Below are 288,358 nucleotides of genomic sequence, written 5' to 3'. Positions count from 1 at the left end.
AAGGGCAAAAACCTGCAGAAACCAGCAGAAACTTGTACAGGAAGTAAATAGGTAAAAAAAATGCACGACTCTGAAGTGCCTATTTTATGAGTCACATACTGCTCTGCTCTGTACCCATTAACATAATGTGTATTTGGCCTCCCCTTTCTTTGTCTGTGCTAATTGCTTACCTTTTCTGTGATATTGAATTAGCTTTTTGGAAATCAGCCTGCCAGTGAATGCGATCTGGTATTACCTCAGCCTGTAATGTAGATCTTCCTAGCCACCAGCAGAGCTTGAAAATGCTTGTATTTATAGACAAATTAAACAACAAAAGAAAACAAAAAAAAAAAGCAATGTCAAGGTTGGCTAAAAATATTAAACCATTTTTTTCTGTCAATGATGTTAAGCTGAACTGGCCAAAGCACTAGAGCCCTACGTTGAACAAGCACATTTACTGTTTTCTTCCATTTGCTTCTGTCCACTAGCCAATTATAATCTGTCACGTTTTCCACTGCATGACCTTGAAGAATGAGACTTTTTATCTCGCGAGAAGCATTAACAGATAAAACTGAGATTGCTCTTAGTTTTATCCGGTAAACCTTTCAACTGTGCCTCAAGATATAACCTGCATCTAAGAGGAACAGCTGGGGAGGGTTTTTACGTGTTACTGTTGTTAATGCTGTGTGTGATAGGATGATTCATTTGGCAGAATGTTTATGCAGTACTAACAGCACACTGTCTCTTAATAGAAAATGTGGAATTAATTTGAAGATGAGAATTGAATATTGTATTTTAAATGCCTATTTTTGTAAATAGGTGGAGTTTAGAAGAGTGTCACTACTTCTGATGTTTTGCTCTTCAAGTTACTTGGTTTTGCTCAAGACCACGTTCTTTGAATGTATCACCAACAGGAATTTTCCCCTGGCTGTATCCTAGTAACATTGAACACAAATGGAAGGGCAGTTGCCTCACAATATTGGTGACTAATGTCATACACACCGTGATAACTATTGCATGTGAAAATATTTAGAAGATGATTCGTGTAGAATTAAAAAATGCGGTGTGGAATTGACATTTCGATTTAGTTGCTATTTAATTGTTTTCTTTAAAGCCAAAACCATATTTGGTGTCTATTTGTAACAAAAATTAAATTTTTGCATATCTTATGGGAATTTTTAATATAAATTTGATTTCCCCAGCCCCAGTGAAATGAATTTTTCAATTTTGAGAGTTGGCAAAACTTTCAGCATTGTTTGCTATCACAGATTTTTTAGAAAATCTGCATTTTATTAATTTTCCTAGTATCTTATAAATCAGAACTGATCTCTAATCAGTATATTCTTGGTTATTTAATGCCATTTTGTGATGCTGGGCAAGGATGGAGACTATGTGACTTATTTAACCACTGAGACGTCCCTTAGGTTTCTTCACTCAGATTCTGCTCTGCGTGTGTCTGAGACAGATGACGTGACTGAGGATGTTTAGGTGAGGCGAGTGAACCCAGGAGCCTGATGGGACAAGGCTGCCACAGCTCCACGTCCCTGGGTCCAGCCGGTAGCAAGGCTGAAGGTGTATTCCCAGTACACGCATATTTAACATATATATGCATGTCTGTGTGTATATACATATATGTGTACACACACATGGCTAGCCACACACATCGGTATAGGTAGACACATTGACGTTCATGCAGACTGCACTAACGTTCTTCTTTTTCCCCTCTCTGGCTGCTCAGGAGGAAGGTTAGTGGGATTTATTTATTTACTTGTTTAAGGATCCCTGGTCTCCCAGGTTGCTAGTAGTTTGGCATAGGAACCCTTGCAGTCTGCAACCCCTCTCCAGCTGCTGTTACAGTCCCACACCCACACACGCACCCACCCACCCACATATGCACATGTGCACATAGGTGTGCGTGGTTGATTCCTAGACCGTGTTGTCTCTCTGGCAGTCAGCCAGGACTCCCCTTCTCCCTCCAATAGCCACTTCCCCTCTCATCTTATGCACACGTGTGTGCGCACATACACACGTGCATGCTCGCACAAAACAAGGACCGGGGCCGCCTTATTGTCCTGCCCAGGCCCAGCTGTCCCCCTGGCAGGAGGCTAGGACTCTCATATGCCCCTCAGTAGCCTCTGCCCCTGCTATCTCCCCGCTGGAAGCTTCAGTTTGCTATTGGAATTCTTAAGGTCAAATTCAATTCCCAATATTGGGCTATTGGGGTTTGATGGGGGCTAGTGATGGCATGTTCACTTGCATACCCTCACTTGTGCCGGTCGCTGGCACAGCAGACACATGGGCCTTCTGGCCTGTGGTCCCACTCTAGTTGTGCCACTTCAGCTGGCACTCAAATCCTCAGGCGCTTGCGTTGTTGGCACCACCACTAGGTAGATCTCTATGGTCTCACTCGAGTTACTGACACTTAGATCTCTGTGCATGCACACACAATTCACTTGCCCAGGAAAACAGTTAGAAAGGAATTTAGTAAGAAATAGGGCAGACCGTGATGATCAGGCAGAAGCCATGCATCTATTTTCTGTGTATTTGTTCCTCCTCAAATCCCTTAAATCTCTCCCTTTTCCTGCATTTGTTTCTTCCTCTAAGCATCCTCATTCCCTTGTAAATCTTGCACAATTCCAGAATACTCCTCCCCTGCATACCAAAATGTGCCCCATACCCTTCGGCATAAATATTCCTCAGTCTAAGCAGTGCTCTGGAGCTTTCCCCCTGTTTGCTCACCTTACTGGATTTCACTTCTGGCCCGTGGGGCTGATGATATCCTGCAACAACTCTGGAGGAGCCTGGACAGGGTGTCATTGCTCTGAGCAAGTAGTTTTGGTTTCCCCACCTGCTGGTGAGTCTCTGCACCCTCCTGTGCTTGTGGAGATGAGCCCGGGATGGACTGATCGCCCTCCTGTGATTAGTCTAGGAGTAGACGGAGTAAGGATGGGATGTTACTCTGGTTTTCCTATTACCATTGCTCGTTTGAACTTATGCAGATGAACTTCTTGTCATGTGACCCAAGAGGGGTAGCTTTGGTTTGTAAGAAATAGTACTGGCTGATATTGTAAACTGTTTATTTATTTATTTTCTTTTAGCATGTATATTTTCCAATAATTAATAGTGAAATTTTAAGTGGGAGGGTTGGCAAATGTGAGTGAGTATTGTATGGCAGTCTGTCTTGCTCTGCTGCTGAGGTGATACTGATGAAAGATTACGTTAGTCAGCCTAATGCTGCACCTTCATCACTGACATGTTTTATTTTCTAGTCACAGAAAGGGTAATTTCTAGCCACAGTAGACATGTAAGAGAATTCAGTGTTAGATCTGTGATCCAGAAAAAATGTCCTTCTCAAACTATGCATTCCACCCTCATTTTCTGCATTTTCAACTTCACATTTGTGGCTTGTGTTTAGCTTATTGTGTTCTCTGCACTGCTGGATTTGTGACTGAAAGGTTATAGCATTTTTTTAGTGCTTGTTGCTTTATTACTAAGCTATACGTACATACATACTATACATAAATATCTTAATGGACAGCTTTTCTTACTTATCCCAGTATACTACCTGCATGCTCAAAATTCACAAAATAAGTTGAAGAGATAAAAAGAATGGGAAAAGCAGTTTATCTTACGTGACTACTGTCTCCTCAAAAGTATCTGAGAATGAGCTTAAGGTCAAATTTGCTAGGCATAAGTTCTGTTTTGGTTTGGTTTTTGTTCTAAGTGGGCAGAAGCAGTGCGGTGCCTTTTTTAGAGATGCTGCATGCTTCAAGCTACGGATTCCTTTTAAGAATCAAGACCACCTGAATTTATATAGGATCAGTCCATTAGTTGTTCACTCCATTCTACCTTAACAGTGTATTAGCATGTTTTAACAGTACAGAACTGTTTTATCATTTCCACAACATTTCTATAAAAGGGGTAGAAAAATGCATAGCACATGACAGATTATTGCTGATTCCTTTCTAATACCTGTCTGCACTTGGCTGGCAATTGTTTGTGCACTAAATTTGGAAAAGGCAATGGTATATGTCATCAGTCTGTTTCTCTCTTCTGGAATAACAGGTTGTTTTACATGTGTTAGTAAGGGAATAGAATTAGATGAACACTGCAATTTTTAACAAGCTCAGAAATGGAGTGATAGGTGCAAGGTACTTAAGCAGCAGTCTTTTTTTTTTTTTTTTTTTTTTTTTTTTTGCCACAGCTGCCTAGACAGGGCGCATTCCGCACAGGAAAGAAAGGACATGAAAAATCGCCAAATCTGGGTATCTGGCAAGAATAACTGCAAGGTGGTGTGCTGTGGGGTCTTCCACGGTCAAGGAAGGATGGGACATCAGTGATACATCTAGAAATAGGGGTTCAGCATTAATTTTAAGTTGATTACTACTAGAATACATACAAATAAAAAGATAGTACATACACAACATTGTTGTGCCTGACACTTCTTTTGGTAGTTGTGTTTTATAAAGGTATAGTTTTGTGGGCATTTGTGCAATTTTTCTGTCAAGGACAGCTTTTATACACAATATATCAAGTCAGATAAATGCCAGGGTCACAGTTTCCTGCAACCAAATTTTTGGTTTCCTGCAACTAAATCTTAATCAACTATATCTAGCAGAGAGGTACCCATTTCCAAAATGCGGTGAGCTTGGAAGCAGGAGTTCAGTAACTCTAGATTACTTACTTGAAATAATTTGCATATAACTAGGGGTGCAGTTCTTTGCAGTTGATGTTTAGCGTTGATTTTGGCAAAACCTCCTGCACAATCCGACATGCCAATCTTGTGATCAAACAGAAAAGAAAATTACTTAAAAATCCTCCGAGACGTGAAGATTTCCTATTCCCTGACTTGGTATAGGCAACCAGATGACTCCGTGCGTCACGTTCTCATGATTTCGTTTCGTATTTCTTAATGCTCCAGCTTTCCTGTCAGATCGCTTGATATGCTACACTGTACCCTAAGGACATTGTAAATCTGTTCATTGAAGAAAACCTGCTCCAAATATTGTGCTACATGCTCTAGGTGTCCCTGCTTGAACAGGAGGGTTGGACTAGATGATCTCTAGAGGCCTCTTTCAACTTCAACCATTCTGTGATTCTGTGAAATATGATCGATACGTTTTCAATATATGTAAGTTTTAAAGAACTTGCACTAATACAGTTTCACTGTGCTTCATGTGCACAACTGAAGTGTTTTGCATCTTTTTGTGTGCTGATGAAAATGTTTATATTGGAAATTGAATTCTTCCAATCATTTCATTTGAATAGTATTTGAAAATTTAATCCCAAATACTTAAAAACAAGCAAAAGCTTAATGATGGGGTTTGGGCTGGTTGGCTTCCTTATTGGTTCATGCATCTGTCTGCTTGTTATTGCATCAGAATCATTTATTGTTGCTTTTGTTACCTCTGCCAATACTGCGCCAGACAAGATTTTAATAGCTTTTTACTTTTTTTTTTTTTTTTGGATACAGTTTCACAACAGTTTGCAAGCACTACAGGTTAGCGTTATGGTTGTTCTAGGATGATTGTAGGAAGAGGACCAAATTCAGACTTGATAGAAACAGACTTTATAATAGGGGGATCTTTGGGCTGGGATATGCTTTATACCAAGGTTCCTTTTTTACTTTTTTTTTTTTTTCCCTTCAAAATTTCATCAACTATTTAGGGCCTCTGTAGTTGTACTGGAATTTTTCCACGTGTGAAAAAAATACATGGGAGTTTTAAAATAATTTAAACGAACTTGCAGCGTTAATCCTCACAGGATAGAGAAAACAAATAGCTTGTTACTAGAGTGGAAATAATGTCAAATACTTTAGCGTTTGGATCCATGTCTGTTACCACCCATGCTTGTAATAAGGGAAAGATTTTAGGCCAGAGAAGACTGGTTGTGTATATTCCCCTCTTCCAGAACAGACAGTAATACTCTGGAAGTGAATGAATGCAATAGATCTTCCTTGTAGCCTTGGTCAAACTCCGATTTAAATGGTGATTAAGCAGCTGTCTTGTGCCTTGTGATTCAGTGAGTTAGATATTCAAAATGACGGTATCAGTCATTGAATGTGCTATGCTATACCTTACTGTATTTATGCATATATAAATGTGTATTTGACACTAGTTGGAAGAATCATATTTAAAGCTGATGAAACAAAGTTAATAGCACATTTCCTGTGGTGTTCTTGCTATGTTGTAAATAGTAATTTGAGTGTAAGTAGAACCAAAATTATTAGACTAAAAAACTTTCAGGACTGATTTGCTGAGCATTTAATTCATGTACTGCTAATTCCCATTTTTAGTGGGAACTCGACTTTGTGGGGGTTCAACTCAAAACAGGTGTATAGGCATCTTTGTATATTCTTTTTTTATATATTTTAAATCTACCCTAAATTACTTTTTCCTTCATAATCCTTATATGGAAGAGATCCAGGAACTGTTTGCTATTTTTCTACCTTTTACCTCTTTGTATTAATATTTGTTTTACTTTGTTTAATGCATTTTTGTGACTGTCTGTGGAATCAAATGTCCTTTTGTTTCACACCTCTCCCGTCTTTCTCAGCTATTCTCTAAATTGATAACGTGATTTGATTTTCTGTATACAAATGAATGTTTCTACTGCATTTTTTTCCGACATTTGAGCAAAAAGCTCTGCGGAAGAATAGTAGTGTGTCCCTGTCACATTTGTGCTTGCTGCTGTTTAATGTAGTTGCTCATCTTTACTCAGGCAACTCAGCTGAGAGGGTTTCTGGAGACAAGGGCAGTGGAAAGGCAGCGCAAAACCTTGCAGACTAATGGGTGTCTTCTGCAAGTCCAAAAGTGATAAACCAAAGAATAACTTGAGCTCAACAGAGTTCACCTTCTGGCTTTTCAAAAAGCTGCAACACACATTTCTCAAAAGATGCCCAGGAGTTTCGCAAATGAGCTTGAATCACGGCCTTGTTTAACTGTCAGGCAGTAGCAAGTTTCTGTGTGTGAGGAGAGGGCATCTCTGAGGCGGGAATGAACTAGAAAGTGGCATTTTCACTTCCTTCACTGCTGCTGCTACTTAGGGGTGGCCATCCTCAGAGGCTGCTCAGTCTTGTGAGAGCAAATGGGCCTTGTGACTCCTTGGGGTCTTCTGACAGAGTAGCAGGAAAGGGCTGAGGGATTTTTATTTTCTACCTATGGCTCAAAGACCTACTCATCTAAGTAAGAATGTTCTCTTCTGAATTTGTTAGTAACAGCTTACGTAGTATAGAAGAAGTAGATTGAGGGGAAGAGCCCTAAGGAGGCAAGGAGAAGCATTGCATAAGGATTCTGAGCTCCGCTTGGGAGGGAAAATTGCTTCTCACTGATTCTTTTAGCGTCTACGAAGAAAACTGGTAGTGTCCCAGTAGAAAGTTGGGGTTGGATTGGGAAATTCTGGGTTACTTTCAGTCCTCCTGAAATACAAGGAGTGATTAAGGAGGGCTTTATTGACCAGGAGGTGGTCCAGGAGAGTTCATAGCCTTGCAGGTAGGTGAAACTCTTGCTTCTGGATTTGCTTCCATATATTCACTTTTTTAAGGCTCTTAATATGGGGTTCTGATTTATAAAGATCAAGTCCTAAACTGAAAGCCTAGCCAAGGAATTTTCAGGAAAAACAAATATTCTTGTTGCCTTCTGCTTTTTGATTACTTTGGGTTTATTATGTCATCTTTTTTAAGTTGTTGTTGTTTTTTGTTGTTTTTTGTTGTTTTTTTTTTTTTTTTTTTTTTTTTTTGGAGGAGGCGGAGGAACATGTTCTTGTTTAATTTCTTTTTGGTTATTTTTCTGTTACAAAATTCTCTGTTCTAACATTTATCATCTAATTTTTACTGTTTTTCTTCCTTTGTCAGATACAGAAGAAACTACCAGACATGCAGGTAAGAATGGATTTATAAAAATAAAATCAATAGTGTTAGTCACACGCATTGAAGGTAGATGGAATACTAACCTATCCAGTACAACCTTGCTGGCGCAAATTGGAATTCTTTTCAGCTCTAGCATAAAAGACTTGAAGTTCAATGCAACCAATTTATTTCAGAAAAAGAAAACTTTTGTTGCAATGTCATTTTTGTCATTTGACAAAATGTTATTGTTCTAGAATAGCAGTACATCTGAAATGGTTGTGTTTAGAAGTGCGCCTGTGTGTATGTGCATACATATATAAATTAAAAAAACAACAACAACAAAAAACTTCCTTTTAGTCAGAACTGTTCCCGTGTTGCCTGAGGGAAAACAGATAACAAGTTTATGATTCTTTGTTTGTGCGTTTTTTTGTTGTTGTTGCTCTTTTATTTTGGAAACTGTATAGACGATTGTTCATGCTGTTAGTTTTTAATTCTGGGAGATTGTTTAGAATACATAAGTATCTTCAAATTAATATCCATATAATCCTTGTGGTTTATTGACATATTTAATGAGCCAAATAATATCAGTGATTTTCCTGAAAATCCATTTAAGGCCACTGAAATAACTCTTGATTCCGCTTTCACTGCAGAAATCATATTAAAGCTTATCCTTTCAAAGGAGGCTATCATTAGTTTTTATTAAGGCAAGCAAAATATTATCAGAATAAGGAAACGTGTGAGTGATTAGCATTTCAGAAGCTTCTTGTTTACTAAGTTTGACAAAAGGAAAATCTACTCTGACTTAGATCTCCTACAATAGGAAAGGTTTTACAACATAGTTAAGTTAAGTGGCATTATAGGGTGACTTTTGCGGCTTTGGAGAGAATTTGAAAATGCTTACTGTAACAAGGTCAAAGATTTAGTGTCAAGTTTCTGTGTAAGTAGTTGTCTGATTCCTATCAAGAGAAGAGATTAAAATCTGAAATGAAAATTTAAATGGCAATGACAAGATCTGAGAAGGTGAGCTGAGGTGAGAACACCCAACTATAATCATCGGGCCATAAATGTTAAACACCCGTTGCTACCATTAATAAGACACTCATGGTAGATATGTAGGGGTCAGGCTACTGGGACTATGATTTTTTTTTTCCTTAGTGATGTAGAATGCAAATATTTGCTGAAAATAAGTACTTGTTTTGCTTAATTCTATTTAAATTCGTAACAATTTTAGTGTTATTTTAGCAAAAATTAATATGTCTACCTTACCCCCCCCCAACCTGGAAGCGCTTTTCTGATGAGCAGATGTTGCCCTCTTCTGGTGAAGGCATCCAGCTAATTTCTGATGACATAAGGAAAGGCTGATGAGAATGGTTATATCTGTTAACTGAAACTTCATGCACTAATCTGTGCCTCCCTTTTCTCTCTCTCTCCCTAAATTCAGGAGCAATAGATACAACAACTGTTGCTGGTAAGAAAAAACAGGCTTTCTGCTTACTGCAAAGTCCGTTATTTCAGATGAGATCAATCTCTTTCTGTTCTTATATGAAGTAATGAGGAACAGTTGTAGTGCAAATGAATTCCAACATTTAGTGGGTTTTCTAAATGAAAATTAAGTTCTTCTTGCTACTGTTAATGGATTAGCATAGCTTATGGAATCACTCCCACTTTGTAGTAGTGATGATTGGGGAGGGAATAAGCGCAAGCTTATTTAAGATTTATCAAGAATCTTTTGTAACCTAAACAGTGAGGAGTTTGCAGAGATGGCAGAGGGAGATCACTGTAGGACAAGAACTCTTTTTTTTACCTCTTCCCACTGTGCCCACACCTGTGCCATTTGATGCAGCGTGGTGTGCTGTGGAGACAAAGAAATAAAAAGGGTGAGCCGAAGGTGATGAACATCATTTATGAAAGCATTTTTTGTAGGAAAAAATGTGAAAAGATAGAGGAAATATACATACAGAAAGAGCCATTTGCTTGCTTTCTTTGCGTTTGCTGACACACTGCTCTAGTAAAAGCTCATACAGACCTAGCAATGTGCTCATTTTTTTGAAGATACGATCTTTCTCTGAGAATGTATGACCATTAACAATTGCAGAGCATTCATTATTTGTATTTGTTTATACCAAAGTGATGCAGATGAAGCCAGCATTTAGTTTTCACTCTGATTCCTCATATGTTGACCATTTAATTGTCTTAGAAAAAAAATGGTTTTTATTGGTACAGATGATGACGCTGATGTTGGTATTGTAGAAATTTGGAAAGCCTGGTGTTATTCCGTTATGAAACTGTTCTTCTGTTTAGAAAAAGTCACTGGCAAAAACCCTCTGGCAAAAAGATTTTGGGAGCAAGTTTGCCAAGCTCAGTATGTCATCTTTGGTCAGGGGTATCATGAATGTATGCAGAAAAAGGCCTTGGAGATGAGCACAGTTAGTACTACTGCATGTGCCAGGCATCTATGTCTACCAAATTATGAAACCCATAAAAGGAACTTACCTGAAAGAGCTCAATTATCAGATGTTTGTATCCAGATACTTATTCAGATTCTTGAAAGAGTTTGCACAGTTTTTATTGAGCACCAAAGTGCTCACAAAAGAGAACTTAGAATACTACAGTTCTGTTCCTGTTGGAAGTGTTGCATGCTTGATCTTCCTTCTCAGAAAATCACAGAAACAATTACAATAATGCTGTTGCTACTTTTTTTCCTCCCTTTCTTTTTTTTTTTCCAGAATCCTCTATTGTTACTTTTATCACCTATCCTATCAGTCCTACAGGCAAGATTTTATTAACATTTCTCATAATTAGATTTAGTTTTAGACTGTTTAGAGTGTTATTTTATTATTTTTTTATATTTACTATTTTTAAAATTTTACTACTGTTTAACTACTAGTTGTTAATTTTTATATTTACTAATATATATATTTATACTTACTAATTTTCTCGTTCAGATATGTCTTCAGAAGAAACTACACAAAGTGCAGGTGAGAATTCACATATGATGAATGAGATTTGGAGGAAGATCTGTGTAGCATTTGTGAAAGTCTGTTTTAAACTGGGGTTCATTTAGACTGAATTCTTTTCTTACGTTATCTTAAAAACCTTACAGCCTGTATTTTAAGTCTGCATTGGTAGAGTTTTGAAGTGCATTAAACACTGAGCTGTTAACCTTTCTTTTTTTTAGCAAAAATATTGATTTTTTTTTTCCAAGCCCAGACTGTTTTGGGGGCATAAATAGAATGCTTTTTAAATTTTTTTTTCAGTATTTAAAATAGCTTACTGAACTAAAATGTACACACCACTGTTTAAAAACCCTTGCATAACATAGATGCTTCTGTTCTGTTAACCAAATAGGATCAGTACAGGCCTAGTCAGGAAAACTGCTACAGTTTTTTTCCTGATGTTTGCATTTGGAGTATATTTATTCCCTATAACTGTTGATGCCTCTATGTCTTTATCTGCTAGACATCCTGGTATCTTTCATAGTTGATGGAGACAGAAAAATACTTTTTTAGAATGGGATTCATCTTATCCTAAAGTACTCATCTAAATTAAGTCAAAGGAATCACATCTTAAAAGCACTTCCTTTTCCACTGGGTAATAGGGGCCCTAGAGCAATTGGCTGAGATAGGGTTGTAAAGATTTGATCAGGTGAACCCACCCAAGATGCTGCTTTTTCATTTCTTTTGCACAAAGTAACTTAATCACCTTATAAAACAAATGGTCATATGTTTCCACTTCTCCTGGAAAGGCAGAGTCTAAACTGTAAATAAGGAAATTTTGTTTTATGTTTATGACTTGTATTTCATAGTCTTTTTAAGTTAAAATATCAATACTTAATTAATCTGTTTATTTTTACAGAAACTCTTAGTATCACTGATTATTATTCCACTATAATACCAGGTAGGATATATATATATATATCATTACTGATGAGCTTTGACGCGTTTGAAAGATTAAGTGTGTTTGTCAGTTCAAGTGGTCTGCGCTCAAATATTTTTAATAGGATTTTTTTTCTTGGTACTATTGTTTGCCTTATTAGCAATCTGCCATACTTTGCATTGATCTCCTGTCTGGTAGGAAGTCTACTTCTGCAGTGTTTAACTACATATCTCATATAGAAGGGCTGGAGTATTTTGCGAGTCAGAGCAGTAGATTGTGAGGGGGCACCAAGATCTAAGAAACACAGTCCCAGGAAGCATATTTACTTTTTAAAAATTCACATTGCAGTAGACAGAATTGAAATCTATCATTGTTTGGACAGATCCAGTCTATAGGACTAGGCTGAGTTTAATACCTTACTATTCATATAAGAGCCTAGCAGACAGACTAGAGTGTATTTATGTAGAATTAGTGTAAGTGCTAGATGGCTTGGAATGTGTATACTGGCTAGTATAATTTGACTCTGTGAAATGTGATTTGCAAGAAGACTTTAGCTCTGTTACCTGGTGATCATCTTAGTGGTTGAAATCATTAACCACTTTCAGTGAGGCTTTGATCCTCTACACTACTTATTTATTGGCCTGCAATAATTTTGTATTTTGTTGGCCTGCAGAGGTCTTAGACAGGTTGAGGTGGCACACATACAAGTTATCTGTAAATAAAAGGTTCACCTTATTCTTTGCTTGAGTAGCACTCCTGTTTTGTGCATTGGGATTTTATAAATGTTGTTCTTTATCTAGCTAAACTTCAAATGTTCAGGTATTGAAGAATCTTTTATTTCTTTAAGGATTTCTTTTAAAATAATATCATTGATATAACTTCATTATTACTTCACTGACAACTACCAACATGAAAGGGAGGACAAGTTCATTTGAATGAAAATTGCTCACCAAAAAGCTTTTTTTTCCCCGTCATGTTTTGAATATTGCTAGCTGCTCAAAATCCTTGCCATTGATGAAACAGATGAGGTATATCAGGCCTTAGCACGCAAATGTTTATACCCTAGAAAAAACTAGAAAAAAAAATTGAAATTTCCCATCTCATTTGATACTAGCTTATGACCACAGCTGAGAGAACAGGACTTGTTTTTCTGTAATTTGAGCATAATCTAATTATGTGCTTGTTTTGCGCTATTTTTCCTGGTCCTCATTATTATTCAGGAATTAGCCTAAGTGCTGTAAGGAAATGTATGCTGCCACATTTGGTTTTATGAAAAAGTACAGGAGTTTTGTCTCATATGTAAATATCCTTCATGTCCTTTTCTTTGGTTTTATATAGCTGAGCTGTCTGTTTACGATATTCTAAAATTTTGATCAGTATTTTTCTTTGAGGTAAAGGTAGGGTTAAAAATATGGCAGTAAGAGAAGGTTTGTTGTAACTAAAGCATGGTATGCTAGATGAGAGAACCCGTATTCTGTCCCATGGTTTCAACTCCATCAGGCAGAATAGTTTTTGATTTTCTTATTATCATAATAGTCATAATAGGATCCTCAGAAACTATTTATCACATGAGGATTGAATATTGTGGTACTTTAAGAACCTGTTTGTGATACGCTCATTTCTGCGTTATCTTGATTATATATAAAGAGTTTGTTTATTTGATTATTTTAATGGTTTCAAATTATTTTTGATAATCTAGACAAAGATTCCTTTCTTCAGGTCTTTCTTGTGCCTGAACAGTTGCAATGGGAGTCCTAGAGTTGACTGTCTTCTGTTTTTTTGAATTAGTTGTTGCTATAGACTTTGAAAAAATGCATACCACATGATGCATACTTGTTGTAAAGGTTCATGAAAAGTACAGTCCTGTCCATAAATTAACAACTTACCTATGTTACAGTTGTATCTAAAACACATTTTATCTTAACTGTATGGGTTTTAAGTGCTACTTGCCATCCATCAAATTGTGGGATTATTTTTAAATGTAGGGACCTACTCCCATGTAGGTGTTCTGGGGAAACAGCAGTGTGCATAACACTTGCACATGCTGTGTGCAGCGTGTATAAGTGGGAATACTAGCTCTTCGATAATGTTGTGGTAAATGCCCTAGAGGAGTGAAGCCTAGATAGTGTGCAAATCATTTATAGTAAAGACAAGACCTTTAAACTCAAAATCCTGAAATGGCTGCAAATGTGTCTGTCTGTCAGGACTGACTTTAAATTGAGTATTTTTAGTCAGCGGATATTTTTTTTTTCCAGAAACTATGCCAGGAGAAACTATTTTATGCAATATATCGAATCCCTGCAATTTTTCAGGTTAGTGTTTTTATTTTTTCTTTCTTCATGTAAAAGTTATGCCCAACTATTTTCTCTGCTGAGTAATGTGGCAACTTGCATTTGCTATATAAAATCTAATTCTGTGGCAAGTTTTCCTGGTAATTGAGAGAGATTTTTACATAACTTCTTAAAAATAGATTAACATGTTTTGTATTAGTAATGTCAATTCTGTTCTTGATCAGTATTTCTTAACAGAGAATATACAGATCAGAATTACTAAACTGAGGAAAAAATAGAAGACAGTATGCTGTTAGTCTCTGGCATATTAAGTCTAATCCTGTGTCAGGAATAGAAGTTTGAAATAATTATTGTAAACCATGAATGTATTTTTATAGTATAATGTGACAGGACAGAAAAAGGGAAAGGGCAGTGATGTTCCCTATATGTGTAGTAATAAAAATGTAGATAAATTTTGTTGCTTTATGTTGCAAACTTTCAAAATACTTTGATAAAGGACTTCGCGAGAAGTTCTTTAGAAAATGAAGTATTTTCTGCCAGGGAGCTGTATACTTATAATCTATACCTTATAGATTATAGAGACAGAAAAAATATTTGCTTCCCAGCAAAAAGTTTCTTTAATGGATGACACAGTAAACCACGCCGGGTGTCTTGGATGAAATGATGTATGCATTCCTGCATGAATCCTTCTCTAAAAGCTAACACTGAATGTGTAGCTGCAGGAAGAAAACTGCCACAGAAATTCCTTTATGTCTACCAAGGAATTCTGTCCGCTCTAAAGGGCTGTTGAATGATACCTGAAAGTGCTTTAATCCTCAAGGGGATTAAATAATATTCAGAGTATCACTTTGCCTTTAACCAACATTTTATTCTCATTACAGAAGTTGAAGTTATATTAATGGCACACACAGTGCAGGTTTTCTATTTTGGGAAAAAAAAATCAGATGGAATTCAGAGGTAGCTAGCAAAACTGAAAAAGTGAAGCTATTAGAGTAGTTCTTTTGGGAAGAAGAATATGTGAAGAGGTGGGAAAATGGTTGCAAAATACTGAATGATCAGAAAAGTTAATTTCAGTGTTCTTATTTCCCTTGTAATACAACAGAGTAAAATCTTGAATTCTCAAATAATTCCACATATATGATTGAGCACAAGTTTTTTCTTTAACTTTGATTTTTGGTTTTAGTCTTTTATGTGGGCAAGGCAAAACTTCAGGCAAGCGAAGAAAGAAGTAACACGTCAGTAAATGTAGAAATAGTAAGTACTTGCTCTTTTAAAACTTAGCTGTAAGGAAGGCTTGAAATATCCTTTGTCTACACTTAAAATACTGATATCTTAACATGATTCTTATTTATTTTATTTTATTTTTTATTTTATTTCAAATAGAGTTTGCAATACAAGTGTAAATATTTACTGTGGATGGGTTTGCTCTCTCTGTTTTAAACACTGTTTTGTGGCTAAATTTAAAAGGTTCATATAAATGGTCTTCCTACACTAGTTGTATTTTCTATATAACCACTGGAAACAGGGAACACCCTGGAAATTCTGCAGAGAAGCGCCTATATCACCTAATTAGGAATCTAATTTTAGGCATATAAGATTATTCTTGGGAGAGAGATTTAGGCATTGTAGGAGTATTAGATTCATACCTACAGGTTGGTGACAAGTTAGATTGGATTGTATCTTGGGAATAATTCATGTTGAGGCTCTTATAAATAGGGCATCATTCTAAGCAGTGGTGGTCCTAATACTTTTTAGCTAGTAGGTGATCAGTTTTCAGATCTGTAGTAAGTGTATGTAGTATGAAAATGTTTATATAACACAAAAGAGTTTTCAAAGGACAATATCATGCAAGGCAAGGGTAGCATGGGTTTCACAGTAGCTAGATGATTCAGGATGGGGCTATTTAGTTGTTACAGGTAGGAAAACTGAAAACTGGACATTAGCTTGTAGAGGACCTCTTGCCTTTTTCCTACACATGCCTTTGGCATTCATTCTTGAGTTTTGCAGGCCAGGCCTGAGGATAGTACAAGGTCCTTTACACCTTAATGTCCTTTCTCCTTCTCTCTCTCTCTCTCTCTCTCTCCGGGGTTGGGCCCCACTGTCCCCAGCATAAGAGCTGTTTCCATATTTGTATTGTTTCTGTGATGGTAAAATTGCCTTAAATATATTCCCTGAGACTATTACATAGCTTGTTCCCATGCTGTATTATCATTACAGTTGGGAAGTTTGTTCAGTATCTGATTTAAGTTCTCTTTGTGGCAAACTAACCTACTTTCATCTTTTCCTAATATGAAAGTGTTAAAATTGCTATCCTTTGGATGATAATGGATCAGAAACTATTATTGTGTGTGCCCCATATGAACCAATTCCTTTAATAAGCTGTGACAGTAATGTCATGATAAATATTTTTTGAAAGATTTTTGCAAAAAACGTATGCTTCTTACCTTTAGAATTTCAGACTTGTAGACTGTGTGATAAGGCTCTTTTGATGTTAAGAATTACTGTTTGATTTATCAGTGGAATCTTTGTTTCTAACAGATTAATAACATAACCACCAGCAATCACATTGCAAAATTAATTCCAATTGTGAAACCTACCCAGCAAGAAATGAAGTGAGTAATTTTGAATGAGGATTGAAACCTTTGAGATATTTGAAAACAATTAAGCAAGGCCCTCTGTGAGGTTGCACACTTCTGTGAAGTTATTCTGTATCGTATACATTAAAATTTTCAGGAATTTCTTTAAGAGTTTCAGGATTTCTTTAAGATAAAATTCACATTGGTTAGAATAGTCTCATTTTTGGTTTATGTCTTAATGGATTTCGTTTTCAAAAAACCAGCATACAGGATTTGGTCAATCTTTTATGGAACTAATATTAAAACCTATAGCTATGGTTTTTTATACACATTCATAGAGTCCTATCTATATTTTTATTTTAGTGTAGCATCTCCTTTCATAGTCTAAGATGTTCCCTTTCCTCTTTCCAGACCCACCAAAATTTTTTCTCTGAGGGTTTTCCCCAGTTGTGGTTCAACTGATCTTTCTTTTCCTAGTATTTGTGATACTTATCTTCTACTTTATATTTCTGATACCTTCAGGGTGGTTTAACTGACTGTGTATTAACTGCTATTCTCAAAGGTAACCTGAAAATAAAAATATATATTTGGCCAATGCGTCCTGTTTGTGGAAGAAATCCATATTTCCTGTTCATTCTTTTTCTGTAGCTTTTACTATGAGATTAGTTTCCATTCCAAATGGAAATACCAAAATTTCCATGCCAAAAGACAATATTGAGATTTCTCTCTTGCTCTTATAAATAGGTCTTAAAGAACAAAATTGATTTTGTGATATTTATGTGGGATGACAGAGGTTTAGACTTACTTTGTGAAGTAACTAATAAAGTTGAAAAGATTTATTACTATTTGATCCTTCGAAAAGTGTTTTTACAATATTAAAACTGGCATGATTTTAAAAAAATCATTGCTAACTCTTTCTTGATCAATAAGAAAAATGCTTGCTTCTTGGTAATTGCTTATTCTTTTCTTTTTAATCATAAGTAGAAATCCTCTATAATGGTAACCTTTTATTTTAAAGAATTTCAGAGTTCAACAAAACTTTGCAAGAAATAAGTGAGGTAAGTGTATTATTTGTTGTTACCACTTAGAAAACTTCTTTTTTAACTTATGTCTGATAATATAACAAGTCACAAGTATCATTCCTGTTTTCTCCCGACAGAATAATTGTATTCTTCTTTCACTTGTCTTTACAGTCCTCCTTTATGGAATGCAGAACAGAAAACCAGAGGTTTGTGGTTAACTTTAAAAATGTTAATATAATAAAAAGCTCATATATTTTATTGTGACTATTTCAAGCATGAATGGTTCTGTAGCAGGAAAAAAAGAAATTAGGTAGTTAAGTTTGAGAAACAGTCTTGAGAAATATATGCAGGCTGTCAGAAATTCTTATCCCCTTAATCTCTTAAGATTTTTTTTTAATGAAATTGTATTGCTTTTCATTAATCTTCTGGTGCAACACAGGCTTCCCTGCCAGATTTCTTCATATTAACTGACTCATACGGCAATTTGGACAATAGCCTGAAAAGCTGCCGTGAGATATGGGACCATTGAACTTCCTGAGCTTTTAAATCCAAGACAGTCTTTATTAGTAAAATGTTTCAAATGTCTTGGATTGCTGAAAGGTTTTTCAGATTTGAAAACCAGCCATCCTCAGCAAGGCTGCCCCAAAGCAGGTGATCCTGGACACCCTGGCAGCTGTTGACTGAAATGTAGATAATACCTGACAGTTTAATTGCTGCTCACTGCTGGTCCTTTAAACTGATCAGCTTGGAAACACTACATTATAAATCAAAATCTGGAACTTCATTTACCCGGATATTTAAATTTTGGAGTTTATTTTCCCAGTGTAAGATGAAAAAAAAAGTCCCAAACCTTCAAATAGTAATGGGCAGAAGTTCAGTTTACACCTCCATATCATATGCTGGCAGGAGTTAGGGTGCTCTCCATTCTTGTTAGCTGGAAAGAAGTTTCACTTCATCTTGTTTTTGTTGCCTTTATACACTTGTGTTTGCCTTTGCTGAATGTGAAGAATTCTGACTGTACAGTTACTAATTTAGCTAGGGAGGATTTCTTAAAATCTATCCATAATTATAAAAAATGTAGCATTATGCCTACATGAGTAAACGGCTAATGTTAGTTAGCTAGGATCCCATTTAAGAAGCAACAGTGTTTGTGGAGAGAAAATAAGGTGCCACAAACTCACATATTCTTTAACGTATGCTCTTCTGCCATAGTGTTTATTTGCAATAAAAGTAACTCCAAAATTGAAAGTGCCCGATTTAGCATTTGACATTGCTTCCATGCATTGCAAATGCAAGGCAGGTGTGTTTCTTGAGTCTAATGCCTTTTCTTTTTCATTGTAGTGTACATTGCAATTTCATAATAAAGCTGGCTAAGAAAGAGAATATAAGCAGTTTAACAGACAAAAAAGATATAAGTCAAATTGGTAAGTTATGCTTTAAATACAATCTCATCACAGTTCCTGTTTAGACTGAATCTTATAGTTCTTCAGGTAATCTTCAAGAAGTTAAGAGACTCTTATTTTTATTTAAAAACTAATTTTTATAAGTTCATATACAAAGTGAAAATGCAGCAGTTTGGATTTGGAGAGGGAAGAGGAAGATTGGGAATGTGTATTAAAAAGCTTTGGTATAAAATTGCTGACTACTTTAATAAAGCAGATTTTAAAAGGACTATATTGTTTACTAACATATATGCATCACTGAAATGGTGACCTGAACTATCAAATACAAAACATGCAAAATTTTCAGGGTGATATTGATATAGTGGGGAGTAGTGGCTTGTATGTTTCTTTTCTATTACAAATCATCTAGAATTCCAGTTTGTACAAGAATAAATCTGTACTTGTCTGGCTCTGAGCAAAAATGCAGTGGCATTGCAGTATTTATTTTCACTGATCAAAATCTCTTTTGCAAGTGTCTTTTCAGACAAAGCTCAGAAGCAATTAAGCAAAATGCACTGTTGTTTTCAAACATGTACTTTCTGAATACTATTCATAGTATCATAGAATCCTTAAGGTTGGAAGGGACCTCTAAAGTCTAGTCCAACCCCCCTGCACACGCAGGGTCACCTAGAGCACGTGGCACAGGGTGGCATCCAAGTGGTTTGGAAGATCTCCAGAGAAGGAGAGTCCACAACCTCTCTGGGCAGCCTGTTCCAGGGCTGTGTCACCCTCATCATCAATAATTTTTTCATAAAGTTCCTGTGGAAGTTTTGATGCTTCAATTTGTGGCTGTTTCCTCTTGTCCCACTGAAGAGAGGCTGGCCCCATCCTCCTACTATTGTACTACTACTAATAGTACCTCCTACAAATAGTACTACTATTGTTAGTAGTACTAGCAATTTTTTATGCTTCAGGGCAAACTAGGTTAATGTTTCTTTGTCATCTCAGATGAGTGCTGCTGTTCATCACCAAAGTACTGTTCTTTGCCTGCTGAAGACTTACGGAAGTAGTGAGTATAAATACACAAGGCTTGTCTTCCCTCTTTCCCGAATTTTATAATGCAGTAGTAATGAATTTCCATTTTGGAACATAAGAGTCTCTCCACCAAAGCAACCTCACAGACATTTTCCTGTATAGTGTTCTCTCCCTCCCTCTCTTTCTGTCATCTAATATGATGGATTTTAAAATACTCATTACTAGTAGCAATATGTTCCTATATATTTCTATATTCTAACTTATTTTCTTTAAAATAAAGCTAACAAATTTAAATAATAAAAAATTTAATATGCTTTTCTGTGCTTTATTTTTTACAGTACTATACAAGTGCCATCTCATTCTATATGGGCTCCTTTCTCACTTAGTCCTTTTCCCCCCAGAAGAACTCCTTTTCTTTCCCCCACTATGCTTTCTACCCAACAGGACCCCCAAGTTAAACCGCTGATCACACCATTCACAGAAATTTATGCTTCTGGAACTCTTTCCACATCTCCCACCACAAGTCCTCTCTCTGAACCTTCTACCACATCTACCACTGCAACTTCTCTGCCTTCTACCAGGGTTACCAGTACACTTTCCTCTTTTGCTAAACCTGCCATGCCAACTTTTCTGTCTACACCTGCATCAAAATCTGGCACTAATGTTGCTCTCTCAGTTAAATCTGATGCTGCATATCCTGGACATGTTTTTTCTAGTTTCATTAAACCTACAACAGCTGCTTCCTCTGAGCTGCCCCCACCTCCTCTAACAATTCCCCCTCCTGAGAATATCACCAAATCTATTGCACAAATACCTCCTGCTACAGTTTCTACCAAACCTATCTCCATTAATAAAAGTGTTACTTCAGCACCTATTCTTCCCATTACTCCTTTCACAACATATATGGTCCCTACTGTTAGTCCTGTCAAACATTCTGCCTCAGCTTCTTCTCATCCTCATTCTGCGGATGCTGGCCATGGTAGCTTGCCTCATGGAAATACAGGTAAATAGGACAAGTGAAAGTTTGTGTTTGTTTTAATTTGAATAGCATATACTGAACTTATTGAACAGAGGGTCTTGCTGTATGTGAAGTAAGATTTCACCTTCCAATTACTGTGAAGACATAACTCTCACAAGATGTACAGTCTTTTTGAAGACACTTTCGTCTTTTGAAAAACATTCTGGTGGCTTTGGCTATTATGAATGATACCCTACTCTACCTGTTATTTTTCATATATAAGTAGTGTGTTAAATTCCCAACAGGTACATTTGGTAGAAAAATTAGTAATCGCAGATGCAGATAGGTAATACTTTTTACTAAATCAGTATTTAAAATATTACATCTAATACTACTAATATTTTATTAGTATTAGAACTTCCTTGAAATATGCAATTTCTGAGGAGTATTCTTAGCTGTATATTTCTTGTGAAAACTGAATGTTTTTCGTTGAGTGCTTGTCAAATAGCTGGTCTTCAGTTTCCATTTCCAGGCATTTATTGACTGAAATCCAAAGTAACAGATTATTTAACATCACTAAGGGTCTAATATGAACACTGTTACAATCAGTAGAAAGTGGAATGAATTTAGGTTATTTGAAACTTGGTTTATGTTTCTGTAAGATTTGAAGTATTTCTCTATGAAGTGTAGCTGACAGGAAGAAGAAGGTGTTTTGTTTAATGTAACATATAGAGAGACCTTACCATTGTATAAGGTTTGTTGATGAAGAGAACTGTTGTTGTCCTGTTGTCCTAATCTTTCCCTCATTCTTAAGGATTACTTCACTTGTTGAAAACATTTAAATAAATGCATGAATTTCTCTTGTCACAGGAAAGATACTATCAGCTACCACATATACAACTTCCATTTATACTGCCGTTAATATCACCACAGCTGAGCAAATCGTTTCCAAAATAGAAAAGGATTTAGCAGATGGAAAAGTAGAACCAAAAGATGTAGAAAGGATGGTTAGTGAAGTTAGCAAAATCTTGACTGCTTCTCAACCATTATCACCCCAAATTTCTAACAGGTTGGTAATAGATTAAATGTATGTTTTTATTAACTGTTTTAGTAAAGTGACAGTGCTGAGGGTAATTATAATAATCATAATCCAGAAAAAGATCTCTTATAGTTTATTGTAGCTATATGGAAAGGCAGGGAGTACTATTCTAGTGTTACTAGTTCTACTCTAACTCAATGGAAAACTGTAGTTTTTCATGTCAAAGCCACAGAAAATGAGCAGAGTCAATTAGACTTTATATTTGGGTTTGGCTTGCTGCTCCACAACCTGACTGAGAATTCTTGTGTATGCTCTTGATAATACTAAATTTTTCCTTAATTTTCAGAATAATAAAACTCGTGGATTATATTGGCCTAAAATTGAACTTTTCAGCTAAGTCTGCTGATTTTTCCTCCCCTTCCTTGGCTCTGGCAGTAGTGAAAACGAACAGCATGCGCTTCAATCAAATGTCTTTTGCTGTCCAGGACTCATCTGATCTCCAGGTAAAGCAACTGTAATTCTAAATACTTCCAAATTTACATATTTATATGTTATATATTTTATGTAGGCAAGTTGGATTTGGTTTGTGTTCATGTTGGGTTACTTGTGTAAGTAACAGACTTAGAAGTTGGCATTTGACTAGTAAGCCATTAGAGAGGCTACAGCCAGAACACCGGAATGGGATAGAGGGCTTGGCTTAGTAATTCTCCTTCAAAAACCTTGAATTATGAGCCATTTAATCATTCCTCCTGACAGTGCTAAAATGTGTCAAGGAGTGTTGGCATGTGTTAGGAGGTGATTAATTGCAGAAGGTGCCAGGAAAGGACTGTTAGGTTGCTCACATAATTATATGCTTTTATTTGTCACTCAGAGCTTGTTGTTCTGTCTATGAAAAAGGGGCTGAGAAAGAAAGGTTTGGATCTAGTTTGTAGCACTCAAATTCCTGCCTGGTTGAAGAAATTACAATTTGGACAATACCATCTTTGGAGGCTTTGGCTAGGAGAGGTGGAAACTTCTGGACAAATGCTAACACATACTATTCTCTCAGAAAAGAGTAATCTAGCACAAGCCAGAAGTGGCACTGGGATGGTTCAGTTATATTTAAAATGATGTGAAATGCTAACATTTGAGCTCTTTTTCTGTTCCAAGTAGTATGTGATGCATGGGTGTGAGGTGACTCTAGGAGGTGGTAGTGCTGGGAAAGAGGTATTTGCTAAGCAGTCATTTACTGGAAGTCTCATGGCAGGGAAAAGAAATACAGCAGAGAACTTTCAACAAGTTGGTATCTGGTCCAACTCAAAGCAATAAGAATGCCTTTTTTTTTTTTTTTGAATTAATTGGGTGTTTTATTTGGTAGCTACCTAAACAAAAGACATCAGGAAGTTGAATGATACTCTCACTTAGAAGTGGTTTAGCCAGAGAAGGGTTAAAATAAATTTTTAGGATACTGTGGAGAGCTCCCTGTATTATACCATTCTTTTAATATACAGATAATTCCTATCTTCTGTTCTGTTGTCATTCAGTTCTTATCTTTCATAAACTTGGAGATAATCTTATTTTTAAATAAGATGACTAATGTGCTACCCAGGCTTTACAAGAAAGTTAGAAATTCCGTACTAAGCAAAGCTCCGTGTGTTCTTTAAGTACAGTACAAAAGGCTGGTCGACAGTTCAGATTTGTTTTATTAAAAAAAAAGCAGCATTTTTTTGTACATTTATTTGTTCATATGTATACAAAATACTGCAGCAGCAGCTTACTCGGTTTTATTTTTGTCTTTCTTTGCCAGATGATCTTAAAATCAGAGCTGGTTGTCTTAGGTTCTGCTTAACATACTGTACCCAAGGCTTCCTGACAAATAATAGCTATTTACATTTTTTTCTCAATTCATTTGAAAAAGGCAATTAATTGCAATTAGTTGTTTGTGAGCAGTGGCATTGATGGAGCCTGTATACTTATGGATGTGTCTTTCGTTCCTACGCTGGCACAATAATCCTGCCTCTCACTTCAGGATTTTCAGTGCTCCCGTTTACTGCGGCCTCTCCCTGTATTTGCCACCCTCGTCCTTGATGTTTGCTGTACACGTTTGTCCTGTCAACTAGCACGGTCACCATTGGATGTCCCCAGAGCCACTGAGGGGCTGTTTAACTTCATGCCCCCTGTGTTCCTTTCCTTAGGAATACTCTCAGTTCTTCCCTATAACCTTTCTCACATAACCTGGCCATTTGCAGGGCCATTTTGGAGCCCTGCCCATGGGGTAACAGATTGAACAGCTGTGGCAGAAAGAACAGGTAAGTATTAAGGCATAGGTAGACTTTCTCTTTTCTCTTTGGCCACTAGAACTTAAAAATCTTTGGCAGTCTCTCTCTCTCTTATTTTCAAACATGGTTGAGATTAGCCACTTAGTTTAAAAACCTTTAGGGAATGTGTATGTTGATAGATGCCATGAATGTGAAAGCCTCATTTTCTTGCTTAGTCATCTACAAATGACATTTTTCACCTAGATATAAGAAGTTTTTTGCACACTTCTGTGCTATGAAAAGCTAATATCCCTCCATGATTATGTAGACCTACGCAGGTTGTTGCCCTTCACCTTTTTCAAATCAATATTATCCACAACCAAGATATTCTGTCCCAGTAAGCGAATGGGTAAAGATGGGCAGACTTGAAACAAACTGCATCATTTCAGGCCTTCAGATGCTTTTAATTCTTTGAACAAGGGAAGAATGAGAGCTCAACTGAATGTTCCTAGCAGTGACTGGGGTGGCACAAATATGTATTTCAAAGTTCCGAGCTGAAAATAAGTTTAATAGTTTAATTTTGGTTTAGTGACAGAAATAAATTATAATCTTTGTAATTATTTTACAGATCTCGTTAGGTACCGAAGCACTTAATGACTTAAACAATCTTGGAACCATTACGCTTCCTTCATCACTGCTGACAAATTTACCTCCTGAAGAGTTGGACTTGGCTTCTAGAGTTATATTCAACTTTTTTAAAAAGACCACTGTGTTCCAGGTATTCTTCTGGCAGTTTGTTTATAATGATTTTAAACTCCAGAGAAGAACAAAATAAAATACAATTGAATATTTTTCACAAAAATACATTTCAGAATTGCCCATTAAAAATGTGCTGTGTTTGTCAAGTTCTCATACCATATACTAACTGAACTTGTGTGTGTTTTATTTCACTACTGTTTCCTTTAATATTTTTAAATCTGGTTAAATATTTGTTGTTCCAGGATCCCTCCCTAAAGAATGCATCTTTAATCAGCAATGTTATATCATCAAGTGTTGCTAACCTCTCACTTCGCAACTTGAAGGCAAATGTTACTGTCACTTTGCAGAATATCAAACCCAATCAGGTACGATTTATGTTTTGGTGGACTTAAAAGTGTTATTTTGTTACCTCATTTGGAGATAAAAAGAAATATCATGCTAAGAATGCAGGTTGTTTTGTTAGTGCTGCTGTACTGATGTGGGCATTTCCTTTGCATCTGGACTTTAAAAATCACTTAGCTTTGCATGTTTATCATTGGTATTAGTTTCTGTCTTCAGATAATTTCAATTAATTTTGCTCTTTCACTTGACATCCCGTTTTTATCCTCCCTAACTGCCCTGTTTTTTTGTTTTGTTTTTTCTCCAAAGAATAATATCTCTTGGTTGAAAGTCGACAGTAATGGTTGATGGGGCGATACTTGAATCTTTAAATTTATAGGTGCAGCGTGGCCAGAGAGCAGTGTAAAGTGGTTTTTGTAGTTTGTTTGTTTTTGAGAGGAGTATTGTTCTTTAAACTGGAACAAAAGGTTGTGTCAGTATTAAATATTAGGACTCATACACAGTATCTCTTCCATAAATGAGCACCAGGGTCCTGTCCCTAATCTTAAAGAAGGAATTTAATGTACTAAAATACTACAAACTGAAATTTGTAGTGGTTCCACTTCTGTGTCTGAAAATTTTTCTAGACATGGCTCACTGTAGTTTTTATTTCTATTAATACTGAGTTTTGAACTCTAACTGTAGAATTATTAGTATTTATAGCAAAAGATTTTATTACAGGTACTATAGGGTTTTCATTGGTGGAAAAAAATATGTGCATACGTAAACTTTTAACATGATAAAGTAACAAAATGTTTGCCAATTTTTTTTTTCTTTCTTTTCATTGTAGTCAATTTCTTTTTATTTATAAAATAAGAAAAGATAAGAAGTCCAAATAATTGAAAGATGATAATAAATTAACATCATAATGTTTCTACCAGGAACAAAATAGATCCCATGCCTATGCCGAGCACATCTCCTGTGTGATGACTTCAAACTTGTTCTATATAGCTTTGCATGCATATTGAGATATTAATCCATTCTGTGCATCTAAATTCATTTTGCATTCATGTCGAACGACATTTATTTTTATCTCTATGCATATATTACTTGATTATAAATTCATAGTGGAGTAAAACATCTTTTTTTTTTCTTTACCTTTCAAACAGGATAATTCAACAGTTAGGTGCGTTTTTTGGGACTTCAATAGAAATGGTAAGTGCTTGATATATCACCCAAAATATAATCCTTTCTTAGCTATAATCAATTGTTTTAGAAAAAAAACAAATGCTGTCATCAATAACAAAACTGTTTTCTGTAACAGGTGGACATGGAGGCTGGTCATATGAGGGCTGCATAGTAAAAGAAAGCAGAGCAAATGAAACAGTCTGTTCATGCAACCACCTCACAAGCTTTGCTGTTTTGATGGTAATTATTTTTTAAAAATATGCAATGTTACCCTGATTAAAGAAAACATTTAAGCATGTGTTAATTTAAACAGATGAGAATTCAAAATAGTCGACCTGCTCCGTTCACTTCAGTGTTAGTATGTGCATGCATAAAAATCAGTCATTTGCTTAACCTGCTGGTTGAGGTGGGGCCATGAGTTCCATTAAAGTTGTGAGTGCCTTTTAAAGCACATAAAGGTGAGTGAGTGTTTTACTAAACTACAGCTTTTTATTTAGGTGGCCTTTATTCTATTGGAAGAAAAAATGGGAAAAATCAAATTTAAAACAATATTTTAATCAAATATCACTTCATAGATTTTTTTCTGACTTTTTAAATTCACCTTTTACATCACAGATCATCAAGAGCAGTAATTGAGAGAATCTTTTATTGCAGAGGGAAGGGTGCATTTTGGTGGGGATTTTTTTCCCTTTAACAAGCATTCTCTCTGAAATTAACTTCTGTTTCTTTTTTAGAACTTGTATGGAAATACTCCTTTAAATCCCACACAGGAATTGGTACTGACTTTTATATCCTATATAGGCTGTGGGCTCTCAGCAATTTTTCTTTCCATTACTCTTGTGACCTACATAGCCTTCGAGTAAGTACTTTTTGAACTAAGCTCCCATTATTCAGTGCTTGTGATTGCTGGTAGTGTTCACTGTAATGTTGTTTCCAGTAATTACTGATTGTGGCTCAATTAAGAATGCACGAATTTGTTCATTTTACTAGGAAGGTGTTGATTCCATCCTGCAGGACTATTTCAGTGAATGAATAATGTGGTTCTATCCAAGGGAATAAATGGTACTTCTAAGTGATTTACAACATACTATGCCAGAAAAAGTGTGGAAGGATGGGCTTCCGCAGCCAACACAGTGCAGTTTGTAATGGTAGCATATTTACATGTCATTGTGAAATGACATTTAATTATGGCCTACTAACTCTCTTGATTGTCAGAACATTTTCTTAACTTGATCGAGCCTTAGCTTTGACCGTTTGTAGTATGTTTGTAAATCCTCCTAGAAGTTGCTTTTGGCACCCGTTTACTCTCTCATTATCCTGTCATCAAAGAATTTCTTATTGCTGTCAAGGCTGTTGGCTGCCCAGTAGAATGCCTGATCTAGTTTAGCATTAAAGAACATTCATATTTTGGGTTTTTTTTGGCAGTACTTCAACAGAAAGAAGTCTTAACATAGCTGAAAAAAAAAGTGAATTAAAATGTACTATGCTGTTTGTATTTATGGAAATACCACATATCACAAACTTGTCATACAGACCTTTAATTTGTCTTATATAATTCACCTTCTCTCTATAAATGCAATATATGAAGAATTCTATATGAATGAATAAATGTATAAATAAGTATTTTATTTTCATTTGTGCAATAAGAACTACGAGAGAGAATATCAATCTGCAACCCAAAGTAACAACAGTTGATGTGATCTCACTACTTTTTCGTTTTAGGAAAATCCGAAGAGACTACCCCTCCAAAATCCTTATTCAGCTGTGTGCTGCATTGCTTCTGCTCAACCTAGTTTTCCTCCTCGATTCATGGATTGCTTTGTATGATACACGAGGCTTGTGCATCGCAGTTGCTGTATTTCTTCACTATTTTCTCTTGGTTTCCTTCACTTGGATGGGCCTAGAAGCTTTCCATATGTATCTTGCCCTCGTGAAGGTCTTTAATACCTATGTACGGAAATACATCCTTAAATTTTGCATTGTTGGTTGGGGTACGTATGTTGTTATCTTTATTTTTTACTTTGGGAAGCTAAATATTTTGGGGAATGTGATACTTACTAAAAGTGAAAATGAAACAGTCATTAAGTACCAATGACCTGTCAGGGACCACATATTCATTATCAGTAAGTCTGGTCCCGTGTATTCCACCTTCTGAGATATGGAACTTCTCCCTAGCTGTGGATTTCTCCAGATTGCAAGCTGAAAAATGGAGGCTGCTGCAGTGCAAATATAATAGACCCATTTCTGAATGTGTGCACTTTCATTGCCATCTTCCAGACAGATGTTTCTGTTTGGAAAATAATGTTATCATGTTTATATGTGTTCTGTTTCTGACATAGCAACAAATCCTACCCAATTGTTGAAGAGATTCTGGATCTGATTCTTTTCTGTGGCCCATTTAAATAGACATGAGTGAAGCCACTAAAATCAATAGAATTATGTTTCTTTAAACAGATTTCAGTGGGAAGAAATCAAAGTAATGTATTTGGTGTTTTAAAATCTTTGTTACCATATACTTATCTGGGTAGACTAGCTTAGCTTTTAAGTAGAAGAACTGGATTACATCATCATATGGTATTTGTTGCCTTCTTCAGAAAGGTTTAAAGCTAGCTGTGGAGCAAATCATTTGTTTTTGTGAGTTATTCTCCTTAAGGACAGCTTGAATGTCCCAATTTTTAGATCTATTTGGACAGCCAATAATCAAAAGAATTCAAACAAACAGAAAAATACAGTAGTTTCAAGTCATCTCAACACTCTGTGTCTTGATTTTCACTTACATGTTTGCCCACAATCTTTTAGGGGTACCAGCAGTAGTTGTGGCCATTGTGTTGGCAGTGTCACCAGATAATTATGGACTTATATCAACTGGAGCACTTTCAAACAACAGACCAGACGAATTGTAAGTAAAAGGATAGTTCGTCTGTCCGTCTGTCTTTTTTTTTTTTTTTTTTTTTCTTTTTGCTACCAAGTTGCTTTTCTTTGAAATAAAAGTGGCGGAGAGAAGAAAGCAGTGAGAGCGCTTTGAAATGGTGTGGCTGTGCAATATGCCATATGCTTATTGATAACTCTTGATGGGAATATTCCTACTCTTTGGCAAAAAAAAAAATCAATCCCTTTACCAAAGAGGTAAAAATCATTTGCATTTATAACAAAATACAGCTTTATTTCATATTCACTATACCTAATTTCTGTGACAAAAGCTGACAGATTTTGTTCTTGTGTTCTAGCTGCTGGATTAAAAGTAGAATAGCCTTCTATATTACTGCTGTGGGATACTTCTGTGTGATATTCCTGATCAATATCAGCATGTTCATCGTTGTGCTGATCCAGCTCTGTCGCATCAAAAAGAAAAAACACCTTGGTACTCAGAGAAAAACGAGTATTCAGGACCTTAGAAGTGTTGCTGGTCTCACATTTTTGTTGGGAATTACTTGGGGATTTGCCTTCTTTACAGTGAATGAGGTATTTACGTACCTCTTTACCATTTTCAACACTCTGCAAGGTAAGTTTATGCTCCATGTCTTAGCCTGTTGTGTACAATATAATGAATAAAGAGTTTTAAAAAGGAAGTTTATTCAACAACAAATATGTAATTTTGGTGCATTCTTTATTGTTAATTAAATTAGAAATGATACTGCTTTTCTTTAATCATATATAATAATACAAAATTGATATATGCTACATATATACTATGTATAATATAACAATATTGTAATGGTATATATGACAGGAGTGTACTTTTTATAATATATTTATATTTCTATTATAATTTTATAAATGTATGCATACCAGACACCACTGGAAGTGAGCCTTTCTCTAGTCAATGGATGAATTATAAATCCTCAGTTGCTGTAAGTGTTCACATTAATGTAGTGAAAACCATGTTATTTCTCAGCTTCCTGCTCCCAGGCATGAGGTCAGGCATTCAGCAACGGGCTGTTGCAAAAGGCAAAGCTGCAGCACTTCCAAGTGAGCTGAGAATGATATTTAGTACTGAAGTAACCAAGTAGTACCAAGCTTGGGCTTCACAGTTGCACATGTGCAGTGCACCAGATTGCCAAAGGCAGCTAAATGAGAGCAGTGTACCACATGCATAGACCTTGTCACCTGCAGATACTGACTTTCAGTGCCCTAAACTCACACACTAGCTGTTTATCCAAACACTTGTGCTCTGGGGTCTCTTCTGCACCTCACATGTTCTTGAATAGGAAAAGCCTGTAGGTACATAGCTTGGCAAAGGCAGGGATGCTGCTGCACATACCCAAAAGCAGAGTTTTGTGTGCTGTAAAAAGCTTTCCCATAGAACTGCAGGCACCTATGGTGACCATGGTATCTCCATGTTCCTGATTTGTCATACTCTGCTTAGGATCCGTACTGCTTAAATGGCACTTAAGTTGCTTGCATGGCTGGCTGGCTGGTTTGCCAGAGAGCAGAGCAATTAAATGGCAACTCAGTGCACGTCTCTTATTTGATACACTGATTTCTATGGATCTTACTGCTTGACTACTTGAAGGGTTGAATCCATATCTCCCCAGGCCTTCTAAAGGATGGTGTGGACCTAACACAACCCTGTGCATTCCTTGTGGCTGCAGGGTAGTGTTATGTGACCCTTAAGTTCTACCCTTACTCAAGTTTAATACTGGGTAAATGCTGATACTAAAAGCAATAAAGGCAAGTAGATAGTATCGACCCAATTAACCTTATGCCAATGTTCCAAAATAATATTTGAAAATGGAATAAAAGCATTTGAATAGAGGAACACTTAATTACCCTTAAACATTTTTCAGAAAGCCAAAGTTAAGAAACGTATTAAGTAACATAAATATGTAAATTATCTCTTACAGTGGGATTTTCAAAAGCACATATATCCTGAAATGGTTTTAAAAGCAGTGCAAACCTAACATGCATGTAAATCTGCCTTTGCTAACCTGAACATTTAAAATGTAACATGGTTACATTTATTTTTCTTTTATTTCTACGTATGATATGACCGAAAAAAAGGTGTCATTCGTATGACCGACAAAAAGGTGTCATTACTTTTGATTACAACCTAAAAACAACAAACAAAACAAAATTGTTTGCATATGATATACATTGAGATATTATTTATTAAGATGAAGCAAAAATCTATTTTGGAACAGTGTCTTCTATTTAACACTTTGCAGGGTTCTTCATTTTCATCTTCTATTGCGTAACAAAGGAAAATGTTCGTAAACAGTGGAGAAGATACCTTTGTTGTGGGAAATTCAGACTAGCTGAAAACTCTGGTAATTATGAAAACTTTATTTATTACCTTTTTTTCTTTACTTCGGAATGTTTGAGCTTGGTGTTAAGTCTGTAGCATTTTATGTGCATATGTTTAATATCCAATAAAACATATTGCCGTAGTTCCAGGACTGATTTTTTACCTTAGATATGATAAACCTCTAAAACAATCCTCTTTAAGGGTTGCAGTTTATTAAGTTCTTACCTGCTGTTGCATTAAGCTGTTAAGTGCAGAGGACCTCTTCCTGGGTCTGTAGGTCTGTCTTTGCAGAAGACCACTGACTGTGATTAGGAACATAAGTAAGATATGTTAGATCTCCTGAGTCACGTGCAGTTTGGTCAGTGACTTCAACAAAAGCAAGATGAAGAGTAGTTTCAACAAAAACACCCTGTAAGCGGGTTTGTGCTATTGTTTTATTCAGTACTTATTATAAAGCAATGTACTTTTCATACCCTTGAGTTCAGAGAGTTGGCTGCACTTTAGCTACTGCCAATCTTTGGTCTGCAGTCATAAACCATGACTGCTTGCTTGATGAAGAAAATGACAAAGAGAAAAAGGAGCGTATGTACAAATAATTTTGGCTCTCAAGAATCATGAAACTCTTAATATTCAGTCAGAATAATATTCTCTTATTCTGTAGTCCTGTGGGGAGAATTGGGAAAACCTTGCTGTTATTTTATTTCATTTGTATTATTAGCTATATTTTTATATTTTGCTTTTATGGGTTGCACTACTTTCTGTAACATGTATCTACCGTAGACTGGAGTAGAACTGCTACTAATGGTTTAAAGAAGCAGACTGTAAATCAAGGAGTATCCAGTTCTTCCAATTCCTTACAATCAAACAGTAACTCCACTAATTCTACAACACTGCTAATGAACAATGATTATTCAGTGCATGCAAATGGCAATGGTATGTATAACACAAAATAGTATTTCTCAAACTATTTTCCTTCTCTCTTAAAACAACGGCTTTATGCTTTGTTATGCTAATGTAAAGTGAATTACTGACCAAATATTATTCATAATAGGGGATCAAAATATTCAGGATATCATCACAAATAATACTACACATGCATTTTAGTGCTACGCAAAAGTTTTGAAATAACCATTTCTTCTACTCAGTATGAACTGCTGATTTATACATTGAATCATAGGTAGCATTCATGATTAGAGCAATTACTGATCAAAAGCTGCTGTTAACATCTTTCTTGTCACCTAAAAATATTACTATAAACTTTAAGCATGTTTTAAAATAGTTGATGTTTTAAACCTTATTAAAATAAACATTGGAGAAGAAAGAAAGGTAAGACTATCAGTGGAAATAGTTTAGAATTATGAAAGAAAATATGTAGAAGGTAATGTGAGGAAGAAATTCTGCTAACGTGGAAACACATGATGGAAAACACAGATGGAAGCTTCTTAATGAGGAGAAAATGAAGACTGTAAGTGAAGAGACCACTGCTGAGAGGGCTGCCTCGCTGCTGGCCGCAAAGTAAGCATTAAAGCTAAACTGCTCTATATCTCTTTATTTCTCTTGAGTAGCTTTATGAGTACTTTTTCCTAACAGAGATATATCTTTCTGTTGCAGGAAACAACTTTTGAAAAGTAGAAGGGGAAAGAGGGAGAGTTTTAACGATGTATTCTCCTCTGAACTGTCACCCTCTGCGTGGTTCCTGAGAACTGGAAAGGCGAGTGCATGTAGCACTCCGATCCCTGACCCATCTCTACTGAGAAAATTAGATAGGAATCTTCACTGAATATACTCACTAAAAAGTGCAATTTTTGCAGCAGACGTAATCTAAAGCAAAGCCTGATTACTGCTGCTCGTTTGAGCTCTCAGGAGGGACACTCACTTTTCCAAAGAGAAAAGTAATTGTGATGTAGAAAAGTCTAAGTTGAGCAGGACATTAGCCCACTGTGCCTTGTTTATTTCTCCCAGTTGATCAAGAATTGAGGCTAAGATGTCAAGCTACCTTGTTTAGTATAAAGTTGTAGAACAAGAACAAGGATGTGTTGTCCTCATTTCCTGGCACATTCTGTTAGAAGAAACAGATAGTCAACTGGAAAACACAATAACCACTGAGATATACCAAGTAAAAAGTATGGAATTCCTATGTGCTGCCTCTTTATGTCCTGTTCTCCAGTTGGATGTGTCAGATGCATGATGTGGAGAATTCTCATGGCTTCAAGAAACGTTCCTTTAATGGCATTTGGACGTACCCTGAATAGTTTTATAAATTAATTGAGCTTGTAAAATTAGTTCCTTTTTCTGTCATGCCCTTATAAAACCTCCTCTGTTTGCATACCACATGTGTACAATGGAATCATCATACTTTGTATCTAACAGATGATTTACAGAGAAAAAACAAAGCAATAATTCTTACTGTTACAAATCAAGGCAATATTTATAGAGAAAATTAATACCTTTTGAAAAGATACATTTTCAGGAACAAAAGCCTGCATATCTACTTCAGAGAATGAATTACTCTAATACTTATTGTTATATAGTTACAGCTATTAATTATTCAGAATAATGATAAAGAATTAATTATTCTAATAAAAGATATCTCTTCTCCCTCCATTTGCCATGCTTATACTGTTGTACCATCTTAGCTACAGAAGCATTTAGACTACTTTGATTAACAGAAAGAAAAGCTGCACAGATTTTTAACTGACCTTGTGTTTTGCACCAATTGAGTGGATGGTCCCATCGTGTCTTTCCAGAACAAGCTGCTGATTTTGGTAGTACTTTGGAACGGGATGCAAAACTGATTATTTAAATAGTTGGCCAGTCCTAATGTTGCCAAGTGCTCCTGTTCTGTCTAATACCAGGCTATAAAAATTCATTGTTTTTCCAAGTTATGAAGTCATTCCAGTGTGAGGGTCTGTGTGTGTGTTGAACCAACATCTTCCCAGACACGTGCATCTGACAGAACTTGCAGTGCTGCAATATACACCAAGGTCTTCATGATAACCCACCTCTTCTCCATTTATATTTTATTGCATAAGTGAATGCTATGAACCCTGTACCACATCTTTCATTCATATCAAAAGGGCTGCATGATACAAACCAGTATAATTTGTTCGACCGAAAGCTTCTTCGTTTTTAATGAGCTTCCATATCTTTAGGACTTTGAGGAAGAAGTCTATGCAGATGCTTGAGTAGACTTTGTCCTCCTGAGAAAGCTCTTTAAGACAATTCCTTACGCTTAATCTCCTGAACTCCCAATCACTGTATCTGTGAAGAGCTGGACAAATACCCCCAAAAGTACCTGCCTGGTTAGATAGGTCAGGCTGCTGTTCAGCAAGAACATAGGACCTTCTAATTTATTGTGTCTTATCCCCTGCTCTTAAAGCTAGGAATCCACAATAACACTGCAATATTGTAATTAAAAAAGTGTGCTGCCCAAAGAAAGTATCCTTGTAAAGGAGACCTATGTCATTAAATGTATGCAGCTGTAAACACTTAGGGCTTTGGCCTCACTGCTTCCACGGAAATGCCGTTCCAGACAGAATTGAATGACTTGCCATGGTAAGTTTGGGACAGCCTGTGGCTTTGCTTACCTAATGATTGTGTAACTTGATCCTTTCATAACATATTAATGCTCCTTGTTTTCTGTTCTTTGACAGGTTTTCATGTTTGGGAAGCTCCCATTAGGTATCACGTGGCTGAGCCTCCAGATTCCAGTCTTGAGGAACAGAACTAACCTTTCTCAATTTGCTCACAAAATAGCTGTACCTCTCCTCAGATCCTGCCCTATAAGGAACACAGCTTAACTATTTTGAACATCTCTTCTAAAATCAATCAAATGCAATCAGGCAGGGGCTGAAGCCCTTACAAATGTATAATTACAGTGTCAGCAAGGACGTGATTTGAATTAACAAAGCCCTTCTGCTTATCTTACCCTGTTTGTATTTGTACATGTTTTATTGCTTGATGGCCTTTTACCTTTAACTTTGTATTTAAAAGGTTTTGCATACTCTTGAGGGGTTGCTTACTTTTTTCAAGTCCAGTGGCAGCTCAATAGTTTAGTCTGGGGTTGTAACTTTTTTTTTTCTTTGGCAGACATCTCTTCAAACCCACTCTTTTAGACTTCTATTCCGAGATACTCATGTTTAGTCATATGCATTGTACTTTCAAAATGACAGTAAATTTTGTCAGCTAGACACACATTCACATTTCTTATTTAAAAAATGCTGGGTCTCACTCCAAAGTAAAGCTTGCAAATGAAGTTTTTATATAGCTCAGGCACTGTCATCTGCTTGAATCAGTAAGAAAATTGCAAAAAGGTGTCCAGTCTGCCTAAAGTGAGGTATTAATAACTAGAGGAACTGGTTGAGTGGACTGATCCCTAAACCTGTGTGCTTGAGGGTTCTGCCCCAAGCAAAAAGAGAGGAGAAGTCTAGCTCGGTCTCTGCAGAAGCCTTTCTGTAGGAGGGGTGAAGTGAAGAGGAGGGAGGTCACCCAAGACTCTGCTTCTGATAACTGCAAAAGAAATAGTTAAAGATGATCCTATAATGGAGCTTTGCCCCTCTTGGAGGGGTTGTTCAGAAGGCTGAAGTCATGAGAGAGGGTAAAAGGGGAGGGCAGACCCATAGCAGGATTCTGCTCTAGGATACCCCGGATATTTAATGGACTGAATCACATCTACTGCAGGGAGGATCAGCTTTCTGTCCTTGTGAAGATATCTTCTTCCACTACATACAACTTTCTTATGAGTATCTTGGGTCTTCCTGGAAGCATAACCTGCAAGGAGTTTCTACCATCTGTCTCTTCAGCAATTTTAGCATTAGGCAACACTGACTATGTTTATGGGAATTTTTTAAAATGCTGTTTCTAGTATAAACGACAGGCCTGTATCTGTGTCTGTGAACTCATTTCTCAGTAGTGTTTAACAAAATGAATCCCTTTCCCTCTCTACAATAATCTTAGTTCTGGTTGTTGTTTTGTTATCATGATGTTCCTTGCAAGTTACCGCCACTCAGTCCTAGATGGCAGGAATGTTAACATAGCTCTTGTGGTTTCCTAATGCACAGATAAAAGTTTAATTATATATATATATTCTCTTTTCTTTTGTTTTAAAATATGATAGTTTTAAAGTATTAACTCTGAAAATCAGTTGTGAATGCAGTATGTAACAGAACTGTTAAAAGACATGGGTATTAGATATTTATATTTGATATCAGTATCCTCGCAGATCTTTTAAAATGACCTACTTACAAAAGAAAAAAAAAAAAAACACTTAGAAGCATTTGCACAAATATTAACAATAACAAAGTGTTAACTTTCAAGAATGATAACTAGAATGTGATGCATGGAGATAATGAGATTCCAGGGAGTAATTTAAATATTTTGGGAGCTGGTGTTCCATTTCTTTAGCAGCCTGTGGTCAGCACAGGTATTACCTGTGTTCACTGTAGGGAAGATGCCCAGTCTGACAAGCACTAGATTTAGGGCATACTCTAATTATAATCCGGGAATAAATGCTGCAAGTTTAGTGCATTTCCAAGGAAGAAAATGTTCTCCAGCACATGTTCCAGATGCAAGACAAAACTGAAAACGTTTTTAACTTAATTTTCATGCAAAACTAGAAAGTAGTAGTATTTGGCAGCTTAAATAATAAGATTTATTCCAAGTCAGAGTCTCTCGAATTCAGCGAAATGTGGGCTTCACTGTTGAAAATAAAAGATGCAGTCTTACCATGTGTACAGTGTGCTGTTATCTCCCAAATCTCTTACTGCTTTCCTACAGAAAATCATGTACAGAGAAATCCCTTCTGAAATTGTTACTGGAATAAAAGTAGGGGGTGTGTACTGTATATAGACTGCAAAGGCGTGTAGGATTTGGTTCTGAACTTTGACAGGGGATGTATTTTTGTTTCTGCAGGCCATCTTTCCAGTGAGAAGAACGGTGTTTCTTTCATTGTACAGAATGGTGACGTGTGTCTCCATGACTTCTCAGGCAAACAAGTTGCACTTCAAGAAAAGGATGATACAGGCAGTCAAAAAAGCCGAATCTCACTTAGAAGGACTTCAAAGAGGGGAAGCCTAACTTTCATTGAGAAAATGTGATTTCCTTTTAAGCAGTACATTGTTCTACAATATGTTGTTCTACAGTGAAGTACAGATTTTACTTTTAACAGTTCTACATAATGTGAGAAAAACAGAAATTGATTTTATTTAATAGACGGTACTGGAACTTCAAGGCAGCCATGTAATGGATTGACAAGGACAATAGCAAAGAAAAAGAGAAGAAAAGGAAAGAAAAAAGAAAAAAAAAGTAAAGGAAGCTACTATTCAACAAGGTACTTCAGATCTTGAATTACAGCTGGCGCATTTCTATTCTGATTTGTCATTGAAGGGTTTTGGGGGTAGGTTTTTTTACACTTAAAGGAAAGTTTTGTTTAGACTTTTTTCAGTACAACTGAGTTATTTTATCTGGATATAGTACATTGTAGTATTGTATAAATATAGGAAATTACAGCCTATGCATACAATCTTTAAAAGTGTTAGCTATACTGTCTCCTTCAACGTTTTGTAGGTTATAGTTACAGACTCTGTAGTGCTGTAGATAAGCAAAAAGATACCTACCTTTAAACATCTTAATGGTACTTTTATATTTATTTCTTGTAATATAAATTTAAATATTCCTTTGTATAGAAAAGTAATTGGTATTTTGTTTTAACTTTTATTGTAGTTTGCAGGTGCCTTTAATTGAAATAATTAATATTGATACAGAAGCTAATTTGTTCAGTAAGTGAAATCACTGACAGTGGTTTAAATATGTTTGCTAGATACAGAACCGTAAGTATGAACATGATCAGTCTTGAACTTGAGTCGCCTCTTACTGAAATACGGAGGGATGGAAGCTGGGTATCATCAAAGCAGAGTTCCAGGAGTGAGGGAGGGAGACATAAGGTTATAAGATACACCTAAGTTATGACAGTACCTTGACTAAGTCAGTGGAAATTTTTGCCATTGATTTCAGCAAGGTCAGTATTTTATCTTGAGTTGTTGTTACACAGATTAAACGCACTGCTGTTTCTCATCTGTAGAGATTAGCTAGAGTAGTGTCATTTTTTAAAGAGAATAAATTACAGGAAATAAAGGCTAGCTGCTATATCTAGTAGCCAAGCAAATTTTTGGTTTTGTTGTATGGTTGCTTTTTTTTTAAGGGGCAGCTCATGAGCATTAATGAATACTTTTGCTTGTACTTTGGCCAACCAAATTCTGAGGCCCTAGCTCAGTAAAAGCAAAAATTCCTTCTCTTTGTGGAATTTGCCTTTTAATTTGCCTTAAAAAGGAGAGCTGGATTTTGGCTCTTCATGCATAACAGCTTAAAGCAGGTAGAGCCCATAGGACATTGTGAAGATTCTTCCTGAACAGAAACGAGCTTTGGGACCTGGGGAGCACTGGTCACGCATGGCCTGGACACACTTGGGCAGCTCTCGACACGGCTTTTCTCCCTGTGTTCTTGGGCTAAGACTGAATGCTCCCAGGGCTCATATGAATGGGAGCAAGAGCTAGAACAAGCCAGTGTCACGCTGCAGCGTGCCAAACCCTGCAGAGGGGTTCAAGTCTGAAGGATTACTTGAGGCAGACACATGCTGGATGGTAGCAAGTGCTTGGCTTTCCCAAAGGACTCAGCACTGGAAAGCCTCTGCTCACCAGAAAGCATCAGTTAAAGGGCCTGCAAGCTGGGGCTCTCTTGTAGTTCAGCAACTGAACCTCAGAAGCACTCAAAGCCCCTTGTGGTTTTGTGTGTAACGTGTGGTCCCTTTGGTCACCTACGTCTGAGACTCCTCTGAGAATGCTTTTAAAGTGAGAATTTCAAGTATTTGTTGTGTTTATCCACAAGGTTTTAGCTATGCGTTAAAAACGATGGTACTGGAATGGAAATAGTTGGAGTGCCTTTCTGTGAATGCTTTAACTTTTTGGCTAAATTGCCTTTGCACTGTTTCTTGTAAATTTATTTAATGTTCTTGTATTTATATTTTCAGTTGTAAAAATAAATTTATAGCAAGAATAACACGAGATATATAATGTTCTCATTTCAGTATATGTAGCGTTACAGTGGGCTGTTTTGCAGTCGATCCTTCAAATGGTAAGAACCAGAGAATGTCATCTCTTGGAGATGACGTGGACCTGGCCCTTGCATTTATTTTTTTCCACATCATACTGCATCTTTCATGGTTCTAGCAGCAGTGTTGAGAGCAGAAAGAAGTTTGACATAATTGTGTCCAGCCAGGGCTTGCTCTGAGGCCTGTGGAGGGTTTTCCACAAGACTGCCAGGAGCAAAAGCACATAGCCGAGTTTGGCTCCAGTATATTCCATCCTGGCCAATCTGCTTGCAGTCTTCCTTTGTTTTTATTTTTGCACCCCATCACATGCTTTTTTAAAAAATATTTTTTATTCAATTTATCCCCAGGGGGAAGGAGCCTTTTCTTACTTTACTGCTCATACCTTAAAGTAAAATTTGCACACACACACACCCCCCCCAGAGGATATTATTTTAGCTGCCTGAATGGTTACCATCATAAACCATGGTTTTATACTAGATTTTCATCTGAATTATCTCAACCTCCTTCCTAGGGAATGTATTTTTAAAAGTGTATGATTAAACAAGTTGGCACGATGTGACTGACATGACTTTCCGTCTATTTTGCTTCCAGTCCCTGGTAGTTCATTTAAAGCCTAGCAAACCTAAGTTACATTATAGTCTGAAGAATATATATCCTCTGGGGGCTGCAAATTCTTGTGCAGCACCCTTAGCAGTTTCCCCTAGGCAGCCCTGAACTCAGTGAGGGCTGCAAGCCCTTGCCAGAAGAGCGAGCAAAATTGAGCGCAGCCATCGGCCGGTGGTTGCAGCGGTACCTCAGGGATGTCTCTGCATCCCTGTAGACCAACAGCAGCCCGCCGGGTCCAGTGGCACCACCTTGCTCTACAGATCTGCTCCCTGAGCCTGTGCACCCTTCTCCGTTGACCGACTTTTGGGTAAAATGTAGTGCCCCGAAGCAGTGAGCACTGTGAGAGGGAGCGGGCCCATGCTCTGGGGTTGCTCAGCTGGCGCGTTCAGGTTCATGGGGGTTAAGGAACTTCAAGCACTGCCCTCTACCCCGTCCTGCCGCATGGGAACACTTTCCTGGAGCCACAACAGAAGGAAGAGGTCGCTCCTTAGGCCTGTTCTCTCTGCCCTGGCTGCCAGTTTCACAGTTAATGAGGTCATCATGCTAAACAAGCAAAAAACCCAAAGCAAAAAACCCTTCCTTAATAATGTAATTTCACATCGGGAGAGAGAGAAAGAAGTGTTTCCGGAAGACCTTGTGACCTCCGAGCTCTCTTCCCTGTCACCAGGAGGATTGAAAGGATCCACTGAAGATTGAGCAGCTCGGGGTTGCGCGCACGCCTTGTGCTCTTTGAGTAAATCTTTGCCAGGTTTCCAAGCCCTGGTGCTCCCTGCCCGGCTGCCCCTGGTGCTCCCTGGCACAGGCACCTGCACGTGCAGAGCTGCCTGCGGTCAGGAGGAGCCTTCCCGTCAGCCCCTACCCAGGGCCGGGAGCAGGGCTGCTTCTCGGCATCGCGGAAATCCTGTTTCTTTATCAAGCTAAGAGCTGAAAGCTGATAGGTGAAGGCACCTAATAAAATCTGGCATTTTTTTCAGACTTCCAACATCCCCAATTGTCTTTTTTTTTTCCTCCCCCCAGCCTAAAAATACGTCTTTCAGTAGATGCCGCAGCCTCGCGTTTCATCTTTCCCCAGTTTCCAGAGGATTTACAAAACCGCCCGCACTTCATCGCCCCCCGCCGCAGCGCTCGGGCCCCGCTGGGGGCGGCCGCCCCGCTCCCCGCCCCGGGGCCGTTGCCGCCTCCCGCCCGCCCGCGGGGCCGGCCCCGCCCCGCGCCCGCCGAGGAGGCGGGAAGGAGGCGGGAGAGGCCGGGGGAGGCGCCGCCGCCATCTCGGCTGCCGGCTGCGGCGGGGCCGGGCCGGGCGCGATGCGGAGCCGCAGCAACTCGGGCGTGCGGCTGGACGGCTACGCGCGCCTCGTGCAGCGAACCATCCTGCGGCACCAGGTGCGCGCGGCGGGGAGCGGGGACATGGGGAAGCTGAGGTCGCTGTGGGGAGTCCGCACTGAGCTGGGTGGCGCTGGGGGCTCTGAGTCACCGTGCGCAGATGGGGCCCTTGGGATCTGCGGGGAGCTGTGGGTTGCTGTGAGGAGCAGTGTGACTGTGGGGAGCTGGGCATCTCCTGGGGGGCTGTGGGGCGCCCTGAGGAAGCTGTGGGGAACTGCATGTTTGGGGAGGCGAGAAGCTTGTGTTGGGTCGCGAGGGTCTGAGGGAGCTGTGTGGGGAGCTGGCAGGGCTTGTAGTGGCCGTGCCACCTGCCCCACGAGGGACATCTTCAGTGGGGCGGCTGGCGAGAAACTTGGCGGTACCGAGACTGCTCATGGAGCACAGGGAAGCGGCAGGAAAGTGGCTTTGCTGTGGAGGGGCTTGTGGCCTGGTTATGCAGCCCCTGTATAGCCGTGAGCGCTGCCTGGTCGTGCAGAGCACGAGGAGGCTGCAGGAAGCATCCAGCTCCTGCGTCCAGCAGCAGGGTAAACTCGAGCATCGCAAGCTCTTCAGGGATGCCTGGTAATAGCGGGTTACATAAGGACGTGCAAAAAGGCATGTGGAAACAGAGTAAGCCTGAGCACGACAGTCATCGTGTTGTTTATAAAACACTCTTTTGTGGTCATGTTTTTTATATAGGTGCAGGCACGCATGCACACACACATACACACACTATGCATCCTTGTGTCACTGCTAAGCCCCAACAGCACAGAGGAAGGGAGTGATGCCTGTGAAATATGTGTCCATCAGTGTCACCTCTCAGAAGGATTGAACCTAAAATAGAGCTGGGCTCGTGGGGACCAGCAGGCACAATCTGTCTTGTACTTGTGCACTGCGCTGCACGTCTGACGGTCTCGTATCTGCCGTGCCAGTGTAACTGTACTGACTGCAGTGCTGGTTTTGATGCTTGGTGTCGGTCTGGCTGCTTTTCTGATAGTGCCGCTTGGACATGTAAACAGTAAAAAATCAAGATGTCAGGACCAGCAGGCCAGAAATGTGACCTACTGAATATTTTGGCAGTAGGCATGCATAAACATGTAGCTCAGTGCTTGCTGCTTTGTGTGCCTGTCTCACCTGGACAGGCTTGGAGGACAGTAATAGTTAACAGAGAAAGATGAGAGCAAGTTTGTGCTGTTTTTCTTTTTTTCTTTTTTTTTTTCCTTTTTTCTTTTTTTTTCCCTGCATGAATCAGTTGCCAAATATTGTTGAGAGTTACTAGAAACTGCAAAGAAATGAAAGAAAAGGTTAGGACTCGAATCTCCTTTGGTCAAAAGAATTTTGTCCGTGGCTGTGGTGGGCACAAACTCTGCGTGTTTGTGGACTGAAGTTTTTGTGTGAGTTATTGTAAACTCGTTAGAAACAAATGCAAGGACATGGAAGTGGTGGGAGGAGATGTATTTTGTGCTCTCCCTGTGCTGGGATGTGGGAGATGCCTTGAGTTGTGCCCCTGCCTCTGCCTGTTGTCTGCTGGATGACCTTGCACAAGTTACTTGGGCTTCCCCTGCTCCAGGATGCAGCCGCTGGAGGTAGCCTCCATTAGAGGAGAGATGGGGCCTCCGGCATCCAGAGATGAAATGGGCTTCATAAGAGCTGTATGCTAATGACATTAATATTAAACACTGACAAAAAGGGTAACTTAATAGCAACATGTGCTACCAGTGACCCATAATTTTGTAGTTGCTGGTTGCTGTACTTGTGTGCGTGTTTGTGACTCACCGCGGCCTTTTCCACTAAGCGCTCAATGCAGGGAAGAGATTTTTGGGGGGCAACAGTGGGGGGGGTGAAGGGAAGGAAATAAATAACTTTTAGGGTGGAAAGCAGGTCACAGGATAGCTGTCCCTCTCTCAGGATGAAGATAATGTATTTGATTTGTGAGCCCTAAGCTCTGGGGCAGTTTTCGGTAGGCATGTATGCTCCTACCCCTAACAGGCCATTGCGCATTATTGTATTTAACAATAATACTGACCATACGCAGTCAGCCTGGGTATCTTGGGCAGTCTGTCGCCAGAATCACTGTTCAAATGTCCTGTGCAAAGCCTTGGAGTTTTCAGTTGAAATCTCTTCCAGCTCAAAACTTTCTTATAAATATCTACAGAAGAATAGAGCATGTAGCAGAAATGAATGACCGTAAATGTATTTTTCTAAATTGTATCCCTTTTTATTATTGGAATCTTTGTGCCTTGTCGCACCAGCTTTGACCATTGCTGTTTGCTTACTCCACTGAAGTTTGGTCTTTCAGCCCGTGAAATTTGCTCTAAAGGCTACATTTGACTGAAAGCTCTGTTGGCTTTTTGCCTCTCTACTTCTCGTTTTCCCCCGTTAATGAAAAATACGTAGCTGAGAAAGATGCTTTTAAAATGAATGGTAATGACTTGAGGGGAATTAATAATGAAATAAAAAATTTAAGAGTTATGGAGTATTTGGGTTGCAGGAGACTGCTTAGCGTTCTGGTTTTCAGATAGCATTGATATAAAACACCACTGAAATTTGTCTTTTGGTACATTTTATAGCAGAGGCTATAAAAAGACTTTTATGCAAAATACATAAACCAAGTAGGATATATAAACAAAAATACTTTTTTACATTTCCTAGAAGGGAAGTAGTGCTGCTTTTTACTTTCTTGAGGTTATGCCACAGAGCAGTTACGTAGAGAAGAACAGATCCCAGGCTTAGTGAGTTTCTGATTTTAACTCAACACTCTGCTTTCCTTAGATGTGCAATTTACATTCAACTTTCTTCAGATTCCCCTCAGTACTTTAGCTAATCATCCTACATGGAAAAAGATATGCAGTAAACCTGATAGCCTGGTGGGTTAAAAGCAGCTTTGATTTTCAGGATTTTGAGAAGCAAAGGTTTGACTTTATTACCAAACCGTGCGCAGCCACACCAAGCAGTGGGTGTGAGATCATCTCTGGCTCTCTTTTTTGGATTTGTTACAAAGAACATGGTCGTGGAGAGCCCTGCTGCATGTTAATAATGTAGTAACCCGTGCGCTCCTGTTGGTTTTGCCGTGGCCAGAACCCCGTCACGGGGCTGCTGTCGGCCAGCACGCACCACAAGGATGCCTGGGTGCGGGACAACATCTACAGCATCCTGGCCGTGTGGGGCCTGGGCATGGCCTATCGGAAGAACGCGGACCGCGACGAGGACAAGGCCAAAGCCTATGAACTCGAGCAGGTACGGCAAAATTCTGCATAAACCTCTTCCTCTTTTACTTCCTCCCGTGAAGTAGCAGCTTTGCAGGGTGCGCTTGCGTTGCCGTCGTGCTCGGGAGGTGACGGGGCTTTCCATACGCGTGTCCCAGGGTGGAAAGCATCTGCTTCGTTCCTTGGAGGCTGGTGTCTGTGCGCAGTGTGGCGTCCAGTGCTCCCAGCAACTTTCCAAGAAGAGAGTAAGATTCTGATTTTAGGGCTGGAGAACTGAGTGACGGGGAAGCCAGCAACTGAATTAAAATAGGCAAATCCCCAAAACAACTTGAAGGAGTCAAAATTTCATTGAGTGTTTGCATGATTAGTGGAAATTGCTCTTCCAAGATATTTTGTGCTTGGATTTACAAGCTTTTGATTAAATCTTGGGGTCTCACTTGAGGTATCTTCTGGAAGAGAAAATCAGGTTTAGGTTGTTTGAATACTGAGCTAGCAGTTTATCTGCTGAACCGTTCTTCCCTGTAAAAAGAAATATGCCATTTAAAGTAACAGTCTTTGGAACATGAGCCAGAGTAGCCCCTTGAAAGTCATACGTGGTTACAGCAGCATGTGTTTGATCATACCCAGAGAAGACAAAACCTCCACACTGTTGTTAAACTCAAGTGGTAGAGAGTGGGAGGGGAGGTGCCAGACACAGATATGTATTAAATTCTGTGGACCCTGGTGATATCTTTATACAGTCAGGAAAGCGGGTATTGGAAGTCTAAGTGCGGGGGAAGAAGGGGAGGTGAATTAAATGGAGAGTGAGAGAACCCGTTTCCACCCTGCCAAAGGCTTCCTGCCTCACCTGCATGGAAGGGCTGGTGTTAGGTGGACAAGTTTGCTGAAAACTTAGGCAGTTTTTGGCACAACTCTGAAGTGTTTTTGCTTTGGCTTTGAAGGCATTGGGTAAGTCTAAGGCGGATGTGTATTCCTCAAACCACTGAAATTTGTGGCGGCAGAAGAACCCTGACGTGGTTTACGTGATCATGTTCTGAAGCCATAATAGTTTTTGGATAAAGAGATGGGTTTAATTTCTTAGCTTAAGACAAAAACCTATGCTTCTCTTTTCAGTGGTGGCCACTGATAGGACTAGAGGAAATGGCCGGAAACCGAAACACCAAAAATTCCATAGGAACTTAAGGAAAAATTTCTTAACAGTGAGGGTGACAGAGCACTGGACCAGGCTGCCCAGAGAGGTTGTGGAGTCTCCTTCTCTGGAGATCTTCCAAACCCGCTTGGACGCAGTCCTGTGCCACGTGCTCTAGGCGTCCCTGCGTGTGCAGGGGGTTGGACTAGATGACCTCTAGAGGTCCCTTCCAACCCTAAGCATTCTATGATTCTATGATATATGGTAAAGGTCCTTTACAGATGCCCTCTCCTTGCTGTTGTACTTTACAAAGAGGTGAAAAATTTCCCCAGGTTCCCTAGGTCTGTTATTCTAAAAAATCATTGGTATTAATGTTACTTCCTTAGCCAGATAAAAAGAGGGCTGTTCAGCTGTTTATAGATGGCCCTTGTCCTGCTTGACATGGGTGTGGGAATAAAAATCCCCCAGTATATTGTAATCCCATAGAAAATCAAAGAATTAGATCAAGATCTTGAATTCTTTCGGACTGTTAATTAATTCTGAGAGGTAAGAAGTACTGCATTTTTAAAGCAGCTGCACACTCCTCTCCATCCCCCACAAAAACACGACACGTCTCAAGGAAAAAATGTGTTTGTAAAGTTGGGGTTAGGGAGAAAAAAATCATTTTGGACAAGTATGCATTTATACCTTTGCAGGACATTAATGTGGGGGGAGAGGGGGTTAAATTTGCTGTTCTCAGTTGTCTGGAATAGTTGATATGGGGATGTGGGAATGTCACTCATCTGTATTGTTCCTGCAGAACGTGGTGAAGCTGATGCGGGGACTCCTACAGTGCATGATGAGACAGGTAATGACAGAAACCAGTAGCATTTATTGCTTTTAGCACAAGGTTAGATCCAGTTCTGTAGCTGCAATTGGTACATCAAGGGAGAGAATGAGAGTTTTCTGCAAAACATGTCGAATATGTCCAATATGTGTTGTGTTTACAGAGTGTTTCTTCTGAAGCAGATGTTTTTTTTGGAAGGTGGGAGGGAGAATTTATACAGTGACTTTTTGGCACCCCAAAAAGGGGAATATACAAAGTGATGTAGGGATTCTGTAAAAATTCTGTAGCTTCCTTCAGCAAAGCTGTGATCTCAGCTGTGCCTTTTAAAGATCATGCTTGGAGCAAATTACATTTTTTGCCTTTGAGAATTGATTTTCACCAAGATGCACAGCTAATCTTAGTTAAAGCTCATTCTTTCTTCATAAAATGTGCATTTAGTCTAAGTCAGAGAAGTCAAGATTTGTTTCTTCTTTAGTTCGGTCAGTCAAATCATACTGATGTGATGTAAGAAAAATTAGAACCTCAAGTTTCTTCTCTCCTAAGAGAAAAATCTCTGTTCTGAAATTGTTCGTGACTGAAGAGTTTCTTCCTAAGATTTTTCAGATTTAAAATCTGTGCTGTTTTTTAGGTAGATAAGGTAGAGAAGTTCAAACACACGCAGAGTACCAAGGACTGCCTGCACGCCAAGTATAACTCTGCTACCTGCGCCACAGTGGTCGGGGATGACCAGTGGGGGCATCTACAAGTAGATGCAACATCCCTTTACCTGCTCTTCTTGGCACAGATGACTGCATCGGGTAAGCAGAAGATATTTTGGCCTTGACTGCTCTTGCACTCTTCTTTCATTTAGAAAGGGAAAAAAAAAAGTTTTAACTAGCCTCAAAGATTTTTGGCATAGCTATTACTGTAGAAGAAAATAGTATTTATGTGGGAAAGAAGTGTGGCTTAGTTAGGATTTCAAGTTTATAGTAATTACTCTGGCAGTGCTTATTCCCATAATGTTTGTTGGCATACGAATACTTGGGGTATTCAGAGCGGTGTCAGAGAAGAGCTTTGTGTTTGAAGACAGTGCGGGCTGTGCTGATGTGCTGTCCTCTTTAGAGAGTGACTGCATCAAGTCAGGTGTTCTCCTCCTGTTTGTATCCTTTCTTTTTCCCTAGCAATGTTTTATTTTGATGCTCTTCACAACTGTGCACTTCCTGTGAGGATGTGGCTCTGCTTTTGTTCCCTGCTTGCTTTTCTGTCCTTGGAGCCCCTCGTGTTTGAGTGCATGGGTGTCAGAGTGCATGTCCGACTTCTTACTGCTCACATCTTAACTTCTGTGTACCCCCTGTGCCTGAATGTCACCCTCACAGGGTTGTTTTTTGAGGGGAGGGTTGGTCTTTGAAAAAACAACAACAACAACAACAAAGAATGGGTGAACTGTTGATGCTTTCTGCCTCTTCTTTTGAAATCAATTTTTCCATTGTCCATTCAGTGGACAGTAGTTGACAGCAAGTAAGCTAAAAGCTTGAAACTTGCCAAGAAGTAAATATTTCAGTTTTAGCATGGTTTAATTAATTTCTTTCCTGCTTTCAATCAGGGTTGCGTATCATCTTCACCCTTGATGAAGTTACCTTCATACAGAATCTTGTATTTTACATAGAAGCTGCCTACAAAGTTGCTGTAAGTAATTATTTATATGCAAATGGTCTGAATACCCATTTGATGTGGGCCAAGAATAATTTATTAGTGGAGAAGAAACACATGGATGACCTCTATGATGAGAGGTTGTCAGAATCTCTTGGTGCATTATACTGTAGGTAGCATCTTTGGAAACGGTGGGAGGGCTATGGAGGGGCTTTCTGCTACGTGGATGGAGATATGTTTATTGTATCATACTAGTAATGTGCAGCCCAGGTCTGAACTTTATTTTTCATTGTTGTTATGTGTCACTAAAATTTCATGCACCTTTCAAAAAAAAAAAAAAAAAAAAGAAGCAAATTGGTAATAAGTGTGCCTTTTGAACACGATGAATTCAAAAGGCTGCTGGGAGAGGTATTTGGGAAGAAAATACTGTGAAGAAAATGGTTTGTGATTGTAGGCCTGATTCTGTTGTAGCACATTTCTGTGTGCGTCTCTAAAAATTAGGAAGGCTTTTCCCAAGCCTGGTGCACGTGTGTGTGGTAGGGGGTGGTCTTGTTTGTTTTGGTCTGTTTAACCCAGCTTCGTACAGGGTTCTGTTTTTGTTGTTGGGCTGTGCCTGTGGAGGGGAGGCAGAAGGGGTCATTTTCTGTATGTAACACTGTAACACTGTTTTTTTTCTTGATGTTGTTGCAGGATTATGGAATGTGGGAGCGTGGTGATAAGACGAACCAGGGCATCCCTGAACTGAACGCAAGCTCCGTAGGCATGGCCAAAGTGAGAATGTCTCACTGACTGCTGCTTGGTGACTGTTGCATCGTGCTGAGTAGAGATAACATGTTTGACACTGGCCTTCCCTTATGGGAAAGTCTTCTTGGCCACTATGATAGTAAACTGATTGTAGCAGAATTTGTGTGTGAATGAGTATTTGGCATAAAATCTGTGCATTTAGCATAAAATCTTTGTGGTAACAGTCTGTTTTGAAGTACCTCAGTAGGGTTTAACTCTTTTTTAAGAGGTTCCTCTTCTGGCTCCTCTGTCCCATAGCAAAAGGTCATAAGGATATTAAAAGAAGGTTAAAAGGCAGTAAATGTAATGTGTAGACACTGTATAAAAAGTCATTGGCAATTAATTGAGGTCAAAAGCTTAGTTGCATTTCAGCAGGATTTATTAGTTACCAAGATCTTGTATGTGGCTGTAACAGAGAGAAACCTGCTGGCCTTGGCCGTAGTTCAGTCCAGCAGCAGTGGGGCAGGTTCTGTGAGGGAGGCTATCCTGTAGCTGTCTGGTATGAGGCTGAGAATGAAGTGTGCTGCTCAGTTTGTCCCCCATATCCTGCCTTGAAGACCAGCTGCAGAGATAAAAATGGATACTTTTTTTTTCTTAACCTACTTAAGGAGTTTTCCCTCTTAACACTTGTTTCCCATATTTGTTTGTTTTGCTGCCAATAAACTGATGTTTGTATTAGAAGAAGAAAAATACCCTTGCCTCTCTACAGAGAGATGAGGCAAGCTTTGCAATGCTCTACTTTCTCTGTCAGAGAGTTGCATTGCAAAAGTTGCAGAGTGAAAATGGACAGGGAGCAGTGATCAGTGCTACTGAACCTCTGTGAAACATCTGCTAGCCTGAATGTGGTAGTCCAACCCTTGCTGTCTTGCAGCCATATCCCCTGCAGGGCGATGCTCCCCATGTCAACAAAGCTGGGATTTTGAAGCTTCCTAGGTTAACATGGAGATCTCAGCTACAATTAATGGGTGCCCCGCTAGTGTCTTCTCTAGGCCAACCCCTATGGCCAAGTCGTGTGAGACGTCCTGATCCATCTGTTGGTATGGAGCTTGATGTTTCTCAGCTAGCTGGTTAGGAGTGGAGAGAGCAGACGTCTCTTTCCCTTGTGAAGCAGTAGGATCAGTAGAGACAGAAATGGTAAAGTGCTTTCTATTCCTGCTAACCAATCTGCTTGGCTCCCGGGTCATGTTGTACAAGACTTCCTTTCTGGACAGGCCTTTGGGTAGGAGCAGTGAGAGTGAACCGAGTGAAAGATTATTTTGGAATATGGGACAGGAGAAGCGTTTAGTAATAAACTTTTCAACACTGAGATTTCTCAGCAGAAGCTTTGCCTACCATTGCTTTGCACTATGTTTAAATTGTAAGAAGCCTCACCAGAACATCCTGTATCCCACTACAGCAAAAAGAGAATTAAAAAGAGAATTATGACTTACTCACTTTTTCTTAAGGCCATTTCCCATAAAAGATGTTTTTTAAAATTATCGAAATATCTATGGAGCAGACTTCTCTCTTTCCTTTGTCTTGGAAGGAAAATAGACAAGGTTCTAGGGTGTATGCTCAGTTTAAAAATATTTTGTTGTTGTTTTTTGAAGGCAGCTTTGGAAGCAATTGATGAACTAGATCTTTTTGGTGCTCATGGAGGGCACAAATCCGTGATTCATGTTCTTCCTGATGAAGTAGAACATTGTCAGGTAAAAAGGAGTCTTCTCTTTCCCTTGATAAAAGAAAATCCAGCGTCCCTCCCATTTTGTTTATAAATGAAATATTGAGTGGTTAAACAAAAAACTTACCATAAAGATGACTTAAGACTACACTATTCACCCTGTTTATAATAGTTCTCCTGAAAATGGGTGGCTTGAAACATTCTCCTATTAATTCACTCACAAATAATTACTGAATGAGTTCCGTGTGGCTTTGCAAATGACATGCTCTGCTGACACACTCACTTGAACAAGATGAACTGTTCCACATCTATGTTTTTTTTTCTTCTTCTTTCACTCAGTCCATTCTATATTCGATGCTGCCAAGGGCATCCACGTCAAAGGAGATTGATGCTGGCCTTCTCTCCATTATTTCATACCCAGCTTTTGCAGTGGAGGATATAAACCTTGTTAATATAACCAAGAGTGAAATCATATCCAAATTGCAGGTAAGAATGAGTAGACAGAACCTCCCTGTCCTGACTGAAAATCCTAATTGAAAAAGCGTTGACAGACTAGGTGGGTCAGGATAAGGAAAAGAGGGAGGAAAATCCTGAAGTGACACTGAAAACTCAACGTACGTTTGTATTTAGGTGTCAGTCTGCGAGGAAGAACCATATGGGAAGTTTCAATAATTTGTCTCTTTTTACAGGGCCGTTACGGCTGCTGTCGCTTCCTCCGGGATGGTTACAAGACACCCAAAGAGGTACTGCTTTGGTCTGTTTTCAGGAGAAGTGTGGAAGAATTTAGTATGTCTCAGTTAGGATAAGAGGTGAAATTCTGTCCTACTGTTAAGATCTTAGTGGATCTGGTAGTAATCCAAGTATCCACTCTGGGAATGACTCGGGTCTAACGGAGAGCAAGGACTGGAAAAGCAGTTACTAACTGCAGAACTTACCCCAGAGTTCTATTGGAAATGAACCCCCCTCCCAGACAAGCTGATGGTGCCTATGAACCTCCCCCACCCCAGACCAGCTGATGAGGCCTAAGGGGAAACGGTGCCTCTGGGCCATCCCTGGATGTCTTTGAACTGAGGCAGAGCTAAGATGGTTTGTGTGACACTTAGGTTCTGAAACTGGGGAGGGTCGATTTTTCTGGAGAATGAAAAAAGTAGTTTGAATGTCAATAAGAAGTCAAGCTGCTGCATGGAGTTTTTTTACTAGGTGGAGTTTTTTGTTTGTTTGTTTGTTGTAATTATTTGTGTAAAATTCCCCTGTGTATGGAATACAAATAACTTAGCACTGTGAGTAACTGGTGTGATTGAATTTCTAGGATCCAAGCAGGCTGCATTATGACCCAGCTGAGCTCAAGCTGTTTGAGAATATTGAATGCGAGTGGCCGGTGTTCTGGACATACTTTCTAATTGATGGAGTATTTAATGAGGACAAAATTCAGGTAGGGACAGAAGAAATGACTTCGAACGAAAATGTGAAGCCATTAGCCACTGTATTTTGTGGCTTTGACCTGATTTATTTTGAATTTCAGTTGCCTGTGTACAAACAGCCCTCTTTAGTAAAAGGCAGCTCCTTCACTAGATGCAGTTTTTGTGTAGATGAATTACTTGCCACAGATACTAGCAGGAGAGTGGAGAGGTGGAGCCTTTGCCTTGGGCTGTGGCACTGTTCCTGCCCTGTGCGGATGTGAATCTTTTGCAATTAGGTGAATCTTTTGCAATGTTGGTACTCTTTCTGGCAGTGAAAGCTACTGAGAATTCACTAGGGTTCACTGGAATTTGCCAGGGTTGCAGCCAGCAGGAAGGCCATAGTCTGCAGCCACCAGGACCTTTTTGGGAACTCCACAATGTGGGAGAAGCTGCCGTATTGTCCGTGCTGGGAGGCTCTCTTGGCAGGCATGGTCAGATTGACCTGAGCAGGCTTTGCTGGGCTGGTGCTCCCTCATCACCAACCTTGATGCCTCCTCTCACAGCGCTGCGGGGAGGGAGCAGCTCCCCTTTCCTCTAACCCGTGCGGTATGGCTGCTGGGATAAGACTTGTAATACCTTCCCTCCTTTTAGATGCTAAGGGAGATTTGGGACTGGACTGACCTTTATGAGGAACCATGCTATCTGCTGATAAAGTAACTGTTTTCCTAAGTTAATTCCTAAGCTAATCCCGAGTCTGATGTCATAAATTATTTCATACCTTTGCTGCCCCAAGCATTCCCTGGTGAGGGGGGAGCTAAATCAATCACAGCTCTCCAAAGATTAGAGTGGTTAACTAGGATTAAGCGTATTAGTAACAGGAGTTCTGCAGAACTTGGAAGAACTGAAAAATAACATAGGATTTTAAAACTCCCTAGTATGCAGGAGAACTGGAGATTGATAAATATAATCCCTTAAAAAATAAAATGAAGACTTAATTAAGCAGGCAGTTTCAAGCCAAAAATCCTTCTTTCTGTACAGACATTTTAAACTACATGAGAAAATTATTAACATTAGAAATACAAGCTGTTTTGGTGAGCACATACAGAGAATATTGACTACTTTTTATTTTTGTCAGTCTGGTATTCTTGTTTGTAATACCTTGTTCAACACAAGAACATTTTCAGTTCAGTAGACTTAGTTTTAATTGTTTTATTTATTTATTTTTTCAAAACCAGTTAGGAAGTATGGCATTCCTAAAGTGTCCCAAAAATTATGTGCTCATGACATAAGAACTGATAGTTTCTTTTTTCTAAATGCTACTTTTAAAAATGTCAGAGTTGCTTTCTTCCTTGTACAGAAGTCCACCAGATTTTACCACAGAAAAGCACTTGTGAACCAAGATAGTTGTGACCTTTATAGATCATATTTTCAAGGTTAAAAATAAAGATGCTCTATCTCAGTTTTGTGTTACAAGTTTGTTATAGATAAAAGACATGTGCTCAAGTTTCTGAGATTGAGAATACTGAGATGCTGAAACAGTATCTAAGAATTTGAATCCTGACCTTCCAGCAGCAAATCTTTTTTTAGAGATCAGATAGTAGTTGAAAGGGTCATCGGAAAGTACTAAAAATTAACTTTACTGTCTCCGTTTTGTTGGCTTCAGTGTGAGTTCTTATTCACGTCTTTTATTTATTTTTTCCTCTCAGGTACAAGAATATAGAGAGGCCCTGGAAGGAATCCTTATTAGAGAAAAGAATGGAATAGTTCTAATGCCAGAACTGTATGCAGTCCCTTCAGAAAAGGTATTTTGAAATCTTTAGCATCCACTTCAGAATGTGAAGTTCAGATATCAGGATGAGTGTCAGTTTTGTGGAGTTTTTTATTTATTTATTTTTATTTTTTCCCTGTAGCTATTTCATCTAAACCAACAATAAAGATTACTGCACCTCATCTTATAAAAGTAAATAGCTCGTGTTGACAAGTGGTAGACTTGAGGCTTCCAAGGGATCAGATTCTGAAATTTGAGTGATTAGGGAGTTACGAGAGCAGGCTTAAAACTTTAAATCCTCCCTTCTCCTGAGTATTTTTTTTTCATGTGTAACAAGGTGTATATATTTAAAAAAAAAAAAAAAAGAACAACTGATGCTGATGTGGGTAATGAGTCTCCGAGAAGACACAAAACACAGAGACTGTCTGGCCTCTTTGTTCTTTCAGTTGTTTGTAGTCTTTCTTTTCCAGTTCTTGAATGCGAGAAATGGGTTTCATATTAATCAGGGTTTTGGGCTGGGGAGTCTTTTGTTTGTTTTTCATCTTTTCTGTTACTGTTTTACCTGATTTTCTCATTGTGATAGTCAATCTCAAATGCTTAGCCTTCATTCAGCCAATCCAGTGCTCTTCCACCCTAGCTGCCTTTGGATTCCTTCCTGCCAACCTCTCTTCCTACTCTAGACCACACTCACTAACGGTGTGGAACCTCCTGGACTCGTCTGAGTTTATGCAGGGAGTGTTGACAGCTGCTGTTTTTATTCACAGATCTGAGGCTGAAATTCCGAATCGCCTTCCTACTTACTTGGTAGGAGCACGTAAGAGTGCAGAACCTGCCAACGACCTTTCATAGGCACCAGTATAGTGTGATGAGCATACCAGACAAGCAGATTGTGCCTGCTGTTTTTGCAAATTTCTAATGCCTGTGACAGAAGTGTGCGTTGTCTAGGAGGGTTTTAGCACTTTTGAGGCAGGCCTTATAAATTAAAGGTCTCTTCTTCCAGTGACCGTTTGAATGTGGAAAGGGTGGAATAGGCTTTATTTTTTTGAAAAGCACCTTTATTCCAGGAAGCTAGGTAGACATAAGTAGAATATATCATCTTGCAAGGGTTTTGAGAGCAGACGGAGTTACCTACCAGCGACCCAGAGGGAAGGAATCAAAGGCATAGCAAGAAAAAGGGAAGTGCTGTTACTCACTGTGTAACTATACATTCAGTCTAGAAGGGTGCAGTAGTGAATCAGAAGGGAGCATTGTTTATGTTTCAGATACCTTTCAGTCTCAAAAGTAAAAGCAAGAGATTGGGGCATTAGTAGTAATGGCAGGTTAGAAAGGGTAGATGATAAATCGTACCTTTTCGAATGTCTTAATATTATTGATTGTTCTTCGGATTTGTAGGGTAATTTTTCTTGTCTGTGCTTTTGTTGTCAGGTGGAAGAGGAATATGAAAATCCTCACTCTGTGGATCGTGTCCCAGTGGGAAAGTTGCCTCATCTTTGGGGCCAATCACTGTATGTTCTTAGCTGCCTATTAGCAGAGGTAACAGTGTTTCTTGTATAGTGAGTGAGCTTGTATTACACTCTGCTTTGGCTGTGTTCACTCTAAGTACACTCCTGTATACTTCAAGTACAATTTGGTTGTCAGATAGTGGACAGCAGTGTCTTCTGACAGAAACGTATGTGACTCACCAAGTGATTCAGAGCTTTCAGGACCTTTTTTGGATATAGGTACTAGTTTGTAGGGTTGTCAGGTGAATTAGGTCTGTAGTTAGACTAGAAGAATATGAAGTCTAAGCTAAAGGATTTGCTGCTCAAACTTACATTGCAGTTCCATAGCACTATATAGACTTTGCACTATTGCAGTTCCACTGGGCTGGCCTTATTCTGCAGCACAAAATCCCTACCAACATTTTCCAGTATGAGCCGTGTACTTGTTAAAGTATCTCAGTGGAGCTGTAAGGCCAAATTGCCTCAACTCTTTTTGAAACATATTTCAAGAACTGTTTTTACTCAGTATATGACTTCATAGAAGGGGTGGAAAAAACAAAGCTCTATGTTTTGCTACCCTGCTAAAAATGAGAAATAGGATTTCTTCTGGATGTCATGAAAAACTTTTTACTTAATTTTTGTTTATGTTACTTTTCTCTTTCACGTTTATTCTAGGGGTTTCTGGCTGCAGGTGAAATTGATCCCTTAAATAGAAGATTTTCCACTGGATTTAAGCCTGATGTTGTGGTTCAAGGTTAGTGATATTTTTTGTTTAAGCGTTCTGGGGGAGTTGCATTCTGTAATGGTGAAGTGCCTCTGCAAGGAAAGCACCTTATCAGCCAGCTGTTCAGTATCTTCTCTCCCTGAGTGTAGAAAATAAAGTGGGTATTTCCATAGCTCCTGGCAGTCCGTGCACTTACCTTTGCTTCCTTTCCCCTACTAGTGTCTCATAGCAGTGATATTCAGTTATTCTGAAGTATTTATAGTAGAAATAGAAATGCTTGCTTATTTTAAGCATTCTTTGTTATTTTAATGCAAAAAAAGTACTGAATTATTAGTCCCAAACCAGTAATCCAGCTAATATGGGCAAAACCTTATGCAGAGCAGGAGATGGAATTGGGGCCTTGGGTTGGAAATTCTTTACGTTCTGGGCTTTGTTCTTCCTCTGCCGTTTTCTGGCCTTTGTAATGTTTGTGGCTATAAATAATAGCACCTGGTTCCCATTGACTCAGCTGTGTTGTATGGAAACAACAAAGATTTTTCAAGACAGGCTTTCCCATGTTTTGCCATAGCAGACCCTATATGATTTGAGATTGAAAGAAAAAGATCCAACCTTGTGGTACTAAAAGAAATCAAAAAAAAAAAAAAAAAAAAAAGTGATAAAGCCTCAAGCAACCTTATCTGACCTCAGGGCAGTTCCTGGTTTGAGCAGGAGGTTGCAGTAGAGCCCTCCTGTGGTCCCTTCCAAATTGAGTTATCCAGTGATCCAAAGCCAGAGGAAATGACAAGATGTATTGAGAAATAGAGAGTCCAAAAGCTGCCAACATCCCATTTGATCTCATGGAGTCATGAAGAAACAGGTAAGGGCCTTTATGCATATTTGGTCAACCACGTTCTAGTTAAGAGGTTCAGCAGGGAAAGCTTAAAAAAAAAGAGAGAGATAAAATGTGCTTCCTAATAGTGGTTTTTGTCTTCTGTTATACAGTAACTGTTTTAGCAGAATCTAATGAAATTAAGAATCTCCTGCAAAACCATGGCATAGATGTTCAGAGTATCGCTGACATCCATCCTCTCAGAGTGCAGCCAGCTCGTATCCTAAGTAATCTCTACACCATGCTGGGTAGGTATTGAACATGGAAGTCTGCCTCTGCTGCTCTGCAAGCCTTATGTTGTTTTTTATTTTTTCCTCTCTTTTGTACTGTCTCGTTTTCTTTCCTTTCTTTCTTTCTTTGCTTCCAGAAATATTTCTATACATACGAATTCCTCGAATTAAAAAATATGCATTTGCGTAAAGAACCTTAACAAAACCATAATTTCTATCCTAAAAAATGAGTTCCAATGGCAGGAGAGAGGGAGCCTTTTTTGACAAGGTGGCCAAAACATGGTCGTGTTACGTTGTCATAGAGGTGAACAGAGAAAATGGCTGTCTTTGTCCTTCTGGAGCTATTTCCAAAGAGAAACTGTCTTTAAAAAGGAAAAATCAAGAGAGAAAAAAAAAAAAGAAGACCTGGAAAATAATATGGAAAACAATGTTCCTCCTTTCAGAAGTCAAAGTATTTAAGTTTTGAGTCTGGAAACTGAGCAATGTCGTGGCCATTCTACCTTTGGGAAGTCTTCTACCCCAGACTAGGGCATTCCTGCTGCTATCGGAGCATCCTTGGGCAGTTAAATTCTTGCTAATGCTCCTTCCAGCCCTGAGCTGATTTGAGCCATTAAAGCCCTTCAGCTCTCTTGTAAACCAAGAAGCTTTTAGATTGCAGGGGATTTGCTAACCCCAGTGCTTTAAACACATCCCCATTTCTCAGCAGTGACTTTGTGGTCCCCCTGAGCCTGCCAACTAGATTGCATAAATGCCTAAAAATTCTAATTGCTTCTGCTTAACTTGAAAATCTAGTAAGATTTCACCCACAGACTCTCCTGATACTTATTGCCAGGATTAATTGGGTCTTGGTTAAAAAAAATAAATAAATTGCATATACACCTAGCTGAACTTAATTTTACTAGTTTCTAGTGTGCCAGAAACTAGTAAAAACACATTCAGTTAGGAACTCCTGATCCAAAACTGTGGATGTTACTGCAAAGTAAAACTGAGGTGAGTAAATCAGCTATGGTGGATTCTTTTGCAGCATGGACAAGAGGAGCTGTATCAGCTTGCATTTATAACCCTTTCTCAGGGTTCCTGTGGCAATTTCATTTATGTTTATGGATAATGTTGAGGGAGAGTAAAAGACTGTGCTTCCCCAAACCAGGAAGCCCTTAGAAACTTTGGCATGTCTAAAGTAATGCGGTATTCATATGTACTCTTAGAAAGCATGCCCTTTAAATGGAGAAGGGAAGTTGCATATGTAGCATTTGGGCAGGAATTTATGTTTATAGCACAAAGAACTTTGAACAAATGAGACGCTTGTAGAGCTTTGCTGAAGCTTGCTTTTATTTTACAGTTGTGTATAATAACTCTTTCACAAGTGGACAAGTAAGATGACTTGAGATGTTGGTGTATTGTTTTTATCAATGAATTCCTTGGGAATTTTCACAGTGGAGTGTTTTTTTCCAGGCATATGCTTGTTTTGCCGATATGTCTTGTCAGCCAGATTGAAGACAGCTCGTGGCTGCGGGAGCGAAGGGTGCAGTGGAGAGCATTAGCTAATAAGCCATGCTGGGGGTAGGTGTAGCAGCAGTGAGCTTGGCGTCTTTCTAAAGTAGCTGCCAAGTTTTGTGGTAGACACAAAGTTGAATATGAGGCAGCATTTCAGTGGAGAAGTCCCAGCGTATCCTGGGCTGCATTAGGCAGAGTGTTGCTAGCAGGCTGGGGGAGATGATTCTTCCCTCTCCTCAGCCCTGCTGAGGCCGCACGTGGAGAGCTGCATCCAGGACTGGTCTCCCCGGTACAAAAGACCTGGACATCCTGGAGTAAGTCCATCATAGGGCCACTGACACCTTAAACATACCTCACGTGGACTCCTTCGTGTCTGATGTAAGAGGAGAAGGTGAGAAAGATGGAATTCTTTTGCCTAGAGAAAAGAAGACTTGGATGGACCTCATCAGAATGTTTAAATACCTGGATGTGTGGAGAGCAAAGAAAGAGGCAAAGGGCACAAATTTAAGTGCGGGAAATTGCACTTAAGCAAAAGAAAAGCACTTTTTTATGAGGGCATTGAGACACTGGCACAGGTTGCTGAAAGGGGTTGTGGAGCCTCTTGGGGTTGACCTAGATGGGGATGTCCATCCCCCAGAAGTGCCTTCCGACCTCAAGTGTTTTGTGATTCTGTGGGAAAAATGATGCCCTTCGTGACTGGGCTGCAGGCAGGGGACACAGAGCCGCTTGAGAGTGTGAGAAGTTTGCAAGGGATGTGACAAGACTACCACATTAGAACACTGTGTGTGTTATCTTCATATATTTCTACCTTATCCACTTCTGCTTTATTGGAAGATCTGATATCTCTTGGGTGTTTGAGTAGTGTGTGCATTGAATTGTTTCTCACAAATGGTGAATTTCTGCTTCTGGTTCCAAAACTCAGATGTCACGTGTCTAAAACTAGCTGTTCTGGACTTGATCTGGCACATTGTATACAATGCCTTTTCTCCTGACAGGAGCGTGTGCGTGTCCTGTGTGCAGGTTCCATATAGAATCTGAACTTCAGTTTTGTCAACTTTTGAGGTCTGGTACAAATTGAGACTTCCTCTATTCTCCATATGCTGTTTAAAGTGATGCTGGTTGTTTTCTGTGACAGGTTTCATTTGGTTTTTCCTATCTTGTTGTTGCCAATCTAGATGATTAATGAACCATCATCTGCACAAAGTGTCAGCTGGGCTTTCCAGAGCTGTTACCCTGTTTTGTTCTGGAAGTTGAGACTCCAGGATTTTGCAGTTGTTGCCCTTTATAATGTAAAAGGAAGTATGGTACCTTCTCTGCATGTCTGTCTGCCTGATTCAAAATATGATAGAGATTCATTAAATGTATTTTTTTTTCTCTTGTGAAGAAAAGTCCAGTGGTGGAATAAGCATAATAATAAGTCTCCTGTTGTTCCTAGTGGAAGCTTTGGGTGCTGAGCAATGGTTACAATTGAAGAACCTGCTCCCAGAGCCGTTGAAGACATTTTTTTTTTTCGGTCAGATCTTTACAAAAGCCAGAGCCCTAAGGCATAGTTATAGTACTAAGGTGTGCTACAAAACACACCAGTTTGTAGCATCCAGTATTCCATATCCTGCCATGCCAATGCCAATGAAGTAGCTCTTTGAAAAAAGTTGTTGTGGAAAACCATGCAGTAGGGACTCAGTTCTTTTAAATATCAGGAGAAGAACAGGAAACTTTAAGTGAGACTTATTTTATTTTTTTCTTCCTTTCTTCACAGGCCGGAATAAGAGCATGAAACTAAGTGGACGGCCACACCGACACATCGGAGTGTTAGGCACTTCCAAGCTGTATGTGATAAGAAATCAAATATTTGCTTTTACCCCTCAGGTGAGCATGTAAAACTAGCAGGAAAATCACAGTTTGCTTAATGGCTAATCATTAGTGAATGGCTTCGCAGTTGTATACTGTCATTCTACTTAGATGGAACAGGCTTGATAAAACAGATGTACTTTGTTTTTGTGGGGGGAATTCTGTGATCAACATGATAGGAATGCTGATAAGTCTCTGTTCTGCCATACAGAATCTGGCTTCTTTGGACTCAGCTTCAGAAGAACACAGTGAATCAATAGTACAAAGTTGTTACTGATCTCTGCACTAACCGATGTTTTAACTAATGGAATAAGTAGTTTGTCCAAAAATGGGTCACTGGATATGTGTGCCTATTGATTGCTTTGATGGAAAACTTAGCTTCACCTAAGCGTGCCAGGAACTATAAGCCTCCAGACACGAGGGTGTAATCTCTTCAATATATTGTTGCAGGGGTCAGCAGAAAAGAGTGGTTCTCTTTGTTTAATGCCTTCTTCAGTACAAGTAGGAGTTTGATCTTCCCCAAACGAATGGCTCATTTTATACACTTAGGGAAATGCTGCACGCTTCTAACCATAGCCTTATTCTGACATTTAGTCTTAGAAGGCTACGGGGTCATTGACTCCAAGTCTGTAATGAAAATATCCACCGGGTGTGGGGCAAAGGCTGCTCCCCTTTAGCTGCTCTCTGAATATGAGAGAACAGGTGATAACTACCTCCCGCAAACAAGTTTTTCAAGCAATTCTTCTTTACCAGATGTTGTTTCATTTATGTTGTCTCATAAATGTCAAAAGCTTTGCAAAACTGGATGTATGTGCCACTGGATGGCAAAAACACTCTCAGCAAAATGGTCCAATTTCTCCAATTTCCTTCTTTGGAAGCCTACCGAGCATCTGGGTTGTCTGGTCTATGTTATCCTGGCTCTTCCATTTTGTAAAGACTTGACAGTGTGTTTGCTTCTTTTGCAGATTTCTGGGACCTGTTCTCTCTGAGTTCTCAAAAATAGTTTCAGGAGGTTCATGAGGTTATTTTGGCTAGTTCCCTAAGTTCTCTGAAGTAATTCTGTAGACTTTGCCAGCTCGGTTTTAGGTGCTCTTAAACCTTTTCTTCCCTTACTCAGGCTGAGCTCCTGTTGCTTTCTTAAAAGTATCCACAGTTCTGCTTTTCTGTCAGTAAAGAGAGCATTGAATAATTCACCTAGTCCATATCCTCTCTTCCTTCTTGGGAACAGACCTGTAGTTCCTTTGGTTTTGTATTACTTCTCATGTATTTACAGAGTGTTTTCTCATTATGTGTCCCTTATGTGTCTTACTAATTGACATTTACCTTACCTCCCAGCCTCTCTCTTCCACTCCTCCCAAGTGATTATGCAGTTAACTTTTGCTGTGGCTTATTCAACATAGTTCAATTGATTGTCAAGCCTTTTAGGTTTCCAGCTCCTGATGGAGCTACCATAGTCTCGTACTGTTATTCTTAAAATTCCTTTGTAATGGACAGCTTTACCATGGTACATTTAATACAATTCTTTTTTCACAGTGACCGCCAGCTTTTATGTGTTCTGCTTGTCTGTCACATTATTCCCAAGAGACATGTAACTCTGGCTTCCCAGTCTGCCATGTGTGCTTAGACTTGTTTGTGTTTGTTGTGTGCTTGTTCTGCATCTAGAGCACTTCCAGATCATAGGCTACAGTAATTCACTCATTCTTGGGAAAATTGTACTTGACACGTGTGATGATCTCCTTTTTATTTGAATGACTTGTTTTTTCATAATTAGCTTACAAGTATAAGAACATGAATTTTTTATAAGTGTGGAACTTTTTGTGATAGTAGAAGCCCGGTTAGGTTAATTCATGCAGTCTGCACGCTGGTTAAGGATACCTCATGTGGCTTTTGTCGGTGCTTTCCTTCACCTTCATTTCCTCCGTTAACAGGTATGAGTAGATGTGAATGAATTATTTCTCTGGGCTCTAGTTTACAGACCAGCATCACTTCTATCTGGCTCTGGACAATCAGCTGATTGTGGAGATGCTCAAGACGGAGCTGGCTTACCTCACGTCCTGCTGGAGGATGACGGGGAGGCCAACCCTGACGTTTCCCATCACCCACACAATGCTCGGTAGGCTTCGTTTTTTCTCTTTCAAGCAAAGTAATTGCTGTGGAGGAGTAGGAAGGGGTAGTTCTGAGAGGAGACAGATGGCTTGGCTGTTTTCTGAGTGGAACTCATCTGAGTTTTCACATCAGAGTGACGATTAACTCTTCTTAAGTCTTTGCTGAACTTGGATGATGAGGTTATATTTTGGTTTGGTTTTACTCCCCTTGATATACTTGCATCTCCGTATCGTATCCAGACTGATTCTGTTCAAAAAGATTTGACAGAAAACATTTCAGAACTTGTCATTAGTGAAGTGTGGGTTTGCATTTGTTTGCTTTTTGAATGAACTAGTATTGATGCCACTTCTGGGGTTTGGTTTTGATTTAAGTCTCATTTACTTTGTAAAGAAGAGTCAGTAACCCACATAGCTGGTTCTCATAACCTAAAACCATGTCAAGCTTCAAAATTATTTGTTTATTCTCCTTTAGTTGATGATGGTGCTGACATTCACCCAGCAGTTCTTGGCTCCATAAGAAAGTTAGAGGATGGCTATTTCGGAGGCGCAAGGTAGTGTCAATTTCCCAGCAATTATTTGTATTTATTAATCATACCCATGCAAGCCTGTGTTTAAGCATGTGATAACAAATAGGCCTGGTAGTGGCATTCCACAGAGAGAAGAACTTTGACTATAACTATATGGAAATCGAGCTGCAGCTGGTCCTAAGGTGCAATGGGAGGGGTGGGTCTGCCAGAGAACTGCACTGTCTGTCATTGGCCTTGTCAGATAATGGGAAACTAGTGTCAAACTTTGGAAATATAAAACTGCAATCTTGGGCTTCTATTTTTTAAGAACTGATTATCTTTTTAAAATACAGAATTTCTTAAGCATGAAATTACATGTAGTACTGTAATAGGTTTCATGTAATATGTTTCATTCATCTTCAATTTGATAATGTCACGTTACTTCCCTATCGTCCTTCTGTTTCCCCTTCCTCAATTGGTGTCTTTCCTTGACAATCAGATGGCCTTTTTGTCATCCTAGCAGCACTGCAGTTCTGTGAAGAGTGGCTGCTGTCGTGAAAACTTCAGTTCCCTTTTGTCACGTACAAGCCCTGGCACACAGGCCTCTGCCCAGGGTGTCTCTTCAAACATACAAAGCTTTGTGCAGTGAGGCTTTGGGTTAGGCCTGTAAGTGTGCTGTAACACAGGTCAATAACCAGAGTAGTATCCAGATGGACCTGCAGTATTTCTTTTGTTTTATTCTGATTTTTGTTTCTGCCTAGTTACCAAATGTGAGTTGATCTGGTAGATTTTTGAAGGAGTTGTTGACAGCCCAGTGAGCTTTAGTCAGTATCAAAGTGGTCAGTGTTAACTCTCTCTGGCACATTTTCTTGTTTGCAGAGTGAAAATAGGCAAACTATCAGAATTTCTCACTACCTCTTTCCATACCCATCTGAGCTTCCTGGATCCAGACTGTGATGTAAAACTGTTTGGTGACCGTGACGAAGGCCGTTGCAGTCCTGACAGTGAATATGGATATGAAGGCTATCCATCAGATTTCTGTGAAGAAGGTAGTAGAACTTTCACTTCCAAATCTCTTTCTTTCGAGTATTATCAGTAGAGTATGGGTTTGCCCAGGTTGTGGAATCTGTTTAGTGCACATCTGATAGTCACTCAGGTTTCTCATGCATCAGTATGGTGACAGTATGTACGTGACTTATTTTGGAGAGGGAATTTGCTCCTTCCCTACACCTTCCCCATGGGTGCATTTCCCACATTCCTAGTAGGATGTTGCCCAGTAACTGCTGCAGTAAAGCTGACTGAGGAATTAGCAGACTGGGTGTGTGTGGAAGAGGATGGAGAGAGGAGGAAAACGTAAGGAGAGGCAGATGTGAGTATGTATGGAAGAGCTGATCTTTGAACTACCAGGTAGAGGAAAAGAAAACTTTTTAAAATAGATTTTCTTTTAAGCAGTTGCACTTGGAAGTTATTTTTTCCCTTTGAAAAGAAGCAAAAGGGGTTTTGTATGTTTTTGGTTTTTTTCTATTCAGCTTAAAAATCCCATAAAATACTCTTGTATTTTTGCGTGTCCTTCCATATAAGCATGAGTGGAGTAGTGCGTCTAAAACAGATTGCAATGATAATCGTATGCATGTTTATTTTTAATAATTTTTTTATTTGCCACACCAGACAGCCAGGACGAGCTGGATCGATATATAAATGATGTCCTGCAGAGTACAGCACTGAAGTCATACCTGCCTCCAACTTCAAAGACTGCTGATCCTGTGTTTGGGGCAAACCATTCCACACGAGAGATACTGTCAATAATGGCCAAGGCAAAGGGTTTGGAGGTCCCAGGTATTTCTGTTTAATGCTTTTTTAATAATAACCATAGAAAACCCCTTCTAGGCATTCTCTTTTTTTTTGTTTGTTTGTTTTTGTTTTTTTTTAAAAAAAAAGTAATGGCAAGTATGTGATATTTAAAAAAAAAAAAAAAAAGAGAGAATTCCTGTAGAATTCCCCCAGGACCCAATGACGATTATATAAATAAATTGCAATGAAGCTGAATATTTAATCAAAGTAGATGATAGATTGATTTGTCACTGAAGTGGTTTGTCAATTCGCTAGAATTCTAGTACCAGTGTTAGTAAATTTTTTTTTCCCTTTGTTTGTATCATATTAAGACAGACAAAGTTTTCTTTTAGTAAAGTTGTGGTGCAGTAAGTATCAGTGTATTTATGTACTCTAAATCATAAAGAACCAATGGAGCAAAGAGGGAGGCCCCTGTTGTAAAAAATACTAGTAGATGCATTAAAGGACTTGCAGATTCAGTCAGTGCATTTTAGGGGCCTCAGTAGTTCCCAGTACATACAGTACTACATATGTTGGTATGTAGTATCCAATGCCTTGGTTAAGGGAGGGCTTGCCTTAGCTTCAGTGGACTTCATATTCTCTTTCCTCCCATAAAATGCAGTAAGAATTTTCAAGCTTTGGCTTGGTCTTTTCTCCCATCTTTCATGTGCAGTATCATCTGATCTTCAGATAAAATAAACGAGAGAAGTTCACTGAACATCAGCCTGCCTTTACCGTGACTCTTTCAGTTATGTTACCACATCAGTTAGCCAGTTTTGTCTATGTACCTTTCTCCATGAAAATATGTGAAATACCTAGCTAGGTTGGGTCCTTGGGCTGTAAGACCTCTAAGATAGGCACTGTTGTAAGGAGCATCAGCTGAACATGTAGTGCCTGAGATTTGACATTTGGATCTTAAAAATTCTCGGAACAGGCCTGCAAGGTGGGACCAAAAATGTGAGCATGAGCTTGTTTCCCGAGTTCCATACACAGAATCTCAGCAGCATTGCCTCCTGTATTTGGACTCCAAGAAGTTTTTCTGTTGTCAGCTATGGAATTGTTTTGAGCTGGTGTTTCGTTTTTCATGTTACTAAAACAAATATTTTCTGGTGGCTTTGCTTTCCAGCTGCTTCTATGTCTCTTCCCACTAAAGTTCTGAACACACACCGGAAGTCTCTGAATCTTGTTGATACTCCCCATTCTTTTGAGACAAAGGTAAATGGTGGAAATGTGTATGCTACATACACAGGGCAAAGAGGGAGTTTTCAAAGACCTAACTGATTACAACTATGTTTGTTAATCCAAGCAAACACAAATAATATTTGATTTTTAACTCTGAAGATAACAGCATGTGACAGGAAAAATAAGCAAATAATTTGGTTTTCTCCTTTTACAAAATACATAGTTTTATCAAGAAATGGCTTTCTTTGTTGGTTGAACAAAAACTAGAGACAAAGATGCATTCTGGTGTTTCCGCTCCTGGGATTAACCTCGTTTTCGTCTGTGTGGTGGTCTGACAAGAGCTACCTGGTGTCTCCATATTTCAAGTGCAGAGTTGTGTTGTGAAGTCTTTCATATTCTTTCATGGGAAGTGATAGATTAGGGGTTTGATCCGCTACTTTCTTCAAGATTTTTTTGTTTGTTTGTTTTTCATCTTTCTCTGCTATCAGGCTTGTGAAAATGTTTTGCACTTACCTAAAGATGCTCATGGTGATTTGGATTGCAGAAAGCTCGTTGAACAGCTGAAGGAATGTCCATCACTCCATGATCAAGCAGATATCTTGTATATCTTGCATATACTGAAGTAAGTTATCTGAGAAGGAAGTTGAACATCTTCAAGTTTGGTCACAACTGTCTGATCATTCTTGTGCTAAAGCCTCAGGTAAACTGTTCAGGCTGGTTCAGGTTTGTGAGGGGGAGAGGCTTAAAGTTCGTGCTTTAATGGGAATAATTTCTAGTAGCTTGTTTAAATAGGCAATCTTGAATACAGAATACACTTGTTCAAATTTCAGTGAGTGGATTGGCCAACAATTGCTAATACATTTAGGCTGTCAAGATCACAAGTAAAATGCACAAATCTTAAACATGAGTGAGAACATGTCTTGGATGTGTTTGTGGCACTTAATAATTGCGCCTTTTATTTCTGAACTCTTATACACAAGGAGAGAAGTATGTTTTGTGCAGTTAGTGAATTTGTGGAGAAGACCTGTATTTGGAGAGCTATTTTATCTAGGCATCTTCTGACTTAAAGCTAGATTTGTCTAGGCATCTTAATAACTGGTACTACTTGTCTCTCCTCACCTATTTAAACGCCCCATTGGCTGAATCCAGTGGTCTTTAATTTGAAGCTTTTGGGAATGGTCTAACCCAAGCTTCTGGATTAGTAAATAGCTGTTGATTAAACAAGTTTGATGGGAACAAAATACAAATACAAACCACCAGAATCATCATCTAAAGTGTATTTATTGTATAGCTTTTTTTCTTTAGTTTTCTTGTTTGTTTTTATCCCTGGATAAAAACTGATGGATTCTTGCAGAAAGTTAGCCTAGATTTAAAAACTGTGTGTTCTAACTGCAAGTGGGCGTCCTTATTATTTCGTAATTTCTTCTTTTGCATTAGTTTTTCTCTTGTGAGCACCACCTCTTTTGTTACCCATTTTCCTGAGCAAACTATTTTAACAGCTTTTCTTAAAGAGCAAATGAGAGCCTGAAAAATTTGTCACTTTGTAACCAAATGTAACACCGTTACCTTCCTGTTCTGGACCTGTTTCACTGCATTGTCCAGCCAGACACTCTGTCCCTGTACAAGAGCTGAAAGGTCATTCTAAAATACATGAGCACATTGTCAGCAAGAAGCACCTTTCTTGTCATTGTGCAGTGAATTTCAAAACTAGGAGAGGAACCACAGGTTTTTGTATTATCAGTCATGTAAGAAGTGTGAAAGTTTGGTCAGCAGCTAAGAAAGATGCCCCAGAGGCATTTGAGAAATGGGTGAAGTCTTCAGTGGTTCTGAAGAAATTGCCAAATTCTGCCTTTAAGGAGCAATGAATGGGGAGCCTTCCTCCGGGAAGACATCTGTATTTTAAAGCCAAGGTGGTCACTTTGAAGTCTTAGGCTTATGGCTGAATGCTCAAGGTGGGGTGGAAGTTCCTGTTATCAAGAGTTTGCCCATGTCACTGATCTCTGGGGAAGGCCCTCGTGGCCCTTGTCTGTCGTCTGAAGGAGTGAGTCAGTCAAAATGAGCCTGCTCGCTGTGGCTGAGCGCTGCAAGCTTCCTGCTTGTGCTCTCTCTCCTTCATAAAAGACCCCTTAGAAATCTGCTTGTTTTCTCTAATGAAAATCACCTTGTCTCTCTTTTGTGGCAGAGGTCCTGATTGGGATACCCAGCTAAATGGACAGTACGGTGTCACTGTTCACTGTCTACTCAATGAGCTCTACAGAAAGGCAGGCCTCAATCAGGAGTGGGGCTTAATCCGTTATATTTCTGGTATCCTTAAAAAGAGAGTGGAAGTCCTGGCTGAGGTATGACAAAAATAAAAAATAATGCTGGTTCCGTTCCCTTTCTGGAAGCAGAGTATAGCTAGCAACGTGAGGGACAAAACCTCTAGTGTGGCCTGTGTTCGCCCTCTTCTGGTCTTAGCTCACAACATCCATGGTGCAGCATTTCTTGGTAAACCTCTGTGCTTTTCTGATCTAAAGTCTTATCACAGCATCTCTACCTTTGATGAGTACTGAATACTGTGCTAAGGCTGGAGTGGACTGAAAGTGTTGAGCTGTAAATGATTGTGAAGGCCTCATTTAATCTATATTTTCACAGAAACATAACTATGAGCTTTGAAAACTGTAGTTATTGCTGATGATGGTGTACTGCTATTCTATATAAACATTTTTGAGACCCTGTATGTCATGATGCTAAAGACTGCAAGACCATAATCTGACTGTTCTTGTTCCCCTGGGCCTACAGTCTGTAGTGTGAGTATATATAGAGGTACAGCAGCATTAGTGTGTCTGGAACTATTTAAACTTAGCAAGAAAGATCAATTGTAAAGATATAGGTTAGATTTTGAACATTGCAAGAATGTTTATTTTCGGCTGCTTTAATCTCCTATTTATCCTGAACATTTCCCAGCAACACTCCCTGGCCATTCCTGGCCGTCTCCGAAGCTTTAACTGTCCTGTGTCAAATGACCTCTTTACCAACAGTCTTACCTGTGGGGAGCAATTTGTGATGGTTGCCATGTGTGGTGTTAAGTGCATACCCTTTCTCCATCCACAAAACATTGCGGATGAGATAACGTGCAGATTGCAATACTGCAGTACAGTGCAGATATGCTTGCAGAAGATTATGTATGTTAAATTTATAAGATGTCAACAAAGAATTGAGGAGGATGAGCGCAGAAATGATTTGTGTTGTTCCACCTTTTTTGTCTTAAGCTAAAAAGAAAATGCTTATGATAAAAGTTGAAGTCCTTTATTGTTCTTCATTTTCTGGAATTAAAACCTATCACTTCCACCTGACTCAGAGAACGATCTCTTGTTTTTTGTCACTTGGATAGGCCTGCACGCACCTTCTGTCACACCACAAGCAGCTGACAGTGGGCCTGCCCCCGGAGCCCCGCGAGAGAACCATCACCACGTAAGTCGGAGCTCCTCCTCCCCTGTGGAAGCAGCCTGCCTTCCAGCTTTCTGCTGATAGGTCTTGTTTTCAAACCTGTTTCTCACCTTCAGAAGGATTTGCAGGCACCAAGGCAGAAAGGCCTGTGCTGCAAGGACATTCTTGGGTGACTTGGTTCCAGTGCACGTTGAAGAGGTTAAGAGCAAGTACCTGAGTTACTGCTAAGCGTGGTGTGCTTTCTTTCAGCCCATTGCCACCTGAGGAGCTCATAGATCTTATTTACGAAGCGAGTGGCCAAGACATCAGTATTGCAGTCCTGACGCAGGTATGCAGCGTGTGCCAAAAGGCCTCCTTAAGCTGCAGCAGGATGATGCCACTGCTTGTGTCGCTGGTGGTTGAGATGCCAGACCTGAACAGGTGCCTTTATGGATTTTCAGGAAATGATCATGTACTTGGCCATGTATGTCCGCTCTCAGCCGAGCCTTTTTGCAGAGATGCTCCGGCTCCGCATCGGGCTCATCATTCAGGTGATGGCCACGGAGCTGGCTCGCAGTCTGAAGTGCTCAGGTAAGAGCGTTCACCCCAGGCGATGCTCACGGCGTTACTGCTGCCTCACCTCGGTCACTTCATACATGGTCAGTTCCTTTGTTAACTTCTTCATTCAGCATGTGCTTGCAGACTTGAAAATAATTTTCTTTTTTGATTTAATGATACCTCCCCACACAAACACACATTCTTTTTCTTAATTCTGTGGCTTTTAGTGTTTGATGTCTGGGTCATGAAATTATATGCATGTGTAGTTAGTGAGCCAGTGTCATTAATGTCAGTGAGAATTAGGCTCCTAGATATCTTTGAATGTTTGAGCCCTGATTATTCAAAATTCTTGCGGTTTTTACTCAATCTATAGAGATATTTTCCTTTTTTTTTCTTTCTTTCTTTTATTCCTTAACTAGGTGAAGAAGCTTCAGAGAGTTTGATGAATCTAAGCCCCTTTGATATGAAGAATCTGCTACACCATATTCTGAGTGGAAAAGAGTTTGGTGTGGAAAGAAGCTGTGAGTTGTCCATTTGAGTACTTGTATGTGTTAAGCAAGCAATGCAAATGCAAGTTTAGATTATCTTGTTAAGCACAAAATGCTCTTCAGTCACATAAAAAAGTTATAGGTAGTGTACAGCAAAGACGGGCAATACACACATTTGATGAAAGCTGCCTTCTATTGAAATTGGTTGCATCAAGTTTTCAGTGATATGAATGCAAACTGAAAACAAAAAAGTTTTGTGTGACCAGACTGAAAACCATAGGAAGGGCCCATCTAACCTGACTTCAAGGAACATGTCTGCGATTCCCAGGTATGCCTGGCTGCAGCTGCCTCCAGGGCTCCATCTCTAGCTCTCACAGACTCAGTGTATCTCTGATGCCATTTGAAGCTACAGTTGCTCAAAGTCTTGGAAAATCGCTCCCTAATACCCAAGTGTGGATTTAGGCTTTTAACTTGACCTAGTTACTTTTGAAGCACTGACAAGCTTGAACATTGAAGCATCATAAGATTTGAATGGGTGCTTTCACCAAGATCATTGCATCCTGGAGAAAGGGATTTTTTTAATCCTCATCTCATCTGCTCACCTACCTCTAGAATTCTAAAAATGTCCATTTGCTTCTTCTAGTGAGACCTGTAGATTCCTCTTCATCTAGTCCTGCAATTTCTATTCATGAAATGGGACATTCTGGAGCAACCAAAACAGAAAGAAGTGGTATTACTAAACTGAAGAGTGAGATGAAGCAGGTGAGGGTTTTCCGTTAATGAGTTTGTCAGAAAACATGTCTGTTTGTAGAATTCATTTTTCTTTTTTTTTCTTTTTTTTTTCTTGGTGCAGGATTTGTACATGTTAATTTCAGCAGAGCATTTTTAATGCCACACAGATTCTTGGTAAATCAAAAACTTCTAAAGATCATTTGATTTAAAGCTGATCACTTAATGTAGGGAAGAGGGAATGTATTGCCTTTTCTGTTCTTGTTTCACATTTTGAATATAAAAGAATGTGAGCGGCCTCTAATACATTCATGGCATCAAATTTAAATCTGCTTTTTTATCATCTTTGACTAAGGAAAGTCAGATTTACAAAGCGAAGCTTTGAAGTGTTCGTTCCTGTGCTCTGTGTGAGTCTTTAATATGGTCTGCGTGCCACTTGGGAAAGATGCATTTGAAGAAAAGAAATAATAGACTGCTTTCCTTCTGGTTTTCTTCAAGAATGGAGGGATGATTACTGCTAGAGCATTTTTTTTGAACGTGTCCAGTACTGGAAGTTACATAGTGACTGAGGATGTTTAGAGACACTCTACAAAACACGTCCCCAAGTATTTTGAATCAATCTGATGATTTTCTTGTGAGTCTTTAGATTTGTTTAGTTGGTTTCCATGGGCAATTTTATGTGTTGTAGGTAAACACAAAGGTAACGATCAGAGCAAAGTATATTTATAAGAATTAAGTGATATATAATAGGAACGCTTTAATAAGAAGACCGTCTCCGCTGAGAGCTTAAGACACAGTGTTCATTGCACCTGAGGACATTCCTAGAAATAGCCAACGACGTATGTGTTGTTTTCCTTTAACTGTGTGAAACAGATTTCTTGTAAAGCTCTCAGAATGGAGCAGCATTTCTTAAAAACAGCCCGTTCGGATGTTGACCCGACCGTTAGTTGGTAATTCTGTGCGTGGCGTGGACGAGACGGGAGAGCAGCGGTGCCCACGAGGAGGTTCCCGTCTCCTGAGCGGCTCTGCTCCAGGTGCTGCCTGCCCTGGGGCAGCGGGGCCCGTGCAAGCGCTGCTCCCCACGGGCGGTTCCAGGCCCCAACGTGACTCCAGTGGTTGGGTTCGAGCAGGTCTGACTTCATTTGAGGAAGCAGTAAGGATGTGGCACTAGGTGGCAGCACTATTTTGTTGTAAACGCGGAGGCAGGCGTGAGGCCGGGCCCTTTGGAGCGTGTGGAGGGTGGAGAGGCATTTCCTCTTGCTTTGGCATCAGGCAGACGTTTCTGTTGAACAGAGGAGTTAACTCGTTCTGCTTTGCTCTCCCCCATCTTTCCATCCATGCTGCTTCCCACCATGCCCCGCTGCACGCTGAATAATTCACTAAATACTAATTTAGTGGCATATTAGGGGGGAAGAAGGTCCATCTGAGTGATATAAGGAGCATTTCAAGTACTTGCACCAACATCTGTTGCCAACATCTGTTTGTACAAGAGCTGGTAAGAGGAGTGCCTGCAGCTCTCTGAGTCCTGCAGCTGTTTCGAGTCAGGTAAAAGGATGCATTTTCCTGGGTGGCCAGTGAGATCAGTGAACGTTTAGTTATGGGGCAAGGTGTGAGGGGCAGTTCCAGAAAGCCTCCCAGGTCTGAGGGTGCACGTCCACGTTGCTGGGAAAACTCTGCCTTGCAGCTGTTTGCTCTGCACTGCCCACCACGTGGAGGGTGCAAACAGAAGCCACTGCCGTTGTAACCGCTGATGAGCAGAAGTGGAAGACTTGTGTGTTATTCCCACCCCCAGTGACCAGGAGGGTTTTGCCTGTGTTTTATACTGCTGTGCTGAGACACACTGGAGTTGGGTAGGTGGTGTGGGAAGTTTGGGGTTCACTGCACCCAAGCCGGTTCCTGGCACATCGGGTCGGCCTCATGGTGAGTCTGGGAATCAGAGGTGAGCAGAAGTGCAGCAGTGCCAGAGGCCGGGGCAGTCAGGGCTGTCCTCTGAGGAGCTGAGCTTACTCCGTGCGGCTTGGCTTTTCGTGTTTGTGTGGTGTCCCGTCTCGTCTGCCTGGCTGACTCGGCGGTGTCTGTTTTTGTTTCGTAGCTCCTCCGTGAGGGCCACTCTATGTCCAGCAGCATGTTGGCTTCCAAGTCCATGGTAAAATTCCATCTGCAAATGTGCACCTTTTCTTCGCTGTGTGGAAGGGCTTTGGGTTTAAACACTTTGCTTGGCTTCTCCTGCCTAAAAACTTGTTTTCCAGCTTAACCTCTTTGCTTAGTTCACCCTCACGGGGAATGAATTCTTATTTGTACTTTCAGTAGAAGCTCAGAGTCTTGCGTGCAGAACCATGTCGTTATTCTGAAGGTCAAGCAATTGTAGCAGATGGAGCAATGTAGCAGGTTCAACTACTTGATGGTGGGCTGTGGCACTGGAGGTCTCTGGATAATAGTGAACCCAATACTGCTTCAGATTGCAAAGATGGGGTTTTACGGCCATGAGTGTCTTCTCCAGTAGTCAGCTTCTTTTAAGGCAGAGAGCAGTTGCTCTTTCTGAGCTTTCAGTTTTAAGATTGAAAGTAATTACTAAAATATTTTGACACCAGAAGCCTCAATAATTTTATGCCTGAAATTTCAGATCTCTACTGAAGGGACAGAAGGCTTGCACCTACAGGAGAAACACTAGTGGCTGTAAAAATAAATAAATATAAATGAAACTTAAAAAAAAAAAAAAACATGGCTTACAGAGTTCCATGTTTCTTTCAGAGGGGCAGCACTCCGTCGTCTCCCACCAGTACCTCCCCTACGGGCTCGGATGGAGATGGCGGTTGGCACAACCGCCACGGGCAGTGGCTGCGCCGGAGGAGGCTCGATGGTGCCATCAACAGAGTTCCCGTCGGCTTCTACGAGAAGGTGTGGAAGATCCTGCAGAAGGTGAGCAGACTCCGGAGGAAAGCAGGGAGCAGGCAGCCTGTGCGGGGTCACCCCAAGGTGCTCGCAGAGCTGCTGCGTGGCTGCGAGTCGAACGCGGCAGCGCGACGCGGTGCCGCCCGCGGGCGCCAGTCAGGAAGGCGGGAAGGAGCGGAGGCGGAACCCGCGCTTACTGTCCCAAAACGTCCTCCGAGCTCCTCCTGGCTCCTCAGAGCTGTGCGGCATTTTTAACATTGTTTTGGTTTTTTTTTCTAAATGAGCAGTAGACCTTGCCAGCCCCTTGGAGAGCAGTGGCATGGAAAGGTATTGAAGCAAATCCCCAGGAAGGAGGATTTCCTTTCCTTACAGAGCTGTTGGGCACCCGTTCCGCTTTGCTGGCCGAAAGCCCCCGTTCAGCACCTTGCAGCACCGAGTTGTTTGTGCCTACACAGTTGGAGGGAGGATGTGCCTCTCCAGCTCACCCTGCTTCTGATTGTGCTTTTAACATGATTTGTGTTGAAGCTGCTCGTGCTGATTTCAGCAGACAGGTTGTATTTAGCCACTAGTTTTACTAATGGGATCTTTCAGTGTAGGGAACATTGCTTCTGTCCAGACCTGCTGTATTGGCTGGGAGGACTGAGTGGTTTTTGGCTATTAATTATACTTACTTAAATAGTCCTCCATCTTTTGTTCTTAAGCTCTTTGGATTATTTGTGAAAGTGGCCTCGTTTTCTTGGTATTTTTATACCTCAGATAGCGACACGTGGCCTGCCCTCTTGCCATTTCTCTTTGGCACCCTTTCTCGTGTGCCAGCTGGGATTTCTACCACCACCACCACCATTTGTAGCCTGTTTCCAAGAACCACAGCGTGTTGATACCCCTGAGTTGTGGTGCCCTGAATCTCAAACGCTGAAACAAATTGTTTTAGCCAAAATAAGAAATAAAGCTTTTCCGTTAGGTAGTTTGTTGTCATGCTTTTGTGTTTTTGCATTTTCTTTTTATTTTTCCATTCTCTCACAGTGTTCTCCTTGCTGGCTTTCAGCTTCCGTGTGCCTTTTGCTGTAGTGACTGGCCAAGTTCTTTGCTCCCATTCATTAACTAGGCTGGACTACGGGGCACTGCCAAGGGGCCATGTAAGGTTATTTATACCATTTGCCTGGTTACAGAATAACTGGATGCCTGATAAAAATAGTATTTTGCCTTTGCTGAAAAAGTTAAGAGTTATTTTTCATTTGCTTTTTTTCACTGAAAGTAGCTACATTTCAAAGAGCAGCATTTCTAGGAGAAAAGCTGGCTTGGTGCAGAGAGATCTTGGATTTACTAGCAAGAATCCTATTTATTGTCTAAATGTTTTGTTCCAGTGCCATGGTCTGTCCATCGATGGATACGTCCTTCCTTCCTCAACTACCAGAGAGGTACAGTAAAGTACAGTGAAATGGCTTTTGTAGCCACCTGGTTGAATGTTTGATTTCACAGCGTAAGATGCACTGGGACTGTTGCTGCAGCCCCTGGATTTTAAGAGCATTTGAAGTAACCGCTGCTGCAGGAGGGGGCCAGGGTCCAGCTCTTGCTCTGTGTGGGTTTGGGGCAGTGACATCTGCCCTGGGCACACTGAGCAGGGAAAAGGGCAGCTGATACCATCATTTAAGGCAGAGGGAGGAAAGACTCTGCTTTGATGGAGAAGAGTAGACCTTGCTGGCTCGCTGCTTTTCTCTTAAAATGCCAAAATTCACTGGCTGCAGCTGCAGCATCAGTTTCAAAAGGAAATACCAATTAAGGGAGACTGTCTCTAACCAAAGCATTGACTCTTTAAATCCATGTCCTTTCCTTGTGCTTTTTCCTTCGTTGGATTGACGCTCTGTCTTCAGACATGCTGGCAAATTTTAAATTCACACCTATGTAACAGGCAACTCCCATGAACAGTAATCACGAGTGAAAGGAAGGTGCTTATGAGCCTAAGCCTGGCTTCCTGTCAGGTTCTCTGGTTTCCCTCTTCTCCGAGAGGGTGGTAATGACTGAAGAGAAGAGCTAGAATTTTTCTGCCAGATTTCAACCTTATTTTTCAGAATGGAGAACTTTAGTGCTATTGTGTAGATAAATAGGTTTATATTTTTAGTCTGCCAGACCTAGACAGTATCTAATTTTGCTGCGTAAAAGAATCAGACAAAATAAGCACAAACCTCCTAGGGCGGCAGCGTTTCACGTAGCATCCACGCAGCTCTGCCAGTGCAAATTAGGTTGCTCTGCAAACAGTGTAGCTATGGCTCAGTGTGAAACAGCGTTTATTTTAAGCAGATGGTTATTTCTGAATCACTGAAGCGGTTTTGGCTTTGCAACCAACCTGCAGTGCCAGAAAGATGGTTTGAAGAGAGAGTGCCTGAGACTGTTGTTGTTGCGTTAGAAGCAAAGAGTTAATGTACAAGCTAAGCATCACCGTTCCTGCATGTAAATAAACTGTGTGTATGATGGGTTGTAGGGCTGGAACAGTTTTGGGGAAGTTGCACAACAGTTTGCAGGATCTGGGCCTAGTGACACGAAAAGTTTCTGCAAGTGCGAAGCCTCACAGACTCCTCGTTGACGTCAGGCAGGCTGCTCCTGTATGCAAAGAGGAGCATATGTTTAAGTGTTTGGAGGATATGGCAAGCTAGTCTTTGGCATGTGTCAGTTTTTCCTTCCATCTCCACACCCCCCCGCCAGATGACCCCGTGTGAGATCAAGTTTGCTGTGCACGTGGAGTCGGTGCTGAACCGCGTGTCGCAGCCCGAGTACCGGCAGCTCCTGGTGGAAGCCATCCTCGTCCTGACCTTCCTGTCCGACATCGAGGTGAACAGCATCGGGGGCATCATCCACGTGGATCGAATAGTGCACATGGCCAACGACCTCTTCCTGCAGGAACAGGTGAGGGCAGCGTGGGGGTGTTGGAAAGCCGTGTCGTGTGTGTCCTGTAATCCTGAGGAAGGCTCTAGTGAGGAAAGGGACAATTACCTTTGGAATTCAGCACAAATAAAGAGCAGTCATGAGGAGGTTCTTACCTGGTAAATAAGCATAAATACCTAATTTTCACTGCTTCTTTCTTTCTGTTTTTACAGAAAACATTTGGAGCTGCAGATTACATCTTGGAGAAGGACATAGCCACAGGGATTTGCCACTTCTTCTATGACAGCGCTCCGAGTGGGGCCTACGGAACGATGACTTACTTAACAAAAGCCATAATCACATATTTACAGGACTTCCTGCCCAGCACAGGCTGCACGATGCAGTAGGCGATGCCCTGGGAGGGAGGGCTCTCCCGCTTGCCCTGGGATGAGCCCCTTGCCCGGCCGCTCTCCGTGCACTACCTCAGCGTTCCCAGCGTGTCGCGCACGCCGCGCTCACCTGCACGAGGCGGGGAGGTGGAATTCGGCCTAGTTCTAAGGGAGCACATGGGAAATAAACACGTAACGAGGCCCCTTCTGCCTAGCGTGCATAGGTGTAATTCATATCAAATTAGCGAGAATTATGCTGCTCTGCCAGTAGGCAAATAGATGAGACTGTGGAGATCAAAAGGCATAATGAAGTGAGGGAGCTGTATCTCAGGCATAAAGCCTCTCAGATAAGGAAAGTAATGGAATTCATTAGTTTTTCTCCTGCTATCTGTAAATTTACATCATTGTGAATCACTAATGCACAGTGCAAATAGACCAGGGACATTTAAATTAAAGAAATAGGAATAACTTGAAATAAACAGGTAATAGTTTAATACAGGTTTATCCTGGTTCTCATGTCATTTGCACCTAGTTAGTGCAGGGATAGCACCAGTGGAGACAAATGTCTTGCAGTATCCACCAATTTGAGATGATAGCCTCTCTAAGGAAACTGCATCTCTCTCTTAACATGAACAAAGTGGCTTCTTTCCCTGCACCCTCCAAGCTTTGGAGGCAAAACCTCAGGCTGCAGCTTCTGCAGGGTGCCAGATAATTTCCTGCCTGGGGTTCTCCTCACTGAATGGGGAAGGATAAACCTCCTCCCCTCTAACTTCTTTTCCAATTCCAGAGCCCTTCCCTTGCAGACAGCCTGAGTTAAGAGCAGTGTAGCTGCCAGCTTCCAGCACATGGTGAATGTCTGGGGCACTTTCATGATTTTTATGCATCTGTTTTTTTTTGTTTTGTGTCTTCCCTGGAGGATGCTCTGTCCCAAGCACTGTGGGATGGCTCTCTGGTCAGAAGTCTCCCTGCAGAAGCGGCCAGGCTCGTCCTCGCTGCTGCCCTGTACTCGTGTGTGCAGCCTGCACACGTTCATCCCACAGGAGATGCAGAGTCCTCCCTAAGCCGGGAATCCAGCCGGCATCAGGGCAAGAGGATCCTTCTTCACCTTAAGGAGAAACGGGGCGATGTCCTGCAGGGAAGCAGCTCTGTGGCCATGTAAACGGTAGGCTGCCTTGGTAGCATTAGGGGCCTGGGCACGGCTGCTCCGGGCGCAGAGGGGTCAGAGTGGGTTGGAGCGAGCGGGGGAGGCCTGTGAAGGGCAGCAGGGCCTGCGCTGCCGCCTCACGGGAGGGCGTCGGAGAGACCCTCCCGCCTCTGCTGCCATCTGCTGCGGAGCTGCGGCTGCTGTCACAACACGGAGACGCCGAGGGCAGGGCTGGGGGAACCGTTCAGATTCCCGGAGAACGTGAGCATTTGTTGCTCCAAGAACCTAGCACCACGCTGGTTTCTCTGGATGTAAGCACTGGATCCAAAGACACTGGATGCAGTTATGTTCTCAGTGAGACACATACTGTGTTCACCAGCACAAAAACTGTGGGCCTGTTGGGATGTTGAGGATTCACGTGCGTTTATTAAGCATGTGGGAAACACGGCCAGCTGCAGGGCTGCTGTGCACGGCCCCCGTTAAGGCAGATGCCCCCTTTACAGGGGGTGCAAGGAGAGCTACGTGGCAGTGCCTTGATGGAGCTGCCAGGCTTCCCAGGGCAGCGACGAGTGGCTGACAAGGCTCCAAGCCCTGGAAACTCATTTGCAGAAAGCAGCAAGACAAGGGTAAACGGATGCATCAAGCATCAGAAGTAAGGGCAGTGGTGGAATTAAAACAGATCCACCTGAGACTGGTTGGTAGGAGTTGTGCTGCCAACTCCCCTCACAGCAGACAGAGGCTTCAGTGAAGCAGGAAGACGGATATAATCCAAAAACAACATCAGCAACATCCTTGGGGCTAGAATTTGGAGTGGTGTTGCCCAGGAAGGGGGAGAGGGGAAAGAGATGTCTCCCAACACAGGAGGTGGGGCATGAAAGCAGGGGCTCTGCCTCCAGCAGAGATGCTGGCGTGTTCAGCTGCAGCCCCACGCCGTCCCTGTGCAAAGGGGCACTGCTGGCTGTTAAACCAAGTAGCCACTGAATAAATAGCAGGGTAAAAATAATTTTTGGAGGGCTGCAGAAGAAAAGCTTCAACGGGAAGCAGAGTTTGGTTTGAGGAGCATGTAGTGGGTTCTCCTAAATCCAGTTTTAGTTCTAGGTGATGTTTACTGCTGGCAGTACGTTACACATCCTTACCGTCCCCATTATAGGCTCTTGGGTTCCTATAATGGCTGCCAAGGTTTTTTTCCTCCCCTTTTCTGTGCCTGTTTGACTCAGGCCCTCTGATTCCCTACTCTGCCCCTTTTTGGTGTGTGCTGAGTAAAGCCCTGGACTACGACCTTGCCTTTAGCATCCCCGGTCATGGGGGCGATCCCTCAAGGTGAGTGTCCTTCAAATTAATTTGACAGCAGCTGCAGGAGCACGTTGGGAGCAGGGGCCGTCCGCCAGGAGGGCATCCAGGCGGTGCCTGAGCTCCCGCATCTTGCTGCACACCCCTGTTTTGCCCCTCACTTTTGCGGGGAATTGGGGGGGGCTGTGAGAAAGGTCTCCGAGTTGCGCTGTCATGTTCCATGTTGTTGCTGCTGAGGAGCAGGGCAGCGAGATCTCGGCAAGCACCACCCAGGGCACCCAGAGCTGGAGCGACTTCCTCATAGTGGCCCCACTGGAGTAAGGTGGGGACTGTCCTCACGGGGCACAGATGGGAATGAATGCATGCTATAGATATTCATTTAACGGTACCAGCGCTGTTGAAATTTTGCTGTAAGATGTATGTTTGCGCGTATCATAAAGAAGTTTTTTTTCTCTTTCCTTCCAGTAGAAGTAAGTGCATGTGTGTTCGTTCCTCCAGAAGAGTACTGGAAAAAGTATAATTGATTCAAATAAAAAGAATAAGAGTGCGGCCCCTTCAGCATGGGCTGCTATTACAGTCTGTGATGACAAAGTGGTAAAGGTGCCTTTCTTGTACTTGTAAAACTGTGTTATTCTTCAATACAAAACAGCTACTTAACGCTCTTCACGTGTCATTAAGAGGGACATTTCCCACCCAAAAGGACCTGCTATTCACTGTATCTGAAGCGCGGTGTTGGTTTGGGAGCCGTGTACACAAGCAGGGCCAGGTCTCCCTCAAGAGCAGAGAGGGAGACCTTACAGTTCAGTGTACAGCAATCTACTGTGCTTGATACCATCAAAGGATTTATGCTTTTTATGCAGAAACCTTTACAGTCAATAGTACTGAAATCTGTTTACTTTTGTGTTCTTGCTCATTTCTTCGTTTGGACAAAACCCAGTTCACATTCCAGGGGGGAAAAACAAAACAGTGTTTTACTGTAACATATGTAGGATCCTAAAATACAGGCACAAAGACACTGCCTTTTTAATGGTTATTGTGAAAGCTAAAGCTTTATTTTGTTTTCTGGCGTGTTAAGATAACATGCTATGGAATTAGCCTGCATTAAGACCAGGGGTTAGAGCCAAAACTCCCACAAAGGTAGGCAAGAGTAACCAACTGTAAACGCTTTTAAAATAGTAACCGTCAGATTTGTAAACTTCAGAAAGGATGGGTAGTGACCTGAACTGTTCAGGTCCATGCAAAGAGAAAGGTTAAATGCAGAACTATATGTTATAACTAGCTGTTTTTAATTCCCTGTTTTTTCCCCTCCTAGATTGGATAGTCCATGGAAGGCTGCTAAAGTTGTGTTAGAATCCCATGCTGTTAGTCCAGGGGAGGCTGGCATGTTCCTTGTGGTAACCAGTACAGTTCCACACTGAATTCTAAGGGCTGCTGAGGAAAACATACCAGGATTTCTCTCCTGCTACGTTCTAGGTGCTGTGTTGGCAGTGTTCCCAAAGCAGATCATAGGGCAAGCCATCACCCAGGGTGAGGATAAACTGTACCAGGCAGCTGTGGCAGGGATGCTGTAAGTAATGCTATTTATCAGTCTCACCTGTGCCGTTACTAGCAGCTCTGTGTCACACAGAAGGGACTAAATAAAGGCTTACACAGTGAGCACGATGCTTTTGTTGGTTCTAGCCCATGTATTTATCAAGCTTACCCAATCCCGCAGCCCAGTCGTCGTTTGCCAGTCTTGAAAGGGGCTTCCTAAGTAAGTGCCCCATGCCCAATGGCTGAAAGGCAAGTTGAGCTTCCAGCAGGAACTCACAAGATGTTCTGTTCCTTCATTCACTCACCCTTCTATCTAGTCTATGAACCACATGAAAGGCCCCTAAAAATTCACTGAAGTCAATGTAGCCATCTTTGTTGTAGTCGATGGTGTTGGCCAGCTTGTCAATGGCTTCGTCGTCCGTTTCGACCCCCACATGAGCACAGAAGAGTTTCCAGGTGTGGTGGAATTCCTCAAGAGAAATCAGCCCTGGAGGGGACACAGGAGGGGACACACTGCATTTGCCAATGCTGTCTCCCATTCCCACGTAGCTGCGTGCACATTCCCACACTGCAAGGAAGTTACCCACCCTCATGCCTTTGAGCAGGTTTTGCCACTCCATAATTGAGGCGACGTTTTTTTTACTTCAAGCAGGGGTTGGTGCTTTCCCCTTCAGAATTGAGAAGGCAGCGAGTACCTCAAGTGCGAGGGGATGGGAGGCAGTCTTGGAGACAGGTTATGTGCAAACTTTTTCCTTCAGTTGGAGTCTGTGCACTGTCCCTTATGTGGGTACAGCTTGGGGGCTTAAATTAGTCCTCATTAAACTAGAAAAACATCATCTCTTATTTCTCTATATTTAGAAGCCTTAAGGAGGAAACACACTGGGCACTGATAACTAGTATCATTTTCCAGGAGTTGGTACTACAAAGGAAGCTGGACCTACCTGACTGATCCTTATCAATGAAGTTAAAAATCATCTCCAGATCCTTTCTGTATTTACACACAGTTTCCACCAACGATGGCTGAACCTGCTATTGAAATCATACAGGAACCCGCTCAGACCTTAGGCAGAGTCACTTGAGCAAACACTACATCCCTCCCCACCAGAGCTGGCGCTGTTAAACCTTCTAAAAATGTGTTCCCAGGAGTGATACTTTGGGCCTTGCCCTCAACAAGTAACTGGCTGCAATCTGCCTCCGTCGCAGCGCTGCGGCGGGGGTGCCAGGAGCCCTCTGCACCTCCCAGCCGCCGGGATGCGTTGCTGAAACGCGGACGGGCCGGGGCAGCTGCTGCGTGCCGTACGCGTGCAGAACGCTCTCACCATACCCACGTGCTCCAGGCCCGCTGCTCTTTAGAAGGTTGGAGGCAGCTACACACAACCCTCTAGGTACTCGCTCTGCAAAACGTGGGCTCTGTAGAAGAGACCTCTTGCTACCATTAAATGTGTAATGGCCCTTCTCCAGATGTGGCTCTTGTGCAGGTGCTCCAGTCACTTCCTCTCGGAAGAGTGAGGGGCTCTGGGCAGGATGTCACATTGCCTGGGCTACGGTGTCTGACTCGCTTTAGAGCTAACAGAAAGAAGCAAAACTAGCATGTGAATCATCCAGCCTGTTCTGAGCATCTGCCTTAGCAGGGGCTGTGCTCATCTCCCTCACTACCTCTAAAAGGAAGCCAGGCAACTAGCTCAGATGTAGGTCTCTAGCTAATGGGTCAGACCAAGCGGCACCAGCTGCTGTTCCCCCAATATTCTCAAGGAGGCCTTTCCGGTATTTTCCTCCTTACCTCCTCTATGGGTTTTTCTATTTTCAAATCATAAAAGCACGACGTGTACTCGATGCGTCCGTCGGCGCTGCTCCGCGCTAGCTGGGGGCGCAGCGTCCGCCAGGGCAGCTCCAGCTGCAGGACGGACTCCATGGCCTCTGCCCAGTCGCTGACAGAGAGCTTCCCTGCCAGAAGGGGCAGATCATGGTTACACGGGGTAGGTGACACAGCCCGCAGCATTATCAGCCTTTCTTCAGCTGGTTTAAGAACAGTTGCAAAACATAAACTCTTAACGGTGAGCGGTGGGGTTGGACCAGGTACTCTCCAGAGGTCCCTTCCAACAACTTTGTGGTTCTATAACTATGTTCCCATGTGGTTTAATATATTTTGAGAAAACAAATGCTATCCATAATAAGTATTACAGATTTGCAGTGTGCTGCAGCTAGAGAGACAGGCTGGGCTGGAAATCCAACAAGACAAAAATATGTTGATTGTTGTTTAGCTGCCAAATGAAGACAGTGAGTGCCCACTTTAGGGGCATGGGTGATATAACCCTGCCAGGTGAGATGCCGCCACGAAGAAAGGTCATATTTATGCCTTGTTATCAACACTTTGCTCTTACTTAAGAGGATGATATGTCACTTTATCACTGAATTTTCCTCACCTGCTGGGTAAGCACGTGCCACAGCCAGTCAACCTGAGTATTTCCCAGGCTCAGAAGGGGCCATGTCCCCTTCACCAGAGCCCCCAGGCTGACTGAAGGGGCTCCCACATGAAGGCAGCAGCAGCTTGAGCTTTTGGAACCACATTTGCTTGTCCAAATTCCCTGCCCAGAGGCCAGCACAAAGCTGTTCTATTTGCCCACTCACATCCATCTCCTCCCGCATGGACAGGGGGGAACGTGTTGGCCCTGGGCACAGAGGGCATTACCTGAGCCAGTGAGATCTTTGTTTATAAAAGCCTCCATGAGCTCAGTCTTGTTTGCGTAGATCTTCTCCCGCAAGGCTTTTATGGCAGCCTCTTCGACCGTGTTTATCCTAGGAGGAGAATATGCAAAGGGGATTGTTAAAGGATTTGAGTCCCCCAGCAGTTCTTTCTTTCATTATCACATTCTGATATCTTTTGACATGCCCTCTCTCTCCAGAATCATCCAAAAAGACAAAACAGGGGGGAAGAAAAAAAAAAAAAAACCCTAGCAGAATAATCTGGATTTATGAGTTAATCAAGTTTATGCAGGTAATTCTAAGCTGCTTTGCTTTAGTAAATCTGGCCACAGTGCCAGTCATGGCAAAGCTGTAAAGCTAAACTTTTTGGACTCGCTTCATAACAGGATTTCTCTGGATTAATGCTGCAGCCATAAGGTAGCAGACCTGACAGACCGAAACGGGTGTCTTAAGAGTCCGCAACAATTGGTGGTTATAGCAGCTTATCCCTTTAAACTACCTCGGGGAATTTCTCAGGAAACCAAGTTCATGCTCTCAGAACACATTTTATCTACTGTGCTATATTGGAAAATAGAAAAAAATCGGTGCCTATTCAATTGCAATTAATGTTTGTGGTGGGTACTCTTGTATTCTGCGTACTTACTCCTTCAGGGCACCTGCAAGGACAATAAGGACAGTAAGGACAGTATGCACCCTCACCTCTCCTGCAGATTCTGTCTGCAGGTGTTCCGACTGACTTGGTACTGGATGAAGCGAGGGCTCAGATCAGGATTCAGTTTGATGTACGCTCCCCGGTTGCTCCCATCTTCGTAATAGTTAGAGGCAGAAAAAATAGTGATAACCTGATTACAGGAAAGGAAAAAAAAAACAAAAACAAAACAGAACGGGATTGGCTAAAACAACTCTTTGGGGGACTGATTTCCAAAACTCATCTTAGAAGAATGTGCAGGTTACAAAATGCATATACAAAGTGCATATGACAAGCAATGTTGCCGTTATCAGATCTGAGGCCTCTCTGGACTGGCAGGAAGGCTTCGCTTTTTAGACAGTAGAGGACAACACGCTGTTGAGTGGAAACCTCCCCCTCAGATAGGCCTGGTTGTCAGCCTCCTTGGCAGCCTCCTGCTGCACCTCGTCAGAAGGAGAGCCCGGAGGAGAAGCAGCTCAGTGAAATGGAGGCTTCTAGGCCCACAGATCCATAGGACTGCATTCACACATGCATCCTCAGGGATTTTCTTCGTGTTTATCTGTTTTCCTCAAGTTAAGAAATGCATCCCTGCTCCCTGGGCTGGTAAAGCCATTTGTTTTCAGAATGCCACAGCATGTTCTGCTGCCCCTATAGGGCACAATTCCCCCAAACCCATTTTAAGGGGGTCGCTCCTGTTTTCCCCACTTCACTTGCCCAGCCAGCGTGTGGCCGCGCGCGAGCCCCTCACCTTGCCGCCGTGAACGATCTCGTAACCGTCCTGCTTACACTCGTGAGACCTGATGAGCAGCTTCAGGTTGTACCTTTCAAACAGCTTGGCAGTGATGTCAGGGCCAAAGTAGCAGCCACCGCCGCGCAGCTTGTTTGGGATGCAGCCCCTCTGGTTCCTCGGGTCGCTCCAGAGGATATCAAGGGTCTGTGCAAGAGCGCACGCGAGCAGGTGAGGACACCCAGCAAAATGCTGCCTACAGCAACCAGCCCAAAGGGCAGGGAGAAACGTGGCTAACGAGTAGGTCTCCCGTTTTATCCCTCCAATACCTGCCTCCTCAGCAGTACATTTTTTTGGCCTGATACTTTTGTTTTACTTACATTTTTTAAGAAACACTATCTAAATTTTGCAATAACTTCTTTATGCAAACTATAGTTTCAGAAATGCACCTCCTTCTTCCATGCACCAAGATTTCTATGCATGAGGAAAGGTACACAGGACAGCTACTTCAAAAGCTGGTGGTGCTTGTTTGTGCAAGAGCCATTTCCTATTTCCCAGCATGTGATAACTGCGTCGGTTTCCTCCCACAGCTATGGGAATGGCTGCTCTAAACATGACAATATTTGCCTTTGATTTCCTTGTCTTTGGGGATCTTTTGTTTCAAAGTTAGCTTTTGACATCAGCAGGTTTCAGACATCTGGCAGGGTTTAATGACAGTTAACCTAATAACTCTGGTCAGCAGCAAAGCTGAGGCCAAATGCACTTTTGTTTCACATTTGCAAGCAGGGCTCAGTGGAAACTTGGCTACCTGGGGGAGTGCCAGATTTGGGAGCTTGCTTGTGCCCACTACATTAGTTTCTAGGTCAGATGCATATCTTGGGAAATTGCATTTTCAGAGAGAGGTTTGCTTCTCAAGAAGCAAAACACGATGACTACCTCTTAAAGTGGCTGTCTGAAGAGAAGCTCAGAACTTGCACACAAAATTCTCGCTTTCTAAATTGCTGCGTAAATTAAGCTTTCAGAATCGTTGCAATTTATTAAATTACAGCATGGTAAGAGCTTGGTTTTTCCTCTCATATTCAAGAGGAAATAACACCAAGAGGACAAAGACTTTCCTCTCTGAACAATCTGCCTATACGTCTCAGGACCTAAATTTTGTAGGATATCATCAGCATTCAGCTGCCAAAAGTCTGGCCTATTTCAACTGACAGCTACCTATGTACCAAGAGATGCAGCCACACGAGGGCATGCCAACACATCTCATGCTGAGCATTTTTTTCCTCCTATCCTATTAGCTAAGAAAAACTTAAATTGCATGTACTTGGAAGGCATAAAAAAAAATTCACATGCCCTTATTATGTCCTTATTAGCATTAGGTCTACAAAAATCATCCAAATACTTGCAGGCTGGCTAGCATCCTGCTGAGAATGCCGGGTTTCTTATAAAGAGGGACAGAGGCTGGCTCAGGCTCACCCCCTCTGCATGGGGCACCTGCCGTTTGCGCGTGTCCGTGCGCCACTTGTGCCAGCCCTCGTGATGTGCTGCCCCCACCTGCCCTTGGTGTCACCCACCTGCTGCCACTCCTTCGGGGTGGGATCTCCAGACGAGTCTTCCTGCGGCTCCGCTGCCTCTGCACGGAGGCCTGGGCTTCGCGGGGCGTCCCGAGCGGCGGCGCCGGAGGAGTCGGCCCCGGGCGAGGACTGGTCTTTCCTCTTGTCTGAAGAGCCCTGGCGGGCGCTGTGCTTATGGTGAGCACTGCTGGGAGCCTTCTCCTTTACTTGCAGTCTCATGTCCATAATGGACTTGGGTGGCCGCATCAAAGATCTCACCTTAAAAAACAAAATATTGAATATGAATGACAGCATAACGGTGATGCAGAGAAGTCAGGTGAAGAGCACATCAGCTGCCCTTGCTTGTACTCAGGATTTAATTCTACGCACTATTTAACTCCTATAATGCCCTGAGCTCACAGGTTGGGTGGAAGTTGCGGTGTTTAGCCCTTGGAGCAATTTTGCTTTACAAATGTATTGTAAATATGTGATGTGAGCGATACGTGATCAGCCTCTTCAGGACTGCTCTCGTGCTCTCAGCAAGACACAGGCATCACTCCACGGCACGGTCAACCACAAGCAGATGGGCTAGCGCCCAGCTTCACTGGAAGCTGAAATATCCCTGCATGTCACACTGATGATCAAAGTACAGTCACTGCTCTGACCCAGGAGTAACCTGCTAGGTTAATTCAGCTGAAATTAATGGACTACTAGCAGGATAACAGTGAATTTCATGGAGATTTGCCTCAGGCCCCTTATTGTTAAATAAACTCAACCACCTTCAGTATGGATGGATATTTGCTCTCCTGGGGCTGGGTGCTATGGCTCTGTGAATACCCATTAATACAGACTCTTCTTCAGGAGTATTTGTTTTCACTTTTCTCTTTTGATATTTTCTAATGATAACTCTTTTTGGTTTTTGGACTGTTTTGTGTGTGTGTGTGTGTGTGTGCGCGCACGCAATGTGAGCTGCTCTATCATACCTGAGACGTTAGCATGAGGTGGGCAGATATGAACTGGACCTACAGGAAACCTCTGGCAGAGACCTCTGAAGGAGACCAGAGTGGAGGCCAGAGAGGACAACCCCAGGCTACCGAGTGCCCCCATCAGCAGCACTGGCCATCGCCCAACTGTTTGGGCAATGCTAAGACCACCTGGATCACCACTGCATTTCTTGGTTCTCCACTGTTTATGAAGAACCCAAGTGCCCCACTCACAAGCAGACAGGTCAGTTTAGTTGTCCAAACCTTCAGGACCGAATCACCTACACCATTTTCCACTAGTCTGAAAGAACTCTGCTTGCTCCTCACTCCAGACAGCCTGCACTGATCTTCCAGACTGCTGGAAAGCAGCAGCCTCTGCTTTCTCAGGGCTGCATCCAGCACGGTGATCCCGCTGGGAAGCGCTCGCAGCCGGCGGGGTGAGCGGAGCGGAGCGCCTTCCCGCGCGGAGCGGGCGGCAGGGGCGCAGCCCTGGCACACGGCAGAGCTCAGGAGGGCTGGCGGGACCGGCCTCGGGGCTGCCCAGAAATGCCTGAGCATCCAGGAGCTTTCCTACTCTCACTAATGGTGTGTCATCACTGTGGGAAGGAGGTGTCTGCAGAGTTGTGACTATTTTTTAAGTCAAGAGACCCACGCTATTTTGCAGCAGCCAAGGATTTGCCTCCCAACAGCTAATGAATCCTTGCTTTCTAAAAACTGTTCCTGAAGAAAAACAACTCTTCTTTCCCTCCTTGTTCTACTTCGGATCCATTTCCTCTCCTAATGTAAACATCGCAGAATTATACTGCTAAATTCTTTAAAGAAAACAGAAGCAACCCCACATGAATGTGATCTCTTACCTTGCTTCTCTCAAATAAATTCAGGAAATCCAAATCGGTGGTGTCTGAAATGCCTCCATGTAGGATGAGAACTTTGCTATCAACTACAGTGGCAAGGGGAAGCCAGCTAAAGACATCTTCCAAAAGATACAGAATTACTTTCCCATGGACCTGTAAAACGAACTTTTTAAAATCAGATCCTATTTTTGGTAGGTCCTGTTGCTTCTAAGTTCAAGGTTTTTTCAATGTGCTTGTAGCTGTCTGAATAGTTCCACTGATATGTGAAGCACCCAGAACTGCAACATTGACAAACATGATCTGAAGTTTCCTTTAAGAACTGCTTGATTGTATCTAGCACATTTCATTTCCTTTTTCATCTTCTCCCGTGCTCCTGAGTGTCCTTATGCATGGTTTTTACATTATCACATAGATTTCTGAGCATTAAAGGCTAACATTGTAGCTGTGTTGTCAGCTGTTCCACTGAAAATTCAAGATACTTTTAACTACCTTCCTAAAATAACCCTGCGCTACACCTATATAAACCGTCCGGAATTTCCCTTGCTTAGACACGTTTCATTGTTATATGTGCAATGCTGAGAAGAAAAGAAAGAGGACAGAGGAAGAATCTTACCCTATACTTCCTCAAAACTTCTCTTGTGAAGCCGTATCTGAAAACAGGAAAGCATCATGAGCCATTATACCCCATCTGCCATTATACCCCATCTGCATCTCTTTCTGCACTACAGTGATTGCCCAAAATTTTCTATCCTTCCTTTTGTCCCTCCATTTCTGCCTCACCTCAGTTTCAACCTTCTTCTGCTCTGGCTTAAGACTTAAGAACAGAGTTAAACTGATTTCTTGTGCATACAAGGCATCAGGAAGAGAATCCAGACGAGAATTTATAAGAATGGCCTAATTCTCATCTAATGAAAGAGTTTACCTTCTAGACACCAGACAGAATTTTCAAAGGAATCTCATGGATGTGGGGATTGGGATTTTTTTTTCCCCACCAAAAATCCCAGTTCCCTAGGGTTTTCATCCTAAATCACTTATGTTTATTAGACAATATCATTTATAATGTCTGGTTCCCCAAAAGGAACCAGAATTTTGCCTCTTCATTCTTTTAACACCAATATAGTCTTGCTGTGAGGGGCATTTTCACAAGGCCCTGCTTCTCAGCCTTCAAATCCACTTGTGTGCAATAGTGCCAACCAAAACGTAGCAAAAAGCTGTAGCCTGTAACGCCTGTTCTTTGCCATCTATCATCACAGTCTTACCTAACGTTTTTAAGGGGAATTTTACTGCCTTTTTTTCCCCAGGACAAAAAGAAAGTAGCATGTGAAAAACGGTTCTCATACATGGATCATCAAGAGGATTTGAACCTGGGCCGCTAACCCAGGTTCGTGTCTGTGTTGAAGCTGCAAAACACCCCACGTGCATGCACCAAGGGAGAGCAAGGAGTGCCCTGGGAGCCAGGCACCTGGCTCGTCCAGCTTACTGCAGGAGCTTAGGATTGCAGGGACTGAGATTGCTGGGTTCTTCTCCCGTTGGGAAGATGATTTTGCCTGGGAGTTGCCCTTTCATGAGGCAGAGACGCTGGCTGTGAACTCCCTTTGGCAGTGCTGCCAAGTTCGAACGCGGGGACATGGCTGGTCTGAAACGGAGCAGAAGGTCCCCCGAGCCGCTATACCCGCCTGATAAGGGAGCTAGGACGTCTACCTACCCACTGCGCCTGGGAAATGAGATCACAGGCAAAAGGGAGGGCAAAGAGATACCTAGGAAAAATGGAATGTTAACTCTTGGTTTCCTAGCTCCATTTTAGTGTACCCTTATGTCTCTTGCCATGCTGTGGAATAAGCCAATGATTTAACAAAAATATAGTCCAGCAACATGTCCCCCCGCCAGGGTTATTACTTGGGCTTTCTCTTGGTGCATTGACTGCAATGGATTCTTAGAGCGAGAGACAAGAAATGAGCTGTATCGAAGGGCTTGTGTGTGAGGAGAATGTTCTTTACCCCCCATTAAAAATGCTGAAATACCCCAGAATGCCCAGGAAAACCCTGTTTCTGTTGTAGGGATCAAATCTGTGGCACAGTAGTTAAGGCTGCATTCAAAGACTCCAACATTTCCAATGAAACAACAAATCCCTCCCCTCCCCAACCCAACCAGAAAAATCTACCTCACGTTCATGACGTAGTCTTCATGGTTTCCTCTGTTCAAGTGTAAATCATTGGGGTAGATAAGAAGAAATGCAAACAGGATTATAAGTATTTCCATAGAATGGTTCCCTCTGTCAACAAAATCACCATTAAAGACATAAGGGTTTTTTTCTGAAGGTAGACCATTCTGCGGAAGGAAAGAGAAATAAGGAAATTTGGAGACCCTGCAGTGCCACTGTAATGAAAGAAATAGCACTCCAAATGAGATCACAGTGCTAGGAGATCTGGAAGAGAGTCTGCCTAATACAGAGGCTTAAAATGCAGTATTTCTGCATTCCCAGTGCTTGGTGCAGACATCTCCTTACCAGACACCTCGTATGAGCCATCAGAGGAGGGAAGGCCTCCTGACTGTTCTGATGATGCTGTCTCCAGCCCTTTTCTCTGTTAAATTAGTTTTATTAAATTAAATTAACAGCCTGTGCTGTTATTAAGAAGGCCAAAACACAGGAGTTGTCCTGATCTCTGGAATCATCTTTCTGTGGAACAGACAAGACAGCCTCGGCAACAGCTCATGGAGAGATGGACTAATCAAAATCTTGCTTTACAGCTAACAGGTATCTGAACTACCAGGAAACTGCATGTGCAGTCAGTGCATGCAGAGCTGTGCTGCACCTGCAGTGCCCATGGGGAGATGGATCTTCCCCATCACTCTTCTCCTGGAAAAGCTTAGCCACAACTCTTAGTTTTAACTGAGAGTTTGTTCTGAAGTTTCCCCTTTGATGCGACCCTTCTGTTCCGCGCTCATGCAAAGCTTTCACTTCCTTTTCTGCAGCTTTGACCAGCAGTAAGAGCAATACTAAATCAAAGGGTGTTGCAGCCTCTGACATACCAAAGAGGTGCATTAAGGCCCTCCTCCCTTGATTGGGAGGAAATGGTTATGGGGTCACTGGCTGCTGGGCATCATTACTGTACGCTCTGTGCTAGTGATTAACTAACTTCCCTTTGTCATTTGCCTTTTCTCCAGCTTCAGGGCCTTTCTATCCATAGCATCCCTTTAGCAAGCTCAGTGAGCAATACATAACCTAAGATTCAGGGGGTCTCACCAACCTTTGGGAAATGCTGCAATTCAACAGAGACTGAATGAATCTTTGCAGATGGGTTATTGAGGAAAAGGAAATTTTCTCAGGGCCACACAAAGCAGTTTTAAGAACTATACACACAGTTCCAAGTGTCAGGGTAACTGTTGATAACCCATAGCCTGCCAGCTAGTTGCTCCATGCGGAGCAGAGCTCACTACCCACTCCCTAGTGAGGCCACATCTGGAGTATTGTGTCCAGTTCTGGGCTCCACAGTACAAGAGGGATGTGGAGCTGCTGGAGAGAGTCCAGCGCAGGGCCACAAGGATGATCAGGGGCCTGGAACATCTGCCCTATGAGGAGAGGCTGAGGGAGCTGGGCCTGTTCAGCCTGGAGGAGACAAGAGATGAGGAGAGGGGACCTGATCAGTGTATATAAGTACCTCAAGGGAGGCAGTGAGGATGGTGCTGGCCTCTTTTCACTGGTGGCCACTGACAGAACTAGAGGAAACGGCCACAGACTGAAGCACCAAAAGTTCCACATGAACTTAAGGAAAAATTTTTTAACAGTGAGGGTGACAGAGCCCTGGAACAGGCTGCCCAGAGAGGTTGTGGAGTCTCCTTCTCTGGAGATCTTCAAAACCCGCGTGGACGCAGTCCTGTGCCACGTGCTCTAGGTGACCCTGCGTATGCAGGGGGGTTGGACTAGATGATCTCTAGAGGTCCCTTCCAAACTTAACCATCCTGTGATTCTATGATCCCTGGGTGACTGGTACGGGTGGCCTGTGCCACCCCTGAGGAGGGACCCTCTGTCTAGCTTATAGCTGAGCTGACAGGGAAAAAGTGGATCCAGAGGCTGACAGGATTTGCTGCTCCACTGAATAAACTGCTCATAGGGGACAGGAAATACTGCCACTGTGCATTTGCTTCTACATACGTAAGCAGCTCTATCAGGTGCTCTCTATTTTCTCAAACCCTGTGAAGTAATAGCAAAATATCCCCCCATTTTATTTACTTTGGTGGAAGGAGTCCCTCAGCAGTGCAGAATGATGAGGGCTGAACTCTAGGCCATGAAATCTATGACAGCTTTTTATCCGAATTTACTAGCCTTGAGTTCTCACGTTTGCTCTAGGAAATTTTTTCCTTTGGAACATCCCATTAGAGAAGGAAAAAGGAATCATCTGCTGCCAGCTCTGAAGGAGTGTGAGGTCAATTCTTCACATAAATATAGCTACACCTGAGCATCTACCTTCAAAAATCCCTCTTTTGTTCCATCCAAGGTGAGGTGGATGAAACCAATCTGAATCATACTCCTATTGTGGTCTAACATCCAGTTTCAAACAGGAATATTATCTAGTCAAAGTAGCAGCTTAAATACAACAAGCCAAGGATCAGCTAAAAGTTATAGATTCATACAAAAAGCTGAGCCCTGCAGAGATCTGCTTAAAATAAAGCTTCAGGTGTGCACTTGGGTCAAGTCTTGCACTCAGCAAATGTGGGCTGGAAGCAGGGGGGAACTGTACCATTGAAGCAGCTGCTTTAACTCATTACAGCCTCCTTTCAGAGCCGATGAACATATAACCATCAAACACAAACCCTCTCCCTCTGAAAATTCAAATCAGGGGGGATATCTGCTACATGAAAGGTGGTGATTCATGCTAGAGAGAAATGTGAAACAAAATACAGGAAAACTCCTGCATCTTCCACTGAATACGCAATTGTGGAAAAGATTGCCTGAAGCTTTTTTCACATCAATAAAACAGAATCATTTTGTTTAACATGAAAAGTGGACAGCTGTTGAAAGCTTTGGTTCCATAAATGGTGTCCAAAGCACATCCATTTTGTGCAAGGTACTTGACTACTTGCAAGAATTAAAAGGCTTTTAAAAGGCTTCCTGTAAACAAATAATAACAAAAGACCATTTTGCAGGTATTGATGGAAAGTGTAAATGGGGCCAAGAAAGCTTCTGCATTCATTGCAGAGGGCTAAAATTATCTATAATGTACAGACACATGATAAACTAAGTTAGCTCGTGATTTTAGAAAACCTGAGCCAATAGAGAGCATAACACAGCAACACGACTTTAGAGATATTGCAAGGAACCCTCTTAAGTTTTGGTTCATACTCCATCTTGTCATTTAGACAGACCCAGACCATTCAAATTATTACTTTTTCTGTGTGTGTGTGTATGCACATGTAGGTGTGTGATGCATGCACACCACATGTACCACTCAAAGTGCTGAAAGCTATTAAGTAAGTAAGCGTTCTTAACAGCAAGCCTTGAATTCAAAATGCTATGTCACAGGACACCTACTTACCTTATAGAATATCATCAAAAGATCATCCAGTTTTCCATGCAAATCTCCTACAAGAAACAAAAACATGTTTTGTTTTGTCACAAAAGAGGGAAGAAGAGAGAAAAATAGAATTAAAAACATGAGTTAGTCCTAGCTTTTCCCTTATGCTTCCCTTTTATAATTTGCTTTGCAATAACACTACAGCGTTTTAAGACACATATTCAAGCTGCTCAATGAAATCTGGCAACTAAATACTTAATAGAGTTTGTACGTCTTGCTTTTTTTTTTTTTGGTCTTTCCAACAGCATCGGAAGATCAGTCCAGCCACACAGCCAAAAAATTAGTCCAGAGAAATGCGAGTAAGATGAACAACTACATTGTGCATCTGAGAAACACGGCATGTTACTGAAATGAATCAGCACTTCAGAAATATAACAGACCTCTGATACTACAAGATTTTAAATGTATTGAGTAAGTCCACTGCACCCCAGGCGCTAGGCATCCTGAGGGGTGACTCAGGGCCCGGGGTTGATTACAGCAGCTGTGATCTGGTAGAGAGTGCTCTGCAGGGCAGCAAATCACCTTCACACAGAGCCTGCCTGCTCCTGGCCGCCATCACCACCACAAGGGCACAGGACACCTTGGACGGTTGGTTACCTTGTGACAATACGGGTTCAGCACTGCCGATTGGAGAAAAAAAATTTAAAAAAAAAGTGTGGGGGGGAGAGAGACAATGTGGCATTTTTTGCCCTGTCCATATGTCTCCTGGGCAACTTTTGGTATTCATGCAGAGCTTGCTGAAGTCACTCTGAGGGCTGCTTTCGGCTAACGACAGATTTTACATCACATGGGAGGTGCAAACATTTCAGATGCCTGTTTAATCCTCACTACTCTTTGAAATTAAAAAGATATGGGGGACACCTTATTTTAAGGAAATCAACATTTTGATCCTGATACCTTTAAAAATCTGGTCTTTTGTCTTTCACAGAAGATCTTTTTGATTACAAAAGCTGTAACTTTGATGAGCAGGAAAGGGAACCCTCTAGATGCTGCTTGCTGCAGCTAAGAGGAGGTATGCTCACTGTACAGTGAACAAATATGAATCCATGTTCCCTTGCCTTGGAGAGAGGGTCTGTCTGCTTGATTAATGAATTATTGTTTATGCAAAATCCCATTTAAACAACTCCCTGCCTGGCAATCAAAGGAGGTGCATAACCACATCTTGTAGAAACATTAGTAGCTGTTCAGCATGCGTCAGAGTGTCCTTTCCTACTGCACACAACACAGGCACTGTTAGCTCTCCTAGTTAATGTTTCCGTTTTGCTCCGTTTTGCCACCATTCCCTCCATGACAAGCTGTGATGCAGTATCCCTTTATCCATAATTTACAAGAGCATAATAAAGTGATGGGCAATGGTCTCTTTATTCCGAGACCTTTACTTTGGGACACCTCACATTGTTCTGTGAGGCTAATCCGTCTGTTGTACAAGGACTGATTCATCCCCATGAGTCCCTTTAGAAATGAGAGTTTATTACATATTTCAATTTATTCCAGACAGTCATGCTCTCATTGCAAGGTCTTTTCTTTTTGCCACCCCTATTAAGCTCTCATTAAAGGCATTACCGAGTAAATTGCAATGCCAAAGTCTTTTTCTCAGTAAGAGGAGAAAATGGTGAGAGTGGCAGCCAGTCATCACCACACTCAGTGCTGGAAATGCAGGAATATTTAAGCTACATTGCAGTGTTGGCTGATTTAATACTGACTCATTCAGAAACACTTAGCAAGAAGAGAAAAGGAAAAAGGAGGTGAAAGACTTTCTTAAAATATTCTGTGGTGACTCAGTAACCTTTTTTTTTCTTGGTTTCTGCCAATTTGCACTTTTCAAAAAAAAAAAGAAAAAAAAATCGAGAATGTTCTTGTGATGGCTGCAACTGGAAACATTCATATCACCCCCCAACTGCCTAGGGTACCAGCCTGCTGCCAGGAGCAGGTCTTTGCCCTGGCCCCTTACCACAGACAGTTATCTCCTTGGAGTAGGACGTCGAAAGGTAAGTGATGTTCGGCATCTCCTTAAGAACCCTCCTGGTTTCATGCAACAGCTGCAGGACGTAGCGGGCATGAAGCAGCTGGGGGAAAAATGTGGCGAGACAAGGGAGGCTCATTAGGAGCAGCAAGAAGTCTGCCTGCTTCATTGATACCAGATGCAGTCATTGTCAAGAAACTGTATCAGATTATTTACACTACAACCCTCCTTAAAATAGGAGGCCAGGCTGTGCGGGTTAGTGGAGGAATTAGGAATGTTCATAGGTTTGTTCTCCCTTCCCAGTGAATAGATATGAGGCCCTTAATGAACTTTTTTTTTATTTCCCCACCTTATTCCCGCTGTGCTGTTTTACTCTCCCCTTCTGAAGAAAGGATAAGAAAGTAGGTAGTACCACGCCTAGAACCATAGCATAAATTCATCTGGTCAAAGAAACTAAAACCAGGCCCTACCTCTAGCTGCAAGTTAAGAAAGGAAGAGGGGGAAAAAAAAGCCATAAATGATTTTTCAGCAAATTGCAAACACATGATTGAGGGAAACTCCAATAACTGTTGCCTCATTAATACTTATCTTTCTGCTCATTATTTCTGCTCACACACTGTGAGAATGAAACATTCACTCTTTAAGGATTCTGAAGAGATTTATGTCCTTGCTCCTCTAAAAGTGCTTTTCTGGTCTTCTGCTCTGTTAATGCTTTTTAGGGTGATTTTGTCAGGCAGCGATTTTTAAGGCTTTTAATTCAAACACAGGAATTTCAGAGGAAGTTTGGTACAGGAGACAGGCCACAGATTGACTTTGCAAGATGGATGTTTCCAAAACAAACAAAAAAGCCAATTACACATAATCACTTCCTCAAAAAAGTGCTGACCGCAGTAAGGGATTAGAGAGCTGACCATGAAGGCTGGGTGTTCTCACCTAACACGTGCTTTATATCTGTCTACTTGTAAGAGCAGCCTCCACACAAAGTTAGAGACAAAAAAGTGCATTATTTAGTAAATTAAGAACCGAGATAGATTGCTATCCCCTACCTTTAGTAAACACCCTGTTAAGCCTAAATGCTGAACTTTAAGAGATCCAACAAAGCAGGGCCAGGTGATGCCCCCCGGCCTGCTTCCATCTTAGGGGCAAAGGGGCTTCCTAGAGAGCACAGAGGACCAGAACAGAGGACCAGCACGGAACCTTTTCAGGGCCTTGGCAGCAGCAGAAAGAGAGCTCAGGAGGTCTGTGATACCACCTTGCTCAGCTGTGTTTGCAATGCCTTGTCTTCACTCTCTCCCTTTTGGGGGGTCTCACGCTTTGGAATAAGGCGATTAACCCCAGCACTTGGGGGTTATTTTTCCTCTAAAAAAATATAGGGGGAAAGAGAGAGAGAGAGAGAGAGAGAGAGAACAAAAAGTGTCCTTCGGGCCATGCTGGCACACTTCTATTTTGAACAAAGTAAAAAGGAAGATAACAAGTCTCTGGGCTGCCTTAAGGAATCTTCCCCATCCTGTATCCCCACTGCTTCCCATCTAACAACTGCTGGTGGCTCCCATTTGGAGACCACCACAATCTGAGTCCCAGAAGAGGAGATGCTCAGCAGTCCCTGCCCTTTCCCCAGTGCTGCCCAAGCAGGGAGCCCAGCCTGGGACTGAGTCCAGCTGAGAAGTGACCATCTGGGTTTTTGTTGGGTTACCTCCCAGCACCATGTCAGACAAGGAGCAGCAGAAAAGCATAACTAGGCATGGAAAAGAAGGCAGAAACCCACCTTGGCACCAGTACAGCCTTACACTGGTTTCAGATGATTGTGGAGCTTGACGGAGAGGTTGAATGAGAAAAAAAGGAATAAAAATAGTTGCAACCCACCTCTTCATTCTTGAAAGCATCAAGAAGAGCATTGGCATCTGCAGCAGTGAGGGGGAATTTGAGTCGTGGCCCATAATAGGAGTCTGGGACATCAATCCTCCTTTCAAACTCTGCTAAACTGAAGCTTGACTCTGTCATCTCTAAATCTCTAGAGTCCTTGGAATCTGGAACAAGAGGGAAGAAAAACAACAATGTAGAAACACCTACAGTGTGACAATGTAGAAACCCCCACAGGTCCCCCACCATGTGACAACAGTGTGACCAGACGTAGTGAGTGTAACTGATGCTTCATTTGCTGAAGTATTACAGTTGTTGGTTTGGTTCTGTCTTGTACACAGCTCCAGATCTCTCCAATTTTTCTTTTTTTTTTTTTTTTTTTGTGTAATGCTAAAAAAAAGACAACGGCTAGTAGCTGTGGTCAGGATATAAAACATTTTGCACTGACATTCAGGAACAACCTGCTCTCCCAGACACCGAGAGACATAACCTGTCACAGAGCTGCTCCTCCGTCCCCTCCAGGGCAAGGAGATTTGAGAGTCAAAGCTGAACATTCAATGACCTTCAACCATCTACAACTCAATATTACATTTCTAATACACATGCTAAAAATCTACTCTCATTTTCCCTGTAACACCAGAAGCTTACTGAAGATTTAAAAGGCCAACAATAGAATGCAATTTCTTCCCAGTGGTTTGCAAAGCACTGGAGGCAAGGCCAGCTTTTGGCTGGCTGCCATAAAATCACTGGATGAAACAGAGTAAACACAAGCATAGTAGTAAAAGTAGAGCACAGCTTCTCCTGATTTTCCTGGAGCACGGAGATAGCAGGAACAGGGCTAATTGCTTTGATCCAATATTTTTGGATATATACACCTGCGTGAAGGCAGAATCAAGTGTGTTCTTCTTGCAGATTGCCTTTACCATCTCTCCTGGCAAAAGAGAGAGCTGGAAGGCTAAATGACAGTGTTCATAGCAGTGGCTGTTACGGGGCTGCTCTTGTGAGGTGACCGGTGTAACTACTTCTGCTAGCTTGCAGCTAAGCGTTCTGTAACCTTCATTAGATGCAGCTGAAGAGAGAGATGTATTATTTATTGCTGGAGGCAACCTAAGGCTGGGATAGAAAACTGACAGCAGCTGAAACCTGCATGCGGCCTCATGAGATTCATAAGGACCGGATGGTTTTGTAACTGCAGAAAATTCCTTTTTAAAGGAACATATAGCTAAAAGCTCCCTTTTCACCAGCTCTGGATGAAGAGCGTTGTTTTCCAGAGGTTCTTGCTGCGAGCTGGCAGCACCCTCGGGTCGGAGCAAGGTGCCCGGGCCGCGCAGCTCCCCCAGCGCGGCCTCACCTGCACTTCCATCACGGCGCTCGCGCCGGTCCCCGCGCGCCGGCGCCGTCTCGACGCTGCCCTCGGGAGCGGCTGGCCGCCCGCTGCAGGGCTGCTCCCTCGCACCCGCCACGCTGCCCTCGCCCGCGAGCGCTGATCCAGGGCCCGCCGGCCTCACCGGCTCTCTTGGCTTTGGGCACTTGCCCAGGCAGAGCAACTCAGTTGCCTTCCCTGGGGTAGGGGAGCACCCTGTTTTCTGCTGCTGGATGCAGAGTGAAGAGCCAGCTGTGTCATTAGCCTTGGAAAGCTCTTCTGCCTCCTCCCTGGACACTCAGCTAGATGTTAAGGCTCCTTCCTGTCTCACCCGGGAGCAGGCAGCCTCTCATCCAGGAACAGATGCCCTAAGGCAGCCGGCAGGGCAGCGTGTCCTGAGCAAGGAGTCCCCAGCTTTGCCACAGCCCCATGCGAGATGGATCCTGCAGGAGTCCTCATTTTGGTCAACTAAAAGTAATGGAAAGCAGCTAATTCCTTGGCTCGGATACACAGCTATGCACTATCCCACGGGATGCACTGGCTCATGATTTAAACTGCACCGACATCTCAAACAGGATGACAGGATGAAAAAAGCTACGGGGTATGGCAGATAAACAGGCCTAGGAAAAGCACTACAGTGCTAATGAGAAAGTGACTGCTTGCTCTTTTAATAAAACATATTTTGAAGGAGCAGATTAAAAAGAGGAAAGGATGTGATGGTAGGGGAGATTCAATGGTTTATAACAGAAGGAAAAACGGTCACAAAACCAGCAGGTAGCTTTCTCATCATCCAGCACCAAGTAGGACAGATAACCTGGGCTCTGGTAAGAATATTGGATACTACCTTCAGAGAGAGGGCTTTTGAATCGCATCCTACCATCGTAATTTAAGTGAGCACACGCAGATGAAAAACAAAAAGGCAGAGAGCTAAAGTTTGCAGGTTTTAGAATATACTGGGGAATAACAAAGTTAATTTGAAGCCTCTCTGCTTGTTATGTTTGCATTCACAGTGTCTCACACCTTAAGACTATGACTCAGCAGAAATGGAAGCACTTGCTTAAGAAACTTTTTATCCAGCACTGATTTTGCTTAAATGAGGGAGAGCAAAGGCACTGCCAAGGCCACAAAGAAGGGCAGACAACCACGAGCTTAAAATGAAGTGTGCATGCAGGCAGTATTTGGACAAGCTTAACCCGAAACCCTTACAACGCAAATTCAATCTTGAATTCAACATATTCTACCTAAAAATCTAAGTCAGCCATTTCAGATAGAAGGCCCTAGGCTGCCTCTCTATTTTGAAAACCTAGATATAAGTTGCATGGGATACTACACAGAGAAAAACAAACCAAAACAAAAATGAACTCTTCGGGGCAGATCTCAAGTTCTACCATTTTCAGTCCTAGCAGATGGAAGTTTTGCATAAGGAAGACAAAGGGGAGCTTTACCATAAACTATACATTTTTTTTTTCATGTGGTTTAGCCTTAACCATGTCCGCAACTCCTAATACTTGTCCCAAGAAAGAGGTCAGCCTACCCTGGCACAGGGAGAGCCTGTGTCTGCACCTAGGCCACTCCTGGGCTATGCCAGGGAAGAGTCTGCATCGCCTCTGTCACTCCAGGCCCTTCTGCCAATAGACTTACTTAATAAAGGTGGACAAATCACATCTACAGGGGGCACGTGTAAAAGTCCCTTTTGATACTTTAATGACAACGGAGATTAATGTCATTTTACCCAATTCTCAGGGTTAGCACTAATATTTTGTTTCCCACTCAGAAGATAAGCTGAACCATGGCACACAGGAAAAGTAAATGATGTGAGCAGAGTCTGATTTTCTTTGACAGCACCACTTCCTTCCCAGGAAGTCCCATGATTAAAGCAGGTTGTTTGCAGAATGCAGGGACAACAGACAACTTCAAAATGAAGGACTATGATATCATCTGTCTTGGCTCTGGAGCAAGGTGTAAACCTAATTTCCTTCTCTGCAGAGCACCCAAGATCATTAAGCACTCTAAAGTATTTAAGGGAGAAAAAATGCAATTTGTAATGGTTGTCATTAGAACACTGAACCACTTAGGGTTTCACTGTGGTTTCACTCTCCTCTCAATGTCTTGTGCAAATTTTAATTGGAGTAGCAGGTGCCTGAACCAGATGGAGGAGAAAGGATAGCCTCCTATGATTCAATAAGAGGTAGGCAGCATCCTTTTGACTCATATGGGATCAGATGTATTAGCAAGTTGTTCAGGGAAATAGGGGGAAATAGGTGTTTGTCTTCTGGAATTAGAAGGTCAATTTCAATCTGGCCTTCTGTTGAACTTGAGTTCTGTCTTAGCATCCCCTAATACTCCAAAAATTATAGGTTATTCTTTGAACGCTTTAATTGAGCTGCCTACTAAACACTTATCCTTATCAATTTAAATTATTCATTTTAACCATCTATATATTGATTAGGTTGTGTGTTCCATGTTAAGGAATAGGTTATCCTATGTTATCCATAGGAGTTTTGCACTCCTATGTTATGTTTGCTCCATTCATACATTCTTGAGATAAAGATACAATATACTCCTGTTGTAGAGCTTCCGCTGACATGCTCTACTGAAAAGCCTTTCAATTTTTCCAGCTTTTCTGTCTGACTGCTCCCTATGCTTTGGACTTTCTCATTCAGAGAGGGATCACAGAGAGGGAAACACCAGGCAGACTGTAACAAAGAATTTGTTAATCATGGTAGGTCTGTTCCAGCCAAGTCAATAGTACTTACCATTTATTTTTAAGTGGCACTTAAATTATTTTTAAATTATTTAAATTAAATTAAATTATTTTTAAATGGCACTTAAAATTAAATCCACAGATATTTTTATTAGACCAAAATATTCACTTATATTCCATGTTATGCTGAATACTGTAACATTCCCAAGCACTAAATTTTATACTTGCAAACTAGAATGGTTTAAAAATAATGAGCATAGCCAGTTTTCTGTCAATGTTTTGCAGCAAAATCCAGAACAAGTTTTAAAATTTAACACTTTAAAATTTAACTATCTCCCATTAAGTCTTTCAAACAGAATCTCCCTATTACTTTGACTTTTATCCTTACCTGCACCAGGTTGAGAAAAGTGATCCATCATGAATGTAAAAAAGTTGGATAACTGCATAAGGAAAAGAACAAACACATATTGATGAGTTCCAGCAGGCACTACCATTCTCTTTTCTTAGTCAGTTACTACTAATTTCCTATTTGGGGGATCTAAGACTCCACTGTACCTTCCCATAGCATCAGCCTACATTCAAGACCCAACCTGTGTCCTACTACAAGAATTGCAGCATATTCCTTTCTTTCTATTGCGAATTAGCAGGTTGACGCTATATGAATACATACAAAGCCCCAGGCCTGTATCTATTCTACTGACATTTTTGGGTGTAATTCATTTTACTGACTAAATGATTTGCCTTGATTTCCTCTATAACCAATAGAAACCACCATAATTCACCTGACTCACTTTAGAGATTGACACTGGGATGAATGCAATGCCCTAGAAGACTCTAATACCCTGTACAGACCCTAAAGTAAGCCTGGGATGACTTGCCGAGATACTGACATCTCTCTTGCATGTGTCTAACCTCACTGGCACAGTTAAGATCACCCATAGTGCAATGACCTGCAATCCTTGGCTAACAGAGCAGAAACGTCTAACCTAGATGTGACTGTACAGGCAGAACGATGTCCTGCTGCCTGTGCAGTTTCACAAAACTTACACAGTTCACGTGCAAGGCAAGGAAGCGGTTTTATACAGCTTTGTGCAGAAAGCTCCCAGCTTGGCAGGGGGAAGCACAACCCCACACCCATTTTGCAAGCGCAGCTTCAGCGTTTTGGTGCCAATACAGCTGAGTGCCGCGGCACAGCTGAAGATACAGACCTGCAGCTGGGCTTGCTCGTCGGCATACTCAATCGACTGAAAGATGTTCAGGCTGTAGCGGCGCCTCATCTCTATCCGGGCCATGGTCGCGCGGTACCACCTCTGGATGAGGAGAGCCGCTCGCAGCACTGCTGGAACAGAAGGAGGGGGAGAGCGCATGGGCATGAGGGGCCTGCCCCGGGAATGCGCGGCCTGCCCCGGGAATGCGCGGCCTGCCCCCGGGAACGCATGTGTGCGTGCAGCCTGCCCCGGGAACGTGTGGGTGTGTGCGGCCTGTCCCCAGGATGCGTGGCCTGCCCTCGGGAACGCGCGCAGCCCGCCCTGGGAACGCGTGGGTGCGCGCAGCCTGCCCTGGGAACGCGTGGCCTGCCGCAGGGGCGCGCGGGCGGCCCTGCAGTGCATGGGTGCGCGGGGCTGCCCGGGGGACGCGCGGGCGGCCCTGGAGAGCAGGGGTGCGCGCGGCCTGCCCCGAGGACGTGCAGGCGGCCCCTGCAGTGAGTGGCAGGCGACAAAGCCAAGCCGCTGCACCCAGGCGGCATTAAGATGGGGCTCCGTAAAAGCGAGGCTGCAAAAATGTTTCCTGCTGCTGAATATATGATGCGCCGACTGCTTCTGTCTGCAGGGACAGATCCCCCATCAGCTGACTCGCTCAGGCTTGCACCACAGCAAAGCTCCCCCACTTCACGGTACAGAAGCCATTGCCCGTTTAAGAAGGCAGCTAGGTGTAGCTGATGAGCAGCATGTGGGCTTGAGGAAGGTGAGGAAAGGAAGACCACCAGTTTGGCCTACAAATGAAATGTATTTCTTCACCAAGCTGCAATAAAAGCAAGCCTCATCAGGACACCAAGCCTTTGCAAGCTCTAACAGGGAGCTAGCGAGAGCTGTGAGGGCAAGAGCTCCACAAGCTGATGGCTATGGATCTCTCCCAACCACGCCACCGATGTCTCCTGCTACTCCCAGTACCCCAACGGTGGCAGTTCTCAGGGGGCTGAAAGAGGGTAAAACCAGGGCTGTTGGCTCATGGACCCATCCAAAGGCAGCCACAAAGTCTGGGCCATTCCTGGTGCCAGGCAATACAAGTAAAACAAGGTGGGAGGGGGGCTGCTCTCAAGACAAGTCACATTTACTCGCATAAAGTTGAAGGTAACTCTGTGCTTTCTTGACTGGTTCCCAGCACTTTTTCTTAGCACTTTTTCCCCCCTGTATTCTCATCAGGACACTTGCACCTAAGCAGACAGGGCCAGGAATGTGAAGGCTGAGCCTGCAGCCAACATCTCACATCAGCCCATCTCCCTGGGGACACAGCCCTCCACAGACGAGCACAGTGAGCAACAACAGCAGGGAAACGTCTTTGTGCCTCTCCCAGCCGTGGAGAAACAAGTCCCAGAAGCTGCACAGACACCCAGCAAGGGCACAGGACCAAAGCAGCACATTGATCTTCAGCTCCCGGCGCTCCCGAGGACCACGGCCCGTCTTGGACCAGGAGTACAGATGATCAGGAGAGTAAAGGAAACAAAATTGAAAAGTGCTCCAGAAATATGAAAAAATTGATAAAATTATCACTGTGCAGCAGTGCATCTTTATGAGCAAGGAAAAAAAGGGGGAACAGAAGCAACACTAACACCTTAACAATAATATGTCTGTATTCTGTTACATTTCCTGAAATAAAAAGCAATTATCAAAGCCAAATAACACAAAACAAGCAATCACCAACAGTCCATCTGAGAGCTTCAAGTAATTTTTTTCTTGGGAAACAGCCCAGAAGAGTTCTGCACTACAGGGACTACAGATGACACCAGTCAATTATTTTAGCTGATCACAAACACTAGGGGATTATAAGGCTTGGATAAGTGGAGCCTCATGAGTGAGAGTACTTTTTTCCTTAAACTGACAGATATACAGGTTAAAAAAAAATGGTGAAAAAGTGATTCTATGAATATATGTTTAATACTATATAAGGATTTTAATGAAAACACTTATTGGAATTGACATAGCCACATGCTTGCTGATTTTTTGCTTAACAACACAGCAGTATAGTTGGAGTGGTGATAGTCTCCAACCCACTAGGCCAAGATCAGTTATCACTCAGGACTCCCATCCTGCAAATATCTCATGCCTCCTAGAAAAAAAAACAAACTCCTGCTCGAAGGCAGTCTAAGCTTTAGATGACCAAGAACATCTTCCCTACAAGAGCCTCTAAGACATCTCTTATTTTCTGTCCAGTCTGGAATGGACACGCACTTTGCAGCCTGGCAGCCCACAGTAAGGCTGGCATCAACTTCCCTGCTTCGAAGGGCAACATGGGGCAGAGCCGCTGGCCCAGAAATGCATTTCCAGTGTCACCAGCACAAAAGTTCCCTGGAGCAACAGCAATAAATGTCGCTTCCAACCCCTCTGGGTTGTTTAATGGCCTGGTCCTGGGCACATAATGCAGCAGAGTGCCACTGAAATCACACAAGGCAGACATGATTATCAGCAACTAGGGGTAATGCTGCAACTCTAACAGAATATTCCTGAGATTTTGCTTTTAATTATATACTTACTACAGCACTGTTACTCTCGGTAATAAATGAGACAGAATATGATATTCATACCGGACTAAAGTGCTCACCTAAAAGTGTTGTGAAAGGTCAAGCACCAGTAAAATTCATACTATTAATGCATTATATAGCATTAGTGATGCTGCAGTGACAGTGATATAAACAGAGCAAAAAGCCCAACTGTAAACCAGTCAACTTGGATCCCCATAGCAATGACTAAGTTGTCTAGCTTCTTACAGTCATTGGTTTCTTGACACTTGTGTTCTGGTTCTTTGGCTCTGTAGCCAGAAATAGGACTCATTTTCCCATTGTTATTCAATTTTCCTCTTAAAACAACATATTGGATCTTGTACAAGGGCTTCTGGCAGATCCGTGAATTTTGCTGTAATGATAAAACCGGAACGAGGCCTGGAAAGGTCCAAACTTCTTTGAACAAATTCTAGTCTTCATGTGCCTACACAAAGCCAAGACGTGTTTATACTGGAGTGGAATGTGTTTAAAAGCAAGGGGCTGACACATTAATGTTTTAGTTGAACTGTGATCCAGGTCCTGCAGAAAGGTGCAACAGACAGCTCCAGTGACCATCACGGAGAGTCTCAGCCCCACAATTTTGTTTGGCAGAAAAATGATTCTGAAAGTCATTGCAGTAGCTCTACCTTATGAAAGTAGCTTCGTAATCAGGGTCACCCGGCAGGAAGGAAACTGAGGCGGTTGGCTCAGGAAACCCACGCTCTGAAAGGCTACAGAAGGCCCCTCTCAATGCATTACCCCACACACTTTACCAGTAACAGAGAGAGAGGCACAGAGATGCACACACTTACATCTGAAATTCAGCCTCTCCTGGGTGATCCAATACTACAGCTGCTCTACAGGTGCCTCCTGAAAGTGCCTAAAAGCTATGCATGCATTTAAAGAAGACATACAGAATAGTTTAACCAAAAACGTACTTGACAACTGGACAGGGGGTAAAATGTTACCTCTTCTGTTCCTATGGAGAGAACAACCACTGACTGTAAAGACAAGGCAGCACTTACACCTCTCTGACTTTTTTGTCGCATTGCAGGGCACAGAAGTTGTACATCCCATGGTTCCGGTGCAGACTGTCCATCAGTTTAGTTGCTCCTGCTAGGAAGGCAGCTTCCCTCCGCTGTCACATTTGCTGAGGCGATCCTTCAGCACGAGGACCAGCTGCGAGCTCCTACCAGTCCTGAGAGCAAGACAAGTGCAAGGGGGAGAAGAAGAGGTAATTGAGCACACGCCATCTGGGCACCTGCCGCTCATTCCCAACCACCGTGCAGCACCTCCTACACCTGGAATGTGGATCCCAGACTGGGTTCAGTTTTCAGATCGCATCACCATCAACTTGCTTCCTTCCTTCCTACCTGCTCACTGAAAGCTCATGTGCACCAGTGAGTTCTGAGTTGAAAGCATGGCTATTTAAAGCCTTCCTAGCAGGGACAAGGGACTGCAGAGCAATGTTACTTTTAATCCTTCTGATTTGAAAACAGGGACTGCAGAGTATTAAGGACTCTAAATTACATCTGATATTGCTGCTAAATATAACCAAACTCCAGCACCCACCTCAAATTCTGCCCATTTGAAAAGATGCCTTATCAGCCCATCTATTTCTCAGCATCCTAAGTCTGTTTATTGGTTGGTTTACAGAGGGAAAAAGTTTTCTCATGCATGCCAAACGAACAGAAATCCCTACCACACATTTACTCTCAACAGAATCTCAACCACCATCAAGTTTATAAGGAGAGACAGCACCATAGCTAAGGGTTTCATAATTGATTTCACTTTAAATATGCATCCAGCTTTCTCTTGCACTTTTCCTGAAGCATCCTAAATAAAAGATCGGATTTTGTTAAATAAATGAACATGGTACATCTTGCAATGTGGCCTTTGCTCATCTCCTCACTAAGCCATATCATTTGCAATACCAAGTTCAAATGAGTAAAATTCCACTGAGACACAAAACAGGTTAATTTCTAAGTAACAAAGAAGTCACTGATGCTTTTAGAGAGGCTGAGTTTTGCTTTAGCTGTAGATTTTTGAGAGGAACACTCTGACCCCACTCCTTTCCACCCCCACTGCTTCTCTCTAGCATGTCCAACATGCTATGTTTATTACATTCCTTATCTTTTAATTGACTTTAATACAAAAGAAATTCATCGGCGTAAAATTAAGCACTCCTCTTTTTGCCTTTGTTTTACACTAGCAAGCACAGAAATAACAGGAAGATAAGAGATGAGAGCAAAAAGAAACAAGACTGTAACTAGCCTATTTTCAAGATCAATAGCTGGAAGGAGTTTATTTGCGCTACTTCCAGGGTCCCCCAACACAAGGGTATCCTACACTTGTGTCGGGACAATCAACTTCTAAGTCACTATTTATTACAGGAGATAAACATTTAAAATTTTCCCCACAGTGTACTCTGTTGCTCACTCCTCCATAGGAGCTAACCCTGAACACCGAACAAGTGCTGTTTGGAGCAAAACAGTGGCTTTGGCAACACCTAACCTAGCATGGATACTGCTGACAGCTCAACTTTTCTCTCCAGAGAAGGGTTATTATCCTGATACCATCTCCTCACTTGCCTTCCTAGGAGGACCTTGCGTCTTCATGAGCCTCTCTCGGCACCGCCGGTCACACCTTGGTCTAGGCTCAGACCGTAACCTCGGAGCAGGCCGGCGCTTCCAGCCTAAGCCCAGCTTTGGGAAGCCCTTCCTGGCTACGGCGCAGGCCGCTCTGCGCCCAGTGTCCGGGCAACGGGACAGGCAAACAGAACCGCGGCGGAGCCCAGAACCCGCTCCGGGCCGGGCAGGCACCAGCAGCCACCGCCCGCAGAGCGGGGAGGGGAATCCTCCTCATTCGCCACCTTCAACCATCCAAGCTTTTTTGCTCTAAACACCCCCATTCGTCCCTTCACTTCCGTATGAATCCTTGGACTTCTGGCACTTTCCCAAGCCAAGAAATAAAAAAGAAAAGAGTCACGGGACCAGGAATTTTATGGTAATACTAGTTAATGAAGACTGAAACATACACTCAAACTTGGAGGAAACTTTGTACAAATGTTCTCTATCCTTAAAAATCTTAGTTGAAGATGCCAAATCTGGCCCTCAAAGAGCTACCCAGGAGACCAATCATCATTTTGGTGCTGAACATCTGCATCCTAATGCAAACAGTGCTGGCATGCAAACTCCCGCTCGACCTCCTTAAGGCTTCTCAGGTGGGCACGGCCAACTAACACCAGCAGCCAACCTGCATTCCTGGGCTCCAGGCAGCCACGTCCAGCAGGGGCTCCACCCAGGCCTGGCAAATTCCCTTATTGCTCTTCTGGCCTGACCAGAGAATCACGAACAAGTGGAACAGCCCCGGGTGGAACGAGCCAGTACCTGCCCCGGGCAAGGGCTCCTCACTGCTCCCAAGTGAGCAGCTCCCAAGCGAGAAGTCCTGTCCCCTCCAGGTACCTCAGTTCCAGCCACCAGGGTCACGCTCTGCCTTCCTGAGCCAGCTCACTGGGAAACACCAGGCAAAGACCATCGAGACCTATCACTGGGAAGAAGGTTAGAAAACTAGCGTTTTAAACTAGTGAACCATACTCCTCTACCACGGTATCAGAAAAGGCTTCAGTGGCGCACCGTAACTGGTTGCACGAGAACCTGGCACATAATGCTGTGCTAGCATGCTGCCTACCAGGCCACTCGTTTAGTTTTAGGAGAGAATGTGTCGCATGCATTTAGAAAGAGACAATAATTCAGTATCTACAGGCCAACGATCAGTCTCATTTCCAGAAATAACTCCCAGAAATTACTGTATATCCCTCAGTTCAGCAAAAAATGGCAATTTTGTGATGGATAGGCACTGCATACACAGCCCATCCAGTGGTGTGACATAAAACATAATTCCAGCTCTACCAAGAGACACATACCAAGCTAAGCACCAGGACACACACTGTTCTTTTGGATAGGGGTCACTGAAGCCTAACCTGGCGCAAGTGCTTAGAAACTTCGGTTTCAAGACCTGAGCTGTCAAGATCCTGATTTACAGAAATGATGAACAAGTTACCATTTGATCTGGATTTAATAGGTGCTGCCCAAAATCAATCATGCTTTCAGTTCATCAGTCACATAAAGACTGTGCTGCCTCAGGAATAAATGGAAATCTTGTAAAGATTTATAGCTGGCTTCTAATGAAATCAGGCAGCAGGTCCTTTGGGCACAGAGCCATCCTTTCAAGCATAGCATATTTTTTAAAAATTAGATGAGCTGTATTACTGGCAGGAAAGCCTAAGATAGGTCAAGCCTGCAGATATAGAGGCCATACAAAAAAAGAGCCACTATGCTTTAAACTTATGATACTCTCCTTGTTCCATTTATTTCTTACTTCGATAAACAAAGAATAAAAGGTTGCTCCCTTTATTTTTGTTGGAATGAGATTTCCACGGCTATGGTACTTCCCCTGCAAATTGTTTCAATGTGCCTCCTTGGTCTTTTGGCCCTTTCTCAAGCATATTTGTGATCAGGCTGCTATGGTCTCCTCCCATAGCATGTGTTGGAAGGCACATGTGCTTGCAGTGCTAGTGAGATGGGGACAGTTTCCTCTGTAAGGACAGGACAGGTTAATGGATGGATACTTCTAATGCCAGAGGGTTTGCTTTCATGTCTTTTTAATACTGATTTTTGACTTTTCTGTGACTCACAGACTTGACTTGGAATTGCTTTATTTGGATATAACTGCAAAGGATGAAGGAATGATGCTATAATATGGGTTCCCATACACTCGTGGGCAAGATACACTGCAGAGGAGAGCATGAGCACTAGGACATGAGAGGCAGGTGAGCAGAGAGAGACAACTTCCCTTCAAAACAATCTTGTTGCCAGAGATGGGATTTTCAAGGCTGGGAATCCAGGGATGAGTTAAAGATATTCACCAGCTAAATGATCTGCTAGGGGAGGAGAAGAGCCCCAGACAATGAAATACAAGGGCTCTAATTTTGATGCTAATGCTGAATTTGGTCTACCAAGGAGCTGATGGAGGAACAACAAGTATAGACAAACCAGTATGTGATTATGTCTCTGCTAGTTTCAACCCTGGGACAAATAGAAACCATGATGTTTCTACTGAGTGACTTCTATACATAAATAAATGAGAAAGCCTTTTTGTTTCAATATATTAACCAAAATATAACAAGACAGATAATTTCTTCAGTCTGCTCAGAAAAGAAAAAGGAGATTAGCCACAGTATAGAATTGATGGAGCAATTTCTAGGAAGGGCTGTGTTGACTGGTCTCAGTGTTTGAGCCAGCATTCAATAGGGGATGGCTGTAGTAAGATATGAGAAAGCCACAAATGCCCTATTGAGCGAGACTAGGATGAAGACAAACCATCTTATTAAGGTGGACTCATATTCCTGAGCCCCAAAATCCAATGCAGAAATAAATATGAGCAAGATTTGCAAAGGTGTGAACATTCAGAGGTTGTTCAAGCAATCACATGCAAACTCAAAGAAAGTCTGTGGAAAAATGTTTTTTTTTTTTTTTTTTTTGTGCAGAAAGCCTTTGACTGGGTAGAATGTGTAAAAAAAATAAAAGAGGGAAAGGAGCAAATAGAAGTACATAAATTGAGTGCAGCTCACTTGGAAGTATAAACACAGCCATCAGATCCCTTTCCAGAAATAAGAAATGCCTTGGTTTAGGAACCAAGAAGACTTTGGAGATCAAAGTTAGTTCTAGTCAACTGAACTCCACTAGAGTGGAAGAGTCAACAACAGTTGGAGGAAAAGTGAAATCTGAATTTCCCACAATTCCACAGTTACTAAGCAGACTCTTCAAGACATAGCATTTAATTCTCTTTATCTGCAGGGGGGAAGTAGCTAAAAAAGCAAAACTCCAGAAAGAACTAAATATGTGCTAAAACCTAAGTCAATTTAAAAACAAAAATCATACCTCTGCTGAAGTTACACTGGTCTTAAACTTTAAGCTAAAGATCATAGTAAGTTTTAGATTTATCATCACAAAAAACAGCTTTTTCCTAAATATATACATATATGAGATACAATAGTCACAAAACTGTGTGAACTACCTCATCTGAAGTCAAGTTCTGCATAAGTGATGCAGTGCACGTCAGACATCATAGCTCAAAACACACATTTTCGTCAAGGCAAAATCATCAGTAGCACCACACACCTCTGTCATTCACCTCACAGGCTTAGGAGGCAGGCAATTTGCTCTTTGCAAGTGAGCCCCACCCAAAGAGATTACCTGTTTCTGTTTTAATGCTTCAGCAACGCAGAGATTTTTCTCATAGGAATATCTTTAGAAGATTTTTTTTTAAGAGATGAAATGGTCCTTTTTTTGGAAACCAGAACTGCACTAGGAGGAGTGCAGATCTGCAGAACAGGTGCTCTAGCTTCTTCTGGGGCTCTGGAGCTCTCGAGCTGCAGTACAGTTGCTCTCTATGTACTTACGTAGCTTCCCGAGAGGAAATTTCTTGATGTTCAAAAGCAGTCAGTGGGGAAAGGTGTTCTCATCGTGCAGCCCGATGGGAAAGCCCATGGCTGCCCGGGTGCAGTTCCTGGGCAATGTTTTGCCAATGTTTTGCTTCCCCAATCTCAGGCAGAGGAAGGGATGGGCTGAAGTTATCTGCTTCACATCTCAAGTCACATGATCCTTCAAGAGGAATAGCCTTGCTGCCGTGGGGAGACGATGATTTGCATTTTAGTAGAGCTAGTCTGCAGGGAAAAACACATAGGGGCTGCTCAGGTATGTGGATATCTGTAGTGACTGGCACGGCTACGAAACCGAGGGCAGAAGGAGGGGCAGAGGATTTTACCCGTAGCCATCGTATCTATACGGCAGTGATGCAAATATTCTCAGGAGCTCTCATCATACTCAGACAAGTAGGAAGCACCCAGCGCCCTGGCAGCCCCCTGCCCTCACTGGGGAGGCGCTGCTGGCCTGGCCTCTGTGCAAAGCGACGGAGCCACAGCCGCGTTTGTGGGATCCCTGGGGGTCTAGAGGCGGCTCCAGGTTATAGGGCAGCTCCAGGTTATAGGTTATGGGGTGGGCAGGCAGCTTCACGTGGAGCGGCAGAAGATGGGGATCGCAGTACCCCCCTTGCACTGCATACAACAGAGTTCCCCAAGGACAGGTCCCGTTCCCTCAGGGAAATCAGGCTGGATAGGGAACAAATGATTTGTGAGGAGAGACAGAAAGAGGGCAAGATGCCCCCCTTTTGCCCTAAATGCCTAAGAACACTGTCACATGTATTTTGAGGACACTCTGACTAATGGGTGGGATGACAGCTCTGCCGCGGCCATGAGCGGCTTGTTCTCCCCGCGAGGGCACAGAGAGACTCAGACACCATCACTGCATCGTGCCATAGGACAGACAAACTCCCCCACTCTGACACACTGGATGGCACTCTGAAATAAGGTTACACACTGAAGAGCGTAGGACACCAAAGTAGAGAACCAGTATTGTGCTGATTCCACTGACAGAGGCGGCTCCCAGAGGCTCTGAAATTGTAGACACCTTCTCAGGGCTATTTCTCTTCTGAGAAAATGGGTAGCAAATAAAATACACACAAGGGATGATAATTCTGCATGACCCAGAAGAGTTTTGATGCTTTTTTCTCTGTCAGGATGCACTTTCCCTGGTCAGAGTTACAGTAGCTAATCACTTATGTATGATCATGCTGTTCAGCCAAAACGCACAGAAGCAAAAAGTGCATCATAACCTTCTTCCGGAAGGTATACGCTATTTAAAAAACATTTACTGTATCTGACAAATTCACCTGCACTGGCATTTACCAAGCCTTCTGCCTAATGAGATGCGATAAGCCTTGTTGTTCCAGCTGCCAGGAAATCCATCAGAATTGCTTAGCCCAAGATGAGCAGGGGAGGGACCAAACCCGTAGCCAGTCGGTGCTGAGGGACACAGATTTACACCACGTGTTTTCTCCCGTTATTCATAAAAGCTGTTTAACCTCTGTCTCAGGGGCCTGATGTGAGCAAGCTGTGTGAGCGAGTCAGTGTGTTGGCTGGAGCCACCTCTCCAGTTACGCGCAGGGATCACGGTAACATGCAACTTGAGGAAACACGAGCAAAGGTGCTTTCCAAATTAACCTTTCCTGCCTGAGTCCAAGGACAGGGGCTGCACCTAAAACAACCCTCCCGCCCCCCCCCCCGCCCGCCAAACAACAACAAGAACAAAAAAAAAAAAACAAAAGGGAAAACCCTCATGTCTACATAGGGCAAAGAAAGAGCAGCTCCAGCACGAAGCCACGCGCCCTACAGGCGTTTGTCGGGCAGCCACACACTTACGATGCCGAGGAGACCTGGGCCCTGCACCGGCAGTGTCACAGATGCCAGCTGATGCTGCGGGAGCAGGGCGAGGAAAGGCCTCTCCCAGCACCCCTCGTGCAGCCAGGACGATGCATCCACTGCCTGGAATACTCTGGAAACACTAACCTCCGAGCGAGCCTCCATGCTGGCCTCCACATACATAATTCAAGCTCTGCTTCGGGATCACTTCCGAGAGCCCCCCCGCAAAGGGATGCAAATGCTGTTTTTGTTCCACCCCCCCCCCAAAAAAAAGAAGACTGAAGATGATCATAGCCAATGCGAATATGTTGCGTCTGGGCTCTGACCATGGCTCCTCTCCTCTTGGCCTACCTGTGTTCAGGATACTACTTTTGCAGGACCCAGCAAGGTATTTTAAAATACTAGCCTGGGCCAAGTCCCTGACCGAGGGATCTGGGTACCCAGTCACAAACAGAAAGAATAAAAAGAATAAAAGACCTAAGAAGGAAAAAACAGAGAGCACATTTTTATTTGCTTTCTTTTTTTGTTTGCTTTGTTTTTTCATATTAAATTCTGTCTCAGTCAGCAAGAGGTCAGGAACACATTGTCACAAGTCTAAATGATAAGGTTAACTTGGATGAGCAGGAAATTTCCCTCCTAAAATGGACAATTCTGGGTGAGAAGATGATAAATAAAAAGATGTCAAAATCGGCATCCTTGGCAAAGAGAACACGAAATCAGAAACACGGGCCAAAAACAGGGCAGCTACAGGGCCTTGAAGCTGCTGAAGACCAAGAAGCAACACCAGAACACCATGAACGCATCCAGATACCTTCTCTGAAATGAAATTAAAAACAAATCCCAAATTATCGTCTAATTGCAGATTACTATGAAAAGCAGTCCCTGGTGGCACAATGTGCCCTCCTCCACCCGCAGCCTATAGAGATGACCACTATTTACAGCGCTCATGATCTCAGAGGAATTATGTCTGTTTTTTTGAAGGACTATGAACTACTAGCTGGTAAGTGTCGCCATCACCTATATGGTAGGAGAAGATCAGAAAAGTTGAAGAAAATAATTTTCCTTGCCTTTTATTTTCGTCTTACCCTTAATAGAATTTTTGCACGTTTTTGTCATAAGAAGCAATTTATCTTGCAATAGTCATCTGCTTCAGCAAAACACAAATGATTTCATGAGCCAAGGCAACCACAACTGCACTCCTTTATTCGGGGGCAGCGTACGCTCCTATACGGCTCCGTACCCTCGCACGGAGTCATACGCTCCAGGAGCCACACCATCCATCCGCAGCTTGCGTCATCTTGGATACTCCTTGGGAGTAGGGTTGTGTGGCTAGTATGAGCAGCCTGGTGTTTCCCATCATAGGGAACACACACCTACAACCACATAGGCATTACCACGCTGTATCAGCACGTAATAAAATGTAATTCTTGGCCAAAATCCAGTTGCACAGGAGTGTTACTCACCAAACCCGCAGGCGGAGCCCCGCAGCAAAGGCGCCGCATGCAAAGCTACGGTATTAAATGAGATAACCGAGAGGAGAGCGCCCGTCTGGCAGCGGGGAGCTTAGTGCAAGCGCTGGGAGCCCTCTGCTGCCTGAGTAACGGAGCCTGCGAGCGCACTCGCTAGCAGGTGCTCACCACAAACCTGCCTCCGAGCCACGATGCTGCCGTTCGGCGGGACGCGCTGGCAGCAGCCCTCCCTTGGCACATCCACACCACGGCCCCGCCGCTGCAGCCTGCACCATGCGGCGGGGCGGCGGCTCCGGCGCCGGCCGGGAACCCCCCGGGAGCCGCGGCTGGGCCGATGCGGGGCCCAGCCCGCCCTTGCCGCCGCCGTGGCCGACGCTCAGGCTGCCGAGGAGGGCACGGGCGGGAGGCGCGGAGGGCTGACGGGCCCCGGCGCACGCGGGCGTGCCCAGAGCGCGGAGGGCGCCTTACCTGCGGGGCGCCATAGCACGGGCGCTACGAAAGGGACTTAACCCCCTTCATTCCTCCTCCGCAAGTTGAGGACCACAGAAACACCCAGGGTAATGAAATTTTAATTACCGCTGTTTAATTAATCACTAATTGCCAAAAGAAGGAAACACACAGTAAGAAACAAAACAGCTCTCGCCCTCCCGCAGGCGCCGCCCGCGCCCAACGGCTCCTCGCGCGCCCCGCCCGCCCCGCCAACGGCCGCCGCGTGGGCGGGGCCGCCGCGGAGCAACCCCCGCGCGCCGCGCGCAGAGAGGAGCGGCGCGGGGAGGCGCTGCCGTGGCGGTTCCATAGTGTAGTGGTTATCACGTCTGCTTTACACGCAGAAGGTCCTGGGTTCGAGCCCCAGTGGAACCAGCGCCCCACAGTTTATTTTCTTTGTGCGTCTCTTTTTGTTGTTTTTTTCTCACTTCCTTTTACAATATGGGAAGCGTTTTGTGGGGTAAAAGAAGAGAGAGAATGTGTGTGTGTGTGTGTGTGTGTGTGTGTGTTGGAGGCGCTTTGCGGATTTGCATCCAAACAGGGAAAGCCCAGCAAGAGAAGGCACAAATCAGTGTGCAAAGCACCGCGTTCAGTGGAAAAATCCCACCATCAAAGCAAGCGGCAGTTGCGCAAAAGCACTTCCTTTTTTTTCCCTTCTATTTTTCCTAAGCCCATGAACACAATTCAGACAGCGTCGTTGCTGCAGCTGCCCTACCTTGCTTCTCTGCAAACACCGTGGACACAAATGGGGAGAAAAAAAGTGTGTGTGTGTGTAGGGGGGCGAGGTGGGAAGAGAAAAGGTCAAAAAAGAAAAGGGGAAGGGGGAGAAGGGGCAGGAAAAATAGAGGAGAAGAGAGGGGAGAGGTGGCAGCAGCTCCTGCGGCCCACACAGGACCCACGCTGCGCACGGCCGGGGACCCCGGGCCGCCCACAGGAGCAGCCTCTGCGCCCTCCCTGGTGTTTGGTGCTGCTTTTGTCTCTGTGCCAATAATAATAATGATTAGTAATAGCAATAATAATAATAAGGTAAAATGATTTAAGAGGGCCCAGGGAAGGGACCTGCAGCAGCAAGTGCCTGCGCTGGCCTCGGCTCCTGTACCCCCATCGCTTTAGTGGGGCCGGTTGGCACCTCCTGACCTCTTGGGCCTATTTTATTTAGCAACGTGGGCATAGTTGAATTGCCCTATTTAGGGCTGTTTATATGGGGGCCAGTTTTGCTCCGTTATCAACAACGGGCTCATTTTGGCCTTTTTTTTTTTTTTTTTTTTCCTTTTTTCCCTCCCCACTGAGGATGAACATGGCCTGTTCTGGTGCATTTTCGTGGCCCGGCCTTCGTCGCTGTCCGCCCACGCTCTGCGCACGCGCTCGTGAGGAGCAGGGCGCTGCGTGACTCACTCGGCATCGTGGCAGCAGCAGCGGCGCCGCTTCCCCGGCTGGTCATCATCCAAGCCGAGGACGCGAGGCGCGGAGGGCCTGAGCCGTGCCGGGTTTTGTGCAGCCATTTCGGGGCTTCTGCTCATCTCGCGAGCCAGTTTGATTTGTTGTGTGTTGCTGCTGTTTTTTAATGCTAGAAACGTGTTTTTAAATGAAGGCTGCGCTTCCCCTGCAGGGGAGAAAATGTGGCAGGGGAGCTGGCAGCCTTGAGGATGCCCCTTGGAATGGCGAGGCCTGGATAGAGCTGTGCTGCTGCTGCTTGTCTCACCTTAAATCAGCCTCTGCTAGGGTGGAATCGATCATTTTTTTAAAAGCCTCATTTTTAAATTGCACGGGGGAGAAATTGGTTTTGCCTCCTAAAATACGCAGGCATTGGAGAGGCTGCTGTGCAGGGATGCTGTTTGTGTGGTCGAGGGTTTATTTGCTCCACAGCTTTACGCTGCTGGGAACCTGCCGTCTGAAGGACCGCTGGCCGCTGCCGTGCTTAACCAGCATCCTTGCTCGTACAGCATCTTTCTGGAACGGATAAAGACCAAGGCACGAGAGACAGGACCAGTGTAATTCGACATGTGACCCCCATGCAGTGATTTAATGATTTAATCCACTCTCTTCCCAGATCTTTTGGAATGAATGGAGCTGCTTCTGAAGCAATCCCCTTTAAAAGTCTACATTAAAAATTCACTGCTAGTTGCACATAATTAACAGATTTTAGGAGCAGTCCCAAAATCCAAGCAGAATCACTTGGAATCTGTTGCAGGCTTGAATCTTTCAGTCATTTGAAAACCAAATTTTGTAATTGTCTTTGATGCAAATTGGTTGATAGTCCGCTAAGCAGAGCTGTAAGGGAGGGGAGGTTTATTTTTTCGGTTTGAGATTTTTGCAGCTCAGCAAATAAACAACCAACATGTTCTATTCCTGTTTGATCAAGTAATTGCAGTTCCCAGCCCTTCGTGATTAGCTGGCTGAAAGAGCAGCAAGGCCAGTGCTGATTTCCTATACTTAGCAATTATTAGGAAAGGCATTGATGGCGTAAATGTAAATAACTGGGTTGAGGGATAATTAATACATATGCATACATATGCACGTGCAATACTTTATAAGCTTTAGGCCATATGCAATGCTTTGTAAGCTTTGGTAGTAGCCTCTGTGTGTTGGCAGTGTTGGTGGGGACGTATATTTGGTTTTATAGGAGGGTGTCCATGTTTATGTAGATGCACTCACACTGCCATTCAGTACATTGGTACCTGTTTCTTTCCCTTGCAAAGTTCTTACCCTTGATGCATCCACTAGGACAGAGCTTGACACTAGTAACTGTGCAGCTGGCTTGATGGTACGTGGTAAAGTCATAAGAGAAGGGCAGAGTAAGGTGCTTAGACAATGCTTAAGTTAATCTCATGCCTTTGCAGAGAGCCAAGCTGCGCGCTGACCGGCTATTCCCGAAAGAGGAGGGCAAAGATGCAGTTCAAGATGGGGAGCGTCCTGCTGTCTCTTCTCTTCTGGCACCAAGGTATGCGCTTTGCCTCCCGAGAGGTGCTTTTGGGTGTCCTTCTTTGTAATCCCTGTGTCCTCCAGGGTCCTTTATTTGTGCCACAAGCTGTAGGGTGCAGAGCGAGCTCGTCTTGGCATCCTCATGGAAGCATAATAATGTGAGGAACGGGAAAATTCTGGAGATGTGTAATTTATGTACATGAGGGAGCAGCGTTCTTACAGCTCTATGAATATTCAGTAGTACAAGTCTGTTTCACGAAGTAATTGCAGTGTAAAAAAATTGCCATATAATTTGTCAAAATATGAATTTGCAAGGAAAATTGTAGTGCAGCTGAGGCAGTGAGTAAATAATAATGCTGATTTGAAAAATGAGGTACAGTATAGCATGAAAGACTGGTCCTTCATTAATCAGAGCTCTTGATTAATCAAAAACCAGTCATTTTTCCTAACAGCAAGGCACTATATTTATGCCAATTCAGATTTGCTTTTTCTTAAAGACTCAGGTATTTTGTGCTGGAAAAGACTTCCAAAGGCACCCAAAGAATAAGAAGCAATTATAAGCCAAGAAAAGGGGAAAAGTATTTACGAATTTTCAGGCTTTCTCAAATTTACTTTCAAGAACAGTGACAATGCTAGCAGATAAGTGGGAGCTATAGGACGCCAGAAAATTCAGGGTCACAGTCTCAGTCTCCTTCCACTTTAATTAACCCAACCATGGAACAAGGAGATCATTTCCCGAGTTGTGTTTGAATGTTTGGCTTCATCAATTTTAATAGCAAAGCTCCTATTATCTCAAACAAGGCTGAGGTTACTCTTGCTAAGTGTTAAGTACTATCTACCAACCTTGATGTATAAATAGAATATGATATATCACAGTGTGGGAAAGACTTAGCAGGCAGTCCAGCTTTTCCCTCCACCACGCTGAATTCTCAGCGTTTTGCTTTTTAAGTCCTGCTCTATTTCCATCAACCATTTTGGTCTATCAAATTTCATGAGTAGGAAAGTGTTCCTAAGCGAGTCATACCTCAAATTCATCCTATCATGCTTAGCTGTACCCCACTCCATCTAATTAAATACTAGTTCTTCCTTTTCATCATCCATCAGGTGCTCGTGCCTTGTTCTCATACTTTATCTCTCTGCCGTCCTTAGTTTCACATGGAAGGGCCATTAGTGCCTGAAATCCATGGAAGCGACTTTTGAGCCAGGCTCCAGCATTTTTCCCCTATTGGTAGCATAACTGTTATTAGTCCTTGGAATTAATTTATACCTTGCTGTGAATCCCAGACACAGCTTGCTTTTAATAGACACCCACACATCAGGATATTTTCGGAGAGCCTGCAGTGAAAAACTACTTGCAGGATCACTTTCTAGGCATCACTCTTTTAGTATTTAATTTATTTCCGTGATTTAACTCTTTTTTTTTGACCCCGCTGCATGTCCGAGCGTCATCTCCTGTATAAATTCCGAGCACGGCTCCTTTGCCCAGGTGCCCCTCGTAGCACAACCTCCTCCGCCGCGGGTGAGGTGCTGTGGGGCCAGTGCCCTCAGGCAGGCGCCGTGACCCCGTAAGCTCCTTAGCGATTTTCCTCCGCAGAAGGAGCGGGCTTAGCCGAGCGCCCGGGCCCCCCTGGCCCAGCTCGCGTTCGCGGGGGACGTCTCCGAGCGGCAGCGTCCGGCGCACGCGCGGGACCGGCAGTGAGGGCCGCGGGGCACGCGGTGCCCGAGAGCGCCCACGCGAGCGTGCTGGTGTCGCGGTAAGTAGCACCGTTAGTGACGCCCTTCGGCACTGCTGGGGCATCGAAAGAAAGCACCGTGCGGGCAACGTGCTGCCAAGGCCTAAGGAGGAAGGGACGACCTAGGAGGACAAACACAAGGAACAAGATGGGAAATGGTACCAGAGATTTTCAGGTGAAGCTTTTGAAGTGAAGATAATCATACCTCTCTCTCTCTCTCTCTCTCTCTCAAAAAGGAGAGAGTTGTTGATTTTCTTTTTTCTATTTTTTTCACAACGAAAATGTGGTAGAAATGTTGCTGAGCGCAACTGGCATGACAGAAAAACGAGTGTTGATTAAATAGGTATAATTCTCGTCATTTGGGTAAGCTTTTTTATCACTTTTAAATAGGTAAGAGCAAACATTAAATGAAGTGCGATGCAAATGCAAAAGGGATAAAAAAATCTTTGATTAATACATGGAAATGAGGATGAAGAGGAGAAATAAACAGATTTTTTGAAAGTTGCGTAGAATAAATTGAACACAAAGTAGGAGTTTCTCCTCTGCATCCAGGCCCTGGGGCCTGTAGTTCCTGAGGCAGAGGCCTTGTCCCCACTGGGTCCCCTGTCCATGAGCCCTCCAAAATATCATTAATGGGTGAAATATCTTAAGCACTTTGGCACCGTGTGGCACAAGGCACCAGGAAAATGTCCCATTCGCCTCCCACCGTGGCGGCCCCCACTTCTTTGGGACCGATGCGCTCCGTTTCCGCCAATGCACCTTGTTTTCCCAGGCTGGTACAGCCTTACGTAAGTCGCTTTGCTCTGCTGGTACCATTTCCAGAGCTGTACGTGGGGTATAAAAATACCTCAGTTTAATAATAGACCAGCCCACAAGCTAACACCTGATGAGCGCAGAGGTTCCTCAAAGCTGTTTTCGGTAGCTTGACCCTTTGTGCTGCTCACACACTATCTTACATAACCCTCCTTACTGCCTCCCTGCTGCAGTGTTTGAGGGGGAAAAAAAGCAACTTAAAATTCAGCAAGTTGCAGCAAAATGTGATAAAGTGTGTGTCATTCATTTCGCTCACCTCTTTCATTTCTGTGACAGCTTTTCTGAGTTCCCAGGCACAGTTTTTGCTATTTTTTTCAAAATGTTCTCCTTCTCCCCCCACTAAAATGGCCCACACAGGCAACGGGGAAGCATCTAACCAGCCCCGCAGTCACACCAGGACCGAGTTGCTTTATTAACAGAGAATAATTTTGATCATCTCTGTGAGCTCTGTTAAACTGAGCTCTTACTTGCACAGATGAGAGGTAAAATTAACCATTTTCAGGCTTGGCGCGTGCATCTAGGCCACGTGATGTATAAGGTCAATAAGCAAAATCGTTAACAGTTTCCACATACTTTGCCTACAATGCCTACGTTTATGTGAACTTACTCCGGTAAGTAGAATGATGGACGTTAATTCCATGTTATATTTTATTTGTCTCTTTTACTTTATATTATGGTTATAATATGGATCTGTGGTTGGGATATTTAAATATGTTTTCTTGCAGGTGACCGTCTTGAAATGATGGGAATCATTACTTGCTCACCTCTCTTATCCGCCTCCTTTCTTTCTCTTGTTTAGTCTCATTTTCAATGATTAGAAATTTTTGGAGACATTCACTTATCTGCTCCTGTCATTACAATGTCAATATTTCAATGCGCCGCACTTTATCTTACTTCTACCTGCCTTGACCTGAATTCCCCTTAATTGTTTCCAGCCACGTGACGGCCTTCAGTATTTATTGGAAAGCATAAGCATTTCCTCTGCACTGCCTGGGCATGCTGTGTGTTTCCTCACCGTGGGTTTTGCAAAGCGCTGGAGCCAAATGAGCCTCACGTGGAGCTAGAGGATTTCTGGCAGTGATGGCTGAGCAGCGCTTTTTAGACCTAAAGCCCACCTCGAAGAGCGCTCGATCTAAACTGGACAGCCCAGGGTTTCTCATGGAGTAAGTCAAGAACCCGTGAGGTGATGAAAATAAATAAGGTATCAGCCAACTGCACAGGTGCTGCAGCACAAAATCGTCCCCTGCTGATTGCCCGAACCCCAGTGCCCCAATAACTGTGGCCTTCGTGCATGCTGGTGCTTAGGAGGCCCCACGTTGCAGGTTGGGATAGAAGGACAGGAAAGTCACGCACTGTCTCTCATGAACACATACAGATTATACTTGATTTCACTGAACTGATGGTTTGCTGGATGTCCTGGGGCACTACAGAGGCCGTAAATGAGGCTCTTCCCTTTTTGCCTTTTTCTCTCAGTTGTGTACTTTTAAAACAACAGCCCCAGGCAGCCATGCAGGACTTATGACTCTCCCGTGAATTGCAGTAATTCGTTCTATCATCTGACCTACAATTACCAATTATCTTTGTAACCTCCCTTGAAGGCAAACATGCTCACTATAAAAGCATGCTGGCCATCACATTTTTAGACTATTGGCATCCAGCTTTCCTCTTCATTTCCTTTATAGGACAGGGCCCATCGCAGCTGTAAACACAACAATATATCCGTTACTACTCTTTCCAGCCAACTGCAGTCAAGGGCATCTTTTCCACTTTTCTCTCAGCTTACCAGGCTGTGCTGCCCAGGTTTGGGCTGTTTCAGTGAATTGCCATGGCCTAGAGACAAGCCCGTTGCTTTCTTGTTGGATGGAGGAGTATTGAGTGTTTCTGTGCAGCCCTGGGAGCTGGGCAGCAATGCTGGGACAGCCAGTGGCCAGGGCCACTTTGCACGTCCTCCTGCGGGTACCACTGTGCAGGCCCACGGTGATGCTCCCCAAGCCCAGGGCCATGGCTCCCAGCTCTGGCAGAATTCATTCTTTGTAGTTAACCTCTTTTAGCTCAAACAAGCAATATTAGGTCTCCTACTTCCAACGTGTACAGCAGCAAGCCAAGCAGTGGTGTCTAGAAGTCCTCAGCTAACTGTGTGCAGTCAGAGAAGATGAATGTCTTCTCCCCTGCCTTGATTCTGCATTTGTACCCCTTAAATGTCTCAGGTCTTACAGGACAGATGCATTTAAAACTGTTTGTTTGTTTGCTTGCTTTTTTGTGTTTTGAATTCACACTCTTGCTTGTTTTGCAGTAATTTCCTTGGGCTGATCAGCTTTAAAAGCTCAGCAGCTCTTGTAGCTCAAGATGCACTGCAGCCATCCAAACGATGCCAGGTGGCCAGAGTTTATTCCTTCTCATTTGAGTACGTGCTACTGCTTTCCCATCCTTCTGAAACTTTCCTCTTCTTTATATTTTCCTTTTTGATTTGTTCACAGCCATTGGGTTTCCAGCACCTGTCATTGAGGTGCACAGTTCTTATCTTGTCTTCTCGAGGACTTGAGACATCTCCTTATGGGGTCACCATGTATCACAAGCAGGATCTCTGCATCAGACTGGTAATTCATGTCCTTGTCCCCAAGGATGTTGCATGGGAGCCAAATCAATATTCAGGCAGAGAGGTGATGGCACCTTTGCTTTTACCTCTGTATGGCTCCACTTATCGATGGGGTCATTCCTTGTCCAAAGCACATTTAACTACAGGAAGGAAAACAGGGTGTTTGTTTGTTTGTTTGTTTTGTTTTCACAAAAATCAGTATTTTAGAAATAGAATTAAAGTGACTAAAAACATTTAGCAAACGCTCATCTCGAATGTTGAACTTCTGAAGACTGAGCAAACCAAAGCTATGATCATTGAATCATTGATGCAGGCCAGGATCCTATTGGTCTTCTTGGCCACAAGGGCACACTGCTGACTCATGGTTAACCCGTTGTCAACCAGGACTCGAAAATCCCTCTCCGCGGAGCTGCTTTCCAGCAGGTCAGCCCCTAATCTGTACTGGTGTCTGGGGTTATTTCTCCCCAGGTGCAGGACCCTGCACTTGTTGTTGAACCTCATAAGGTTCCTTTCTGCCCAAGTCTCCATCCTGAGACTCTGGTCTCTCTGAATGGCAGCACAGCCCTCAGGAGTGTTGGCCACTCCTCCCAGTTCGGTGTCATCCGCAAACTTGCTGAGGGTGCGCTCTGTGTCCTTGTCCAAGTCATTGATGAACAAGTTGAACAGTACTGGGCCAAGTACTGACCCTTGTGGCACACCACTGGCCACAGGCCTCCAACTAGACTCCACCCCATTTATTACCACCCTCTGAGCTCTGCCATCCAGCGAATCCTCAATCCACCTCACTATCCACTCATCCAGTCCACACTTCCGGAGCTTTCCTATGAGGATGTTATGGGAGACAGTGTCAAAAGCCTTGCTTAAGTCAAGGTAGACAACATCCACAGCTCTCCCCTCATCCATCCATCCGGTCACCTCATTGTAGAAGGCTATCAGGTTCATCAAACACAACTTCCCCTTGGTGAATCCATGCTGACTACTCCTGATCACCTTCCTTGACATACCTAGAGATGGTCTCTGGGTTGAGCTGCTCCATTGCCTTTCCACGGACGGAGGTGAGGCTGGCCAGCCTGTAGTTTCCCAGCTCCTCCTTCTTGCCCTTTTTGAAGACTGGAGTGATGTTGGCTTTCTTCCAGTTCTCCGGCACCTCCTTTGCCCTCCATGACCTCTCAAAGATGATGGAGAGCGGCTGAGCAATGACCCCTGCCAGTTCCCTCAGCACTCTTGATTGCATCCCATCTGGTCTATAGATTTATGGGTGTTCAGTTTGCCTAAATAATCCCCAAGCCTCCTTGACCAGTGGAAAGTCCTCCTGTCTCCTGGTTCTCTCTCTTGTCTCTGGGCTCAGTACATGGAGACAAGTCTTAGCAGTAAAGACAGAAGCAAAGGCGGCATTTAGTAACTCTTCCTTCTCTGCATCCTTCGTGACCAAGGCACCCTCCCCATTTGGCAGCAGACTAACATTTTCCCTAGTCTTCCTCTTGCTGCTGATGTACTTACAGAAGCCCTTCCTGTTGTCCCTGGCATCTCTTGCTAACTCTAATTCCAAACGGGCCTGGGCCTTCCTTTCTGCATCTCTGCATTCTCTGACAATGTTCTTATATTCTTCACGTGTGGTCTGGCCCTTCTTCCACATTACATACATGCTCTTTTTCTCATTAAGTTTAGCCAACAGCTCCTTGCCCATCCACGCAGGTCTCCTGCACCCCTTGCTCGACTTCTTTCTTAAAGGAATACACTGATCCTGAGCTTGGAAAAAGTGGTGTTTGAATATTAGCCAACTGTCCTGGACTCCCCTTCCTTCTAAGACCCTTGCCCAGGGGATTCCTCCAAGGAGCTCCATGAAGAGGTCAAAGTTAGCTTTCTTAAAGTCCAGGGTTGCAATCCTACTTCTTGTTCAGCTTCTTCCTCGCAGGATTGTGAATTCCTCATCATTGGGTTGAGCCTGTCATCGCCAGGAAACACCCCACACTTGTGCTCAAACCTAGGGGCTGCTCAAGCCCTTCCTCTTGGCTTAGCTAGGAGCTCACCGCGTACCCTCTACCTCTGAGAGAAGGGACCTTGCTCCATTTTGCTTCCTAGAGCAGCCGCGCTAAGGCCCCTGGTTTTAGTGCAGTAAACCCAGTCCGCCTCAGCAACACTCAAGCCAGGGTAACTCACTTAATAATCACTAATGGTTTAATCTCAGAGTATGATTGGAGAATGTCCGTGAGATGAGACTGGGCCTCATGCCGGCAGCACACAGCGTTGCTTGTGTTGGCAGAGGTGGAGCAGTTTCGGTAAGCGGGAAGAGCCTGATCTACATCTTGGTAATCTGACCTCAGGGAGTATGTTAACTCAGACTGCCCTCGTGCTATTTTGAGCTAACCTGTTTTGCCTCCTATTGCACAAGGCGGCTGATAAGCGGCAGTGAACTTAGTGACCTGGTGATTGCACCTTTGCTTTGATGCTCTTGTTGCATAATGCAGATGCCAGCCTTGAATATGCAACAGTGGGGTTGAGAAAGGTGAAGCACTGGGTTACACATGGGCCCGGGCTTCCCCAAAGGCCAGGCCCACAAATGTGTCCTTGGTTAAAAAAATGGTCTTTTTTTTTTTTTGCAGTTCTTTATCATCTTGTTCATTATTTTGCTCTTTCTGATCCTAGATACATTAAAGCTGAAACTCTAGGAGCAGTTGCATTTCAGTAATAATCAGATGTTTGGATGTAATTTATGTTACAGCTGGTTATAATTGCATGGCATTTGTGAATCTTCCGAGATGAAACTTGCTATATGGATGTAAGCTGTAAATTACCAGCATTAGTTGGGCCTTGCCAAGCTCGGAAATGGAACAGTGTACGAGTGAATAAATTGTAACTATACATATACACATATATATGTATATATATGTGTGTGGGGGCGTATACAAATATGTAACATATAACATATAATATGTAAATATTATAATTATGGTAAATTCTAAGAGCCTCTTTTCCTATTCACAATATCTCTTTTTAAATATTTCAATTTTCTTATGAGTTGTTATACTCAATTTATTCACCTGCTCTGTAGCTTAGTGCTTGGTGGCTTGCAAGTTCACTGCAGGTTTTGGAAACTTAATTTGGATTGTGTTGATGATCATCAGTCGTATGATTTTTTTTTAATAATTTTATAATTGCCTGGACACTGATGTGTGAGAGTCCATTCCAAATACTATTAGCCTGCTTTGAACTTCATTTGGGAAATGGAAGAGACCTTTAATCAAGGAAAGGCCTTGTGAAAAAGCTGTTGCTCAAATGTTATAAAAATAGTGCTTTTCGCTTTGTGCCTGCAACAACTGGTCTTCTCTAAAGGCAAAAGGAAAAGGAGTTTTGTGTGTAAGTTGAGAAGACCTGTTTGTATTTTGTTTTCTTCTGTCATCTCATTCAGAGGGATTCACCTTATGATAGACACCTCAAGGGGCACCTAACTCCCCTGAAGTCAGAGGACTTGTGTGGGCTCCAGGACGGGATTTGACCGTTGCAGATCATTAGCTCACCGGCCAAGCAGGAATGGAAAACTGCAAGGAAGGAAGCGCAGTAAAAAAAAAAAGAGTAGGGACAAAATAAGTTGGAGTGTGGTGGCCTGGGGAGTCAACATGGGTTTTTCTCGGAATGTTTCAGGCATGTCTGATTGGAGGGGAGACATCAAAGCAGTCAGAAGGAAGCCCTGGTAGGGGAGCGAGTGGCACCGCACAGGCACACACAGGTCCTGCGAGTTTTGCCCACAGGAGATGCCTGTGCCTTCTTGCTTTGCCATGGCAATCAGCCTGGGGAAGCATATTAGATTTACAGCCCTTCCGTGATTCATTTATATGCAGTTAAGGAATAAACATGTGTTGCGTTTCCTGATGGTTTTTGGCAGCATGTTCATTTCTTGTCTCTCTTTTCTTCCTTCCACGCCCAGCGGTGCTGGCACTGTCTCCTGGCGAGGTGAGTCTCTCTGCTTTATTTGGCTGCTGTTTAAATACCATGGGCCCAATATCACCTGAAGTGGAGCCCGTGGGTGCCTAGAGGTGCTGAGACAAGTGGATACCACTCAGCACCTCCAGGTTCCGAATGGAGCCTGGCGAGAAGGTTTTAGGATGACATTTTGTGCTAGTTCGCTACCAGTTTCAGAGGGCTGGTTCCCTTAGTGGAGGCTGTTTTAAGATATCTGTGTTCTGAAGTTCTCCTTTGAAGGTCCTAGATGCTAAGGAATAGATGAGTTTCCCGTCAGCGACAGTCACACAGTGGATCAGCGTTTGGGAGCAGTTGCACAGTAATGCGCCTGCCGGTCCCAGAGCTCGCCGGCGGCCCCAGGAGAGCTGCAAGGAGCATGTTCCCCTGCACAGACACGTTTTCCTGTGAATCTCTGCAAACAGGCGAGCTCTGGAGCTGCAGCTCATGGCCTTTACACCGGCCACAGTGACTCCTGGGCACTGACTGCATCTCCGGGGAACCTCAAGGCTGCAATGACACCACGAACAATAGTGGCCAGATAGGATGTGAAATTCAGATACAGACACGCATCATTTCCCTGAGGCTGTAGTTGTACATGACTACAAAGGTTTCTAGCTTGTGGGCTCAGATTTAGCTTCATGCTGCTATTTTTGGTTATATGTTGGTCTTTTTCTTTTTTTTACTTCCCTGTAGGATGAGAGGCTGGAGCTGTGGCACAGCAAGGCCTGCAAATGTGACTGCCAAGGAGGTCTTAACTCGGTATGGTCCAGCAGGACTAACACCTTAGAGTGCATGCCAGGTAACGGGCTGATTCTCTCCTAGCAATGCTTGCGCGTGGCACGTGACAGCTTTGCTCTCCTTGCACCCTACATTGCGCTGGGGTGCCTTGCAACAGCAGCCCTCCCCAGGTATCAAGGAAAATGGCTTAATCCTTCTTTGCAACCTCCTTTTGTGCAAAGAAGAAGGTCCCCATCCTTCAGCTTCCTCTGGGCTGCCTCTGTGCAGCTCCTGCAGCTGTTGCTGCCTGGATATGATTTCCGTGTGATTTCTGGTCACATTTTCCTTCCCCGTGACCGCTCCATGTTTTCCATGACATATTACCTGAGGAAGGCTTGAGTGGTACCAAGTGGAGCTTTGTGCTCGTTTTGTCTGTCTCACAGGAGCCCTGCTCCCAATTACACCTCTGCCACACAGATGTTCAGATGTGTCCCCACTCAGCCTTGCCCTCGTGGGCCAGGTCCCAAATGCAGTGTCCCCTGATGTATCCCCTAGCAGGCCCTTTTCCCAGCTCCTCTAAGAGGCTGTGCAGCAGTTTCAGACGCGTCCTGTTGCCTCCAGTGTCCCTGGGAAGGGTGGATGGGAGAACTGGTCACCCTCGAACTCAGCTTCAGGCAACTCTGCCCTGGAAGAAGAGAAGATTAAAAGAGTTTCCCTGGAAGTGCTCTGAGTGCAAGCCAGGACAAGCTAGGAGCAAATAAAACCACGTTATTTACCAGAGACAGGAGAGATGACACCGCTTGCAACGCTTGTAGGAATAAGTAAACAGAAATGAGAAGGGCTGGGGGGAGAACAGCTGTTTCCAGCCCACGCTCGCGCTAGCTCTGCAGGCGGCTCTGCGGCGGCGTGACTCAGCTGCGGAGCGCTGCGACGCGCGCAGCCCGGCCGAGCCGTCTGCCTCCCACCGCCCGTGTCCTCACGGAGCTCCTGCCCTGCTCCCACTGGAGGCTGCGTCCGCCCGGGGCTGCCCCTGCTCCCCGCTGCCCCGCTCGGGGTTATTCGCTCAGCCTGCTGGGGGGCCCCAGGCCTTGCTCCACTGAAACCCCTGCCTCCCGTCCCCCACTTTGGTGATGCTGACGTAGCTTGGGCTACGCCACAGGCTTCCTGCATGCCCAGGTAAACCCCTAAGGGAGGATTTGTCTGTTCAGACTTAAGTGTCTATAGTGCAGACGTCTATACATGAACTTGTTTTCCCGGGCTCCCCTTTCACAAGTACAGGGAGGACTCACTGTCCTCAGTGTCACTCATTGCCCAGGCAACACACAGAGGTAGGAACCAGGATCCCTATTTTGTGCTGGCCTGTCCATCAGCCTTGCTGAAGGGTCAGTGGAGCTCTCCTCTTTGCTGCGGGGACAGCCTGTTCCCAGTAAACCCTTCAAGGCATTTCTTCAGGTCAGCCATAACTGCATTAAATAATTTGGCTGGTTTGGCCAAGCGGCCACCAGGCCTCTGTCTCACAGCTTGTTGTGCCAGAAGGTGACCTGCTAATGGCATTATCGTCAGGTGACAGGTGGCTTAGTGTTGCTAAAAGTAAAGCTGTCGTGTCTTCCGCATACGGTGCTGGAGACAGTTGGCTGAGGAGTAAACATGTGGGGCCACCCCGCCCAGGCTCAGCTTCTTGCACAGCGCAAGCAACTGCTTTTAATTCTGCGAAAAAGCTGGTGGTGGCATTGCAAGCTAATCCAGTTTTATGCCTGCCACTGTATCACATTCAGACCTTCAGAAAGGCAAAAGCTAATCTCCATTTCCTTTTGATTTTTTTTTCCCTTAATGTCATCTAAAAGGCAAAGTTTGCAGTATGTGCACAGGGCTTTCAAGCGATCTGTACACATGGCTGTTATTAGACTTCCTGGGTTTGATATTTCCAAGCCTGGAGGAAGCCGTGACAACAACTCTGTGTTTTCTGAGGGGAAAAATACATTAATGAGGTATTGACTGAACAAGGTATGTTAATGAGAGAGCCATGTATAGGCTATTGACCTCGTGGCATTTGCTAATGAGACATTGACTGCCCTGCTGAAGTGCTCCAGCGCTGCACAAATGAAGTGGGAAAGGTCTGTGGAGGCAGTGGCCATGCAATGCTCTGGTGTGCTCCCCACTCTCCTACTCCGTTGAACCATGAGGCACTGGACTGGTCTCTGAGTTGTGGTGAAGACATGGAAATGTCTTGTCCGCAGAGCTTTGCTTATTCATTCGCTGTTGCAATCCATAAAACTGAGCCAAACAAGAAAAAATGATAGTTCCTTGATGGCACCACATGTGCAATGGGAATCCCCCCCGCTTCATCGCATGCAGAGCTATAGAGATGCCGTCTGTGGCTATATATGTTTGCTCAGGCAATTCCCAGGACAGGCTTGTGAGTCCCTCCCCTCCATGTATCTAGATAGCCCATGAAGATCTGCCCTTACAAAAAAAAAAAAAAAAAAGAAAAAGAAAGAAAAGAAAAAAAAAAAGACAATAACAAAAACCAAAAACAGGGTTGATGCCTTCTCACTTCAGCAAGTCCAGGTGAGGAGACCACTCAGGTCTGCCCAAGCTGCTGCAGCAGGTGCTGTGATGTCTTGGGAGCCAGCACTAATCTCCCCTCATCCCTTTTAGAGAAAGTGGGGGATCTAGCTGAGCACTTGCTGCCCCCTGACTCCCTCAGCCTGGGGCAGGTTCAGGCAGGTTGTGGATGGAGGCCGTGGGGGCCGCCACACCCTCTTCCTTATTTTCATCCATAAGGGTCAGCTCTGGAAGGGGACAGGAAGAATTGAAGGCAAAAGCTGACGAGGAGATCCCTGAGCCTTCAATAGAGGCAGTTTCTTCCCACTGGGGAAAAAAAAAGAAGGGCCAGGCACTGCTCCCCATGTAAATACGTGGAGTACCGTGAGGCTTTCCATGAGGCAAGTTGATTGCAGCGCACAGAGATAATCCCTATAGCAGAAAAAAAGAAGACATGAGGAAGCTTGTCGAGGGATAATCAGAGCAGCTCAGTAATTTTGCCATGTAGGTACAGACATAAATCAAGACAGTTCAAGTGAGCACAAGACCTGAAGGTGATAAGGCCCAGCAAAGAAAAACCATGTCTGACTTTTATCGGGGACCTGGCAGAAGAGACTTCCAGCGTGGGGCTGAGTCCAGGCCATTCACAGGAGGAAGGAGCCTCAGTGGTCACAGTGGCCAAGGAAAACTTCCCCTCCAAGTAGCTGCTGGCTGCCTAGAGCCAGGCGTAACATGCACTATAGCCCAGGGAGGAATTAGAAATTAAGATCCCAAAGTGCCGGGGCAGCAAATCCTGACAGGATTGCAGCCAGGGCTCAGGAGCACCTCCCGCATTCCGACCTTCCTCAAGCTGCAGCACTGGCAGGAGAGCAGAGCAAACACCACCGAGGAACAACGCTGTGTGCTCCTCTTAGTAAGGAGCTCTCCCCCTAGCTCGTGGTCTCCTTTGTGCCCTAGAGTGCCCCTACCACAAGCCCTTGGGCTTTGAGTCCGGCGCCGTCACCCCCGACCAGATCAGCTGCTCCAACCCCGAGCAGTACACGGGCTGGTACTCCTCGTGGACCGCCAACAAGGCCCGCCTCAACGGGCAAGGCTTTGGGTAAGTCTGGGCGCGTGGCCCTGCGCCGCCCGCGCGTGGGGAGCCGTCGGGCAGTCCCGGCGCTCGCGACGGCGCTTCGGCTGGCGGCTGCGGGCACAGCGGTGTCCCCGGCAGGTGCGCGTGGCTCTCCAAGTACCAGGACAACGGGCAGTGGCTGCAGATCGACCTCAAGGAGGTGAAGGTGATTTCAGGGATCCTCACGCAAGGGCGCTGTGACGCCGACGAGTGGATGACCAAGTACAGCGTGCAGTACCGCACCGACGAAAACCTCAACTGGGTTTACTACAAGGACCAGACCGGCAACAACCGGGTAAGCAGATGTGACATGGCGGCCCTGCGGAGGGAAATGGGTGATCCCTAAAACCAGTGAATGGGGTCTCCCTTTGCAATGACAGGCTCACCAGCTCTTGCCTGAGCACGGGAGGCTAGAGCCGAGGGTGCCCCTGCTCCAAGGTCATGTCCCCGCTCCAGGGAGGGCTCTGTGGGTTGGTGCACAGCATTCCCAGGGTTGCCTGAGGATTTACTGTGAGCAAAATCACATTTTTAGTGTATTTTTTTGTTAGAGCAGCAGTTGCTGCAAGCCCTGGGGAGATGCAGAGCTTTCAGCGAAAAGCAGGTCGTGAAAGCTGCAGTTGGATCATTCCCAGCAAAGCAGCAGGGAAAGCTGCAAGGCCCTGCCCTAGCATTTCTTTTCTGTGCCACTGAGGCTGGGAGCCTGACTCCTGAATTGCCAACAGCCAAGATCTGCTGCCCCCACAACATGCTTAACACTGCCTGGCCACAGGAAGCCCAAGGGGAGCTAAATCAATGAGCGCAAGTCCTGGCTAGCTGGAAAAGAAGAGAGAAAAGATGTGGGGAAGGTGACCCACTCAGAAAACAGTCACAGTGATGCAAATTGTCTGCATTTCAAAGTCTTTTTGCTGCAGCATATGGCTTGGGGTGGCCATCCTGCTCCTCTGCTCTGCGCCAATGACTCCTTGCAGCCCCCTTCCCAGAGTTTCCTCCTTCACCTCCCTCACCCACGTCTCCCTCCAGGTTTTCTATGGCAACTCGGACCGCTCGTCCTCAGTCCAGAACCTGCTGCGCCCCCCCATCGTGGCCCGCTTCATCCGCCTCATCCCGCTGGGCTGGCACGTGCGCATCGCCATCCGCATGGAGCTGCTCGAGTGCCTGGGCAAGTGCTCCTGAGCGGGGCCAGCAGGGCCGAGTGGTGCGAGGCGGCCGGCCTCACCTCACCTCGCCTCGCGAGCTGGCCTCGCGGGGCCGTCGCTGCGCCGTGCCGCCCCCACATAGCCTGGCACGAGCCAGGCCGCAGCAACACTTCAGGCCTCGCCACTGCTGTCCCCGTCCTTTCCCTCCCTCCCGCGCCAGCAGCGCTGGTGCGGGGGAAATCCGACAAAGGCTTCATTAGGTTTTGACAGCTCTATTGTTTCATGCGGCTTTATCAGCTCCCTGGTTATAACTTAGTTTAGCGGCTGATCTCACCCTCTGGAGGATAGCAAGGATCTATGTTGTGCTCAGTGTTCGCTTTTGCAAGTTGGAGTGTAGTCAGTAGCGACGTAGGGGGTTCTTTGAAAAGGTAAATGGCGAAACATAAAGGTGACCTGGATGTGTAGCCGTGCGCCTGTATATCCACCCCATGCTGTTATTGATGTGTATTGTGGCTATGATACAATAGTGTAAATGCCCACCTGAGGATTTCTTGAATAAAACATTGCTTTGTACCACACCTGATGATAGAGCCGAAGCCTTTTGCAAAATCTGATTGATAGTTATGGGGCAGACATTAGCAAACACAGACAATTCACTGCCATGTCCTCGTTCACGTGAGACGTGCCGTCTCCGGTCTTGGGTGTTAAATCACGGAAATCATCAGCACAGCACGCTGCACGGGCTGAAGGGCCAGTGGGGATCCAGGAGCAGGACTCAGATAAGCTCAGGAAGGAAGGTTTGTGCTTGTCTCTTCGGCCCAGGTCTCTGATGACAGCACTCCATGGCCCCACATGGGGACCTTCCCCTGAGCACCCTTGTAGAGTCCTTGCTCAACCCTCCCTCTCCAAACATGCATCCTCTTTGGGGTTAATATGGAGTCTGCTTTTGCCTTGAGTTTTCATAACTCTCTAGAGTTTACCTCACCAGAAAAGGAAGAGAAGGGAATTTGCACTGTTCAGCAGTTATACTCCTGGTTCTTCCACTCCAAAATGTTACCCGGGTAGATTTTGGGGTGTCCAACATCTCCCAAGGAATTTGCGATGTGGTGACTCCTGCCGAATGCCTGCCGCCCCCTGAGCCCCTGGGTGCAGCGAGGGAGCCTTGGAGACACGGCCTGCGTGTTGCTGCTTGTGTCCTTGCCCTGCCCTGGGAGCCGTGTCCGGCACTGCCTGCGGCCTGGCACTGTAGCGTTACCACAGGTGCCCATGTGTGCACTGCCTGTGCCCCAGAACCCCCGTCCCTTTTCCCTGCCCTCTGCTTGTGCCAGGTCCAATCCCACCGGCAGCTGGAGGAGTGGGATCTGAAAGAATCAAGGCAGCTACAGCTGGAATGCCTGAGCAGGGGCAGGAGTGGCACGAACTGCACCAAGAGGCCAGGAGGGGCCCCCTGCCTCTTCGCCTTCTTCCTGTTTCTCCAGGCAGTCAGATACTCAGAGCAGGGTGGGAGGTGAGGTGTGGCCAAAAACATGAGAAAAAAACAACACCCGTGGATGTGGGTGTAATTCATCACATTTTATTCATTCATGATGCCAGACATTTGTCTTCTTTTGCTTCTTTAATTAATGTGGTTCATTTGAATAAAGAGATAAACAATAGCTGTCAGGAAAATGTGCTGTTCTGGCAAGTCTGAAAACTTTTGCGCCACTATACAAAGGCATCAAGTCTACAGAGATGTAGAAAACACTAATCCCCATCTGCCGAAATGATTCTTACCATGTTGCCTTCACTCTCTTGCTTCTCCCCTCCCAAACTAGTGTTGCCTATGCCCAAATGGGTAGGCGGACACATTTGCTGGGAAATTAGAGAACCTGGCTGTCTGTCTTTTGAAGCAAACGCCTCTCTCCAGGCAACCTCTCCCGAGAGAATCCACCAAACATGAGGTAAGTCCTCTCTGCAGTCGGCCTGTGGGACCAACACAGGGCAACATCTTCCCTGCTTGCACTGCACAGAAGCCAGGAGGGACCCATGGGCTGTCACCAGCAGTAATAACTGGTGCTATAAGCCATGCTCATAGTAACCCCACTGACTGCTGAAGCATCTCCAGGCTCTGCACTTAGAGTTACTCAATAATTTGAAAGAGCTCACAGGCCTAATCCACAGCCTGAATGGATGGATCACATCCCATCATATACCAAGGCACTGTAATAAATTACATACTGTCACAGGACTGACCCTACAGAGAGGACATAATAAGGTCTCGGAGAAGAAAGATTGTCCAGGTAAGAAGGTCCTGTGTTGTGGCTCTTCCAGTGCTCCAGCTTCAAATAAGTCACTAGACACTGCTTCCAGACTGAAATGTATGGCGACATGTAAGGTATATGGGTGTGTATATATATACACATGTGTATATACATATGTGTGTGTATATATATACATGCATGTATATATATATATAAGGAATATGCAGCATTTCACAGCTTATTTGCTCCTCGCCTCACTCTGTCCTTTGCAGCTCACGGAATGGGCACTCAGTGGAGGGACCTGCTCTTGGCTTTTATTTGCCATTTAGTGGCAGTTCTTGCTGGAGCTGGCATTCTGCTGCGATCCTCGCTGTGCAGCTCGCTTGCTGCTCGACCTCTGGAAATTCACTTAGCCTCTGCCTCTTATCTGGAAAGAGGGGTGCTGAGACGCTTCATTAATTATGTGCTCATAGACCGCTTTTACAATTGCTCTCATCTTCCACCTCAACACGAACACAGACTATTGAAGCATCCGTGTGGCTGAGGGCATGATGTAAGCACCATAAAATGAGCCAAAATACAATTACAGAGATATAAGGCTCTTGCTCAAAAAGTCTAACTTTTCCTCGCACATGAATCCTATTCTGATTTACTGGCACAAATGCCTCCAAGCATAATTAACCAGAGCAGGAGCAGCAACTGAGCCTTCAAGAAATGATGCAAAACAGTGCTGCAAATGCATCCATCTTCCAGGGGGGGTAATTCTGCAGGCACTTACAGGCAGAGGTGGGGAGACCAACACATGACTTTGAGACATTGTGAATTGTAACAATTTTTCCAAAGGAATCATGACCAAGAGCTGCTTGCAGATTTCTGACACTAATTCCTATCTGGGAGTGCTTACAAAGAGAAGTGAGAAAAGCGTGCTAGGTAGTCAAGCTTGCCCAATCTAAATTATGGGTTGAGAGACCACCTCAAGCACTCCGCTCCAGCCACAGCATTGGCGACGATCTTTAACCCCCTCCTCCCAGCGGGCATGTACAGGAATCTTCCTCCTACGGCTGCTGGAGGGAGAAGTCCGCACGGCCCCTCCGTTCTCCCTCCAGAGGCTGACTGCACCGTGGGCGACATGGAGAGGCGCTTTGCAGGGGGCCCTCTGCAACAGGGAGGCAGTTCCATTTCCTGGTGCTTGCCGCAGGGCACGGGAGAGGGCAGTGAGGTGAGCAGGAAGGTGAGAGAGGCTGTAGGAGTAAAACCCCATCCTGGGAGAACTAGGCATTTCCAGAAAACAGGCGTCTCAAGCACATTCCTGGTGAGGCGAGATCGCACAGGAGTTTTGAAGTGCTGGGCGCCATCTCCCCTGGGTGCTCCAGGGCCTGGTCAGGCCAGGCCTCCGTGAGGGGGTGAGGGGCAGGTCAGCCCCAGCCCCGCAGCGCCGGGCGCTCTGGGCCGCCAGCCGGAGAGGGAAGGGGAGGACAGGGAGCAAGGCAGGGCAAGGCTCCCGACTCCTCTGCTTACAAATAACCTTGGAGAACTGAGATCTACCAGGGACATTTTTTAAAGCTGCACACACACAAAATGCCATGACAGGCCGCTTTCAAGAGGACCCTCTTCCAGGAAAGCATCACTGACATCTGAACAGTAACCTAGAAGAGTCTCATCTTTTGCACAGGAATGAGCAAATCCCAAAGCGCCAAAGCTCAATTTGTCGATCTCTTTCTGCAGCAAAAATACAAGGCAAGGGCTGGGCACTTTAACAGCCTTTTGGGTACCTGAGTAGAGACTGAGGAGTGGAGTGGTGGGTTGCTCGTGTTCAGAAAAGATGACAGGGATTTTGCAAAAATCTCTGACTAGAGGAAGTGAATAAAAGCAAAGAAACTTCTGCACTGAAGCTACGGAAGGGGCGGGCAGCAATTTATTTTATTTTTTTGTCTATGCTCCCGTGGATGGAAACAACCCAGCTTCTCAAAGAGGAGTCAGGCACGCGCCAGCATTAACATGCAGCTCAGGGGAAGTCTGGTGCTGTTCTGATCCGTCCTGCTCAGCTGATCCCAGCTAGCGCACCAGAAAGTGCTTTGTAGAAAATGTCTGAGGAATAACATTAACCATGAAAAAAAAGAAAGGACAGTTTTCTAGTGCAAAACCTGCATTTTATTAAAGACATATTTTGGAAGGCCCATTCAAAAATACATTGTGCTCAGTAAAAATGAACCATTTCCATGCTGATAGTTAAGGTTACCACAGGATTTTTTTTCTCTTTTAGAATATTTACAGCGACAATAGAAATTGTACAGAAGTTAAGAATGGAATACATGCCCCAAAAAAAAGTTTGGTAAGGTGTCCCGACAACATGATACAAAGAATCGTATACAATCACTTTACAAATGGTTTATTAACTTGCATGAAGTCATCTTTAAATATTCAACACAGTTTAAAATCAATTTGTATTCCAGGATTAAAAAGGTTAACATCACATCACATCCCTTCCACAACAGAAAGCATGGTAGATTCAAAAGTTTGTGCGCTTCATACTTTCTAACAGCTGTTAACAAAATTGGGGAATCGTATCCATAAATTTAGAAGTTTTGAAAACTACCTCCACAGTCTGTTATTTTTGGAATAGTCTGTATTGACAGATGGTGAAAAAAGACCACATTTTTCTAAACCTAGTTTTTCCTTCCTTCTCCCAAATGACATAATTCAGTATTCAGTATTTCACAGTGGAGATCTAAGCAGTCCTGAAAGGTTTCCTCAGCAGATTTACCAGATTTTAAAGTGCCTGCATAGAATTTCCAGCAAAATTATGGTTTCATGGAAGATTTTAGCTTATTGTTTCATATAAACCAAATATAGAGATGTTACTCCTTTTGATTAGACTTTCAGTTGTATGAGGCTAAGATGTGCACTAGTAGAAAAAAAATAGGAGAAAAGAAAGGGGAAGGAGAAAGTGTAGACAGTTACCCGAATCTGACCTACGCTTGAAGCTCTGCCCTGTTGCTGAACGGTTAGAAGCTCTGCCATTGGGTTTGCATGTCAAAAGTCTTTATCTCGTGGTATGGATATGCATTAACTTTGCTATCGGAAATTGTAAGGTTGCTAACTGTTACAAAAGCAGTTAGTTGACATAGAGTTTCTATGCCTAAACATTTCAGAGGCCACCTTGCAGTCCTCAGAATGGATCCAGAGAAACGCTGCCCTGCCAAAACAGGCCCGGCGGATCGGTGCCTGGGGGCAATGGATTTCAGCAGAGGCACCACGAGGCAACATACCTTACCCAAAGGAAATGAAAAGAAGATGAAGAAAATCCTGAGCAAGTCTAAGGAGAGCTGTTTGAATAAAACAGCAATCAGGGTGGAGTAGTAGATAAGGCCTCTAACTCCCTGATAATCTGCTGCACTAGAGGAACAACGAAGAACAAGGCAACTGCAATAGTTGAGAACCACAGGGGAAGTACAAGGGAAGACTGCAGAGCAGTGCAAAGGATGGCATTAGGGTTCTATAAGGAGAGCTGAGATGGCTTGAAGGTTGTAGAAGTATATCAGAGGAAGGCCCATCAAAATTTTATTACTTGGTTGCTAACAGTACCTAAAGGAAGAATCTTCTTCTATGCCTCTTCAAAACCTGGAGTCAGCAATAAACTGAGCACAAACCAACCAAAGCTCGACCATATTCTGTAAGAGAGAGGAGGTAGATTGACTTGCAGAGGTGACAGAAGAGGTCTAGAGTCACATCCCTGACCTCTTAGTCCAAGTCATAAATTCCACATTCAGACCTTTGGGCCATGTCTCGAACGCCATTTGCCTGGCTGCATATTTGAGTTACATTCTGAAAGAGCTTGAGAGGCAATCTGATTCGGGGTAATGAAAGCATCAAAACAGAGAGGGGGTGATCCTCTAACACATCGTCTGTGTCTAGCACTTTGTATGTCAAAAAAGACACCTTTTGTTCCAAATCTGGCTATATGTAAGGATACCCTCGTAACAAAAGCAGAATTTGTAGCAGGTTAGCTCAAACTTCATCTACCAGATTGACATCTGCTGTCTCTCACAATAGCTATTAAAATAGACCATTGAAGCAAAAGATCCTTCACCAAAAGATTTTCTCTTCAGATTAAAAGATCTTCCATAAAATTTTATGTGGTGCTTTGTTCAATTTTCATGAAATTTCTTTTGCAGTTGCAGAATGAAAGATCTTGCGGTTTCCTTAATAATTTATTGTCTGGGCCAAATGATGTGATCTGTGCAAGCCTTCCTTAGCCTGGAAGGCCTTCAGCAATGATGCACTGTGCTGTTCGATCCTTTGAAGAAGGAGCCAACGTCTGGAAGCTTCCACGCTGGGTTATATTAAAAGGGTTTGCTCAAATTGCCCTGTTTAACAAAGGCTAGAAGTTGAATGGCTTTTCTCCTCATTCACTACAAACCTCAGTTAATGGATGGTTAATATCATGACACTATTAGGGAGAGCTGTGGGGGGAAAGGCACCTGATCTTAAATAGTGTCCTGATTGAAGGCTATTTAAAAACGGTTAAATAGGGTGCACTACCTTTCCTAGCATCTACTGTGACATTCTTATCCTATTTCACCTGGTGGGACTACTTGCACAAGCTACAAGAGCCCAGCTGTGTGTTTTTCACCATGCAATTCCATTAACAGATTCACTGTGTATTTTTGGGATGGAAGGAATTAAAACACTGATGGCCACTCCACACTTAGTGGTATATTTATATGGCTATTCTTTTAGTATCCTTTGTGTGACTGATTGAGATTCAAATATGTTTTCCTCTTCTACTCTAGCAGTATTCAACACACAGAGAATTAACTGGATGAAGATATTTTTAAAGTATCTAACACTCCCAAATAGTTTCAAGACCACAAACAAACGAAACTTTCTATATAATAAAACTTTCTAGCTCGTGGTTCCCTTCAAAGCGCCTGGGCTTTGCCTTAGATTATGAAAGTGCTTTCAGAGTTATGTAATCACTATTCCCTTTGTTACAGGGAAGGTCTATAGAGCTTAACTGTGCAGAATACACAGCTTGAACAGGTGAACACAACAGTCTAATCACCTAATAGAGACAGTAGCTTTTGAAGGGCACAAAATGAACTTGGTCCTGTAGCTGTCTGTACCACTAAGATTTATCCTCCACCAGACACCCAACCAGAACAGCAAGGAAAGACTAAAAGCCAAGTGCCCACCATATGACTTCATGTCTCAGCAAATCACTCCATCTTTGCTCTCAGAAGCAAGTCAGTCTAGGAGAGAGAACAGTGACAAGCCAGAAGATGATTTGAGGATGTAATATGACACTCAATGTTTGAGGCTTGCTTTAACATAATCTAAAAGAGCAAGTATGTGTAGAGTTGCACCAGAACAGCTGTATCTAGGTGGGTCTGACTTGGTATCTGAAATCAAAGTTTGGTATCAGCCCTGAGCCCCGTGGGATGTGAAAGACTGGACTGAACTTGGGATCGCTGGTTTCCTGCCAGGAGCTCTCTCCTGGTGGGCTCTTGGAGGAGCAGTGAACCTCGCAGTGCATTAATGGAACAAAATGTTTCAAATGGCTCTAAGAGACTGTTCTCTGCGGTCAGGGCTATTGAAAAATGTTTCAGGCTAACACGTTTTCATGGCAATTTGAAAGGACAAATTAAACACATATATAATTTAAATCAAGAGGAACTTAAGGTGCCATTTTTTCAGGTAATAAAAGTTCAATAATAGTAAAAACATATAGACAAGTTCAGGCAGTTTGTGTTCTGCAAAATGACTATAATCCATTTCTTAGTCTTTTTTTTTTTTTTTTTTTTTCCTATTCATATCACTAGTGATGCCATGGTAAGGCAAAACAGCTCACCAAAGAATAAAATACAGTCTAAGATGGTTTATCCTAAGTAACTCTATAGAACACATAGCACAAGACTCACAAACCAGCGAAGAAGAAAGCTCACACTTACAAAATTGTTAGCTCTGTAATTCTCGTCTCCTTTTTTTGAGTCAGCAAATCTCAGTCACTGTAATAAGACCCTTCAGAAGCCTCAGCAAAATTACATTAGCAACACTCTAAATAGTTAGACCAGGTTAAAAACACTCAATTTATCCCAGCACCAGTTGGCTGAGCTGCTGGAAATTCCAGCAGAAGGAAGAAAATATTACATATGTTCAATACAACCTAGTACTCAACTTTAATCTATTATAGTTTGTGGATTTTGAGAAGAAAATGCACTATGAAGTAGGAAGAACTTTCTGTAAATATGGGCCACCAAATGCCTGAACACTCCTTGGGTGACCATTGAAGCACTGCTAACTATTTTAAATAGCTATAAGTACAATCAGAGATTACTCTAATTTCACTCAATAGGGTGAGGAATAAAAATCCTTTGGAAGCATTTTTCCTGCCAGAAACCAGAACCACTATAGACAGTCCAGTATTATTATCCTAAGCAAGAAACTTTTACCAACCAGGTAAAAGTGTAGTAGAGGCAAAAGGAATTATATGTACAAAGTGAAAAATAGTCTAGTCTGGATGCTCAGTTGGAGACATTCACATAGTACTGCTTAGAGCCCCACTCTGGAACTAAAGACAATGTTTTTGCAAGGTATGTCAGTGGCATCAGCTCAGTTCAGAACCAAGAACAGGACTGACCCAACTGTGATGAACTGATGAATGCACAAAAGATTTCTAAAAGGTTAGAAGAAATTTACTGTGATAATAATGCGCAGTAAACATCACAATGTGTTTCTTGGATGTCCAGTGACATTACTAAAAAGATGGACATCCTGTCACATCTACTATATTTATACATGTGATATATATGATACATAAAAGCAGAACATATCATATATATCTATAAGAAAACCACATTCACATTTCTTGCAGGCAATTCACAAATAAAGAGTTCTTTCTTTTTGCCCTGGACAAACCTGAAATGACATACTTTCATACTGTACTTTTTGACAAAGATTTTTGTAGTAGCGATGCCAATTTTGTTGTGTAACGTTCTTAGAACTTTGGTATGATTCAAGAGGCACTGAGCGTCATCGCGCCCAGTTTGCATTGTTATCCAAGTAGGAACTTCAGCTCTTACTGTCTGGCTGCTTGTGTTAACTCTATCTATGGCTAAATCATCAAATTTACATTCAGGTTAATCTCTTCTTGGAAAAGACAACACACTTGTATCTGCAAGTACATTTACTTTATGAGAACATCGTATATAAAATGAACTATGCTGCAGAGTAATGGGAGAGTTGAACTAACACACTTAAAAAAGGAAAGATTGTATTGTTCTGACACTACAGGCCTCACTCTCCTCTTATTGCACTAGACTGGCATAACTCCTTTGACTCCTCCAACTCCCCTGGGATAGATCTTACCGGTAGCAAAAGAGAAATCAGGCTGTGTCTTTGCTACGCTTGAAAGTCACCAGTGCAATGGCAGTTTTAGCAATGTTTTACAGGAAACTGGAACCCAAGATCTGTCCTTTTGCTGAGACTGGAGACTGCACTGTGCATTGAAATATTCTGAGAGCAAAGTATAAGGAGAAAATAAGCTGCATGGCAACCTTTCCCCTCAATATCCAAATATAAGATTGGTAACTTTAAATACATCCTGAAATATAATAAAAAAGTGCAACAGTATTTTAAATTTAAATACAGTGTTCCTCTTAATAGTTAATAGATTGTTAAACAAGATGTAAAATACACATATACATAAAAGCTTATACCATGGTGTGCAGCGGCATGCTATGCGTAAGTGTCAGAGTGCGGTATTTCACTTGCAATTCATGCTATGGTTCTTTGGTCTTCACCCTACTATTAAGTGGAAGAGCACCTGCTTTAGCTTGTAGCCATGGGGCACTTTTTGTGTTTGGAGAAAAGGAAATTGGTCCTGGGGCTCTATGCTCATGATGCAGATGCGAAACTCCCATTCATATTAACAGGAAAACGAAGGATACAGGGGAAAACATTTGGATTACTGTACAGTTCTGCAGTCTCTTACACTTAGCCAACACTTCCAACAAAATCGCCCCTAATAAAGCTTGGAATTGAATGTTGTCTTTTGTTTGTTACCAATAATGCCTATAATACCAGGCTGTAATAGCTGAGCAAGATTCATACTGTTACAGTCACACTTATATCCACATTCAACTTCCTTTTATTAGAAGTATAATACTGCACTTTATATCACAAATGTATAAAAATATGGCAGATAGTGTCATAACAATACTTTTCTTTTAAATGAGTATATTTTAAAAAAACAGACAGTTATTTTCCATTTATATATATATTTATATATAGAATAAAATACTCCTGATGCAATATATAAATGTTACTGTTAGGTTTTTTTTTATAGAAACTACTGTAGCTGTTGCACTGCTTCACAATGTTTCAAACAGCTCAAAATAACTTTACATTATAACATAAAAGATATGATTATAACAGTACGATATTAGGTCATCATAAATAAATATTACAAATCCTATCAAATATGGTAGTTTAAAAAACAAATTTAAGACATACAATTTAGCTTTAAACCCTTAACAGGGATACACTTCTATCACATAAACCCCACTGTTTTAACTAGGCAGCAAAAAATGTAGTAAGGGCATAGGTCTAGACATGAATGTTTTCATCCTTATAAGTGCCAATACCTACCAAAAGACTCCCAGCTTTCAGACAGAGATGTGCACGAAGCTGGAATGTAAACGAGAGAAAACAGTAACACCTTTTTCTCCCTGAACAGCACACTCTGCCTTGTATCCAAGGACATTTCTGATGACTGGTAATTCATAATTCAACTTGTTTTACTGTATAATCCCTGACTCTCACTGTGGTGCCAAACGGCATAGCTCCACGTGTACCTATTGCACACCTTTATAAAGCTGAAAATACAGTCTTACCATCCCCGGAGCCACCACCACTCCCCTGCGGCAATCCCCACGGGAACGGGCCTCCTCCTGGAGCGCCACTACAAGGCCGTCTCTTTCAGATCGTTCAGATTGGGCATGCGGGCTCGGTTTGTTCGGTTGTACGCGGGCCCGTTCTGCCCGCTCTTGGCAGGCAGCTGGTCGGAGTAGGGCGGCCCGTCGCTGGCGCCCCTGCTCGCGGGCGCCACGTGCCAGGCGGGCTCCAGCTGCCCGGGGAGCTGCAGCGTGGGCCGGCTCTTGGGCTGCGGCTCCTGCCGCGCGCTGCTGCTGCCGCTGCTGGAGCTCTGGCTCATGGGGTGAATCCGCACTTCAGAGAAGGAGGCTTTGGCTGGCTGACTCGGCAAGGGCTGGAAGCGAGGCTCGGCGGGGACAGGGTGGTTTGAGGAGGACAGATGTAACAGCTTCCGAAGAGATTTTAATGGCTGGTTCTGAAAGACATGGCGGAAAGCACTTGACCTGGTGCCCTCTTGTTGCTCTAATACTCTTATCAGGCTTCCTTCAGCAAAACGGTCACATCTTAAATTGAACATTCTGAACTTTACGGCATTTCATCACTTTTAATAGGCATTCATTTTTGGATTATTTCAGTTCATGCTATTACTACACACCTGAAAAAAATGTCTTCTCATTTTGATTCAAATCTATTAGTACCTGAAAAGAGGAAATGGCTATATCAAAGAAACTTTTGTTCCCACCAATTCATTTAGCCTGATTTCCTGTAAGAAAGAAGGCACAGGCACCTGCATTAGTAGGAGTAATGACAGATGGGCAGCTATTAACTTTAGAACCTCAGTCTTATTTTAGAGATTTATTTTACAGATCTTGGAAATATGAAGTTCCTTGAAGTGTCCTGAACATCAGCGTGGCCTAGAGAGAGACCTGAGTAACTCTGGGCACTCAGATAAAGGCTGGCGGAACTCAACTGTTGGATATTTTGCTGGGCACCAGGTGGGTGATAAGATGTTCTTGTCCCTTACAGCACATGCCGCTTTGGCTGGTGAGGAGGTCGTAGAAAAACAGAAACATGAGGTAAGTGAAATGGGTAAGAAGCTGGGGAGCCCGAGAGCACAAATTGATGGGCACTGCTTTCAACAAATTTCACAGCTCACAGAAGAATTCCTTCGAACACTGCCGCTGTAACAAAACCTGGTTTGGTTTTCAGCATTGCAGTGGCAACACAGCATGGCACAGAGGCTCTCCCCAAAGCCCTGGTCCCCCAAAGGCTGGTTTTAGAACTGAAGAAAACAAAGCTGTGTTGGAGCAGTGCTCTGCTCTAGTAATCTAAGCTGCTCAAGCTGCAGTTTGCTGCACAGTAATGTGGTCACGATACCCTGAGGACCCCATCCAGTAATTCCTTGGCGGGTAGCACAGCACCCTCAGGATGCACCGTCCTCTGCAGCACAAACTAGAGGGTCATTATATAGTGCTCTAGTGCCCAGCACAGATGCAAGGACATTTTGTGGGCTTCTAATGCAAAAACATAACCAATATTTCAGAAGGCTCAAAGACTAACAAAGGGACTTGCTGTCTCCCTTCTTTTTCCTGTCATTCATGTCTAGATTATCAAAGAATTATGCAGGATGGAAGGCACATGCCTTTTTACATTCAGTGAGCAAGGAATGGGGAGGCTGGGAAATAATGCCAAATGCAATTTTTCTATTCACCAGAGAAAAAGCTGTCAAGACACATGGATGATCTCAGAATATAGGGAACTGATAATGGCACTTACATGAGGCTGGATTTCTGTCATCTTCTCGGGATGCCAATCCTTCTGCCTGCTGCTCTGGTGATTAGAAGTGTGAATGGCTTTCTGCAATGCCAAAAGATCCTGACCATCACTACTAGGCATCTGCAAGAAAGTATTAATTAGTGATTTCTTAATATATGCTTAAAAATAGCTGTAAGCTGTTTCCCCCAGTTAATTACATAAAGCAAGTGAATTCCATTACTGCAGCAGAATCGTAATGCGCTTTCAATACTTTTCCCCATAGTAAATAATGAGTGGCTGTGGATATCATGCAGATTTGCTATACCCTTAGCCCTTAAAGCATTCACATGCTGTTAGTGTTATTTGCTGTAAGAAAGAGCAGTTAAACAAGGCTTCAAAAAAAAGAAAAAAGAAAAAAACAGAAAAAAGAAAATAGTTGCGCCTCATCTTCACTTAAAAAGCATTCCATATTGCAGTTAAGACCATGGATCAGTTCTATAAATTCGATCCCGCATGAAGAAGATCTCTAAACGGATATCTGAATCATTTTGCCATGACAAGAAAAAGAACCTTTCCTTTTCCCATCTTTATTCTTCTGAAATATTTCAAGCTATAGTAAAAATTGAAAACTCCTTGAAAAATGAAAAACAAACAGCAACTTTAACAAAACTTAGAGCAGAGAGATTATATGCAAATGTATATGTAAAGTGTTTCATATTATTCCATGAATTTTATGCAAAAAATTGGACAGCTAGAATTTTAAAGACAGCTTGCTTAAAAAAAAGGTTATTGTGAACAATCAGGAGAAATAAAAATGCAGCAGAAGCATGAAATGAAAACTTTTTCTGAGAGGATCTGTTGTTACAGTACTTTTTTAATTCAATTCCAATATAAAGAATCAGCTTGCATCTAAGGTGCATCTCCAAAATAGCTATAAAATAAATTGGGTTAACTTTTCCTGATTGAAACAAAAAGAGATAGTCCAATTTAAAATTTGTGTGAATTTGCAACTATTTTTCTTTTATCTCATTCTACCTAGAACTGTGTATTTCAGTATATCAGACTAAGATAAACATGTTTTGAAAAAGACAATCTATTCCAACAAACTGCCAATTGTACTAGAATTTATCGAATTGGCCCAGGTACTTAACTGGCATGAAGAGAAAGTGAACCCATAAAAATAAAATACATGCTGCTGTAGTCAGTAAAACAAATTTACTGGAGCATTTTACAGTGCTACTGTACTTAAAAATTAATACCATGGGTAGAGTGACTACAGGAAGCTTTTTCAAAGAGGAACTATGCTTTAAATTATTCTTTGAATTAAAAAGAGGAAAGAGGGATTTCTTGATGCTTGGATTCTCCCCGTTGGTTGAGTCTGTCTGTAATATAAGATACAAAAACTAAATGCATAGTATTTTAGTTCAAGAGATCTGTCCTTACTATATTCATAATGTATTTTTTTTAATACCAAAAATACATGGTATTCATCCTATAATTTGCTTGAACAAAATAAAATGTTGATTGATGTTCAGAATGAAGTATATGGGACAAATTCAAGGAATTCAATGCATATAAAGAATGTAAAGAGAGATCAGCGCCCCTGTTCTTATATCCATGATCCACTAGGAAGGCCAAGTACATTTCAAAGCCTTTTGAAAACATCAGGTGATTCACCTGTGTGACTCTACTGAGCTTTAGCACTGTGTTTTAGTTTCACCTCTGTAGCACAAACACAGGGCATACCAATGGACACATGGAAAACCAATGGAATTCTCAAGTATTAAAACTTGAGAGGGGACTATTCCTCCTCTTTTCATGTACAAGTGCTGTCTAACACTATTCTGTCTACCAAAAAAATCCTCTTTATAATACTATGTATGCCTAGCCAGAATGATAGAAGCACTAGTAACAGTGAGGGTTTTCTCAGCTTCTAGGTTTCACTTAGAGCATCCAAACTATGTAAGGACTGGGTCAGTAATTAACATAGCCTCTTTAGAAATCCCATGATCAGAAGACTCTCCCATTTGAGGTTCGGCAAACCAAAATGGAAAGCAAAGCATGACTCAGAGGAGTGCTCACCTGTAACGGAATTTTTCCAAAGGGATTGTTTCTTCGGAGCCAGAGCTTGGAATACATGCTAAAAAATTCTCTGGTGAATAGAAAGAACTTGTGCTTCTCTGTGCATATTGACCCTGCACACAACCTTCCTGGGTATCAAAATGTTTGATGCCAGGTTACACAGCTGTGACTCTAACAGCCTTCAAAACCTTTTGGTACATCACAGAAAGACTCCAAGCAAGATAAAAAGGAGAATGAGCAGGACTAACTTTGCCCAAACAGCACTGCAAAGAATTCCTCCAGCGGGCAGGCAGGGTTGTCACCCAGTGCAGCACTACAGGTGGAGAGCACAGGGGAGAATGACTAATGGAAACAACTCTGCCAGAGGTACCGTCCAGAGCCGAAGCCAGCTCCGGACTGTCAGAGATTGAGGGACTGACACCATTAAGAAGGGATCTTCAATCCAATTCAAGATATCCTTTATGACTGTTTTGGTGAGCGCTGGCTAAATGAGACTTGCCAAAGGATATTAAAAGTAAATGGTAGCTAGCAGGTGCGATACTGTCCCCCTCTTAAACTTTTTGCTGAAGAAAGTCTGGCCTGCACTGAAGTATCCATACCAGCATACTTCTGGGAGCCTCAAAATAAAAACTTGGAGAATCACAAGCTATACACAATAGCATTTTTAAGGTGAATTTGTAAAAAACATTCTTCCTGTGGTTGAAAACCATACTACTACGTGGTGTTTAAAGCCTTTACTACTGAAAGCAAATTTTGTGCAGAACTTAAGGTAAACTTCTTGTCTGTGCTGGAAGATCCTAATGAACATCCCAAAGCTTTCGGGCAGACCTTCTCAACTAACAGACACGTGGTAAAGAACAAAGCTCAGTGTCTAAACTAGGCACCTGTGATTTACATGGATGTATGCAGTCTACCCTGAAATACTGTTCCATTAAACAGGACAAGTAAGCAGAAACCAAAAAACATTTTGCTATCTCTGGTGGGATCCAAAGATCCAGTTGGTGTCAGCAAGTGTCTAACTCAGAATGCAGGAGTTTTACCTCTTCCTGTGAGATACTAGCTCTAACCACCCAATTTAATTTCCCCTTATGAAAAATATATTTTGCTCTAATCTTAAAAGAGGAAAAAAAGAAAAAAAAATAAAAAGAAAGAAACAAGCAAACAAAACCCCAAACAAACAAGTAAAACACCCCAAAGAGGAGTAAGAATGGTGTATAAGTCCATCCTGTCCTGTCACCAATGATATTTTTGGTAGTTACAATTCAAGTCACTTCCCACTTAGAATTTATGGAATACTTTGGATGTTAAGATGCAACCCAATCCAGTCTGTATTTCCTCCACATAGTTCAAGCTAGTAGTAGTTGATACACTATTAGCCAGGATTTAAAAGTGGTCTCTACCACCACACCTAAACATTTTGAATTTATGCAGACCAGAGCAATGAGAATTGAAGATTATTTGGGAAAATGCATCACTGCAACGAATGGTATTAGGTATACTTTCCTTACAAGGACATTTTGATAGAAAAAAAAGACCAGAGTTTAAATGTAGGTATTTTCTTCAGTTGTCTAATACAAATGGTCATACTGTAACTGGGCACAAGTCTCATGCAGCAGTTTGGGACTGCACATCAGCACATATTTAATCATTAACCCACACTATCATTGTATGTACAAGATTTTATAAAATTTATCTATTTGCTCTCAAAATAGAACTAACATACAAACTACAGAAACAGAAGGGCACTATGGTGCAAACTTAGCTAACAGCTGAACCTGAAGATAAGCATAACAGAGAGAGAACTGGGGGCATTTGGGATGAAGATCCTTTGCAAAAACTTGCACCGTGAGCCATGAAAATGTACGCTGCACCCAGCTGCAGTCATTTACACGGTATATGTCGATGGCAGAGCCAAATAATCTGCTGCACCAATGTTCAGTGGAGAATATTTTCAATGTAATGCCATCTGAGCCCACACAGTGGTAGAACTGCCTAAAAACCTCCCTCTTTCAGATGCAATAGGTTAAGCCTACAAAGCTTAAAATCTCATCTCCCCTAGTTTTGCATCTATTTACATTAATGTGAAATAAGAATAATTCAGCAAAGGTACAGGCCAATGAAAAGGTGTTATTTAACAGGAATTTTGTGCACTACTGCCCACAGATTCATATATATACATCACACACAACCACACAATAGGATAGGGAGGGATTGCAAAAAAGTCTGACGTGATTCTGGGGGTAGAAGTCCTTCTGCTCTCATTTAAAGAGAGTGTCTATGAAATAAGAAGTGGTACAAGCCTTAACACCTGGCCAGAAGGAAGGCAAGGCACATTTTGTGTGTGTGTGTGTGTGTGTGCGCGCACGCACTAGTTAAAACACACGTGAACATGGTCCATGCATTTTAAAGAGAATTTTTTTAAAAAAGTGCTCCTCTCTCTCAGTTTTCAACTCTGCTGAAAGCCAGTGTCATGCCACCTCACCTTATGACAGGATATATTTTAATTTGCCCTGTGGTACCATTAACAACTTCTAATGCCAATAAGAGTGAGCAAGTGAGCACGATTTACACCATTCTGAGAACCTTGACAATTGTAACTCAAATTTCACTTACAGAAGCATTGCAACATTTTTTTTTATAAAACATTCAGGACTTAAGCAAAACAAACATAGCCCAAAATAACACAAAACATGTGAAATTAAATAAGCTCCTTCGAAAAGTGGTGCCCATGTTACCGTTGGGCATGATGATTGCTCTGTGACATAAGAGCACCATCTGATTTTCCGATTCCAGCTCAAGTCTGAAATTTATCCTATTATTCATACACAAAGAATATCTGACCCAATATCAGTAAAAATAAGAATTATTAACAGGTTAATAATAATGTCACTTTTTAAAGTGAAAAACCTATCTTAAGAATGAAAATAAAATGGCTGGTATAAGCAGCCCACCGAAAAAAAACAGGTAACATAAAAAGACAAAGATTTCTGACACTATTTTGCACATGATGTTTAGTAACATGCTAGTATATTAGTAAATCTTTTTTTAATTCTGAAGTTCTGCTCCTAATGGCCTGAGAATTACAAGACCACACTTGTACTATGCATAACTTAAGATAAAATACCTGCAGTTTTAAAATATTGTAAAACAGAGAGGCAAACGTAACTTTAAAACTAAGCATTTTCACAATGGCCATCCAAGAACAGGACGACAGGAACCTCAGATTTCTTCACTTCTTAAGTGAATTTTCATTTTAAAACTTTGTGAAGAGTTACCAAACCATTATCCTCTGACAAAGGAAAGTTCTTTCTGCTTCCTGACAACTAGAAGAAAATGTAAAAATGCACAAAAGAAAAAGGTCTATACTACGTAACAAAAGCCACTGTTTATATCCCCAATGTGCAGAGCATTAGGAATGGTCAGGGTACTGTGCTTTATTCCAGGCACAGTAAATGGCAAGAAGATGGAGGCACCACCTTGAAGGCCATGAAAAAGACTGGAAGGAATTCTCACTTCTAACAGTTTTATCTCCTTCTAATTGGTGTCTCAGAAATTATTCAAGCTTTGATGGCACACAATAATTTATTTCTTTTCTTAGAATGTCATCACCATATACTGTGAAAGAATTTGCTACGTATGCTTAAAGCTCATACCAAAACCGGTTCCAAAAGTGTCTAATTAAAAAAAAAAACAAAAAATAAAAAACCCCACTAAACACGCATAGAAATATATCTAGTATGCAAATTAATATTTGAAAAGGAAGATAAATAAACACTGAATGGGGAAATAAATTGATTTTCATATACTGAAAACAGAAATAAAAAGATCAGATAGATACATGTAGGTGTGACCACAAATAATATAAAGGTACTCCACTGATCTAGCATATTAACATGACATGATTCAAGTCTGCTAATTATGTATTTTCTTATAGAAATATTATATACTTACAGTTTGAGATTTCTTCTTTTTCTTTTTTATTGCCCTGAAAAAACCTTGCTTTTCTTTCTCCTTGAGCTGTTCAGAGTGACTGTTAAGATTTTCAGGACTTTTCCTAAACATGAAATAAGGTATTGTAAGAGAGATTTAATTTACATGTTTTGTAAATTTTATGTAAAAACAAGATCCTATGGCAAAGAATGCAAATTATTGATTGGATTGAAATGAAAAGATTCTAATGCTTTAGCATTCATTGGTTCAAGAGTTACTGTACAAATAAAGGACAGTCTTGTTAAACGGGACAGGAAGAACACAGTGTTAGGGAAAAATGACTAGCTCAAACCATAGTGAGTAGTTAGGGAAAAGGTAAGCATGCATGTCTTTTTTTTAAAAACAAAAGTTAATATTAAAACCAAAATATCACACATAAGATACCTTAAGAAATTAAAATAATATCGGAGAGAATATACAAACGATGATGAGGTATAAAAGCACAGATCCAGTTCATCTATTGCTTGCTGAAGAACCAGGAGTTACAAAGAAGTCTGTCAGACAGAACTGATTTCAATCAAAATTCCTGACCTTTGCTGACATGGTTCCAAATTTATCATCTGTGAAGCCTGGGGATCTACTGTTGTCCATTTCAACTTCACACCTTGAGTGAACATTTGTTATGAGGCAGGGCTGCCAAAGAAGCAGACCCAAAAGTGGGAGACTTGCAAAGACTAATTTTTTTATTTCTACTTTTCAAGTCAGGTAAAACTGAATTATCTGCAGTAGTAAGTAGAGTGCTACTTTAAAGTATATACACCAAATAATGAAGGTAAAGTACTGATACGGGGTAAAAAGATTGTTGCAACTCATTGGTGAGATCTTCACTGAATGCAGTGCTAGCACCCTCCAATGCATTTGGAAAATTGGAAATGGTGTGGGGAAATTTTACAGAAAGAAACTCAAAGATATAAATAATGGCTTGCAGTAACAGAGATTTCAGTCTCTCTAGTACATTAAAAAACAAGTGAACAAGCTCCAACATTTAGACTTTCCTTGACTTCTGTGCATGGATACTTTTCCAGGGAGAAAATACTGAGTATAAGAAGAATCTTTAAAGGGAAAAGACGTAAGAAGAACAAGTAGGTGGACGATGTAGTCAGAGAAATTTGTTAGAAACAGGTCACTGACTAAAACAGTGAGGCTGTTAATCACCAGAACAAACTTCTTGGAAAAAAGAGTGGACTTCTCAACTCTGACTTTTCAAAGCAAGCCCAGACACCCTTCTGGGGGATGCACACTAGTCAGACGTGCTACTGTGTTTGTCTCTCAGCGAATGGATGACATTTAATAGCAACTAACTTACAAGAAGTCACACTGGGTGATCTGTCCATTTAGCCTGAAGTCGTATGAATACAAAAATGAAATTATCCCAGTGGCTGGCTGGAAAACCTAAGGGACAGTCCCCGTTCTAAGTGCTCTGGATGACAAAAAGAAGCAGCTTTCTTCGGAGGAGCTGCCATGTAACAACTCATAGCCGTCTCCTATAGTTGTCTTTGGGTTCTAATCCTGGCTTCAAGAGCTGTGCTATCAACCGGTGAGTCGGCAGCTGCTGCATGCCCAGCTGACATTTTTTTTCCAAGCAAACGTGAAACACATAATTGGGGTAGGAATCGCTACACTAATGTTCCTTATTGGTAAGAGTATCTCTGAGCTGTGGTTTGATCAGCTGCTGAATAACAGAATGATTAGACTTGCAGGCAGAGAGGCTGGTGGATTTTTTCTGATTTTGATTTTTGGAAAATAAAGCCAGATTCAAAAAGCTATTCAAATGTTCAGCGATACAGATTTTACTATAAATATGACAATGCTAGATGTAGCTATAGGATTGCAAAGGATTCCCATTTCCTTCAGGCCCCTGTATTTGGCACCATTGTATAAGGGCAATATGGCAGCCCTGTACTCCTCACTTACAGCCCCACAGGAAGAGCCCAAGAGGAAAGACTTGCCAGGTTTGCAGCTTTCTAGCATTTAACAAGGCTGACTTAGGACACAACAGTTCCTGAATGAATTAAGTGACTTTTGTTTTTAGGAGTCTCATGGTCCTTAATAATTCAAGGGGGGCCGGGATCCCAAGAATCACCCCAGCCTTGTTCCCAAGGAGTCACTGGGCATCCACAGCTGGCTCTGTGCCAGCCCCAAAACGCAACCCAAGAGCCAGGGCAACAAACACAGCCCAAATGAGGGCCCTCAGGCAAACTGCCCACCCAGGGCTACTGCCGCGCGTGAGGCACCGGTCGCTCAGGCCAAACGAAGGTCCCACCGTGGTTCCTCTGCACTGTCCTTGGGAACTTTCCCATCTCTTCCTGTAACTTTTCTGCTCCAAAGACCATTGCAAAATGGTGACGCCATTAAACGGGATGAATTTTATCTTCTGCATAAAACTTGGGAGTATTGTGGCCACGCTTTATCTCGATAGATATTCACTCAAGGGTAATCCTTTTTCTTTGGCCCAATGAACCTGGATGAGGAAAATAACGGGCAGAGGACTCTGCTCATTTTCCCATGCTGCTTTCCCATGAGCCAGTGGTTTTGCACAGACTGGTTGATGTCACTAGCTCCTATGACTCATATTGCAGTAGTGTTGTCTGAAAAAGCATTGACCTTGAAAAGCAACTGCTTCCAAACACATGCTCATTACGTGAAGAGAGTGAACATATATAGCATTACAGCAGGAAGCTCAACACAAGGATTTTGCACTGAGTAAAAATAGAGCAGAACATTTTGATCAAGGATATGAAACACCGGGATATTTTAGGCATTCCCAAAGAATTTCAGACAATGGACAGTATAGGAAAAAACAGGATTATCAGAAGAAATGGGATTGTACAGTCCCTCAACACTGCCCATTCTTTCAATGTAACTGCAAGTGTTGTTATTCTGCGTAAAGCCTCAGCTCTTGGAGGCAGGCAGTTACAGAGGAATCGCAGTGTCTTCCACTAGCAGAGAAGTCTCCAGTGGTAAAAGATGCAGAAAAGACTCCTGACCCTGAGTGCTCACCCTCATGCAAAGGCAAAACGTCCCCCTTTCCCATCATTTTATCACTTTGTTCCTTTTGCCCGGTTAGAACACATACTATGGGTCACTTTGGTTATTCTCGGAGACACTTGGGTGTCTCATGTACGTAAACAGAAATTCTGTAGCTATCACTGGCACTCACTGTCACTGAGGAAGAAAGATATTCATTTTCATGCAGGTACAAGGAGGAGGAGGAGCAAACAGGCCTGAGGCGAGCAAATTAATGTGCCTTAATATTGAAAAATGAAATAGGAAGCATGCTGCAATCATACTGCCATACACAGACTTATCTTGCATTCTGCTCCTTTTTGGAGGTATTTCCTCATGCCTATTTCTGTTACGCTAATCTCATCAGGCAGCCTGCTTTATAAATCTTCTTTAACCGCCAATTTACTACTCTCTTTACAGAGCAGCTCACAATTACATGAGTAAGATCTCGCTCTCAAGGAAGAACTATTTAAATGTCTGAAATTTTCTTTGCAAGGTACATGAAGAGCTATTAACTCTCAAAGTTAACTTTTGGCTTTGCTTAAAATAAAACCATCAGTAATTAGCATTACCATAAATGGAAGAAGAAGAAGTCAGAAACTAGCTCCTCAAATATGCAGTTTACTTAACATAAGAATTTCAATCCCAAATGCTAAAGTTTATAGTAAAATTTCTTGGCCTAAAATTTGGCCATGAAAGCTAAAATTCAGAGGTCAAACCTGAATTTGCTAAAACTGTATTTTTTTTTTCAGGTGAAAAATAGCAATTTATTAACTGCAATAAAACCTACATGTGCCATCCAACAAGCTACCCAGCAGCTGCTGTAACCACTATTCCACCTGCAAATATAACACCTAAGGTTACACATATATACATACACACACATGTATATGTATTATGCAATACTAGTAACCGTAACAATTTGGAAGTGGCTGGTTGCATAAACTTGTAAAGAATATACTTCACCAGGTTAAGGTATTTCTCAGGCAGAACATCAATGACTACAAATTTGGAAAATTTCCTTGCAAATAACATCAGGTTACATCATCAAATTTTGACTAAAAAACACTGATGACTGGGAAAAGCGGAGGGTAAAAATCCTAGTTCCTAGAATGGAGGTTGCATTCAGCAATAGGAAAGTTCAGATGCTGCCAAATAGCTGAAAAAGAAAAAAGCAAACCCAGTAGGTGACAATACTGTGCTAGAGTCTTATGCAGGGAATGTCATCAAGAAAGCTATACCATTAGGAAGTGACACGTTTTCCAGTGATGCAGAGCAGACTTTTTAACACCTCATCCCTACTTAACTTTTAAGTTTGCAAGTTGTGAATTTTGAAATTCCTTGATTATTTTCGAAAAATTTCAGAATCTGTAATGGAACTGAAGAGTATTTAAAATGCAGAAACAGGCCATATTGCAGATACAGCTGAGCAAGCTTTAAACTAGCTTGCTTAGGCATTGATAACCCTCATGGACATCAGTGTGAACTAGTTACTTGGCTCCTCAGACAAACTCTTGCCATGTCTACATTGCTACTCTAATACCGAAACAGCGAGATTAAGGACAGTTGGCTCATTTCTATAACATCCTGTATTGCTCTGGGGTGTTGAAAACTAATGGGAGATAGCTAACAGCAAGCCTTTGACATGCCAAAGAGTATGGGATTTTTTTCTTCATTTTTTGAGTGAAAAAATAAAGAAAGTGTGTTTATGTTAATATATGTGTGCATATCTGTGTGTGTGTGTGGGTGTGTGTATATATATTTATATGTTTCTATAAAAGTAAAAAGAAACATAAAGATATGGGTTGCAGATATAAATATATATTCTTTCTGCAGGAACTTGCTGTATATGCTGGAGAAGGCATGACCAGCTGGTTCTCATAGAATGAATAGATCTAATTGGACATTGAAGTTCCAACCCTCAAACAGAAGTTTCCCAAACCCCCCAAATACCTTTATGTGCTCAATGCAACCACTTGCAATATGATATGAGATAAAGTACTGTAACTTAAGAGTTCATTGCAAAGAGATACTTGGAACTGTAACGCTGGTAAGTGTAATTACAGTTCACATTATGGCATGCTAGCAGAGCGAGGTAAAGTATCTCGCCTATTAGGACAAAAGTCATACAAGAGAAACGGAATAAAATACCTATTATTGCACCTAAAGGAGAAAAAAATGAGAGAGAAGTTCAAGGTAATTTAGAGGAAATTAAACTGAGGCAAACTGAAGATTTTCTGGAAAGCTGAACAACTTGCCTGTGTTCAAATCAAGTTGTCTAAAGCTCAGAAAAGTTCTAGGAATTCAAAAGTAAATCCTGATGACAAAAGTCAAGTTTAGCAGTATAACATCTTTATTTTATAGAGGCAGGACAGCGAGGACAGAGTGAAGATATGCACACAAAGACAAAGGAGCATCTGTGACAATTCAGCCTAACAAAACATTCACAAAACCTCTGACAGAAGAAAGGCAACACAGAGCAATAGTATGATAGAAGCAATATTTTACAGTAGTGGCAAGTCAAGGTGGAATACGTCACTCAGTTTTAGACGAATTGTCACATCCCAGCTATGTATGCCAGCAGAACATTAAATATTTACTTCATCATAAAATTGATGCAAGCGGAATCACATTCCATTAGAGCTTTCAACATTTTCATAGGCGTTTACACAACTTCTATACAGAAAAGTAATTAGAGAAACAGACTCTACATCACTGAAGAATCTGATTAAGCTGCATATATGGCACAGAACAATTTTGCAACATTAGACCATTGCCAGGACAACTTGCACAGAGTAACATGTAGAGCTGGGCAGGAAACATTTCAGGATAATAGGGACTAGGAAAAGCAAAGAGAAAGAAATGCATGCCAAAAAAGCAGATAGCTTGATGCTGAGGGCACTACCATTCATTCATTTCACAAGAAAAGTGCTTATTATTTTTTTTTTCCTTCTTTCTCTCAAAGGAGCTGTTCCACTTTGTGGAAATATTTAAGTATATTAACTAGAGCAAGGACTTAATATAATTGTCTCAAAGTTAATTGAGGGCCCTAACTGCTAGACTATGCTCAGCATTTCTGAGGTCCTTCCATCATTTCAACAAGATGAAACAGCTTCAAGAGAAGATATTGAAGGAAACGGAGAATATGCTTCAGAAGAACCTGCCACTTTTCATTCAGGGCATTCACTGCTTAGATCTAAGATCTTGGTTCATGTCTCTGGTTTCTATAATAAGGAAGAAAAGCCCTGAACCCGAGTCCTTCATGTTCTCAGAAATAGTACTGAACCAAGAATACTTGTTATTGCAAGGTGAATACCTCTCTCGCTTTGACTGACAATTCCATCCTGGAGCAGAACCACCTTCCAATAAAAGGTTAGTTTATAATATCAGTCTGTTGCTTTGAAATGTTTCGGTTTTGGTAGTCTGAAATTCTAAGTCAGAATATACTTAGTCAAAAAATTCCCAACCAGCTCTAATTACATATGTACTAGTGCAGTTCTGGGTTAGTATAACACAGCATGGCTCTTCGTAGCGACCGCGTAACAGCAGCAATTACATTGCTGAATTATAGAGAAAGCAAAGCCACGTTCCAGATGGCTACGTTCTACGCAAGATAATGAGGTGCAGGTACGAAGGACAACGAAATACGTAAAAGGGTTCAAAAGTGGAAACAGCACCTTCTTCAGTTACACAAAAGTAAGTCATATAATTAAGTACCATCTTTTTACATAAAGGACCAGATCCTCAAAGTAACTGCCGTGAAAATAGAAGAAGGTGAAGGATACAAAGTGAAGTCCACTAAGTCAGGAGGCAATAGTGCTTTGGAATAAACACCTTCTACTACTGACACGGGAATACAAGCTGAATTACAGGTTGTTAGGTGTTCTTTCCCACCTCCCCCCACTTTTTTTTTTTTTTTTTTTTTTTTTTTTAATAAGATAGGTACCTCACAGGTGGTTCATGTGAAAACACATTAAGCTAACAAACCATTCTTTTGATAGCATGGTCCTACGATGTTTTCAGAGAGCAGTGTTTCACAATGGTATGAAGCAGAGTTGTCTCATGAGAACATGTACAGTCCCTTCCTCCCACCAGTCCTTTAAAATTCCATTTACTTATTTTTATTGAGTGGGCTTTATTGTAATTGAACAAAGCAGAAGTGAAAGGGTATTTTAGCACCGAATAGTTCTCATAGCAACAAAATTAAGGTATTTCCCTTTAAGTCCTGCAAAACTATATATATGCTGTCATTCTATTAGCATAATTATAGTTAATTGTTTTACATTATATAATGAAGCCATGTGGTGCTTTTCATCTTTTAAAATGAATATACATCATTAAGATATTGTTTAGTCCATTATCCCATAGAATGCACTCATTTCCTTCTGGGGTGCACGAGCAAAATGAGAGTTGCAGTGCCCACTGTAGGGAGAGAATATTCTATTCTTCATTTACACAATCCTATTTCATATATGAAAACATGCAGTTTGACTTTTTTTTCCATTTGTCTGACACTTCAGGCTTCTGGAATCCACAGATGAAGCTTACAGCCTTGCTATCCATACTATATACACACAGGTATTTTCTATTATCTTTAACCAAAGATAGATAATGGAAAAAAAAAAAAAAAAACAGGAAAGACCAGACCAAAGCATATAATTTTAATGCATTTGTTGTGTTAGTGCAATGAAGTATTTCTTGTCCCTGAAAAAGGGACAGAAATCATGCAACGCTATTTCAGTATACTCACAGGGAGCAATTAAGCAGGTAAAGACAATTACAGATTTCAAAAAAAGAGTTATGAAATACTCCTTTCAAAATGAACAGCCTATGGGATAAACTTGGTTTTCTTCCTCTCAATGATCCCTTTTTTCCTGCCACCTTCCTACACATCCGTGTAAATAACAACTCACCAGGTATCAAAGGTGGTTTGTCTCTTTGAGTGGTTTGCCACCGTGCTGCTGTCTGCTGGTAACACAGGGGCTCTGTTTGACACATTGTTTTCTAGGTATGTACTCTCTGGACGCGGAGATGGAACTGAACAGAGAAACAGCAAACAATGTATACTGAACTCCATCAAACGTCACAGCTTTCAGCTGTCTGTTGCCTCTTTATTTTTACAGAACATGGAAGACATGGCTTTCTTCTAGCTGTACAGAAAACACAACTGTACATTTTCACAGGTTGGAAATCTAGCTTTTGTGTGACATTGTCAAGCTAAGGTTATTACAGTATACTATCTTCAGAACTTGGGTAAGACATTCTTGGATTTTGAGACTGTATCTATCTACAGAGAGCTGCTAGTGCAAAAGATATTTAAAAACAGGAAGTGGAAAAAGAGGTTTCAATACTGTTATTAAAGACATTAATTACTACAGTTTGCAGTTTATCTGCACTTAGGCCTTTAGAAACACTTGGCCCCCCAAAAAACAATATGGACTTTAGTGCAACTAGATAACCCATGTCTAAATTATAGGAATATTTCCAGGGTTAATAAAAGCAATTAAGGGTTGAGGATTCTCTGTTCCATGTGCTCCAAACCCTTAGTGCCCTCAAAGCACTGCCCATCACAGTACACGCTTTAATATGTCTAACAAGTTTTAATATTGCTAGGGGATACTTACAAGGATTGGCAGATTTTAACATGACTAAATCAGGTCATCAGCCAACTGATGAAGCCAAAGAGGATCAGTGGGAGACTGATGACTCTATTTAAGGTTATTAGGTGACTCATAATCAAATTGTAGCTGATTGGGAGTTCTTAATGATCAGTAGAGTCTCACAAGCCTCCTAAGACTTGCAGGACAGTGATTAGCTTCTTATCCTCCTCCTTTTCAAAAGGATTACCCAGATTTAAACAAGAGGCAGCTGCTCAGAAATCACCATCTTTTGTGTACAAACCGCCATCTTTTATTTAGCACAGAACTGTGTACGTGTTTGTGTCTCTATTTTTACAGAACCCACTCCTGTTCTATTATTTATTCTTAACTAGAATTACATAAATGTGTTTTACTCTAGTATAAAATTCTGATTTTTAATAAATCTGAACAAGGCTATAAATATAGGACTCTACTGGTTAAAAGCAAGAACTGCATTTCCATGTACCTACCATATTAACTCAAATAGATCAATAAGTGTGGGAATTTGCTACAGAGCAAAGGCGTTTAGATATAATGTTAATAAGAATTTAAGATAGGAATTGATGCTTAGAAACTGATAAACTGTTTACTTTGGCGTTTTTCATTTATTTTCGTTAACCCTCTGATAAAACTACCCTGTGTTTTACAAGGTACTGTACTAGATAGATAAACTTTTCAATCAAAGTGAGTTATCATTGCAAAATAATAATATAATGACACTAATATAGCTGCTACCTAGCAGGCCAACTCAGTCTCTCTCTCTCTCTCTCTTTTTTCCTATAAATTTTCTTATTTGTTTGTGTTACTTCGCAGTACCCATTTCTACTGTTTTAGTTATATTATATGCTAAAACTCTTGTTTAATTTTGAAAAATCCATCATAAAGTTACCTCTGTAAAAGCTGCCAACTCTTCTTGGAACAGGGTCATTATAGAGAATTCTATTTTCTTTAGTAGATGCTCCATCTTCTGTGTGTGGATCATGATATGTTCCACCCTAGACAGAAGAACAGTCAACTACTTAAAATTAAAGAACATCTGCATTGTTTTTAACCAACGTACATAAGCAAGGAATCCCAAATTTAGCTACACACAATTTTCCTACCATGTAATTAACTGCCATTATCAAGCCATAAATTATGGAATTAATAATTATTTGGTTTTGCCTTTTTTTTCTCAAAAGGACAAAACATGGCATTAATAAAATTTTGCCCCTTACTTGTAATTTTAAAGACTTTAGCATGACTCAGACCTCAGATTTTTGCTGCGATTGAAATGCAGTTGTAACATCTCTGGAGGAATCTTTTCCTGGAGGTCTTGTTAAATTCATTTCTGATGGGATCTGGTCACTCTGCTAATAGCAAATTTTAAAAAGTAAAAAGGAAATGCATATAGTCTGTGATAAATGCAATAATATAGCACTATTTCTTATCCTCTGTTATACAGTAGCACCGGGAGGTACCAACAGTCAAAAAGTCTACCGTACAAATAATAAGAGGTAGTTTCCGAACTTAAAAATTTGTAAGCTGAACCGTTAACTCAGACATAAGAGAAGAAAAGACACAATCACCTCTATTACTGAATAAAACACTTTCTGGAAAGTGCTTTAAACATGTCCTTAGGAACAGATATGCACATGATTTGCTGCCAAATGTGACTTAACCCTAATCTTAAATGAACCAGATGCTACAATTATTTCTGCAATAAGGACCAGATAAAATTAAATGATCTCTCCAAGACCACACAGGAAATTATACCTAAACCCATGTATAAATCTAGAATGTCCAAATGGACAAAAAGTTAAAAACCGAAAGAATTTTGATTTCAACTCACTCTAGGAGTGATTTGCAAAAATTATATTCCCTTTTATTAATAATGACTTGGTCTCACTGGCACAGAAAAAACAACTCTTGAAAGAGAAATACAACTTGAAAAAAAAAACCACTTTAAATTGCAGTTTGGTTCTTCTAAAATTTACAGAGGGCTGAAGCATTTGATTAGTCCTTGTAACATAGATCTTATTTATCAGCAGTTAAGCGACAAGTAAGAGACAGTAACAGCAACTTGTACTTGATTTTCTTCTGCTTGACCCCTCTTGTGTACATTAATCTAAAAATTGAAAAGACTCCAAGTATTTGATGGAGACCTGTAAAACCCCAAAACTAACACTGAACATCTCTCTCTGTCTTTTTTTCCCCCCTGATTTTTCTTTAAACTTCATAAAATGTGAAGGGAGAGAAGTAGGAACAACAGAGAGAAGCAGGAGAGGGAAAGAGAGTGAGAGAAGAGGGAGGGAAGGATGGTGGGAGAGAAGGCAGTAGAACTGAGTAGAAAAAATAATAGGAATAAAGAAACATGGAGATCACTCCCGATATTCTTGAACATGTGAGTTCAGTAATTTGATGGAAGTGAAATTTTCTTATTTCTAATATAGAGCATGTCAAAAAATAAACAAGATAGGAGAAAATCCAAAAATTATTTCTTTGTGAAATGCCTTTTTGAGGCTTAATAAGACTGATAATTTAATTCAAATTTGGTTTTGAAACTTATAAAAACAAATAAAAAATAGCTAAAGAGCACTACAGAATTGTATTTTTCCTTTCAGACTCCAGTGGCAATGCTCACTTAAAAGTAAATTTAAAATTATTTAAAATTAAATAATTTAAATAAAGACTTAAGTTTAAAGATGTTGACCATAAAGACACACAAAAATAATTAGAAGTAACTGATTCAAACACACATTCCAAAGCAGACTAAAATGAACAAAACCGTAAGCAGTGGGCAGTACATCATTTTTCTAACTAAAATACAAGTCTGTCAATCAACTGTCAAACAGAAATAATGATTTTATAATAACACTCTGTCCTACAGAATAGGAAATAAAATTTAAATTGCTTATCAAATTAACATTCTCTACATACTGCAGAAAAAGATCCTAACATACTGAAAAGTACCAGGCAGTGTGAGCTTTTATTATCAAAACTCTGGTGTTACTGCCTTTGTTGACATCTTCAAGAATAAGTAACACCTAGCTCAAGCGAAATGAGAGAAAATGGCTACACAAAAATAGAAATAAAGTCTGGTTTTGAAATGGAAATGCTAAAGTGACTTTTAAATGGTTATTCTCATTTAAATTGGACTGTATTTCTCCTATTTCAGTGAGATTTTTCCTCCTATAATGAAGACAAAGTGGAGGAAATATGGTAAATACAAAATTCATTTTGTAATGTGCTTAACAGGGAAAAAAATACATTTTTCCCACTGAATTGAAGAGTCACCAACTAATGGAAAACTTTTTATCATATTTATAGATGCCTATCAACTGAGCAACAAATATTTCCTAGCTCTCAAATATTTCTTATTTCTAAGTGGACAAAAGTCTTTTAATCTCTCATTATAAAACATATAATTTAAACCTTAAGTAATTATTATACAGATCTTTTCTGACTTTCTCCAGTTTGTCAACAAATCTGAACACGGTGTTCTCTTTTTAGAGGTCACTCTACCACAAATACATGTACAAAAATGCTCATTTTCTGTACTTTCTTTGCATGAATACTACAGCAATTTAAAGATGTGGGGTCAAATGCAATCCCCCTAAGTAAAAACTCAAATAATTCAGAGGTGCTGCGTGAGGAAGGTAAATCAACTTAAAACTAGTCCTTGCTTTAGACTTATGAATAATGATCACATTAAAACGTAACAAGACATCAAGTGACAGTAATCACTGAATCACTGTTACAGAGTCAGTTAATCAGTGGTTTTTTCCACTATGAAATCTTTATCCTACTCTTTTATTATACTTTATTACACTAATCAAGAGAAATACTGCAGCATATTTGATAATCCACTAGTAAATTATGGCATTTCAGCCATAATCTTCTGCTATAAACAAGTGAAAAGCTCACTTTAAAATTAGCTTTCACAGTAAAAAGATATATAAGAAAAAGAAAAAAAAAAAAGGGAAAAAAGATGAAAAAAGAAAGTTAATTAACGGTAAAGATGACATCAGAGATCATAACCAACAAATAGCAACTACTTATTACATTTTAACTTGACAGACACATTGCCTGTTCTCACATTTCAGCACTTTAAGAGAACGGCATTAGCAGTTCAAGTACTTTTTAAGAGAACTCTTCCTATGAGCTCTGAATATGTAGCCTGTCTGAAAAATCTAACAACCCTTGCCTTGAAGAAACACAAATAAACAAGCAACTATGCAAACAAATAAATAGAGGGCGGAACACTTTCCCTACAGGAAATACAGAGAGGAAGGGAAGTCTTCTGTTGCAAGCAGTATTAAGCACTAACCCTATTAGCATCTTCTGTACAGTCTTCTCGTGAGGAGCCAACAGACCTTGTGAGTGACTTATGCTGCACCTGTGGAGATAACAGTTGCAGGCTGTTTGCTCTGGCTGCCATCCCTTGCCCTACGTTTAAGCCACCCTCTGAGCCCTTTGACCTCACTCTGTCCCGGCTCACATACATAGAGTGTCTATGAGGGCGCTGCTGTGAAGAAAAAGGACTGGTATAACCTAGACCATAGGAAAAAGATTCGTGTGGAGCAGACAGCGAGTGAGAATGGCTTCCGTCCGCATGATCTGGCAGTTTTAGCTCCTCCATTGTTTTGGAGTGTCTTGTTGAGGGTCTTCGGGTGTCCAGGGTGCCCTCACTGCGGTTGTTCCTCCCAGACGGACTGAGCAAAGTTCTGTTATCGCTGTGGCGGGGAGGAGTGGGACTGGTGGGGGAGTTCAAGTCCATGCAGCTGGATGGAAAATACCTGCTGTTGTTTGGTTCCGCAGCCTGAGCCCTGGCCTCAGAGAGATTGCCCACGGATTTGGAGTCGGTCAGAACCCCGTGGCTCTTCGACTTTGTCCGATATGAAGGACTCTTAGAAGACTGTGGAATAGTGTCGATATAGCTGTGGCGACTATGCTTGTCACCGGGTTGCAGCGTCCCAGTCTTGTTTTGAGAAGTTTCCATAAATGAGTGCCGATTCTGCTGAGATCTGGTGTTTGACTTCAGGTATTTCGTACCAGGACCGTCAGAGCTTTTTGAATCCACATTAAAATCAAATTCTGTTTTTGATTTTGCTTCCTTTGGACTAAGAAGATGTGGCATGTTATTATTGGCTAGATCCTTGTTGCCAGACCCGGGTGGGTTGTTTGATTTTTTTGCGTGCATTGGGCTATGTGCAGCTCCAGAAAGGTTCCCATTTAAAAAGCTTTCATTTGCTGGAAGACCCTCTTCTCTTGGCAGGCCAACCCCTAGAGTCTGTATATCCTTGCTGTTTGATCTGTGGTGTGACTGCAAGGCAGAACTTTTGCTGGCTTGATTTCTACATCAAAATGCATAAAGAAGGATTAATATACCAGATAAAAGTCATGTGTTAATAACCTCAACTTTAATAAAAGCACACTCATATCAAGAAGGAGACGTCCTTAAAACACAAAATTTAACTGTAGCGAGATCAAATATTACCAGTTAGACAGCAGGAACTCCCCTAGAACAACAGATGTGCAAGTGTTAGTATATGGCTGTTTCTTTATGGCTAAATCCTGGCAGACAAACTCAGCTTTGGTTAACATTTTAAAACAACTTCAAAAATTCCAGCATATATATTTGCATGTTCACATGTACGCATGAATAATATATACACAGATCACCAATGTAAACACTGCATTATGCGAGTTAGCTGTATATTCATTGAAAGAATTCTTAAATGCATTTGACACACCGAAGTTAAGGTGGAACAATCAAACATGCCAACACCGAGAATAAAAACTACACTGTCAATGCTCCATTAGCCAGGTAAGCCAGGCCTGAGGATGTGGGGAGGGGAAAGGGTGCGAGCATGTGGAAAATAAGAGTACACTGTACTGATAAAGACATCTAAAAGGAACGCGCATAAGTTCAGCGTGGCCTAGGAAGCCCTATTGGACAACCAGGTCTAACTCAGGAACCCTGGTCTCTGCAGGACTCGGCACCACCCAATTTTTGGCATACTATCTCATCCCCCAAACTAGACCAGGCTTGCTGGAACCAGATGGACGTGGGGCAGGGTCACTCAGTATCTTCACTGTACATTGCAGCTCTCCTGGTTTAGGAGTTACAGGACTATTATGGGATCATGAGTTGGTTCTGCAAACATTCAGCTTGAGTTTAGGAGGATTTATTAGCACAGGTCTTACGGCACACAAAAACAGTTCTGCTTCTGGACTTATGTTGCCCCTGGAAGCAGTGCAGCTAGGACTAAACAGTGCCCATTGACAGCCTGACTAACCGAGAATGGTTTAGCTCAGAGCTAAATTACTTATCTCTGCATCTAATTCATAATCTAAAATTCTGATATACTACTGAGAAATAAACTGAGATGGCTGCTTAGACAAGTACATACTTTTGTTGACCTTGCTAACTATAATTGGATAATGCTTCTGTATCACCCACTTTCAGTGATCTAATTATGTGCTCTATTATATTCATATAAATTTAGCACTTTTAATGTAAAGCTAAAATATTTTTTTAGTTAAAAGGACAGATATCTTCCCTTACTTTTAGTTTAGAGATATACAGAGCCTAGCAAGCAGGTAGGCAAAGCTTAGTGTTAGACAGAAATTGCATTAGAATGGCAAAAGTTCTATCAAAAACGTTTACAAGGCAGCTAAATCTTTTTGGTGTCTATCTCAGAGTCAGTAAAAATTGTTAAAGCCACATCCCCAGGTCTAAAATGAGGATTTTTTTTTAGATTTCAAAGGAGAAGCTAAAGAAAAAGTTTAAAGGTTAGATCTTCTAAAGTGTGCAGAACAATCCTAGACATGCCAAGGATTAAACGCTACTGTCCTGCATGCTTTGGAAGGTGACCTCCAGGAATTCTTTTGTTAGAGGAACAACATGAGGCTCTCTGCACCGGAGAATTTCCTTGAACAATATAGAACAAAATGATTCAACAATATGGACAGATATATACCTATATATATATAAATGTGCCTAACATGTCGAGCAACTACATTTTCTTGAGCGTGATGCTGGATTTAAACATGACAGGGACTTACTCACTGGCATAACAAAAGACAGGTACGATGGTCACACAGCTGTTACCTGTTAGACAACGTGTTGCTGTCTACATGGTAAGGTTTCCTCTTGGTTGACCGCGAAGGTGAACTTCCACAGCGATCCAAGAGTCTTTGAGTTTGAAATGAAGGATGGTTCAAACATTGCTCTGTCAAATACCTATCTGCTGGATCTAGCTTTAGTAAGTTCTTTGGAAAACAAACCGCAAAATTTAAGCGTTAGTATCTGTACTGGCACCACCAAAAAATAAATCTCCAGGTTTTCTGTGATTAGACATAACTGTCAGAATTATTTAATGTTATATTATTAAATTACATATAACACAAGCAAACACTTTCAAAATACTATGTCCTACTTACAAGTGGCAGGTCTCAAGCTTATTTACTATGAAAAATACTACTTTTTTAAAAAACATACTTTTCAGGATATACTTTATGAAGATATTGTTTGCAATTAAAAACTTTAAATTTACCTGTAGTAAAATCAATGAAATAGGCTTTATAAACACAAATAGAATAAATATATGAACAGAACATTCTTATTAACAAAAAATATTATTTTAAATACAATATGTTTAAAAACAAAGGATTCTGATTTTCAATTCAGTAGGGGCTCAAGTTCATTTATATTTTTAAAGACTCATCTAAACTCTTCAGAATATGCTCAGATTAACATCTGCCTTACAATTTTGTTAGATCTGTTATGTTTCTGAACAAAGACACTTTCTAACATGTACTAAATGAATGTTAAATGGTGACATCAAAAACCAAAGCGCTGTTTTTTGAGAAGGTAGAAGAGTTTCTTGCAGAAACTTTAAAAAGTCTTGGAATATTTCAACATGCATGACTGTGAGCAAGGATGAAAGTTTGACTGATTATTAAATAAGAAGAACAGATATTTTTAAGGGTTATATACATTGAATAAAAACCAGCTTGATGTATACGTGTGTGAGTGTGTGTGTGCACATGTGTCTGTGTGAATGTAGACAGTTACACACACACAAATGTATCTACATATGTGTTAAGGTAGTATTTAATCACTTAACAATGCAGCAGCTTCCTTCACAGGTTTGATCCCTGCCCTTCAAAAAAGGAAAATGGTCAAGAAATAAAACAATTATTCAACAATTCTATGCAGTTTTGTCATTGATATGTAGTATCTGCATTTTCCCACTGACAAATTGCGCACTGACTTGCTACTTTTTTCCTAACTTTTTTTTTCTGGTGCTTATCACGATAGTGTTTCAAATGGCCTAAACAAACATGGGAAAGCTATGAGTGCGACTCTCACACTCCTGCTTACATGACAGGATGTTCAGGGACTAATCTCAAGTTCCCTTATACTAACTTGAAGATCCTGGGTCACAAGCAAGGAGAAATGAAAGTCCATGGCTGTGAACATGACTGGGAGCACAGAGAGTTGGTGGGACAGCACTAGACGATGGCTGTAGAGAGCTCCGGTTGGCTTCAGAAGGATATGGGGTGGGGAGACGGTACAGAGCGGCACTCCACTGAAAGGGGTTCCTGGACTGCATCAAGTATAAAACAGAAAGAGTGTCTGCAGATAGTCTTTGGAGCAGCATTAGAAGTGAAAACTATACTTGAGATATTAAAGAAAGGGTTTGCTATAGACCATGCGTCCAAAAGGATGAAGTGGATGACTTTCTGTAACAAGAAGCATAAATTTCCTAGCCACTGGCCCTTGGCTTCACAGTGAATTTCAACTATCCAGACATCCAGCCCATGCAGATAAGCCATGAGATTTCTAGACTATGTTGGTGACAATTTCCTAATGCAGCTGTTGGAGAGGCCAAACAAGGAAGGGGTGAACCATAGTCTACTTGACTCACTCCTCATCAACAGTAAAGAACTGATGACAAATCTGGTCAAAGAAGGCAACTTGGGTGGCAGTGACCTGAGGTGATTAAGGACAGGATTCAAAAGAAGAGTGGAAAGACAAGAAGCAGGGATAGGAGGCAGGATTTAGAAGAGCACACTTCAACTTCTTTAGGGGATTGCCAGGCAGAATCCCTGGAAAAGCTGCCATCCAAGGATAGCTGTCCAAGCAAGTCAGCTGATTTAGAAAGGAAAACTTTGAGAGTTCAGGAATAAACCATCTCATTACACACAAGACCACAAAATTTGGTAGGTTAGCTTGGCTAAACAAGGAACTTCTTAATGAACAAAAATGCAAAAAGGGATGATGTAAGGAGAATCAAGGACAGGATGTGGAGGAGGAATACAAAGCACTGCTTTGGAACAGAAGGGAAGAAATTAGGAAGGCCAAAGTCTGGAACTAAAGCTGGAACTAGAGGAAGCAAGGAACATAAAAGGGTAACAAGAAGGGCTTCTACAACTATTTTAGTAGCAAAGGGAAATTACATATTTAGAGAAAATACATTGGTGAATAGGGGAGATGAGCAAATTACAGGTGATATGGAAAAGGCTGAAATATTCAATGTCTTGTTTCCCAAGCTGTCACATGCAAAGTTTGCTCCTAAACTCCCAAATGCACGGTTGTGTAACAGCGTGGTTTGGGGAGCAGAGGGGAGGAAGGGTGCATGGAAAACCATGGAACCAGACGTCTCTAGTCTAGAAGAGTAAAATTCAGGTTTACTCAACATGGATGCCTCTTCATTCCTCTAGACCACAAATGCCCTCTTTAGAGACAGACCAAGAACTCATAGATTCAGCTGAATTCAGCATAAGTTGAAGCTCAGCGTACTCAGTAATCTAGTAATCAGACCCGAGATTCCTGGGAATGCAGATAATGAGGAACACACTAAGTGCGGGCATGTGCCAGATTGCCCGTGTCTGGAGACAAGACAGGCACAGAGAAAAGTATGTGCAGCATTCACAGCATCCAAATTAACCACACATCTCTTCTCTTCTTGTAGTGTTTTGCTCAATCTTTAGCAACTTTCCAACTTTTGAAATGAATAATAGAGGTTAAACACACAAACGTCCCCTGTATAGAAGCCCTGAAATACTAAAAATTACTTCAACAAAAGCGGAATGGAATTATTTGGAAACCTGTGTTCTTTAACATTCAAGCTCTTCATTTTGCAACTTTCATAACTTTTGTAATGCAGCAAAAGAACCTAAAAGACCTGAAGTGTAACACAAATGCTATATGACAAAACAAAGAAAAAAGATAACCCAAGCACGCCTAACAATGGTCTGAAGAACAATCTTGAAACTGCTCTGCATATATGCTCAACTAAAGCTTGAGCTACAGTTATCTACAATGCCAAGAAAAAGCTGTTTTCTGTGAACTACAGAACTGAGGAGAATGCTCTAACAAGCAATCACATATACCCAAGGAGCCTAAATTTGCAGGCTACATGAAGCCAAGGCAAAAAGCTGTGCTGAGTCTTTTTTATAAGGAATGGAGAACAAATGAAAGTCATTTGAACACTGATTGTGTTAAACAAAACCCAGGAACAAGTTTGGTGGATTTCTACCAATTACATCAATACCTTTAAAGTCAAGTAAAAAGCCAAGTATACCCTCAAAGAGATGGCTTCTGGTATCCAAGACAAGTGGCACAGATTGATTTGGGATCACACAATTCATTCCGAGTTGATTAGCCCTATCTGCACTTCATCGTATCTGTCCCAGCTTGCCTCTAACTCTTGGATGGCACCACTGTGACTCTAAAAATGTAATTTCTGTTATTGCGATGTTTCTTCAGCTTAGTGGGGCTGAAATAATGGGAGGCTTATGCTGCAGCTTACCAGTGCCACGTTTTTATAGCACAGTGCAGAGAGTGCACTGCATACCCAGGAATACGGCACCAATGAGCAGCAGAATATTTCACAGTATGGGACCTTTTTGGAAAGAGACAGGTCCAGATGACCTGCAGGAAACCACCCCAGAATCATATCCTAGGGTGACCACAGGGAACTAGCTGACTTGTTCCAAAACAGGACTGGAGAACAATCTAACATACGGGCTGTGTAGGGGTAAACAGCAGACAGCAGATTAAGAGCTCAGACATATAAACAAATTACTGTGCATCAACTTCATCTCTGACAACTGTCCATACCCTCCTGCGTATGCAGCAACAAATGCACAATTCCTCAGTTTAGCATGATCTTCTTTCAACCTGGATTTACCTAAATTTATCACAGGTTGAGCACTCACGCTGCAGCATTACTGAAGTAACCTTTGCATGTGAATGCTCATCAGTGTCCATGCATGCTGGTGCAAATGCTGGTCACTCTTTTGTTTGGAATATACCTTGTGTATCAAATCAAACAAATTTGAACAGACTTTCCTTGGCTTTTGCAAAGGGTATGTTTGTTTCTTGGAAATACCAAATCCTTGCTACGAACAGCAACAATATCAAAATAGCCTAAAATGAAGTGCAAAAATACTTTTAAAATGTATTATATTAGGAAACAAAGATAAAACACATATTTCCCTATACGTTACAGGAAGAAAAGAAATACATTTTCCTACCTTCATAAGGTCAAGTAACACACCACTTAAAATTCCTAAGTATCTTCTCTCCAAAGACTGTGGATGATTAACTGCAGGGAACTGTAAAAGTAATTTAGCATAAGTATGCTGAGAAGGTAAATGAGACCTATATCAATATAATCTTTCAAAAGACAGAAACTATACAGTGAGTAAACGCATGTAACTTAATGGGAATCATGTGGAACCTTATGTGCTAAAAGTCACAGTGCTTTCTGAAACATTACAAAACATTGCGGTGAAACATAAATACCCAAAGTACCAGAATGCATCTACTCCAGCAAGGAAAGTATTCTTTGTTAGTAGGCTAGTCAGCAGAATTTCTCACAAATGAAAAATAATCAAGTTAGATTTATAAATATATTTGTGGCATTAGGACTGACAAAGAGTGGGTGGTTTAAAATAGATCAAGAATTAATGTAAGTAATATTCTTCCCCCAAAGGAAGATTAAAAATAGCTTTGAGATAACTTCATTGTTGTACATTGTACATGTACTTTCATATGTATTAACTACATATCAAAGATTAACCAACAACTCCAAAATGCTTTAGAGAAAAACTTCAGGAAAACCGCAGGGCAACTATGCAGAGATTTAATGTTCAGCATTGCTTCTTTGGTCAGGCTGCAGTAAGAACTGGCAACACCACGGGAATTACTACACACTGCTACAGGGCATCTTTGTCAGCTACAGTCTTGACTAAGCCAGATGAAGGCAGTATTGGAAACGAGGCCTAACTGTCTGTAAAGACAACAAGCAGGCATGATTTGAAGAAGGAAAAAAAATTGTTTTTATTTTCTAATTACTATCTTTAGAGGTTATGAAGGCTTGCCACATCTTTACCAATACATAAAAAAATCTGAACATTCCAAAGAAGGACATAACAATAATGTTTTAAAACATTATAGTTTTCAGTAATTTGTTGAATAGTCAGAACAAGCAGAGTTGCAGAAAACTAAATGAATGTTGTTAAGTACAGTGTATATTTCTGCAGCTGCATCCTTCCCTAAGTTTGAATGACTGCATTCCTCATGGCAATATTAGTGCAATCATTCCCAACAATGTAGGGCATTATAATGTAAACCACTTGGAGCTTTGATAGCGGTTACACAAATATTCAGCAAATCTATCGTGCAAAATACTTTCTTTTTTTAGTTAGATAGGTAAATGAAGAGGTTTTTTTTTTTTTTTTTTTTAAATCTCCCCTGTTTAAGTTAGGTACTCAATCACTAGGTCACAAATCTCTGGTCAACGGCCTCAGCATTTGACTCAGATTAAAGACTCTGTAAGTAACAGCAGTGGTGAAATAAGCAGCATAAAGAGAAGAAAGAACAAACTTATTGGTATATTGATATGAGAAGCCAGAAAAAAAAAAAACAAGCAGACTTAGATACACCACTGATTTAGAAGAACCGATCTGAGAAGCCCTCTAAGTTGCAAAGACAAGACAGCAGCTCAACCAGCACAGGATGTCAACATATGCAGAGCAGCCTGCATATTATCGATCTGAGCTTTGCCAGGTTACTGGGGTTTGCCACCAACTGATCTTGCTTGGTGTGTAAACAAGCCCAATAGACAAACGAAATGAAAAGGGAACCTTTTCTTTTAATTGAATGAATGAAAATTTGCTCAACACTTCATCGCTATGCCACAACGCCAAGTACAACTATTTGAAAAGACAACAAAGATGCCCAGGGCATGCCAGGCGTTGACCTCACAGACAAAACAGATAAACTGATTTCAGTGAGGTAACTTGAAACTTAAAAGCTAAATATGTATGTCAGTGTTCAGAATTAGAAATTAAGGCTTGGAATACTGAGAGTATTTAGTTTAAAGTAAAGTAAAGTAAACTTTACTAAAGTAAACTTTACTAAAGTAAAAAAATCTTAACCGATACTGATTTTAGGGAAAATTGAGCATTTCAATACTAGAGCATCTTTTTTTGAGAGTGAAAAAAAAAAGAAAAAAAGGAAAATAAAAAAGGGAAGAGGAAATAAATAAAGAAAAGATAAAGATGCAAAAAAAGGAAAAAAAGAAAAAAAGAACCTCTCAACATTAATCAGTTTATCCAAAGTTATACAAGTGAGATTAAGAAGTTCATAATAATCTCTTTAGTAGCACATGACGAATCCTGTTAGCTGTATTTTATCCATCTAGATATCAGCAAATATTTGGAGATGAATGCACTATGACAAGCCCTTGAATGGAATATAGAGTCCTTAAAATTGTTTTTCACAACAAAAGAAATACACTTTTTTGGGGGGGGTTGTGTGTGTGTGTGTGGAAAAAGAGCAATGCAGCCAGGCACTTTGTTTACAGTTCCCAGAGTTGTGCAGATTTGCATAACAGGCACAAGTACTTCATTGTGGCCTACTTTGATCCCATCAATATTCTAACTATGTATTTTCTAAAAAATCCTCTTGAGCTAAGACATGAAAGCAAAAACACTGACAACAGGGAACATGCAGCATCCTTGTCTCCTGGCACTCGTGTTTTACCCCAGTGCATAAAAGCCATTACGGTGTGTTCAAATGGGCTTCAGTCATACATAAAATATACCCGCATAAAACACTGAGCTATATTTAAGCTAGCTGAAAATAGAAGAAAAGAAGAAAATTCGGGTCAGTTACAAAAACAGACAAAAGAAAAATGACAAATATGAAGAAAAACATTGTAAGTGGACATTTGCTATGCGCTTGGACTGAAGAGTCAAGGAGCAGGAAGCAGCACAGATCTTTAGCACATTAGTGTTACCTGTTCTCACTCACATCTTCCACATCTTCCCAACTCTCCCATCTAAGGAGCTTTCCCTACAGCTGGATACATATGTGTACACACACACCTTCCTTACGCCAAATACTTGCTTCAGACCTATGCTTTAAAGAGCAACCCAGTACAAAGACTCATTTCCAAAAGATGCTGATTATTGAAGTTGAATGCTTTCCATGTGCACTATTAGCACATGTGGAAGAGCTAGATTCACTATCATGAGTCACTTGCCACTGTGTGCGCTGCCCTTACTGCTCATAAATTACATTATGTGAGCTTGGAGGGAAAATGCAAGCAGATTAGTTTGGATATGCTTACTCCTCCACAGTTTCTGTGCTACTTAGCCTTCTTTTTACTTTGCATCTTTTTAAAGTGGTTTAGCAGTGAGTGAGCTATTTTGCAAGTTCAGAATGGCTATATTGATCTCAGGCAGCATCTGAAGCGAGGCAGGCTTTCCACGTGTCTTCCACCGCTGGCGTGCGGCAAGCAGGTATTCAGTAGATGCTGTAACTTGTTGGAAGTGAAATACTCTAAACAAACCCAAACCATTTAACCCTTTTTATCAAGCTCCTTTTATCCTCCTTCACTTATCCAAGAGGGTAACATTTTTGTCTCTGTGCAGAATGACCATTATAAAGAAGATTGTACATCTGGAATAATAAGGCAAATGTGAAAATGTGCTAAAGCCATAGAAAGCTGTTCTCTGAAATTGCTAGCTACTGGGATGGTTTGGATTCACCAGTTTACTTACCTTATATTTGTGCAATAATATTTACAATTCTACACTACTAGGTATATTTTCCATACTGGTATGAGCCTGTTAATACTTTTTAATCCTGTATTATTTTGTCCTTGAGTCTTCAAAATGCAGGGAGATGCTCTCTGCCAAAAAAAGGACACAAAGCAGGACCACCACATATTCCCTAATCCTCAGCAGAAGGGAAATACGCACTTACGGAAAAATGAGAAAGGAGGGAAAAGTATGCCAACATTATTCTGGATATATACATATATATATATATATGTATATATACACATATGTATATATATATATATATGTATATATACCACGTATATACGCATATGTGGTGCCACAGTATTTGAATTAGAAATGTTAAAATCCCATACCACAATAGGCTAGTAATCACAGTAATGGTAAGGTAGGGATTCAAGAAGTTTGGAGATAAACTTAGGGATAAACAATTCAACATTGTGGGCTGGTTTCTACCTGGAGAAAAGCCAATGAGGGATCCAGCTTGTAAACAACATTTGCATGACCACAGCATATATAGCATGTCTTCTATCAGAAGCATCAGAACATCTTGTAATATTAAGTACTAAACTACGTTCAGAGTAACTCTTTTAATCCTGTCTTCTGGCATGGAAAAAAGGGATCCCGTGAATTAATTAATGAATACCATTTTGTAACAACATTTGGTAGTATTTTTCATATTTAAACCATTATTCAGACTTCAATTAAGTAAATTTACTTTCCATTAGAATAGAGAATACGGTCTCACCCACTACTTTAAAACAGTATCGCATCTAAACTATTTTTAAAAAACCTCCACTGACAGGTGTTCTACAAACATGATCAAAAACGCTTAAGGATTACCTAACCTTGTAGCTAAATTAATTAACACATTAAGCCAACTCCTACTCTTTTTACCATCATTACCTAAACCCAGTTTATGGCAACCTTTAGCACATTTTAAGACAACGATATCCCCTTTCTTTTGTCCTTGCCTGTCTTGGTTTTCTCTTTTACAGGGTAAAACTTAAAAGCTTTTACCTGTAGAGCTTTAAAATCTCTATGTACTTTTTTTCAGCATATTCTCTACATCATGTTTAAAACTGGACAGCTTCTTCTAAAACATTATTATGCTGTATGCATTTAGATTGTGATGGATAATCCAACAGCACTCCTGCCTCATCTATGTTAGCATTTTTTTTCTATTTTCAGATGTAAATATTTAATTTTCAGATGTAATAGTTATGTGTCTCTTTATTGGATTTTACATTAGCAACTTCAGGTCATTTATCAAGATCAAAAAGTCACCCTACAATAACTGACCAGGAGTTATTAAAAGACAGCAAAGTCATTACTTATATACAGCATTTGGGCTCTACATCCCAAACTGACCAGTTTCAACACACTGGTGAGTCTCTGCCAATGCAGGATACCCGTGGGCAACGACTCTTTTCTCCAGCACGTAGCTTATGCCACTGCCCGCAGCAATGTAAGCCATGTGGCAGGAAGCTCTTCTGTCACCGTAGCAGCACCCTTGGCCCAAACTGCTGGCACAGCAGCCTCAGAGAGCAGGGATTTTTCACTCCAGTCCAGACACAGTTATGCCACTACACTCCAGCGGTGGAGCAATGCTAAGCTGGGTATAAATGCTAACCTGCACGCGAAAAATTTCACAAAATGAAAGTAAATTTATAATCCACTTTTAACAGTAAAATAAACGAATTTACACAACTCAATACTGGTGTAACCAGAATTCTACTTTACATTCTAAGGCACTTGTAATTCTTAATAGCCTATTTACAAAGCAGCCTTCACGGAATCAACGACAAGAGCGCAAACGCGGTGTGAAGCAAGTGCAGAGCGCAGGCAGCTCCCTTACCCGCAAGCCGTGGAAGCGAGGGTTGCTGTAGAAGAGCTTCATCTGCTCGGCTGGCAGGGGGCCCAGCACCTTCTGGATGGTGAAGAGCTGGTCAATCTCGCTCTCGCCGGGGAACAAGGGCTGCCCGTCGCTCAGCTCGCCCAGGATGCAGCCCACCGACCACATGTCCACGGCCTTTCCGTAGGGGGCTCTGCAAGGCAAACGCACCGAGTGGCCCACCCGCCCGCGCCCCGGCTGCGCGCTGAGCTGCCCCTGTTTATCGGCCGTGCTTTCTAGGGCCTGCCTACCTGCAACGCAGAGAAATACATTTGAGCATCAAAGGACAGCCCTCAAATACAAAGTCCTCTCTTTCTGCCTTGGACTACCTGATGTATTTCTGTTTGGAAAGGCAGGGCTGGAATTCTCAATTACCCCCTGGGATTTGTATAACGCCTGTGAAAACTTACTTGCAAGAATGTCTTTTTTTGATTGAGAAAGAATTATCACTTTAACATAAACTTCCGTTCTCACCAGGGGCTGATGACAGCGTATTTCTGTATTGCATTTATTTTTCCACTGTGCTTAACAGGTGGACCAGCATACTGAATTTGGTGATGGAGAGAGAACAGCACTCAGCATTCATCCAGTGGAATTTTAATCACAGAGAAAAGAGAATGCCTCTGAAACTCATCATGAGTTGAGCAACACAGGTCGAAACACAATTAAAGAATCAAAAACAGATAATTCTTCTGCTAGAGCAAAGCTATGAGGTGGGACTTCGAGCAGAAATGTCAATGGTGCTCTTTGCGAATGCAGGTACCGTTGGGGAAAAATGGCATTTGGTATTTCAACCTACTGCTGATGAAAGCTGCTAGGTCAGCAGTGAGTAGGAGGTGGAGGGAACCTTGTTTGAAATAGTTTTAACTAAGTGGTGAGAATGTTAACACTGGAAAAGGCTATGCCAGCTTTTCTTGAGGGGACAGTATGGAAGCATGTGCCCTATGGATTGCTGCAGTCAGGAGAGATTACAGGCTTGAGGATGGTTTGTGGGGTAGGTAGGGTAGAAAACTGGAATACAGACAGTGGAAATCTATATGAAAAGAAGAATGTGATAGACTCTTGCAACATTCAACCCAGAGACACGAACGCTGAAGAAGCACAGAAGCTCTCAGACCATTTCTGATTTTCACTCTAAGGGTCCGTCCCTTGGGGTGTTCTTTTAGCAGCACACCTCAGTCACCCAGCTAACGAATTACATATTTTTGGCTTTTAAGCGCTCCTGCTGCAGACCAAAACAATTCATTGTCCTTATGCCCAAGTTCTTGCTTGCTGGATTTTAATTGTTTTGTAAACATTCAACTTATTCCAAATTTTTTTTTAGAATTGTTTTTGGATGTTTAGGTTTTGAGCAGAATTATGAGAGAATTCTTCTGAGGTCAAAGGAAAAGAATATAAAAAGAATAAAGACTGGAACAAAGGGTGAATAGAAAGTATACTTTATTGATTCTCTTTTTGAAACTTGCACTCGACCTCTATTTCAAGAGATTCTAAGATTACAGCTGACCTGCTTATTTAAGGAATGTGGCAATACCTGGAGTTGCAGGTGACAAATCTAATCCAAAATATATCCTCCTTGCTTCTTCTCTGCGCTGATAGTTAAAATATGTCCAGTGACAGAACATCCTTAGATAAGGAAAAGAACCTGCCTTTTCCCTGTTGGTTACTTAGGATCAGTTATGTCTCTACAGGGAGGGCACATGTCCAAGGGACTCTGAAACCCTGATGATTAGCTGCTCAGGTTAAGGTAAGAAAGCTAGATTCCAGCTGGACAAAAGCCTGAGGAAAATTAGAGGCACACTGAAGTGCGTGGGCAGCTAGGAAAAGCTGATGTGGGATGCCAAAATTTCAAGAACTGCTTGCCTTTCAGCCTCTGCCATGAGATGCTGCAATCCTTTCACAAACAGAACGACCACAAAAATCAAAACTGGCCCCACTGGAATAAAGTACTGACAACAAACCAAAACCAGCAAAGCAAAGGCTGCCGAAACTCCTGAAGTATTACAAGGACAATGGCTTTGTAGGCCATTAATTCCTTTTAGCAATCTGGAACAACGACTAACCGAGGATTTGCTGAAAGACTAAATGTTCTTTCTTTCTTGCTGCGATTTTGCTAGTCTAATCCACCCATTAGGTCAGGTCTGAGACCAGAGCCAAGGAAGGACAAGCTGGACCAGTTGCAAATGCAACACACACACACACACACACCCCAAAGCCAAAGATCTGTTTCTAAAACAAATCTGTGCCTGAAAGCAAAGCAATTTCTGAAAGTGCAACTAAGAAACAGTTACTCTTTTAACAATACTGAGAAAGATAATCACAGCTTTATTAGCAAGCCTTTGAACAGGCTGGCTCCTCTATGGTGACATGTGGAGCGGGAAAAAGGCAGATTGCTGCAGCTGGGACCTGGAGACCAAGCTAGGGCTAGCACTGAGGAATGGGCCAAAGCCAACTAAGGCAGGGACCAGCACCCTTCTTCGCTCACTGGAATCAAAGAAGGTGAGCTGTAGTTTAAGGAAGCTTCCACTGTATGCTCTGTAGTCAAAACAATAGCACTGTCCACTTCTTACAACAGCTAAGTAGAAAATACTCTGTTTGGGAAGGCATGTTCAAATCTTCCGTTCTACTCACTGTAAAGATCAGTCTTCTCAGACCACAAAAGGAAAACAATGCAAGAATGTTGTGGTTGGATTAGTGAAATAATTCATCCCTGCATGCTACAAAGACCACAAATCAAAAGTACTATAATTTATGCTTGCCCAAATGTGACTAGTAAATTAGTATGCTTTAAAATCTCCTGGTATTTAGAAATCCTTAATAAACAAAGCAGACTCCACAGCTGTCACCTGAGGCTCTCCAATGCGAGCGTATTTTGGATGCTCTGTGAATAATTGGGCAACTATTTCTTTCCTCATAAGAAATGCAAGTTTTCGAATGTCTCTATCGCAACACAGAATCTTCTGTGGGACACAACTCGAAGTTTGAAAAAGTCAAGAAGTGCTTGGTAAAACACAAATATTTAATAATCCTGGGAAGACTTCCAAATCATAGATGCTTATAAAGATTTGGTAAAATACAAGGGGGAGGGAAAATGAGCAAGAGGAGCTTCTGGAAAGTCAAACAGGATTGCCAAGAAACAGATGTTACTTGTGCCAGAAAAACTTGGCATTAAAAAGTACGCCAACAACACTGAAGTCATTAAATACATCTACCTCCCCTTTTCTACCAGTTAAGAGAGATAAATTGAATCAATTATATGCACCCATGATTCCTGATAAATTTCCTTGTGTTAACAAAAGAGTTTTGAGAATTTCAAATGAGATTAATATAGCATATGACAAGTTTTTGTGTATGTCTTTCCTCTTAAAAGCTAATCATTAATAAAGACAGATATTAAAATGCTGTACAAATAAAATGGCCACTATTGATGCTTTTTCCAAGTTGTTAAAATAAATATGTACTTTTTGGATATTTAATAATATCACTTTTCTCCAAAATATGAAAAACTAAGCTTTGAGATATTAAAGGTAACTTTAACATGCTATTCTGCATCTAAATAGTGCAAATACATACCAATTTGATTAACAGAGCTCCATAAGCAGTGGGATGGCTTTATTGACAGAGTAATTATTATCTTATGCATTACCATTTCAAGAAACGTCTATTTTCTAGGTCAGTGTTAATTAAAGACCTGTTTCTTAGCAGCGTGAAGCATTTGGCTTAAAGCACCTCTTCGACTCAACCTCCGTCCACCAATCCTTTATTTCCAGAATATATATGTGAAAGCATGTATATGTTATACATACAGGAATTGTATCAGAGCTTTTTCCTCAAGAAACTTGAAAGAAGTGCACAGTAAAGATAGTAATAGAAAAGACCACATGCAGCAAAACTTCAGTTTTCTGTCCCTTCCTTTACCCTTATGGGTCCTAATTTATTCATATGATATTTGAAAACCTATTTAGCCTTGCAAGATAGGAAACCTCTCATTTTACAGATTATAAAAGAGCAAAATTAAATCATCAGGCTGAAGCTGCTCATGCAACTACTGCTTGCACAGGTAGCATGACACCAGGTGTTCAGTGCTTTAATAAAGTGATTCACAAGACTCCTCCCATAAATTCCTTACCACAAAAGCTAGCAGCATCTTTTTGTGCCACTTCAGCACAGATCATGATCAATGATTCATATCATCTTAATGGAAACGAACCAAAATACTTCATAAATATCTTAAAGGGTAGATTTAAAAAAACTTTTAAGTCAAATACAGCCCCTCACCAGTAAATCTCACAAAATGTACAAAACGTAAAGAATCAGTCAAGACTTATGTGTCATGGCTGTTCTATAACCTGCACCTACCCAAGCAAGAGTTCAGGAGAGCGGTACCATCTTGTAGCCACATATTCTGTATAGTTAGCATTGCTTCCCTCTGAGAGATTACGAGCAAAGCCTGTAAAATTAAAACAACAAACATGAAAAATTACACCCTATTTTCAATAAATACGCATTCCACTACTGATTTTGGCAATAAGAGGTCACACACGTATTTAAACAGAAACAGTTTATATCCCCTAATGCACAGTGATGTCTCCAGGGATCACAAGTGTTTGCTGAAACAGAGGCTTTATTGATTAACACTGAACATGAGTACACTTGCTTTAATGACAAGCTTCCTTGTGCACTGTCCTCAGACGGTGGCATTCTGCCATGGCTTCTGGTGCTTTGCCATAATAGGAGCAGACTGATAAAAGTTACTTGTCAGGATGCCACAGAGCCTATTGAAATAGAGTCACTAAATTTCATCGTGAGTTGCTTTTTGCAGAAGACAATTCATAACAACGGAAACTTAACATATACCCAGGGAGCAGACACTTCAATCACTGATCCTGACTACTACAATCACACGGCATTCATTTTTTTTTCCAATTGGTTGAGAAACTGTGTTATTCTTGTCCAAGGACCCTCCTCTTCTGATTTTTACTTTCAGATGAAACTAGCACAGTCCACCTTACTTGGCAATGAACGTGATCATTTCCCCACAACTACAAAAGGCAGGAATGTGAACAAAAAATGCGCACACAAAAAAAATTACACAAAAAATGTGTAACTACATATCATACGCCACTGATGCAAGCTCCCCATCTGCTTTAGCATCACATTCCAAGAAAGCCTCTCAATGAATTTGGAATCAGAACTCTAAAATAACTTGCTCCTTCATATCATTTTGTTAAGAACCCACAATTATCTACTTATTGACAATTGTACCAGAACCTGACTTTTGTCTTACAGCGTCACAGCTTAGAAGACCGATGCAGAAAAGAGGACACATACTAGAAAATTCAGAAGTAGGAATCATTTAGATTTTCTTTTCATTCCCTCTATTCTCAACGTATAAAGCTGAGCACCACAGGGATGATGTTATTAGATTCTTCACTTAGAAGTACCAGAGGGTAGATGCTGTCAGAATTTTTAGAAAAGTATCACAGATCCTGCTGTTTTCAAATGACTAATAATAAGGTGAAACTGAGGTCAGACAGAGCTCAGCAGCAAGACTCTGCATGTGTATGTTCCTTACTGGAGTTCAAACCGAGACAAATTTGGGGGGCTGAATTGCAGAAGCAAAATTTTTAAAATGCTTTTTACTTCGATGTTGCATTAAAACTTGATCCAAAATTCACTGCAATCAGATCACTGGGAGTCCTTCTATTATTTCTTAAGTAACAAAGAAAGAATAAAAATTCTACAGTCCTGCAGGCATAATTTCATTTTCAGAATCAGTAAGTGCTTCTTAAATGTAACAATCATTTTTCTTTCTTTCCAAGTTCTTATGCAGAAACTGCCAGGAACACTTTTCCTACACAACTGGGGCTGAAAGGTTGCTTTGATTATTTTATTCTGAAAGTGGATCTCATTTTACAGCTTAGCATGAATAAGTCCAGTCACACTGACCCCTGTGGTACAGTAATTTTCTCGATGTTAAAGTTTAGATGCAGAGATTGTTAATAGACTAGTGATTTGATTGTTAATAGACTAGTGATTTAAGAAGGCAGTGAAAATTGGGTACTGACATAGGTTACTGTTGTTACTTTTCATAAATAAGATACCCCTTTCTTCAAGAGTTAGGTACATGCCTTCTAGATCACTAAGAGAAACAGATATTTCCCTATTATTCCCTAAATAACAGTAATTTTATCCTGTCCCCATAAAGTTCTACTGAACTTCACTGATGCTGATAGAGAAAAGCTTGAAAGGATTTTTTTTTTTAATTACTGAAGATTAACATCGGGATTATAAACATTACTATATTTAGAAATGCTTAGGTACTTCTGCTTCTGTTTCAAATTACATGACCCATCTGATTAATCTTGTCAGTGAAGTAAATCTTTCACTCATCTCTTTAGAGGAGGCAGGGGATGAAAATAACCAGGAGAAAGTGGATAGCCAAAGCAAAGAGTGGGAAGGTCCAAACTGAATGAGGAAAGAGCAAAAGCTAAAGCCCAAATGAGCGCCCCACAGCAGCCTGGCTGCGCTAAGCCACGTAAATCTGCCCCTGCCATATCAACAGGAGCCAGGATGCATCCTCCCTCGGCCAGGGCACTGGGACTTGGCCGCAAGCAGGACCTACGGATCATGCCAGCGAGTAGCAGCAGCTACTGCAGCCCCACCAAGGATTAGCCCCCGCGGCCTTTAGCAATGAAGCGCAGCATGGATTTGACACTGCAAGACAGAAAGAAAAATATTATCATAGGCTTCACTGTGATATGTATTTTGCCAGGTAATGTAGGAAATCATTTTACTACTGCTTTGATTCTATGTTGCTCTGCTGAAAGATGATGGACAGAACCCATATTTCAAGGAAGCGTAACACGTTTTCTAAGGATACTATTAGTTTTTTTTTACTACAGTGGCAGAACTAGCTTAGGGCACTATGGCTCCTTCCTCTGAGTTGTGCTGAGGTGGTGGAAACAATTTTTAGATAAGAAAATAAAAGGAGATACCTAGGGAGAAGACTAGACTGAACTAGAAGCAGCAGTAAAGAACTAGATCAGAAAATGAAGATGAAAGGAGATTTAGCACAGAACAATTTTAAAAATGAGTTTTCAGATTGCATCAGGATGTATGGACAGAAGAACAGACAGAATTAGGACAGGAGGAAATGGTTGCAAATTGCACCAGGGGAGGTTCAGGTTAGATATTAGGAAGAATTTCTACAAAGGAAGAGTGGTGAAGCCTTGGACCAGGCTGTCCAAGGAAGTGGTGGAGTCCCCGTCGCTGGCAGTGTTCAAGAAACGTGTAGATGAACATGGTCTAGCAGGCAGGGTGGGGATGGGTTTATGGTTGGACTTGATCTTGAACACCTTTTCCAAGCATAACGATTCTATGAGTCTATGAAAATAAAACAATAGATTTCAAAAAAGCACTGGAAGAAACTCCTAGCAGGGTAGGAGAGACACCAAGAAAAAAGGTGTGAGGGGAAAAATGAGTTGAGAAGATTATCAGTTTCTTAGAGAAGCAAGGCAAATACAAGTTAGACAAAGCAAAGCACTCTCACATAACGGAATTTAAGCACTTAACTAGGCACCTAGCAATGCCATGGAACCTCCATTGATAGATTTTAAAGAATAAACCGAGGAAACATCAGTCAAGAATGACAGAGACATGCCTAATGCTTTCTCTGAGTAGGTGGAAGAAGGAGAGAATTTCCTGACTTGTTTTCCAGGCCTGTGTTTCATGATTTCTATGCTTACACTTCATACAGAGATTAAGAAATTGTTAGCAGAACGAGTAATTCTGAAGCAGTGGTGTCGACACAGGATACACATGACTCAAAATGCTAACTATTTCCAATAACAGTCAGATGCCTCTGCTGTAGTCGGCATTTTGTACTGTTCTCTTTTTCCAATTCTATTGGCAGAAATTACACCCACACAACATGTGCAAAGCAAGCACCACATTCAAACTCATTTTTATCTAGTACGGTATGTACAGAACACACCACAATGGCTATAAAGAACTTGTCTGAGTTCTAAGTCTTTCTTTTTGAGTTTTGTCCACTGTGTTCATTCTGAAACATGTAGTTACCATAATATCTGCATTTAGATGGACATAAAGATTTTTCTTTATCTTTGTTGTCATCACATGAAGAATGTGGTATTATATCTGACAAGTACCCATGTTCCAAAACATGAAGTTGAGTAGACAGGTAGCATGTGTTATATCATTCTGAAAGTCAACCTTCATATAATACTCTCCACTGTATATGGGCAAGAAATTTGTGTGGTTAATTCCCTGAGAGGTACATCTGCAGTAGTAACTTAAGCTATTTAAAACAATGTCAATTAGCAGTAAGGCTAACAAATTATAATGGATCCTAAGTTCTAGAAGATGCTTAGTATTTTAAATTAACCAAATCTGAAACATGAAGCTAAGTTTAAATAACCTATGTAAACAGTGATTGCAACACAAGTTCTCCCAACTTAATCGACCTCCTTCTCCTGGGCGCTGGGAGGACACCATGACTGAATTTCTTTTCCAGCACCAGAAAGAAAACCTGGCTACAGTTTATGAGATGAGCAAGCTCTCAAACTAGACAGAACATCAACACTGCTGATGGAATTCATCACTGTTTAACATTTCTTGAGAAAACTGCTGTCCAAAACATGATCACATCATTTGTTTGGCATATTTCCCCGTAAAGCTCCTTTGTGCAAAGGACGCTGTGGCAAATTTGCACACAGAAATTTGTTAGCTGATGGCACGCATCGACTCCAAAGGAGAAAATCACTTTCTGGGAACAAAAAAAACAAGGCTGATGAGGAAATGGCAGGAATGAGAGGGGAAAGGGCAGGCTCTGCACAGGGGCTGGGGTCAGCGCCCACCATGGAGGTGCCCGAGGGCCCTGGTCTGCAGGGGCAGCCCCTCCGGTGCCAGGTCAGGGCCGAGGGGAAACGGCTGCCCCAGCGCGACCGGGGAGGGACACGGCGCCCGGGAAAGGGCTGCGGGCACCAGCGAGGGCCCACACACCTACCCTCGACCCCTGCGGCCCCACGGTTAAACTTCATTAGGGCTTTGTAGCCCTTAACACCACACAGAAAAAGGCCGCTTTCTTCACAGAACGCATATGGACTGAAAATGCCAAGGCCTTTTCTAGAAGTGTGACTGTTTCTTAACGTTTGGGCCAAAACGTGTTCAGGATTAAATGCAGCCTGCAAATGAGCATCCTTTTTTTGCATTACTATAAGATGTTGCAATTTATTATATTTTTTCCAGCAGTGCCTTATTTCATTCAAAATTGCCACGGTCTGAAATGACAGCTTTCATGAAAACAGCTCTCAGCAAAGTGCCCCAGTGCAGCACTCTGGAATTGGTCTTTATTTACCAACACAAACTGCAGGCCTTTTAGATATAGTATCTTTTTATTTTTTCTGTATTTATGTAGCATTGAGAACAAAATACATGTTGTTGGTGTATACTCTGCCCAGCTGTCTTCTCAGGATTAATCACATAGGTACAACAGTTTATCTTGTGATTAGGGTCTGATTCTTCCAAGCCTTAAAGGTGGCATTAAACAGGCATTGGTATGTCAGCAAATGACAGACTTAACATTGCGTAGACAATTCTGACTTTATTCTCCAACCATTCAGTCATTAATCATACGATCACACGTTATTCCTTAATTAACGCAATAATACAAATTGAAATATACAAAGGAGGACAAACATAACAGTCCATAAAAGCCATTTTTAAGGATCACACAAAAAGGACACTTTATCTACAGATAAATCTACAGTTCTGCTAGTCTTCTAATTGATTTAGCATCTAAGTTTTTTTTAACTAAGTGCCAATAACAGTGCTATTAAAACCTTGTAGAATATAGGAAGAAGTTACACGTGATTAGAATGGCCGTATTAACACTGGTATTTCACAAGATATGCACTGTATAGCTCAGAGATGTCACAAATTAAAGCAACAAATCTGAAGGAGTAGTCAATTCCGAGAGCTAAAGTGAATTTAAGTGGTACCCGCTGTGTAACTCTCATAAGAATAAAGCAGTAAACTCTCATAAAGCAACTCTCATAAGAATGAAGCATGCAAAGACCACACTGAGAATTTCTTTTAAAGGAAAACAACAACAACAACAACAAAGAAATAAAGAAACATGAAACAAACATACATCCAGCTATTGGACTTACCAAAGTCGCACAACTTCAGAACATCATTGTGGCTTATTAAGAGATTCTCTGGTTTTATATCTGGCATATCAAAATAATAGAGAGAAAGAAAAAAAAAAGAGAGAGATAGCTGTTATCTACTCTTTTTAATTTTAAATATATTCTTCACCAAGTTTATTATGTTCAAACAATTATAAACAAAGCATTAAAAAGAAACTGCTGAAAGAAATATCACTAGGCTTCAAATGATGATGCTTGTGAACACACAGAACAGCCATTTCCTATAATGTCTTTTAAGTAGTTTCCCAACAAAATAAAGGAAGATAAAAGAGGTGCTTACACCTCTTTTATTCCTGGACATCAAAGCAATATGCAGAATACAGCATTTGGCAAAGTAATAAACAAAACCCTATTTAATTATCTAGGTAAGCAGCAAAGCACTAAGTGTGTGCACTCATTACCTTTGGTGTTATGATGACCTCCTTGTGCACCTCTTGCTGTTTCTTCAAATTTCTCAAGCCTGTTTATTTTTCTTTAATGCTTTAATTTGAAGCATTAATTTAAATTAATGCTATAGTATTTTATAAGCTATATTTCTTCAAACCACATTCCTCAAAATATTTACAGATTCTTGCCCATGTTTGATCAAACTCAAATACCAACAGTACACTGGAATGTTTTCAATAGATGAAAGCTCATGTACATTAGACATGTTACTTTTGCAAAGACATAAAGCAAAATCAGATTTTACTAAATCAGGATAATATAAATGAATATAATAAACACAACATTAATATAATAAATATAAATAAAACTGGTTAAACTCACATGTCAAAGCACGTATTACAAGTGCTTGAAACTGAGGAGGAAAGAACTGAATCCATTAGTGTTTGGAGGTACTGTCTTATACAGAAGGTAAGTGCAGATGACCAAGCTTAAGCTCCGCATTACTGTTCTAATATTTTATTATAAGGTTCAAAGTGAAATGATTGAACCATGCAATGTTTAAACAGCTCCGTTTCCTTATGGTGTATCTTTGCCTCATTGTCATATGAAACAATCTCTACTTATATACCAAAGACACCAGTGGATAACAATCTTTATCTACATACAAACCTTATTTTAAAGCAACCTTGAGCTTGTCGCGCCTCAACCAAATTCATATTCTTTTTTCCTAACAATATGTACTTATATTTATATCAATGCAAATTAATTCAAGCTATAGCATATTTCCCTATAGTAAATTCCTACTGGGGGTTCTCTTCTACACGTAAAACTATAAACTTACCTCTATGAACAATATCATTCTTATGACACCAGTGAATTGCTTTAATTAGCTGGTATATATAGCTTTTCACTTTTTCTGGTGGAACTCCATTTGGCATTTCTTCTAGCAATTCAAGCATATTCTAAGTGTTTAAAAGACATATTATTTAAAAAAACATATACAGTAGTAGCCAGATTAACACGTCTTCAACATACTAAAGCAACCTACATATGCCAGTGAGTCTAACTATAAAAGAAAAAACAACAGTTTAACACTCAAGGAGTGTATTTTAACTATACACATGCTCCTAGCTGGTTTTGTTCTAGAGAAAGCACTTGTGAAGACAATGTTCCTTAAAGATGAACACAGGCATACTCTAAGACCTTAAAAATCTGTCATCACTTAGACTAAAACTTCTAAAAATCATTTACTTACAAGAGATTGCTTAAACAGAAACTCCAGTTCAGTGTTGCTGTATGGAAAATATTGCAGAGAACAGCATTTTGTAATAATCCTACTATGCTTTAACATACAATCTTCTTAGTTCTGCTGCTTTCATATAGCAGGACAAAAGCCCATCAGTGTGAATGAAACAATACATATATAAAAATGCCTCAAATGGGCATAAATTTGTATAAGTAACTTGAATCTTTTTATATCAGATATATCCAGCTTAGATATATTTGTGCTACATTAATTGTGTCCATGCCAACTATGTTATGTACAGACTGTACAGACATAGGGAAAAAAAAACACTAATTTAACTTTTTGCACTGATAAATTTCCTCTTCAAAGGACCTTTAGATTTCCATTATGCTAGCAAATGTCTCCAATTTTGCACACTTAGAAGCAGAATGGGGTTTAGCCTACTCTAAATCCTAATTGAATACTGCATGGCAACAGCCCACTTGAAGGCATAAGAGAGCCTTATATGCTGAATTCTGAGATAAAAATAAGTATTTTGGCTATATTGTTTTACACAGTACAATTCTGAATCAGGGCATTTATACAGATTTTTAAATCTATTTTATGTTTACCTCACCTCTGACAAACATTTAACTCCATAATATATTTCTGATTTTTTCTTCTATAATATTTTAATGAACACAAGCATGATACAAAACAAATGGAGTCTTTGCTAATATTTCAAAAAAAAAAAGATCATATTTTGCAGTCTGAGAATCTATACTGAAATTTATGTATCTGAGTGCAAGTTTCCTCAGAAATACATTTTCTGTTAACAAACTATGTATCACATTGATTTTATTTAGATTCATTTCGGTACCGAGACCTGTACTTTTGGATAAATTAGTCAAGAAATTAGTACTATAAATATGAACCAGAATAGTAAAAACAACATAGCAAGGCATAATCCTATGCAAAGACATTAACTAAGGGGATGATGGATAAAGGAGATTAGACTAAATGTAAATTTAAGTAATCAGGATTTGGGTATTGCAGAGTTAAAATTCCTTGAAGGACAAAAGGCACTCATAATCAGTTAAAACAAAAACTAACCTACTATGCCACATTTTATTTAATTCATTTTACTATTCCTCATTCATCAGCACATAAATTATCCTGGTCTTAAAAGGTATCTATAAAGAAACTACTTTACACACCTGAAAATGAGAAATATTCATAGACCATGAAGTTTAACTGAAATTATAAGTTACCACTGAAACAGAAATGATACTATGCTCACAGGCTATATGTAATAGCTATGTTTAGCATTACATTCTTTTATCTGATGCAAATAATGTTAGGTATAGCAGTCTGTTCCATTTATGCAAAAATATTAACCAATTTTTAAAATATGGTCTTATTCAATCAGTTAAATGCTTTTTCTCATGCTGATCTTCCAAAACCACTGCTAGAGTAAGTTCAGCCAAGTCAATGATAAGACAAAATTAAACTTATCTTCCAGCTTGTATGTGATCAAAGACATTTCATGAGTCTGGATGAACCACAGGAAACACAGGTAGAGCAAGACAAGGTTTGGATACTAGAGCCAAGCAAGATGTACCACATTGGAAGTTCCTGATCTGCTGGTGCAACACACACCTAATTTCTGCCAGGCCATGTCATAGCAGAGGTAACCTCACATTATGCAATGAAAGCACACAATTAATTATAAACTGAGAAGAGACACCATATATATAAGGTGAGATATCTTTACACATAAGGGAAAACTGACTAAATAAAACTAGCATACTGCAGCCTTTGAGAATCACCTTGAGAATTTCAATTAAGGGAACAATACCTGATGAAAGCTACATAGATGTGATGTATTTTTTACACTTGCATACAGTTTTACCTTATGTAACTGAATATCACCTAGTTATTTTCATGAGAAGGTGCTAAATGGTTAGAAAAAAGTTAAGTTTACTGTGGCCAGGAAGGCTCCAAAAATAATGGAAGACCAATGTGTTCTATGTTGTTTCTCTTTGGAAGCAGACCAGGACACTTGGCAGCAGTGGGCCAGTCTAAGAAAACTTTGGAATGGATTCAAATGAGGTCAGGATTCAAAATAATGACAGTGACTTTTGCCAAATCCCTCTAAGTGGCTATTGATACTGAACTTGTTACAGAAAAATAGAAATAGAAACCTTATTTTTAACACAGGAGGACAGATAAAGTTGCAACAGATTCCATAGGCAGAAACCCACGATCTTGTTCTGAAAGACTGTGTCAAGATTAACTGCACAACACAACATGGGACATCTAATCAATTTCATATTTAAACTGGACTATACAGCTTACATGGAATTATTTTTTTTCAGATGATACCTATTCCAGTTTAAACAATTTGAATGTGTTTGTGTTCATAAAAGAAAGATTTTTTAAAGCTATTTAAACAGATAAGAACAAAAGAGAAAACAACAAAAAGTCCATCTCATGATGTAAAGACAATAATAAAGTTGCAGGTGTTGTTTTCTGGTAATACAGGTCCAACTTACAATTTGGATTCAGAATAGCTTCTGCTAATTCCCCTTTTTTATTAGAATAGTGCCATTTTTAGAAGTATTTTAAAAGACTTTTTCAGCAATTTGATCATTTAATTGTGGAAAGGATAGTACAAATTCAACTCACTTTTTCCACATATTCAAAAACTAAGTATAATTTTCCTCTTCTTCTGAAGGCTTCTTTCAGCTCCACTATGTTCTCCTGTTTCAAAGTGCGAAGCATTTTAAGCTCTCGTAAAGTGGTTTCTTTGACTTCTTCATTTTCTAGTGCGCAAAGTAAAAATAACAAATTAAAACTTATTAAAAAATAAAAATACAGAGTAATGAATGTTATGAATATTTTATGTGAACCCCTCATTAAAATCTCTGTCACCGGCTATTACAGGCTCTTTTCCACTATTGTCTCCTCCTGCTACTGGACGTTGTCTTTATTGGAAGAGAGATACACGACTGTGCTGCCACTATATAACCTTGACACACTTCCTTTCCCTACCATGCAGTTTTCCAGCAGCAGAAAAGGTGATAAGAAATAATCCTTCACATTTCTACTTTTTTTCATTCTGAAGAGTTGTAATATACTTGCAAAGAGTTGTAACACACTGGCACACATTCCACACGGCTGCAGCACTGGGGAGGCTGATACGCCCTTCGCAGAGGCATGGGAACTGAGAGCTCCATTTTGTCAATGTGAAAATCAACTCGATTGCATTCTAAAAATAACTTTATTCTCCAAATGCCATCACAGATTTTAACACCAAAACACGGATTTTTATGCCTTTTGAGTTTTTCACAAAAGGTTCTTAGCATAAATTCAGCAAGCAGACCGCTGCAGCAGCCATAGAAGGCAAACACTGATCCAAAAAAACCTACAATCCACGATTCTAGGAAACAAGAAATTCAACTAATGTTTTGGCAACTCAGTGGTCTGAAAGTTGTTCAAGCAAAGGAGAGTGTTTTACTAAAGTTTTGGGAACTTCTCATCACTGAGGGGCCCTGAACTGGTTGGGTTCTAGATGACGCTACCTAAGAAACGTTAAGTCAGCCAAAGTAAACCAGTGTGCACCACATTCAGTAAAATGAAATCCATTAACTCAGTGAATTTGTCCATGCACATGCAGTCAGTGGAAGAAAATAAAACAAAGAGGTTTTCTTCCAAGCAAGCAAAAGGACAGAACAGATTGGCAGGGGAGGGAACAAACACAACCATAATCAGAAGAAAGAAAAAAAAAAAAGAAAAAAAAAAAAAAAAAGAAAGGGAGGAGGAGAAAGAAAGGAAAAGAAACCTCTAGTAACACCACAAATGTTTTGATCTAAAAAAAAAAAAAAAGTATTATATATACACAATTTAGAGCAATCTAAATCATCTGACTTTAAAGCAGAGTGTTTGATGTTGGCTTGAATCAATCTGACTATATACTTTCCTCTAAAACTAGACACCATCTTCCCCAATGCAGTATCAAACAGCAACAAAAAAATCAGTGAAACAGAAGCAGCAATAGAAACAATTATAATATATACAAGTTTTTAATGAACTACCCTCCTAACAAGACAGATGTTAAATGGACTGAATCAAATCCATGAAAAGAACTTCTGTCATATTTTCTGAAACTTGTAAACAACCAGCTACAGCTCCAAAAAGCAGTCATCCATCACGTAAACCAATATGGCTTAATACTGTTAGCAAGCCATATTTAATGGCAATTTTGCCTTTTTTTTTTTTTTTTTTTGATAGAACAGCTAAAATACTGTTTCTGTTAGGGCCCCGATACCGAGATTCTACTGGTTAGAACCTGTTCTCAACAGCAGATCAAGTACTGTAAAGCAATTCTGAACTAGTCTCATAACCTGCTTGAGAGGCCTGTCACAATTTGGCACTCCCCTTCGTTGGCTAGGTACTTATAAAGTATTAAAAGCCCTAAATACCCACAGAGCTAATATATAAATCTTTTTTTTAAAATCATACCCTGACACAAGAGACTTCTTATTTAACTGGAGAGATATTAGCAGCATAGTTGTTGACACAAAAGACTACACAGAAGAAGAAAACGTTACCTTCACTGTCTTTGAATTTCTTGATAGCCACAATTTCATGTGTCTCCTGTAAAACATAAAACAAAAGTGAAACTTTTTTTTCTGTTTTGCTTAGTTATTTCTTCCTTTTCTTTTTTTCCCTGAGTATTACAGAAAATAAAACATCCAGACAAATCTCACAAAATAAATATAAAGCAACAGAGAATTTGGTAAGCATCTCAGTGCTCAGACCAAACACAACACAAAGCATGTGTGCATGCGCATGCCCACATGCATTTTCAGTTGTGGCCAAGGCTTACAAAGAGACTTGCAAAAGCTTTTGGGTTCCAAAGTTCAATCACATAAAAGGAATATCATTTCTACAAGCTAAATTATTTGTAACTCCTAAAAAAAATGAAGAAAATGAAGGAAAGGAGCAGATCCCTTGAGAGTAGCATATCCAAAACAAACAGCCAGGATCACTTATCACATTTGAAGCTGTTAATCTACGCTTACTATGTGGTAACAGGTGGTAGCTTTCTAGCACCTTCTCACCTTTGTGTTCCTCTAGAATTCTCACCAGTCATCTTTTTTGTTACATTAAACCAAGACACTTCTCTTGTGTGAGCCAGAGTGCACCTACCGTATGAACAAAATGTAGCCCACATCGCAAGACTACTACTGTTTGGTTTATAAGATGATTGGAACACCTAAATTTTGATAATATGATGGCAAAGCCGCCTTAGGTCATAAAATAAGACGACAGTAAATAGACAGGACAAAGTTATTTGAAGGGCTTGATATACCCTAGACACTTTTTTCCAAACTTTATAGTTTTCAAAATATAAAGATATCTCTATCTGTTAATAGTGATTAATAGGCATAGAATAACAGGGCATCAATAGAAAGGTTAAGCCTCTACAGCATGTCTGAAGACATGTGCCTAACCAGTTATTAAACAAATCATAAACATACTCCCTTTTTCCTCTCTCATGGTAACAACATTCAAACCTGAAAAAGTATGTGATCACCTTCAAAATAAAAGCATGTTGAAGGTTTACTATAGATTGTGTATAATGCATTTAAAGAGTTTTAGATGAAAATCAATACTACTACTACTAAAATCAATAAAAACGACTTTGTATATTTATCTTGTATCTGCTGGTAGAGAAGTATTAAGAGCAAACTTACCCACTTGAGAACTCTGACTTGCCCAAAACAAGTTCATTTTTATATATATTTTAAGTATAAATATACTGAACATAAAAACCCTTTGATCATTACTCACAATAATTATGAAAAATTGAAAATTGTTTTGTCGTATATTAATATAAATTACCAACAATATCTGTCCAACATTGAAGGACAATTTAACAGAAGTAGCACCCATGAAAGATATTCTTGCTATCAGTTCTCAGCACTTAAATTGTTTGTCTGCTACCAAAACCTACCTTTGATGTACATTAGCTGTATTTGGAGACTGACACATTACATAAATTCTGCTAAGATAGTACAGATGCCCAAGAACTACCCTTTGCACAATCAAACCACAGAACAGGAAAGACAACAAGGATGTCAGGACTGAGAATATAATATTCATTTCAGGTTAGGAGTGATTCTGTAAAGCTTGTCTATAGTTTTCATGTCAAATACACTATCTTTTTTTTTTTTTTTTTTTTTTTTTGATTTACCAGGCTTTCAAACTGAATGGCCTAAACAAAATTGAAGTCTGGCTTACCATTTATATTGTTATTTGTGGATTACAACATTAAGTTATTCTTAATAACTGTAAGTACAGTTACCATGCTAACATTTAATGGTACACTGTTATGAAGGTTTATTTAACTCCTTTGACTTCTGCTACCTTATTTTAGGTGCTTTCCTAATTAAGCCTCTCAAGGGCTATTCACAAACGGTTTCCCGAAATTGCGTCCTGAAGTCTCTGCTCACTGTAACAGGCCTGGATTTACACAAGGATGCATACACCTCTCTGAACATGAGCCAGATACCTCTCTTAGCATGCTGCTCCTCTTTCGTACAAAAGAAAGAATTTGGAGACATTTCAGCAATCAATAAGAAATCATATTTTTATTCTCAAAGTAATGCCTGAGTATACTGAAAGAAATGTAGTAGGTGTTAGAATCTGTTGCCTCATACAGAGAGCAGTTCTGCACCATTCAAAAAATTCAGCGTATGTGTCATCTCTGGCTTCTGTGCCATATGCGGCTGACCCCTGATGCATACAGTGAATGTGACTATTCTGGGAATTAAGTTTAAGAAGTACTTCGGTCGCAATCTTGCAAAGACTTATGTAAGACATGCTATCCAAAAGTCCCATAGGATTCTAACTATTCATAATATTTAAAGCACATGCGTGGGTCTATGAAGAACAAGAACATAAAGAGTTTAGCAACACACATATGGAAAAAAGTTATCTAAACAGTTCAGAAAACTATGACATTTAAGAAATCTTCATTTGAAAAGCCTTATCATCACTTATGCTATTTCATTAAACATCTAATTTGTCATACAGAAGTAATCAAGAATTTATATATAATATACTCCCTTTGGTTTAGATTTTCTGCAAAATTAATATCCTATCTTTTAAAAAACAAACAATAGTATCTTCAACTATCTCAAAAAAATAAGACAGTAACAAAATGAAACTAGACAGTAGATGATTTGAGGAACTACATTAGCAACACTCCTTTCTCCTTGCGAAGAGACCTCCTTGACTCACAAAGAGCAAGGATACTGGAAATCAGGAAGGCAGGCTGGCAAACACGAATACGTTTTGTACAGGACCAATCCGAATACAGAATCACCGAATAGCTGAGGTTAGAAAACCCTTCTGGACATCATCTTGTCCAACCACCCTTCTCAAACAGGGTCACCATGTTGCCCAGGACCACGTCCAGATGGCTTTTAAGTGTCTCCAGGGTTGGAGACTTCACTTTCTCTCTGGGCAAATTGTTCTAATCTCAGTCACTCGCCAAGGAAAAGTTTTTTTGTCCTAACATCTAGACAGCATGTCCTGTTTCAATTTGTGCCCACCACCTCTTGCCCTGTTACTAGGCACACTGAGAAGAGACTCGTTCTGTCTTCTTTACAGCCTCCCTTTAGATATTTATACCCACTGATCAGATCCCTCCTAGCCTTTCCTTCTGCAGGATGAAACTTCCATCTCCTTCAGTCCTTCCTTCTACGACAGAAGCTCCAGTCCCTTCATCACCCTTCTGGGGCATTGTCCTATTCGCTCCAGTAGCTCCATATCTCTCCCAGGAGATACTGACCCCGACTTGCATCCACATCCCAGGTGCAGGGCTAAGCAGAGGGAAGGATGCACTCCCTCAACCTACTGATACATGTGGCAACTAGATTAGGAGACAGATGATACAGCTGTCAGTAATACAAGCAAGTCAGTGTGCAGTTTGAGGTTTTCCAACAGGTCCTGGCATGCATTAGGCACAATAGGAACAGATACCAGACTCCTAAGCCCTCAAAAGCTGATTTGACATTGCAGTTCAGGTTGCTATGGCATTAGATGCCCTAAAGGCTCTTAAAGGTCAAATTTAGACTCAGGCACTTAAATTTTACTTAACATCCTCTTGGAGCCTTTTTGTTCTGATTGCAGTGCCCGAGAAAAAGACCAAATTGCAATTTTCTAAAATAGGAATATAATTCTCTAAACTTTTTTTTTTCTTTTCAAAAGCTTTTATTCGAGACTGTATACTGAAATGTGAGCAGAAAGTACAACTAAAAATGTTCAGCCTGACTGCAGATGCTTTATTTAGGTAATAGCTCAGTATTAAACTCCAATCATGAAAAATGCTCGCATTCAGTCAACATATAGGCTAGGTAGATACAAGTACTACTGTGTGAATCAATGTTTCAGACTTAAATGAACATCAAGGAAAGAAAAAATGTCCTCAAATAATCTTAGATATTCATGCTCTTTATGGAACAGGCAATATATTTTTTGATTTCTACTACTAGCTTATACAATAAAGTGTGAAATTAGAGCTCAGTTGGCTATAGCTTTGCCTTACTCTACTACATTTGTTATTAAGTACCAAATTACTCCACTCTATTAAAAATCTGACATCAATACTTCACTTTAGGTTCAGAAGTAATGAAAAATTTAGAAAGACAAATTGCAAATTTGCAAGTGCAGTACTCAAATATCTCTTAGCATCAGTTATCCCCTTGCTCATTAAGCACATGTGTGTATTATAAATACTCTACATTATAAAATGCCTCTACATATCTAGAATAATTCAGACACAAAGCAACTGTACACAAAAAGATCCTTAAAAGAAACAATCAACTCACAGCCATGATTACGTCCTTCAGAAAATGACGCCATTTGGCTATAATTCTATTTCCTCATAATGTATGTTTTAATATGACCTGACTTCCTATCAGTTATTTTAATTTACGTTATTACAAGTCAAAAGGAAATGCTGCCAAAATATGCAAGAAAAATCTGAGGGAGCTAAGACTAAAGCAGCCTTAGCAGGAAGCATTCACAAAGCAAGTTTAAAAGAACTGTAGCATCTCCTGGGAAGTTTCGATCTTTTGCAAGCATGCATATGGATTCGGCACAGCCTCTAGTCAACTACCTTGTCCGCTGAACTGCGCATATTTGGTGCAAAAGCAATGACCATTTCTAGTCTTGAATGCACACATGTGAAGAGACAAATTAAAAAAGATCATCCATGTCTCTGTTTTGGGTTTTTCCAATAACACTCCCCAAACCAAGGAGTAAAGTAATAAGCCATTTTGTTTTTATCTGAGTTAAAAATAACATGTTTTTAGACACTTCAGAATACAGAACGTTTTAGGAGAGCAAGTAGTAAAAACTGACAGTTCTTAGTGATCAGTACTAACTTACTCAAGTGTGGATTTCTAAAGCAACTGAAAGCAGAGGGTATTTATAAAATTAAACATGAGTAAAGATAGTGATGGTCAATACTGCACAAGTAGCAGAGAGCAGCATGTTACTGCACATCTAAAATATTTTGGGAATTTTCCTCAAGAGACATTTCTGTTTGCATTTTTACATTTTTCCTTTGAGAAAACTGTGGTCCTCCTCTTCTTATCTTCCTCCCCCCCCAAAAAAAAAAACAGACAAACAAAACCCATGCACCTTGGTTTATCTATGATCTATTACATTTAGTGATATGAGAACCTTTAGGAAATTACCTCCTCCTTATCTAAGGAGCCTCTATTTATTCATTTTAGCAAGAAATATCTTCTCTGCTAAACAATGACAGAGCAGTATTTCTGAGTTTTCATAAAGCTTTTATTTACTGGAAAATTGATTAGTATTTCTCCAATATATACATGTTCTAGCTTATGTAAAAGCAAGCACCTAGGATGAATCACCACAAATCCATTTTCTATCTCACTGAAGCAAAATGTTATTCACTAACCAGCTCAGTGTAGGAAGACTCTTCATGGAACAAAGATTTATGCATTTATGTACCTAGTTTAAAGAAGATGGCTACACTGTCTCCTAAATAAGGAGGAATAAAACATGGACTAGAGAAAACTTAGCCCAGGACCCACCTGAAAACACTGAAGTGGCAGCTACAAAAGCTGAGAGAAGAAATCCACTGAAAGAGGAAACATGAGCAAAGACTCAAGTCTCCAGCTGCTAGCTTGCCAGGAAAGGACCAGTAAGGAAGCACAATGAAGGAGAGACTTTTTTTTTAATGCAAACAGATTAAACATAGTTTGTCTTGTATTTCTTTATGTTTTTAAAAAACACTGGTTGTCTTTTTGGAAGATATGAATAAATGTTTTCTTAATTTCCAATTTTATCTTGTTTAAGTCAAGCGCCATTTAAGGGACTGATAAACAACATGGCATTTCTCACCCAAGGGACGGAGGAGCGTCGATCCTGGGAGACGTCACCGCGCGGCGCAGCTGGGGCACAGGATCCCAAGGCTCACAGGCTGAGGCTCCCCTTCCAGCCCCGCCAAGGCCCACTCGAGCTGACAGTGCCAGGCTGGAGAGGGACAGGGGCTCTCCAGAACGCAGCCGCTTCCCGCGCCCTCAGAGCTTGTTTGGGAAGGTAGCTCTGCAGACCTGCCTAGTCCAAGCAGGGCCAGCCAGAGCAGGTTGCTCCAGACTGTGTCCAGGCTTGAACACCTCCATCCGTGGAGATCTTTTGAATATCCTTGGGGATGTTCAAAGGCAGACGGACAAGACACTGACAAGCCTGCACTAGCTGGATACTGCAGGAGGCATGCCTGAACACTGAGAAGAGCAATGTAATGGAGGAATTATATTCTTCTGCATCGGACAGCTCCTGATTTATTTTTTTCCCTCTACTTTCTTCTCACTTTCTATGGAACTTAATATTGAATTAAAGTATCTCAAAGTGATAAAGCTTTTGTTTAAGATGAGGGGAGATACCGAGCGTGATTCAGAGTAGGGCTCAAACGAGGGCACTCTTACTAGGTCAGTGCAGGAACTTGCTTCTCTCTGGACTCCAAAGCAAGCCTAAAGGAGGGGCATCTCTTCAAAAACAAACAACAAAAAATAGCCTTGTGCGTATTCCCCTGTATCCTGTTTTACATTACGCCAGAATACTCTAAAGGCTGAGTTTTCACTAACATGAGGAATGAGTAATTTCTTCAACCCTAGGTTATAATGTTAGAATTTAATTCAAATAGTCCAAATCCACTGAAGTATTGCTCCGAAAACACACTGGCAGAAAATGAATTCATTCAGTATTTTCTGTTAATTACTGTACTGGTGATAGGAGTTAGCACAGAAATCTTTGCTCCTCCCAAATGTTTTTCATATTTATTTACATTTTTTCTCTGAGCAGGAAAGTAAATATGCATTCCCTAAAATTTTGTACAATAGCATAATCAAAATGATCTGGAAGAAAAAGCAACTTTTGAATACTATAAATGCAACCATTCTGACTCTTCATGGTAAACTAGTATTACCAAGGCAAATTTTTATTATCTGGCCTTCATTTTATCCTATTGTAGCAATACTGTACCACTAATCTCTATCATTTACAAATTGACAGTATTATTTAGTCTATAGAGATGTAAAATTGAACACGAATTCAGTAAATAGCTATTTTTCTTCATACTGAAAAGTCAGTAGTACCCATTTCAGTTTTACATCCTGATCATCTTCCAGCTCTATTGGATTTTTTGCCTGTTATGTTTGGAAATTGTGAAATAAATCAGGAAATGAAAGTAATGCTATTTGCACACGAAAGATATTACTTTGGGAAGATATCAATACTTATTCATTCCTGTAGCATGTTCTTGAAACTTTAAATACAGTGACTGTGAAGTGGAAAAACGAGGAAGCCGGAACGAGCCTCTCGCTGCCCCACTGGATTTGTACATTTGCAACAGCAATTAGACAGCCTTACTTCTTCGCAAAAATACTCATATTTTAAGTGTGAGGAGGTTTTATTCAATTCTCCAACGGTCTGAAACTTCTATCAGTAACTCCATTTGCCTTTACAAAGTATCTATGACATCCAGCACTAGTAAGTACGAGGCAGTGGTCATATCTCAGGTAGGATTTTTTGCCATTCTCTTCCTACCACAGTCAAGGGAAGATAAATTTGAACAGAAAATGTGACCTCTATTTTCTAGCCTCAGTTCTTTAGTTACTTTTCCCAGACAACTCTATGGCAGAAAATATGTATCAAAACAGGAAGCAAAAACATATTCTGTAGCATTCACCAAAAGACATTTTGCTGCTCCTTCTCTTGCCCTTCCCCCTCAGGAGATATTTTTTGTGTAAAAAGAAAAAAAAAAAAGAAAGAAAGAAAAAAAAAGATTAACATTCTTCCCATAGCAAAACTCTAGGGTAAGTTATAATGGGGGAAGCTCTATAGGTGCAAGCTGGCACTACCTTCTTGTCCTCAATTGTTTAATTCCTTTGGCATTTTAATGCAGCAGGATTACTTTTCTCTGATATTCCAGTGATAACTCTCCCTCACTTCTGATACTCTCTGCTAGCCTGTTGGGTGCTCTACATATTCCACCCTAAAATCAATGCTCTTTTCTACTTCCCTTTCAATATAGCTGTTTCTTAAAGCTCTTCTTTCAGTCAATATATTGAAGTGTGTTTCAGTGAACATCTTTACTTCTTTTTAAAACACTGTCATTCTAATTTATCCAGAAAGAAAGGTTTTCTTTTCTAGGCTTAGACGGTCAGCACATTTCTTGGCCAATAAGGGAAAAATTCTTTTCTCAAGACAACTGCCATTTTGCTCTGCCAAACATTTAAAACTGCATTCCTTTTAGAGGCTGTCTCTTCTTTACAGAATAGTACTAAAGATTACAGTCCTACTCAAACCTATTAAGAACAGTAGGCAAGATCCGTTATCTTGAATAAAAACTGGTTTTATTGATCACTCTTGCAGCATTGTCAGAGGCAAGGCTAAGTAAGGTATATGGTAACTTATTAGCTTGAGAAACAGAGCTTATATGAAGAAACACATGAAAAAAATCTGTACCCAAGGAGGACTAAACTTGTTACTTCCAACAGTGAAGCAGAAACTGCAAGTACCTCTGTACCACAGCTGAAAATTCAGCTTTTGAACTAAATGAAGAGAATTTATGGAGTTGATGCAGGCAGTTTCTACAATGCTCAAAGACCCATGACTACATCAGCATTTTTTTCTAAATATATCTCAAGAAGGAAAGAAGAAAAAAAAAGTCTAAAACATCACACTAGTTCCAGGAAATAATAAGCATGATCATAATAAAGGTTATCTAATAAAACTTACCTCTAGAGGTAAGACTGCTTAACACATCTCATTTTCACATCACACACACACTTGAGATAGCATTTATGTTCACAGTGACAGTTTGCCCAAGCTTGACAGAAGAATAATTCTTGGAAAACAGGAAAGGAAAGCAGGGCCTTGGTCTCAACAAGCTTATTGTTCCAAAGACCGGGTGATCAGAATGAAGAGCCGAGGGCCAAGGGAGTTCAGTGACTAAAGGAACTAGGAGGAGAAAGATGAATAATGCAGACTGAAAACAGACCAGAAGAGCAAACTGGGAAAATGAACTAGAATTTAGAAGCTGGTATTAAAAACAGCAGAACAAGCAAGCAAAAAAAATCTGTGCCCATTGCTTTCCAAAATCCTACTGGAACCCAATTTTACTGAAAGCAGAGGAATGGTGAGAATTCAGAAATAGCTGCAAGCCTCTAAAAACACATGGGAGTCTCATTCCACGCAGTTCTGGCATGCACAGAAAATGAAGGCAGCGGGTTACTAGATACGCCATCTCAAATACTAGAAGCTGACAGCTGCGTGACAACTGCGTGGGCACCCATATGGTGTTACATGGATGAATTTTATTTTTTTAAGAAAGCTATCAGCAAAAAAACGGTAAGTTTGTCACAGTGTATAAGAAAAGGAAAAGGTAGCATTCTTTTATTAGAACAATTGACATAGGCTAAAGAAGTAGCTCCTCAGGTCTAGAATAGAAACAGCAATCTCCAAAGCTAAATATAAACTGAGAATAAGTATTGTGTACCTAAAGAGACTTATAACACTCCAGGACACCTTAAATGTTTCCTAACTGCTGAGCAGTGCTGCTCGGGCACTGCAAGTTCGAAAGAAAAGGTTTGCCTGGGCACGGCTGACATGTTTTACTGTATTCCTAGCACAAGGGGAAAAAAAAATCAAAAATATGAACAACACTTCAGCAGTGTTTTCATACAGCTAGGAAAACACACATTCATTTACTGCATTTTAACTTTATTTTTTTCTTAATCTGTTGCTCTCTACAAACATTTTTACAGGATGAACATCTCAATATTGACAATAAATCTGAAAATTGCTGCAACTGAGGAAGGTAGTAAATACTAGGTAGAATACACATAGTTTCAAATAGCAGAGTTTCTCTGAGCAGTAAGCAGCCTGTTAAAATTAGCTTGATTCAGTCACAGGGAGTTTTAACCATGGATAAAGTTACTGGGACTTGGGCTAACTTCTCAGACTCTTGAAATTAGAGTGTCTAGCCCTGTAGTCTCATCCATCCAGCATTACTTAAATTTTTAGGATGTTCTGCATTCCTATTTATAATCTAAATTCTTTTCTGAGGGGAGAAGTGCAGTGCAGAGAAAGTCAGGTAATGCAAGTCTATTGTTGATCTGGCTGGACTTTAATCTTCTGCTCTACTGCTAATATCATATTTTCCTACCTATCTAGCAGCTTCCTGCATGCCTCTCTGTGTATTAACCTACTGATAAGATACCTTTCCAAATCCCTACAAAGGCTGAAAGTGGAATGTGATTTTTTATGACCGTGAACCCTGGTTTTGATTGTATGAAGAAGATACTTCAGTGGGCCCTTTTATATTCTACAATAAACAGAACTTTTAATTTCTTTCCATAAAGCTTGTTTATCTTCAAGAATTAAGTGTTAATATCTGATCACTTTCACCAACAAGTGAAACAATCTGCCTTTTGTTTTTCTAGAAGACTAACAAACTTGCAACAAGGTAAACTAATTGGTCTCATTAATTCTCACTGTGGACTTCAACCACCCTGGTATCTCCTGGAAAGGCAACACAGCTAGACACACACAGTCCTGGAGGTTGCTGGAGACCACTAATGACAACTTTGTGACACAGGTGGTGGAAGAGGCAACAAGAAGTGTGCTGCTGGACCTCATACTAATGAATGAAGAAGGACTGATTGGAGATTGGGGGTTGCCTTGGCTGCAGTGACCCTGAGCTGAAGTTCAGGATCCAGCAAGGAAGAAGCAGCAACCTGGATTTCAGGAGGACAAACTTGGGCATTTTCAGAGACCTACTTGGAGGAATCCCATGCGCTAGAGCCCTAGAAGGAGCACCCTCCCAAGAGGGCTGGTAAATATTCAAGCATCACTTCCTCCAAGCTCAAGATCAGTGCATCCCTATGAGTAAGAAGTCAGACAGAGGGGGAGGACACTTGTGTGGATGAGCAAGTTGCTCCTAGCAAAACTCAGGCAGGAGAAGGAAGTGTACAAAAAGTAGACAATAGGAAGGTCCTTGAGAGGAATACAGGAATGTTGTCAGGATATGCAGGGATGCAAAGAGGAAGGGCTAAGGGTCATTTGGAATTAAAACTGGCAAGAGACATCAAGAACAAGAAGGGCTTCAAATACATCAGTAGCAAAAGGAAGACTAGGGAAAAATGTGGGTTCGGTGCTGAATGAGGGTGTTTGCCCTGATTACAAAAGAGATAGAAAAAACAGTTACAGAACACCTTGTTTGCTTCAGTATTTACTAAGGACAGCCTTCTGGAATCCCACACCCTAGAGGAAAGAAGGGATGTCTAGAGAAATGAAGACTTGTCCTTGGTTGAGGACGGTTAGGTTAGAGATCAGCTAGGTAAACGTGACACCCACAAATTCATGGACCGGATGGGATGCACCTCAGAGCGCTGTGCGAGCTGGCGGTTGTTATTGCTGAGCTGCTCTCCATCATCTTTGAAAGGTCATGGAGAACTAGGGAGGTGCCTAAGGACTGGAAAAAAGCCAATCTTCAAAAAGGACAAGGAGGAGGACCCAGGTAACAACAGGCCAGACAGTCTCACCTCCGTAGCTGCAAAGGTGATTGAACAGCTCATCATGGATGTTGTCTCTAAGCATGTGGAGGCCTAGAAGGTAATCAGTAGTAGTTCAGCATGGATTCACCAAGAGGAAATCACGACTGATAATGGAATGACTGGCTGGGTAGAAGAGAGTGGTGAATGTTCTAGCTTGACATCAACAAGCCTTTTGATGCTGTCTCCCATAGCTGGGCTGAGAACTGGCTGGATGATAGAGCTCAAAGGGTTGTTATCAGTGGCACAGGGTCTAGTTGGACAACTGCAGCTAGCGGTGTCCCCCAAGGGTCAGTACTGGGTCCAATCCTGTTCAATTTATTCATCAACATCCTGGATGAAGGGACTGAAGCATCTCTCCTATGAAGAAAAGCTTAAAGAGCTGGAAGTGTTCTGCCAAAAGAAGAGAAGATCTTATCAATGTGTATAAATACCTCAAGGGACAGTGTCAAGAGGATGGGTCCAGATTCGATCCAGTGGTTGCCAGTGACAGGACAAGAGGCAACAGCCACAAACTGAAGCACAGGAAGTTCCATCTGAATTTGAGGAAAAACTTCTTGACTGTGAGGATGACAGAGCACTGGACCAGGCTGCTGAGAAAGCTTGTGGAGTCTCCACTGGAGATCTTCAAAATTCAGCTGGATGCGACCCCGTGCAACATGTTCGAGGTATCCCTGCTTGTGCAGAGGGGTTGGCCTAGACATCTCCAAAGGTCTCTTCCAACCTTAATCACTCTATGAGATTATCTGAGGATTTCAGAGAATCAAAGTCATAATAGACTAGTTTCCAATACAGGTATTGTTCTTCAAAGTGCCACTTATGAAGACCCTTTTCTTGCTAGCAATGAGAAACAAAACAAAACAAAAACAGGGTTACATAATGTTTGAAACTAATTATAGAAGATGGCATATTTTCCATTATGCTCCAAGGTGTTATCCCGTAGGAGAGAATGAAGTCTTCAAGCATGTCAAAGCACTGGAAAAGACACAGTTTTAGCTAAAGGATTGTGCTTAACTTCTGCAAAGAGATAATAGACTAAGAGTCAAGTATCCAAACACACTCAGGGAACGGGACCACAATTCTCTAGTTCAGGTAGTTCATCTTTTTTGACATCAGTGAGTGGCTTAGGCACCTCTCACTAGTCTCTGCTATTCAGTAGCTTAGCACAGGTAACTTTGATCTGTCAAAGTCACCCCCAGTAGCTGCAATGCAGCACTGCTTCACTCCGGCAGATAAGGACAAACAGCCCCCGAACTCCTCTTCAGAAGAGCACATTGATGCTTTCTGGCCCATTAGGCTGCCTGTTGGGCCAGAATTAGGTGAACAGTTCCACCTAGACTGAATTACAATGACACTATTCTACAGAAGATAAAGAATAACTTCTACCAATAAATACAGTCTATAAGCCAATAAACAAGTCCTAAAGAATACAGACACTAACTGCTGCTGCTTGACAATTTTGCTTCCTTTCACTAACAGCCAATGAATCTCTGCATCTCCATCTACTTTTCTTAAACCCTAAAGAAAACAGATAAGCTTGTTGAGCTACACCAGAATGTTAGCTGAATGAGTTATATCTTCTCTGATCAGTATTCACAAAAATACGAATATCGCCATTCAGAGCTTTCTATTTTCTTTTCATTGTACAGCTGAAGGTACTAAGATCAATAAAGCTTTTAATAACATGCACAAAGAGCTCCATTAGAAATAGACAGTTTCCTTATGCTAGGCTTCTAGAAGCATATTTGAAATAAGAGCTTTGAGTAAGAACTCAAAGATTTTATTGAGAGGTTGTCAGAAAAAAAATTTATGGATTTAACTAGTAAAAGCATGCTATGTTGATCTCGCAGAGCTATACAATTCTCTGAATTTCAAGGTGGTATAATATTCATCTAAATACATGTATAAAGAAAAGGCAGTGTCTGGGAAAACTAGTGGATTCTTTATGGAGTAAATCTCTTCAGGCTTTGAATCTTTTGTTTCACACTAAGCCAATCAATTACTTCTTAGTATTCAAAAACAGCACTGTTAAGCCACATCGGTAGTAAAACAAACATTTAAGAATTCCAAAAAAGCTAAAGCTCATAATGAGAGCTTGGAGCTTCACTGTATTAACTTGCCTAAACTAAACATTGATATTGAAAAAAAAAAAAGCTCCTTTGGATAAATTTTGCTTTCTGTCCTTGCTAAACTAGTACCTAGTGTTCTGCTGGCAGAAAACAAATAATTCTATCAGTAGTTTGTTGACTAGGACTCAAGCATATTTTGTCTGAGCTAGTTTCATTAGACCACATTCCAGGTGCAAAAGATTAATCTGCTTTGGGGTTTTGTTGTTACTGCTTGTTTGTTTACTACAATATAAAATCTGAGCATAAGTAATACAAAAATGTTTAGCAGTGAACCCATTAATCACTCTACATCTGAATAAAACGTCCTCTGAACCCCTCCCCCCGAGATTTCACTTGGGCAGTACAGCGGGAATAGTTTGCTATGCCATTTCCTCATGGAGAAAGGGAGGCCTCGTGAGATACATTAATCGTTAACCCACCCTAGGCCTGGAACCAGGGTCACCACAGTCCTTCCACAGGTTATTTCATGTAAGGATAAGCTACATTCACATTAACTTGATTTCTAAATAGATATTTTCAGGAAAGCTTAAGGCATACTCCTCCTTTTAAAGCTTTGGGACCTGCTGATTGCAAAAATGGAGCTATCAAAAAAACTAAGTAATTCAGAATTAAATGCACATGTTTCAGTGCCCTTTTTATTTTTTATATTATAGCACAGAATGGTAAAAGCGTTTGTCTTAATTCACTCAAATATATTTGAAGAAAAAACACAATGTATATTAGCAGTGAAGGTTCATAAAGTTCCTTCATTAACTTCATAAAGTTCTTGAAACACAATTTGATGATGAAAAGACTGGTAGTACCTGAGAAAATATAAGATTTCACTTATTGTATTCACATTTTGGTTAAACATTGGCACACACTTGCAGAATACTTTGAAAAAACAACAAAAATCGTTGTAGTGTGTGTTTCACATCAAGATACAATGTTCACTTTTGCTCATACCCATGAAAGCAGAAAGGATCAGCAGCATAACAGGGTGTGCTCAAACTAGCACATTTAAAAAACTGCTCAGGGGCAAGAGAAAGAATAGGTTGGCCTCGAATTCCCTGCCTGACCAGGGGTGCACACTCACTGTAACTCATTAACCACTCAGACGTACGGCCCTGGGCGCCCGCGCACATGTCTGTGCACATGTAGGTGCACGCTAGACGGGATGCTGGGCAAGCAGCAGTAGGTTATCTGCAGGAATATAAAAGAGAAACCATTGATTTCTGGACATCCATGAGAAATAGGAGGCGAGAAATATTATAGACAGGCTGGTCTCCCTTGATTTTATGCTCTGATAACGACTTCATCTGAAATATCTGGTTTGTATTCTCCATTTTATGTGATCCAGAGAAGTGGGGTGAAGGTAGAGGGGGTGATGCATCCCACAATTTCTAAATAGAAATGCATGCGATTCTTTTATTCCTGCTAGCCCATGGAGCAGATTTTGTTTGGCTTCTTTTAAGCTTTGTTAAAAGTCACTGGAGAATTTTGCACAGATTCTCACAACCAGCACATGTAAATTCTTTTCTCTGTATGTACAGAGAAAAGCTAGCAACGTACTTCTTGCATAGACATTTGCTATCAAATTTAGACTCCTTTTCACTATGGCAACATTTATAGCAATGGAAGTATGAAAGACTTTCAAAATTAGAGCAGATTCAGAACCTAGGCAGCAACCCCACCACATATACTACCTTGTGTACATTTCTTGACACCATTTTTTACCAGCTGATGCCCCAAGACAGGGAAGCAGGGGAGGACGGCACCAATTGAATGATTTTTTCCACACAGTCATAGGGAATTTGATCCTGTAGAAAACGCAGCTAGCAGCCAGTTTTACCCTGCAGATGGCATTGCCTGTAACATATTTCTGGGCATAAACATGGCATTCCTCCATCTCTGTTTGAAATGTTAATTGATTTCGGGAAGATAGCTTGCCTCCTGGTCAAGATGCGCACTGTCAAGAAGAGGCAGGTGTACACCAGCCAAATTCTTTTCTGATCCTATAGAATTTAAATCTTTCCAAAACTCAGTGCATGATTACATGTATGAATGACACCGATAGCTTATATTTTAACACCTAATTTTTTTAAAAAAAAATATGTCTCTTCACAGCCAAAAGAAAAACTGATTATGATAGGAAACTTGCTCAACCAAGATTAAATCTAAGGGAAAAAACAACACTTTGCACTTCACTCTATTTTTAGTGCAATGGAACTTATGGTAATCTTCTGTTTTAGCAATGCATGCAACAATATTCTACATAGCCACACATGGGAGAAATTTCTTCCTGCTGCACACCAATTAAAACTAAATGGATATAAATCAGAACACCAAATAAAATAAATAGTGCTATGCTGGCAAGACAGAGGAATACCCGATGCTGAGGCCAGCAGGCCCCCACATAGCCTGGGCACAAATGGACGCTGCAGCCTAAGGACAGGAGGGTGGCAACAAGGTTGCAGCTTACAGCTTCACAGCAAAAAAAAAGTGGGAGGGTTTCTGTATTCTCGGGAAAATAATGCAGCTATCAATAGCCATACAAAATAGGCTAATCATGAAAAACAAATTTTACCTGGGCATTCTGAAGGACTATTTACTATTTAAAATCATACTGATGCTTATCCATGAAAAGGAAGCGTACCAAGAAGACAGCAAGTGCATTGTCCAGTTTCTAGATAACATTTGTACCATTTTCACCATGGTACAGTTAATAATCTACAGTAACGATTTTCTCAGAGCCCAGATTTTCCTATGCTATACTGGCCCTTATTTCAGCACTCAGAGTACCCTAGGGATCAATCATTAATCTAGCACTCTTATAGCTACTCATATGTCCCACAGAAGTTTTTAAAAAGTCCCTGAGAACTCCTCAGAGGAAAGTAACCAGCCTGTAATAAAAATAAAATTAAAAAAAAAAAAAAGAAATAATGTATTCTTTGCAGCAATTATGCTACACAGGACTTGGCAATTTGATGACAAGACTATAGAGTGTAATCCAGTACTCAAGTAATTTCCTATTACTACAGATGTAGTTCTATAATTAGCCATATGTTGTTCCCTTTCCAATATATTAATTTGGATTGCCTACAGCACTACTTTCCTAATGATCCAAGACACTACATGAGGTTTCAAATCTTTTAACGATTTCAATTGCTTCTGCTACTGCTTCTAAAGAAATAATACAGTCTGGGTCTTAACTTTAATTTTGAGGGTATGCTTTCAACATTTTTGTGAAAAAAATACTAATTTGTACAGAGAGTTTTGCTTTGTGTGTTCAACACTCCAATATCTGTCTTAAAGGGGCGGAGGGGAGGAAGAAAAAGAAAAAAAGGAAGAAGAGACAGAGGACAGACTTAACCTGTAAGGGCATAACAATGAGCTGCAGCACTACAGACTGTTTCCCACTAAAAGCCATTAGGGGCAGCCACTTACCACACTGCTGCAGGTCTGAATAGGGTTCCACTATTACTGAAGTCAGTAGTAAAATGACTACCTGGAATGCATTTTCTTTAAAAAACAAAGTGCCACCCATGTATGGTTAGTCTAGAGACACAAACATGACAAACTGAAAGAAGCTACAAGTGAATAAATGAATATAAATTGATTTAATATATATGAATAAATCAATAAAGAGATACCCTTCCCTTTCCCTGTAATAAAGCATTCATATTTGCTTTAATTTAAGTCAAAAATGTGCATCAGTAACACATTTCACACACCCTTCCCAAGGTCACATGACCTGCTCCAGCAATTTTTAATTCAGGTTTGTCTGCCAAGTCAGCTGCTTTGTTAGGGTGACCACACATTTTCTGCCCTTCCCTATTCTTGTTTGCAACATTTTCTTCCTCTGCAGTATCACCAGGTCATTCATACCGGCTCTGCACTATACTCCATTGCCCAGCGCTACAGTGTCCAAGACAACTCAAGCCATCACAACTCATGGCACTAAAAGTAGAACCCTCAACATCATATGGATTCAAATTCAGCATGCCTGAAGAAAACCTTAGGGCTTCCTTCTACATCAGTAACTTTCCCTTCTCTGAAGGATAGCTTTTTTTTCTCCCTCCCATTTTTAATTTAGTCTTTGGGGAAAAGAAAGGAAGGGATTGACAGTTTTGAGTACTACCCAACACCTCAGCTGGGTTTGTAACATGACAAGCACCAAGGAAGGAGGTGAGAGAACGGTGATATCACACAGAAGGACCCTGCATACAGCAGATTGGACTGTCAAAACAGACTCGACAAAAGGCAACAAAACAACTGCAGATCTCATCACAACACTGATACAATTAGTATGTCTAGGCATAGTCTGACCTTCCATGTACACCAAACCTTTACTTTACATGCATTTATTTTCACAACTGCTATGTACAACCTGGCCAGGTCTCATTAAAGAAAACATTGCATGTGATTGAAAAGGCAACAACAGCTCATACGGAAAAAAAAACACCTCAAATGGAGCTGACTACTCTAGCAATTTATACCAGAAATGATGGACTGAAGAGATGTTCTGACGTAATGCAAACCAAAGTAGGCTTTGGGCTGCTTCACTTTTACCTTTAGGTAAAACTACAAAAAGAAATAATTTACTTCAGATAATCCCAGAACTCAAAGCTTCTTAGAAACTGGGACAACCCTAAATGTATAGACCTTATTTTTCCTACTGGAGCAGACAAGCCATTTTACACTCGAACGGCTTCCTCTCGTTTATGTTCCGATGGTTTTCATTAGGAGATATCTTATGAAACATGCATTTAAAGATGCTGAAAGAGAGGTTTGATAATAAGACATCAAGTAAAAGAAATAACAGAAGACAATCTTGTGATACAGAGAATACTTTATGCTCCCATCCTGGGGGTGTGAGGGGGAGAGAGACTGAATAGTTTAGTTGTCTTTTCAAAGTTCTTCCTATCGCAACAAGGTAGTTTGATACCCTTTCTACCCATTCTCCACATCTGTTGTTTGATTCCACTAAGTTAAATATAAATCAGGACTTCATTAACATTACCAACATTTTACATATATAAGTGTAATGATTGTCTATCCGTCCCCACCCTGTCCCCACAGAAGTGAGAGAATTATGGAAAAAGCTCAGCTTCAATATAGAAAATGCCACAAAGCATTAATGAAAAAAACAAAAACACAGCCTCAGAGACTTTCAAAACTGCATATCATCTACCTAGAAGTGTAACACAGTGATAACAGAGGTGAACTAACAGTAATCAAACTCACCTCTCACGCCTTACTCAAATGAAGGTCACGAGAGTGGCGTGTGGAAGTCCACGAAAGAAATACTTTGTAATACTTTTAATCCACGTTCCTTCAAGATCATTCGCTAATGGTAAAGCTGAGGCAACAGGTTGTTACAGAGTTACTGAGATTCTCCGTACAACAGCTTGTCTAACTAATAGCTCCATTTTCCTTGCATCAAACTGAAGACAGATACCAATTCTGACTATTTCTGGCACACTCTATTTAGCTTCAGAAGCCTGAGAGGGTTCAGTGTATGAATTTCACAAACGTTTTGGCACAATGAAGACCAGTGAGGTATGCTTTAGCCTGAGGAAGAGCAGCATTAGGTGCAATAACCCTCCATAGCTACACTGTGATTACTGAAAGAAAATTGCCCTAATTTTTGATTTAAAACAACCAAATAATAATAAAAAATGCTAAAGATCTAAGGCATATTTGATCAGTAGAAAAGAAAAGTTCCCATTGTATTCAAAAATCCTCAAGAAAAAAGGGTTGGAAAAGGTTGAGGAGGTAACCAAATAGAAGCAACATTGAGTCAGTCTGTTGTATCTTCAATCACTAAGATTTGGCACTGTACTTTTTATCTGTATTAGGGTGAAAGATAGTCATATGTAAACTGACAACACATTAAAAATTGTATAAGGACAACCTTACACAGTATACAGATCATACTGCAAATCCTATCAGTTAATACTTTAAACTATTAACTATACACTGGCAAACAGAAAACTTTAAGGACAAACAGCTCCAAGTCCAAGATAAGGAAGCAAAACATTACACTGCTGGCATAACCTGTGCTAGAATATTCTGATGATAGTGATTTTCCAGTAGCAATGTGGCAATTAATGGCTGTGAGCATTGTGAGCAGGAGTTCCACAACCAGCCTGTCCTGTTCTTATGCTCTTTGGTATCTCATCAGCTTCTGACAAAGTCACTTCCAAGACAGTGAGCTAGATGAACTCATCTGATTCGATATGACCTTTGTGAGTATCTCAGGGTAAAGGTAGTAAGATCTGTGCATTACTCAACTTCCAGCTCTAAACTGGAACAGTAATACAGAACAGTCAAGATGGTCCTGTCATAGCCTGTTCTTGATGGAAGGTTCTAGGTATATAGGTCATGAGCATACAAAGAAATATTAATATACAAAACATGCTTTGTCTAAATAGAATCACTTGCCACATGGCAATCATGTAGAACATTTACTGTCTTGTGTTAGTTGCCACTTCACCTGGTTTTCCATAAGCTTTAAGTATTTGTGTATTTACCTTGAGATCATTCCTTAAAATGCAGGATAGCAATATCACACTACATCTAGCTCTGGCAGCTAAGAAATATCTGTCCTTAAGTCCCTACTGACTGATGTTTTGAGATCTATTAATCAGCCTCTTCTCAAATCAAGACCACTTTAAAAGCTAAAATTATACAAAATCATTAATTAGAATCTTGTGCAGTTTTAAGTCCCATAAGTAGACTCCTTAATGTATGTAGCTTCATCACCTACACACAATTCAAAGGATGAAATCTAGTTTATTTGACAAGAGCTACTTCCAGTAAAAATCCATTAACTGCAGTTAATTATATATCCATCCTTTTTTTTTTTTATTAGCAATCAACTTTTCCATTGCTAAGACATATCTAAAGCAAGAACATCAAAAGCCTCAACACAGTGAAGATCCACAATGTTTACAGGCACATACAGACACTAATTCTGACACTAAAGGGAAAGTAATCAACATAGAATGAAAGATTAGCTGATTGCCAATGAGAAGACCAAGGGAGTGTTACTAACATTGGGTTATATATTGATTAAAGAAGAGATTCTAACAGCTATCAGACAAATTCAGACCCCAACAAACAGCCCCCAACATGAGCGTGAAGCAGGCACGCTCTGGGTGTGGGCACACATGTGCTAAGCAGCCTAACAGGATGCAAGTCTCAAGTGTCCATGCACAAATGCAAGAAAGCAGAAGCCAGCACACAGTTACAGAACCGCAGTCTCACGAGGATTACAGGTAACGTGCCAAGATGGCTTGCACAACTGGAGTACGGCCATGAATGCACGCAGGCTTTTGACAAAGGATGGCACGGAGATTGTTGCAAGGAGAGCCTTGAATGCATGGATAGGTAACAAGCACGTCAGGAGTTCATGCATGAGGATTAGCACACAGAATAACACGGGGACATTACGGTGGGCATCTGCTTCAGCTTGCTTCTGACCGAAAAGGCAAAGTAGATGAAGTTCTTAAGGGAACTGGGGGAAGCCTCACAATAAGCTCCAGGGGACTCAGAGCACTCCATAGCTTATGGAAAGGTAAGCATGGAACAGGCAACCAGGAGATTTTAAGAAGATGTAGAATACAATTTCTCAACACAACTCATAAACAAATCAGAAGAAACGTGAAGGTTGATGGTTTGGATAGGTGGGTAGAAAACTGGCTCGACTGCCGAGCTCAAAGATTTTTGAGCAGCAGCAGGGAGTCCAGCTGGCAGCTGTTACTTGTGGCATTTCTCAGAGGCTGATGCTAGTGCTGATGCTCTTTAATGTCTCCTTGGTAGACTAGCGTGAGAGGAAAGGGCACCCCAGCAGCTAGTTTGTGCGTGATACCAACCTGGGATGAACGGCTGATGTGATGGAAAAGAAAAGGAGATTGAACCAAGTGACAACTAGTGATTCTGTTACTAACCAAACGACAAGTAGTGATTGTTAGTAAACACAATGGATATGCTTGTCTAATGAGCACACTGCACCGTGCCTAAAAGGATTTCTTTTTCACAGTTCTGTATGTTGCCTTTCCACACTGAAGTCTTCAACTTAAGCGTTTTCCCAAGTCACCAGCATGCATTTCCAACAGCATCTTCCTATCATCTTGTTAATTTTTAAATCAGTACCCCTTATCGGATCTTTCTTCGATCCGAGAATTCTCCTAAAACTTGTGCCTTGTCCTCTATTAACAAAGGACAACCCATTTGAAACTGCCAGCCCATGTTGCAAAGTAAAGGGAATAAAGGTTTTGTTTAAAAGAAGTGCAAATAACTGACAAATCTCAAACATGAGCAAAGATTCATTTTCCTGAGCCACAATGCCTGGAATTAAGCTATTTGAGTTGTTTTTCTTTCCTGAAAAGATAGCCAAGATGGAATGTTTCAATCCACTTTTCACAAAAGTGATTAAAAACTATTTCCAGTATTTTCAAATGCAATATATTACAGTATGTTTCCTTATTGAAAGTCCTCTCCCTTTTTTAAAGCTTTCAGAATATTAGAATTGTAAGACAAATCAGAGTGTTTTATCCCAATATTACTTGTTCACACTAGCTTCACATCAGGAAAACCAGAAAAACAAATAGCCTTATGCACAAATCAGTATTAGCAATAAGGGATTCATTATAGAAACAAACTATGTAATAATGCAAACAATCATTCCAGAGCAGTTACGTTAGCCTTCCTGATAATGTTCCCTTAGCAAAGCAAAAGCGGAACAAATATCTTCTCAGTCTTGTATGCTTATGCCATTATCTACAATTTAAATCTGTACATACAGGCCGATGAAATGCACTGGTGCAGAAGGCAGCATGCTTTTTGAAACACTGGAGGATTATATCTTGTAAAACTGTTGCAATTAGGAGCCATTTCCTCATTTAATGCACACTTCACCCTCTCATGAAAGCATGGAGCTATGTTGACTTACACTAGCCAAGAATCTGGTAATTACATGTTATCACCATTTATAATGATGAAGATAAATATTTCTGCATTCAAATTCTTAGACGTTAATTGCTATCCTTGTACAAAAAGGACAGCAGTACATGCCGAGGGAACATCATCAAGGATGGCTTGATATAATACCACATGTACATTAAAAATACTGCAACATTCTCTAGTTTTTACGCTCTTGATGGCCTAACTTGCAGTGAAAAATAAAATCAGTACGTGGCACACTCTGTGCTACCAGCATTCAGATCGTGTGGAAGAATACAGGATAGTTGAGTTTTTCATTCACACAAACCCCAGTATTTTAACTAATCCTATCTGCAGCCCAACAGCAAGAGCCATACCCCTGCATCTGCACATAAATCTGTGAAGAATTATAAGGAAATGTTCAAGCCTTTGATTATGAACTATTTTTAATTCAACACAAGTACTTATATAGGAAAGCAATCTGAACAACTATACATGCCATCCTATCCTCTTTTTTCCTCTTTCTTTATATAGAAATAACCTTTCCTAACACAGAATCTTTGTAGCTATGGTTTGACATCCTAAAATCCAGGTAAACAAAAAGCTGGAGCAAACAAGCAGCACCTTTTCACATCTTCAAGCTTTAATTCACACCGCCTCTCTAACTTTCTTCCTCCACTTTTCTCCTCCATATTTAAAAGGAATAAGCTAAATCACAAATAAGGGAAAAAGGTAAAAGGAAAAAAAATATAAAGCAACAGATAGGCAGGGAAAGGACAAAGGGCAAAGATGCATTACAAAGTCTAACTTTTATTTAAAAGAAAACATTATTCTTTATTAAGAAAACACATCCTGAATTACTATTCCATAGCTGCCCCAAAAAAATAAAGTTCACCAAAGCCATCCTTAAGAGGATATAGTCTCCCCCAAACCTGACCAGGTCTCAGCCTCAGATGGCTTCTTTGCAGGTTCTCATTTATTCCAACTACCAAATGACTTGTATACAGGCAAACAACGTCTCCAAGAGGATGCTGTTCTATACAGTCTTATTTAGCTCTTAGAAAATCACTAAAACTACCCTTTGTTATACAAAGCTTACAAAAAGAGATAAACAATTTCATCTTTTAAGCTAGTCTTTTCCACCTCCCTTCTCTCCTGCCTATCTCATTAGCTCCAGTCTTCATTCCTCTTGCACTTGTTCGAAGAAACTATATATAGCTGCACAAACTGTATGACAAACTAGAACTGATACAAGAATTCATACTAGATCTTACTAGATTACACTAAATTTACTTTTCCTTAGACAACGTGAAGTGTTATACAAATCACACTTAAGAGAGAACACCATTGAATGTTGTTTGACATGTTAATGTACACTAGGTATGAACGTCATCACAACAAAGCTCTAGCCGGGTCTTACTGGACCATCTCACCATGTCGTACTCTGTAAGCCCCAGATGCCTACACTGAGAAACGCTATCACTACCTCCTACAAGTTGTTCCACTGCCACAAGTGCAAGTTACTCTTGCCTTACAGCAAAGGTCCAGCTCCAAATTCTCCACATAGTCATGTAAGCCACTCCAAGATTCACTAGAGATATCCTGTGCAAAATTTATTTTGTGTACGTGCTTAAAGCCACTCCAGGAAGACAGGTCCTCTGCACAGTGTAAACATTTCTAGAACAATGTATGAGCTATACACAAAAGCCTTTTACAAAGTCTCAAGCTGATACGAAACTTATTTTATTATTCTGAAATATTTTGCTTTGGAGATGTATAAGTTATTTCATAATGATTAACAGCACAGTTCTAGAGACAGCAAAGTAGTTCCTTTTGGAGTTCTGTTTTGATGAGTAACTAATTCAGGTATGTCTGAATTATACACTACTTACAATAGTGTGCAATTCAAACAGGCCAGGCTTCACTTCTGAAAGAGGGCTTTTTCCCTTTTCTCCTTCTTCCTCTTCCAGATTAAAAATCAACATGGATAAAAGTCAGTGCCTTCTTATGGAATTTTGATTGTCCATCAATAGCTGTGGAAATTCCATATCCCCAAACATGCTTACATGTCAATATTTGACAATTAACTGGACAGGTATGCAACTTAAACTGCCAGACATGACATTACATAGATATAATACACAGAAACATCTCAGTTCTCCTCAAAAGTTATTGTTTCACCCAAACACCATCATTCATCTCTAATGAAAAGCAATTTACCTACCTTGTGTCTGCATTTAAGTACAACTCCATAGGCTCCTGAAAAAAGAAGAAAAAAAATCCATCTCAAAACAGGAGATAAAAATGCTGCTGCAAAGTAAAACCGTTTTTAATCACCTCCGGGCTACAGGAATAATATTGTTGCCATTATTATCTTAAGCTTGCACATAAAAGATACTCTACTAAATATTTGTGCACTGAAGTAGTTTTAATTGCTTAAATGTAAATGGATTTTACAATGCTGCAATTTTTTGAAAATATTATTGCAGAGAGAAGTTTCATAACCTGCATCTATCCAGTAAGTGACACTGGAAGCTATTACAGTAAATAAAATTTAAAAAAGCAAAACATCTGTCCCACTTATTTCATCTTTCGATTTCTTCCCAATGAGACTAAATAAGAAAAAATAAATAAATAATAAATTTCATGTTTCTTAAGATTTGAATACAAATGATATTTGGCAATGATATTTTGCTAATGAAAACTTATTAGCAGAGAACACAGTCAAGTTTATATCACATATCACATGTGATATATCACATGTATATAATATATCTAATCTATACAAGTAATATTTGATTAAAGTATTACTTACCTTCACCTACAACCCCAAGGATCTCAAATTTATTCATCACATTACCAATGTTAGGAATCTTCATCAAGACAAATTCCCCTTATGGTGAGAGCCACAAAACATGGCACAGAAGCGAGTGTCCAAAGCTTTCGCAGAAGGCAATTGTGAAAAGTCTCTTGAAATGGTAGAGGAAGAATAATCCACCTTAACCTACAGGATGTCTTGGAGACTTTTCTAATTTCTAGGCAGTCAGCAGCTTCCTGAGGAAAGAAGAGGAAATAACATAATGAGCATCTTGCTTTATTTCAAAAAAAGAAAGCAGTGGTCTATATACACTCTCAATGCTGTCCAACAGAATGGCTAAAAATCATTTAATTCTACGTTTCATGATCAAAAGAATTTACCAGCATGATTGAATCTGTTAAGAATATGATAGCATAGCTGGTTTAGTAATTCCATACCCAAGACGTTTATTAAAAAAATAACTTGCATTAAAAATATTTCCTATGAGGGAGAAGAGGACAAAAAGATTGCTGGGAACTACCACAGTGGGTATAAACCCACTATATACTCTCTCTCTACATATATATATGTATATATAATGTCAAATGATAAATCAAGCAGCAGAGAGAACATTGTTTTTTGTGCCATGTTGGTTTTAGACTCCAGCCACTTCTCTTCTACGGTCTTAGAAAGCTGACAAACTAAAAACATCCAGGCATACGTCACACACTTTAAAAAACAGGGGCACAAAAATCTAAAATAACTTCACCATCAAATGGAAAAATGGAATTTCCACAATTCAGTGCTGCAAGAACGGGGCTGCTCACACGGATCACCAGGGCAGGATGCGAGTGAATTCATCTGATGCATGCTGGACGGGTGACCTCATGTTCTGGACTTCAGGCGGCACAAACAACCCGCCTGCTGTTTTAGCAGGAGCTCTGGGTGCCGGCAAGAGCAAAGCTGGGACCGAGTGAAACACAACAAAGAGGCCGCCTCAGGGTGAAGAAACTGCCTCGACATCAGCCTCAGAAGGGCTCCAGGAGGGGAGCTGCGGAGGCTGCCTTTTGCAAAAGCAGTTTAAGTTCTGATGAACTGGAGTATTTGGGAAATAAGCTTTGAAAACAAAGGGGTTAGCTTTTCCTTAGTAGAATAATCTAGATAGTGTTTTTTAACTAATGAATATCTTTATTTATCTGTACACTTCATAAATCACCCTCTCCTTTCCCATTTTGCATCTGCTGCTCTACCCGTTTGTCCAGGCTCCCCGCCTGCAGGAACAAAAGGCAGCTCAGGTTCAGGAACAGGGGCCCACCTGAGCACTCGTATCTATCAGCACCAGCACAGAGCCCCAGGGAGCTGCTTTTCACACCCTGTCAAAACTGGCTTGCGCTAAGCGAGCAGGCACAGCCTGTAGATTAACAAGGGGAATACTGACAGAAAGACAGTGGAAGAGCCATTTGTACTATGACATAAGCAAGAAAAGCAAGGCAGGCATGTTCAGAAGAGCAAAAGTGCTTGTAAGAGAGCAAGAGACATTCAGAAAAGATATATTCTATTTCTTATTAATACTATTCAACAATGTCACCAAATCTGCTACTTCAAGTTTCCACAATGTACTGGGGGTTTCTTTGTTACTTTCTAGAAACTACCTTGTGATTAAATTCATTATTTTTCTGCTTCTGTCATTACCGTATATTGCCATTGTGCCTTACACTGCACACAATAGCTTTTTGATCTAGTACTAAGTAGTGAAGAAGTTAATGAGATAATGTATCAAAAATTTTACAAGTTGTTCAGATGTAGGTTCCTCTTCATTTATTATTTCTGAAATGCTAATCAACCACTCACATTTGGGGAATATAATTTAGTTTTTCAATCAAACTTCACTGCCTACAGCTCATGATTGACTTGTTTAAAAATAAAATTTTGCAAGCATAATCAGCATGCATCTTGTTTTTTATTGGGAATAAAGGTTAGATTTACTGCAGCTATTTACAAAGCTGACTTTCCTTTCTGAAATTTGATATTAAACATGTCCCCACAAAGACGCATTTGCCTTCTAATTGAGCAGGTTTTTGTTTGACTGGTTTCAAAACCAGAGACATAGAAAGCCAAATTTGCTCATTGCATTAGCGCTCCTGGATGCACGTCATCCATAACTGCATCCATGCGCTTTTGCCTATGGAAATTGTGTCAACTCTACTCACATACCAGGATGCATATGCCAACAAGAGTCAGCTTTGACTGACTCCCAAGCCCAAGCCAGTTTTCCACATCCTATCCAAGCTGCAGCTCAACACAGAGCAGAAACACAGGTATAATAGAATTCCCCCAAGGAAATTGCATGGGAGGGAGCTGCTGCTTCCACACCAGCTCCATGGAAACCTTTGTGTCAGCTCCATCGCGAGTGCATCATGATAACGCAGCCTGGGAATGAGCAGAACGGCTACGGAAAGAGGCGGCAGAAGGAGAAGCGGCACTTGCAGCAGCAGCCCATATGTAAAATCCTCTGCCTGTCCCAGCTGGGTTGTCACATCTCCTCAAGTACGGCACTAATTCAAACTAGTTCCCTCCTTTAATGCTAGGGAATTCAGGCCCCATGAAGCAACAGGTAGTGATCTAATCCCTACCTATTCCACCCCTCTAGCTTTAGCAAGTGTAATGAGAAGCTGAAAAAGAAAGAAAAAAAAAAAAAGTTATTGTCTTTTTGTGGAGATGAAGGTCAGATTTGTTCTCTGGCCATACAAGAGAAGAGCAGGTTTAAAGCCACCACCCAAAATATTTCCTATGTTTTCTCTCAAGGAAAAAGTTCCAACTCCTTCAAGGCAAATTGTGCACAACCGCTTGAGATCTTGGCCATTTAAAAATGCTGAAAATCTGAAAAGAATCACTATGAATAGTCCAGTCTTTGCCTGCTGCTTAAAATATTTGATCAAGGGTCCAATTAACTTTTTTGTTTGTTTGTTTGTTTGGGGGCTGGAGGGCGGTTCTTGTTTTTAAAAGGTATTTGGCCTGCTTAAGACTGTTTAAAACCCTGATTCTTGCAGGAAATCAGATAAGTTGGTAACTCCATGAACTATGTTGAGTCTTGAGAATGATAGACTGAGCAACTGTAACACAACCTTCAAGTTATAACCAAAAGGTAACTAAATATACGCAGATATGGATATCTCCATAGCAAGAATTACTTTAGTCTGTAAATTACTGAAGACAGCTTGGATACTTTCAAGAGCTTGAACACTGGAAAGAGCCCTGCAATAAAAACCCTACAAATAGCAATCACAAAATTCTTTCTGAACACTGAGTAGGATATAGGTCTGCTGTAATATCATCGGCTATTTTAGTACTCTTAATTACCTTGCCTGCTGGCTACAACTATAAGACTTTCAGAATGGGAAACTGGGCTGTTCTTTACCTGACAGAGACTCAAAACAGAGAACTAGCACTCGTTCCCCTAAGCTCCCTTTCAGAGGCAACAAGATTCACAGCACATCGAAAGTTTACCAATGAGAAGCTGAAAACAACAGATGCCCAAAATAGTCTGGGTGTTATTTTGGCCGTCTGCACAATCCTTAGCCAAGTCAGAGAAGCGAGACGCCTCGAAATGAACCGGCACAAATTAGTCCCACTTAATACAGAACTGTAATAATGTGAGATTTTAATAAAATTATTTTGTAATACCATGCGGAGCTTATACATCAAATATAAAAATCTGCATAAACATTCTGGGAATGAACATACAGACTCTATTATAGTGATGCGGTACCTGATCATTTGCATTTAAATTAAATGAAGGGGGAGAAGAAAACCTCACCCTTTCCGCAACTCCATTTCTCTTCATGACCATTAAGAACTTTGCAGCATCACTCAAAATCATCTAACTTTCATGTTCTCACTGAGGCTTTTGAAATATCATGCATTTCGTATACATCATGACAGAGCAGGATAATCTCGGTCCTGCTCAAGTCAGTTAAAAGTACGTTTGACTTCAAATTAACTTTCTAAAAAGCTTCTTGCCCGTAACTAAACGCCCCTTGGTTTCTTAAATCTCGAAATCAACTTTTTTTTTTTTTTAAAAAAAAGATTATTTTTACTCACTCAGAAGACATCACTAAATTTTTAGAGGCCACGTATACTTTCACATTTTTATTAAATGAAAAATGCTGGATCAAACCATCCAAGCACAATTCACAGCATATAAGTGTCTGTCTGTGACAGTTTTAGATTAATTCAAACACTGCTGTCTGTTCTGTCACACAAGGCACGCATACAGAAGGAAGCAATAACTGCCTTTATTAGTCATTAGGTGCCACTAATGCTTCTTTCTCCTCCTCCTCATTACATGTTCTTCTATTTCTCAGTGTTTTCCAGGAAAATGCTCATACCTTTACGAGCACCTTATTAATTGGGTGATCAACCACAATATGCAAGGCACAACGACAAGACGACAGATGGAGATACTCTCCTGGATTTTTTGATCCTAAAGAACGTGCCAGGAGCATTATGGTTTCTCTTGCAGAGTAAGAGGCACAAGCTGAGCATGGGAACAGTTATAAACATGAAGCTGGTAGTATTATCCCTATTGGGAGACCAGCTATATCATTGGTGATGGAGTTTGGAGAGCTCCTGCCAGTTCATTTGTTCCATGTTGAATATAGCAGCCAATTGCTTTGCCCCTTTTACAATGAGAGAGTAGATCCTCTATTGGGACAAGGAATAAGAGAAGGCCATGGAGACTTCATAACACAAGACTCCCTACATCTGTACAGAAAAGAAAAAAGTTTAAAAAAAAAAAAGTAGTATCTGGAGAGAGAGGAAAAAAAGGAAGGAGAAACTGTAGATTCAGTAGTTCATTCATATACTAAGCTTCAATCCATGCTTTTCTGCTCAACAGTAATACATGAATGAAAAAGGATAGTGGGCAAAAATAAAGGCAAAATGAAAAAAAAACAAACAAACTTGAACATACTCAAATTTCATTCTAGAAGAATAAAATACTGAGGTTGCTTGCGCTCAAGTTTAAGTTTTTAAACTTCAACACATTGAAGCTTTTATTTACCATACTAGTATCATCATTAGATTAGATTTTTTTTTTTGGATACTGTTGATACACTCCATGACAGATACATTCTGGAATGCCATCTTCACACAAATGGCAGAAAGGAAGTACCTCTCCACTCCATGCAGAAGATTCGGGAAAAAAAGGAATCTGAACAAAGCAATCGTCCTGTAGCAAACAGAAGACTAGAAGAGGATTTGAAGCTGCTCCGATCTACTAAAGATATCCATTTGGCTGAATTCCCAAAGGAAAACTGAGCTTAGAGACCAAGACTCCAGTTATGATTCAGTTTGTTTCATCTTCTTCTATTAGAGCTCTCCCTTCTGCATGCAAGTACAGATTCAAAAATAAATCCTGCTTGTCCTGAATACATAAACTAAATTCACTTCTCAGAGTTAAAATACAGGATTTATGAGCCTCTCTAAGAGCTGCAGCCAACTTCGAAACAGTGGGTGCCTAGCGGGATGCTTCTAGGGTTACAGGGACAAATAAGCACAGTGGTTATCAGGGCGTCGAGCACCCAAGCAGCTCCTGTGAGTCATACCAGGTGGACAGGAAAGACGCTTTAGCTTCCATTTCAGTCGCTTTCCTCTTGGGGAGGAGGCTGAAGAAGCGGCTGTCCTGGGGTGCGACAGCTCCCTGCGCGCCGCGCAGCCGCGTGCCAGCCGTTTGGCCCTAGGCCACAGCACCTCTGGGCGCAGCAGCACGTGGCTGCTAGCTGAGACTCCTGCAGGCCAAGGGGTCCTGGTGCTGGCCGGGGGATAAAAGGCGGCTCTTCGACAACTGAGCATCTTTCCGTGGAGGAAGCTAACACTTTCCAACCTACTGTGGTATTTACAGCGTTCCCATTGGAAGATGCTTCTTTCATTTTTTCCTTCTCTCGGAAAACTACTCTCCAATAATATCCTATGCTCATTTGTCATAGTGATTACTATTTAGTTCCCTTTTCTTTTTTTTTTTTTTTTTTTCTGACAGCCTGCCACAGACTTTAAAACTCCAGGCTATAAAGCAACATTACTAGCCCAGCTTTTTCATCTTTAATAATTACCAAAAAAAAAAAGCTGTAATTTTCAGAGAGTTCCATGTTAAGCATCACTTTGTGACCCAACCCCACATTTGTGTCTGAAGCTTCATGATTAGAAGAAAGAACAACAGAAAAAGGTTGTGCATAAAAGTCATCCCTCTTTACCACAAAAAAGAAATGAGCACATTCAGGCAAAGTCTTGAGCAAAGGGAATTCTTGTCCAAGAAAAAGCATGATATATTACCTCCAAGGAGACGTAATAGAAGATCTAAACAGCTGATGAACTGAAGAAGTGCTCAAGGGTTTGAGCTAAGCAGATGTGTGGCAAGACAGAGGCTCTCAAGTGCTCCACAACCACTCTGCCGCCTGCTCCGCAGCCTCTTACTCTCCACTTCCATAAACTCACTCACTTTCTAAAAATCTTATGACCCCTTCTGTCCAAAAGGACAGAAAAGCAAAAGAAGTGAATATACAGGGTTTTATAAATATCAAATGAATACTGAAGCTAAATTCTGTGGTTACTCTAACACAGATCAAAAATAACCCCAGGGCCTACCCTCCCTTGTAATTCTCAAGCATATTATTATATACAGATTGCTGGTTCACTATCTGGAGTGAAGCGCAGGGGGGAACTTTATTATTATGTTTTTGGAAAAAAAAAATACCACCACAGATTTGTAAGAAATATAAAAATACGAGGGGATAACCCCCTCTCTCTCTCGCACGCGCAATGCGTTTTCCAGGCAGGAAGAGGCATTTTCTTGCACTACTACCAATCTATCCTTCCAAAACTAATCTTACAACAAATGCCTTCAAAAGTTTCCAAGGAGAAGTCATTCTGCTGCAACTACAAGTATTTTGCTTATCTGCTTTTCAGCAAAATGACAAATGACTCCTGAACGAGTACAAATACATTAATGGGATATTTCTTATACCATAAATTTGAAAGCTCTTTTGAGAATTGGTTTACTTCCCAAACAGGACATTGAAAAATCAGGAAGCCTGTATTTTGGTTTTCTCTTGGACTCCATAAACAAAAGAACTGTCAGCGATTTATTAAATATTTGACTCTGCAGAAAGTCTGTTTCAGGCCACATGATGGTTTATTCTGCATCACATCATCTGCGGGTTTTATTTGTTTTAATAAGCAGTAGTTTATTTTTAAATCAGATTCAACATCAATTAATGTATCAGGAGCTACTCCTCCCTAAGAAACATTGCTTTTGATGTTATAATGATCTTTCAAACCAACATAATCCCTAGCCACATAAACATAGGCCACTTTATGAATAAATTCACATTAGCATGCAAGCACACGCATGGGAAATATACCAAAAGAGTACAATGATTTTTGTTTTTAATTAGATAGGGTCTCACAATCAATTTCAAACCTTTCCCCTCTCCCCCTGCAAAAATCCAAATCCAGAATCCCAAACTTAATCCTGCAGAGATATCTCGCTGCATGAAATTCAAGATGGATTCTTCTTAATCTGAATTTGAAGACATTGCTATTAATCCAATATGCATTAAAAGCTATTCCAAGGAATTTACCATAGATTTACAGCTTTCAGAAATAACACTGAGTATGCTTAAAATAAATACATCCAAGTACTTTCAATATTAACACTTTATAGGCAATATTAACACTATAGCCTATAGATGATGCTATCTGCTGCACAGGTAGCATGTTAAAACAACACACACACACACACACACACATCCCTTCCCACCATGCAAGGTTAGAAAGGGTCTGTTAAGTATAGAAAGGTTAAGGATAGGCCCCATTAAGTGAAACTCAAGTCAGGAAAAATGTTTTCCAAGAGGTACAGACCAAAGAGTTGCAGTAAAACTACGGCTATATGAACGAGCCACGGTTAATTAATATATATATATATATATATTTGTATATATTCTAGAGAAAACAAACAAATAAACGAAATCCTGGAATCTCTGTTTCAAACAGTTCGAACTTCCTTTACCAGAGCACAAGAACTTTGGCTCTTCGAGAACAGAGCACTGGATGCAGGATGTTCTGGAAGCAGCACCAACGCATCCACTGGGAAGGGCAATTGCCGGGAGGCCTCAGAACATTTAGCTGAAAACCCTGAGAGGAAGTTTGCATTCAGTGCAACCCTGCTGCAGACAAACTACAGCAACAGAGCCAGCAGCCCGCAGCGCCACAAGACGGACACTCATTTTGAGGTGCCTGGAACACGCTCAGACTGAGGAGCTTCACTCTCATAGGTACAATAAGGCAAATGTATTTGGAAGGCATTAAGGTGACCAGGTCTGTTCCTGGAAAGCGTAGGCACAATGTGTCATTGAAAGAAAAAACACAAAAGCAGAGACACGTGAGATTGCTTTTGCATGAGACTAATTTCAACAAAAATCAGCCTGACAAAGAGTCAGGGGAAGCAGCGAAGACCAGACTATGACTGTGAGCGAGATCGTATTTTTATCTTCATTGCACCTAGCTGCACCAGTGTATGGAGAATAATGAAAAGTTCATCCATATAAAAGAAAAGAACACTGTGAGCAACACTTGCTCAGCCTTAGACTTTTTATCTAAGCACAAATGTTCAATTCTATTTAACTGAGAACAAAAGTATGTGGGGAATCTACCTCTGAGTATTTTTACTCTAAAAATCTCAATTTTAAAAAATAGTAGGATCAAGTTGGAGTTCCTTCAAAACCTACTATCAACTAAATGCTGGAATATCAGTTAAACCAGATGGGCTTTTCCAGTGAGAAGTGAGCAAGCTGTCCTTGCGCTCCAGAGCGAGCAGCTGCAAGTCAGCGCTAGGTTGTGTTCACACACTGCAACACAGGAGGTGCTTCTGCCAAGAGGAAGCGAGTAGAAGACTATGTCCAGCGCACAGAAAGGAAACTGTGGCACTACTAATGTAATTATAGAGGTTAACAGGCTGCCATGCTGTATATTTATCCAGCAAGAGAAGCGGATCATGGCAAGGCTGAGTTCCCCCCACCTCACACATACTATGAATTTTAGATATGGTGGCAGAGGGAGATGTGCCATTTTTAAGCCTGATAACTCTATTTTTATACTAAGGCAGAGGGAAGTTTTGAATATTGGAGGAATTTATAAGAAATTGATAATCCAAGTTTAGACTTACAATCTACATTTAATTTCTAAAACTTAATGGACTAAAAACCATCTATTATGAAAACTGATCACAAAAAAACTTTTAATAACTTGCAAAGTTCGTTTTTCCTCCCTCATTTCTTTTAACTGCTAGATCCAACTCTTGGGGCTTGTCTATATTTAGATTTTAAGTGCTTTTGCAAAAATAAAATAACAAACTTGTTTTTTAACCTCTAGGTGTTGCTATAAAATAGTTATAAGAACATGATATTTGAAACCATCCTATTGTACTTGTTCTTCGTATAAGCAGAACTGCCATAGGAAAAATCTAGGTCTGAAGTAAATGAAAGTTTCACTATATGACTCAGGAAAAACACCTTCAAAAACATTAGAAGGCATTTTGCTTCACGTCTGGAAACAGGATGCGGCAGTAATTTTTGACTAATTAAATAGAGCTGTTTTGATGCCATCCTGTGAGAATACACACATGTCAGTAATAATCCTGTGTCTCAGTCTTCCAACTTCCCTAACACAAAAGTAACCCGTACCTGTTCTCTGTCCTGCTCCCCACCATCAATTCCCTTGCAAAATAGTACGTATCTCACCAAGTAGCTGTAAGTAGCGTTGTTGTCAAGGAGTTGTTCAGAAAAGTTCAACAAGAGAATGTCAAAGCACTGGCCAACATTATTATTCTGGCAAAAGAAAAAACAGCTCAACTAAATACAGGAATTCCCTACTGAAAGGCATGAGTGAGGAAACACTGGTATTTCCAAGTTAGTCACTGTAATGTAAAGTGAGGAACCTTTGACATCCAAATTCAAGGACTAGTACCAATGGAAAAAAAATACTTCAATATAGTTGGGAGATGGCAGGGTTGGCTCCCAAGCAGGCTGCTTCAGGAAGGTCTAAATAAAAGCTCCCTCTGACATGCTGATGGCTTCTTGCACCCCAAATGCAAGTGGCAGCAGAAGCGTGTCTGGATATGTAAGTGTCCCAGAGTAGGGACTTGAAAAACAGGTCTTGAAGAAAGGGAGCTGCATCTAAACAGTAAACAGTGTTGGCAGGCCCACCAAAGGACTGGCAAAAGCAGCTTATGATCCAGATTTTCATCCTACAAGCCTTTCTCAACCCTTCCTTCCTTCCAAGTTTAACTGGGGGGAGATGAAAAGGTTGCCTGTGGCCTTGGGGAAAGAAATGTGGGCGAAGGCAGGAGGGAGAAGGAAGCCATTGCATGGAAGGGCACGGGGCAAGCTCTTGCATAAAAGCAAAGATGGGAAAATACAAGGTGCTGCTTCCAACACAAGCACTGAGTTCATGTTGAAGAAGTTACAAGATCCGAGATTTACATGATGAGCTCACAAGAAATACAGACTTAGATGGCCCACAAGTCACAATTTGCATTGTGCAGTTCCTGGTGCATTTAGTTGCACGGTGTATGAATACTCAGAAAACTTCAAGGGAAATATGCAAATAGTATTTTTATTAACTGTGAAAGGGATCTGGATGCAAAGTCTAACCCACCAAGATTGCCATCAGGAGGAATAAAAGGAAAGGAAAGGGACAAAACCAAGGAAACGAGGGTTGTCAAAAGCATTGAGCACACTGGGAAAGGAAATAGTTGGTTTTTGGAGGACTGAAAAAAACTTGCCCAAGTTGATCCAGTGAGGGATGCTGCTTTTGAGCTTCCCTGGCAAAGGACTCCTGCTGTGGAAATCGGAGACATGAAATGGCTGGCTCTTGTTTACCCCAAACAGCAAGCTGGACAGAATCATACACACATAGTGGTTATAAGTCAGCACTAAACATTGAAAATTAAAAATTAAACTTGAATAGTAGCATACAGCTACTATTACATCATACAGCTACAATGCATAATCTATTACAGACGGCAATTATTCATGAAGCATTACAATATTGACCCTGTACCTAATACACACAACAACTAAGATAGCATTTTAAAGATAGTAGTTTAATAACTATATTATTTCCTTCCATTCCCCTTTTCCATTTCTAATATTGGAAGAACAATTTCAAGTTTTCTTGTTATCCAGGCACAAGGGTATGACAATCATATCTACTCAAGGCAAAAAAAGACACTGAGGAACTTGCCCTTCTCTAACAGTACCACTTTCTTTGTTGTTAAGACTGCACATTAAACTGATTTAGAGGTAAGTTTCACCGATGCACTTTAAGCCTCTGTTGGTGATAATTATTCATTTTCTATTTCCCCCTACGTAGTGGGATACAAGTTATCTTAAAGAGAAAAATGTCGAATATCCAGGTGAGGTTACCCTTGTAGGTTTATTCCTACTAGTACAAATAAGAAAAAAAATGTGATTTTTTTTTTCAATACAAAATACAGAACTGAATACCTACTGCTAGATAAGACATATTTTCTTAGTATATAGGTGACACTTCCCACCCCAAACAAACAGAACCAAAAAGCCATTAGATTAGGTAAGAGTCTCCTTTCTGAGGTGGAATTCCAAACAAGGGATGTTAAACGCATTTCATTCTCTATTTGCTTCCATTTTTACAACTGATAAAAATGCTCAGTAATTTAGAACTACCACATTTTTTTCTCTGTTCATGCTTTAAAACAGGCAAAACACACTCCAAAATTTACACAACAGCATTTTGCAACATACTGGAGCTAGAAGAATTGTTCACAGGAAGGTATTTACTGGACTACAGTAATTCTCTTCGTCCTTTTAAAGCCTGAAACACACCTTCTCTTGAAGGCTATGAGTCAGTTTTAATGACACTGTTACGTTCTATAGCTCTGTAGCTTATGCAAGAGAATTAATTTGCATTAAGCATCCAACTTTAGAAGCCACCTTCTCTTCTCCATTGTTAGTGCTGAATAATAGCAAAAAAAAAAGAGACCATATCCCCTGCGTGCTGTCCTATTGTTTTATAAGAATAAATCTAATTAGCTGACTGAAACAGAACATACATAAAATTTTTGCTATTGTCATCTTATGGACATATATTAGTCTCTTACATTTTTATATAATTCTTGCAGAATATTTCACACTCTTAGAGAGCCAGAAAAATATAAAAGGCAAAGATAGGTTTTCATATTTAGACAAGTATTACCTGATCAGTGTTATTGCTTTTCCTCCCCCTGCCCATAAAAGAAAATACTATTGTATTGAGTTAGAAGAAGGAATTAGGAGAGAGGGAAAAATATATATCTAGCATACTATTTTTCCATTTCTTCTGTCCCCTCATTTACCTCAAAACCTACTAGACCTACTCATAACAGCAAGTTGCATTTATGTAGCTTTTTTGTTGTTGTTCTGTTAAAAACTTGATTTTGTTTATTTCAGCTTGACCAAGGAAGGCTTTGGCCAATTTGGCCCTGGAATTACAATGACTGTCAGGTGACTGGTTCTCATAAAAACCATATACATTCATGCAGACATACACATTCACACAAACATAAAGTTAATGTATTATTTTAAATCTATTTTATATACACATGAACATACATGTGAGTGCATGTATGTGAAATGAAAGGGGACCTGTTCCTCTTTCTAGATTCTCTTCCTAGAACTTCAATTAGATTACCACTTCTTTTTCCTTACAGAAAATTATTGCAAATTAATTACCTCTCCTATTCTCCTCACCTTCTAAAAATAAAGCATAAATATACCAAGTCTCTTCAAAAAAAATCAAGACTCATTCCCTTCTCAGCACTCTCTAACCAGATTCTGCATTGCCCAAGCCAGAAAGAGGTCATTTATTTTACATTTTCAGTGTAAATTCACAAGTTGAACTGACAAGGAGGAAAAGGAAGGATCTTATGGACATCTTCCTCCATGGTTTGTCCATCTGCTATAAAAGGTAATAAATTATACATTGGCAGTGAAGAAAAACACACACACACATGAAAAACATAAAAGTAAAAAAAGTCACCAGTGAGCATCTGGAGACCTACAAACGACTGCTTTCTGAGAACTGTAGGTGCAAAACACTTGCAAAATGTAAAAACACTCTGCACAGAAACACTATACATTTAGAAACCTGTCAAGACTGCAGGTCATGAAGTCACAAAGAAACTACATCTGCAGGAGGACAAAAGACAGAAGTGTGGTCACTGATACCTTCTACAACCTGAGCAGCAGGTAAGGGATATTGCCAAACATTTTTGAGAAAAACATTCATTTTAATGAGAACAAATGCAAGAAAAAGCCAAATGTCTCCACCAACACTGAAAGATGCCACTTCTCCAAAGGGGAAATGTGTCGTTGCAACCTGCTTTCAGATCTTGGGCTAAAACCTCCATTTCAATTAACATGCAAATAAAAACTTGACTGGAGTAACAGTGCTTTTTCAGACATATAAATCCCAATACCATTCTCATCCTTTTCAGTGTGGAAGAGAGCCATCAACTTGTTACTTGTGTAAAAGTTTACTCTTCCCTTATAAGAACTTGTCTTCATAGTACTTGAATCTGCTCCAGTGAAACAAGCTCTCAAATCTCTTCAGAAATCTATTACAGCTCTTAAAGTCCAATTAATTGGGGGAAAGGATTCAAGAACTCACTTTCCAACTATCACAGACTTGTCTCTTGACCAGATGAGAGCTTAAAGAAAACAACTTCTCGCCCTTAGTTCCAATGGGGATGGTGCATGACAAACTTGCTCGTAATTCAGTCTGCAAGCCAGCGGCAGCTAAGTAACCCTCAAAATAGAGCATAAAACAGGCTTGGGTTTAGGCATTCTGCAAGGCTCCCTTGCAGACACGAAGACACGCGCATCACTCCAACAGAAGAAGGTCAGGGAAATATTTAATCCAACATTCAGATACTCATCCTGCAAACAAAAGCAATTGTTCATTTTTAGGAATTCACTTCATTTTTAGGAAGACAAATGTATTTGCACCTTAACCCGGAAACAGTAAGATCTTCTGACACAGTGGCAGAAGATATCTACATTCTAGATTCTGGAAAAGTCAAGTTTCTAATATAACTGAGAAAGATAGCCTAAAAGCAATACCAAAAACCTTTGGGAAGTAAAAATGTAAAGAAAAAGAAATTTGAACTTAGCCTAACTTTCACAACTGCAGGAGTTAGACATAGTGCTATAAAAATATTTTGCCTCCTATCTGTAGGAACAAAAAACTCCACCACCACCTCCCCAGGCACACAAATGTACAGGTCAGCTCTCCTCAAACCTGTTTGTATTTTTTTTTTTTTAACTACCTTAGCAAACACTTCACTGAACATTGAAATCTACCTATCTACCTATATAAAATACTGTCACGAGTATGCAATTAAACCAGTAAACTACTAAGCCACTATTTTCTAACATTCAAGAATTCAAGAGACAAAACTGTTTAAGTAGTAATAACAGAGCTATTGTTACAGGCACATTAAACAAATATTTGCACACAAACCGCTAATTTAACTGAAGGCCTTTGAGCAGTTTTCTTGCCCAATTTGGATTTATCCTGATTAGTTTATGTGGAGTATTATAGAAACTGTTCAGAGAGAAAATGTGTCAGTTCGAATTTGGAAAGAAACATATGCTTTTAATAGGTGAAGTTTAACTCATTAAAATAAGTTTTGCACTGGGAGAAAAGCTAATCTTAAACTAACCTACCTTGTTCCCTTGGTAACATGTTTATGGTGTTTAAAGTTCTCAATAAGATACCTATCTTTTTGAATAAATAAAAGTGCCAACACTTTCTGGCTTCACTGGCCACCAACTCATAGGAAGCAGACCTCATCACACACAGATAGGGTAGCACTGGTCTCTCAATTTCTGCTTCCTCACAGAGCTTCAAACAGAAATTAACCTTAAGAGACCAGTTTTTCTTTCAAATAAGTTACTGGGGTGATGCATATTTTTCATCTTCAAATAAAGAAAAAACGTTTTCATGCAGTCTTTAATAAACCACCTCTCTTCACACACAACAACAAGAAGCCACCGAGAACTAAACAGCCATGCATAGCCACAGGACTAGAAGTCCTAATGACCAACAGGAAAAAAATGAAACTGGACTGAGAGGCTTTCTAGAAAAATAGTCTTTATTCTCTCAGCTATTAAACTGAAGTATTAGCCCAACCCTTTTGGTTTACACCCTAATGTGTGTAAGTACTATTCTCGTCCCACAGACATGCTGAGAAGGTCTGTTCTCCTCTGTGTCAAGGAGAGCAGACAAAATAACAGCAGTAAGAGCTTGTAGCATCCTAAGAGACACTGTACAACCTGCTCACATTGCTAGGGCACAACCAATAACAAAGACATTGCAGTGGGCTGAGCTGCTTTAAAGTGGGAACGTCCGTTTTCCCCATAGCAAACTAGGTGTTCTGGGATGCACAATATGCAGCAGAGAGAGGCCCAGAGCGTTGCAAGCGCGCCGACGTGTTCACCTGCAAGCGACCTCCTCGCTGCAGTTACAGCTAAAGCGGGGCTTTGCTTGCGCAGGCAAGCGCAATACGAGCTCCAGGACGCGGCCGGGGCCGAAAGCAGCAGCAAGCCACAGCAGCAGCACTACGGGCGCAAGGAGGGCGCCGGCGTTGCTGAGCGCTCGGCTGACAGCGCACAGACACCCACACTCGGCTTCCCTGTCAACAGCTAACTTAGAGGATTATGCTTCTTAACTCTTGGAGGCTATTTGGCATCAGTGTGCAAGCCAACTACACCCAAATGTACCACCTTAATTCAAAATTATCACCTTTATACCATGCAATTTAATTCACAATAGAAGCTCTCACCAGTTTACTGGCCAGCTTCTCATGTGCTGTAATTGAATCAGGAAGTCCCAGCTTTCATATAAAAAAAGCCTTGATACCACATAACTTGTCAAGCAATAGATGCAAAGATGCAAGAAGCTCTGAGTATAACATTAGCATCTAGAGACACACTGGTTGCCTTATACATAGTATACGGAGTTGTAAGGAATTAGAGCAACAGGACAGAAGACATCAGAAGAAGCCAGGGCCTTAAAGGTTGCCTGGATGATGTACCAGCGACCAGCACCAGCTGAAGGAAATCTGGTTTCCACAGAAGAGCCACAGAGTGTCGCAGTGTCGGAATCACAGAGTATCTCTAGTTGGAAGGGACCAGCTCATCTTCTCAGGTCCACTCTTGCTCCAAGCAGGACTAAGATGTTCAATGAGGCTGCTCTGGCCTCTGTTCAAAACCCTTCTTCAAATTGCGACAAGCGTTTCTAACGGTACAAGCTGGAGCAATACCACAACAGAAAGGCTTTGGCCATCCTCAAAGCAAAAGAATCCTATAGTAAGTTTCATGTGGTAAGTCAGTAACAAGGTGGAGGGAGCAAAACACACTAACATACTTAAGAGTATAAGGATGAGCACAGAAATTACTCAGTAGTCCCAAATGAGCTTCTGTACCAAGCACTCCAGTACCTACACATTTATGTTAACAAAAAAACCTTATTCATCTGCTCAAAGTTTGGAGTGGAGGGGTGGTTGTTGTTTTGGGGTTTTTTAAGCCACTGGAGCCATCCCCCTGTATCACAAACTATTTTAATATGCCTACACTAATGAAAGCAAAGCCTAAGAAAATACAAGTTTTGCTCCATCTCCTCCTTCCTTCTTTAAATGCTTCTGCAAAGACTCCCAAACACTCTCAAGAAAAGTCTCTAGGGAAAATCAAGTTTTCCTTCTCCATAGTAAGGCAAAAGTGAATTCTGCCTGTGCTCTTCAAGCTCATTCTGAGCTGCAGCCATTTGAACTGCAACATCTACCTTCCTTTTTGTGCTCGAGTGAGACTTCACTGTTGTACTGCAAGCCTTTAAGCAAGCAGGAAGGAGAAGGTGCTTGTCAATCTCAAATGCTACCATTTTAAAAAGCCCCACGCTTCCTTATCTCCTGTTTAAATGAATCCAGTACATAATAAGTGCTACAGAAGGAAAAACGAAGGCCCAGACAAGTTGAATAACCCAATATGCTCAAATGATCTTAGTGGCACATCTAAGAAAATACCCCACGTTGCTGGGAAGTTTTCTGCAGCATTCTCAGCTCAGTCGATCTGAAAAAGCAACAAATGGACTACGGACTACTGGAAAATCTGCAATCAGTATTTTATAACATAAGCATCTCCAAGCACAAGAAAAAATATGTTTTCTATTTGTACTTTCAGATTGTTCTCTCCAAAGTAATTAAGCAAATTAAGGAAATAATGTATTCGTTTGCTTGAAAGTACTTCTATGAATTGTGCTCCAAAAGGACTTCACCAGTACCAGGAAAAAAGAAAAGGAAAAAAAAAATATCGGAGAAGTAAATACAATCAACCAAATGAAATTGGTAGAATAAGCAAAAGGAGATGGTAAAGTTCTTTTGGAAGAGCACGATGATATTTTGCAAGACATATGGTATTTATTTTTAGACAATAGTCATACAATAATACTATTGATTTTATTTTTTTCTGGAAAATAGCACAGTATTCTATACTGAGCTGCTGGGCAGATATCCGTTTTGTACGGCTTAACATTGTATTTGCTGTTACAAAAAGTGCATGATACTAGCCCAGATCACTAATAAACTGTGAGTGGAAAGAAGAATGCAGCATCCCAGCACAGACATCTCCGAGGAAATGGGCAAGTCTTAGGCAAAAAAAGCAATATTGAATTCAAATGAAGGAAGGGAAAAAATGCCTTTTCCAACGCATGCTCTGTTTTCTAAGTATCTGTTATCTTTTCAATCAAATTCGCATCATACATATAATGTCAGGGAAAAAAAAAAAAAAGGCAAAAAAATCCCCACGGCTTTGGATTGTTAAAATGACTGTCAGGCTGGTACAGATCAGGCAAAAAAGAGCATAAAGTAAAATCTGCATTCTCATGTTTTCACTTCATTATTTCCCCTCCTCCTTCCACTAATGCATTTTCCAGAATAACATTAAGGCTCTATTATATAAAAAATTCTACACATAATCAAAAATAACCTGTAGGGCTACAAAATCTGTTCCTCTTGAAAACAATCTAGAAGCCCTCACTCTGGCTCACATAACTTACAAAAAATTTGAAGCTGTCACACAGAAAATTGCCTTTGCACAAGTTGTCTTCTCCCTCATCATGAAAAACTATCTTTACCATGCAAGGGCCAGTATGGTAATTTTGAACGTTTTACAATTTTTGTAGTGTTTGAGTAGAGATGTTTTCCCTTAGGCAAGCGTTAGAGAAGCATGCATGGTATGTTAGTTTTGCGGTTAATAACATTGTCTATAGAAAGTCATAGAACTGAAAACCAGAACTAGTAAAAACATAAAACTATTCATGAATTTTAAGAATATGGCAGACTCCTTAAGGCATAAACAGATACTCAAATCAAGCTCCTACTAATCCATACCGAATTGCAAGGAAAGCCAAGTACCTAGAGCTGACTGTTGCTGCCTGCTTCCATCACCACTACTACACTGATTACACTTAAAGTCTTGGAGAAAACCGTGTACTTTTTAAAAGCAATAAGTAAACTTAGCTTTAACAACTGGGAACTTTTTGCAATGTTCTGCCATGTTCAAGGCAATCTGGATATATTATTACCCCATGCTGTTTAATTAAATGCCTACAGACATTAAATATAGGTCAAGTTACAGTGATGAAGGAGTTAGAGCAAGCCAAAGAGAAACCGTAATGATTAATCCACATGCCCAGAAATAGGTACAAAAACACACGTTACACAGGGACTGCTGTGAAGATGCCATATCTGCCCCTCCCCTTCTAGGGCAAAGGGTCACACCACTCAACTACATGAGGTTTTATACAGTTACACTAAAATAAATATTTGAGATTCAGCTCAGCATATAAATATACTGCGAACCACTAACAGAACACATACACTTTCTTATATTAAAAAAAAAATATTGCATTCAAAAAAAAAAAAGCAGAAGCCTACCTTTTTGGCATCCACAGTGAATTTATTTAAACTTCGGGGGGGGGGGGGGGACCCACCTTGGAGTCTCCATGCAGATTTAAGAACTACCATAAACAAGCTATTAAAGAAGAATGTGTCTCCTGTAGAGGTAATCCGCAAAATCATCTAAGGAAACTAGTCTATCTTTCTCCCTTTCAGTGATCTCTTCTAAAAAGTAGAGATAGAAGAAATTAACCATTCACACAGCAAATAAGTTTCGGGAATTAAATTTGAGAAGCCCTAGAATATCACCGAAAAAAAAAAAAAAAAAAAAAAAAAAAACAAAGCATCACTCTTTCAAATGGAATATATTGCAACTTCATAAAACACACATTATATTAAATATAATGTGTCATCCTTCCCTGGCTTCCTGTATCAATAGCTTCAACCAGTTTTTCCAAGGCTGTTGAACATTTATGGCTGCAATATTTCAGCAAGAGCTGCGCCACAAAAAACTAGGACACCTGGATTGAGGCACACAATACCACTCGAACAGCTTTTGTGCCCCTACTCTTGCCAGCTCCTTCCAAGCACAATGGAAAGTCAGGGACCTGTGCCAAGTGCTCAGGCTATCTATTGATCAAAATACTCGGGACTCATGAAAATGTGAGCACTTCACCTTCCTATCAGGGTTGGAACACCAGAAACACCCAAATTGAACTCAGGATTTTAAAATTTAACTTCGCTATTGCGTAGGATAAGCAAAGCAGAAAAATTACAAGAAAACGTGAACACACCATTGCCAAGAAACAAGCATAAAAACCAACAAATTAAGAAACCATAGATGCCTTAGTTTTGTCATTTCTTAACCAACTGCATGATTTACCCCTCTAATAATGTTTGTGACATTGTGCATCTCTCTCTGGAAGTTCTCCAGACTGTGCGCTCTGAAGAGATAGTCTGAAGAGCAAGTTATATCACTTTGTGCAATGTCTATGGGAAGTTCACCAGCTACTCAAAACCTCTGGTTGTGCCAGACATATCCTTGCCACTCGAGCACTGATTTTTTCACCCTAGAAGCGAGTTTACACAAACAACAGCACTAGAAGGGCCTGAGAGACAGACTGCATCGCTAGGCTTTACTGCACACACAGCCTCCACACAGATGCGTGTCCCAAGTGCCACTTCAGTCTTTTTCAATTCCCACCTTTTGCTACCAGCTTTGTTCTCTTCTGCCTTCAATAATCTGTCTCCACTTTGTCCTCCTGTATCATCTTCTTCCCTTCCTCGCACAGCCATCCCATACCTTGAGCCCAGTCTCAATGTCAAGTCAGATCCATTTTCTACTCCCCTCAGGCTTTTCATCTTTGCATTTTGGATTCAACAATTGCTAGGTTTCACGCAGGAAGAAGCATGTTCAAACTTTTTTTTTTTCTCCTTCTTGAAAGGCGCATGAATCTTGGCCAAGTCTTACCATATTTGTGAGAACTTATCTAAATGCATAACCACGAGAAGGTAAAAAGGTGACCTTTCTGTTCCTTACTAGACAGCATAAAAGCATTCAAGTTCTTTAGGAGAAACCTTTTAATTTTTGCCTTGTGAAGTAGCCTCTTTCTCAACAATTAACTGTTTCAGCTTGAATTAAAATAAAAAATATAAAAGCCAGGGCCTAACCATACGCAAACCCACAACATAATCAGGCTGAGGCAGCAGCTATCCAGTATGGGCAGAGTGGGAAAACATTTGGCAAAAGCTACAAGCAATTTAAAAGCTGGTTATTAAAGGGGAAGCATAGGGAAACTTTAACTAGACAGCTGACACAGACCTCTCTGCAAAGAAACACCACACAACACAAAACACTTACCACCAGGTAAAATTAGAAGTTTCAGTTTCTGCCATTTGCATATTTGGCAAAGAAATATAATTTGGAGGGAAGCACCTTTCCCCCTGCCCCCGCCTCTTCCTAATAAGCTTGGAAATTCCATCCATATCAATACCTATTCTCAGCTGAATGCTCTCATGCTTCATCTCCAAAAACACTACAGGAAAGGAAAGGTGTTCTAGTATTCAGATCAAATTTACAAGACCCAGAACAACACAGAAACAACATAGGGCTCAGATCAAGAGATCCATTCATGCAGCAGCCTGAGCTTCGGGAACCATTCCCTTCCTATCATTAGATATTACATGGGTATAATTTCTTTAACAGAAAACTTAGACCCAAAAACTGATACAGACTTAAAACAGATGTGAATGTAATTGGAATTGAGCACTGCCATTTGCTTACTTAGTAGGACATTTTCAGGATGACCTAAAGGAAGTAGAAGTTTTATTAGCAAGAACCTGCATTTTCAAACTAGAATGATAACTGGTGATAACCGGTACACAGCAAACACACTCAAATCCTAACTTTCTTTTTTTTTTTTTTTTTTTAAAAAAAAAAAAAAAAAACAGTTTTAGCATAGTTTCTTGTCACTTGGGCTTTCTAAAAGGTTCAACATGAATGCTTTTTTCCATCACTTTAAGAGTAACAAAACTCTGTAGCTAGGGAAAAAAAAAAGTATATATATGCTATATATATATATGTGTATATATATAGAAATACATATATTTATTTATAAAGTGTCCTTTCTTGCCTTTTTTTTTTTTGATACTCAGCATACTCTGACAAGAGTCCTTGAAATTGATTTCAGAGTGATACAATGTTGTCAGTTTGTTGCCATTGAAAGAATTAACAAATGTTACTCCCTGGATTAATATCACATACAAAACCAATTCACAACATTAATCTATCTGCCAAAATAGAGTTCAGTGTTCATTTACTCTGCTTACTTCTATTAAGGCTTAACATCAACCACAGCATTTAACTTGGTCAGTAGGCACCCCATAGCAATATTGTTAGAATAAATTAACAAGGTAGAAGGAAAGGCTTAATTGGGACCAGAGGTTTTGCTAGCAAAATTTTTTATTTCTCCTTATAATTATAATACCTAAGGTTATCTACCTTTGCATTCTCAGGAAGGAGGGAAACATTACACAGGCCATGAAAAAACAGCCTCTGGATCCAACATTCTCAGCAGCTAAACACAGTTTTCTTTTGTTTTGCTCGTGAGACTGGCTTCACAACCGAGTTAAACTGAAATCAGAAGTGGAAGTCTTGGAGAAAAGGACCTCACTGATGTCAGTAAGATACCCACCGATTTCACTGGACGAATATGCACCCAGGTATAGCTTATTCACAGCACTGAATATCACACAACAATTTCTAATATAGCTTCACTTAAGTCTAAAACAATGCTTCTATATTATAGGGGTTTTCCTTGTATTAAATACCATTTCTTACAATCCATTTTCATACATCTTTGACCTTTGCTTTACAGGTTCCACAGCAGACCCCAGTAAGAATACGTAGATACTTAACAGGCTTATAAAGCAATATTGTGACTGGAGTACTGTAGTACCTATTTCTGGATCAACAGCAACAACTGATAAGTAGAATATTGATCTATCTATACCATAATATGAGTGGCCATTGCAAATACACCACAGTCCATGAGGACACACACAATGCTTTCAAACCAGCCTCAGTAGAGGCAAGAAAATCCCAACAGCAAAAAAGCCTTGTACCACTGGTAGGAGATCACTGAAAAAGAAAAGGAGTTAAACTGCATGGAAGGTCTTATGTTACAGGCATGCTACTTGGTCTGTGTGCAGAACAGCAGAGCTCAGAAGGAAGGCTGACTGGTAAAAAAATGGATTTTGTTATAAAGCTCAGAATTCCAGCAATGGTTGGGAAGTCTTGCAATAAAAGGCACGATACCCGCAGAGGCTTCCAGGATTACTCAGAGGATACTCCATGACCTCAGCTGCTTCCAAACACCACTTTGCCAGCTCTGCACTGTTGCAGTGACACTCTTGACTACTGCATTCTGCCACTTGCTGTTTTATCATCAGTAAAGTGTTATTGGTAAGATCTAAAAAATCCTGACAGTTTCAGCTTAATGGGGGTTCCCAAATTACCCTTTTCTCCCAAGTCCATCAATTGAAAAAAGGTATTTCTTCACTGTGCTCCACAGCCTACTTCATCACCATGGCAATCTCTCCCAAAATAACGCTGCTTGTTCATGACTATAATCTTCAGCAACTCACACATCTGATCTTAATGCAGAAAAGCATGCTGCCACTAAATAACCAATTTGCTCTCCTCTGCATGGTCACAGCATTAAGACTGTGATGCTCTTATTGTTTTTGTTTTTTAATGCAAAAGCCTCATCCACAGAAATTGATAAACAGAGCTTGTCAATGAATTAGAGAGGAACTGCTGAGACACGGGGAAGCAGCTGCAGGTTGAGAGTGCATTTTGAAGACTGAAAAGAATATGGTAGTGCCTCGTGCACAAGCTGCTGCTGAGCAACATTTCTGTAACTGCATAAGGAACATCTGTGAACAACATTGGTGGATGGCCAAGAGGAAAGAAAAAAATGCTTGAAGACATTCTCCTCAGCCAGTTGCTGCACTGAGAATACGACAACATTGACAAGGGGTCACCTTACAAGGTGGAGATCAGAAACTATTTTTCTTTAAATTTGAAAACAAAATGAAGTATAACAACCAGTTCATTGACACAGATGCAGGTATCTTTTCAGAATCATTTGAAGAGAGTTACAAGATTATATTAAATATTCATATATTATTTCATAATTATGGCTAAATGAATCTTGTACTTTCACCTTTGAAAATATCTCTTCTTTGTAAAGATCCATAAGCACGAAAATGAGAAAATATTTTTCTTTTAGGAAGTTGCTCTAAAATGATTCACAAAAGTGAAGCTTTTAATTCAAGTTCCAACAGGCAGCTAGTTTAAAAAATAAACACACACACAGCAACTATCCATGTCCTCAGTTTGAGAGTTTGAGGAATATGAGCTGAGGTCATGCAAGGAGTTTTTTGCCTTACCCTGCTCTCAATATTTGAGAAACACTGGCCTTTAGCTCCGTTCTACCAGTCAACAGGTGCCACTGTCCTCCCTACCCTCCATCAGGGTGCCAAGGAACTTAGCCTGGTGACATTTCTGTTCTCATGTATGGAGTTCTCCTCTGATTTCAGAGTATAAAAAGTGTCTGAGGTCATTATATGAAACAAAAACAAACAAACAAAAAATAAAAAAGCATTTATCACATTTGACAGGAGGAGGAATTTCTGTATAAGACTTGTATATTCATGTCATTGCTTTTTACTGTATTGTCCTGGTCCACAGTTAACATCTATGTTTTAATTTCCCATACTTCCCAGCAATACAAAACAACTCTGCTGCTGCAAAGTAGTCCACACTTCCTTGAGACAGCTATCAGCTCTTGATAAGGATTAAGAGAGAAAGGTCTTTCAATTCAGGTATGCCTAAAACAGTTCGTAAATAGAATACTGTAAATCTTGGCTCAGATGTCTATTCTGCAACACAAATTGTTTTCTGTCTTTTACTTTTAATGCAAAATACCTTTTTTTTTCCTTTTCCTTTTTCAAACATTACTTGAAGATGCTGCACATGGTTGAAGTGAGTGCTCAGGCCATTCTAGGTTATTTCAGCAATCAGTAATCCACTTATGTCCTCCCATCCCCACTCCCCCCAAAAAAATGTGTACTGCAAGGACTAAACTCCAGGGAGCAGCACGAGGATGACACAAACTGTGCTGGGACACATGGAACAGAGATGCAATGGGTGACAGTGCCAAGGGGACAACTAGACAGGGGATAACAAGAACACAGAAGTACTTCCCAGCTCCCTTGTCCCCATACTTGTCCCAGCTGCATAGCAGAAGGGAATCTGGGGATCACCAGCTCCACTTCCTCCCTTCTCCCAGCAGAAAAAGCAAAAGAAAACAAAAAAGCCATCATGCACACCATTTGGCGTATATAAGGAAAGCTGCACAAACTGGCTGAACTGGAGATCTAGCTAATTAGACAGTGAGGACGTGACAAACTTTAGTTACAGCTTCAGTTTCTAATCCAGCCTGGAGTAGAATCCAACATGATAGATCTTGCTTCCTGAGGCACTGAAGGATTTTATTCAATACTGAAGGATTTAGTAGATGAGGATAAGCTTACTTACATACAATCAATACAAAATATCATATTAAGAAGTTTAATGACAGTATAGCAACTTTCTGGAAGACTGATATGCTCCTTCGGTTACATAAGTTGATAGTCGGATGACTTTGTCATTATTTTTGATGATCAAGTATCAAAGAGACAGGTTAAATGAATCTCAAAGTAGATTTCTTTATTGCACGCTAGTGCAGAATTATGATCTGAGGAAATGAAAAACTTACCCTTTCTTCAAAAATCCAACAGATTTCAGTATTATAGAACTCTTATTTAAGTTTAGTACCAGAAACAGAATACCCCTCATTTGTTTAATGATTTATAAGGAATTTTAAAGAATTATTCTGCCCCTTTGTTTTTTCAGTATTTTTGCAGATTTGTAATAGCCAAACATTGAAAGACACTGTTGTTATACTGACACTGAACTGACAGCTACTCAGCATAATACTCCTTTTAGGAATAAACACAACCATTATCATGCAGTTAGTACTAAGCAGCAGTCCTGCTTGCTCTCCCTGCCTCTCCCCGCATCAGCTGAAATGGGGTATGAACGGAAAACAAATACGTTTGATGTTAGTACTCTGGTTGTGAAGTTTGTATTGCTTGATTTGTTCATCTCAACATTCATAAGAGCTGCAATTATATTGCTCAATTAGTGTATTAATTTCAATCTTTAGAAGTACCATGTGTTATATTTAGAAATTGGAAGCAATACTTGGAAGTTTGTTTTAATTGCTTATATAGAAAAGTACAGCTGAATTGCATAGCTAATAATATAAGTTTAAGTAGCTGTGATTTAATTACTATCAGGCTTTTGCCTTCAGGAGCAACACAAAAATACTATCAATTTCACAGTGAGGCTTTTGTGTTCTAATTATAAGAACAAAACTGTTAAATATCTGGAAAAATAAATGTATTATACATAACAACTCACACTAAGTAATTGACTGTTTTGTTTTCCACTTCAATAAATTATTCACTAAAGGATAGCTCAATTTTTGAAATGCTCACAATATTCCAAAACGATCAGCTTGCTCCTTTCAGGTAACCACGTTAAACAATTCAAATGCTAAAGAGCATGGAGAAAGAAATGTTTCAGTTTACAGAAGGTGTGGGAATACTGCGATACAGCCTTCAATAAGATATAATGCATACTTGATACAGGTTCAAGACTCTAACTTCATTTCAGTATGGTGCTGTGGTTATTATTCTCTTTTACAAATTCAGAGAAATTTGGTAATAAAATCAGTTCATCTCTTTCTGTACACAGAGAATCTCGGTATAGAAATAGTCATAAGATCAAATTCCTAGTGTTTATTACCCTTGCTTATTAAGGATCCACTAAAAATAAAGCTGTTGGAAAAGAACTCAATGTTCTGTGGTTAGTATTTAATTAATTTTGTAACACACATTATTAATGACAAAGCCTTACCAAAAAAAAAAAAAAAAATTACCATGTCAACTTACAGTAACAGAATAAAATAAATTTTAATCAGGTTAAAACACAGAAGACAAGAGACCCATATCTCATCATATGTCTTCATATGACAAATACTTCCTTGAAACATTCATATACAAAATTCTAGCTTTAAGGTTAACAAAAAGTACAGGAAAAAAGAATTCTAATAATAAAAGGGCAGATGAGTAAGCATCACATTTAAATAACAGTGGAACTATTTAAAAATCTCTTGAAGACTAACAAACCTTTGTTTTAGAAACTGCATTGGCATACTACGTGACCTAAAACACACAGAAAGGAAAAATCTATTTTGCTAATGCTGATTTGCTAATGCTAGTTGTGTAAGACAAAGCTGGAAAGTTGAACACTATAATAGACCAAAACCAAAGCTGCTCCAGTTAGAAAATCTCATCCTAACTCCCAATATTTAAATATAACAAAATCTCTGTGCATTTTATTCTCCCACTGCCAATTATCTATACTTCAGTATTAGCAGCCTCCTCCTCTCAAAAACTAATAGTAGATGGAGAGCATATAGTCCTCTACTTCCACCAACAGCTTGACCCTAAACAGCTTAGCCAGATTCCACAGCATTGGCCTATTCTCTGTTAAGAGGATTTCTATCCAAAAATTCCCTTGAGCAGTAAACCACCAAAATCTTCATTTCTAGAAGTCAATGCTTGAAAGCATTGAAAGTGCCTTCAGAAGCCACAATAAGCAAAAACAAATAAATAAAAAATGCAGCAAGTAACCCACCTTCATTCTCACTTTGAAATAGTTGTTGTCAATTTATTAAACTATGCCAAACCACTTCCTAAATTTGCACTATTCAACAGCTCTTATCCATGGAAGCAATCCTAAAATCCTAAAAAATAAAACCGTGACACAAGAAAGGCCTATTTGTACCACTGCACTCAGCATGCATTCTAGAGTTTACTACAAGACATACTAAGGTCCTAAAAAGATTTATACTTGTTCAACTCCAAAACAAACTATAGCACAAAATAGCTATCTTCATTAAGATGCTTCATTAAACAATTACACATGTATAACTGCAGTAATGTTTTCCAATAAGAAAGGAGTCCTTGCAAGATTCAATGAAATCACAGCAGCGAACATGCAATACAAACCAACCTGTCCTAATCACATACAAAAAAAACATGAAGCACCATCTCAAATGCATAGAAAAGGACAAAATACAGTGAAGGACAACACTTCCAGTTAAACCACATCATCTATCCTCTTTAAGAGAGCTGAAGGTAACTTTTCCTCCAGCTGCAGTTCAGTTAGGTTGTGCCTTAGCTGCACAGAGCACGCTGCAGGAATTGCTTACAGTATGGCTACACAACTAGACATAGGAAATCATCTATCTTATTTGACAAAGGAGCTGCAAGAAGGACTATGTCAGGTAGAAAAGACATTAAAGCTAGTGTCAAAGAAAGTGTTAACTGTGTTTTCTACCTTCAAATTGAATAAAATAACTGAAGTACAGGAAAGCACAAGTCACCATTCTGACAAAGCCATGCAAGAAAGGTGTAAACCATGCTGCAAGTTCACATTCACCCCAGGAAATGTGCAGATACTAACAGAAGGAAGAAGAATGCAATGTATTTCCATTTTCTCTAATTGTTTAAAGAATGCATTGCAGGAAATTCTCCAACCAAAAAGCACTTATTTATCCACTTTCATTTGCTGTTCTACCACTAACGCTGTAGATTCCACACAAGCTAAACGTGATAAACTACACTACAAGACAAATATACACTACAATAATGTATTTTTGCTTTAGATTGCAAAAAAATGCCATGTATTTTCACCCAAGTGATATTACACATTACAAACAAAACTCCATTTTGACATTCTGTCTCCAGATTTAAACTCTGAGTTAAAACATACTACACCACATCTGAAGTACTATCAGATGATAATGTCTACCCATGACAGACTGTTGTATAGATTAAGTAATTCATGACATGTTCAAATTTATACTCAGATTTGGGCAAAAGATCTTGAACTTTTGCCTCTCATGAACGTAATTAACTTTAGAGGTCTATTTTCATCCTCATTGATCACTGCACCTTAAATCCCATTATTTCAGCTTCACCGGTAGACAGGATTTTCATCCCGAGAGACATGAACGAGCCATGAAAGGACAGAAAAGAGCCCACAAATTAATATCACACAAACATATATATTGTACATACAGAGCTGCCAAATCTCACACTCTGAACATTGAACTCCCTAGTTCAGACTGCTCCCACGACGCATCCTCGCAAACGCTACTGGCACAGACCAGAACTTCCATCTGCTGAATAGCTCCATACTGAAGCACTGCAGCATGCCCAGGCAGGCCTCGTCTGTAGCAGCAAGGTTCGAGCCCAGCAGGAGAACTATCCATAGACAAATCCCAACCCTGCAGGCTTGTCATCATCCCTTCTCGACCAAGCGGCCCAGCAGAAGTCACACACCCCACCATAAAGCCCAGCATACACATCTCCCATTCAGGATTCCACGGTAGACAAGAAATCTGTGCAGATGTTCACTAAAATAGGCTCTTTAATCTTTGCTTCCATTCAGCTACTGCAACCCAGCTTCTATTTTCTAATTCTCAGTATTGTATTGAAACAGAGATCTAAGGACAGGAAAAGTATCATATCTTATTTTCTAACTATTAGTTATATTCAGAACAGGTAAGGGGGAAAAAATATATACGTCCTAATTTATTCTTACAGTATTTATTGCACATTTATTTATGCGGCAACTTCCATAGCCGCAAATGAGGCTATGTGATGGGACCCACATCCTCTACCCAGAAGATTTTATAACACAAGACTGCATTATTAAGACAATATTTTTGTGCATTAGATGACCTACACAATAGTCTTCATATGTATTATACTATGAGTCATTCAATAAATTTGGTGGGATAGGTGCTTAGCATTGGTGTCTAGGCTAGGAAGCCTGCACACTTTGGATGGGGACTACCACAAAAGTTCGAGGCAAAAAAAGGATCAAAAAAGGAAACTCATTATCAAAATCAGTAAGTGAATAAAAGCCTGCATTAAATTCTAAGCACCACGAGAAAAAATCCACAAAGGTGTAGGCTGACTATTCATAATGTGAAAAGCAGAAATATTCTTCTTCTAAATGTTTAAAAATTTGAGAGAATAAGAAAGTATTTGCAAGGTCTAACATTAATAAATACACTACATACAGATAGATCGATTTTTAAGGTAAGAAAAGTCCAAAAGAATAGTTTATTAATAATTTCTATAACAAAACAACCTTTTCAATAACACTAAAATGTTATATAATCTAATTATTTAAAAGGACAGTGCAGTTCTTGTTCATTTCTTGGAGGAAGAGCAAGCTAACAAGCATGATCTGTCACTTCACCTTCAGTGAAATAACCAACAATAGCTCAAGTGTTATTTTAAGTGAATATAACTAGAACAGTGAAAGGTAAGGTCACCCATTTTACTGATGTGGAAAAATACAAGACTGTCATTCTGGCCTCCTAGGGTTGGTCCGTTCTTTCTGTGGTCAAATAGAGTAGATCTAAGGCTTCATACAGATACTTTCCCAAGCTCCTACCACACGCATATGTAACACATATTTAAGTACTGGTGGCTTCTATAAATATATTTGACTTATGCCACAAGGGAAAACACCAAACATCTCCCAGACTCCACATACTGTTAAAACAATCACATGTTTCAAACAAATTAATTGCAGGGATATCTTTTTTTTTTTTTTTGGTGACATACATTACATAATTGGAGTCAACAGAAGCAACTAGCAAACAATTAGGCTAAGAGAAATAAGGACATGTTTTTCAAATATCCTCTTCACTCACGGACCTTTAGGCAACAAAAATGTCAATACATACAGAATTCACTGAAATTGATTTAATGATCTCCGAACTATGACAGGAATAGCTATTTGTTTAGGAAAAACAGAATAAGGGTCACCATCCAAAAACAATGCTTTGTTATTATTATTGTTGGCATCCCACACGGCTACCTTCACACTGAAATCTGGTTTTACTTATAAAAGTAGCATCATTAAGGAAGCAACCCACTTATTCTGTTGAAGTTATACAATTCTGGAAATCCTAATTTAAGCATGGCACTTCAGCATTCTAAGGTTTTCAATAAATTTTTAGTATTTTGTTTTGCAGTACTAGAGCTTTTTTTTTTTTTTTCTTCTCTCTCCACTGTCTCTAATTCCTCTCTCATACATGAGATTCTGTTTAAAGTTTGTCCTTACTGACTGCCACTCTTTCTGTCACAAGTTGATATTTCCGTCCCTGATTTTTTAGGATAGGTTCAACCTTTTACCCACCTACATGAGATGACGTTTTCTATACCACCTACAATCCTCTCCTCTGACTTCCACTTCATACGAGGTTTTAACTGAGTAGTCATTCCCGCAATTCTTTTAAAGGATAAAAACCATGCCTGAATTTCCCCTCAAACATTGTCAAACAGGTCTATCACAATAACTCAAAGATTCCCTTTACAGCCACAATAACGTTCTTAGTTCCCTGACAAAATTACATCCCCAAATTACTACCACGATATCCTTCCCCTTATACTTAACCCATCAGCTGATCACATCACCCTCATCTCTTCTCTCTCACGTTCCCCACTACCTTTGCTTTACCACTAGCAAAGCAAAGAGGGGCACGTGCCACAACTATACGTTCCTAGAAGCTGACCAGAAATACCTCCACCTCTGGACCAGCCTCTATTTTCTGGAGAACACAGCCCCACCACCAAAACAGAACATGGACCAAGCGGGGCAGGAGTTACAGGCAGGGTGGGAAGAAGGGTTATGGGACAGATGGATGGACAGATGGAGCCATTGCATAAGCACCATTCCTTTAGGCTAAAATAAAACTGTCAAGTCCCACCTGTTTGGCAGAGCAGTCCATCAGCACTGGCCACTCCCAACTTGAATCTCTCCTATTTCATAATAGGTTATATTGCATCAAATTGCAGTTTTGGTCTGTAAGCTTACTGGATCAACACATTACTTGGTGTACATCACGATGTACAGCTAAAATGCTCCATGAATAACTGTCCTTAAACACATGCTATGCCCAAACAAGTTTTCTCGGATAATGCAGAAAAATAATAGTTGCATAAAAATATTATAACAGCACTTAACCTAAAGCTTTTTTTTTTTCTTATAATAGCACCAACAAAGGAGAAGTAAGATAACATAACAGAGGTGGCTTTTATATATATATATAGATATATATATATAATTTTTAAGACATATCAAAAGATCTAGAAAAGTAAAGAAGGAATACTACCAATTAAAGGATCTGCAAAGGCGGTTTGCCTTTCAACAGCCTAAGATTGTGTGAAGAGATAGAGAAAAAGCTGTGCTAGATAAACAGATGGATCAGGAAAGTGTGAAGAGGTCCATAAGGTAGCCTCAAGTTTTTAAAACACAAAACTTCTGAAATGAGTGTGGACTTAGCGTAGGTGTTTTCCTACAAGGATGAGCTAAATTAAAAAAAAAAAAAAAAAAAAAAAAAAAAAAAAAGGCTCTGATTTTGGAAGATATAGGTAGATAGCACCATGCTACATACGTTCATCTGGAGTGGTGGTTTGGAGGATACTGCAATTCTGCCCTTGACTGACAAGCAAGACAAAGACAACTAGAAGCAATTCTGCAAAACAAACACACAAGCGAATGGCAACCTTGTGGATGTCGTAGACAAACCTCAGAATCGACAATAACAACAGAGTGAAAAAAGAGTAAAACAGAAAAACCAAGGCAGGAGAAGGAGAGAAGAAAAGCACGCTTACATACATGACCTTTGCTGCCTCTTCCTCAGGAATCCTCTTGTGAAGTGTGTAAAAGAAGGTGAGGTGAAATCACAAGATACAGAAAGCTAGAGCAGTGTCATTAGAATGGGTTCAGCATAACACAAGGGGGGGAAAAAAGTGGTTTGAGACAGTAGAATCATTTCACATAACTTCTTCTAGCGACATTTCAGGAATAAATACAGTTACAGGAAAAAAAGCTTTGAATAGTAGGCTGGACTAGATGGCCTCCTGAGGTCCTTTTGGAACTGAATTATGTTGCAGATTACTACGGCGGCCGGAAGATATCGCGCTGTAACAGTGTAGTAATCTGCAACAGAATTATCCTACAGTTCTGTGTGCACCCACAATTACAGACACATCATGGGAGGATTGTCCTGTTACGCAGCCAATATTGCCTAGAGAGCAAAATAAGTCCTTTAGGATAGCCATTGAACCAATGAACACTGGGAAGACATAAAAAGGTCTCTTCTATGTTGTTGACACCCCAAAAATACCACTTCAAGATACCTAAAACAATCCCACCGAGGACAACATCCCCCTTTGGGGAGGGGTTCACCTGTGTTATTAATAGATTCAGCCTCACAGTCAACACTCAGCCTGAAAACAAGAGGTATAGATAACTTTAAAAATAAATATATAATGAAAATAGACAGTAATCTGTGATTCACAACTGAAAACTATCATCACTCAAATATTTCTCTATTCTCTGAATAATAGACAGCTTCAGCTTTTGGAAGAAGAGTTCTATAAACTACCCACAAGCAAATTAAGCATTTTTTTTTAAAACTCAGTACGTATCAAAAAGCAAATGCATTCTAAACCTTTACAAATCTCTGCCTACATAGATTTTCACCCATAAAAGTATATTCTAACAATATCTGAAAAAAGACTATACTTGTCAGTATGTCCATCAATTACTTTGAACAATATAAGTTAGAAATATCCATTAAGAAGAGATGAAAATTGTTTCATATACTTATATGATGTACTGTATGCTTGTTCAAATTTAATCTCTGCAGAGGGTCATACAAAAAATGCAGGTGGATCACAATTCTGCATACATTTATCCCCAAGTCACGCAATTGATCTTGCACCTATGTTTAACTTGTGGAGTCTCCAGGGAGCAAACAAAATACTGATGAGCATTCAAAAATAAATAAATAAATAATAAACATGGGAGGAAACTTTTCTAATTTGCTTTCAGCTACTGTAAAGTTTTTATTTTATACAGCACGTTAACAGCAATTTAAAAGCAATAATAGCTCCACAGCCCTTTTAAGAAGGGCTGACCACGACATATCCCCACCTCCCAGACAATTTGTTTTTGTGATTACTACTGCAGATATATGTCAAAAAATACAATTTCTATACACCAGCATGGAAGTTGTTGCTAAACATTCCAATTATGGTACACTTACTCACACGAAACTGTTCTGATGAACTTGCAGTTAACATAGCATGCTACAAAATGCAAGATTTAGCAAATTTCAGCATCTCTGGTAAGAGTAGGACAGACAGCATAAAGTAAACAGAATGCTATAATACTCAAATCCTTCCAGCAAGCTTCTCAAGTTAATCTACTATAGGGCTCCTATTAGTACACAGTTTCCTCCCCACCATCATACTGGGAATGTTGGCCAGATAGGAAGAGAGAAGGAGGAAAAACAAAGATTGAAGGCTCCACACGGATTGCAAATCTGACACATTCAGGGCACCCTGGACCTCCTGTTATATCAACAGCTATATATGACATATGCACACGTTGACAAACACCATGAGTCTGGGAAGTGAATTACACAAAAATAAGAATATGCCTTTAAGATTTGGAAACATAGGAACAAGTGAGATGCTTGTTAAGTACTTTTTTTCTTTTTTTCTGTGCTCTCCAAAGCTCTCAAAAGTTCCTGTGCTTAAAGATAAATATTTAAGTATGAAGTTCAAGTTGCCGGCACAAAGCTTAAAATTACTATTTGGCAGTTATTCTGTGTCTCTGAAATCAGATTGTTCTAACAAGTTAGAATGCCACCCAGTCGAGCACACATAAGGCAAGCAAAGTGATGCAGCTCTCTTCAAGGTCATAAACGGAGGAGCCAGCAAAGCAGTGAAGGGATACACACGCAGGCAGTTATTCACTTCTTCCACACATGAGCGGGACTTCACAGCTGACTAGTCGCTGCCTTCATAAGCCCCAAGTTCACTCAAAATAAACCAAGTATACCATGAAGACCTGCAAGCAATTTTACGCTAGATGGCTACCTAATTACCAAGCCAGTTTGGACTTAAGAATCCATTTCAAAATCTCAAAAGTAACTTCTGTAAGTTGGAAAACCAAGTTGGAAATCCTTCTCTGCCTCCCAAAGCATAATGTCTTCACAAGTAATACTTGATGAGATCAACCAAAAGACAGCTCAGACAAAGTAAGATAAAGAACTCTCCACAGTAAGTAAACCATCATATGCATTAAACACTTTTTTTGAATTTTCTAAGAAATGCAACATTGATATAATAGACCATGGTTTTTAAACACTGACATTTAAATAGGAGAAGAAATAGGATGGGGGGGGGGGGAATGAAAATTTGTGGTTTTTTATTCACACTTCAAGATTCTTTTTTGTACACTGAATAGTTATATAAATATGTGATTCTACTAAATCTTACAGTCACATTTTGCTTTTGTTTCTATTGAACAAAGCAGTGTGTTACCATTAACCTTTGTATTTCTCTAATTATCTGCAAGAACAGATTAACACAGACATTGATACAATTCAACAAAATAATGGAGCTTTCTGTGGCTGGCATATTTAGGATTCAGTTAAGACTTGATTCACTTCATTTTTTTCAGAAAACAAATATATTTGTTGCTTTTTTCTTTTTTTCTCTCTCTCTCTTTTTTTTTTTCTTTTTTTTTCTTTTTTTTTTTTTTTAGTATTGCCAGGCAACTATTTCTCATGCTTGCCACCCACAGCTATCCTTTTCTTTTTTCCAAAATAAACTAATGACAATATTAAATTATTTTCTCTTCCAAAGTACATTGACTAAAGGGTTAATTGGCAGGAAATTAATGGGCAATTCCAACACTAGAATGCTCAGCTTTTTTATGATACCAGTTTGAAGCCCAACAGGAACACACTATCATCTCTTCTGAAGTTCTGAACTCTCACTGCAATAAGACTGGAATTTGACACTTCTAGAGAACCCAAAACTTTAATATCACAGAAAAGTATTATAAGAAAACCTAATATATTAATTTAGCCACCAATTTACTTCATACAAGTTTATTTTAAATATTTTTTGTAAAAATCATTATTTTTGTTCTTTCAGTGTAATTTCATCAAGATATTCAGCATACTTCCGGTACACTACACTAAAGTATCTAATTAATGTAGTAACAAAGAAAAATATTAAAGTTATCAAGCGATTCTAACTAGAAAAGGCTTAGGTCTTAAAGCTAAACATACTAGTGCTATGAATACTTAAACATTTAACATCCTTCCTTCATCAATATTTAACATTATGAAACCACATCAACTCATCAAGAAAACAATTGTTATAGCATCAGTCCTCTTACTTTATTTATGTACTGCTTTAATGCTTGTTTCAATTTATATCTTAGAATTAATTCTTCCTACTTCCAATACAGAAAGCCAATATTTCCCTTCATACACAAATCTCTTTCCACCTAGATGCTAAAATACAACTCTTGAACTGTCTGGTAAAAGAGACAGAGTGAGAGAGAGAAAGAAAGAGAGAAAAGGTGATGATAGAGTTAGAATTTAGAATTTGGAAATAGGAAATAAAGTTTCTCTCTCATTATATTATATATAAAGCCCTTGCAAGTGCAAGCCACAGATAATTCTCATGCCTTTGGTCTCCTGGTAAGGAAATTAATATAAAAAATGTAGAGTTACTAGGTTTAGCTCATGGATAGCATAAAATTCTCCAATAGAATTTGTTACTTTCTCGTTACTTTCCCATGATGAGCACGCAGTTCTCCATAACATCCTTGCATGCAATGGAAGATAAAGCTACCCACATTTTCTGGGTAGCTTCCCCTCGTTACAGTTTCATGATCGGTGTACATGTTCTCAGAGCAAGTATAAATGTTCAAGAAAATTCACATAACTTACGTACTATTTAAACCCTGGATATAGCATGAATCATAGGAAACTGCTTTTTATTTATTTCTTTCAGATTTCTACTGCAGAGGATTGTTATATTCCAGAGAGAATGCTAATGCTCACACACGAACAGTTTTCAAGAGCATCCATATATAGTTAGTATTATAACTAATTATTTTTGTAAGAGAAGTTGGGTTTTTTTGTTACATATGGGTATTTTCCATACACAGAAATTATTCTCCTATTCTGTCTTGTACTTGCAATCTTAGTTGGCCTCCCACTCACAGAGTCCATCTCCGCACAGTGACAGAAATAGCCACTGCTGGTGTCACACCACGCTCAGGTGGGAGTTAACTCTACCGCTGCTCCAGTAAGTTCCCAAGAGACCAACGCAAAGCTCTATACAAAGAGGTGCTCTCTGTGCTGCCCGTGCAATCTGCAGTGTTTACCCAGAGTTGACTATTTCACACATAAGGAAGGCTTATAAAATTGATATTCTTTAAGGCTTTACTAGCTGTATAGCACTACAATTAACATTTCAGTCTTTGAATCTCTTATTTTCTATCGTCATTAAACCAAAAAGTCCTAAGAGACTTAGTTTAAAAATAAAACAAGACCCTGATTTCTTGCCTAAATATTTCAAGTTTTGAGAGCTAAGCCAAGGCAGATTACCTACAGTACTAAACAGCTTTGCTAAAATTTGCATTCTAAAGTCAGACAAAAGAAATCCAAAGACATTTCTGACTGCAGATCCTTGTTGCATCCATATAAAAGAATTGAAGTTTCTGAGTATTTTGGCTGCTGATACAATAAAAAAATACTTCTTTAGCATAAGATAATGGATCATATTTTAGATTTACTGAAGTAGTCAACATTCATACAGTCTTACAAAAAAAAGAAATCATACTCAATGCAATGATTGCATGGGTATTTTTAAATGATGTTAACCACTTTAAACTGCAGGACCAAGCACTGACTGGAATTAGTTCAAAAAGGTCTAATTCTGAAATAATAGTGTAGCACTTACTCTCTTGCAGCTTTACACCTCTCCTCTGGCATATAAAATACTGGTCTTCCAATGATCATAAAAAAATCCTGTTTCTCTGAATTTAAGAAAAAAAAGAAATAAAAGCTAAAATACAGCAATAAAAAAAACATTTTGGTATAATTTTGAATTTAGTCTGCAGTTTTAGAGAAGTACTGAAAAATAAGGCCCTACTCTGAAAGTGTTATTCAATGCAGAGGCTTCTATAGGCACGAGCTCTGTCCTTGCAGAGCTTCTTGTCAAAAGTATAAAGAGCAGGACTTGCTTTTCTATTGCCAAATAAGCAAAATGAAAGAAATTTTAAACACCCACACAAGTATATGTATTCTTTTAAGTCTGCGCCATGGAAAGAGCCAATACTTATTCAACCCACCTATTAAAATGGCGCTTTGCATTGCTACTACAGGCAGGTATATTTTATAAAAATCTTGCCTTTTTTCTTTTTTTTCCCCCCATTTGGTACTGCAGACCTCTTCACTATTAAGTCATTATACATACTAAGGAAAGAAAATCTTAAAGCTCGTAATGTTTTAGGCATACCTAGAAGACAATGTGAAACATGAAGCTCAGCTCCCTTGTACTGAAATCTAAAACATAAATATAAATACATATACATATATATACACACACACGTTAAGGCTCCTCAAAAAGGAGGAGAAATGGGACTGTATTAGCTGAGAGACCATTACCACACTGGCAATACACAACTTCATCACTGATTATACTGCAAGCTGAAGGCGCTCAGCACCTCTCTGCAGAACAGCACGGGAGGACAAGGATGACAAACGAAACAAACAGGGCACTAATTTAAAACTTCCGTCCTCTGACAGTGCAGAACCTGAAGGCCGTTCATGATCTGCACCTACTAGTAAGCCAGTGAATTTTCCAAGCCCTCCTCTACACTGCATTTTCTCACAACTGGAGCAGTCACAAAGCTTTTATTAAATAAACACGTATGTAATTAGCAGGAAGCCTTCCAACTATGAGTGTAGGCAGTACAACGCCATGCTCACATGTTTTCCAAGCATAAGGCAGGTGATACCCTAGCTCCCCTCACCAAAGTAGCAGCACACAGGAATTTGCATGATCATTACCAGCTTCACTATGGCAGTTTCAAGCTGTTGCTGCCGGAGAGAGCTACCTGCCGCAGCAATGGTAGGCAGTGCACTATGCAGACAGGAGGGGCAGCTCACAGAGCAAGGCTGCAACACTTCGGTAGCAGCAGCAGCAACACACAAAGCGCTCACATAAGCCAGAGGGAATCCTACAGAAACAGAGCTCCTTGCTGCTCCACCCCAGGGAGAGATATTGCTGCTGAGTGCACAAAAATCCTGCTTTAATAAATAAATAAATTCTCCTTCCACACCCTCATGCCTGCGCACAGCAACTGAATATGGGTCTTCCCTGCTCTCCAACCAATATGAAAGAGGAAGCCTGAGCACACAGCCAAGGAATAGCCCAGCAACGGGAATCCCAGCATCCCCCATCTTCCTAGCGGCTGCGTCTGAGAAGCAGCCCTCTCTCTTGGGTGTTGCCCACTCCGCGATGCTCTCCATCACCACCTACCTACCTGAGAACAACGGGTACGTTTGCTAACGGCTGGAAAACACACAAACCCTGCAACTGCGTGACTGACTTGGGGAGGGGAAAAAAAAAAGAATAAAGGATACACAAACAGAAGCCATATAGCCAGGAGGAGAGCTCAGCGGCAGATCAGAGGAGCATAATTTCTAGGGAAAGGGCTGCGGAACCGCACACACCCGGGAGGAGAAGCCGCGCCGGGCCGGCAGGGAGGGCGGCGGCGGGGGCGCGAGACCGGGCACGGGGACCCCCGGGAGCAGCACGGGGCGAGCGGTGCTCGCTCGCTCCCACACACAGAGCCCGGGCAGGGGCCCGTCCCGAGCGGGCTGCGCAGCGGCGAGGGGACGCGGGAGCGACAGAGGGGCGCGGTGGCGGCCCAACGGCTGCCCAACGGCGCGCGGCGGCCGTTGGCGGGGGGGCAGGCGCGGGGCTGCCCCGCAGCAGCAAGAGGCCGGTAGCGGGGAGGTGACAGGCGGGAGACGCGGGGCCGCCCTACCTGGGCTCGACTCGGCTGGGCTCGACTCGGCTGCGCTCCGCTCGGCGCCGCTCCGGCTCCGCCGCGCTCGGTACCGCCGCGCTCTCGTCCACCGCCCTCTCCCTCCGCTCCGCTCCCCCGCCCGACCGCCCGCGTCTCCTCCCTGCCGCGGCGCTCAACCGAACCCGCCGGCCCGGCCCCGCCCCCGCGGCCACACTGACACCGCCCCCCACCAGTGAGGGAAGAGCGCGGCCGCCCTGAGCCACGCCCCCTCCGCCGCCTCGACCAATAGGAGCTGGTCTCGCTCCTCCCCCTTCCCCGCCTGCCGGCCCCGCCCCGCCGCCGGGCAGGCTCGGTTGACTCGCGGATGCCGAGCAACGGGCGCGGGGCGGCGAGAGCGGCCGCGGGCGGGGGACATGGCGGGGCGGGGGCGCCGCCTCCGTGGGCCTTTGGGGGCCTTTGGGGGACACGAAGGCGGGGAGAGGCGCCCCCGTCGCGCGGAGCCCGTGCACCGAGAGGCGAGGAGGGGCGGGGGCGGCAGGAGCTGCGCTAGGCTGCTGTTTTGTGGGTGCTGCTGCCCGCTTGTGTTTTCCAGCTTTGCCATCAGGAGCTGAAAGTAGGGGTGAAAAAGTAAAACCAGGCAGTAACGGGCTCCCGGGAGCTGCCGCCCCGAGGCCAACGCCAGGTGCCAGATGTGCGTTGGGCCAGCGCGGGAGCCCTGCGGCTCGGCCCCCGCGCCGGGAGCGCTGTGGAGCCCCCTGAGCACAGGGAGTCGTGGGACAGAGTGATCGCTCAGCACTGCTAACCCGACCCCGACCAGAGGGTCCTCTTTGCGCTCCTAAACACTCCCTGCAGGCAGATGAGCAGAACCGGGAGCATCGACGTGCTTAAAAATGGGGCTGCTCGCTGTCGTTTGATGTCCCGGACAGGCTGCTCCGGAGCCTCCAGGCAGTTAGGGTGCATCTACAGCGCTTCCCTTTGGATCCGGGGTGGGATTTTTAGGCAAAGCTCTGCTTGCTGTGCTTTGGTTCGCAATGCGGAGCAGTCCTGGAGTGCACGATCTGGACCCCTTCTGCACGAAGCGCAGGCAGGAGGTAGCACCAAGAGTGCATCTCAGCGCTCCGGGGGAAACACCAGCAAACTGGAGCTAGTCCAAGGTTAAGAGGCTGCGAAATGTGCATGGATTGGGCATCGGGCCCTCAGTTGCTGCACTCTACAGATCTATTAGGCCTCTCTGCTTGCCGATGTCAAATTATTGACTCCAAAAGCTCTTAGGTGAGAAGGAAAGCCCCAGATGATGTCTGCTGTCACAGCTTAAGAAGCTGAATGACGCCTCGCAGGAGGTTAAAACCGATCTGCCATGTGGGTCCTACTCTGCCAGAACTCCCCGTTTGGGTAGGGATCTTTCCGTCTTTTGTGTCAGGAGTGTATCACATTATCCATAGCTATAAGGATAACTTACATTGAAGGTCAGGTAAAGACATGACACTGTTGTCTAAAAAGTAGCAAGTGATGCTCCTTGGGGTACTATTGGTGGTCGTGGTGGCTCTTAATGATTATCCTACACCTATGCCAACTCCATGCTAGAAGGCACTGGTGCTAAAAGTGAAAAATTAAGATAAATGACAGAGTAATATTTTAATGCTTAAAAATAACCCAATGAATTTTTGGGAACATATGCTATCAATTAAAACATTTTTTTTTCTATCAGTGTATCTTGTCAGTTTTGATATGAGACCAGATTATAAGGGATGTAGCACATGTTGAATTTGTGTGAAAAGGCACAAATACATCCATTGTTATGGCAAAATCTGAGCAATTTTTTTTTCAGGGTGGATTTGTTGTAATCTACACAAGCACAACTTCCTTTTCCTACAGTGCTTTTCACAGGTGACCAATTTCACATGCTTTACTTGAATGAAGACAGCAGGGGTACAGTCCATTATCTTGCATTCCTGAAATCAAACAGTGTAGCTCAGTTGTCTTCTGGGTTTCTCTAATACTCGCCGTGTTATTTTTTTCATCTTCTGGCTATAACTGCAATGTAAAAATAGAAGACTTTGTTGTTGTTGTTGTTACCATCACCAAAAGTCCAAGACTAACTTCAACTCAACTAAAAAGATGGGATTTTCTAATATCAACCCTTGCAAATCAGGCATGGATGTGGAAGTCAGTCTTTTTGTTTTCTTGTTTTTCTCCTCACGGCATATAATAGAGATTTTGTTTAAAGAAACTAGCCAAGACTTTACCAATTCCCTAAGATAAGACATAAAAAAAAGAGATGCTTTCGCAGATAAAATAATCATAAAGTAGGTCTCATTCATAATCAGATGCATTTTTAGACATTTTTTCCAGTAAAAAGCAAAAAAAATCACAAATTGAGTCACCTCACTGTTTTTTCCAGGGATTCCTAAGGGGGCTGAGGGGTGTTCCAGCTCAGAGAGCTGTGCTTAGAGAAGGCAGCGGGATCGCCTTGGCTTCCTTTTTTGGTCTCACAGTGCTCAGCTGGCTCGGTGTCAGCTCGGCCCTCGCGTGCAGATCGGAGCAGTCTGATCCGTTCTGCGGGAAGCGCGCGAGGTGCCAAGTCCTGCATGTGTCTTGTTCAAGGAGCGCGGATGAGTCACTCTGTCGGCTGCGCTCCCGGGCAGCTCCCGCTTGGATTGCTCACGGAGGTAATGCTGCCTCAGTAGGAAGGGGCTCCTCGCCCGTCGCACCCCTGTCAGACCGCTGGCACTCAGAAACAAGGGGGTATAAAAGTGATGGGAGCATCAGTGGAAGGAGAGGGGGGTGGCAGGCGGATCCTGGGTGAGTAGCATTTCCCATACAGTTTAGGCAGGTATAAATACATGGAGCATGACGCTATCATGGTGTTTTAGGAGAGCCTTTAAACCGGCAAAAATCAATGGGAGTCCTGCCTAGCTGAAAAGTGCAAAAATTGGCACATGGATAGGAGCAGATTATTCATTATTTCATTACATACAGAAGAAACAGAAACCATGAAGAAGTGAATAGATATTGTTTCTTTCCTAGGGTCTTGAGAGAAAACAATGCAACAAAAGGCAGTGATGCAGTTTTTATTGTTATTCTCTACACACTCTCTGTTGCTTTCCCAGGAACCAAGCTCTCAGTTGAGCAGGCAGTAATTTGAAAAAGTATTTTACCATGAATCTGCTATATTGCATTGCATATTTAATATGTGCAATAAAGGCTGGCAGTCACAACTCTCAGGTGGTAGAGTTTGCTACAGCTACATAGACATCCCTCTACAAAGCTTTTTTTTAATGTGTATTTTTAAATGTGTAATTTTCAAGAACTGCTCTTGAGTGGGATCATTTCATTTTGACAAGTGGACTCACGATCCAAAAATTATGGCCTTGTTCCTGTCTGTGTGATCATTTCCATGCAAGGGATGAAAACTGTTTTTCTCCTTGTCCATGTGGTGGGTGCTGTAACATCCTTCCCGGGAGCAGTGAGCAGCTCAGTCCCCAAGTGTTGCCTGGTTTGTGCGCACGTGGGCATCTGAGACAGGAGGGTTTTCTGTGCAGCAGAAATAGTGCTGGGTCGGTGAAAAACATTTTCTACTATATTATTGATTGAGACTTGTTTAGGCTGTGACAAGTATCGCTGATCTAGAACTCAACCTGGTAACAACCTTCAAGATGAGAGGTGACTGTTTTGACTTGCAGGAGCAAGGAGGAATAACTGGGCTGCTGCTGTTTAGATTTGTCCAGATACTCTGAACTTACTCCACTTTTAATTTTAACTTAAGGTGTTTGTAACAGTGCCGATACCTGATGGAAACCATTTACATATACAAATCATCATTTTGCAATGTAATTGCTGATGAAATAAATTGACTTCTAGCAGAAGTAAAGACACTTTAGTTGTTCTTTTGTACTTCTAAATTTAATGTGCTTTACAACTTCCCAGCCACAAGAAAATTGTACAGAGAATGAAGTTTCTTTCCAGACTACTACAACTTTAAAAGAGTCACAGTTCAAAAACTATGTGTCTTTATTTCAGTAATAACGACCAGTTATGGGTAAAGGATTTCATTAATCCAGTATGTCCTACACAGTGTAACAGGCGGATTTCACGTGCACATGGGTAGCTTTGCTCGTGAGGTATTTCATCCCTGAACATAATTCGTAGTTTTACATCAGCATTTGATAGGAACAAGAGTGGGGGGAGATGGCTCTGAGGGCAATTCCTCAATGTCTAGACCTGTCCAAGTGTTGGCCCTCAGCTCCTCTCAGAGATATTTGGCATTATAGCCTCGTGGAGCCGAGAGATCCTCAGCAATGAGTTCAGAGTGAAAACAGATCAGGCAGAATAGATTGCACTTATTTTTGGTGATTATTTTGATGAAATCAGTTATTGTTTTCAGAATACTTGTAATTTTCCATAAGCTGTTTCCCAAAGCATGTCCCTCTTCCATTAAATAGTTTCTTCATTTAAATATTCTATTTTGCTTTTCTCTGCTTCTCCCTAGTTCTCCCTTCCGTGTTTGCTGCATTACTCTGTAGCTGTTTTACTAGGAGCTGTGACTGATTCCACCTGTTCTAGTAGTATCAGCCACTTGAGGGTCATCCTAGCCGTTTTCTAGGAGAACAGGCCTCCATAGGAATAAAGAAACATCCTTCCCATCTAGAAGAATTAGAATTTACTGTCTTACTAAACCAAGCCTGATGCAGAACAAGTGCATTGAGCTTCTATGGGCAGAATCCTGAAACTTTTTATATGAAACAATAGTATATGACATATTGCATATAAGACATCACCCCACTAAAGACGGTCTTTGACTAAATCAAAGATACATCTGATTTTAGTCTTTAAGAAGGGAAGAGAAGCATGCTCATTGTTGTAGACATTCCCACATGTAGAAAAACATGTTCTTCTAAAACCAGAATTTTGATACAGGAGTGATAGAAGCTTAACACAAGAATATCACAACACGTCTGACATGCTAAAAAATCTGCCTATGGTAGCATTATGTATATCACCATTCCTATTGTGCCTGTCACATCGTCCTGGGCAGGCTGGAGGTAAGAGCCTGAGAGATGATGTGGTCAGGGTAGATCATAAATGGACTTAAAAATGAAAACACTAACACTACCCTAGCAAAGAGACCAAAGGACGCGTTGCAAGAAAAGGGTTAGAACTTGGAATCTTTCTGAGTGGTTATGAGTTGGGTAAGGTAGTGCATGCCAAGGGCAAGAAAACAGATGTTGCAGCAGTAAATGTGTCACCTGATGAAATTTGGATGAGTTTTTAGTATGTAGATGAATGCAAAAAGTCTTATACTAAAAATGTTATGAAGAAATTCTGGTTGATATTAAGGCATAATTTGCCTATGAAAAACAAGAAGGAGGTGGAAGTAGCAAATAAGTGTCAGGCTAGGCATGATTTGCCCACAAATCACATGATCTGGAAAGGAGGTACATAGAAAGTGTTGTTTTAAACGTACTGTGCTTGAGGTGATGGCTAGATGTCCAAGAAGACCAATTTTGAGCCAGATTTCTTGAGACTTTCTTTTGAATAAAAGTAGGCTTATCTAGAGTGAAGAAATAAAAAACAAATAAATAAATAGTAATAAAAACAATAACAACTGAATCTTCATAATGGTAGATCACCATAGATGTAGGAAGCGGATCTTGGTAGAGCCTCCAGATGGCAGCCAGTACTAAGGAAGAGACAGGCAGAGGGAGAAAGGTCACATAAACCCAAGGAAGGCAGGTTTTCAAGAAGGCAGGTGATAGGTTAATGTGTAAGTGACAGAATATTGTTTTTGACATTTCATTCAGTTCAAAATCTGTGAGAGACACAGGTAAGAGCAAGTTGGGATGCATCTGTGAGGAGAAGGCCGGTTTGCAGAGGCTTAGTATGAAAGTGGAGAAGAAACGTGTTTAGTGAGCTTGGAGATGAAAGGAAAAAAAAGGAGCAGTGTGTGGCTAGTGCGCAAAGGAGATCAGAATAAGCACATTTATGGTGGGAGTGTGAGAAATGAAGGAGGAGTGAAGAGCAGTTTGCTTGGGTGGAATAACTGAGGCAAACAGAGGAGTCAGGGAAGAGAAATTCTTTATGTGTGACATGGAAGAAGGAAAGGAGTTACAGGAAGGGAAATGATAGAAAGCGGATGTCTTCATGTAGAAGGTATCAGCAAGATCCCAATGTGGAGAATGAAGGAGAGGCAGCAATGGGATATGAGTGAGGATGAGTCAGGGTAGCAAAAATCCCACTAGAGATGACAGGTGTTGTTCTCAAACTGGAGAACGAGAATCGCCTAACTAGGAAACTGGGAGAACTGAAGAAGGAAAAATGAACTTGTAAAGGGGAAAGACAGCTTGTCTCAGAGCTAGCTGTTTTGGAGTAGGAGAGAGGTGAAGAATGAAGCAGTGAGAAAGTAAACAACGACGCTTGAGATCAAGGGAGAAAGGAAAGTAGAAATGTGGGAGAGACTAATATTGATGTCCTGCAGTTGTGAAAAGACTGAGTGACAAAGGATGAAGGAGAAAGGGGCTTGAAATGCAAAGCTGAAAAATATATCATTGCTTAAAAGGGAGGAGCGCAGCAGCAGGAGATCTTAGAAGGTATCTGCAGAAAATGAATGCAAGACGGTGAGCCTAAGCAAGGGGAGAGCCGAATGAGGAATGCAGACTGAATGCAGAAGGCAAACATGGAAATCCTCAGCAGAGGGCCTGATGGATCACTGAAGACTTATGTGGGACACTATGAAAAGAAAATGTCTTGAGCTGAAATCACAGAAAAAGGTTGCACGGAGAACAGAGAGCAAGAAAACGACGGGGGAAAGTGGAGAGGAGTCATATTCAGTGCTGCTAAAAATGGAGGAAGAGTGGAAAGGATTTAGCCAGGGAAAACCATAGGCAGGCAGAGAGGAAAAGTCCAGTGTGACTATCATGCAGTGAAGCTGGCGAGGGGAGACATATATGAAAAACAAATCTCTGAAAGACAAAAGGATCCAGGGTTTGGTGAGGCTGAAGGGAGTGACGCGTAAAGGAGTAATGGATGAAAGGGGTTCTTTTACGGAGACAAGGAGAGTGGGAGGAAAGAAGAGTGTAGGTGTGAAGCTGCAAAGTAAGACAGGTAGAGGTAGCAATAAAGCAAGAGATGGCATCAGGTAAGACAGATTTTTCAAGCTTGGAAGGTAAAAATAAAGGTCCTAAGTCCCATTTAGATGTCTCAGTAGAAAATGTCTTTAAAGTATAGTCCCTCAGAAGATTTTTCTCTTTTCTCTTCCAGATACCACCTTCAGACAGTTGCTCAGATGTGTAGAGGGAAACGAACTGCTAATTCCTGCTCTCTCTTGTTCATTGTGTTTATTAGGCATTTGGGAGGGCTGGTAGAAATCATGTTTAATAATGTTTTAGGGCACTGACTTAGCTGAGAGAAGACATAGTTGTTACAGTACCACCCTAAGCAAATTTATATCCTTCTGTCTCATCACATTAGGCAGGTATGGTTGGACAATGTGCTTCCTAATGTTCAACACTGATTCAAGGCTGAAAAAAAACCCAAATGGCTGCAAACAGGCTTATTTCAACAGTCTGCACTGGAGGACTCTGCCACCTCACCTGATTCTGATACCTGTGTCTATCTCAGGGGCTTTCTTACTTCTCCAGCTACTTCTGCAGAGCAGCAGCAACTTCCTTGCAAATGTCCTTCAGTGTGAGCTTTGTTTAGAAGTGGCTAGTTGCTTTTCCACGTGGGGGCCTTGCCATTTCTCTGTGCTTTTATCAGCTGGAGTTTGGATTTCCGTAGGGAGCTCTACCCCAACCTACACACAGAGATCAGAAGGAAGCTTCCCCACCCAAAAGCAGAAATCCCACTGGCTTGGCCAGTTCCTTCCAACACGTTCCCAGCGGGCAGCCGTGACGCCAGTGAAATTCAAAGTATTTGTTTTTACATGCACTGAAAGCCTTGGAACAGGATCTGTCCTTCTTGACTAGCTCTCGCTCCTTGCAATAACTCCACAACGGGTGTTCTTCCGTCGCAGGGGTTCACTTGGCTGATACACTGGGAAGAAGCCTGTCGGTCTCAAATCCTGCCTGTACAACTAGGTGCTCCCACGATGCGTATTCAGTGACTGTGACTACCCCAAGCCCGAGGCGGTGAAGCTTGTTTCCAAGATAAGCTTTCTCCTTCCTGTTTTTGAAAGGAGTTTTGTCAGGCTAAGGGAGCCGCCGGAGACTGTGGTTCTGGTTTGTTTTCTAGGAATGACTAAGGGAGGAGGAGTTTCTGATTACCTTTTGATGACTTTGTTAGCAAATGTATTTTTTGATAGTACAAGAGCTTGCAGAAAGCATTCTTTCTTTCATCTTGTAAAACTCTCCTGAATTTCTACTGTTTCTTCTTACATACATCCTGTTATTTTCATCTTTAGACTTCAGTCCTTCCATATTTGATATGCAGACATTCCCATGATTTTTTTTAAATGGAAAATTTCAATATTAGTAAACATATTAATTTCAGATATTTTCATTGTGGGCTAAGCTCTCAGAATTTCTTATTTTAAGTGAGAAAACCCCATCTTGCTCAAAAATAACAATTATAAGCACTCCAGTCATCCTAAAGGTGCATTAAAAAATAAAGAACTAGTCTGATAGACATTCCTCTTTCATGTTACGGAAAGAAATGCATAGTGGAGAGTTTATATCTTAATCAGAATAATGCATACATGGGATTAAGGACTTGATCAGAGGCTGCGCCGGAAAGAAGGCAGTTGTTTGGGTCTACCGAAGCAAAAAGAATGAGCCCCGTGCAAGCTGCTTTCTGTTCAGAATAATGATTGTTCCAGGCTAGCCTCCTTTACGTGATTTTGGCTGGGTCCAACCGTTACAGCAAAATTTTCCTCTTGTGTTTGGTCCCAGGCAAGAAATAAAGGCCTAAAAAGAAATTATGTGAGGACTGAAACTCAGTGCTACTGAAAACGTGAGGGCATGAAGCTTCGGGTGTCAACCACTCCCGAGAAAAGAGCGCTCCTGTGATCCTTCCTTCCCCGCTCATGTTATCCCTCCCTCGCTCCCAGAACTGTGCTGAAACGCTTATGCAGCAGCATTACCCTGTACTGCACTGACATCTACTGAAGAAAAGTGAAAAATGCATTCAGGAAAACAGCGATGGCCTGTCTTGAACATACTGTGTTTATGAAAGCCTGAAGGTTTATTTAAATCCCGAGGAACTTGACTTTTCCCCCCTTTGAATACTTCTAAGCTAGTTATATCTGATTTTTACTCAGTATCCATCAAAAAAATGTGTCTGTACTTTAAGCAAACCAATCCATACCTAACCAATGTATTCTGTGACTTGCTTTGTATACAAATACTTAATATCTGAAAGACTGTGTTTTAGTTTAGCTTTTTTTCTCCACTTAAAAATGGAGTGAATGAAGTTGGTTCGCTGGAGGAGGAAAGGGATTCGAATTTGGAGGACTAGCAAACATGGGAAGTGTCCAGGCAGACCTGTCTGGACCTGAGCACCCCAGCAGGTGAGAAGAGTTAGAGGAGGGCAAGGAGAACTAGGTTGTCATCTTAAGATAAACGGTTTGCATTTGTATTACATTTATGTAGAGCATATTCGATGAAATCTTTTCTTTATGTTCTCCTCTTTCCAGGAAGCACTGTTCTCTACTACAGACAAAACTGGGGCTCATTTTTTCTTGGCTGACTTGATTGTGTTACCTGTAGCTGTTTGTGGAGAAAAGTCTGTCTTGCTACTGGTAGATGTCTGTGGTCTGCAACTAGTTCACCTAGATACTTTCCTCTCTTTCTTTCAGAGGATCTGATCATGGGATCTAACCTGCCTGCCATTGGCAACAATGGTTAGAGAGCTGTGGATACGGAGGGGAACGTGAGGAAGGACTCATGCTGCTCTTCCACCATTTTGAAGCATCACGTTCTTTTGGCTGTGAGACCCACCTTGAAGAGATAGGTCTAAGCAGAAGAAGTCTTGTAAGCATATGAATGTGCCAAGCTATCAATCAGCTTGAAAAAAAGCACTATGGGGCTGCAAAATGTTGCTAGGTTGAGACTATTGTTGCTTGAAAGAAACCCAAAAATTCTGATGAGAAGGTTTTACAGTTCTGCTCTCGTCTGCATTTTTTCCTAGTTTCCCAGAATGCAACCCTTGCAGCCTGTAATTAAAACAACTTGCTGCTAGTTGCATTTCCAGGAAAGGAGCCTCTCCTAACATACCGCTCTTCAATCTCTTATTTGGTATCTGGGAAATTTTCATCTGAAGCTTTTGTTCTTTGCAGATCATTTAACTCTTGATGGCTTTTTAGCCTAGATCTATTGCTGTTTCTGTGTGAATCACTCTCTCTCTTTCTCTTTCATTATTTGTTCACCTTTAAGCCATTCCAAACCTATTGGAAAGACAGATTGCAATGACAGAAGTCTGAATTTAGCTATTATGTTCAACAACTCTGGCGTGAGTTCCTACATACTCCTATAAAAAAAATGTAATAGAAAACCTACTGAGAGAAATACATGCTTCAGGCTGTTTGTTAATTAAATAGTTCTATATGGCACTGTCAGCACACTTAAGTTATATTTAAGGATTAGGGGCATAGTGAAAGATTAGTGTGTAGCACGATACTGTCGGAGAGCTGTATTTGAGATCATATATAAAATTAAAATACTGTGCATATGCTAAGTAGCAATTACTTTGTGCAATACAGCTGAACAAGGCATCTCTTAGTAAAGTAATAGCTAACAACAAAGGATGTCTAGCAAGTGGAATTTTCTGTTGAGTCTCTCCTTTCCTTTCCTCTTTTTCCTCTTCCTGGCAGAAACAGATGGAATTTTATTTTCTCCCAATTACCATGAACGGAGCATAACAGCTCTTAAATTGGCAGTGAGGAGGTGGAGAGGTGTGGAAAAAAAAATAAAAGCATGCAAATCCTATCTAACAGTCTGAACAGTGAAATGTGGAAATAAAGCTTGTCATAGGAATTAACCATGACTGGTACACGGCTTGTGGATTAAACCCATAACTCTTCAAATGATGTGTGTGTGTTAAATAATAATATGAATCTGTGGTCCTTCTACAAGTGATTAGAGCTCACAAACTGTTATATTTAAAAAAAGAGGAATATTATCATGTTATCATGTTATTTACCTACCATTGAGATGGGTAGAGTTTCTTCATTTTTGTGATCTATATGGAAGCCATTGACTTCTTTAACGTTTCCTTTAAGATTCCTCTTTGTCCAGTTTTCTCTTTTCCCAGATCAAACAGAATTCTCTGTTTTATTTCTTTTTGCTACTCTTCTCTTACTTCAAAAATCATATTATTTAATCAGGAGAAGAGCAATACAGTAGTAAACTTACTTTAAAATCTACAGCAACTAGACTATGTTCATCTGAGAAAAGAGGCTAATTTATTTTCTTTAAGGTTAGCTGTGGAGACAGTTTGGATGCGCCCTCTGTGGTCTGACATGTTCCTCGAGTGTCACACAAAGACTTTCTGTGCTACCGCTGTCCTTAATCTTGAGAAAGAAGATTTTATAAGTTAAATAGGTTAAACATCTTAACTCATCCCCAAAGCAGCCTTTATGGCCAGGTGTGGAAATGACTATTCAGGAGACAGCTGAATTGTCATTTTGTAAACGTAGGCTGTAGGGAGCCAGATCCAAAAGCCGGTTTTGTCGCTGAGGTTGAAGATTTTAGCATGCGCAGGACGTGAACCTGCAGTCGGGACTGCAAAACCTTTGAGCCTGGAGGATATTTCCCTTTCAGTGCTAATGTGCTGAGGGTAACACCAGGGGAGAAGAGCAGTGAAGGAAAAGATATTGTATGAAAGAGAGAAAATGGACAGTTCTGCAAAGAAGCATGAGAAAAAGGATCAAAATCCATATGGTTTTGCTTGGACTTTACAAGAAGCAAGTAATTGTAAATGAAGAGACTATGGCAAAGTCTGGGCTTCTACAGTATCACTGCAGTATCACAGAAGTTAGGACATTGAAGTTTCTTTTTATGTATTTTATCTTCAGATCAAAGAATACTAAGGCAGTGAAAAGAGCACATAGTTAGGGAGTACGCTGGCTACTGCTGAATAAGCCATCCTTTTGTGAGGAGGTGTGCAAGGGCAAAAGAAGTTATACTTAACTGGCAATACCCAAATATATGGACTGCATCCATTACCTCTTGGCTAGATCATCTAAACCATTAGAGTTACATCCATAGTTTTCTATATCAGTTCCCCCTTATTTATCCTGTTTACTTTTCTTTTTTACAGGCGTTAATGAAACTACACTAAGCTCTTCCTTTTCTTTAGGGATCACTTACACATTCCAGTCCCTATAAGCAAACCTAAGAATGTTTGAAGGACTGGGTTGTAAAAGCTGTGGTCATGTATTCGAGTAACGGCTCTAAGTGCAATTTCTATTACGTGCATTAAAAATAATAGAATACCAAGAGCTTTTTCTTACAAAACTTAAATTCTGATCCATAGCTACCTGACTGCTCTTGATATGTTCTGAGAATTCACTCCAACTTGAAATTTTCCATGCAGTTTCAATGAAATGAGACATTTAAAACAAGAGGTGAGAGAATGAAAGGAAAGATTATTTCGTATTTCGTTTCTCACATTCTACATTCTTCTAGGTCTGTGATGGGGAATATTTGGTCAGTGCTTCTGAGGGCACCACAGCGTATAAACTTCATAATAATTTACTTCATTATTATGAAAGGTAAAAAGTCCCAACAGATCTATTCCTTTCCCTCGCTTTTTTTTTGGTCTCTGATTAAGCTGTTTTGGATATTTTGGATTTTCAAGGAGATCCCTTGTAATTCCATCCCCTGCCTGTTATCACTGTGCCAGCAAGACAAGGCATTTGTGCCAAAACTGATGCCCGCTTCCATGTTTTGCTCAGGGAAGGGGGAGTGCCACATCCTGGCAAATGTAATGATCGTGAGCCCAGGGTACTCACCAGCTACCCCTCCCTCTCCACACGCGCATCCGCAGGCCACATATTAGGGAAGAGGTGGCTCCTCCTTACCAGGGGCACCTGCCCTCAATGGGAGTTGGAGTGCATTTCAAGCTCAGTTTTGGCATTGCGCTTACCAAATTGATTTTGATATTGCTGATAATAAGCTATGATTTCAAGTATGGGGCGGTCATTTTTGGTAGTGCTCTGTGTTGATCCTCTAGAACTGATCATCAATGACAAGTGATGAGGGCGCTGGCTCTGGTCTGACATGTGCCTTGCCTCCTCTCACCCCCACCTGCATGATTCATGCTACCTATCACTTAGCTTAGCCTATAGAGAGAAGCAGCAGCCCTAGAAATTGTTGGTGATTCCTTGTCATCTCCAAGGAACCTGAAATACGGAGCTTGCTGAAGGTCACACACCTTAAGATTAAGCAGAGATTCCATGGAGATGGCTGTGAAGCATGGGATAAGAAATGTTCAGTATACTGAAAATACTCAGTAAAAATGTTTTCTGCTGAGCAGACCCTGAAAGTTCTGGGAGGAATGCCAGAGTGGTGCTGGTAGATGAATACATCTGGTCCATCATGTCCTTGACTGCAGGGGAACAGATGTGTTGTTTGATCATGACCTTTTTTTCCAAGACTACTCTCTGTTTTTCTTCAGATGGTGTCATGTTAAATGCCATGTTAAAAAAAATCTTACTTTTGGTTACTTTTGGTTGTGCCCTTCCTATGGAAAGGCATGGGAAGGCATGAAGTTACTAGCTATGCTATTTGCACAGAATGTGCCTTATTTATCTTATGCTTCCCTCATGCCAGTGTCATATGCATATTCCTGGTGACTTTTTTAGTTTTCCACCATTTCCCTGAATCACTGAGGACAGCATGTTGAAAAGGTGGTACTACTGCTAACTTAATCATCTCAGTTCCTTACACTGCATGCCCATTTGGCGAACGCCCCAGCTGCAGTCTGTCTCCTGAAAACATTTCTGAAAGTTTTGGCCCAGGTCATATTTGAAACCTCCTTTCTGGGCATCCACTCAATAGAATTCTGCGCTGCACGTGGCCTTGTAATATGAGGTTTTGCCCCTGTGCCTGAAGGTAGGGCTTAGTGCAATTTCTGCCAAGGGAACTCTGTTACTTGGAACTGACCTCTGAAATACACCTTGCTTGATTCTCCCAACTATTTCTCTTTACCTAAAATACTAAAAAATATTGCCAATTGTTTGAGTTATGATGTTTGCCTCCTGGTAACTCTGATGAGATTGGAATGTTTCTAGATAATGATACATCTTTGTTGATTCCTCTGCGGCACCTTAAGCTCCTACTGGTATCAGTGCCATTGTAATTATTGCCGTTCTAGAGCTTTTTTTTTTTTTTTTTTAATCCAGCACTGCCAATGTGGAGAAATACTCATTTTATGCCTATTTCAAAATCCTGCCATTTTTTTTCTGACATTGTAACAGGAAGATTTCTTGCTACTTGACTTCAATATCTTATACAGATTGGTGTTTCTGAGGCTCTCTTTCATGCTTTACTTCTAATAATTGTAACTGCAGCTTAAATGGGACGCTCAGTTCATATTAGCTTCTTGTATTCCAGTGGGATTTTACAGTGATGTGGAAAAATATTCCAGGCCTTTAAAGAAAGACTGTCTACATGAAAATGTTTGAGTTCATTTTTAAAATATTTTCTGATCGGTGATCTCTGGGAGAACTGAAGAAGCCAAATAAGTATATGCTGAAATATTAAGCATGTTTATTCTATAATATTTATGTTGGCCTATGAATGGAGAGAAGAAAGTGTGCAGCTTGTTGTCACGGTTCATTGTGATCTCTCAAATTTACAGAACAAAATGTATTTTAACGTGCTCATTAGGAAAAATAAAAACATGAAAGCGAACAAGGGGTTAATCCCTTCTGTCTAGACTAGTCTAAAGTTTTAATTTGCTGGTTCCTTAATCCGCTAGTTCACTGATTCGTTAACTTGATAATTTGTTACTATCATGCACGTCTGAGCGAAACAGTTACGTAACCTTGGAAGAGAGGGCTCATCCTCCCTCCTCATCACGATGTGAGTGTCCTACAAGGCCCTGGGAAGCACCAGGGCCTCGGGAGGCCGGCGTGGGTGCAAAGAAGCCTGTTTGTTTAACAATAGCTCCAGAAATAGAACCAAAACTGAAGCGCAGAGCCAACTGCAAGGTACAGTCTTCTGCCAGAACAGTGGTGGTAACAGCCAAGAAACCTCATGTAGAGCTAGGAGACAGTGCAGCGAACGCTGTTGTGTGACAGAGCCAAGAAACTTCATCAGATTGTGCCTGGAAAGGCAGGCTTGGAGCTGTGGGGGAGACTATTTTTTCTCCTATTTGCCTCCTGCTGTGTTCAAGGAAACAGGCTGTGTAAAGGGTCCCCGCAAATTGCACCAAAGATGTCAACAAAGAAATGTTCATGTATTTAATGACTAATATAATTAGTTTTCATTATAATGGAAGTGACCCATAAAGCTCCAAATACTGCATAGGCATGTGGTGTAAGGGACAGTATAATAATATGCCAACCCTAAGAATTACTTCAGCACATCGTTCTAGGGAATAGCTAGGGAAAGCATGAAATGTCTTGGTGTCTATCAACGGGTTGATATATGTGGAAAATTACACTGGCACATAAAATTCAACTAAAGGAAAAAAATGCAGGTAGAAATCTAACCTTCTTAAGACTTTGATGATATTTAGACTGAAAGGAGAATGCAGGGTCATCAGGACTTTTAACACTATATGTGTTTGTGCTGAAATTATACGGGAGTTCTTCAGAGGAGAGTCGTTCAGATTGAACGTATTTGAAGCAACGCAGCCATAGTGCTGATTCATGAGAGAAAATTCACTTGGGCTGGATCCTCTTCTCCTTGTGAAGGTGTCTTTGCTGGAATGTATGCATCTTAGAAATTTCTGACCAAACGCAGCGTCTGATTTTCAATACAAATGTAGTTCACCCGCAGTTTATTTAAGGTATGCTAGGCTACAGCAATGGCATTCTGGAGCCACGCAGTCAGAACAGGCGTACCTTCTGATGCTATTTACTCTGTGGCCTCTTCCTTCCAGTAGAGCAGACACCATGGCCCAAAAACTTGCGGTCTAATCTTAAGGCTATTTACCCATATAATTCCTTCCCGTATGATTGCTTAATTTTTTTTTTTTTGAGTAAGGGCAGTTTGTTGACATATTACACTTGGCTCAAGTTTAATAGTTAATACTCTTATCAAGTTTAATCAAGTTCCATCAAGTTTTCAAGACCAAATTATCAAGTTTAATATTCCAGAGCACCTTTTATTGCGAAGGATGCTTTATTATAGAAGGTCACACCAAGAAACATTAAAAACAAAGGTTCCTGACTTTATACGTTCAAATAACCTGAGCTTACAATCTTTGTCATCGAATTTCTCCTGTTTTGCAAAGAAATTTCTTGTGATCAGGACTGTATATAGTAGTGGATAGTGCAGTGACGACTACTTGGGTGCTATAGCTTGAGAGGAGAAATCAATGGGAGAAGAAAAATCAACCACATATACTATATGCTATATACTACTTTACGTCAGGCTCTTTTCAGTTGGAAGAATGAAAAAGAAGCATTTTGGAAAGACCCAAAATGTGATCTCTGGTCTATGAGGACGAAAAATTGAGCACAGGCCACATGATTCCTATGGGTCAGTCTCCCAGTGTACTTCCATTAGGTGTTGGATTCTATGCGTGTTTTTAAGGGACGGCTTTTAACCCAGGTTTGTGAATTAAGAGGGTACTTACCCCCGCTGCTGCGGTGTGTCTGACCGGAGCGCCACCATGTCTTGCTGTGGCTAAAGGAGTGGCAGACGGCATGGGGACAGAATGGCACATGTGCCATCAGCTGGAACCGCTCTCCATGAACTCAAGCCAGGGGCACAGAAGGCCCTATTCCACATGTGGAAATATGGCAATTTCTAAAGGTGAATATATATATTCAAGTGGTCTGGGTGACCATGCAAGTTTACTACTTAGCACAGGTCTGGGGAGGGTGAGACAGGGGAGAAGTTCAGCGAAATCTTTTGAAAAGCCAAGATAATGAAGCTTCTCATTATGACAAAGCATTTGTAAGCAGGACATGAGTAATTTGCTATGTGTTTACATGAGCAGTCTTGTAGAAAGATACTTTTAAGCCCATGGGGAGAGAAAGACACTCAAACAAAGCCTGTCTATGCAATGGCATGACATTATCTGGATAATCCATGTCCTGTCAGTGTATTACTGCAACTTGTCCTTCCCTTGTCACTCCTAGTAAAAAAGGTCTTTCTCCTGTGCAAATAAAAAGGCATTTGAGTGCTTCTAAGCGCAACTTGGAGAGAAAAAATATTTGCTTGAGACAAACAATTGTTTTGTGACAGAACCATTTCAGGGGAAAAGAATGTAAAAATCTAAGCAATGTGTCTCTGGTATATAAATAAATGCCCTACAATTGCCTTTGCTGAAAGTGGAGGTAATGGTGTTGAAATAATAGACTCTGTGGAAAAATGAAATCCTGTAAAGTGATAAATGTGTAAGGTCAGCTGGACTATTTGAAGGTAAATCATGTTTCTTTCCTTAGCCACGGGCATCTTTACCTAAGAAAAAAGCCCTTCAGAAATTAACTCCATGTGCTCCCGGGAGTTAGGAAAAGCCCTGTATCAGCTATAAGATCACACCTTCCAGCTCTTTTGAGCTGAACCCCCTCGATGTGCCGCTTCTTGACTGGGCCAGGCGATTGCTAGCACAAAAATGTCACCTCTGTGTTCAGACTTGCTCGGCTCTGGTTAGGGCACTTTCAGGCAGATGGCTGGCATGACTGATGAGGCTGAAGCATTTTAGACCAGCTTGATGCTCAGGGGCTAATACTTTGCATTCTTAAGAGCTAGGGTTGTCCTTTAGACAGACAAGAGGGAAAATGCCCCATATACACCCAGACATGGTGATGGGGGATCAGGGGGTCCAAATCCCAGCTGGAGCCGCCAGGCAGCAGAGAACTGGCCAGGTGGTGACTTGTGTTTAGGAGCTCACCCTGATCATTGGTACAGCTCTCAGATATATAAACAAAATCTAGCACTGACGCTGTGCCAGGCAGCACTGGTATCTTGTTGCAAAGAATTCTCCACCCCCAACTATGTAACTGTGTGGATTTGTTCAAGAATCTTGCTGGATGTAAGGAAACACTCCTCCTGTGGTGGAAACACCAGCTGTGGACACCAACAACCCAGCCCAAACACAGGGCGCTTCATTTGAAAGTTGAGCTTGGGGCTCGGCCTCTTGTTCTTATCCCCCTTTGCTTTGAACACAGGGTAATTTTTCATTAACTAAGGCTTTCAGTATTTTAATAATAACTTCACAAGCAACTGGACAAGAACAAAGACATTGTGCAAGTATAAAGATATAGTGAAAGCATGAAGAATAAAATTATTAATGTCAAGTGTATAGGAACTTACAAAAAAAGTGACTGCTAGGAAGAAAAATGCTTAAGTTCTGCGAATTCAGAACTTTAATATCCTATTTCCTATACAACTTCTTTTTTTTTACTTACCTGGTTTTTCCATTAGAAATATGATCTTCCCTTCCTGCCTTCTGTTCAGCTGTTATTTTGATCATGACAGGTTTTCATCTTTAGGATGACCGTTTTTCATCTTTAGCATCAAATGGAATTTCAGTACTTTAGAAGACCAGAGGTTCAGAGAGTTTCATATCTTTTCTTTGACAATAATAACTTCCAAATGATTCCTCCATCCCAAATAAAAAGTACAAGGAATTGTTACAGGCAAAAACAAAACAAAACAAAACAAAACAAAACTTTCTTATCTTTATGAAATTGATATTAAATGAAAACTGTGAAGAAATGCTCTGTATTTAAAATTATGTTATAATTGCTATGATGGTGAGGCCTTTTTTTAACCCTTACAAGTCTGCTCCTTTGTGATTCCTCTTAACTCTTTCAAGTAATGTTAAAATTGGCTATGATAGCCAAATCAACCCAGAATTGGATTGATGGATTGATTTGGCTATCATTAACTGTAAGTTTTCTCCATCCAAGTTCAGTGAGTATTGTGTCTTTGGAATAAAAGACCATAGGAGTTTACACTCATTGTATTTTTCATTTTTTAGTCATCATGTGTTCATCTCTATGTTAGACAGTCCCACATGTATGGTATCACCTTGTAAAAAGTCTCTGGGGGATTCTTACTTGCTTTCGTCATCTTGAAATAAAATTATTTCCAGTGTTTTTAGAAAGAGGAGAGTAAAACTAAGCACAACATGAAATACACATTTGATTTGTATAATGCTAGAATGCTGCCAGTGTTACTTTCAATATTGTTTATTGATCTTTTTTTTGATAATGAGTCATTTCTGTAGACACCTCCAAAGGATTTGCCTTAGATACCACTGGCTGGGTATACCACTCTTTGCAGGGGAATGTTTGGAAAAAAAAAAAAAAGCAGATTTTCTTTTTTTCTCTCGAAGTTCCTAAGACATATCTATCTATCTCTAGCTTGCTGGGATGCATATTATTTTAGTGGCTCCATTGTTTCTTTCAGAACATATAATTTAACCCTGAGGACCTGTCCTCCTTATCCTGCCATTTTGACACTTCTACCTTCAATTCCTCAATTTTCAGCTGTGAAGATGTTGTAGGGCGAGTTCAACATTTTCCTGATCTTTTTACCCTTCTTCACAACTAAGGTTTTACTCGTACTCTCAGGTCTTTAACACAAATATTTACATCATCTGTTTTAAACGTTTTATATAACAAAGGAAAACTTCGTGATAAACTGAAAGTTAGCTAAAAATAATAGAATTCCTGTTCAGCCCGGAGAAGAGAAGGCTGAGAGGGGATCTGATCAGTGTATATAAATACCTCAAGGGAGGGAGTGAAGAGGATGGTGCTGGTCTCTTTTCAGTGGTGGCCACTGACAGAACTAGAGGTAATGGCCACAAACTGAAGCACCAAAAGTTCCACAGGAACTTAAGGAAAAATTTCTTGACAGTGAGGGTGACAGAGCCCTGGAACAGCCCTGGGCACAACCTGCCCAGAGAGGCTGTGGAGTCTCCTTCTCTGGAGATCTTCAAAACCCGCTTGGACGCCACCCTGTGCCACGTGCTCTAGGTGACCCTGCGTGTGCAGGGGGGTTGGACTAGATGATCTCTAGAGGTCCCTTCCAACCTTAAGCATTCCATGATTCTATGATACTTCTTTGTCTTCAGTCAAACCTTCCTTTTTTCACCTGTGATTATTATTAAAAAAAAAGGCAAGTTTGTATGTGCATGAGAAAGGAAAAACATTGTTTTTGTATTTTTGTAAGAAATTCTTCAATTGCAGTAACTTCATTTCTTATAACCTAAAAACACCTAACAGTAAGTATTTGTTTCAAGTTTTTAATAGGAGCATTTTCACACAGGGGAAAAAAAAATCTTATTACCTTTATGTATTACTCATTTAGCTTGCTTGATTATTAATTCAAGCAGCTGCCTAAGGGAGAAGAAAATCCTTGCGACTTCACGCGAAGGCCGCACCTGGCGCTTCCTCCTCCGCTGCGCCCCAGCGTGAGCGACCCCCTTCGCCTCCCTCGGCCAGCACCGTCTCGGCACAAGCCCCGCACGGCGCTGGAGGACGCCGGCCCCTGCCCCATCCCCTCTCGCCTCCCGTTGCCCTTCGTCTCCTTCCACACGGGGCGCGGGCAGGCCTGCCTGCCTGCCTGCAGCCGCGGGCTCCTCCTCGGGCCTTCGCGGCTCTGCGGCTCTGTGGTGAGCGCAAAGCGCAGCCCCCGGACGCGAGGGCCCAAGGCGCTCCGCATGTGTGAGCCCCAATTGGCTAAACCCGACCGAATAACTAAATAACTGGTTAAATGAGAAGCTGAAGAAATGAAGCATCACTTTATATATTCCCACTATGATGTATTCTGTCAAAAGAGCAGTCTCTTAAATAAACAGAGGTCACATTTGTGAGCTTGCGAGCAGAGCGCTGCAAGCAAACTCCCTCTGTCATCGTTTTAAAACGCGATGCTGACAGATCTCTAACCTGACAGTAGCACTAAGCAGGATTAACCACTTTAGCATCTCAGGTTTCATCTCGCTGAAATGGCAGTGAAGAGCAGCCTTTGTCATATTGTTCATGCCTGCAACGGCCTCTCTGCGCGGTATGGTCTGGCACATCACACCAGACCATGCATGATTTTAAACTGAACTTGAGTGCTTTAATGCTCTTATTATCAGTGAAATCTTCTTTTAGTCTGAGTGTATTAACTGAAACATTCGGCAGCCCGGCTCAAAGCGCCTGATATGCCTGATCGAGAGCAGAATTTTACACTTACCATTAGGGAACATGTTTGTTCAGCACTTAGTCCCTCCCCAATTCATTGCATTCTGTCATCACCTGCGTTTCATCCAGGGCATTTTCACCTTATTATAACTGTAAGCAGGGCTCATACAGTAGTACCTTGGAGGCCTGATGCTCTGTATTCTTTGGATTAGCGATCCCAACTTGAGCAACTCTTCCCCCCTGGCTCTCGCAGGTGGCAGCTGCCCTGCAGGCAGCCCGACCTGGTGCTCCCGACTCTTCCCTGCTCCCTGGTCGCCAGCTGGGCTCCTGCTCGGGCTGCCTAACCCTCCTCTAGCCGCCTTGTGGGACAGCCCATGAGCCAGGCACGTTACACGGATCCATGTTGTTAGGAGCCAGAAGTAAAGGTTTTGTTGGTCGGGACCCGTGTTTATATCCATCTCGTGCAATGGTTTCTCTCGCGTTATTCATGTGTATGATAGCAGCTGTAATGCCTCCTACTCCGTTTACAGAGATAACTGTTTGCAGCAAGGACTTGGCTGGGCTGCGGTTCTTGGATGCAAACGCGCCAACAACGAAGACTGGAAAATGTTGTAATTCTCAGAATAGGCCTTTTTCGATCAGATGTTCTAAAAGCATTTGATTCACAAAACTGCAACTCAAATGTGCAGGTAATCTATGTGAAAATATTAGAGAAAGAGTAAAAATGGGGTATTTCAGAGCACTGAAGCAAAATACTTGAATCTGCTGAAAAATAGCACAAGTTGCCCAGTTTATGAATATGTTCAAGATTTTGATCTTTCAGTCTGAGTAAGTATGGACAAAATATCCGTAAAAAAAACCCCAGAAAACTCTCAGGGAAGAAAAGACAGTTTGCTGCCTCACCCTGCATGTTAATTACCTAGCTAAAAAGTAGCCTGAATTTGCAGAGGACTTAATAATAGCTTAGTAGCTGTCAGTAAAAACAACCTCCTCATCTCTTCAATTTTTATCCCCTAATTTGGTACTACAAACCTAGCTCAGATTTTTGTCCTTGGCATTTTGCAAGTGCACATATTTTTCTTTTTGCCTGATGTTGTGCAGGAAGCGCACAGCCTATGTAAATATAAAAACAGAGAATGTAAATTCATTTCCCCTTGCTGGGGAAATTTTAATTACTATTCCTCCCATGGCAAAAAGATTCTTCACAGCTCAAGTCTTATCTGAAATCAGCTCCTCTATGCTTTTGGTGACTCTGATGCCACCAAACAGCTTCTAACACTAATATTTTGACAAGTACTGTGGCCACGATTCTGCTCCAACTTCTGAGAGCTTTGTGTACATCAGAGAAACTATTTTCAAGTTTGCAGCCATTCAAATGAAAATAACATAACTCTTTTCCTTTCAATATTCCCAATTCCTGCATCTATGTACATTATGTATATAGTATAACTCCATGTCATTAAACGAAACCGTTTTAGAACACTTGAATTTAGTTACTTACTTATTATAGTTGCAGTGAATGTTCTTTACACTTGTCATCTATAATTATTTCTGCTCTTAATTTACACAGTTTAAAATTGTGAAGGAGGTGGTGGCATTTCCTACAGATTTCCTGACAGAAAAGAAAAAAGTCGCACTTTGGGCCTTGGTGGACTTTTGAAATTGTTATTCAGGAACAGCCACTCAGCATAGTTTCTCTACTCCACAAAAGGCAAGCTTCTTTCTCAGGAAAGAACGAAACGATACCTTGCCTTCAGATATCAATCTACATTTTCTGCAGAATTTACATAAGACTACAAGTCAGACCTATTTATGTTTAAATTATGGCTCTCTCTGCATAGCACAATTGTGCAGCCTCTCATATCTCTACAATATACTTACTTATCCAGGACGATCATATTGTGACAGCTTGAATGAAGGAGGACTCAGAAATTATGAAGGCAGTTTAAAAATTCTTATTGAAGCGACTTATTTTTGGAAGCATGTTCATTGTTGCAGAAACCATAAAATCCTTTCCCTGAAGAAGCAGATTCTTTTACACGGCCTTAAAGGAAGCCCAGTATTCACTGAATCACAGAGGTGGCAGGACCTTGCAAGGTCACTCAGTCCATCCCTTGCCATAGGTGACTCTGTCTGATGGATGTTTGTCCCACTGTTCTTAGTCCAATGTCGAGGGCTCCGCAGCCTCGCAGCCAACCTTCCTCCCTTTCCTTGCAATCTGAACGCTTTAACTTTTGAATCTTTCTTTGCTGCTTTTTACATTTGTTTGTTCTTGATGCATCCACTATAGATCTAGAAAGCAAATTGTTCCCTTTTTCCTTACAGTCATCTTTTAAGTATCTGATACTTATTCCTATCTTCCACCTAGGGCATATTTTCTAGGTATCTGACCATTCTGATTGTTCTTTTCTGCACTATTCATGGTCTATATATTTCTTCAGGGCAGCCAGCCCACTGCTGCTGAGCTTTTCCAGGGCCATCTACAGTGGACTACTTGTTTTACAAAGCTGCTCTGCCTCTGTCTCTGTGTCCCCATATGTGGTTTGGCGTTTTCACTGCAGCTCTCTAATGTTGTCACCTTGTGTTCAGATTGTGAGTCACATGATTAGAGATCGTCTGCGTTTGCACATAATTGCAGATCTTTTCCTGCAGAACACCCAGTAGTTCCCCATCTCCTATCTGTACAACTGATCATGCCTGCCTCAGCTCACTGCCATGCAGTAATTCCTGGTGAATATTACCCTCGTCTTTTCAGATTCTCTCTCTAGCTTGTGAAAATTATTTTAAATCCTATACTCCTCCTTCAGTATACTACAGCCTCCCAGTTTGCAGTTGTGTAAATATGTTCTCTGAGCCGTTGCTGTGTATAACTCCCTTCCATCTCAACAGAGAGCTGCTGGTAGCAGATCCCGAAATATCTTCATCTGGATTCTGTTTCCCTTGTTTGCTCAAAGAATTTCCTAAGATATTGTGTCTACTATTACTAAACTCAAGATGCATGACCCACAATATTTCTCATCCACTAACAATCCCTCTTACTTTGTTGTAATAAATATTAGATTTCTATGTCATCTTTTCTTCCTTATGAAAGCTATGTTGGCAGTTACTCGTTGCCTTAGAGGTGCAGTTCTGTTTGATAGAGGAATCGTCGTTTGCTCGATCTTTTCTATTTCTGGTAATATACGTAGACAGAAAGAACTCCTGTTCTCCTGTTACTCTCAATGTCACTTGCCAGTTGCAACTCATTTTGTGCCTTCTTTTTTTTTTTTTTGTGGTTTCATCCTGCATGCTGAGGCTACTCTTCTGTAGCTGTCCAAAGTAGCTTGATCCAGCTTCTGTTTTGTGTTCGCTTTATTCCTGTGACTGAGGTTCAGGAAGAGTTTGTGACAGCAAGGTTGACCTTTTACTACATTCCTTAAGTTTTCTGCATGGAGGGATAGCATTACTTACAGACTTAATATTATTTTTTTGAGGAACTGCCAACTCTCTTAAATATCTTGTTAAATTTCATGAACCTTCCAGCCACAAAAAACATTGTGAGCTTTCTGGAGTCTACCTCCATGAGACATCTTGTTTTATTTTGCTATTATTTTTCCTTTCTAAAATCAGGGATTCTCCCTACAAAAATCTATGAAGCCAAATATATACATATGTATATCTATATATGCATGTATGTGTGTGCGCACACACATTTAACTAACTTTGTAAGGAGTACTCAGAGCTTTAAAATTGCCTGTTGCTTGTAACCCAAATAATTTAATTTAGTATGTTTTAAAAGTCGATGAAAGGTTAACAGGTGATTCTCCAGAAACCAACTCATCATACTGGTGGAAAAGCAGGCATCCTTATTGTTTTTCTGTAAGGAAATGGTTTGCTTTGCAATAGCTATAGCTGGTAGGTAAAAGACATATGTGAAGACACTTTGTACCCATTTGACTCCTATATTAGAATAGTGCTTTAAAATAGTTTTCTTTTGTTCTGTTCCTAACCTTTTCACTGCTGAAATGCCCTGTGATCTTGTGGACATTTATTCTTATGTCTATTGCTCATTCTCAGTTTCAAAACATCAGGGGTCTAAGTATCGGGATTAAGGCTGCTCAGGCTTCCTGATTTCAATCTCTTGGGAAAATTATGAGCAGGTCAAGGACTGCTTCAGTTCACATTTGGCAGGCTCTGCAACAATAGCTGCAGAAACTAATGGTGTGGTCACCCACTGGCTCACAGTGAATGAACTCTTCAGATGTTATATCTAGCATTGGCCTGAATCTGAAGTAGATCTTAAAAATGTATTTTCTTTCCTTCTGTCTCTCCCGTGGACTTATCGTTTGATTCTTGAAATACTTCTGTATCCACCTCTAAATAGGACATGAGCTTTCTTTTTTTTTCCTAGAAAAGTTTCAAGACTCATAAAATGGAAAAGTATTTCCAGTTACACAGCAATCCATCTGTTATTAACACATCACACTTGGCTATCATTGTAAAGATGTGTATGTATATGGATTTTATATACATTTGTCTCTCTCTTGCATACTTGTTCATCACTTTCATCACTTGCGTTCACATATTTTTACTAATTTCTCTCATATTGTCGAAACATTTCTGATTTATGGCAAACACTTGTGTTCCTCATGCTTCTGAAGGACCATTTCCTATGTAGGAGAATGCTTTAAATTAATTATTAGTAGTCACTCACAACACAGACAGGATATTAATGTGGTCTACATGAATTTGACTTTCTTATAGCACAGTTTGTGTTTTGGGGGGTATATATTTGGATTTCCTTTTATTGCTCTGTGTGTGTGCTTAAATAAATAAATAAATAAATTCCCTTAAAAACACCCTGGGCCTCACTCTCATGATCCTAGTTTAGTTTTAGACTCGACATTTCCCTTTGGGTGACGTAGGCGGTGAAGATGACACTCAGGAATGGAAAGCCCCAAACTTCAGTAATATTAAAGAAGAGATGAATTCTGAATACATTGATATAGTTATGCCTACAGGCCTCTAGGCTTCTGCACTGAAATACCCGTAGCTTATAAAACGGGAACTAACCCTCTTATAATACCAAGCAAGTATTTTTTTAATTGCTACATGTTACTTATAAGCACGGATCTCTGATATGTGTAGAAAATGCCTCAAGTAGGTGCACAGATGCTAATATGCATTAAATAACTGTGAGCCTGTGCCTGCATATGGATTAAGGTAGTGTATTACTTAAGCAGCCCACTGATCTTGGCGACTGTACCTTTACACCAGCAGCCCATTTAATACGCACAGACGGGGAATTAGAGCTGCGGCCGTGGGGCAGCACCACGCTTGGCTGACACTCCCTATCATAAAGCCCTGCCGCTAGTTGCTCGTAAACTTGACAGGTTTTAACCATTTACACTGAGCATTTCCTCTATAAATACCTGCCTAAAGATAAATTATTTTTATTTCCCCGAGCTGAAATGGCTCCGTCCCAGGACACAGGGCCCGGCACCACCGAGCCCGCTGCCCGCGGCCGCTGCTCGGGCGAGCCCCGCTCCTTCCTGCCCGCCGCCAAGGGGACGGCGACGCTCGGTCGCGCGGCGGCTTCTTTCTTTCCTTCCTTCCATCTATCCGCTAGTCAATTATTTATTCCGCTCCTGCAAGAAGCCTCCCGCACGCGGCCGCCACCGCCGCCCGTTGGGGCGGCGCACGGGAGCGGGGCGGCCGCCCCTCGCAAAATGGCTCCGCGGCGGGAGCCCGCCCGCCCCAGCCGGGGAGGGGAAGGCGCCAGATTTGAACGCGGGCGGAGCGCGGGGAGGGCAGCGGGCGGCCGGCGCCGAGCAGAACTAACGGGCAAGGCGGCCCGGGCACGGTGCGAAGCGGCGGCGGCGGCCGCGCCTGAGCTGGCGGGCGGCCCCCCGCAGGTAGGGGCTGCTGCGAGGGCGGCGCGGCTGGAGGCGCCGTCTCCGCCGCTCGCCCCGCGCGGCGCCGGCTTCCCCCGCGGCGCGGGAAGGGGGCGGCGGGGCCGGCGCCCCCGGTGTCGCTGCCGGGCATGCGCGCTGCCCCCCGGAACATGGCGGCGGCGTGAGGCAGGAGCCGCTTGACAGGCGCGGGAGCCGCCGCCGCGGAGCGACGCCGCCTGCCCCCGTTCCCGCCCGCGCGGCCCCGGTGAGTGGCGGCGGCCCCGGCCTCGGCTCCGGGCAGGGTTGCGGAGCGGCTCGGAGCGCCGGGGCCAGGGCAGGCAATGCGATGCGATACGAGGCGAGGCGGCGGTCCCGTCCCCGCCGCGGGCGCCCGGCTGCCCCCGGGGATCTTGCGGGGGCTGCGGGACGCGCTCGGGCGGGCGCCGCTGCCCTGCGGCCCGGGGCCGCGTTTGACAGGAGCGCGCGGAGGCTGCGCCGTTACCGCCGGTAGCGCCTCAAGCGGGGCGGGGTGGGGGGCGGCAGCGCGCGCGGCGGCCGTTGGCGGCGGTTGGGGCGCCCGCCGCCCTCGCGAGGTGCCGCGAGCCGGGGAAGAAGCAGCAGAAAAAAAGCGGTTAAACCAAGAAAAGTTCGTTGGTGACAGTCGTCGGGAGCGCGCTTGGCACCGCGGTCGGTGGCGAGGCAGAGCGCGGTGCCGCGGGAGCGAAGCGAAGCCTTGAGGAGTGCGCGGCCGCGCGAGCGGAGCGCCGCGCTCTGTGCTCGGGAGAGCTGTCTGAGTGCTTATTTATTGCCCTTCAGACCGCCAGCCGTTCCCTGCGGCTA

General features: G+C 41.1%; 5 protein-coding genes and 1 non-coding gene across 12 annotated transcripts in view; 4 read left to right on the top strand and 2 right to left on the bottom strand.

Moving 5' to 3' along the window:
* The window catches only part of ADGRG2 (adhesion G protein-coupled receptor G2), a 48,406-nt gene extending 10,385 nt beyond the window's left edge, over positions 1 to 38,021 (top strand). The window contains exons 3-28 of the mRNA XM_088532719.1: positions 7,832 to 7,858; positions 9,267 to 9,293; positions 10,552 to 10,596; positions 10,771 to 10,803; positions 11,681 to 11,722; positions 13,957 to 14,013; positions 15,176 to 15,246; positions 16,531 to 16,604; positions 17,587 to 17,626; positions 17,762 to 17,796; positions 18,932 to 19,014; positions 19,981 to 20,041; positions 20,346 to 21,010; positions 21,836 to 22,034; positions 22,351 to 22,507; positions 24,870 to 25,019; positions 25,243 to 25,365; positions 26,488 to 26,533; positions 26,643 to 26,746; positions 27,241 to 27,365; positions 28,229 to 28,497; positions 29,306 to 29,405; positions 29,734 to 30,008; positions 31,672 to 31,773; positions 32,532 to 32,684; positions 37,662 to 38,021. Of these exons, the coding sequence (XP_088388845.1) occupies positions 7,832 to 7,858; positions 9,267 to 9,293; positions 10,552 to 10,596; positions 10,771 to 10,803; positions 11,681 to 11,722; positions 13,957 to 14,013; positions 15,176 to 15,246; positions 16,531 to 16,604; positions 17,587 to 17,626; positions 17,762 to 17,796; positions 18,932 to 19,014; positions 19,981 to 20,041; positions 20,346 to 21,010; positions 21,836 to 22,034; positions 22,351 to 22,507; positions 24,870 to 25,019; positions 25,243 to 25,365; positions 26,488 to 26,533; positions 26,643 to 26,746; positions 27,241 to 27,365; positions 28,229 to 28,497; positions 29,306 to 29,405; positions 29,734 to 30,008; positions 31,672 to 31,773; positions 32,532 to 32,684; positions 37,662 to 37,846 (3,248 nt within the window). The 3' untranslated portion in view covers positions 37,847 to 38,021. The remainder of the gene's footprint in view (positions 1 to 7,831; positions 7,859 to 9,266; positions 9,294 to 10,551; positions 10,597 to 10,770; positions 10,804 to 11,680; positions 11,723 to 13,956; positions 14,014 to 15,175; positions 15,247 to 16,530; positions 16,605 to 17,586; positions 17,627 to 17,761; positions 17,797 to 18,931; positions 19,015 to 19,980; positions 20,042 to 20,345; positions 21,011 to 21,835; positions 22,035 to 22,350; positions 22,508 to 24,869; positions 25,020 to 25,242; positions 25,366 to 26,487; positions 26,534 to 26,642; positions 26,747 to 27,240; positions 27,366 to 28,228; positions 28,498 to 29,305; positions 29,406 to 29,733; positions 30,009 to 31,671; positions 31,774 to 32,531; positions 32,685 to 37,661) is intronic.
* A 3,732-nt stretch (positions 38,022 to 41,753) lies between these two features.
* Positions 41,754 to 77,854, top strand: PHKA2 (phosphorylase kinase regulatory subunit alpha 2). 4 transcript variants are annotated; one of them, XM_088532733.1, is made up of 32 exons: positions 41,754 to 41,844; positions 44,902 to 45,060; positions 46,958 to 47,005; positions 47,613 to 47,781; positions 48,567 to 48,649; positions 49,304 to 49,384; positions 50,986 to 51,084; positions 51,396 to 51,542; positions 51,746 to 51,799; positions 52,366 to 52,488; positions 54,163 to 54,258; positions 55,650 to 55,757; positions 56,381 to 56,459; positions 57,411 to 57,545; positions 60,778 to 60,887; positions 62,838 to 62,982; positions 63,447 to 63,525; positions 64,360 to 64,529; positions 65,149 to 65,316; positions 66,437 to 66,525; positions 66,981 to 67,114; positions 68,675 to 68,831; positions 69,866 to 69,945; positions 70,171 to 70,249; positions 70,362 to 70,491; positions 70,878 to 70,979; positions 71,590 to 71,708; positions 73,768 to 73,821; positions 74,427 to 74,594; positions 75,932 to 75,985; positions 77,268 to 77,468; positions 77,660 to 77,854. In XM_088532733.1, exons 1-32 carry the CDS (start codon positions 41,767 to 41,769, stop codon positions 77,831 to 77,833), a joined length of 3,672 nt encoding a protein of 1,223 aa, XP_088388859.1. In that variant the 5' UTR covers positions 41,754 to 41,766; the 3' UTR covers positions 77,834 to 77,854. The 4 variants fall into 4 exon arrangements, with proteins under 4 accessions (XP_088388859.1, XP_088388860.1, XP_088388858.1 ...); XM_088532734.1 differs by lacking the exon at positions 73,768 to 73,821; XM_088532732.1 differs by lacking the exons at positions 41,754 to 41,844; positions 44,902 to 45,060; positions 46,958 to 47,005; ... (2 more) ...; positions 49,304 to 49,384; positions 54,163 to 54,258 and having other exon boundaries at positions 50,922 to 51,084.
* Positions 77,855 to 82,010: 4,156 nt separating this feature from the next.
* Positions 82,011 to 107,605, bottom strand: PPEF1 (protein phosphatase with EF-hand domain 1). Its single transcript, XM_088532746.1, has 17 exons — positions 107,533 to 107,605; positions 103,959 to 104,086; positions 103,139 to 103,190; positions 98,687 to 98,850; positions 96,812 to 96,926; positions 94,822 to 94,868; positions 91,449 to 91,615; positions 89,901 to 89,937; positions 89,291 to 89,440; positions 87,589 to 87,729; positions 87,472 to 87,528; positions 85,922 to 86,107; positions 85,185 to 85,327; positions 84,472 to 84,578; positions 83,563 to 83,726; positions 82,724 to 82,811; positions 82,011 to 82,269 (listed from the first exon to the last, which is right to left on the bottom strand). The coding sequence occupies exons 1-17, from the start codon at positions 107,582 to 107,584 to the stop codon at positions 82,076 to 82,078; spliced, it is 1,992 nt and encodes a 663-aa protein (XP_088388872.1). The 5' UTR covers positions 107,585 to 107,605; the 3' UTR covers positions 82,011 to 82,075.
* Positions 107,606 to 117,084: 9,479 nt separating this feature from the next.
* Positions 117,085 to 117,157, top strand: TRNAV-UAC (transfer RNA valine (anticodon UAC)). Its single transcript has one exon. It is a non-coding gene; the product is annotated as a tRNA-Val (tRNA).
* Positions 117,158 to 119,593: 2,436 nt separating this feature from the next.
* RS1 (retinoschisin 1) lies at positions 119,594 to 134,354 on the top strand. Its single transcript, XM_088532742.1, has 6 exons — positions 119,594 to 119,723; positions 128,772 to 128,797; positions 129,500 to 129,605; positions 133,025 to 133,166; positions 133,281 to 133,476; positions 134,202 to 134,354. The coding sequence occupies exons 1-6, from the start codon at positions 119,594 to 119,596 to the stop codon at positions 134,352 to 134,354; spliced, it is 753 nt and encodes a 250-aa protein (XP_088388868.1).
* Positions 134,355 to 142,262: 7,908 nt separating this feature from the next.
* Positions 142,263 to 221,002, bottom strand: CDKL5 (cyclin dependent kinase like 5). 4 transcript variants are annotated; one of them, XM_088532727.1, is made up of 18 exons: positions 220,770 to 221,002; positions 220,179 to 220,213; positions 195,345 to 195,390; positions 193,420 to 193,556; positions 190,348 to 190,468; positions 189,081 to 189,140; positions 183,247 to 183,337; positions 178,852 to 179,041; positions 173,436 to 173,516; positions 169,000 to 169,160; positions 166,213 to 167,239; positions 163,154 to 163,255; positions 162,793 to 162,898; positions 161,178 to 161,301; positions 153,220 to 153,322; positions 148,446 to 148,568; positions 147,208 to 147,327; positions 142,263 to 145,906 (listed from the first exon to the last, which is right to left on the bottom strand). In XM_088532727.1, the coding sequence occupies exons 1-18, from the start codon at positions 220,831 to 220,833 to the stop codon at positions 145,520 to 145,522; spliced, it is 3,078 nt and encodes a 1,025-aa protein (XP_088388853.1). In that variant the 5' UTR covers positions 220,834 to 221,002; the 3' UTR covers positions 142,263 to 145,519. The 4 variants fall into 4 exon arrangements, with proteins under 4 accessions (XP_088388853.1, XP_088388854.1, XP_088388856.1 ...); XM_088532728.1 differs by having other exon boundaries at positions 163,154 to 163,252; XM_088532730.1 differs by lacking the exon at positions 148,446 to 148,568.
* Positions 221,003 to 288,358: the final 67,356 nt, after the last annotated feature.

The sequence above is a fragment of the Tinamus guttatus genome, unplaced genomic scaffold (genome assembly GCF_059628265.1).
Source record: "Tinamus guttatus ecotype Peru unplaced genomic scaffold, ASM5962826v1 Tinamus_guttatus_pri_ptg000470l, whole genome shotgun sequence".
In the NCBI taxonomy this organism is placed as follows: Eukaryota; Metazoa; Chordata; class Aves; order Tinamiformes; family Tinamidae; genus Tinamus; species Tinamus guttatus.
Note: the sequence above shows the minus strand (reverse complement) of the source record. Positions and strands in the feature narration are given on the sequence as shown.

Excerpts from the sequence above, each read along its gene's own strand:
- PHKA2 (XM_088532733.1), top strand. The coding sequence starts at position 41,767 with ATGCGGAGCCGCAGCAACTCGGGCGTGCGGCTGGACGGCTACGCGCGC. Across the intron at positions 52,489-54,162 it reads TTAATGAGGACAAAATTCAG|GTACAAGAATATAGAGAGGC; the intron begins GTAGGGACAGAA and ends TTTTCCTCTCAG. Across the intron at positions 69,946-70,170 it reads CGCGAGAGAACCATCACCAC|CCCATTGCCACCTGAGGAGC; the intron begins GTAAGTCGGAGC and ends GCTTTCTTTCAG.
- PPEF1 (XM_088532746.1), bottom strand. The coding sequence starts at position 107,584 with ATGGGATGTACAACTTCTGTGCCCTGCAATGCGACAAAAAAGTCAGAG. Across the intron at positions 89,441-89,900 it reads AAGTTTTGAGGAAGTATAGG|GTCCATGGGAAAGTAATTCT; the intron begins GTAAGATTCTTC and ends TTCGTTTTACAG. Across the intron at positions 87,730-89,290 it reads ATTTATTTGAGAGAAGCAAG|GTGAGATCTTTGATGCGGCC; the intron begins GTAAGAGATCAC and ends TTGTTTTTTAAG.
- RS1 (XM_088532742.1), top strand. The coding sequence starts at position 119,594 with ATGCTTAAGTTAATCTCATGCCTTTGCAGAGAGCCAAGCTGCGCGCTG. Across the intron at positions 119,724-128,771 it reads TCTTCTCTTCTGGCACCAAG|CGGTGCTGGCACTGTCTCCT; the intron begins GTATGCGCTTTG and ends TTCCACGCCCAG. Across the intron at positions 133,167-133,280 it reads CTCAACGGGCAAGGCTTTGG|GTGCGCGTGGCTCTCCAAGT; the intron begins GTAAGTCTGGGC and ends TGTCCCCGGCAG.
- CDKL5 (XM_088532727.1), bottom strand. The coding sequence starts at position 220,833 with ATGAAGATTCCTAACATTGGTAATGTGATGAATAAATTTGAGATCCTT. Across the intron at positions 189,141-190,347 it reads GAATGATATTGTTCATAGAG|ATATAAAACCAGAGAATCTC; the intron begins GTAAGTTTATAG and ends TTGATATGCCAG. Across the intron at positions 162,899-163,153 it reads AATCGCAGCAAAAATCTGAG|GGTGGAACATATCATGATCC; the intron begins GTCTGAGTCATG and ends TCTTCTGTCTAG.